Here is a 288358-nt window from a genome sequence, read left to right on the forward strand (position 1 = left end):
ATGGTATGTTTGATTAAATGAAGTGCATGAAATAACACATTTATAATCATAAAAGAGTTGAGAAACAAAGATCCAATTGTTAAGATCCAACTATGCTCAGGACAATTTCAGTAATTTTTTTTCTTTCTGTATATTCTACTTATTTGGGTCGTCGCCCTAGATGCTTGAGTCCTTGGTTCAGAATGGATTCTATATTTCCACTGTCGAACTTCATGGATAAGAAATGAAACATTTTAAGGAAGAATAAAAAGAATGGTGTATAGGAGACACTTAGAACCTTAATAATTTAGACATCATCTCTGCCATGTTCTAGAAGGTACTCTTTATGCTAAGAAAAAGAGGAGCATCTCAAGACTCAGCATCACTTAATGTAAAGTGGGAGAAATCATTTCATCTAAGTCTCAATATTTTCATCTGAAAAAAAATTTTAATGTGGTATTAAAATAGGTAAAAGATGCCCAAGACATTGGTAAATCTTTTTTCTCAATCTTCTGACCCTGCAAAACAAAAGCTTTGACGTGGGCCCCAAGGTATGATTTATTTTATCAAAAAGTGAGGTTCTGGCCTCATAAGGGTGGTTTGAGAGAGTGCCAGGCTGCGGGGAACATCTCTGTCGCTTATCTGAAGGAAGCATGCCCTGGGCCAAGGCCTTTTAATCACCTGAAAGGCTGGATAAGACATGCAGACTTAGGAGTCAGACTGCCTCCCCAGGGTGGTGACATTTAGCAAATACCTCTCTGAACTTCACTTTCCTCCTCCTTATTCTAGGCAGGTTAAGAGTTCCCTCTGCATACGCATTTCATGAAGCACACAATTAGAAAATGACAGTAAAAATCTTAAATCCTGATACATGGTAAGCACTTAATAAATGTTCATTTCCATTTTTATCTCATTTAAATCTCACATGATGCGAGCTCAAGGTTTGGATTCCTGATGTGCATGGAAGGAAAGGAGGACTGAAATTTATTTTCCGTTGGATGCCAGAGAAGGGATCCAAAAGAACCGCCTAAATCATCCAGGGGAAGTTAAGCATTTTAGTTTTGTGAAAACCAGCCCCTCTGGGGACAAACCGTCCCCAGAGCTCACTGGCAGCTAGCTCAAGCGTTGAAAGCAAGGCCATGAAAAGTCACTAAAGGTTGGCGTATCCACAGCTGCACAGACAGACGCACTAGGTTCTCAAGACCAAGCTGGACCTAAGAATGAGGTACTCTGATCTGTTGGACAATCTGGGGGCCCAACCTGGGAGACCCAAAAGCCAGGTGGTTGGGCTGTTACAAGGGCAGAGTGACTCGGGAACATCCCTGGAGCATGTAGGTAAATTACAGGCTTTGGGATTAGAGGGTCCTGAGGTTAAGTCTGAGCTTTGCTTTTTAAGCAAAGCGTCAGCCAACTTCCTTAAGCTTTTCCAAAATCAACTCTTCATCTGTAATGAGGGGATAATAATTCTGACCACACAGGGTTCTGTGGAGATTAAATGAGATTATGTATTTAAAAGTGTCTTGTACCTCATATATGCTCAAAAGAATTAGTTCCTATTATTTGGGTCCTTTCAACGCTTTCTTCTCTCTTTACCATCCTTAGCTCATGTCTTTGGTGGAGTAGCCAATAGACAGTGTTAAGCATAAACGAAATAACTTGTTAAAAAGGCAACTCTAATCATAATGTAACAAAGTCTGACCTTTAAAAGAAAGAACTGAATAATCAGTGTGGACAACAAGTTTGGGTAATAAATTATCCCAGCTAGAGAGTTCTTTGGTTGCTGGCCAAATTCTGGTGTGGGCTTATCTTAACAAAGCAACACTGAAGCTGCTTTTTAAATTCTGGGGGAAAGATGTGCTTCCACAATGAGGTGGAGGGATCTGCTTCTGTGTGCCATGATGCACACACAACACAAAGCGAGACACAACCACAGGACCTGGAACTGTAGATGCAGAAAAACACCACAGTCCCTGTGTTCCAGGCAAATCCCAAATTCTGGCCTTCAGAGCCTTCTTCCTTTTTTGATGTGGGGACTTCGGTTGGATCATCTTGAGATGCCTGGAAAACACCAGTTCCCAATGAAAAGCACAAGGGGCTCCATGGGGGAATCGCGGGCATTGGCTTAGACCAAGGTTGGCCCAGCCGGGAAAACTTGGCCTAAGGCTTGCCTATGTTGTCACATACAGGAAGAGCCATCCTGCCTGCTTCCAACTTCCTCATTTTTTTTAGTTCTCAAGCTGTTTTCCCTCACAACCTCATTTCCCTCAGCAGACAACCCAAGCCAGTGATTACCAGACACCGACATAATAATGGAAGACGGGAAAGGGCTGAGTTCAGAGGTTTCCCTCTCCTTGAAAGGCATATGTATTTAAGAACCATGTTAACTTTATTTCACAAAGAAATTCAAAGCATTGAAATGAAAATATACTTCCAAGAACCGTCTGTTTTGTCTTTGATAATCCAACCACAATCCTGGCTGGCCAAGAGAAACCAAACTCAAGTCCAGATAAGAAGGGCTCCCCACAGGGACGAGAGCAGAAAAAGTGCTGAATTTGGGGCTTGAACCATTAGCAGTGACGCTGTGCTCTGCACCTCCAAGCCATGAGCTCTGAAGTGCCACTCAGTATTCCTACATGCCTTATTGTTATGGGTTGAATTGTGTCCTCCGAAATTTTGTGTCCTCCAAAATTCATAGGTTGAAGCCTCAATCCCTAGTGTCTGAGAATGTGACCTTATTTGGAAATAGAGTCATTGCAGGTATAATTAGTTAAAATGAAATCCGAATCCAGTATAACCGGTGTCCTTCTAAAAGGGGGAAACTTGGAGACAGACAGACAGACGGGTGCACACACACACACACACGCACACACAGGATCATGTGAACATAAAGACAGACAGCAAGGTGGTGGTACGGAAGCCAAGGAAAGCCAAGGAGGCTCAGAAAACCACCAGAAGGCATGGACCAGATCTCTGCCCATAGCCTCAGAAGGAACCAGCCCGGCCAACACCTTGAACTTGGCCTTCTAGCTTCCAAAACTGTGAGGTTACAGTTGTTTAATCCAGCCAGTATGTGACAGCAACCCTAGAAAACTAACACACCTACACACCTGATGAAGTTGTAATCAGGTTCACTATTTTATTCATTAAACAATGTGTCCGAGCCCCTCCGATGTCTCTGTCACCGAGATGGACTTTGTGGGTGCACAGAGGATGGGGCCACGGTGCCCACGCTCTGGCACTGGGCAGTCACCTACAACAGCACTAGTTAGACGTAGCTATTGAGCACTCCGTGGACTGTAGCCTGTAAAATATATACCAGACATTGAAGACGATGCAAGCATGCGAAATATCTCATTAATGCATAGTAGCTATGTGTTGAAATGATAATAGTTTAGATATTTGGCTTACAGTGTATTATTAAAATTAATTTCTCCTCCTTCTTTTACATTTTTTTAATTTAGCCGCTAGAAATTCTTAAATGACACATGTGGCAGGCAGTATAGATCTAGGGGACAGCATTGCTCTGGGAGCCCTTAGGTCAGCGGTGAGGAAGACATAGAAGAAAAGGGTATCAAGGCCACCGTGGTTTTCACAAGTCTGCGGGAGCCTGGAAGAAGGAGCCCCAGCAACAGAGAGGAGAAAATTTGACCTAGGAGCAGACATGCCAAAGCCCAGAGTCTGGCCCTTGAGGGGAATTGCAAAGCACGCTGTAGGCTCTCCGACAGGTCCCTGTGGAGGAGTGAGAAGCAGAAACAACCCTCCCCCACCCCCTCCCAAATACTGGCATTGACTGAACACTCGCCAGATGCCAGATCCAGGCTAAGTGCCTCGTGCATATTCACTCACTTACTTTTCATTACAGCTCTAGGAGTCATACACCTGTTACTCTCACTTTACAGGTGAGGAAACTGAGGCCTGAGATGTTAAGTTCTTTGCCCAGGGCAACGTGGAGAAGGGTTCAGACCGGAGCCTGGAACAGCAGGTGAAAGCTTGAGAAGGAGCTGGTCTCTCACACCAACATATAAAATAAAGTTAAGGAAGGAGGGCAGGGGGGGAGGGAAGACACTGACCTGTTTCTCTTACAGACAATGAGGAGGCCATGGAAAGTTTGTAAGTAAAAGTCTGGCACAATCAGATCTGAACTTTAGAACAATAGGAGTTGTGCGCATGAAGAACAGTGGAGCTGGAGGTTCTGTGTTCCAATAAGGAGCTGTTCTCGGGGAGCCTGGGTGGCTCAGTCGGTTAAGCGGCCGACTTCGGCTCAGGTCATGATCTCACGGTTCGTGGGTTCAAGCCCTGCATCGGGCTCTGTGCTGACCGCTCAGAGCCTGGAGTCTGCTTCGGATTCTGTGTCTCCCTCTCTCTCTGCCCTCCCCCATTCACACTCTGTCTCTGTCTCTGTCTCTCTCTCTCTCTCTCTCAAAAATAAATGAACATAAAAAATTTTTTTTTGAAAAAAAAGCTACTCTCTTTCCTTGATGGCTTTTGAGTGCCCCCAGGAGGCACTTTGCAGACGAAGGACAAATGTCACATGTCCAAAAGTGACCAGAGGGCACAGAACTGGTCTCACTGAAACCAAATCCTGGCAGAGGCAGGACTCCTTTCCCTCCTCTCCAGGAGCCACTCTTTTCCGACATCTGCTCACTCCTGCCACACACCTGTGGTCACAGCAAAGGCCTGGGTCAGGGGCTGGATGGAAATAGAAAAATTAATAAGACCTCCGCCTCAGAAGTCCGTCCCAGGGAACGAGAGAGGTGCCAAGTTTTATCTTCGGGTTCTGAGGCTTTCTGGCATCCCTAGAGTCGCCCAGAATGAATTTTCTCTTCCATTTTCTGAGATTAATGTGTAGGGTGGATGCCTCACTCCTTTCCTTCAAGAGTAATAGAGAAGAAATGACCCTAAAGGAACAATGATTTTGATTCTATAAAATACGCGTACAATAGCACTGCGTGAGGACTCAAAGCTCACAACTGTTGCAATTCTGAGCCCAAAAGCTAGGCAACCATAAATAAGATGGCACTTCTGTACAATGCGATCTCAAGAGCTATCGATGGTTCCTAGAGCGTCACTGGTGCTCCCCGCGTACCCTCTTTTGGTTTGTGAAACACGGGGTATAGTGAAGAGAGTCCAGAGTTTGGTATTTCGTGTGTCTGCAAAAAATACACGGAGAACAAAGATACGGGTGTCCCTTAGGACTGCCACGTTAAGATGGTATTTATTTGTGAAACAAGTGTCTATCTACCCTGGTAGAAAAATTATCTACCTTCTGGGAGGATGATGGATTGCAAAAAGATGCCTCTTTCTCTGGACCGATCCCCACTCCCCACCGCCCCCAGGCCAAAGTACACGCTCTGCAAGAATAGCACGGGCGGGGTCCAGTAGGGCGCACTTGGTCTCTCTATCACGTCCCCTTGGGCAGGGCACAGTCTCCAGTCTGTGCGCGGAGACCCTCCCAACCTCATACTCCATTCATATGGAGCCAACATATGGAAGGAGCTATCAGATTGCTTGGTAGTGGGACCCTGCAAATCATAACCACACTCAGGGATCTGAAAAGCAAAACGTTAAACTTTAAATACAAACCAGACCATGAAACATAATTGATCATAACTGACTGACTCCACGATCTTGCGTTACCGAGCTTTTGACGGCGATCCACAATAATTTAGTGTCTTAATAACGCAAGGGGGGGAGACGAATGAATAGCGAAGAGAAAAATGATGAACGCCAAGACCATCAGAAAATAATTTCTATTTCCATTATTTTAATAGCAACGTTTCTGCGAGAAACAGGAAGAGTTTAGTTTTTTGAGGGAGTCACGGTTAAGAAGACCAAAGAGTTATACTAACTGAAAGTAAAGATGTATATAAATGATGAGCAGAAGGGGGATTTTATTACTTCCAACGGCTCTGAATCCTAGAATTGCATTAACCATTTGTTGCTCAGTGGAGAAACCCACTTTAATAAATAAAGAATAATGGCTTGAAAGCGGCGCATCGAAACCTCAATTTCAGTGCTACCAGTTTCTACTTATGCTGAAATTACACTATGTCTGGTAAATTGTTGCTGTGATATGTGGAAGCAGTTTTTCCCAGGCGGCCGAACACTTCCAATAACGGCGTTCTTCATCCTATTTATTTTGCTTATTAAAAATAAGCATAAAACTTGAGCATTTCAAGGCCCAAACCACCAACTCCTAGTTAGTTTTATCTAAATTAATGAGGTTTCACTGTACTAATTTCTAAAAGTGCAGTCCTAGATTCTAGGAAAAGCTGTTGCTATTAAAATGGAGAAAGGCAAGAAAATAATTGGGCAAAAGACTGAATTAAAGGTCTAATTCTATCCTCAGCCCTCCAATTAAAATCTTCTTCTGCCCATAATAGCATCAGCATGAAGATGATCCAATTATGAACATAACAACATTTATCATCAGATTTTGTAGCCTGTGTAGAATAGGATTCAGTATCTGTGATGAATTTTGGTCTTGGTTGATCCCAAATTTACATTAAAAAGGGACCCTGGGATGGAATCAGTTCTTGGCTCTTTCTTGCAAGTGGGTGTTTCCTTAAATGGTTCTCTGAAGCTTTGTCCCCAAAGGACAAAGAACATTCTGGAATGGCAACCACCACCCCATGATGACGGGATTGAAATCAGCAGGTCTCATGTAGCATCATGATTTTACAAATCTCATAATATTTTTAAATGGCCCAACATTGGTCCAGTATGTATTTTTCGATAAAAGGATGAGACATTTTTTATTAATAGGTGTTAAGTGACTTTATGGACATGAAAATATTGATGATTATCAGTAATTTTATGAAGGGCTTAAAAATGTGTCATACTTCAGTAATTCCATTTTCAGATCACCTTAGTAGCTTCTTAGAGTAGCCCCTAAGCTACTGAAAACTCAGTAGGAACTTAAAAAACGTTTTTAAATGGAAGCCATGGATTTCCTAAGCAAAAACTATTCAGGTTATTTTTGAATAACCAATTCTGGGTACCTAAGCAAAACCCAGAATAATCTTACTAAGTCATTCCAAAAGAAACATTCTCCCCAAATCTCTTTGCAAATGTCAGCCTCGCTCAAGTGTACAAGACTATGTCTTAGATTCACTAAAAAAATATATCGCAGTTTATTTGTAAATGTCCAAAATAAGATGGTTTAGATTTTTCTTCCTCTTAGCAGTTTGCTCTTACCCATTCAGTTGTTTTTCTTTCTAAGCTTGAACTTATGCACCATACTCGGTTCTCTTCTGGTAACTATTCTCAGCTGGTACCTCCTCAAAAGAAGCAAGAGTTCTCAAGCTGAACAATTGCATTCCATAAAATTACTCTAAAAGCCAAATCTTGGCATCTAAAAGGAAAGTTTCTCGAAGATAAATAAGAATTGGGCAATTAAGGGACCCTCCTCCTTCACCCCAGTTCAGTCTAGGAGATGAGAAGCTATATCACACCTTTTTGGAATGCCTAAGAAATAGTAAGCTATGGAGAATTAAATTGTCATCATGTCCCTTCTGACTGAAAAACAATAGTAAATAAGAACAATCTAGGATGATCTGAAGTGTTTGACAATGTGGTCAAATTCTACATCAGCGCATCATGAACTAAAACATGATCTCAGATTCAGAGCATGTATTCTCTTTCTGCTAAAATCAGAGGATGTCTGGAGTGGTGTTGTGTAAATAATTAAATATCAAAGTTGAAAAGGATGGAGGGGAAGAGGGGGGAAAAAAGTGGAAAAAGGCAAGAGAGAAGGCAAAGAAAAAATGTTTCCTGAAGTATAAATTTGGGGAAAACTCAGTTACACTCACATGCTTCCTACTGTTGGAAAAATAAAAATGCCCTCCCCTAATACCCGTCCTCTTTGTTTTCAGCAACAGAAGTAAACAGACACAAATGCATGACAAGAATTCTGTAACCTGCGGCTGGAGATAAAATGTGAACAAAACGGACAAAATCCCCATCTTAATGACACTTACACCCCAGAGGCTTGAACAGATGCTTCATATAATCATACAAATAAATATAGAATTGAAAACGCATTGAATGAACAGCAAATCCGTGTTGTTTTAGAATCCTGCCGCAGAAGGATTTGACTCAGAGTTTTAATGTGTCCGGAGAAAAACAAAATAAACCAGGCATCTTGGTTCTGTAGGTGTGGAGAGGGTATTTTGTCCATTGACCACAGCCAATAAAATACTTAAGTAAAATCTCACATTATGCTATTTGTGCTCAGATAAAACTTCCTGGGCCTTTGTTTGCTTTTAAAACTTTTTCTATTGCTATCAAAAGTACTTGGAAATGAATACCAAAGGATGTTTATTTATAGTGGCTTGGAATACCAGTTTAAAACAGGCTAGAGGATTTAAGGAGAATGGAAATAAAAAATTCAAAAGCAATGGACCTTGCCTAAACAAAGCAACAGCCCTGGCCTAGAAGTCAGAGAGTTCGAAGTCTCCATCAGATCCACCCTAGCTGTGTCGCCTTGGCTGACTTGTGCAACCTCTCTGAACCTCAGTTTCCTCATCTCTAAAGTTAAGGAGATAAGGAACCCCCTACTGGATCCTTCTGAGGGGCATAGGAGTTAGCATACATGAAAGTGCTTTGTGACCACTAGTATAGAAAGTATAGTATAGAAAGGGAGAAGCCAAAGCCATAAAGAAAAAAAAATGCACGTCTGAATCACCCCTCTGGGGCGAATGAATCCTGGCTGTCCCCAAAGACCTCATTAGCTATTTGAAAGATGTCGTTGTGTATTTATCTTGAAATTGCTTACTAATCATCTCAAGCAAAAGCTCATGGCAACATTATCAGAGCCAATTACTTAGCCTGTCACACTCAGTACCCTGGAAAAAAATCAGCAAACGCTTTCTGCAATAAATACCCATATGTGCACTTGGGATTTAACTTCTGTGAGATGGAAATGGCACTGTTCTGAAATATATGCTGGCTGGGTTCTTTCTTCCTTCCTTTCTTTCCGCCCCCCCCCTCCCCAATCTTAGAAGCACCTTCAAGGACAAGGTGGCGAAACTGAAATTCAGAAAAGGTCAATGAGGGAAAATGCCATTTGAGTCAGAGATGGGTGGTGATTCTTACTCGAGTGCACCTCTTCAGCAGGCTCTCATATTTTCACTTCAGAAGGCTTTATGTTGGTTCTTGATTCCATGAAGGGCATTGTTCAATACACACAGTGGCTCCACGGGCCACCTGCCTTGCGAGATTAATGGGGTCGTTCTGAGAAATCATGGCCTGCAGGAAGCATTTGTAACCAGTGCCGTGGGAGGGAATCGCTCCGCATTTACCTTCCAGGATTCCGGAATGGAGTCCCCAAAGCTATACACAAGGTTTTATAAATAGCAGTCACTTGCAGAACGTTCTAGAAGCCTCTCCTCTGAAATAAGTCCACCACACTGAATAACTACATGCCGTGATACCATCTCAGCGAAGGGGCAGTAATTCAATGTAAGTTGAGCATTAGACAATCAAACAAGATTTGTTCAACACCATCAAGGAATGGGTTCTTTAGGACCAAGGCTGTATGTTTCTTAGAGCGGATTCCCTATTTACTCGATGTGGCCTATTTCGTCCTTGGGGTTTTCATTACTTAAAAAAGGAAAGACATACAGAGTATGAAAGTCCTCAGCTTTATTAATGCAAACATATTTTTTATTAAAGAATGAACGCATTTACGCTAAAGAATAGTTTACATGTGCTGTAGAGCAGCAAGCAATATCTCCAAGAGGCAAGTTCTTCTCAATACGACTCCATGCTTATTCTACATGCCTTAAAACTGAACCCACACACCGGGGCACACGTACACACACACAAACGCGTACACGGACACGCAGATACACAGACCAAAACACCGACCCCATTACTCTCTGGATTCAATGAGCTCTCATTTAAGGCTTCTGTAAGGTCCCCCAGTGTCCCCTAACATTAACTACCAGGATGAAAAACAGACTTTAATCAAGGAGCAGCATTACCTGGAACACTAGCCATCTGCTCCCGGCTTTAAATGTATGCATTTTAACCAACGCTTTTCAATTTCATTCAGTGTTGACTTTGTGTTTATGATATTTAAAGAGCCCCGGAACTGAGAAAGCTCAGGCTCTCTCGGTGAGAATCTCTCATTGGAAACAGTGAACAGACTGGAAACTCTGACTCTAAGGTCTCACCAATTTGAAGATGACAAGGTCAGATTTCCTTTTAGATGAAGACGGACACAGTTTGTCTAGACAAGCCAGTTGTACACAACACATTCTCTATTCGAGTACAACATTGAGTGAAGGCGGCAAGGCTTCCTTGGCGATGCCCGATCAGATCTGAAGCTTGCCAGGAAGGATTCCTCAGGCAGGACCATTAACTAAACAAGTTACTGTAAATCAGACCTGAAAAAAGGACAGCCCGCGTGGAGTTTTTGCTCACTTGCTGATAACTCGTTCCCTTTTTCCAGTTTCTGTGGTCGTGGTGGTTGTTTTTAAACTCCCACTTTGCTCGACTGGTTATTTCAGATGCTTGGTTATTTTCTTCCCTTTTTGTGTCCTGCAGTGTATGCTGAGAATCCATCCCTTAGGGACGTAGGCTGGGTTGGAAGGGGAAAGAGGGTGGATGAGGAGGGATAAGGAAGGCAGCTATTAGCAGTTGTGAGTATTCCAAGAAAATAGATGAAGTGAATACAATAAGAGGGTACTACTTGATATATTTATGTAAATAAAAGCATTATCTTTAACTGAATCAACTACCAGCTACCAGGTTGTTAGTTGTAAAGCTAAATAAAGGCTGTGCTGATTCGCTTACTGAGGAGAGAATCTGAACCATGCCAGGGAGAGGGGCTCTCAGGATGAGCCTGGAGTGTTCCCTTGGCTCTGCGGCCTCTGTGCCTGCATCTGTACCCCCCACCCCACCCCCACCCACGACTAGGGATCCTCCAGGGGCACCGAACATTCTGGCTGGGGTCCGTAAGGCAAACTGGAATGGCTCGTCAAATAACAGCCGCAGTGTATTTGCCTGAGAGTGGTGACAACCGGCATGGAGAGCTCCTACAGGGAGGCATTGGGAAATGAGGGGTGGGGGGAGGAAGAGAGTCTAGAACTTTCCTCCCCGTCTGCACGCCCACCCTCCCCACAGTCACAGCAGCAGCAGATTTCAATGTAACGTAATTACTTTAATAATACATTTCTTTAGATTTAGAATTGCTCTTCTGAATTTAAAAAAGCTTGGTCAGCCAATAGCATGGCAGTCTTTACTTCCCAAATTTGAATCGTTGCTTATTCATCTATCATCTTGAATTCCTCGACCAGTGCTGCCTTGCCAAAGCATGCTAAGTCCATTCAGCCGTCGTCGGATTCCAATTCCTGGGAAACTTCTTCCGATGAGCTGTTCCTATGGATCCGACCGTCGCTCTTCATACTGTGGAAAGTCTTCTTGAAGGCCTCCATCATGGCGTGGGCCAGCTTCTTGGCCTCGAGCTTGCTCTCGCACTCGACAGCATGGCAGTCCATTTGGTAGGACAGGTCGTCATTGATCTCCCTGTAAACCCAGGCGAAGATGTTGGGGCTCACGTTGTGGTCGGCGGTGCAGTAGGCAATGCGCGCCACCTGGAAGGTATCCATGTGGACCGTGGCTTCACCTTTGTGGTCGAGGTGATGGAGCCACACTTGGAATGGTCGGATTTCCAGGAGGGCGTTGGCGGGAAAGACATCTTCTCGGGCTAGCGTGTGTTTCTTCCAGAGCTCGATGACTGGCTTTTCTGTGCAGCCTGACAGGAACTGCATGCCTGTGGTGGGGACTTTACCCAGGTAGGTAACCTGCAGAGGGAAGAGAGGAAGAGAAAGGGAAAGGTCAATATTGGACTCTTCCTTCTAGTTGTTCACCCAGATGTTCTCAAGACAGCCACGCTGTCACTTGAAGCAGGTAGAGAGACACTCTTCCGGCTCCCTAAAACAAAAAACCAAAAACAAACCCAAAAATGAAACCAAACCAAACCAAACCAAACACAAGATACCCTGTCATGGTAATTTTTACCTTTTCTCCCTAACAAGCTGACCATCTGGCAAAGGTACTGAAAACTCCTTAAATAGAGTTGGATTTTTAAAAACCTAATTTCTAGAGTCCCACTCTCCCTCTCCCTACCCCTTTTTAAAATTCAAATTAGAATAATAGTATGATCTTTTACATAATTTGGCATTTCTTTAAAACTTGGTATTTGAAGTTTATTTTCAACCGACTTGAATGCTGGCTTATCGAAGAGCTAGACTGGCAGGACGAAAAGAAAGACAAAGAATTCCAAGTGATTCAAATGGTGTCTTAAAAAAAAAAACCTGTTTATCATCATACCAAGAAGGGATTTTCATGCTATTTTTTTTTTCCATTCATCAAAATGCATGGAACTGGTACCATTGGACCACTGGCATTATGGAAATGCATCAAACTGAAGAAATCGTTTCAAGAAATCACACAAATCATATATAATTGGGCTCAAAATTAGTGACACAGATATAAATACTATCAATTTGAGGAAGAAAAGATCAGAAAAAGGTCCATGGAAATGATGAGAAAGGAGATTGGGCTACCGTGATTCCAACCAATGTGTGTGTTTAGAAGGGAGATAAAAGCCACATTCAAAAATGGCAGAAAACAGAAGTTAAGTACTATCGCATCTTTTTTATGCTTTACCTCTTTAAATAGAGTCAACTGGACAGTCCCTTTAAAAAGTAACTTTGTGGAGAGGAACAGTTCTGCACATTCTAGGGGTACTTATCAGCAACCTACTATGCATACTGTCAAAGTGCCTGGGGGAATGGTGTAGGGGGAGGGAGACGTTGGAGAGGTCCACAATCCATAGGAAGGAGGTCACTGGAGATTTGCTCACAGCACAATCTTTGAAGCAGGCAAAGTCAAGATTTATATCCTAGTTCCACAGCTCACAAGGTGGGTCGTTCTGGACAGACCGCTAACCCTTTACTATAATGTAAGGCAGACCGTGAAAAGGGCAGGCCGGGGATACGGCAAAGTACCCTGAGGATTTAGAGGAGGGAGTGAGGGCACCCTGCTAATGGGAGGCCTCAGGAAAGAGTCACTGGATTTCAAGATGTGGGGTCTCAAAAGCCAGGTGGGAACAGCTCACCAAGGCAGGGAGAGAAGAAGGGGGCAGAAAGGAAAGGGCTGGAGTGGGGAAAGCCCCTCCTCCCCACAACTTGGGCAAATAGGCCACTATTTGCATTAAGACAGCCCTGGGAGACAGGAAGTCCCTGAGCACTGGATGAACTTTGGAAGATGGCCCTGCATGCAGTCTAGGGAGCAGGGACATCCTTGCTCTCGTGGCATGCCATCGAAGGTCTACGGTCCCAGGAGTGCCTGGATTTGACCGAGGTTTGAACTCGGAAGACTTGCTTGATGCCAGGAAGAAGAACAGATGGGAAGGGCTGAGCAGCAGCAGAGCCAAGAGGCAAGAGCTTCTGGAAAGGAGGGAGCAGAGGGAGCGGGAAAGGACAGGGGGAGCCCCATAGGGATGACATTGCAGAGACGGAATGACAACAGTTGGGGGCAGATAGACAAGGAAATGCCTCCACTCCACAAGGACAGCAACTGGTTGAAAAGCTCCCGTCACTCTGGATTGGAGAGAATGTACAATAAAGGGCTCTTGATTTACATCCTTGTGGAAAATGTGCTTTCTGTATGTGGTACTTTATGATACCTTTATTCTTTTTTAACAGCTTTATTACTATTTTATTGAGGTGAAATTCACATCACATAAAATTAACCATTTTAAAGTGTGTGATTCAGTGGTGGTTGGTAGTCAAAATAGCTGTACAAAGATCAGCTCTGTCTGGTTCCAAAATATTTTCACCATCCCCGAGGGTGACGTGGTGCCCATTAAGCCGTCACTCTCTGTCGTCCCCTCTCCCCAGCCCCTGACAACCACCAATCTGCTTTCTGTCTGGATGGATTTACTATTCCGGATTTTCATATAGCTGGAATCACATAACATGTGACCTTTTGGATCTGGCTTCTTTCAGTTAGCACAATGTTTTCAAGGTTCATCTAAGTTGTACCCTGTATCAATACCCCCATCCTTTCTATGAGGTCTTTACTTTCCAAAGTTTCAAAGAAAACGGGGACACTAGTTTCAGTGCTTGAAGTAAAAGTGCATTCTTTCTTACTATCCACTGACACTAGAAAATAACTATGTTTATATTTGATAGAAATATCAGTCAGAGGGAGAAAATCTCCTTCAATGTGCTCTAAGCTCACACACACGCGCACACACACACACACACACACACACACACAATTTTTTTTTTAAGTTATCCAGTCCGGGGGCACCTGGGTGGCTCAGTTGGTGGATGTCCAACTCTTGATTTCGGCTCAGGTTGTGATCCCAGGGTCATGGAATGGAGCCCCACGTCCAGCTCCACACAGAGCGTGGAGCCTGCTTAAGATTCTCTCTCTCTTTCCCTTTACCCCTCTCCCCCACTCACTCTCGTTCTCTCCCTCTCCCAAAAAATAAATTAAAATAAATATTAAAAAAATTATCCAGTCAGTGCCTTCATTTGTGATTTAATTAAGGGATGAGTTTAAAGAAAGTTATTAGAACCTGTAGATAATTCGCTCCAAAAGAAAGCAATTTCATAGTAGTAAATATGTGTAACTAAGTGCATTCCTCTCTTACAAATGCTTATTACTTGAAAACTGAAGATTTTAAGGGAAATAAAATTTTATTTTGAAAGGGCGCTTGAGAGAAGAATGGGGAGGATATTAGTAGCTCAAAGAATTTAATAATAATGAAAGCTACTTAATAATATGTAGACATTCATAGAAACAATTTTAAAACCCCAAGGTAGAACATAGGACATCGATGCAACTTCTTGGTATTAAACTTACTGTGAAAGTAATCTTCATTTTGTGGTCCATTTGTGTCACCGAGGGAGCACACTAAACATCAAGCAAAAAGTTCCAAATCGCCCTTTATATATGTACATATATGTGTACGTGTATATATACATATATCATGGTCAAATCAAGCCATACACTGAATAAGTAATAGCTCATATCTGTAACACACTTTATACAAAAGGCACATTGTGTTTGCCAGCTTCACTGGCAACCTCTTGGATCAGGACGGAATATTATTATCACCTGCCCATTTTCAAACATAATAACCTTAGGGCAGGTGGAGGCGAACTGGGACACATACTCTAGGCTGCAAAGTGTTGGCCTTTCAGGAACATTCTGATGATTCATGAGGAAGACGGCATGGACAAGACACCCTGAAAAGATACCTGTTGAATTCCTGAACCACTCTGCTATTCGGTGAGAGCCATTTCCACTCAATTTCACTTTTCAGCCATTTATTCTTTTCCCCCATATTTTGACTATAAGAGAAATTTTGGATTTCTTTATATATATTTTTTGAAATGTTGGATTTATATGAGCACCCTAGGTACAGGGGGCACCCCCAAAGAATGTACAGTATTCTTTTGTGTGGCGCTTTTATAGATGACAATCTTTTCCATGCCATTATGGGCCTAGGCATTTCTTCAACATTTTATTCTTGTTTTATAATTGCAGAAAGGCTCAGAAGACTTCTAAACTACCCAGAAAAATGGAGCACAAATAACAAAATTTTATACATATATGTATATATATATACAATTTACATATCATGCATTTAATATATATAATATCTGTTCATAATATCTGTTTTCTAAAACTCCTAGGCAAAATGGAGGACAAATAACATAATAATGTACATATGTATAATTTACATATCATATATTTAAGTATATATAATATCTGTTCATAAAATAGATCTGTTTTTTAAAACTCCCAGGCAAAATAGAGCCCAAATAACAAAATTATATATATATATAATATATGTAATATATATATATCATATATCATATATATGATATGGTATATATAATCTCTCTATATAAACTGTATGTATGATATACATATGACATATGATATATATAAGCTATATATAAGCTATATATATCACATATATATAGCTATATATATCATATATCATATGATATAAGCTATATAAGCTATATATATTATATATCATATGTATATCATATATCATGTATTATAAATTGGTGTTCCATTTTGCCTGGGAATTTTAGAAAACAGATCTGTTCAGAATATATATGTTTTCTTTTTTAAAAATTTTTTTTTTCAACGTTTATTTATTTTTGGGACAGAGAGAGACAGAGCATGAACGGGCGAGGGGCAGAGAGAGAGGGAGACACAGAATCGGAAACAGGCTCCAGGCTCTGAGCCATCAGCCCAGAGCCCGACGCGGGGCTCGAACTCACGGACCGCGAGATCGTGACCTGGCTGAAGTCGGACGCTTAACCAACTGCGCCACCCAGGCACCCCTGGAATATATATGTTTTCTAAAATACCCAGGCAAAATGGGGCACAAATAAAATTTTATACATATATATGTATATATATATAACTTATACATCATATATTTAATATATACAATACCTGTTCACAATATATATCTATTTTCTAAAAGTCAAGAAGATATAATCTGCTTAAAATGAAATCGAAGACAACAAAATGTTTAATCTCAAGAACTGCAGACTTTTGGCATCTTTGCAAGAGAGGCATAAATGTGTTCTACCAGTACTAATCCTGAATATTCCATTAGCTTCATCTTGCAAAGTATTAGTGAGCCTGCAGAGAGAGGAGAGCTAAAAGTGACTTATGGAATGACTCCTCTCCACTGCGGTACTGACAAGGGCCCACAAGCACACCAGGTGCCCACTGGCCCTTCCACAACTCACACCCGCTCTCAACTGGGATCTGCCGTGGAGAGTCCAGAGGCTACAGCGGACAGACAGGCCCTTTGGACAAGCACAGAATCAGCAAACCTGCACCTGAGACGCCAGAAGATGGCCGACTGTCTAGACAAGCAGCTGTAGTCCTGCGGTACCAGGGTCGGCTCACCGCAGGCCTTGGGAGGGCTTTGGGCCGAGTCTCCTCTTCAGTTAAATGAGCTGACCCCGCCCCAACCCGCCTAAACAGCCCCAGCAATGAACTGCTCTCTGGTTCCTGCAGGATCTCGTCAGCCCACAACATGAGCTAGAGAGTGTCACCTGGTGTCACTGGGTGAGCCTTGAGAGGTCCATGAAGCCTCTGTTTTGCTACCTTTGTGGAGGTGACCATGTCCGAAATCCCATGAGCTGACATATGTACAAAGAAATGATGTTAAGTTGACATTTCTTAAAGAGACATAGAAAAAGAATTATCTGAACGGAGTTCCCCTAAAAATGGAATGTAAAACGGTGAAATGATGCACCAAGATAGCTTCCCCTCAGAATGACCCCTTTAAGTCAGCCCCGGTATCTTCCATAATGGCCCGTGTTCTGGAATCCTGATTTAGTGCACTTTCCCCTCAGAAGTCAACTATTTACTACCTGCCTGCACATTTGCTAATCCCCTCCTAAGTTCTCCAGAGTCTGGCATTAACCCATATTGTTGACTAAAAGTCCTTGAAAAAAAATAAAAAATAAAAACCACAAACCATTCAGGGTTTAAAAAAAAAAAACCAAAACACCAAAGAGTGAATTTCTGTCTTTAATTTTTCATATATAGTTTAATAGAAATATACCTACGGCTCTGTTTTCAAGGGAAAACAAAGCAAAAGCTGGAATGAAATCAATTGTCTCAAAACATCAAAGCTGTGCGTTCAGCCACGTCCTCTTTGGACTTGAGGCCACAGGGAATACGTGCGTCAATAAACAGAAACTCCAAAATACAGGGTTCTATCCTTGTATCGTTCTAAGTCAACACCATTGTAGGGATTTACTCTCTTTATAGAGAAATCGCTTCTTGCCACAACCTTCCTTGTGTGGGGGACTTTCTTCCACGCCCCTCTGTGGGCACTCCTTCCCTAAGTGAAAACACAGGACTTAATGTGCGAGGCTGCTTCGGGAGGTCCGGCCGCCGACAGCTGCACACCAATGTCAGGTTTGGTTAAGGGGAATCCTGATATCCTGCCCATCTGTGAAAGAGGTGAATGTTTTCTAGATGAATAAGTCCCTTTTGAGCCTCATCCTAGAGGGCTGCAATCTTCCAGAGCCACAGAGTAGACGAGAAACGTCGAGTCACTGAATTGCTCATTAAATGTCCAAAATAGTAGACAGATTTCTTTTTTTTAAGTTGTCACCTCCCAGGGTGACAAAGGGAGTTGGAAGATGACAGGAAGAGTCGTTAGGGGGAGTATCAACCAGTTGGAAATATGCAGTAAATACCAACATCTTTTCTATGGTTGCCGAAACAGGCATTGGGCAAGAAACTTATTAAGAATGAATCATTCAGAGAGAAATAAACAAGCAGAGCAAAAAATGAAAGTTTTTCCCCATGTGTCATTCAATGGCATAAACTGGTGCCCCAGACACAGACGTCTGCAATGTGTGAATGGGCTTTGCTCAATCCCAAATGAAAAAATTATTTGAGAATACACACGGCGTGTGAAAATACATAGAGGCCACAGTGCTAAGGGACCCGCCAGAGTGTCTGCAGCATTACCAATGTCAGTCAGCAGAGACTAGTGTCCTCAGAAGCTCTCCTTCCCACCCATGACTTTTCCAACAGCCCAGCCAGCTCTCCATTCATGAATCATCACTCTTTCCTCATCTGCGGCAAAATAAACCCTGGGTGCCTGACATGCCTCCCTGTGGCCAAGCATGCATCGTTCTAGTCCTTCCTCTTGGTGGCCAGTCAATATTTCATTCTGGCCTGAAAATCCCTTGTTTAGAACCCTGACCTGTCTCATCCTAGACTGGACGGTGGGATGGATAGGCTGATGACAGGGACCCTCAATGAAGATGTGGGCTGGAATGGATGATCATGGAAGAATCCAAGCACCTGGTTTCCTGTGGATCTTCGACCTTCCAAGCTGGACAAACCCAACTTCGGGACTACACGAGCCCAGCTTTGGTTCAGTCTGCTATGAAGTTTCTCTGGGAAGGCAAATCCAGATCAAAGCTCCTCCAGAGGCCTCTCCTGGGATATAAAAATCCTTGCTGTTCTTTCATTGTCTGTAGGGGACTTCCTGTCTCAGCTGGTATAAAATAACATGATATGAACTCAAGACGGAAGATGCGGGACTGGGAATCCTAATAGCCTTTGGGTTATAAGGCAGAAGATAAGAAAGAGAAGAGGCAACCCTGAGCCGACAGCAGGGACAAACTTCTCTCTTCTGACACTAATTCCTATTTCACTTTGCAGAGAAAGGGGACAGAACACAGAGATTCACATGCCTAACTTGAATCATCTCCTTCCTTGCTGGCCACAGAAAAGCAAACACCCAGTAGACACTCTGAAGAGTGGATCCACATGCCAATTATCTAACAATCCCCAACACAAAGACAGACATAATGCTAATTATGACCTCGAACTTGTATTACATTCTGTACGCCACGAAGAAGGTATAAAAGAATAAATGCTGTTCACAGTGTAACCTATGAAGTCATTGTGAGAAAAAATACAGTGATAAACTTTGGGCTTAAAAACTGAATTTCTTAATTGCACACTTACTTGGTAAGTACTTATTGAACACCTATGAGGAACAGGTATATTAGTGAACAGAATCAATAAAACTCCCTGCCCTCTTGACGCTCACATTCCCAATCACAAATGAAGGTTACAGGACTCAACATTATACGGGCAAGGCTGGCCTGCGTGAGCACACACGCATGCCTCTGTGAGCATTTCTGACGAATCTGGAAAACGTCTCTGGCATTCAAAAAGGTCTTCCCTCTCATAGAGCACAGTGGGGATGAAAAAAAAATCCTCATGCTCATTGTGGTTTGGGTTCCTGAGATGTCGCGGTGGTAGGAGAGGAGCTGTGGAGGAACATCAAGGCAGAGGGAAAGGTGTGTAGGAGCTCGAAGACCAAGGCAGACTTTGCCTCCCAAACAAAATGGCCTGGAAATTAGAATGCCATTGGTGACTTTGCATTTGTCCTCGTGACAGGACACAAGAGCTTCCTGGCCTCACTTGACACCTGTCTCTTCACTCTCAGGATACTCCAGGCCCATCACACCCATTTGCCTTCATTGAGATCTTGGAGTAAAATGATGAGTTGTTTTAGGCTACCCAGCATCGATTCTACTTTTGATTGCTTCTTTCTTTATTTTGGAGACCCAAATAGCAAGTGTGTCCAGTGTTTAAACTCACAGTGTTGATAATTATATTGCAATCAATTCAAGGTATATCATCAACATTCTCAGCTTTTGGTGCTAAGTGGAGCTGTCCATCCCTGCCTAACACCACCCCTCTGTTGCAGAGACTACGATCGTGATACTTGCCCGAAATCACGCAGGTGGTCCCTGTGCGAACGAGCAAGATGTGGGACAAAAGTTCTTCTACTCTAAGGACAAGATTCTTCCCACTACCCCAGTCTTCCCTGTAGAGGATCTAAACCCTTTTATTTTCCACTCACATTGTCATCTACCTTCTCTCTGGCCATTTCTTCAAGGGTCCACACTGAGACCCGGTCAGGGACAGGGAAAGGTGACAGACACTCTGTCAGGGCTTCTTGAACATTCTAAAAGGAATTTAGAATCAGTGAAACTGTCCTTAACCTGAGATGCATTTACATAGCTCAGGGATTTAAGCCATGATGCCAGCATTAATAATTGAAAGAAGGAGACAAGAATGCATACTTGATATTCAGGTATCATATTCCTAACGAATTTTGAAACGGTGCTTTACGAAGCAAACAATCCCTGTCTCAAAGAATAATTGCGAAGAGCAAATATCAAGCGTGCAATGTTGGCCCCAACCCCGCTCTGGTGGATGGCATACCAGCAGGCCAGACAACATATGAGCCACACGCAGGGTTAGGCGGACTTTACATAGCCCTCAACAAAGGCACGAGAGCCTCAAAAGGCCAGGCTGCGAGGCCTGAGCTCAGCTCCCAACAGAGTTAGGAATCCCTTCTGGTTGCCCTCCAGGGTCCTACTCCTCTGCCCTTCCGACTTCTACGGGCCATCCCTAAGAAGCCCAAATGATTCTGGATCAAGAGCAGGATTTTCTTCTCCAAAATGGGTCTTGGGTACCACTCTGGGGCCTATTTATAGGTAGACCTCTTCAGGAGTAGACCCAGCTGTCCCTTGGCTAGACAGGAAGGAGGAAGAATTTTTACCATTCCCCTTAAGGCTATGTTTTGAAGTCTTTGCCTTGTATCTATTTAGTCAGGCTTAGTCAGCTGAGCCAGAGGCAAAATGTGAGCCAGGCTGCCTAAGGTAAGCCTGTCTCAAACAACACATTTTTGTTCACCATCCCAAAGGGGACGGTGATGACCCAGAAAGCCTCACAGACTTACTCTTTATTTTTTTCTTAATGATAGCAGCCATGCTGGCAGTAGAAAGTAGATTTTCCAAAGTGCATACCCTCTGGTACATATTCCTTTGTTTAGTGGTATTTATTTGTCTTGGTAACTTTCCTAAGGTCATAAATATGAAGAATACTGTTTTATTGTTTAGCAATTCTTTCCAAGTATTTGCATGGGTTATGTGGACCGAATCTATAAAAATATTGAGAAGTTTTATGGGAGATAGGTTTTCCTTGTATTATGTAAATGGACATCGTGGGGGGAAAAGCAAATTTACTAAGACCCAATATCAGAAAATAATTAAGTACAATTTTTGCACTCTACTCAAGAGATGAACATTGCTTCAGCTGTTAAATACAGCTTCTGTCTCACAGTTAGGTGTGTCAGTGATAGATTTGTTTTTATTATTCATATTATAACTTAGTTCCAATGGCGTAGAGTGATTTGAGATGCTGTGCCCCGTCTTGTGCTTATCAAGCAATCCCAATGTGCAATTTGTCCTGTCAATTGGCTCTTGGATGTGTGAAGCTGGAAATATTGTCATTGTCACTGTCAAAGACAGAAGCGATTTATCTGGAAGGCACTGAAGTGTGCCCCTGAAGACAAAGTCACTTAATAAAAGTGACACCACATTGAAACATACATCCCCGCCTCGGGCCCCTTCTGGTGAGCTGGCCCAAGGATGGTCAAACCAGGTGCTGTTCTACTCAGTGGCACAAGAGCAATTTATTTCATGACAGGTCTGATATCTCCCCTTCTGCTTTCTAATCAGCGGCGTATCCTGGAGAGGGACAGACATTCAGCAGAGCTCTCCAGGCCCCGCGATGTTCACAATGAGAAAATTCTCTAAATGACAAATCAATATCAAGCACACTGCTTGAGAGTTATCCTGACAAATGGATTCAAGGGACAAACACGGTGGCAGGTGAAAAATGTCACCGATTTTAGGCCTTGTAGCACTTTATCAATTCATTTTCCACACTGCACAATTCATTAGAAATGGACCAGAGAAGGCATTAAACATTCAGAAGAAAAATCATCTTGAGACAACATTTGGCTGGAAGGAATAAAATAAGCACACTGATCTACTGGCTATGAGTCTAGAGCTCTTAATCAAAGGCCAGTGAAGGTTTGAAACAAGAGGGGTACACTGAGGCTAACTAAACCTGGAATACTAGGTATTCCAGACAGACGGACACTTACGTTCAAACAAAAACCGCTACACGAATGTTCACAGCTTTATCGCTAACGGCCAAAAAATGGAATCAGTCCAGATGTCTTTCAACAGGCAAATGGTTACGTAGACGGTGGCACGGCTGTACCACGGAATGACCACTGACACCTGTAACAACCCAGATGGATCCCCAGGGAGTTCTTCTGGGTGAAAATAAACAACCCCCCAAAGTAACATACTGTATGATTCCATTTGTATATCATTTTAGAGATGGGGAACAGACCGGTGGTCGCCAGGGTTTAGGGTGGCGTGAGGGTGGAAGAAAGGCGGGTGTGGTTATAAAAGGGCAATGCAGGGTGAGGAACATGTTTGGTACCTTCACTGTGGGGCTGGAAACATGCCCACACACATGCAAAAGTTGTATGCAACTAAATACACACACAGGCATCATGAGTAAAGGCAAAACTTGGAAAAGCTGAATAAGATAGGTGGGTCGTATGACTACGGTATTACACTGCAGTTTTGGAAAGTGTTATCATAGGAGAAAAGTGGGTAAAGTTTTGGGGACCTCTCTGGATTATTTCTTAACAACTGCATGTGAATCAACGATCCTAATAAAAATATCAATTAAAAAAGTCATCTCATCCATCCTATTAAGAGTTGTTTTTCTAACAAAGCTATCTTTATTTATCAAAATCTGTAATACACTTATGCTATTCTGATCAATGCATATGCATATGAATTTAAGGATAACTCAAGCCAGAAGGTATTTAAATTTAAAGGCATATGGTCAAAGAAAACAATTTTTGAAAGTTTCCATTATTTACTTATTTTTCTGTATAGAAGAAATAGGACAGGATGGGAGATAAATGGTTAAACCACAGTTCTAAAATCCATTCTCTCCCTTTATGGAGGAAAGGGAGAGTGACCCCAGAAGGGAAAGAAATGGCCCGGTTTAATGTCCTTGTCAGCTTGTTAATGACAGACTTTGTGCCATGTGCAAAGCAGGCAGGTCCTTATCTATGGAATGCCTAATGCAGGTTTACCTGTTTCCCTAGAATTGTTCCTGGGGAAACAAATATAAAATCTGTAGGTACACAGCACACGACTTCTGGGAAAACGTCTGTTAAGCTATGCAAGTAAAAATGGAAATGTTTCAAGGTTTAAAAGGATCTCCTTGCATAAATACCATAACCACATGCAGTATTACGTATCTTCTGTGTTGTCTGGGCTACACCGTTCATGCTGCAGCAAGAAAGGACTAAAAGAGCCTCACTGACAGTCCCAGATCTCACCTCATGTTGCTTGTGCTGATCGTTTCCTTGAAATTACTAGTAAAGTTTGGTACTGCATGAGATTTCTGATCTGAACATCCAATTCTCTGTGTAATCTCATAGGGTGATCAATAGCCTTTCAAGCAGACACTGACACTATTTTAGGATGACATTTGGTGGGGTTGTGGGGCTGCAGGAGGGGCTAGAAGGACTATAGGAGCCCAGAAAGGAAAAGAAACGCTGTAGAATTTATGATTGTTATGGAAAAGCTATTGCAAGTAATGGTGCTGTGAACACGGGAGGATGAATATCTTTGTCAGGTAGTCTTTTCATTTCTTTAGGTATTTTCCCAGAGGGGCAATTGCCAGATTGTGTGGCAGTCCTATTTTTAATTTTTGGAGGATCCCCCATTTTGTTTTCCACACTGTGGCTGTACCAAGGTACACTCCTTCCAACAGCACACAAGGGTTTTCTTCACATCCAAGCCAACACTTGTTATCTCTTATCTTCTTGATGATGGCTGCTGTAGTCGGCATAAGCTGAGATCTCACTGTGGTTTTCACTGACGTTCCCCTAACGACTAGTGATGGTGGGCATCTTTTCATACACCTGTTGGCCTTTTGTATATCTTCTTTGGGGAAATGTCTATTTGAGACCTTCCCCATTTTTTAATTGAGTGTTCATTTTATTTTACTGTTGAGTTATATGACTTGTTCTACATTTTGGATATTAACCCCTTATATGGTTATGCAAATGATATATGCTTTGACACTTTTTTTCCCATTTTATAGATTGCCTTTCGATGGTTTCTTCTGCTGTGCAGAAGCTTTTTGGTTTGACACAGTCCTGCTTGCTTATGTTTTTTTAAGTTTATTTATTTTGAGGGGGGGAGGGGGCAGAGAGAGAGGGGAGAGACTCTCAAGCAGGCTCCATACTCAGCACAGAGCCTGATGCGGGGCTTGATCCTGCAAACCATGAGGCGGTGACCTGAGCTGAAATCAATAGTCAGACACTTAACCGACTGAGCCGCCCAGGCACCCCACTTTCTTATTTTGTATTTTGTTGCTTGTCTTTTAGGTGTCATGTCCAACACATCATTACCAAGACCCAAGAGCCAAGACATGGAAACAACCTAAGTGCCCACTGATGGATGAATGGATAAAGAAACTGTGAGATAGATCTATCTATTGATCGATCGATCGATCGATCGATAGATAATTAAGCCATAAAAAGTTGAGGAAATCTCACCATTTGCAACATGAATGAGCCTTGAAGGCATTATGCTAAGTACAGTCAGACAGAGAAAGACAAAACTGCATGATCTCACTTGTATGTGGCATCTAAAAAAAAGACAAAAACAAAAACAAACAAACAAAAAAACCCACACCAAACCCACAGACACAAAAATCAGACTTGTGGTTATGAGAGGTAGAGCTGGGAGGGAGGGGAATTGGAAGGATGATGGTCAAAAAGTATGAACTTCCGGTTATAAGATAAATAAGTACCTAGCATGTAACGTACAACATGACTGTAACTAACACTGCTACAGGAAGGTTGTTAAGGGTAACTCCTAGGGGTGCCTGGGTGGCTCCGTTGGTTAAGCATTTGACTCTTGACTTCAGCTCAGGTCACGATCTCAGTTTGTGAGTTCAAGCCCCACGTCAGGCTCTGTGCTGACAGCTTAGGGCTTGGAGCCTGCTTCAGATTCTGTGTCTCCCTTTGGAAAAGTGTCTATTCATGTCTCCTGCCCATTTCTTCACTGGATTATTCGTTTTTTGGGTGTGGAGTTTGGTGAGTTCTTTATAGATTTTGGATACTAGCCCTTTATACTAAGATGGGACTGGAGGGTATTATGCTGAGTGAAATAAGTCAGTCAGAGAAAGACAGATACCATATGTTTTTACTTGTAGGTGGATCTTGAGAAACTTAACAGAAGACCATGCGGGAAGGGAAGGGGGGGAAGTTACAGACAGGGAGGAAGGCAAACCGTAAGAGACTCCTGGACACTGAGAACAAACTGAGGGTTGGTGGAGGGTGGGGGAGAGGGGAAAGTGGGTGACGGGCAATGAGAAGGGCACCTGTTGGGATGAGCACTGGGTGTCGTACGGAAACCAATTTGACAATAAATTATATTAAAAAAAATATTATGTGTCTCCCTCTCTGTCTGCCCCTCCCCTGCTCACTCTCTGTCTCTCAAAACTAAATACACATTAGAATTAAAAAAAAAACCAATAAATAAACATTTTAGAAAAGAGCAAATCCTACAAGTTCTCATCACAAGGAGATGTTTCTTCTTTTTCTGTTGATTTTTACTGTATCTATGTGAGACAATGAGTGTTCGCTGTATTTATTGCAGTAAACACAATACATGTAAACCATCATGACACATGCCTTCAACTTATACAACGATGTGTAAGTTCCTCAATAAAACTTTAAAAACATAGTGGCTGGCATAGGAGCGTACTAGCCTAAGTCGAAAATGATATTTTTGAAAGAGATGCTAGTTTGGTATAGAGGTTACACTAACTACACTTAAAGGAGCCATGTCGCAATTTTATTTAAATTTACCGTATTTTAAATGTGATAGAAACCGTGTCCTCTGCAACTGTTTAAATGTACAATGGACATATTCACTGCATACTTAAAGATGTATGGTCAAGGAAAATAGTGATATAGTTTGTAGAAAACTGAGTGAAACCCCTAGAACCCCTAGACGATGTCTTACTTGGCTGATTCTTACTTAAAAGATCTCCTCATAATTAGCGATAATGCTAACTAAAACTACTCTGAGATGGCCTCCTCACTTGCCAGACTGGTAAAAACAAAAGGTATGGCACACACCATGTTGGCAAGGCTATGGAGAGACGGATACCCTCTTGCACTGCCGACTGGGGTGCAAACTGATAGAACCTTTTTGGAAGGGAATTGGTAATATGTAAACACACACACACACACACACACACACACACACACAATTTGAATGAATACATTTGCACCTGGCTCAGTGCTAATTTAAATGGAAAATAAAAAGATTTTTATGAGCATATAGAGCTGACTAAACAATCTTGAAGATTACATTTAGTTTTTAGATACATACTGCCAAGGACCTTTTCAATCAAAATCACCCCTCATGCTGATTGGATCAACCTAGTTTGGTGTGACAAATACTACTCTAATTGTCCTGGTGCACCTGTGTGTGTGTGTGTGTGTGTGTGTGTGTGTATGTGTGTGTAACACCTTTGACAAGCATATATATATATATATGAAATAACACCTTTGACAATCAAAATCTGTAAGCACTCAAAAGCTTTATTGTATTTACCTTCTGTTTCTAAGTAGAACGCAATGCATGATGTGAGAGTAATTTTTAATTACTAGCGCCATTATCTGTTTCTATTGTTAGTTAAAAGTCACCTTGGAACCATAACTTTCCTGCTATTTAACTACTGAGCTCCGCTCAGGAAATATTGTGACTACCTGATAATATTCCTACTATTCACCTCTATAGTAGAATTCTCCTCCTACATTTCTTCGTAAGAAAGAAGGGCGATACCAAATATTTAGAAATACAGAGCAAGGATTTTGAGAGGCTTACATTGTAGCTTCCAAGAGTGTCTGGTTAACGTCATTGTTAATGAGGGTATTCTTAAGAGAAGAAAAGAAAAAAGACATTTCTCTTTTGGTGTTGGGAAAATAAGAATAAAGAATGAAGCGGGCTCACAGGAATCTTTTAGATGAATGACCACTTTAACAAGTGCAATTATTTTGAGTAAGAGTGTGCTTGCGTGGGAGCAAAGGTTTCAAATCTTGATGGATTAAGGAAAAGCAAGAAACTCTTCTGTTATTTTTCAAGAGGCACCTGTTTAGCAGTCAGGAGAGTCTTCTTTTCGGCCACAGCACACATACTAGCAGTGCAAAACGGACGATCACTGCCCAGCAGACAGACTCTCAATTGCTTCCCTCTGGTTGGCTCAGCAGAAGCAAAGAGCCATGGAGACCGTCAGCCCAGGTAAGCAGAAAACTCAACAAGATAACTCAAGAGACCTGCGAACGGCACCAGAAGGGAAGTCTGTGTGGCCAGCGAGGGAGGAACAAGAAACGCGTCTAGTCTATATCCTCGGGGATGGGTCTGAATGTCAAGGCTCCAGAAACCTGGTACACATCAAGCAAAGATACAGACACCGTGACTTCCAGATCTAATCCAGGAAAGCAGATGTCTTCTTTTAGAAGAAGTGTATTTTCATTGCTTTAGGAAATGCCTCTCTATAAATGGGAAGAGGTTCCCTGTAAAGCCACTGTACTTCCCATATGGGTCTTTGCAAATGGACTGTTTTGAGCTCTCTCAGCGTCCTTTGGAGGAGCTGCTGTCTATTTCCACGTTCTCACTTTCTTTGCATCACCAGCCTCACAGGGACGCTGAGATGCTCGGTGTGGTAAGATCTACAAGGGTCGAAAGTCAACACAGGGACCTGCAGGAGCACAGGGTCCTGTCACTGACGCAGCTGGTGTTGGTTCAGCTCATCCCTCCTCGTTCACCAGGAAGGGAGTCCGACAGTTAATTTTCTGTGTCATCACAGAAAACTCTGGGGAGTTCAGAGCAGAGAGCAGCTGCCCTCAGGAGGCCTTGCTCCCTCCACGGATGGTCTCACTCTGCCCAAGTCCCAGGACTCTCTCTTTATGCTTCTTGCAAGTTCCCTCCATTTTGCCTTGTGTATAAATACCTGAGAATTTGGGGGCACCTGGGTGGCTCGATGGGTTGAGCGTCCAACTTTGGCTCAGGTCACGGTCTCCTGGTTCGTGAGTTCAAGCCCCACACTGGGCTCCACACTGCTGATGCAGAGCCTGCCTGGGATTATCTGTCTCCCTCTCTCTCTCTCTCTCTCTCTCTGCACTTTCCCCACTTGTTCTCTCTCTCCTCTAAATAAAGAAATAAATAAACAAACAAACAAACTTTAAAAAAATATCTGGGAATTCACAGCAGCAGCCCACGTTAGAATGTAGGCTCCCAGAATACAGGTATGAATGTCATATTCACAGCATATGGTACACTGCTTGAGCCCAATAGTAAATGAATTAAAAACATCAGTTAACTCTCCCTAACTTTCAACCTTTTTTAACAATTTTTTAATGTTTATTTATTTTCAAGAATAAGGGGGGCACAAGGGGGGCAGACACAGAATCCAAAGGAGGTTCCAGGCCCTGAGCTGTCAGCGTAGAGCCCGACGCGGGGCTCGCACCCATGAACCATAAGATCGTGACCTGAGACAAAGTCGGACACTTAACTGACTGAGCCACCCAGGCGACCCCTTAACTCCCAACTTTTTAATGGCATAACAACATACTCCGCATTATCGTTTTCAAACTCTAAAAATTCAGGCTAGTTTCATGTGATGGGTTTACTTCCTTTCTGATGTTGGTCTATTTGTGTTGGTGAATTAATGATAATATAATAATCATAATAATACCTCAATTAATAAAAGGGATGACTGGTATCCTGAGAAAATAAAGGTATCAAGGAAACCTGAAATACAGCCCACCTGATATTTAAAGATGTTTTATAATTAATTTTCCTCACTGATCGGTTCAGAGGAACAGGAAGAGACTGGTGGTAGTTTCAGTTTGTTGAGGGTTCTCCCTCTTTATTCAAGGTTTCTCTACAGTCAGGCCTCTGTTACCTCAGTTGGCGGTGATGTCTTATTTTATTTTATTTTATTTTATTTTATTTTATTTTATTTGGTCAGTGCTTTTCACAAAACTTGCAGACACTCTCAGAAGGTAACAAGTGGGCACCAACATTCCCGGATGGGCTATACAAGGAAACAAACAGGTGCGGACCCGAGTTTGGGGTGGAAGGGAGATGATAAGAAAACCTTCTTTTTCTGGCCCCAGCTATGGCGAGGAGTTTCCGGAACCTGGAAGGCGGCTCCCGTTAAACAGTGCATGTCTCATGCCCAAGCCCACATACCTGCCCGGCCTGCTCTCCACTCTCCTTCCATGGGTTGGTGCCTCTAGGCCATCTCCCATAGCCTTCTCTGTCCGTCACAGTCTCTGCATCTCAGGTCAAGGGCGGCAGATCTTTGCACTGTTTCTGAACGTTCCTTGAATTTGTGCAATCACGGAACTGGCAGGTCAGGCTCCCGCTGTGACAGGAAGACCTCCACTGCCAGCCTCAAGCGCTGATGGCCCAAATCTAACTTGACATCGCCTACCTCTGTCCACACTCATTCTGCTCTGCTGGGTGGCAATTCAATCCAGGGTTGAAGGGGAAAATGGCCCTTGGGGCTTCTCACTGATCCCACCAAAGAGCCCACCCACCCTACCAGGAGCCACGCTGCAGCAGGGCAATAATTCCTTCCACCGAATAAACAGATACAGTTCAAAAAAATAAACAAGCAGGGAGGGAGGCCAGCATTTTCACAGTCAAACCTTAGTTCTACTACAGACATGCACACTCCCCCAACTTCCTAAAATCCCTTCCCGGTAAAGCCTGTTGTGTGTGAATGCTCAGAGAAGAGTCAGCATCTCTAAATCGGAAATGTGTGATGTGTGTGTGTGCACGCATGTGTGCACACCCAGGTGAGCGAGGGACACTATGAAAATGCACTTTGTGGTACGAGAAGACGTGCCCCAGGTCTTCTTTTTGTAGAGGCCTGGAAAAATCTTATGGGAAACAAATCCTAATTTTTCTTCTTAATTTTCTTTCAGTAAAAAATAAAAATAAAAACATAATTTAAAATTATACGATCACTAACCTAATTAAACTCACCAGTACCCCCCAGTAATCCTCCAAAAGCAGAAGACAAGTGAGATTTTTATTCTTCCAAATAAAAGCCTAGATTCAAAGAATGACTCAGAACACAGTCACCTCCCCAAAATATTTGATCCCTCGTTAGGTTTTGGTCTGGGCAAAAAAGGTTTCATTTGATGATCCCATCTTGCTTTCAAGATGTACAGGAAATTCCACCAAGCCAAGCCTTCTATACACAGTCCAGGGACGATTCACTATTGACCTTAGATGAGACTCAAATCTCCCAATAAAAAAACAAACTCAGCTTCTATTACCCAAATTAATGTGGCAAGACCTCCTATTATCTTGATTGCTGTAAAAGAGCTCCCAATAAAAAACCGGCTAGTTATTCTTGGGTGTCCAAGAAAATTCCTCTGTGGCCCCATAAAGCTTACAATCACCATCGGCCTCTGGAACCGCGGAGGGTTTGAATCAACCTGGAGAAAGAGCTTCTTGCTCACTTGGGGGCTACATAACTACATTTCGGGCTCAGAGTGGTCCGGCTGCCTTGAGCCAATCCCACTCCTCTGGCAAAAGGAATTGAAACCCAGGCCAAAGGCCCGGACTGCAAGGAGACATCACACCAGCCTTCTCCACTTCCTTCCCGGCCAACATGCCCAAAGCAAGCTTCACCAAACCCCACCTCCAAATTGGAAGCCTTCAGACACCGGGGGAAGGGCAGGCAGGGAAGTGACTTTTGTGCTAACCGATTCTGAGCCCCATTTCAGCCAGGTATGGATGGCTTATTGACTCTACAATAAGATAAAAGCAAAACGAAGCGTAATCCTGTTCATTTGAAGCCAATACTACACTCAGTAATAATCCGATTAGGAAAAAAAAAAAAGGAATAAAAACAAAATGCGATTTTTTAAAAAATGGTAATATTCAGTTTTATGTCACCAGGACATTACATTTTAAAAATACTTAATATTTCTAATTAGTTTATGTATGGGTCTCATGAAACATACGAAAATAATAATCGTGCTTAACGTTGATGGAGTGATAACTCTCAGGCACTGTTTTATGCATCCGATACACGAATTGACTAATTCTCACATAATCTTGGGAGATAAGTATGGTGATGATTCCCATTTTCGATGGGAAGGACTGAGGCACAGAGAGGTTAAGTCCCTTTTCAGAGGTTATGCAGGCAGTTTCCATTCAAAGCCCAGTTCTTAAGCACCTCTCTTCCTATAACTCCTTTGAGTCAAAATGGGATTTGTATTCAGACACTCTCTCTTTGCTCAAGGGCTTGAACCAAGGAGTCTGAATGGCCTTAAGACTGCTTTACTTCTTGGTGCAGGATTGCAACTACCATGGAACCACCACAAGAGAAAAACAAACCACTAGATTCTGCACACTAAGCCTGGGGAGGCAACAGAATCATCATTTCCCTTTATGATATATAGTGTTACTTTTTAAAAACATTTTGCTTTTTAGGGTGAGCCCTAAAGTGGCAGATGGCTTCTCGAGACATCCTGTCCGAGGTACCAGGAGCTACCATTTTAAGACAGCCTCTTCCTGAGTGTGGATAAATGAGTTGAAGCCACACGCCATAGCGTCCAGCAATTTTCCATCATTCCACGAACCCTCCTAACTGGCCTCACTTAAGAGCTCTTTTGGGAATAGCACCCTCAACAAAATTCAGCCCTCTTTACTACCGAGCTTTGTTCTACCCACATCCTCTGGGTAGATCCTCAATGTGGCCCCGACTCTAAAAATATTTTAACAAAGTCTGTACACAAAGTGGGAGGGTCCTCTGAAGAGGACGGTTCTCTCTGTTGCAAAGGAGAGTTAATATTTCTGGGCTGGGCTTTGTTTATCCGCTCAAAATACTTTTCCCGGGTAGGAAAGAGGGAACAAAGCAAAATTTGCAACTTCAAGGCTGGCTAGAGAAGCAGGGGCCTTCTAAAGATTTGTCCTGAAGGCTTCACTCCCGGGAGTTAGCCAGGACAAGAAGGGGCTGAAATCTCAGAGCAACAAGGAAGCAGCAGCTATGATGGGGCAGAAATCAAAGGGAAAATCAGATGCAGAGGCCAGTGATGTATATTAAAATGATAATGTATGCTACACTATTTTTTTATAAATGTAAGATTTTACTTTATGCTTTATTTTTAGAAATTTATACATGAAATATATTTAATATGGACTTTCACAGATTTTATTTTATAAATTCTTTACAATTTCTAAAGTAACAGTATCTAGGGTGTTGTGCAAAATTTATATTGCATTATAGGGTACTGTCATTTTGCTGGAGTTTGGCAATCACCACATGACCCAAGAAATTAAATGCAAACTTGATTGTACATTAGCATTTTTCCAAGAAAGGAGTCACCATTTTAATCAGAAAAGGGATTAGCAATGCAAAAGAAGAAAAGACACATTGCCTATATTAAATTCCTAGAATTATGGCAGCGAGGAATATGAATGTTTTTAAAATTTTTGATGACTATTTTAAAATTGCCTTTCAGAAACATGTTGCCAATTTTTATTCCCGATAGCTATGTATAAGGCTCTTTTCACGCAGACACTTTTCAACAATGGTGATCATCATCTTTAGCATCTTTGCCAAAGATTAAATTTTTTGAAACTAATTTATTGATGATCTTTGTTTCTTCCTTGGTAAATGACCTGTTCAATTTCTTTGCCCCTTTTTGTTTCAACAGAGGACTGTTTATCTTCTTTCCAGTATGTGTATCTCACTTTGTTTTATATCTCACTCCTTTGGTCAGTATCCAGAACAACAGTAGACAATACTGGTGATAATGGCAATCCTAGTCCGTAGCCTGAACTTATTCGGAATGCAGGACAATTCCAGAACATCAGAAATACACTCACGAGGAGATGTAAGTAGCCAAATGCATTTCAACAACTTCTCTTACTTAGTGATTATCAGTAGCTCAGATAATTGATAACCAAGAGCTAATAAGATAATACAAGACACATATTCTAATTTCTTTCCCAAGTTTAACAGCTCAGAAATCCTGACATTACTTTTAGAAACTTGCTGACTGTATTTGTGATGTTTTAAGTTCAATCAGAGGGGGGAAATTAGACAAAATTATCCACAAATAACACACATAACTGAGAAAAATTTGCTGCATTACCTAGACACATGGAACAGGTTTTTCCCAAAAGCACCTAAGTCACTATCAACTTAGTTTATCACAATCTTAGGGAAAAGTTACACAGTGAGATATACATATTCACATCTCCACGTATACATTCACGTGTAATTAAACTTGCACAGTCAAAATTCTATAAATATTGATCACGGAAGAGGAGAACTGTGGAAGAATGCCAAAATAATAAATCACTTGGCTAGAGAACTTTCCAAAATGACAGCTCCTGTTTCTTTGGGTTATTTTTTTGTCAATCTCAAAAGAAGGGCATTCCCTGAAGCGAGACGGGAGACTATGAGAACACAAAGCCACACAAAAGGCACGGCAGTCCTATCAGTGAAATCCCCCATTAGAGCCTGCGACCATCAGTTTCACATCTCCCGCACACATTACAATGCAAAATGAGGGCTATGACTGATGAAAACCTTGGAGATTGCTCTAGCTGTCAAAATATATGGCCTCTCCAGCAGAGTTCTAAAATTGCATCCATTCGAAGCTGGGAAATCAAGGGCCCAGGCAGCAAATCCATTATTCTGAGGTGAGCCAGACTACACCTGGAGAGTTTTTTAGGCTATGCGGAATAGACTCGTCGGTCCTTAATGTTCGCGTACTGAAGAGTCCACCTTTCCAAATATTTATGTAAGTATACCCTCAGTTCATAGCATGGTAACTACCAAATAATGTGGATTTGGAAAAATCCCATGAAGCCGTGGCCACTCCACATTATGTGTGCATACACAATACTCGTATAAGACTCTTCTAGAGAAATATCAGTCTGCCTTAGCCGTGTAGCCGTTCAGCGTCCCGTCTCAAACAAGAGGGGAAACTGGGCATGATACCACAGGCTCTCTAACGAACAGGCCATGATACCACAATTTCCAGCTTGGTGGTGTTCTCAAGGTCCTAATTTAAGGCCAAAAAAAAAAAAAAAAAAATCACATGCTTAATGCCAATCAATGTTCTCCACATGATAAAACTTTTAAGCATCTCCTAACATCTTCTATGAAGAAAGTAACGAGTCGTTACCCATAGATTAGACACCTTTCAGGCCTGCAATGCACACAACATAAGAGAGAAGCTTCAACAGAAATTTGACAGGGGGGCCAACTGAAAAAAGTGCTCTGACTCTAGTGTCCCCGAGTGTCTAATTTCCTTGTAGGACTCCCTACTCACTCCCAACTATGGCCACAAATCCTGGGCTCATAGAAACTCTGTTTCCACTTAATGACTATTTCATGCACAAACCTCTAATCCTCTCCTTTGTCCTAGTGCATGGCGAAAACAAACCCAAAGTGTCCGCAGACTTAGAAAAAGGAAAGAAACAACAAATAAAACAAGAAGGAAATTTTAATCCATTTAGACAGAGAAGTATGCAAAAAAAAAAAAAAAAAAAACAAAAAACACAACAGCTTTAGGATCCTGAGATTATCTAAATCCTTATCACTAACTGAATGGTGGATTTTTTCAGATTTAATTTTAGAGAGACAGAGAGGGAGAGATGGAGAGAGAGAGAGAGAGAGACTGACCATGGGGGCGGGGGGAGGGGGGGTGCAGAGGGAGAAAGAGAGAGAGAATCCTAAGCAGGCTCCATGCCCGGCAGAGTCAGACACGGGGCTTGATTCCACAGCCGTGAGATCACATCCTGAGCCGAAACCAAGAGTTGGACACTCAACTGACCGAGCCCCAGGAGCCCCTGAATGATGGATTTTATACCGAGTAGTTGGGCTAATTAGCTGATGCCTGGTCTTGGACAAATGACTGAATCTTGGTTTCCTCATTCACAAAATGAGGATTCATTCAACAAATATTTGAGGGTCTCCGCTCTGTCAGAGAACACAGCGGTGGAGGGGAAAAAGGCAACTGCGGCTAACTGCCCATTATCCAATACAAGTATCAACACCTACAGTATCAGTTTTTACGGGGGGGGGGGGGGGGGGGAGAAAGAAGGGGATGTGAATAAGTGTCCAGCACATTGTAAAGTCTCCCAATAAAACGCAGTGGGGCGGCAGTGTTGCCTTTATGATTTGTTGCGAACTGATGTGGGTTCAGCTTGCTGGTACAGCTTGGATTCTTCGGTTTCCAAATCCTTTCGAATGTTTATTTATTTTTGAGAGAGAGAGAGAGAGATTGAGAGAGACAGAGCACGAGAAGGGAAGGGGCAGAGAGAGAAGGAGACACAGAATCTGCAGCAGGCTCCAGGCTTTAAGCTGTCAGCACACAGCCCGACATGGGGCTCGAACTCACGGGAACTGTGAGATCATGACTGGTGCCACCCGTGACTGATCAGCCACCCAGGAGCGCCTCCAAATCCTTTATTCCTGCATCTGGTAGGTAACACTCCCCTCCTTTAAGATCAGACTAAATCCTTCCCATTTTGTCTACAGACAGACGGAGACTAAATACTCTCTTCAGAAAAGCTCGATCCGCCTAGGGACAGGTCAGGTGCACCCTCTCGTCTCCAGCTCACCGGAAGGACAGAGAAATGTGAGAGACCTCTGAGTCCCACGGAGGCCTGAAGTCTTCCCAGCTCAGACCCACTACAGGTCACGTCTGCAGGACTCCGGTTCATTCCCGCCCCCACTTCCAGGAGCAAAGCATCATTTTGCTAAGCAGTTGAACGATATTATAATGCCAAAATATCCCGAATTGGGGACAAACGTAACTTATATATATTAGTAGCCGTGGATCCAAAGATTACAACTTCCCAGATTCAGTTGGCCCCCCCTGCCCAGATTACAACTGACTTACACAGAAAGTCATCTTCTAGAGGTTATTGGAAAAAAATCACCCAGAAAAATATATACGTGGAAGAGGGGCGCAGGTAGGAGTGCTCCTGTCAGAGAAGCTTTAGACTTCTTTATCAAGCTAGCCACGGGGAGAAACCGTCCTGGTAAATTTTCTATTTTGAAGACAGTCTATTTGCACTAATGAGGTTAGTAATAAGTTTCCGTAATAAGTTTCTACGCCTCTGGAGAGCCGATTGACCATTTCTACTTGCTCCCAAGGGCCTTCTTACCTAGCTGCTGGGATCTGGCTCAGAGACCCTGTTTTTCAACAAATGGGGATCGATAAGGTGCTTGCTGTTTTGAAGGCAGATTTCTGTGCGGGGTCATTCTCTCCCCCCGAAGCCCTCACGCATGAAATAAATTTCCTTGGTTATCCATTGTCTCATTTGGCCTGTGGGAAGTGTTCCTTTCAAACAAGAAGAAAAAAACTGAACTGAAAACTACCTGAAGGCTACCTGGCATCTCACTGAGATGAGGGACAAGGCATCTGACAATAATTTCAGGCATCATTCCGTGTGAATATGGATGGTAGACTAAGAAAAAAAAATCAGCAGGATTTTACTCTGTGGTATTTGCAAGTTTTCTGTGGGTGTAGGAAGTGTACTTAATAAAGGGCTCCAACATTAAAACACATCTTTGTCTCAAGAAACTATTTTATTCTTTAATGTGTGCCAAATGTAATTTTTGCGAAAGCTACATTTCAATAAGTAAATGATTTTAAGTGACGTTTTAGCTAGCTATGATTAAGAACAACAAAAGCCTATGCCACAAAAATCTAACAGAACATTAGTGAATGTTATAATATAACCATTTCTAGGTAGAAGACAGATTTCTATCAATTAAAACGTCTCTGGGGCATATAAATGTATATAAACATGTAATGCACAGGTGTCCTATTTTGGTTCAAATTGCATTAACTTCCCTTCTTGATGACATTACTTATAAAACTGTGATTCCTTTTTTAAATTTTTTTAATGTTTATTTATTTTTGAAAGAAAGAGACAGGGCACAACTGGGAGAGGGGCAGGGAGGGAGGGAGACACAGAATCCGAAGCAGGCTCCAGGCTCCGAGCTGTCAGCACAGAGCCCGACGTGGGGCTCAAACTCGTGAACCACAAGATCATGACCTGAGCCGAAATCAGTAACCCTACCGACTGAGCCACCCAGGCGGGATTTTTATCTGAGTTTTTAAACTCTTAGGGGAAATAGTTTCATTGAACACCACGAAAATCAGATTTTCAAAAACTGTAAACTCTGAAGCTACAAATATGTTACAGTGATTAGAGAATGAAAAACAAGCATTTGTTCGTTCAAAACAAATATTTTTTTGAGCATCAAAAATATGCCAGACGCTCAGGCATGCTGCAGGCATGCGGAGACACAAGTGAATAAAACAGACAAAAATCTCTGCCTTCATGAACGAGGAGAAAATCGGATCTTCTTATCTGCTGTAGCCCATTCTAGAACTGGTAGCAACTGCCATTCTGCCAGGGCCACAGCAGCCTGGAAAGCAGGTCTCCCACTGTGAACCTAGACAATAAAGCCTCAGGTACACCCTCGCATCATGCACAGAGTTCAAACTCACTTCACTGTGTACCAATCGAAGCTAACTTTTCACCTTCCAAATTGGATGACTGCTTTTGGACGTAATATAAAATGTAATTTTGTGGTTTATCGTTACCTTGAGCAATTACTTTGAAGGGGCTTAACGATGAAATATCAAGTCTGCTCCCAAGAAATCTATTCTATCTAAGGTTCACCTAGTAGTGGCAATCCAAGCGATCAATCAAAGCAGACCCATGACCAAAGCTTTGGAATATCCTGGGGAAGGTGTTTTGTTTTGTTTTGTTTTGTTTTGTTTTGTTAGGGTTAAGATTCAGAAAAAGTCTGTTGAATCTTGGAACAACTTCAAGAAATGAAAATTTTCTCCATTTCTCCCCATGTATTCAATTCTTGTTTTAGTCATACAAATGGATAATAACCAAGGACAGGATAATTACAGATCGGTAAGTATAGAATGGGTAGTTTTAGATGCTCATAGTGGTGTTAGGCAGGGTGAGATATAACCAAAACAAAGAAGAGTTTTCCATCAAGCTGGATTCAATATTCCACAGCAGATAACTATGTGGTGGGTAGTTTGGCATGATCCATATACCCAACAGGATGTCATAAGAGGCAAGGTTCAACAAAGTTGAGATGCACTTGCCTTGAACAAAGGAGTGAATAGGTTAAAAAGGAGAGATTCCTCATAAGGCTTGGCTGAGGAATTAATCATGTGCACGTGTGGAGGGAAGAAGGCGGTCTGACTAAAGTAGGGTTCATGTTTGGAGAGAGCTGGCATGTGATGCCGGAGATGTAAGAGATTACAAAGAACCTGATGACTGGCGAGGGTTCAGACTAGACACAATCAGTGACAGGAAAGATGAATCAGATGATAAAAGCAGTGTTTTTTTAGAGTAATCTCTACTCCCAATGTGGAGCTCAAGCTCATGATCCTGAGATCAAGAGCTGACCCTGAGATCAAGAGTCGACCCTGAGATCAAGAGTCGACCCCAAGATAGAGTCATATGCCCTACTGACTGAGCCAGCCAGGTGTCCAATACAACAGTATTTATGGAAGTTTAATCTGGTGGAGGTGGCCAAAGTCAACCACAATGTGACTTGCCACTCACAGAGGACAATGTCGTACCTCAGTGGAAAACTATGCATTTACCGTCTACCATAGGGGCCAGTCCTCTGAATTATCGGATTCTGGCTCTGTGGGAGTACTGTACAACTCTGTAAGTTATGTGACAGCAATGCAGAATGATTCTTGTGTAAACACGTGCAAATTCTGTCCTGTCCAGAAGCTTTCTGAATGACGTCCCATCCCCCAAATCAACCCCTTCAAACAGGGGATAACAATTTTGCTTCCATGTGTACATTCATTTCAATATTCTTGATATTATCAATGAGCCTATCCTTCAGATTCTCTTTTGAACTGGCTGTAACATCTGCCTGCTTTCGTCATTGATTGATGAGTAAAATAAAATCCAAACACATGTTCGTTTTATGTCTGCATGGAAGTCAGGATTTTGCCTTACACGGAAATACCTTCTGAAGGATAAAGTTATAGCGCAGACCTGGGTACTTTGACAGAGAGGTCAGTGCCAATACAACTGGGGAGAAGGGAAGAAACCAGACTCCTTAAAGAAAATGTTGGGGTGCCTCAGTGGCTCAGTCGGTTAAGCATCCCACTTCAGCTCAGGTCATGATCTCACGGTTCGTGAGTTCGAGCCCCGCGTTGGGCTCTGTGCTGACAGCTCAGAGCCTGGAGCCTGCTTCGGATTCTGTGTCTCCCCTCTCTCTGCCCCTCCCCCGCTCACATTCTGTTTCTCTCTCAAAAATAAATACACATTAAAAGAAATAATAATAATAAAATAAAATGTTGGGCAAGACATGGTGACTGAAAGAGTACCCTGAATAATTCCCAACTTATCATCATGGACTTCCACACTTCTCATTCATCATGGGTGCTCAGATTCACAAAATTGACAACCTTCAATAAACTTTCAGCAAGGTGCCCGATTCGAGGAGAGAGGCAGAACAGTTCAAGCAACTTAGCTTCCTGACAATGGTTCCTTTTGCAATTCTTCCCAGCTCCTCCCACAGAGAACCTCCTAAGATGGAAGTCAAACACTTGTCTCTACCTGTGACGTAGCTCTCTGTGTTCCAACCTTCCCTAAGGAGGAAGAGGGTAAGCAAAACAAGGGTAATTTAACATGGTTAAAAGGCTTCCCTTGTGTTCCACTAGCCACACCTTAAAAGAGGGAATTTAAAAATGAGCAGAGGAGAGAATCTTGTCAGGAAAAAGATAATAGGGAGGGCTGCCTTCGGTGTATCCCCACTGAATTAATCTATATGCAGATAATTAGAAATTGACCATAACTATGGCTTCCCCTAATCACAGAATCAAATGAAAAGAAACCCAAATATTTGTGTCTTTTTACGTTATCTGCCTACATAGGCATTTTTGGTTCCATACACAAAATACCTCATGTGAAAAATGGAAGACAACCTCATGCTCATATTTAAACAAACTTACCAATATATCAACCAATTTTGTTCTAAAACCTAGGATAGGGCCTGAGAATACAGCTACAGATGTTGGATTTGAACCTTTACAGACACACAGCCTGTTTTCCACAATGGCCATTCATTTTTAACACTGAGTTTGCAAAGCATTTCCACACAGAGCATTGTACTCACCTCTCATCTTGTGAACCAAGGCTATTTCATACACGAACAAGCTGAGGCTGAGAGGTCGGATGGCTTGCCCAAGTGGACACTAGCTGTTAACAACTGAAATTAAAATCCTAAAAAAATCTCAAATTCCAGTGAACTCTTAATTAACCAGAAAGAGCAGGTTATTCGTATATTGCACACAGTCTGGTTATTTTGAGTGGTAAAGCTCATACTATTTCTTATTTTCAAATGAAATCTCTATGGCTGCTGTCAAGAATCCTTTTCAAAGCTCCTGGATCTAGACTAGCTACAGAATGTTATGGAAGTTCCAAACGCCACAGAGAAAAGCTCCCCGAGGGACGCTGACTGATTCATGGCTCCAACCAATGGCCAAACTGGTCTGCTATGTATGTCCATGGTATTGCCACAAAACCTGCCACTGAGTCTCAGGGTAATTTGTTATGCAACAATATGGTGGCCACAGAAATCATACACACTCTCCCTTTTGTTAGGCACCCACCCACCAGTCTTTGAGCTCCCATCATACCTCTCTGGGAGGAAGGAGTAATTTGGATGATTACATGGTCTCTCTAGGAAATTGGACTCTGAAATGCTAAAGGGAGCACATTTAATAAGGTCTCAGCACAATATAAATAAATCCCTTTAAAAAATAATAATCTATCTCCAACAACAGCTCAGAATCAAATCAATTCTTTTCACCTGATTTGCTTTTTTTCTTCCCCTTCCCTATACAGCCAACAAGCAATCTGATAGTCAAAAAGATGTTCGCACGCTTCTTGTTAAGAATCAATTTCCGAGGTAATAAATTGCATTGCCAGCATGATTAAAACAAATTCATATCAGTGTCCCTAGCGGTCCATCCTCGAATATACTCTAATATTAGAGGCCCATATTTCCTCAATCCCCATGCCCTGAAGTAAAGAAAAGAGGGGTAGAATCACCTTCACCTGCTCTCTGTAGCAGAAGAGGACCTTTTCCTTCCCTTATAGGAAGAAAATATAAAGTTGTCTACTCTGTCAAAAGATTGCCGACTTCACTTGACACGGTATTTTTCCAAGTATTTTTTTCCAAATGGAAAGTAATATATACAATTGTAACATAACAGAAAGAGATTATTATTTTTGCTGACCTCAAGATGTGCTGAACGCCGCTATGGCAACACAGAAACAGACAAACAAAAACCAGAAAAACACAAAAGTTAATTAAAAAAACCACTCATTTTTCATATTTGGTTCTGTCTAGGGCTCCTTCCTCCTGCAAAACAAGCCATCACTTTTTTTTTTTTGCTTTATATAAATAAAGGTGAATACTGGAAACAGAATAAAATCTGAGTAAGAAAATGCTCTACACCAAGATAGCTAAGACTATCTATGAAAACAATCAGAGATTCATAAGTAAAATACCTGAATTTTATATTAGAAATACCACCAATGAGTCTGGTTTGGGATGATACTGCAGATTCTGTTAGTTGAGAGAACTGGTCAACCTTAAGAACTATCGTTGGGCCTTGGTTTCAATTTTCCAGAGAGAGGTTGAGAAGACATTTGCGGATTCACACACAGAGTAGAGCTCTTCTCAAAATGGCCATCGCATAGAGAATGGGCACAGCCTTTTCTACCCACATGCATTAAGAGTTGGAAAGGAGCAGAAGGTATTTAAAATCAGTTTTCAATATGCATCAGAAATGGGACAATGATATTTTGCTGACCTAAATGTTTACAAAAGAATTAAAAAGCAATTAGATATGCAAAAGCCTTTCTTCCTCCGAGGCAGGATACAATTAGCAAGGTCAATTATGCCTACTTGAATGGTGATGTGATGCGTCCCCTTGACGAAAAGCAGCCAGAGTAAATACAAATCCCGTGGGCTTGTAGGGGCCGCTCTCTGCATGAACCCCTGAACACTAGAAAACTATGTCCCAATCCGAGTCCTCATTATATCATCAAGGGATGAATGCACGATAGCCTATTGTTAAAAGTCTCCTTAGGAAACCAATACGAACACAGCCAGCATCCTTACCCATCACCTTTAGAGTGTTGTATTTCTTCAGTGGAAAATACCACATTCGGAAAAGGAGAAAAAAAAGAGTTGAGTTCAAGGCAGAAACTCTCCAATGGTCTTTTGTTTCTTTGTTTTGGTTTTTGGTGGTAGCTGTTTGTGTTTCCAGCAGAGAAGGCATCAAGTTGTATCATCGCTGATTATAATTCAGAGAGCGTTAGCGTAGAGGAAAAGGGTTCTCTTCCGGTTAAACGAATGTTCAAATTTACGACCTGATGATACTGTGAAGATGCCCATATGACAGATACTCCTCCTGACATATATCCTGGAAGTCTGTCGGTGGTTCTCTTGAGTGCACATTTTAGAATTAAACTCTGGCAGCTACCCACCTTCATTCAACCTTAGTGTCACTGAACTTTCAAAGACTTGATAAGAATGTCAGTCAATAGATGTGCCTTTAATCAAGTTCATTAAATTAATTAAATTGAGAGTAAGTTTTAAAAAAACAAGAGCTCCTTGAAGGCAGAGACTGAATCTGTTTTTCCTACCATTGATCGTATCATGTCCTTAAGACACGTTTGTCAACCATGAAATATGCCTACAGAGAAAAAAGCTCCATTACCACTGCTTCAAAAATCCACGAAAAGCGTTGGAGCTAAAAAAACAAGAAGTGTGATGATACTTCAAAAGGAGACACATGTGAAATTACCTGTAAGGGGGAGAACACTAATGTCTTTCTTCAGTGTCAATATACTTTTTTGAATGCAAATTTGGCATTATTTCAGGAATCGTGAGCTCGAAATAAGCAAAACAAAGCTAACTTAGAATTAGAAGCAGGAGTTCCTCTCCCTGAAGCTAAATTGTGCTTTTTCTCTGGACAGGATACAAAGAAGAGAAATGGGTGAGAAATGAGGAAATAGATCAGGAACAAAATGGAATTGACGAAAATCGTGTGTGTTTGGCTTCGTTGATTAAAGTGGTATCACTAGTTTTTAAAGTAAAATGAAGACACTAAGACCAGGTTGGTAAATTACGTGGCACACAGTGACTTGAACTCATGTAATAAATACTGGAACATCTTGACTAACATGAAATACCAGTATTTCTTAGCTCTCATCCATGACAGTATATGAAGCTAACATTGATTGAACACTTACTGTGTGCCAGGCAGGTGTCTGCCCCTGTGCTCCGACATGCAAATTTCAGGACCATTATTTAACAGCAGAGGAAGCGGAGTCTCAGAAAAATCAGTTGATGTGTCTACTCCCGTGGATTAAGGGAGTTTTCCAGGGCCGGACTCCAAGCATGTTCCGAATCCAATTTCAGGGCGCTTTCCAACTATGCTAAAGGACTTAAGAACTGAACAACAAATCGAATTAAATGGTCCCAGCTAACAGATTTACTGTGTAAGTGTCATGATGCCTTCGCTTCACATGGGGCTTCTAGCAACTACAATCTGATAAACCAACTGCAAGATCTGTCGAGTGACATTTTTATCTCACCGGGTAACATGGCCCCAAGATGAAATTCCCTTCATCCAACAGATTTTTACTGAGCGACTATCACGTGGCATTTTCCTAGGCACTAGGGAGGTAACACGATGCAGAGTCGCTGTTTTCATGGAGCATACAGTCGAGAGGATGATACCGAGACACAAACACACACTCAAAATCAGTGTGTTGGGCAAACACTGGTGCCATGGGGCTCAGAGGAGAGCTCCAAATGCAAAGTCAGGGAAACAGGGAGGCACCTGAGGAAATGAAAGGGACAAGAGGTCGTGCTGAGGCTGAGAAAGAAGTCAGTGCGTGAGCCACATGAAGAAGTTCGCACTCTGGCCTGAACTCCATGGTGCAGCCATTCGTGAGTTTCAAGCAGGGCAACGGTATTCACAGATGCTTTTATTTGAGAAGGATCCTTCTGACTGGGTGTATGGGTTGGGGATTCACAGCAGGCAGGCAGGCAAAGGGAGACGTAACCAGAGTAGTTAGAGCAGAAGAGAGGACTTGTATGAACCCCAGAGGCGCAGTAGGACAAGTTAGCGGACGGAGAATCAGGGTGACTCAAGACTGACTAGATGTTGGTGGTCATGGGGGTGATGACATCGGGTGAGGTGTCCTCTAGGTCACTTACTGAGGTGGGCGGGGTGAGGGCCACTCACAGAAGAAAGAACAATTTGGAAGAGGAAATGATTTAAGGTTTGGATAAGTTGACTTTGTGTATCCACCGGGTAGTCTGGAGGACAGGGGGATGCTCTAGGCTGCATAGAAATTATCATGGTTTTCAAGAAAACTTTTTTTAAAATATTGATTGATTGATTGATTGATTGATTGAATGAGGGAGAAGGCAGAGAAGGACAGAGAGAGAATCCCAAGCAGGCGTCCGATGTGGGGCTCGAACTCACAAACTATGAGGTCATAACCTGAGTCAAGGTCAACAGTCGAACACTTCACCAACTGGGCCACCCAGGCGCCCCTCAAGAAACCTTTTTGAGTGGCAGTAAGCGTTGAATGTTCTTTCAACTTTCTCAAAACATGTCTAATTGTCTCGGGAATTAATCTGTAAATTCTCCAATTTTTGACAAAGGACAGTTGTGACGTCAGAGGACGGGGGGAAGAAAAGCTTTTTGGTGTTTTTGAAGAGCCACACTCTAACGGTCCACTGCTATAATGGCTTAAAATTATTTAAACCGTGGTCATTCTACGAAGGGACATTTTGAAAAGTTACAGGCCACGATCATACTACAGTCTTCTACACTCAACCTTTTACTTCTTGGACTAAAAATGTAATTAAAGAGAAATAAAACCTACTCTGCTCAGATGCTGATTCCAAAGAGAGCCCTTATAATAATGCAGACCTTATGAAGCCAGCATAATGGAAAATGTGCAGGAGTCATGGAATGGTGTGGCAACTCCATGCAGTGAGCAGACGGTGGCTTTAAACGCTGAAATGTAATGAGCCCAGGGTAGACTTTTAGGTGAGCCAGGCTCCAGAGAGCCTAACCAGATGCCAATCACTGGCCCTAAACTGATAGTTCTCTTTTTACCTGAACAGCCTGCACAGATGAACAGCGCATTCTCAAGATGCTTGGGAAGAATGACCTTGACTGAGTAGTAAGTACCTGGTCTTTCAGAAACATTGCTTTCAATTTAAACCACTCATCTGAGTACTTTAAAGGGAACCCTTCTCTCACTGCCAACAAGATTCCAGGATTCTAGAGCTGCCTTCTCCTTTGACGGATAGTTAAGTTCTAGCCTAGTCTTTAGGTGAGCTAGGAAAAATAATCCTTCCTCCAAAACAGGGTAGATACGACAGAACATGAGAAAGAGTGGTGACGATCGTTTTTCCCACTTTTGTGATCAATGAGATCTTGCAAAAAAGATTCTGTAAAGAGTAGAAATGGTTGGCTTTGTTGTGTTTTGGAAGTATTTGCTGTCGTAAGGAATATTAACTCCGTTTATGTTACAATTTCTTAAATCCCTCCTCACTTTACACCGCCATCCAAGTAAAACCCGAATACACACACATGCAATGCACACACAGACACACACATGCAGAGCAATTTTTAAAATAAAAGAATTGAAACCATACGGAGTCTTTCCCAAGGTTTACTGAGGTCACAGTTTCCTCTTGAGAAAAGATGTTTTTCACTGTATGTCTTTTTATAAAGTTATAAATGGGCCTTTTGTGATTTTTAAAAAAACAGCAAAAGTTAGAAAAATCAGAGAACTGTGTAAGGTATCAACCTGGGTGATAAATTCAGCAGACTGTAGCTACCATGTTGACCACCTCATAGTTTCTTCCAACACGTTTCCAAGGGCTCTGCTCCAACGGTCACGTGTATTCACCAGTGGCTGATGAAAGTAATTTGTATGCTTGACAGTAAGCTATTAACGTGAGCACAGACTCCAACTAAAATATTTTATGAATCCACAAACAGTGTAATTTGCGCTCTTTTATGTAATCCAAGGATGCTCAAACAGCCTTACTAACTCTAACTCCACTGCAGCTGAAGGGATACAGGCGCATAGAACTGTTTTAAGACACACACACACACACACACACACACACACACACACACGGGAAAAAAAAGAAAGAAAGAAAAGAAAACCAGAACTAGATTGTCAAAACGAGCACAATGGGAACTGGTATACAGCAGAATCCAAGATTCTACGCATTCATTCATGTATCAAGTGACTAACCTATGCCAGGCTCTACCTAGGTGTTGAAAACCCACAAATCAAACAGTCCCTGCCTTCAAAGACCTCGTGGTCTAACAGGAAGACAGGTAAATTTCAATGCAATTTATTAAGTGTTAGGTGACAGAGGGGAAGTGTTTCTGTGGGACCAGAGAGGTCAAAGAAACCCACTCAAAAAGGGTAACACCTGAGCCGAAATCTGAAAAACACACAGGCACTAGCCAGGGACTTAGAACAGTCATATCTTGGAAAGCATTCTTGTTTTTGTACATAAAAACACGTGTCTAAACCACTGGCAGAATAACATCGGACCTCGTACCCTGGCTGAGGCGAGAGGCATCGCGGCTGCTTCATGATGCTGAGTCCTTTCTATAAGGTGCGATGCCACTTGGGCTCTGTTTGAAGTTGCTCAGAATTTTCTGTCCCTGATCCTCTGGCCCTTTAAAGACAGACATTTGAAAAAGAGCAAGTTTCTATTTTGGGGCTATATGACATGTAGCTGAAGACTCCTTTTTGAATTAAACTCTAATCCCTCCTCCATGAAGTCATCCAATGGTTCAAGTTTCATCATAGCAAGCCAGTGGGAAAATCACTGTATGAGGACAGTGCTCTGTCCTGTGCACAGTCATACTCTGTGCTGTGCCTGACCCACCCACAGTCAGCCCAGGAACACCCACACCCCACCTGTCCACAGGTTTTCTTCTAACTCCATAGCAACTGGTTATAACTGAATTCTTAAATATCTACCACAATTTCCTTTAAATAATTCTTTCTTTACTTTTTTCTTTCTAGTTAAAAGTCCTTAGAGGAATGATGGGCTTATACAAGACCTTCAAGAGCTTTAATCAGCCGTGGTGGGTTGTGGATGAGGAGGGAAGGAAAATCAACCTTAGACTTGGGGGTTCTTCATTTGCAAAACTGAGCCTGCCGACTTCCTGCGGTTGGAGCATGCACAATCCCGTCTGCTCCCACCGCCATGCCCCAGGTCCTCAATGTCCCTCGTGTGGAGGACAGCAATAGTTCCTAGCTGTCATAGGTCTCCCTGCCTCCTTCCGATCCACCCCCCATCCCAAATCATTCTTCCATGAAGTCACCAGTGAGAGAGATCTGACCTGCCACCTGCCTACAGGATGAAATCCAATCTCCCTGGCCTAGCAAATAGGACCTTCCCTACCCCATCCGTAACCCTCACCCATTTCCTCTCCAAGCTGTGGCTTGACACTGGAAGTTCTGTGATGCCCCTCACCCATGACCTCCATCTCCATGCATACACGGTACTGAACCCTAGCTTCTGGGCGTTTGCTGATACAGTCCCCACTCGACGCAACAGGCTGTCTCTATCCATCTTTTTGAAGTAACGGTCAGTCCCAAAACTTTCCCTGAAGCCCCCTCATGGGACTCAGTGCCCTGGGCCCATGTAACATCCCTGGCTAAATACTCCCACTGCACGGAGCCCATTCTATGGACAGTCTCTGTCTAGACGTATTTCTCCCACATTTCACCAGGAGCTCTTGGATATCAAGGTCTGGGCCCCGACAACCGTGAAGGCTCTCGCTGCGATGACCACCATGTCATGTGTGTTTGCAGAGACAAGCCAAGGGCTTCCTGGCCTTGAGACGGGGAGCGGCACTGGGGGTGGGGGAGTGAGGGGGCTGCCAGGGAAGACCTGACGGTGACCTAGGAAGGCACAGCGTGTCAGTAAATCATGTCCATGGTGTCAGGAGCCAGATGGCTGTAGGGCTTGGCTTGTCTTTAATGCTTGGCGTGTGAAGTCGGTCTCCACCTCCCCACTCCATTCATCACGGTGGCATGCAGCAAAACCCAAAATATCTCACAAAGTTACACCGTCCAACTGTAATGATGTCAGCAACTCGTCTTTGACTCGAGACGATTTCCTCTGGAAGGCAAGCACCCTTTACAAAACTTGGTAAGTAATGAAATCAGGGTATCGAGTTTTCTTTCCACTCTGTTATTTTTGTCAACTGTAAGTACTTAGATCAAGTTTGTTGGTCCTCTTTCCTTTATGGAGAAACTGAGTAATGGAGCTTTCTGACTCCGTTGAGGTCAAAAGCGTGTCTGGGTCTGAGCCTGTGCTGGTCCCCATGACACCGTGCCCTGGAGGGGCGACAACAGTTCTGTTTCATGGACACAGGGGATTTGCTCTAATGGAGGGATTGTGGGAAGAGGGCCAGCTGTGACCATGGGGGCTTCAGAAGCACTGTCCGTTTCTGCCTCACAACAACCCTGCAGGTGAGAATTGGTGTCTCCATTTTGTAGATGAAGAGAAAGACCCACACAGGAGGGCCTGCTGCCTTCACTAAAGTAAAGGCTGGGATTTCAACCAAGGACTGACTACCTGGCTCCAAAGTGCATCTTCCATGGCGTGGGCAGTCCTGCACCAGCACCTCCCTCTCACAATGTCTAGAAACTCTGCCTGGAACTCCCTGCCTTCTGTCCTTTTCCTCTTCAGTGTGGCACATCTTTCCCACACTAACTGTCCAGTCTTAAAATGTCTTTTAAATTTTATTCCCTAAATATCCATAATCAAATGTTTTACCTTTTTTTAAGTTCATTTATTTTTTTGAGAGAGAGCGTGAGAGTGCACCGACAGAGGAACAACAGAGAGAGAGAGAGCGAGAGAGTATCCCAATAAGGCCCCTCTCTCAGCACAGAGCCCGATGTGGGGCTTGAACTCACAAACTGGGAGATCATGACCTGAGCCAAAATCAAGGGTTGGATGCTCAACTGACTGAACCACCCAGATGCCCCTATTTTTCCTTTCTTTGATGAGAATGGTTGAGAGGAGAAGAGGTGAGAAGTAGGGTCAAGCAGGGAAACTGCATAATCTTCTCCCATGTTCCATCTTCTTGAAAACAAAAGATTTTCAGGTAGGTTTATAAAAAAATGCAGCTGAATACATTTCAAAGACCTTTCTCTCCGGGGACAGTAAGCTTAGGGTTTCAAGATCTCAACCTCAGACAGAAAGGCAGAGTGGCAGCAGGCATGGTTGACATGACGTCAATGGCAGCAAATGAGTCACAGTTCTAGAACTTACTCTCATGAAACTCCAGACAATGGAGAAAGTAGACCTGCCTTACTATAAGGACCAGAGTTGATAAGCACAGAGCAGATGGAACAGCATGGCACCTGGTGGCTATTGCTCTGAGGTACAATCTATGCATTTTAGATATAGTTTGATAGTTATTTAACAACTTAGCCAACATTGATGAGAAACGCCCATGTGTAAAGGTCTGTTAGTGCAGTGGGTGATGCAGAATTCAATAAGATGTTGGCTTTGTATTCTCAGGGCTCACCATCCAGATGGCAAATCATACGTACATACAAATAGGTGTCATCCCAACAGCCTATAGCACAAAATACCACGGAAGTTCCGAACGCTAAAACATCATTACTGCTTTATCAGGCAAATGACATATTCCTCTAAGTATGTAATTTGTTTAAGACTTCTGCTCTATTATTCCCACTGATTTTTCTGAGAGCATTTCGCCCATAGGCACAAATCAGTAATTTGACAAGAGAAGTCAAGGGGAAAATAATAGCACTCATATCTAAATATTTGCATATTATTTCACTTCAAGAAACATTTGCCGGTTGCCTGCTAAGCACAGGACCAGTGTTTGCTTGGGAGGAAGGAGCCAGATAAGTCAGAGCCTGCCCCTAGTACATGAGGATCTCCTCAGGACTATAATATGTATAGAGCTTTGGATATGTGCTATCATCGTTTTTTCCCTTAATATGTGAGGACTGAAAAGAGGAAATGCAAGGATGATTTTCTCAACAAGATGCTTTATAAAAATTGTATGCTAGGTTTATAAGAGAGAGAAGGCAACACAGCAGAGAGGTGCTAAACGCACACTGCCTCGATTAAAATCCTAGCTCGGCCACTCACTAGTTACGTGACACTGAAACTGTAATTTAATCTTTCTGTGCCTCAATTTTGTTGCTGAAAATAGGATAATATGGATCATATGGCTGTTGTGGGATTAAATGAAATAATTAATCCATGTAAAGGCTTAATATGGTACCTAGCAGAAAGTAAGAACTTTATTATACTAGTATTTCCTTCTGACAATATTTTTCTTAAGTTTATTTTGAGAGAGAAAGAATGTGAGCAGGGGAAGAGCAGAGAGAGAGAGAGAGAGAGAGAGAGAGAGAGAGAGGATCCCAAGCAGGCTCGAGCTATCAGCCTGGAGCTCGATACAAGGCACGATATACCACAAACAGTGAGATCATGACCTGAGCCAAAATTAAGAGTCAGACGCTCAACCGACTGAGCCCCCCAGGCGTCCCATCCCTCTGACAATACTTAGAACATGTAAATAACATATAAAGTGCAGGTAAGAAGCCCTGAGAGCAAACCTATCCAGTATGTTTGTGGCCACTCCACAGGGGCTCTAGCTAAAATTTGGTTTGAATACTGAGACTGGTGACCTCCCCTCTCCACCACATAAGCCAAGAAGGTAGCAAAAGGCTTTCTAGGGAGGGGAGTATAGGCTTCAAAAGAGATCCAACAATGGCTTCAGAGAGCAAGGAAAGGAGACTGGCTTGAGGTTTTTATAACGGTCAGGGGCCGGGATGGGGTGAGGATCTCAAGTGTGGGTGCCTCCTGGAGCCAAAGGAGGGGGCATCTGAGTTTTTTTTTTTATCAGCTTCCCTAGATGCAAGCTCGTGACTTAAATGCTGCCAGCAGTCAGGGGCGCCTGGGTGGCTCAGTCAGTTAAGTATCCAACTTCGACTCAGGTCACGATCTCACGGTTCATGAGTTCCAGGCCCACGTCGGGCTCTGTGCTGACAGCTCACAGCCTGGAACCTGCTTCTGATTCTGTGTCTCCCTCTCTCCCTGCCCCTCCCCTGTTCGTTCTCTCTCTCTCTCTCTCTTTCTCTCTCTCTCTTTCTCAAAAATAAATAAACATTAAAAAAAATTTTTTTTAAATGCTGTCAACAGTCAAACATTAAAAACTGGAGTCATGGGGCGCCTGGGTGGCGCAGTTGGTTAAGCGTCCGACTTCAGCCAGGTCACGATCTCGCGGTCCGTGAGTTCGAGCCCCGCGTCGGGTTCTGGGCTGATGGCTCAGAGCCTGGAGCCTGTTTCCGATTCTGTGTCTCCCTCTCTCTCTGCCCCTCCCCCGTTCATGCTCTGTCTCTCTCTGTCCCAAAAAAATAAATAAAAACCGTTGAAAAAAAAAATTTTTAAAAACTGGAGTCAGACCCCTCATTACAAGCGCATACAGAACTTCCCAAACAATTTGTATACGGCTCACGGAGAGGATTTTGTCACGCTGGTACACATTTCACAAGTTGCAATGTTCATAAATCCATGTCTCCATTTAGACATACATTCCACAAAGGGAAGAAAAGGTGTGTATTAGTGTTCATTTCCTGTGGTTCATTAAAAAAAAAAAGAAATATTACCCAAAGTAAGGAAGAATAGAAAATTACACTCTTCAAATGCATCTTCACTGTATTTTTTTTTAAAAGCTAAAAAGCAAACTTGGATCAAGAGGCACCTCTGAGTTGAAGAGTTTCACCCGGTGGGCTTCCAGGCGGACTGTCTCTGAACCGACCCTGAGAAAAGCTACAATTTCCACCTGCAGCGGTCCAGTGTTTCACCTTATGATCCTGGAAGCTATGAAACACGTAAGTGAATATATCACACTGGCTATGAGTGAAGCTATTTCTCATCGAGGTTTGATGGTTGCCTTTGCTTTTGTTTTGCAGTTATTGTTGAATATTTTCTGAGTTCTCGATAAGCACCAGACCCTCTGTTAAGGATTCCACATTCGCTGTGTTAGTTAATAACAACCCTATGAGGTAGATACTATTATTATCCCATTTTACAGATGGGGAAAAACTGAGAACAGATGGAGACCAGCTGGCCCTTCCTTAACAGCTTCTATATATAACCGGTGATGCTTTGTCTTGTTTTTCAAACATCTTTTTGCCATACGTGGAATCACAGACACGCCAAATTCTATTTGATGTGATTAACCCCCCCAGGAGGAAATTATAACTCTGACTTTGAAATAATATAGCTAGAAAAGAAGGGGCTATTGACATAGAGCCACAGGAAGAGAAAACTCTTCAGCATCACCTAGTTTATAACTATTGACAACTTTTTGAAACTATTGACATCTATGGGGTGAAAGATGCTATTGTGAAGAATACATAATGGCCCACTCTAAGAAGTCCCTGTTTTATTTCTGAACATCATTTTTCAATGAATGAAAACATCTTCCACCCAGTCCCTACAGAAAGTAATTTAATTTCTATAACACCCATAACATTGAAAATGTTCATTTCATATTTTCAATTTTGAATCATTCTTTAACAGTTTTTTTAATTTATTTATTTTGAGAGAGAGCAAGAGAGAGAGAGAGAGAGTGCACACGTGCACACACGCACACACACACACACCCACACACACACACACACACACACAGAGGGATGGGGGAGGGGCAGAGAGAAAAGGAGAGAGAATCCTAAGCAGGCTCCCAGCTGTCAGTGTGAAGCCGGATGTGGGACTCGATCCCATGAACAGTGGGATCACGACCTGAGCCAAAATCAAGAGCCGGACATTTAACCAACTGGACTACCCAGGTGCCCCTGTTCTATACCATTAAAAAACAGTTTTTTTAATGTTTATTTTTGAAAGTGGGGAGGGAGAGGCAGAGAGAGAGAGAGAGAAGGAGAGAAAGAATCCCAAGCAGGCTCCATGCTGTCAGGGCAGAGCCCGACTCAGGGCTCAAAGCCATGAACTGTGAGATTATGACCTGAGCTGAAATCAAGAGTGAGACACTTAACTGACTGAGCCCCCCAGGCACCCCTCAGTTTTGTACACTCATGGGATCACATACAAATCGACACAAATAATGATTATGTTCTCTTGTCACCTGAGTTTACATTTGCAAAGGCATAGTATGACTGAATGCATGCATCTAGCACTAAGCACGTCCAAAAATCAAATACGGCAACTCATTATTTCCTTATGAACCAGACATTTTTATATGGTTTTTAAAAGTTCACACAATAATAGGCTATCAGAAAATAATATATAATTGCAAATGGGGTTTTAAAAAAGTCTTACAAGTTTAGCTATTATAGTTTTAGTGTCTAGATGCTTACTGGCTTTACATGAAACTATAAATGCTCAAATCTAGTAATAGACTTTCAAGTTCATGAGCATTTTAGCTGCGGCATTCTTTTAAAGTTGCCACATTAAAAACTTTTATGGATTTGGCAGTTTTGTTTCTGCTCTTTTCAAGCCAATGTACTCCCCAAACTTGATGTAGGTCCTGCATATACCGTGAACACCGAGACGGGACTTCAATCAGCTCCCAGGATAATAACTGGGTGCAAAAAGATCTCGGGGGGGGGGAAATAAGGAGCTTCTCTAAGGTATCAGAGCGCTTGCAAAATTGGAATCCAAGCTTCAAAGATCTTCCTATCACCCCACTGCCATAATACGGACAGCACCGCTCAGGAAGGCGCTTAAACTAAATTGCAGAGCCTGAAAAGGGGTTATCTTCACAAATTGGGTAATTGCTGCCATCTTTAAGCTGGCATTTGACCAAATAACTACAGGCAGCTTAAAAGACAATTTACTGCGACAACTAAGCTTCATCCCAAACTGGGAGGATTAGGTTGTGGTTCCATGCATTGCCCTGCTCTGTATTGCTGGTGACTGGAGGAAACTTGTCTTCTCACAAGATCAATGCTCTCCTGTCTCTGATGGAGCCAGTGCCACCCCCTTCTGGTAGGCAGAGGACTTGCCTTGCCCTACCTTATAAATATTCAGTAGGAAGTCTAGCCATCGCCAAGTACAAGAGAACTGAAATCACCTTTTAAAGAAATCAACAAACACTGTTACGGGTCCAAACAAACCTCTACTGGGTTTCCGCAAAATTGATGTCAACGTAACTTGCTCCGAGTTGGTGAGTAAATTTCTATCATTTAAGGCAATTTTGGAGGAAGCCAGCATGCTTGGGTTCTTAAACAGTTTGGCTATTCGAAATGAAGCTGAAAGAAAATAAGTTTCTATCAAACAACCTTATTTTCCTATTTTAGGGGCTGGAAAAATGACCCAGGGGAACCAGTGCATAGAAGTCCATATAAACAATATCATTTGCACAAGATTAAGAAAGTACACATTCTCTTTCATGGGGCTCTGTTATCTCCCTGCAGCATCCAAATTAAATGTGCCGTTGTTAAGATGTCTCCAAAATAGAAATCATTAAAGCATAAATCAATGCTACAGACAGGTAATCTACGATTTACGGTGAGGTCTCACAGGGCTTGTAAATGGCAAATTTGAGAGTAAAGCCTGTTTATGGAAACAGTACAAGAAGCTTCATAAATGCTACTGCCTGTTCAGTTAATGATATTGAAGATATTTGATTTCTATCAACAGCTTCTCCCTCTTCTAGACTTTCTGGGACAAGGACTCATCCCTGAAAATCCAGAGCAAAGTGCAACTCAAAAGATGACTTGGAAGAAAAAGAACAAAAGAAAGTTGGAAGAGTAGCAATTGAATGAATTTAAAATGGAGACAAGTAGAATTGCAGAAAAGAGAGGAAGGAGGGAAAGGAGAGAGAATGAGAAGGAAGAAACATAAAATGAACAGATACGGAGGCTTTATACAATATATTTTTTAAAAGTTTATTTGAGAGAGAAAGAGCGCATGCTCAGGAAAGGGGAAGGGGCAGAGAGAGAGGGGAGAGAGAGAATCCCGGGCAGGTTCTGCACCGCCAGCATGAAGCCTACACTCGGGGCTCGATGCCACAAACCATGAGATCATGACCTGAGTCGAAACCAAGAGTAGGACGCTTACTCGACTGAGCCACCCAGGTGCCCCTACAATATTTTTTAAGTATGGTATTGTTTAATAATGAAACGGGTACACATTTGCACAAAGAACTAGTGAATTTAGGAGGTAACAATTTTCTGCTTTCAATACAATGTCATGATTCTTCATAATTCTTCAGTGAAGGGTGCCTAGACAGGTCCCAAGGATCAGAAGGCATTTAACCTATTTTTAATTAATTAGAGTAGAAGTGACTTGATTAGCCCAATCTAATACATGTACAGGATATCGAATAGCTTTTAAGAAATGCAATTGTGATGATAAACTATGTAAGTGAATTATGAGGAAAAAAACAACGAACAACTGTGTTTTCTATAACTGATCAACAGACTATAAATAGATGGTAACATATACAGAGATTTTAAGGTGATTTGAGCTCACTGTTGAGGACATCTAAGAAAAAACAGGCACAAAACTTTGTTGAACTACTGTTTGTTATCTTAAAATTTTTTCTGTCCGTGTAAAAAAAACGTGCAGAATTTGTAATCTGTAATTACATAATATACACATGCTAGGAGATCTTATCCTTAGTATTCTAGTAAAGCAGGCTCTATGATGTGTAGTTTCTTTCCTGTTTTTCACAAACGTCTGTCATGGCTACCATGTGTCCATGAACATTGATGGGTTGCTTTTAAGGGGAAAGATACTCATAATTTAAAAATGAACTCTGAGGTATAAACACAATGCAACCCTAAAAGCTTGAATCACATCTGTAATCAAGATAACCGCATGTAACTAAGAAATGTACATCTGCAACTCTAGGAAAATACATTCACGAATTCCTCAAGGAGCTATTCCTGAATGCCTGCTCCACACGGGGTACCAAACCAAGTGCCCCCTGTTACCCAAAGAGCTGTAGATCTTGCCCCCTCAAAGGTCTAGGGTTAGAGTAGACCTTTAACATGGAGGTTACCATGTAACGTGGAGGGACACCTGGGTGGCTCAGTCAGTTAAGCATCCGGCTTTGGTTCGGGTCATGATCTCGTGGTTCATGGGATCGAGCCCACATCAGGCTCTGTGCTGATGGCTCAGAGCCTGGAGACTGTTTCAGATTCTGTGTCTCCCTCTCTTTGCCCCTCCTCCACTCACACTGTGTCTCACTGTCAAAAATAAACATGGAAGAAAGAAAGAAAGAAAGAAAGAAAGAAAGAAAGAAAGAAAGAAAGAAAGAAAGAAAGAAAGATGACCTAACATGGAGACAACAGAGAGAGTGGTACATACTCAGGCCAGTACAAACACCAGTTAATTAATTATTATTAATTAATAATAATATTGTTATTATTATAACAATAATATGAAATGTGCCATGATGGAGTCCAAGTTTCTCCAAGGAGGTAAAATTTGCAAAATCTATCTTATTGGCTAATTGCCAGGTTAAATGCACATTGATATCACATCAAAATGAGTTGTTATTCTCATTCCCCGATTTTTTTTAACAGAGAAAAATATGGCAGAAAATAATAAGGAGGATTAGGGGAAATGCTGAGGTAAGTAAGGGTAGTATAAATAAAAAAGCTTTCATAGCACCAGCTAAACAAAGTAAGTAATGTTAAGTTTCCAAGGCAGAATTGTTTACAGTATCGAGTGCTTGTGGGAACACCAGTTAAAAATATAAAGAGAGAAAATAAATTGAAAATTACAAAAAGGAGTTTATGTAAAGGACCTACTTCTGCTTTTTTTCTTCAACTCACTGTAAATCAGAAACCAAAGCAAATTTATAAATCAAAGCCCGGGATGAGCATGAGCCCTGAGTGAGGGGCAACGGAGGATTGGCTCTGGAATTCTTACGTTAGCTCCAGAAAAGCCTCTGGGATATTTCTTGTTTGTCATGACTGCCGTAAAGTTTGTTTTACTCAAAAGAGTTATTCATGATCTCTATTTTCCCTATTTACTTTTATTTTATTTTTTAAAGGTTTCTTTTTATTTTTGATAAAGAGCGTGAGCGGGGAAGGGGCAGAGAGGGAGGGGGACAGAGGATCCAACGCGGGCTCCGTGCTGACAGCACAGAACCCAACACGGGGTTTGAACTCATGAACCGTGAGATCATGACATGAGCTGGAGTTGGATCCTCAACTGACTGAGCCACCCAGGCATCCCTCTATTTTCCCTATTTAGCAAGATTCTTCAAGTAGGTGAGGGTGAGTTTTAATATATGTGTGCGTGTGCGTGTGCGTGTGTGTGTGTGTGTGTGTGTGTGTATACATAGAATGTTTTTTTTCCAACCTGCCAAGAATATATCCTCTGAGGAGCAAAAGATTTGAGAACTCTAAAAAGGTCTCACGAAAGTACTTCCTTTGAAGCCCTTTCCTTCTGCTAATATAGTATCAGCCATTTTATCTTCACCGGTTCCATCTTGGTTTTATAACTTGTTCCCAAGTTCCTCCATGCAGGTGCAGGTACGTACTCAGTGCCTATGACACTCAGGGCATCTGAGAGAAAGTGGAGTACAGGTGTCTCCTGTCCTCCCCGTAAGTTCAAGAGATTTCCAGCATCTCGGTTTGTTCCACTTGAGGAGCTAAAGAGCAGCAACGGAAAGAAACAAGAGGAGACGGCAATTTTTCTGTGTTCTCTCAAGAACCAATACAACCGGAAGTTGAAAGAACAGAGCCCTGGACCAAGTGATTGCAATCCATCAAGTATTTGTCGTGCCCCAAGTGGACCGTGGGGGAAGAAAAGAGGATCTGTATGGGCTACTCCAGAGCAGGGCGGTGTGGCTTCAGCCACAGGAGGCAGAGAGGAAGGAGACACATGGACAAGGAGCGGTCGGTGTGGACGCCGCCAGGCGGGGTCCAGAGGGAGGCCTGCCTAGGATTCTGCTGGCCGGAGGGAGTGGGGGAGCTGAGACCCGCAGAGGCGCAGCCAGCAACAGGGGAAGGCAAGGCAGGACCAGCCACCGGCGGCGCCCACTCTTGCCCCCACCTCCTGCAGTCCGCCACCCTCCGCGGGCATGTTGCTGGGCCACCGAGGTGCACGGATGCATCCGGCCGGCTGCCTGGCCAGCAAGCACAGTCAAGCAAATTGTCATCTTCCCGTGGCTCGTGTGAAAGAACAAGGCATGGTAACATGCGAATTTCATCAGGTTGCTTCCTGAAAAGCCTGCCATGGCCACTCGATGTCTACTGAGCAAAGCTCAAGGTACTGGAGGCTTCTTGTAATCTGGCTTCAGCCTCCTCTTGCAGACTTATTTGTACGCCTGGCTCTCCAGTTCTAACAAATTCAGCACCTTACCTTAATGGCAGCACACCCTTACACACCTCTATGCTTGCACGCACCTGCGTTCTTGTCCCAGAATGGCTTTTCCATTCCGCATTCAACCTCGATGACCCACTCTGTGAACACCCCTCATCCTAAGACATGAGCCAGACGTCTCCTCCAAGTTGCCTACCCAGCATCCCCCTCACCCACCAGGCGCAATAAGGCTCTTTGACCTCTGAGCTCACACCTAACACATGCCTCAGTTAGAGGTCTTATCACAGAACTATCTAATCCATGTCTTTCTCTGGGAACTCAGGATCTTCTCAAGGCCAGACATCACATCCTGTTCGCCTCTCATCTCTCAGCCACTAGCAGAGTGCGGGAACACAGTAGGGACTCAAGAAATACTTATTAAATAATCTGTTCGAATCAGTTTCGCCAATGCTTTCTGAGTACTTATCACGTGGCCGACTGATACAAACTCCCAAGTTATTAAGGGAGGAAAGACACGGTTACTGTGCTTCAGAAGCTTTGATTCTCACAGGGGAGAACAAATAATTACAATGCAACATCAGAGAGCACAGTGCGAAGATATATAACAGATTCAGAAGTGGTACACGAGAGAAATTACTGAGCTATATAACCTGACTACTGTAGAGATTTTATTTTTTATTTTATTTATTTTTTGAGAGCCAGAGAGAGACAGAGTGTAAGCAGGGGAGGGGCCGAGGGAGAGGGAGTCACCGAATCTGAAGCAGGTTCCAGGCTCTGAGCTGTCGGCACAGAGCCTGACGCGGGGCTCGAACTCACCAATTTCGAGATCACGGCCTGAGCGGAAGTCGGACGCTTAGCCGACTGAGCCACCCAGGTGCCACCATCATAGAAGTGTTAATTTAGGCAACAGTGAGAAATAAAGTTGGCCAGGAGGTTTTGAGATGATTTAGCAGCCAACAGAGAGCCACTGAGGAGCTTGGGAGAGCACCAGCATTCTGATGCAAACGGTGTTTTAGGAAGGACCACTTGGTAGCAGCAGGAAGAAATCACTAGGGCATGGAGAAGGTGCAGTAGGAGATCCCCTAAGCTTCCTCGCCCTGAATTACAAAACACGACTTCTAGTGGATGAAGCCCCCTCAGTTCCTGCCATTAAAGTCGTTCACCTCATCAGGCAAAGGCAATGAGTGTCTACTGCGTAAAGTGAAATGCTGAACGACCAAAAGATGGTGGGTGGTGCACGCGGAACATGGTGCATGTCAAAACGGACCGGGCAATGCAGCTAAAGGCAGAGGAGTCTGCAACGAGCTCGGGAAAAATACCATGGGGTTCTCAAAGCCAGGAGAGTTCCGTGAGACCACAGCGCCCCAAGACACACTTTTCAGCTAGTGCTCATCCAGCAGTGATCTAAGAGCCTCTTGGCCAAAATGGGGAACGGGATGCTGAGCGGGAGGAATGACGTCATGCAGAGGAGTGCACAACGTTAGATGTTAAAAACGGGGAAAGCTTCCCCACAGTGAATCTGGTGTTAATCCCCCTACCCCCAGTGGTAAGCAGAATTCCAATTCCAAGACGGACCCCGACTTCACTCCCCACTGCTGTGCCAGCGATAATGCTACTTTATGGGGCAGAAGGGATTTTGCGGCTGCCATTGAGGTTACTTCCTCGTTCACCTTAAGAAAGAGAAATTATCCAGGCGGGTTTAATCACATGAGCCCTTTGACAGAGAACGTTCTCCCACCATGGCAAAGGGGCAAGTCAGAGACACCTGCAGCATGGAAAGGATTCCAGCGACTCTGCTGGCTTCCAGACGGACGCGGCTTTGTGAGAGGGCATGTAGGTGACCTCTAGGAGCAGAGAGTGAGTGACCCCTGGCTCACGGCCAGGGAGGAACAAGGACCTCAGTCCTACACCTGCAAGGAATTGAACTTCGCCAGCAACTTGAATGATCCTGAAGCGGGATCCTTTTCCAAGTCTCTCACATGAGAATATAGGTCTGCCAACATCTTGATTTCAAGTCTGTAAACCCTAAGCAGGGGGCCCGGCCAGAACTTCTGACCTACGGAACGGTGAGATAATTAATGGGTCTTGTTTCAAGCTACAAAGTTGGCAGCCATCTATTAAAGCAGCAATAGAAAATAAGCAGACCCTCCAAAAGTTCTTATGAAATTGGTACATATAAATTGATATTCATGAAGGTCTTGAAGACTGAATATTTCATCCTAATGCGATTTCATAAAGCAAGTAAATGGTACAGGCAATAAAAACCATGAAGTAAGATAAGGAAAGAGCAGTGAGAATGGCAAATTTGGGATAGGCACGCTGGAGGAAATGTGGCCCCACAGGCACAATCTCTAACCTGATATTCAGAAAGCCCATTCCTTTCCGTGGTCCAATTTAATATCTTGTTTTCTGATAACATGGCTCCCGTCCATTCAGTCACTCATTCACCCACTATGCATCTGAGTGGTTATGGTTACTTCATACCAAGTGATGGAGTGACCACCACACCCACACCAAGAGTGCAAGGTCAGGGAAGACCACTTGGCTACCCCACGATCCATCACTGCCCGTGCTGGGTGAAGAAAAAGGAGTACATTAGCAAATGTACTAGCAAATAGCACATTAAATTAGTTAAGGGAGAGGGGTCTTGGAGTCGCCTCCCAAAAGCTGAATCAATGTTGGCATCAACACTGGCATGAAAGCAGACAACTTGATGCAAAGTTAAAATGAAGGACGACATTTAAAATGTAAGCGAGAAGCATGATACCAACACTTGATTCAGAACCATCTCTTTGGTTAAGCAGTCAAAATATGTGGGAATTTTCTTACCCCTTGGTAACTGTCAGAAATGATTTTGCCGTGAGACGATCTCTGGTCCAATGGAAGTGAACTTGACCCAGGGAAGCTCCTGGGACTGAAAGGTTATCTGTTCAGAGCTAATGTGTTTATTTCAACTACAATCTCTGCCTATAAAACCAAGCAAGCAGTCTAAGGTAATTCAAGTTGTTACCAACCTCCATCCTGTGCGTTAACTCAAAAAAGCCAGCACCACATGGGACCTGCCAGGGGGCAACCGTCATGACAGAAAGATGTGAAAGCTTGGCTGAATCTTGAAAAAGTAGCCAAGGCATTCCACGGCTGCCAGATTTTTACATTCTTCATGTTACTTTAGCCAGGCAGTGAAGTTCAGTAACCTACCACATGCTGCCTATATAATAGGAAACATTTACTTCAGTGAATGATTATAAACAGAAGGCTCTTGAAACAGCTCGCTGCCAATCAGACCCTTTAAACATTTACATTCTGCTGGCTGACATGGACCCAGTATTTATTACTGTGGTAGCTCCACACAAGCTCCAAACTAGGTCTACATCCAGTGAAGGTGTCTGGCTTCCCTGGTCATGCCATTGGCTAGTCTGGGGAGAAGAGGGCACAAGGTCAAGACCCGAATACTTGCCTGCTACTGACCACCTCCTGGGTTATTTACTACCATTATTATTTATTCCATGTCCACACGGCCATCATTGCAAAAGAAGTGAAAAGACTCTCTTAGCATACCCGCCTGGGACATCTTCACTTGTTCATCATGCCAATATGCCAATAAGTGGGGGTGGCGGGGGGGGCGGGGAGGAACTCTTCTCTTTCTAACTGGTAATGGTGTTGACAATTCTCCATTTTGCCTCCAGGTTAACCGAAAATGATGGAGCTGGCAATAATGATCTGATTCACCTGGTAGGTTTACGGACAAATGCATCGGCACTGTTTCATCCTGGTCTGCCATGATAAATGATTGCTTTTCCTTGCTCCAAATATAATTATGTTCCTGATTCAGAACAAATGTGGAGACTCAGACCCCGAATCAAGGCTAAGGCAACAAGTTCTCAACCACCAGCACATCTGACTCATAGCCATTAAAAAAAAAGACTCACCGAACTCAGAGCAGAGATGGCAAACCTTTGAAGAACAAAGAGCAAGATGGGGACTTGGTGGCAAGCTCTGACCTGACATTGAATGTTAGATGAAACGGGAACATTAACTCTCACGTTGCCTGAGACAAACACACATTCTCCAGTGCGTTAAAGCTGCATAAGTCACGACTAGTGAGCTGCTCATTTCTCTCTTCAGATACAGCCCAAGAAAAATATTGCTTTATTTTCCTTAGTAGTTCAAAGGAGATGGTTTGTGCCAGTAGGAAATTAAGTCACCTTTTTTTTAAAAAAAATGTTTTCTTCTTCCACTTTCCTCTTTCTTTATTGTTTCTGGGTTCTGAATCTCTCTCTCTTTAAACAACTTCAGACAAATCTCCCTAACGAGTAAAATCAAATTAAAAAATGTACCATGCTTTTCTGTAAATAAACCATGATAATTGCATCCACTTTAATGCTATTATTTGAGTGGTACAGATAGCTTTAAAAAAGATCATAGTAAACCCAGTGCATACACAACTCTCCCATCCTCGCACTATATATCCTTGTGAAAAATAAAGAGTGAGTCCTGTCTTCATGGAAACACGGGATTGTTTCCATCACACGATTTTGATGTGACTTCCTCGGTCCTTCAGGAAGTTCATGAAACATCTTATGGATTGATTCTAGATTTCTCTGACCTCCGTGAGAGCATGAATCTTTAAAGTCAGTAAAGTGATCGCATTCATTCTTGCATTCCATGCCTTGTACTTTTAAGAGGTGTTTACCAAGGTGTGTGAGATTGAATTGAACAGAGCACTAACAATCACACGACACTCAGGTTCTGAAACATTTTAGAAGCTTCAGGATCATTTGATTGGCTATTGTGGAAACATCAGCCAAATGGTGGTTACAAGATACCCATGAAGAAACATTGCTTAACAACACGTATTTGTGATACCTCAGTAACACCCGAAACCTGTGACATACAAGGAACAGCAAATTTCACCAATCAAGCGTGCTCCTTTGTCCTTCAGTTAGTCGATTAGATACATGGCTGATCAGACCACACGATTTATTTCAATTCCAGTTGATCTGCTTTATATTCAACCATATTAATCCTTATGATACTGTAAATTGGGCAAACTTGAAATTACTGAGAGCATGAGGAGGCCTTCAAAAAATAGCTTCTGAAAATTCAATTTCGGGGAAAATTGTCTTTGATTTCCAAAACGGTGACATTCAGATCAACAACATTAAAAATAAGAGCCAATGTTTTACAGACTCTATAATCCACATACTTTTTGAGCTGCTTACTTACATTTAAATTCAGAACCCATTCAAAATACAGTACACCTGGAAAAACCAACACATTTTATTTTTAAAAGATAATTTGTGGGGCACCTGGCTGGCTCAGTCAGTTAAGTGTCCGACTTCGGCTCAGGTCACGATCTCACTGTTTGTGAGTTCTGGTCCTGCGTTGGGCTTTGTGCAGACAGCCCAGAGCCTGGAGCCTGCTTCGGATTCTGTGTCTCCCTCTCTCTCTCCCCCTCCCCCATGCTCTCTCTCTCTCTCTCTCTCTCTCTCTCAAAAATAAACATTAAAATAATTTTTAAAAAGATAATTTGTTTGGGATGATTCCTTCTTTGCATTTTCTATAAGCTTCAGTTTCTGCCATTTTTAAAGGTTTTGTAAAAGGAAAACAAAGAGAGAGAATTTAAATGACAAAATGGCTAATGCAGCAGAAGCACAGAGTTCACCTCTGCAAAAAACTTAGCTGAGAGGCCTTACTGAGTGAGACAGAAGTGTAGGTAATAAGTAGAAATGATCGACTAGCCAAAGAGGCCGCTTAAAGACTCCTGGTGGGGGTAGCGAGACAAAGATAGTGATTCATACATAATATTTGTAAAGACTACTCTTTTAAACAGAAGAACTATCTTTCATTGCTGCATATTTCATATCTGCAGAGCATCTGTGTGCACATGATATTCTCTCCATCACAGCACCATTGCACACATATGCACGAGCGAGTGCACGTTCTCTCTCTCTCTCTCTCTCTCTCTCTCTCTCACACACACACACACACACACACACACACACACTGAGAAGGCAGCCAATGACTACCATGCAATTTCCAGCCACAAACTGCTGTCAGAATTAATATTACATCTGAGCCTTTCAAACAAGTGGAAGGAATAGCAGATGAAGTCGAGAAGACAGCTGAGATGTTTAAGGTTTCATGATCTGAGACATACACGTCTTACTCAGTGTTGATCAAATTCAACAGATGACGGTCTATCAGATTACATTAGGTGTTCTCCCCCTTCGGGAACAAAGATCATGATATGATTATCACACCAGATATCTGTTACTAAAAAAAAAAAAAAAAAAATCTATCACGACCTAGAGGATGGATGAATTCTTCAAATCAGGTGCAGTGGAACCCTGCACAATTTTAAGTCACTGTTAAGGACATGACACTAAATAAAAGAAACCAGACATAAAAGAGTATTTGCTGTGAGATTCCATTTATATGGAGTTCAAAACTGGCATAACTGATCTGTGCTGTTAAAAACCAAAATACTGCCCACACTCCAGAGAGAGTGACTGATAATTAGAGGGGGCACAGAGTGGGTCCTGCAAAGGTTGTGAGGGTCTGTTTCTTGATTCCAGTGCTGGATGTGTGAGTGTTCATTTTGTGGAAATCTACCAGACTGTACTTTCTATGCTTTTCAGTAGGAATGTTATCCATCAATAAAAATTTGCTCAAAAGCACTGACTGTTGAGTAACCAAGTCTGCTGTCTCTCAGGTTTCTCTTTCTCCTGAAAACACATACACACACAAACGCACATATGCACCATCTGTATATTCTCTTTGAGCAGAAACTAAAGAAAGTGAATACAAAAGGGCTTTGTCCTTTACACCCTGATTCTCAATTTGTCACGACCTTAAATATTTACCAAGGAGATACATTGAAAAGCCAAGTTTTCACCCCTTACTTAAATTTTTTAAACGTCATTAACAGTAACCGCAGCCACAAAAGACAAACTCAGAGAAGCCGGAAAAATTGCCATGGCCTCACAGCCCAGAAGACTGTGCGGATTGGGATCTCAGATGTTTCTGACCTCAAAGGTGTCTGCTTCACAGCATTTTTCTTGACAGCCCGCTGGCAGTACAGAATGGCAGTCAATGCCTATGCCAATGTCCTGTCCTGGGCACAAATCCTGGGGAAGAAGCTGCCGGAACCCTTTCCATCCAAGAGGCCTCTGACAGTAGCCAAGCACAGGAACTAACCCTTCTCACTGAACTCCTCTCACTAGTAGCTTCTTGCAAACAAATCTGGGAGTTTCTAAACATCATATACTCTGCAGGTTACAAAGATTCTTTTTTTTTTTAAGTTTATTTATTTTGAGAGAGGGAGAGAACACAAGCAGGGGAGGAGCAGAGACAGAGAGAGAGAGAGAGAGAGAACCCCAATTAAGCTCTGCATTGTCAGCGCAGAGCCTGACTCGGGGCTCAAACCCACAAACTGTGAGATCATGACCTGAACTGAAACCAAAAGTGGGATGCTTAACTGACTGAGCCACCCAGGCGCTCTAAGGTTACAAAGATTCTTAATGGGACAGGTGGGTGCCTATGATGGGAAAAGTATCTGGAGAAGGCTGGCAATTTCTTTTTTCTCCTGTACATGTCTTCATTTTGAAAGCATTTCTTGGGCAACTATCATATGCCAGGCCCTGAGGTCGCTATGATGAAGGAGGCAACACTCTAACCATAAGGCATTCCAGTAACGGGGAGACAGGAATGTAAAGAAATAAGACAGCAGAGTACTCGTGATGAAATAAAGGTGTGCACAGAATACATCCTCTTCTCAGACACAGGAGCCCCTGAACAGTAAGAAATTGTCTCTTGTTCTCAACTTCCCGTCATCAGAGACGGGACCACAGAAATGAGCCCTTTAAATACATAAAGTTGTCAGTGGCTAAATACAGAGGAATTTTACTGTAGTTTTTTAAAATCATACCAAGCCCTTAACTCCAGTTGAATCCCACTGTCATAAACTACAAAAGAAAAAAAAAATCAAGGGCGACAAATATGCTGGAGCCCCCTGCGTCCACCCTCCTGAGTCATTGCCAAAAGCCGGTTCGCTGTTTTCCCGTGAACACTGCCTGAGACTGTTTTTGTCTTTGTAGGAATTCGTCTTCATCTGGGTCCTCGTCTGTTTATATTTATAAGCTATGCCTAGCTTATAATATTAGAGGCACCAAAATAAATCCTTCTGCCTTTGGGATCAAAGTATTGTTGGCGATGGTGACTTCCAGACTTTTCTCCGGAGATTCTTAATCTTGACTCTCGAAAGTCTGTTTAATATCTCAACTCTAGCTTCAAACTGGCATTTACTAGACAATAGTAAAAAGAGCTTCGGTTTTCATACTATCAGATATTCAAATGTAAAACAAACAAAGGGGAGTGAGAAGACATATCATGGCTGTTCATTCTTTTTTATTCCATCAAGAGCCATCGCTGGTCATCAGTGGTTTTCTCTTGCTGCTTGCCTTCAGCTATTACTTGACTGAGACCAGTACAGCTTTACAAATTTAATAATGTCTGCAAGCACTGACTTATTTATCAGCTTTGAAAGGCACTGGTTAAAATACATTTTGGTATCTCCTGTTCCTCAGAATTATATTTAGTTCTCAATTATTTCAGCCCTACGGGTTTAGTCTCTACTAAGATTTCACTTGTGTCAGTCTTCAATAGACTGGACTCCTTTAGAAAGAAAAGTAATAATCAAGCCACTGGAATTACCTTCATCCTTAGACTCTGGCATTTTCCCTCGAGTGAGCGATTCTTACCGTCACACTAATTAAGTCAAAACATAAAGGCTTTCCCACTGCTTTTCACAAGGGAGCGTTTCTTGCAGATTTTATTTTATGAAATCTGTAAAATGCTACAAGGCATATTAATTAATAGCTAAACATATATGGAATAATAATTAATTACCAAATATGATACCCTTAATACTTGAAATGCTAAAGAGCCAATTTTCAGTAATTTATCTAGAAAAGGAGCTTTTATTTCTAAAGAAAGGCAGCAGAGATTTGAGACCGCGGTGGTGAGTTGGATTTTAGCAACTGGAAAATGTCAGTTATCAGTAACTAAAAGGTATATTTCTGTATGGACTGCAGTAAAGCATTCCATGGTGGATAAAAGGGAACAGATGGTAGAAATAAAGGGAAATAAATGAGAGAAGGGGAGACTGAAATTGAGATTGATTGTGGCCTGTGGTTCACTAAGTAAGTCAAAGACCCATTTGGCCAAAACAGTTTTGCGCCCCAAATATGTAACATACTGAGCAGTTCCCACTGCTATTTCCTGGTCAAAGGTTATTATTTAATTTATCCTAGTTAAATCTGATCTTAACTGTCATTACCGTGCAAAGTTCAAACTCATTCCAGAGCCTTCGGTTCAAACCTCTCTAAAATAAAGACAATGACTCCAAACAATTTTACTCACGTGGTCCTGAGTCAGAACACCTGAATGTTACCCTACTGGTAATGTATTCCTTGTTGTTATTTTATGTCTAATCAAATAAGTTAATCCACTTGGAAATGAAATGACAAGATCTATATTAAACATTCAAGTAAGACAAACCTGGAATCTGCAGAACATCAGACTAATGTAATATATCTGAACCAACTTTTATTGAGTATTTGAGTGCATACAAGGCACTGAGACAGGCATTGATGAGAATGAGTTCCTACCACTCGCTAGTCTCTCAGGACATGCAGAAGGGAAGTGGAGACCTTTGTCCTGCTGCATTGGCTGTGTGTCCTTGCCAGGCCATGAGAGGCAGGTGGTTGTCAAGGGGCAACAGTTGCAGTGTTAGTGGCTTGTAGCTTTCGGCTTCCTAATCCCAGAGAGTTCCTGAATCAATAGTACAAGTGGCCTGCTGAGTCCTACTCTTCCAGCCCTTTCAGTGGTTGGCACATACCTAATTCCCGGTATTAAATCCCCTCCTGCTTAAAATCCTTAGTGCTTTTTCTACAATTAATCCCAACTGATGCACAAGGGTCATACTGCAATCAACTAGGGATGAGACGGAAGCTAGGCAAGAAACGAGAGAAGAGTTCATGATGGGTCATCATCATTCATTCGCTCCCACACGCATGCATTCCATGATGCATCCACGCAGGGACTTGATGAGTATGTACTACATGGCTGGCACTGTGTCACTGTGAAACAGCCTTGACCTTTAAGGAACCAAGGTGATGACAGGAGAAAAAGAGAACGGAGAGGGAGCAATCCCCAGTATGGGTGTTAAACCCTCCATTAAGACTCCTCTGTTGTATGCTTGATTTGAAGGCCCTGATAACTGGTTGGCATTCCTTCATCTCTATATTTTATCAATCTCTCTGGTAACTGCTACAGTTTCTCCCATGTTAGCTTAAAGCCCTGAGTAGGACTTTCCAAAGAGATATGTCTCCTCTACAATGAGTCTCCATAAATAATTACTTATACTACATATCTTAAAATACAAAAAACAAGCATACTCCCATTTGAACACAATTAACATGATATTATTACCCATTAGGGATAAGATATATTCTTTTACTCTAGAAAATGAGAGTTAAAGCATTAAAAAAAAAAACAAAACACAGACATCAAAATCCACATAAGTGATTACAGGCAAAAAGGGCACGCAATTCTCCTAAACAGCAAGGTACTCGGGCTGACACGAGTAAGCGAAAGAGAATCTATTCAAAGAAAGAATCATAAAAACTCCCTCTGGTAAAAAAAAAAAAAATATTGGATGAGGTATTACATTGTCAGGAAATATCAACAAACCCTCCAAAATTTATCAGACAGTTAACGTTAATCAGACTTGAACATAAGTCTTGGTATTCACAGTGAGTGGCAATGGTAACACTTTGGCTGGAATCCATTTGGAGTTCTCATCGGAACCTGCGAGTAACAAGTGTCTGCTGCTCAGAAATTATCCTTATCCTGCTGACTTGTTCTGTCCTTCAGGAACCGGTTACTCTTGAAACAAATACTGAAAACGCAGAACACCCCACTGCACGTGCAGCTGAACAGTATGCAGCCTTGAAAGCTCCATGCGTATCCAACCTCTTCTCGAAGCAACTGCCAACTGTCTGGGGCTACACTGATCTCTTGTCATTATCAATGCCCACTGCATTCGCAGATAGAGCCAATGAGTTTACCAACAGGTTGTTTTCTACTTGCGTAAAGGATGGGTTTATAACCCTCAAACTCATGTTTTAATGTTAACCTTTTTTTAAGCTTATTTATTTTGAGAGAGAGAACGAGCGGGGGTGGGGAAGAGAGAGACGGAGAGAGAGAATCCCCAGCAGGCTCCGTGCTGTCAGCAGGGAGCCTGACATGGGGCTCGAACTCACGAACCGTGAGATCATGACCCGATCTGAAATCAAGAGTCAGACGCTTAACCGACTGAGCCACCCGGGTGCCCCAATATTTAACCTTTTATTTAGCAAGGCTGACAAAAATATTAAATTAACTGAAATATGTCACATTCAGTAAATATTAGTTCCTCGCCAGGTATGAAACCCTGGGCATATCTTTGGTCCAGTTAATGACCACGCTTGCTAACAGCAGGAGCTCTTATTCTTCAAGTCTTATCTTTACATCCCACCACATTCTGGGCATTCGCTGCTGCATGCAAGAACCACCTGTTTCACTAATCATGTAGAGATATTCTTATCTGCTCTGTAAGACTGCTGTGAGTATAAACTAAAAAGCAAAGAGCAAAGAGCAAAGAGCCCGGTATAGAGGAAACACTGAATAAATGTGAGTTGCTATTAGGTTTTATTTATGTCATTATTTATTGGTACTAGGGAAGAAAAGTCACCTATACAGTTACTTCTTTCTTTGTTTCTTTGTTTCTTTGTGGTGTGGTGTGGTGTGTGTGTGGTTTTTTTATAGTAGGCTCTAAGCCCAACATGGGGCTTGAATTCACAACCCTGAGATCAAGAGTGATATGCTCTACCAACATAGTCAGCCAGGTGCCCCTAAATTTACTTCTTGCTCTAGCTTTTTCAAGAGCTAGTGTCTTTTGAAGATGATTTTAGTCAGGTCACCATTTTCAACGGACCAGGTGCTGGGTTACACACATTACGTTATATGTATCATCTGACCAAACACCCAGGACAATCTGATGATAGCTCATCCTATGGCTAAAGTCAGTAACGATCAAGTGATTAAAGAACAAGCCAAACCCACATAGCTAGTGAGTCACAAAGTTGTGATCCCCTCCCCTTTCCCACCTCAAGCTACATTTCCTATGTCCTTCCCTAATCCCTAACCCATACAAATACAGGGAGACCCTGGTTTCTTCACTTAGAGACACCTAAATAGAAAACACAAAGATTAAGGAATTAAGATTTGGTATATTACCTCTATCTTAAGTTTGTGCATCTCACAGCCAAGGTGAGAGACAAATGCTTGACACAAAGTTTTCAATTATCTAATGGTAGAAACTGAAGCGTCGCTAAGGTTTACACGTTGTGGTAGGTAATCCCCCTTCAAATTATAGTATTTAGGGGAAATTGACCTTTTCTCTATTTGGGGACAAAGGTTATATGGCTTCATTTTTTTAATTCTATGAATCTGGAGTGATTTCTGATTAACAAGTTACTTTTAAATTGCTTTCTGCGCATGTTCCTTCAGAAATCCAATTACGATTCCATTATTGGCGGGGAGTGAATTAGAAAGTGAAGAGATGCTTGGATAAAATTAACATATCAATGGATTTCTTTGCATTGATAAGCAAATTTCTCTTCATATCAGAAACTGTTCATACAAAGAAGCTCATTAGAAACGTTAGAAGCTGTCAGTACATCACATACTGCGTACCCATGCCTCACCCAACATCTGCCCAATTCCAAACAGACTCACCAAACCTTTACTGAAGGCTATAGAATGAAAAATGCTTCTTCTAGGCGTACTTATAAAAAGTCTTTGATTTATAGCCATAAAGTTACCACTCACCCTTGAGTGTGCGATTATTACAGGAATTGTTTTTGTTGATCTCTTAGGTTCTACTTTATTCGATTTCCAAGTTTTAAGGTTGAGAAGAATAAGGCATGTTTGTATCAGTTCAGTGTGAGAGAAAGTAAATTATAATAGCTTCCTCTTCTATGTGACTTTTAATACACGGGTATCTGTCAGCATGTCAGATGATGCTGGGGAATACTCATATAAGCAATACGGAAATGTCTAAAGGGCAAAGTCTATCATTTGGTCCATAAGCAATACTGTCTGTAAGCAAAATAACCATATTTATATTAGAATTACAATTTAAGAAAGTTCTTTTTTATTACTTATTTATTTTGAGAGGGAGCATGCACAAATGGCAGAGGGGCGAGAGGGAGAAGGAGACAGAAAATCCCAAGCAGGCTCAGCACAGTCAGCACGGAGCCCAACGAGGGGCTCGAACCCACAAACCGCAAGATCATGACCTGAGCCAAAGTCAGACACTTAACTGACTGAGCCACCGAGGCACCCCACTCTTACAAGTTTAAGACATACATTTAGAGGCTGGATCTAGGGAAATGTCACGCTTTTCTTTTACTTTAGAAAACCTATGATTAATTTGAGTTAGGAAGAGAAATCACAATGCCGGCATTTGCTAACATATTCCTTTATATTCTCATTTTATTGAGTAAGGAGCATGGCACTTTTTGATCAGTGTCAGCATTAGTCTAAATAATTTGTTTTGGAAGCAATATCCCTGCTAAATGGAGTGAAGATAATTTGTCATCTTCACTCAAAAGGCTCTTTACTCAGCAATTTCCCCTTTATATATCATCAATAAAAACATCTCCATTTCACCCACTTAAGGTCCATGGCATGGGTAATTTCACTAAAAGTTGACCTCACGACATAAAGAAGATAGCCCTATGATAACACATCTGACTCACGACTGCATTATAGTTCTTGACTTAAGCTTGAGAATTCTTATCTTTCCCACCTAGTGGTTCAGCTGGACGATAATGATGTGAGGCCATCTAAAGAGGATCAGACGGATGCTATCAAAAACACTGAAGTCCTAAGTGCTCAAAGCTCTCAGAAACTGAAGTCTGGGTTATATCTCCACGGGAGGAAAACATCAGGCGTATGTTTCGTCAGAAAAGAAAATAACTTCAGAACTCTGTCTCTTAACCCCTCACTAAGGATCCCTGTAATGTGCCCTGATACTAATAACCCCACAATTGAGTCTCAAGAAGAAGGTCTTGCTTGCAAGAAGGCATTCAGATGTGTCATGAAAAATAAACAAGTCAAGAGTGGAGAGCAAAGTAAGAACGTATGAAACACACCATAAATCTCTAGCACTGGGAACTCAGCTGTGAAAATAGCTTGTTAAAATCACCCTATGTTTGATTAAAATATAAAACATTTCTACAAAAACAGTCACATTTGAAGTCCACCATTGCTACAAGATAAAATGAACCTCCAAGGAACTTTCAAGAAAGAAATACAGGAAGTGTTTATGAAAACAGAGTTCTGTTGACCTCGTGTGTGAAATCTCACTTTGCGTTGGTATACAAGGGCCTGACTTAAAACCTCAGTTTCAGGAAGTTTGATTTGGTGGGAGAACACCACGGAAGGAACAAAGGCCCCATCTGATACATTGTCCAGTGTTCTCCGTCACAAATGGGAACACTGAGCATTAAATGCATTGAAGAGAGTCAGACTAGATATAAATCTGGTAGTAGAACATTTTGACTGAAAATCTTAACATATTAACTTGGGAGATTATTGCTAACCCAGTTGTCTCAGGTGGCCTTTGCAGATACAAGAGAATATATATGCCTTTAATTAGAAGTCACCAAGTTTCGGGGCGCCTGAGTGGCTCAGTTGGCTAGGCGGCCAACTTCGGCTCGGGTCACGATCTCACGGTCTGTGGGTTCAAGGCCTGCATCGGGTTCTGTGCTGACATCTCAGAGCCTGGAGCCTGCTTCGGGTTCTGTGTCTCCCTCTCTCTCTCTGCCCATCCCCCACTGATGCGCGCACACGCGCACTCTCTCTCTCAAATGAATAAACATTAAAAAAAAAAAGAAGTCACAAAGTTTCTTTCTTTCCCAGTTACCTCCAACTAAAGCATGAGACTCAGAACCTACAGTTTTTTTTTTAATGTGAACCCTACAGCTCTTCTGCCTAAAGAATTCATTTAGTTGACAATATCAAATACCAGTCTTCAGAAAAATAGCACAGCATCTTAAAGAGGGAAGCATAATAAGGAATGGCTTCCAACTAATCGTTATAGCAACTTAGATAGTATCAAGTCGTTCTGTAGAAGCGTGTTCTAACCACCATTTTCCTCATAACATTTATAAATTCTCCTTTCTTTTCCTAACCTACAAGCCTGAGGCTTTTCTCTTTATCCTTTCTGAACAGTGAAGGGATGGGTCTTGCACTGACACCATAACGGGCTGATTCTACAGAAAAGAGAAGCAATGGGAAGTCCTCAGGAAAACTGCTTTCAATAAAGCAAAAACATTGGTGCAAGTTACATGGAGCATAAGATTTATCTGGATCCTTCTGAAATAAGAGCCAGGAATCCTGTGAGGTCAAGCTCTTATTAGACTGCCAGGATTTCTTGGGTTTCTTACCACAGGCATGAGCTTTGGGTCCAACAAGTCTTGCTCAGTGCAAAACCATCCTTCAGGGGCCCGTGGAAGCATAAGCCTGTGTTGTCTGACATCCAAGGAGCACTCCTGTTGGAGGCCAAGGCTCGTACCAGTCTCAGAACCCGACAGCTAGCAATGGCTGTGTTCTGGGCAAAATGTGAGGATTCTAATCTCTGCTTAGTCCTTCCAGAGTGAGGCATCTTGGACAATTACATTTTCACCTGGCCCATCTCCTCACTTGTAAAATGAGAGACAGGGAAGCATTCCTTCTAAATTTGTTTCACCAACCACTGCCTCTGTAAAAAGCAAAAGATAAAAGGAGGGGAAAGGTATATCATGGCTAAGTAAGTTTGGAGAAGGGTGTAAAGGGGAACCATTTTTTTTTTTTATGACAGGACGTTCAGAGCCTTTAAACAGCGTTTAGTTGTCCAATGCACTCGTATCTAAACCATATTAAAATATTCTTAAGTAGTTTCCACTTGCCAAAGTGGTAAGTACCCACTATGTGCCCCAATTTTCTACTTCTCTCAGGAGAAACATCTTCCTTTTGGTTAAAACATAGAGCAAATGCTCCTTCCTGAGGTTGGTGGAGAAGAAATTAGGAGAATATGGGGTGCCTGGGTGGCTCAGTCAGTGAAGCATCTGACTTCGGCTCAGGTCATGATCTCACAGTTGGTGGGTTCGAGCCCCCCGTCAGGCTCTGTGCTAAGAGCTCAGAGCCTGGAGCCTGCTTGGATTCTGTGTCTCCCTCTCTCTCTCTGCCCCTCCCCTGCTCATGCTCTGTCTCTCTGTCTCTCAAAAATAAATAAATGTTAAAAAAAAATTAAGAAATTAGGATAATAATACATCTCAAGTAAAATTTAATATGCAAGAATGAAGTTCCTGTCTCCATTTACCCATTGTCTGGTCCCCACAGCCCACCTGCTCGATCCCATAATTCTTCCCCTTTCTGCGATCAGGCTCACTTGGCCTTTCCAAAGCTCTACTCCCAATTTGGTCTGAGACCAGGGCTCTGCAGCTCTGTGCACCACAGGTTTCCTATTCAAAGCAAGTTAAGAGTTAACAGACTATTTTCTTTGGCAGCCTGGGGCAATTTGCTCTCACCGTGTTCATGCTTTTTTCCAGTTTTCTTTATTCCTTTTCCTGGCTGAATCTCCATCATCGTTTTTCGGCTCTCTGCTCCACTGCATTTCTCTGATGCTAAAGCAATGCTGAGGACTTTCTTTCGCTCTGCCAGAGCAAACAGCTAGAGGACCAGGTCCTGCCCAGTGCACCGTGGCCACACTGGGGAAGCTGGCTGATGCCTAGGAACTTTCAGGAACCAGAACGATCTCTCCATAATGTTTGCATCATTCAACCATGGACACAGTTTAATTGTGTTGAGTTAATGTTTATTTATTTTTGAGAGAGAGAGAGAGAGAGGCAGAGGGAGAGGGGAACGGAGGACCCACAATAGGCTCTGTGCTGACAGCAAAGAGCCGACGTGGGGCTCAAACTTGCGAACCGTGAGATCATGACCTGAGCCAAAGTCAGATGCTCAACCGACTGAGCCACCTAGGTGCCCCAACCACTGACACAGTTGAAGGGATCAGTCTCCCTCCTACCCAACAGGCTCCCCAAATCTTGCAGTACATAATCAGTAAGTTAGGCACCAGTCGAAAAATTCTTAGAATATGGGTCTACAATAGAAGAAAAAAAATTTTAATTCAAAGAGACACAATGGTCTGTGGTGGGAGAGGGGGAGGGAACACAAAGGACTAACTCCTGCTTTACTCTCCATGGCCACATCTTAGGCAGCAGATTTGGCTTTTACTAGCCACTTTACGTGGGCAGATTTGCACCCACTGGCTTCTGACAAAGACAGTTCTGAGGCAGGAAATTCAATATCAGAAGGCAGGCACCAATAGCTTAACTTATCGCAGGATTCCATGAACGTTGAACTGAGTATGTATAAGAAAAGATACATAAGAAATTCAGAGAAGGGGGAGAGTTCACATGGTTAGAAATCTGGAGTAAGCGCATTAACGTAAAATTTCAATCCCATTTTAGAACATCCTGACTGAACGTGACTGTCCAACCGTGAGTTAAAATTCATCCCGAGAAGAGATGACGCAAAGAGGGACACCATTCCACCAGAGCTTGAAATCCGGGGTTCCTTTCTAGAAGAGCTGCCTCTTAGTCATTGCCTAAAAGGATCAAACTGAAAGTGTAAAATGATTGGGAGAAACACTTCACTGATCTCATTCACATTTGAAAGTGTATTAATCATCCCCTCTCGTCTTCACAGAAGTTTTTCTTCCTGTGTTGCAAAACTAGAACACCACATTCGTACTTGGACGTTCGTCTCCACACTCCATTTTAAGAGAGTTATAACGGTTGACAAGGTCATATATGTTAACAGTTTCATGAAATGCTAGTTCACAATTTAAAAGAGGTTCTTTTCATCACATCAAACAACATTTTGAGTAAAGGGAACCAGAAAACCAAAAAGGAAATGAGGACTCCCTCGTGATCCAGTGTTGTTTTTTTTTTTTTTTTTCCCAGAAGATAAAAACAAGGCTCTCGGGTAATAAATAAATCAATCAATAAATAAAGCATCCTTCTTACTTCTGGCACAGGCAACAATTTTATAGTATGTGAAGACATTCAGGCACACACTGGATTTCCTCTTCTTTCATTAACGGCTGTAGAATTCAGAGAAATCACTCTCTATGCCCGCTCATAAAGAAGGAGATCTATGATCCTGTGACTGTCCAAGATGGTTTAGTCCTCTAAAAGCCCTGGAACTCAGATGAAGTCCGCTCCGGGCCTGCTGTGGGGACGGACAGCTAGTAAAATCGGGTGCGGTGTTAGGGGCCCCTGTGCAAGGGACGATCGGCAACAAAAGGTTCTAAGTCGAAACCCCTTCCCTGCACTTAGCGGCTCTTGGCAAGCCCGATGCCCAATGAAGTCCAGCATCACAGAACAAGGTCTGGCAGCTGTGCAGACATTTATTCCATCAAACAGACCCACTGCACTGTGAGTACGTCTCAGAATATACAGTTAATCTGTTTCTACTGAATAAATCCTCAAGTGGGCTGTAATCCAAGAGATAGCCCATGTTCTGCACAACCCAAGCAGTTGGTGAAACTGATTAACAAGGGCTTCCTCCCCACACAGATGGAGGGGATGGAAAGGGATCTCCAACCTGGTGTGAACACAGGACCCTGGATATGGAGTAAATATATATAATCAGGAGCACCTGAGTGGCTCGGTCAGTTGGGCATCCGCCATCGGCTCAAGTCATGATCTCACGGTTCGTGAGTTTGAGCCCCGCGTCGGGCTTTGTGCTGACAGCTCAGAGCCTGGAGCTGGCTTCAGATTTGGTGTCCACCTCTGTCTGCCCCTGCTTGCACTCTGTCTCTCACATTGTCTCAAAAATAAAAATAAACATTAAAAAATATATGTATATAGCTGATATATATATGGTATGTATATATGATATATATGTATATATCGATACGTATATATGATATACATATTGATACATATTGATATATATGACATATATCTCAGTATCCAATGTCAGGACAGGGCAGCAAATATAAAGTTTCTGAAAGGGCTTTTATGCTCCTCTGTAAGCAAACGTGGAAAACAATTTAGCCTCCGCCCAGAGGATGCAAAAGCCAGCTTAGGTGTGTGCAGACACTAAGCCACACAGGACACAGCCATTCCCCGGGTAATCAATGACAACAGTTCAGTAAGTACGACAGCTAGGATTATTAGCTCTAACTATGGCCCAAACACTAGGTATTGCCTTATTTAGAACCACATTGACTCCATGAGGGCAGTCCTATTATCGCGTCCATTTTGTAGTTCGAGGACCAGAGGCACAGAGAAGCTAGAGCTTGCCCAAAGTCACAAAGACAGTAACTTACGAAGGCAAGAAACCCCAGGCCCTCGGATGCAAGAGGCTGTGCTCCCCATCACCAGCTTCAAATGCCTCCTCTTAGTCTCCAACTGGGGCTTTTAGACCATGAGCAGAGGGCTGTGTGGAGCCTATGGGAGGCAGAATAACGGCCCCTCAAAGATGTCCACATCTCACCTTCTGGAAACTTTACTTCCATTGGCTAACTTCCCTCTACCATGAAACATAACATTTTCACAGATTCTGGATTTGCAGGGTGCTAATCCATCAGCCTTAAAATATGAAAATGACCGGGGCGCCTGGGTGGCTCAGCCGGTTAAGCGTCGACTTCAGCTCAGGTCATGATTTCACGGTTTGTGAGTTCGAGCCCCGCGTAGGGCTCTGTGCTGACAGCTCAGAGTCTGGAGCCTGCTTCCGATTCTGTGTCTCCCTCTCTGCCCCTCCCCCAGTTGTGCTCTGCGTGTCTCTGTCTCTTGCTCTCAAAAATAAATAAAAACGTTAAAAATATATAGGAGGATTACCCTGCATTATTCAGGTGGGCCCGACGTAATCATCAGGATCCTTGATGGTGGAAGAGGAGGACAGAGAGGGAGTGTCAGAGCGATACCCGGCGACAGACGTGGTCGGCCATCGCTGGCTTTGAAGACAGGGGGAGGGGACACGTGTCAAGGGATGCAGGAGGCCTCACAAAGACGGAAGAGGCAAGGAAATGGGTTCTCCCCTAGATCTTCCAGAACGAAACAGAGCCATGCTGACACCTTGATTTCAGCTCACTGAGGACCATTCCCGACCTCGGCCTACAGGACCGTACCGTGATAAATGTGTCCTTTTAAGCCACCGAATTCGTGGCAATTTGTGACAACAGCAATAGGAAACGAGCACAGAGCCTGGCCGGAGACTCGGTAATTAGGGTCTGGAAGCAAAAAGATGATGGAAGAATGACATGGGCCTGCAGGTGAGGAGGAGGGTGAGACTGGGCAGAGACGGCTCCTCCCCAAACTAGTTCAAAGCTTGTGCGTGTTCCTCAGGGAAGAGCAAGGAAAGGTGGATGTGAAGGGCTCTTCTGCATTACTTCGGGTGCCGACTGTAATTAGGCGGGGAGAGGTCTGTGTTCCCTTCATGGGCTGCGGGCTCAGTCATGCTCATCAAATCTCTCTGCCGTCTCAATACAATCCACAGGAAAAGAACCCCCTCGGTAAGGCTATATATAGCATCTGTCCTGGGAGGCCTCCCCCTGACAGTTAGAGTCAAAACCGCTGCTCAGAGTGGGCAAAAGCAGGCCCAGAGCATCCTGGGAGGAGCCAGGCCAGCAAAACGGATTTCGACTTGCCATGCAGCACGGAAGACAGGACGGCTTCCGTACAACCTTCATGAAGGATCGCAGAAAACGTCATCTCTCAGGGGCTGGAGCCTCAGAGTCCCTCTCGGTTTCGGAAAAGATTTTCGCCAGTCTCTCTGGACCAAGGACCCGGATGAGGAGGGTGCTACCCCAGTGTTCACACGTCAGGGTGGACAGGCAGGTAGAATAAACCTTGTCTATCAGACGTCAAGTGTCCACAGGGCATAACCTCTTTACGACTAAGATTCCTCCCTTTAACCACAAAATGAGGCAGGCACACATGCTCCAGAGATGATGAATTTTTATTTTTATTTTTAAACTTGTTTATTTACTTTGAGATGGGGGCAGGCGGGGAGACAGCATGAGTTGGGGAGGGGCAGAAAGAGAGGGAGACACAGAATCCCAAGCAGGCTCCAGGCTCTGAGCTGTCAGCACAGGGACTCGAACTCACAAACCGTGAGATCGGGACCTGAGCTGACGTCAGACGCTTAAAGGACAGAGCCACCCAGGTGCCCCTGGTTCAGCCTTCTTATGGATGACCTTTCAACCAAATTGCCTCCTAATGGCCCCTGCACAAATTGCTGTGGGACAGCTACCAATTAGCCAGACAAAGCTACAGTTGTAAATGTCAATGTTTTTGAGAAGTGTTTGATATGCGCGGCATATGCAACAATACAACTAAAAATAGACTAAGAATTGACTTCCTGGTAGAAAACAAAGAGGGTTGTGAAGCTGTGATTAGCCAACCTTATGTTTTATTTTATTTTTAAAAATATATTGGACTCAAATTAGTCTGGATTCATATAGCAATTATTGACCGTGTCACTCGTTAGGAATTAATTATACACTATCTTAAGGGATCTCCCCTGTTGCTCTGAACCCACAGTAAATTGTTCATTATCATAGTGAGCCTCCCAGTTACATAAACACGATAAGGGAGGTGCTTGCTCCGAAATGCCCTGCTGAGAGTCTCGGGCTCTCATCTTGTCTTTATTGCTTCTAGATGGGGAACCTGGGAGAAGTGACCCACTCTCCTAGTTGACCCATCAAATGGGCATAATATTAGAGCTTAACTCACAGGGATGGGACGAAATGAAATCACCCACGTGAAGCATTTCTTAGCCACCTGACTAGGGAGGTCATTCACAAATGCTATCTGTACATATTGACCAGGTTTTTTGGGGTGACAATGGGGTTCATGGGGTCCGGAGCCGACGGCCAAGAAAAATTCTTGAAGACGTCTTTGGGGCCAAAAGGTGATTTTCTTGTACCACGGGGACAGGACCCGTGGGCAGGAAGAGCTGCCCAGGGACCGTGAGGAGAGACTGGTAATAAACTATGGGGCTGGAGGAGGTCAAGTCCAGGGGAAGTTTCCAGTGAGATTTTCATATGCTACAGATGACTCACAGGATACTGGAGGCCTATCTATTGTCAAGCTAAGGCTGTTTTCCCTCAAGCAAAGCATTAACGTTAAGACAGTAAAGAGTTCCTGGAGAAACCTTTTACTCTGCAGGCCTCAAAGATTTGTCAGTGGGCTGCAGGTTACAAGGAAATTTAGTTCTATCTGCCATTTCCTTCTGCCTTTGTTTCCCACATCGCTATGGAGGGGTGATGGAGACCTGGGTCCCATAGGACTAGGATCTCTATCAGTCAACCATTTGTTTACCCCTTTCCTTCGTTCTTGGGCAGTCAGGAGTGCCCAAGGAATACCACACAAATCCCACCTGGGGCCGGGGTGGAGGTGTTTGTGGCCTGTCAGCCTGCCTTAGGCTCCCGCATCACATGTTACCGCTTCTTGGCTTTAAGCAGATCCCTACCTCTCTGGGTCTGAATTACTTCACCTAGAAAAACAGGGAGGCACAGACGAAACTGTCTGCCATCACAGAACCACGTGTACCGCTCTGACAGAGTCCTCGAACCGTCCACAGAAGTTGTGGTAAGCCTGTCAGGCGATCACCATGCCCCCATGAGACGCTTGGTACACCCATGGGTGCATTCGTAGAATAAGTCAGGTGGTTTTGCTCTTTTTTTTTTAATCGGCCAGTGGACTTTTGAGAAACCTCTTTGTGCAAGAAAGCCCACAATGTTTGTTGCAACATGTTACTGCTTAATTTACCTCGATTTGAGAAGAAGAGGAAAGAATTTCCGTTAGCCAGGGAGATGGGGGCACTTCCTTTAGCCCCGAATCCTGTCCGATGGGGGCCTGGCTCCCTCAAGAAGCACCAGCCAGAAAGTCAGGGCCGCCCTCCCGAGGGCAGATTCAATCAGCAACACTGGGTGTGCTTCCATCGGAAGGCAGTTAAAAGCTGAATAACCAATTCAGCCACGCTAAACCCAATCTCTCCCCTCAGGACAGAGGAAATAGTCCATTTGAACATGGATTAGGCCAAATCTCTTGGGATCTCGTGTGTGCAAAGGAAAAAAAGAGTTCCTCTGTAAACTCGTGGGAGAGTAGGGCCAAGGAGTGCGGGCTCTGGGGACGCGTGTGCTCACCAGCTAATGCGATCGGTCAAGTGCCACCAGTGACTTAGCCTAACTACCACGGGTACGGCCGGTTCCCGAGTCATCGGGAACCACACATGGCACAGGGCCCAGCAGAATGCCTGTAGCGGAGTCTAGACCCAAGCTAAGTGCGTGTGTCCATTATTTCTATCAGTCCTCACAAAAGCCCAGCCTCGTACATGGCATCCAGTCACGGACCAGCAAACGAAGCCCCAGAGAATGCTAATAAGCAGATGGTCCTGGCACTTGCCTCTACTGAGTGTTACTTCCAAAATCATGCTCTGTCCGTTATCCATCCAGCCCGGCACAAAGGCAGTGCTCAGGAAAAATCAGTTTCAGAGGCAAAAAAAAAAAAAAAAAAAGCACCTCCTTTCAAGAAAAGGACTGGAAGTAGTTAGAATCAAGGACAAGACCACACAGGTCCTTAGCAGACCTTCCGGGAGGAGGGTCCACTGGGAAGGACCACATTTTGGCATAAATATGAATACCCAGAAGCTCTTCCCTTCCTGCGGCATTTTATATTTCGCAATACGTTTCATTCTCAGGATCCCGTTTCATTCTTAGCAGTAACATTGTGAAATGGTTCCAGCCAGTGGCATCATCTATTTCATGGAAAGGGGTAGTAAGGAGATTTGCCTAGGACACTGGGCTGACTCCTGGTCTGTACACGAGAACCAGCTGGGAGCTCTGCAAATACGCCCAGACGGGGCTGGACCCCAGACCAAGTGAATCTGAATCACCACGGGTGGCAGCCAGAGATCAGGAAAGTACTGTACCACATTCGTAATTCTGATCACATGTTGAAATGAAAATATTTGGAATATATTGGGTTCAATAAAATGTATTCCTGAAATTATTTTCACCTGTTTCTTTTCACTTTTTAATGAGGCTCTTCAAGAGTCTAAAATTGCCAGTGTGGTTCATTTTATATTTCTACGGAATGGGGCTGCCTCAGGGCAAGTGTCTGACACCATTTCACACGCATTTTATTTAACCATTCCATCCTCCCTGTAACATCGAGATGCGGAAAGTCCCATTTGATGGATGAGATAACTGAGCACAGAGGAGAGAAGTACTTTGCCCAAAGCCACAGAGCCTGGATTTTCTCTAGGCAGACAGAGTCTGGTCTCCCCTGAAACACCATACTGTATACTGCATTATCTCTTTTTCCACAGTGGAGTTCGTGTAGATGGAGACATAGGGAAGTACCTAAAGAAATAAATGGCTGTCCATTATTTTACTAAAGGATCTACTACCTACACATAAATCCCTAGGTTAAGACCAAATAATTTGAAAACCCAAAGTAGCACATTTTCTTTGGTGGTGGGATATTTCCATAGCAGTAGGTCTGGCACAAGATACACCTTCTCATCTTTAAAAGCAGACATTTAAAATCATTTTTATTCTGGTTTAGCTCTCATTCTCTACCCATGAAATAATTGCATATTCCTTTCTGCGGACACAATCACAGTCTTGGAAACCTATCTATTCACTGATATTGATTTCTGGAAAGTTTGGTTTCAAGCAATTCCAGATCCTGAGATGAAACCTAAAACAAAACAGCTAAATCGCGTGGGATGGCCACAGTCAATATGTTAGGATACACTGAACCATCCTAGAAGGCTCTAAGCACTTTGCACTCCATGAATTTTCCAGTAGCTGCTTGTTAACTCATTTGTTACCTAGCCATCTCTTTGAAAGAGAAGACCAAATTCCCTACCTATCTAATGGCAAACAGCCATTTCTTTACATCTTCAAGAGATTTTACAGAAATGATACAATTAAGACTTAGCTTTACTTGAGGCACCTGGGTGGCTCAGTTGGTGAAACGTCTGGCTCTTGATTTAGGCTCAGGTCATGATCTCATGGTTTGTAAGTTTGAGCCCTGTGTCCGGGCTCTGTGCTGACAGAGTGGAGCCTGCTTGGGATCTCTCTCCCCCCTCTCTCTGTCCCTCCCCTGCTGTGCGCTTGCTCTCTCTCTCTCTCAAAATAAATAAACATTAAAAAGAAAAAAGAATTACTTTTACATCCACCATCTTGCCCTGCTGTAAAACTAGCTAGCCAAGCGGATGCTTAGTGGAACACGAAACTTATACAAGGAGAATACGTCACACTTTGTGCAACCAGCTGGAAACTGAAAAGGTGTCTATACCGAATTTTTGATATATCGATTGATCTTTTCTGCCTTAGAAAGACCTTACCTTCTCATCAATCAGCATTGGCTTCTAAATTCTTTGTATCTGAGTAATTAATGAACTGTTGCTCAAGACTTACAGACACTAACAATCCATATTCTTGAAAAGTGCCTTAGTATTTTCTGAAATGAGAGAGAGTAAAAAAAAAAAAAACTGAATAAGTCAGCTGGGTGGACAACTAGGTAGGTTGGTCAGCTGGTGGTCAGAAAGGGAGGATAAAGAGGAATGAAGAGATTGGTACAGGGGCAGAGAAACAGAAAAAAAAAGAGAAAAAGAGGAAGAAATGAAGACCGATTATATGTAAGAAAATGTCTTGTAAATGAAGAATCTGTCATATCAATAACAGGTATCTCATAGTTGCAAAGAGAAAACGAAAGCTTCAACACGTCTACACGCAGGTTCTGCCACATATAAAAATCTAGTACCTGTCCACTCTTGTTTCTCCATTTATCATTAAGAGAACTTGGAGGGCTGGAAAGATGATATCAACACCTTCTTAACCCCCCTCCTCCAATACACGGGTACAAAGTGCTTCTGTCTACTCTGCACAGAATAGGGGGTTTGCAACAACCTTGATGTCTTGAATTCACAGTGGACTCAAGGAACCAGGGTGCAGTGGATTGAACAGCCCCCACCCCCAAATGTGTGCAAGTCCCAACCCCGAATACCTGTGAATGTGACCTTACTTGGAAAGCGGGTCTTGGCAGATGTTACTAAGGATCTGGGACCAGTGTCTTTAGATGTGAGAGGGAAATCAGAAACACAGAGATGTAAGTCTGGGGAGGGGGGGGGGGAGACTCGGGGGAAGCAATGTGAGGATGAAGGCAGAGATCGGGGTGACGCAGCCACAAGCCAAGGAATTCCAGAAGCCACCAGACGCCGAAAAAAAGCAAAGGATTCTCTCTTGAAGTCTTCGGAGGGAGCATGGCCATATAGCTGTACTGACGCCTTAATCTCAACTTCTGCCTTCCAGAACGGTAAGAGAATAAACAGATTGTTTAAAGCCTCCCAGTCTGTGGGAGTTGTTGGTAGCCCTGGGGAACTAAGGCACAGGGGTTTTCTGGAACCAGTGAAAAAGACTGCCTGATCTCCGGATACCAGGATATCCTACTCCTGGTAATGAATAGTGTGTAGAATGAATAATGAATAGATAATGAATCAGTGTGAGGAATGCCATGAGATGACCAACTATTCTCAATGAAATTTTATCAAAGAGAATAATGACATGTGTCCTCTTTCGCTCTAAATCTGCCCGCCAGGAAAAAGAGCCGAAAGTGGACAGGATGCCACACATCTTGTTTATGCAACATGAGCGTGCCTGGACCCCAACACGTCCCACATAAGCCCAGACACACAACAGTGTGAGCTTTGCTCAAGTTTCCTATTGCCAAGTCATCTGCGGTGCTCGTTCACTGGAGTATTTTGAAACAGAAGGAAACGCCTTTGCTTTAAAAGTCTCACCGGATAAAAATACAGAGACAGCATCTGAATGCTACTGCCTCCCTACTCTACATGTGGTCGGTGGACGGGGAACGAAGACATCCCCTGGAGCTTCTTAGAAATGCACGATCACAGGCCTCGCACCAGATGTACTGAGCCAGAATCTGCATTCTTAACAAGGGCCCCAGGTGTTTGGTTGGCACATTAAAATCCCAGACGGTCTCCTCCAGAGTATTTATTCCACGACTTTGTCAATGGCTATGAAATTATGTCATCTTAAAACAAGAATGAATGACCAGAAACTCATGAAACACACACACACACACACACACACACACACACACACACAAATGCTTTACTCTTCTCAGCTCTTTTGATTTTGCAAGAACTGTACACGGTCTTGAAATTAAAAAAAGAAAGAAAGAAAGAAAGAAGTGAAAAGGAATATTTTATGTGTTTCACTGTATTTATTGAATGCGGTATTTTTTAATCGGGATCACAGAGGAAAGAGACCCAGAAACCCAAGGGATCAGAAACAACATGTTTTTAAGTGTTTAAATCATAGCTGCGGCTTTGATCTGCTATTAATTCAGTTTATTAGAAGAGCCTAACGATCCCGTCATAGCTTGACTTTGGTGATCACTGTCTGCAGCACCACTGTGGGCACACTGCACTGACAGGTGACACCAATGCATCGGTGGAGCACACAGTGATCCCACCCTGCCCACGGGAAGGAGACTGGGACATGGTCTATCTCTGCACGGGGAGGCAAGTGCCCTAATAGAGAGAGGCCTGCTGTATTAGAGGTGGGGCCAGGGAACAGCTCCTGGAGGAAATGGTGTCCGTGTAGAGTCTTAAGGAATAGGTCAGAGGTGGGGCGCCTGGGTGGCTCAGTCGGTTAAGCGTCTGGCTTCGGCTCAGGTCATGATCTCACGGTTAGTTGAGTTCGAGCCCTGCGTCGGGCTCTGTGCTGACAGCTCGGAGCCTGGAGCCTGCTTCGGATTCTGTGTCTTCCTCTCTCTCCCCCCCTCCCCTGCTTACACTCTGTCTCTCTTTCTCTAAAGCAAATAAACATTAAAAAAACAATTTTTAAAAACTGACAGTGGATTTTAATCTTCAAACACATTTCCAGCTTAAAAAAAATCATCTTGAAAATCATCATGATAATCTGGCAGCTGAATCACCCATTTGGAGGAGATTCTTTGAACCTTTTTTTGTTTTTCAATGTTTACTCGTTTTTGAGAGAGGGAGAGAAAGCACAAGCAAGGGAGGGGCAGAGAGAGAGAGGGACAGAGGATCTGAAGTGGGCTCCATGCTGACAGCCCAATACGGGGCTCGAACTTGCGAACTGCAAGATCATGACTCGAGCCAAGGAAGTCAGATGCTTAACCGACTGAGCCACCCAGGCGCCCCTGAACCTCGTTTAAGATAAGGCAATAGAGGTCTTTGGAGCCTGTGGAAACTCAGTTTCTTCAGGCTGCAGAAAACCTACAGCTCGAAAACAGTCTGCATTTGTGTGCTCATGGCAAGGAGTCAGAAAAACAACATGGAATTTTCCAGGCAATTAGGGAAGTAGAAAAGCCTGTGTGTCAGCCACACACCAGTTGGCACGTTAATATATGGAAGGCTGTGGCACCGAGTCCCGTGTGGGCCAGTCAACAGACACAAACGGCATCATTATCTCCCAGCAGCTGCCGTGCGCATGCGGACTCCCCACCACAGAAGGCGTCGGGCAAGAGACGACGGGTGATTTAGGTCCTCTGTCAGTATCACCCCGAAAATCACCGCTGGGGGTGAGTTACTGAGGGTGGGCCAGTGGTATAATCTTTATGAGCAGAAAACCGAAGTGTGATCTATTTTTGTTATCACTGTCTGACATAATCATATATTTTATATCTTTCGTTAGCGCACGGGCATCCAAAGGACACAGATGGGATACCTGGAATCTACTACAGCACGGAGAGGCTTGGCGTCCTGGGCGGATTCAGGGATGGGAAAAGCAGACCCAACGGATCCGTGTCTGGTGAGCAAACAGCAGGTGCACACGCTGTCCCGCCAGGGCCGGGGTGCATCAGGGAAGCAGACTCAAGTCAGTACGGCTGTCCGGTGTCATAAACCAATAGGTTCTCCTTTTGACACCCCCGCTGTGTCAGGTTTTGCACCTCATCGCCCAGGACATATCAATGAGGGCTCCCATCAGTTGCTTTATAACTGGAGGAGTCTCTCCACCTGCTTGTGCTTTGTGGAAGGATCCGTGGGAATACCCGCCTCATGCCTACATTCCTCCTCTGCAAGACAACCTCAGATCTGTCCCTTTCGTCCCAGCGCCTTCCTGGCCCCGGGGTTGGGGGGGGGGGGGGTTGGGGAAGGTGGTGGTGGGGATCAGAACTCAGCCGGGCTGGAGATCCCGGAACCAGAGCTGGGTGTGGGAGTGAGTATAGCCCACCCACTGCTGGGAAAGAGGAGCTGCCAGGAACCAGACCCCGGAGAGGTTAGGACAAGGATGGGATCTCCATCTGACAGGAAGGGTCTGCACTGAGGGAGGAGGCAGGAGAGGTTCCCTGACGCAATGGCGGGCAAGCCAAAGAGCGGTTCCTGGAGCACCGTGGCAGGGAGGACACGGTCACAGGGCAGAGCCGGGTAGGACCAGTTCTACTCACTGGAAAAAGCCATGAAGACCTGAAATCAAAATGTCACAAAATCTGGGGCGCCTGGGTGGCTCAGTCGGTTAGGCGGCCGACTTCGGCTCAGGTCACGATCTCGCGGTCCGTGAGTTCGAGCCCCGAGTCGGGCTCTGTGCTGACAGCTCAGAGCCTGGAGCCTGTTTCAGATTCTGTGTCTCCCTCTCTCTGACCCTCCCCCGTTCATGCTCTGTCTCTCTCTGTCTCAAAAATAAACGTTAAAAAAAAAAAATTAAAAAAAATGTCACAAAATCTTTTTTTTTAATGTTTATTTACTTATTTTGAGAGAGAGAGCAGGGGGAGGGGCAGAGAACGGGGGAGAGAGAATCCCAAGCAGCCTCCTTAATAAATAAAATCCTTAAATAAACTCTAGCCTATCACACTTTAGGAATGGTCTGGGGGAGAGAAGTAATATGATCAGGACAGTGAGGACGGGTGGTCAGTGCCATGGCCTCCTTCCCCCCCTCCCTCCCCTCTGACCTCCTCCCTGCCTGGCCCCCCTGGGACTCACCTGGACAGTCAAGAGGGACCCAAGACAGCAAGGGAAGATGGGAGAGCAGCGGACCATCCCGTCCAGATACTGACACGGAAGGGATTCAGGTGGAGAAGAAAGTTTCCAAGGAAAGTTCTGAGACATCTTCTGTGAATCTCCATTACAAAACTGACATCGAACTAGACTGGAATTTTTATTGTCTCAGAAATTAAATCGTAAGAAGATACAGTGACAGAATAGTATTTTTTGACCCAGAAATCTTCAAAGTTGTATGTTTATTTGAAATGTGCCTTTTAAAAAAAACAAAAAAGGGTAGAAGAAAAGATACGGGGTTAAAGGCAAAGGAACCCAAACAGGGCCACTTTTGACCTCCCACGTCCCAATTTAAGTAACACAAAATGAATTATTTTTCTTATCTTTTCTCTTGGACACATTGAATATTCCATGTGGACAAAACAACGGAAACAATATTCCAAAATGAGACAGAGGCTTACACATTTTAATGGCCTTTTTAAATCCTTTTAAGCCTTTTAATAAAGAATATATTGACTGGAGGTAAAGTAGATTTAAAACTATCCTGTCCAAGGGCAGCAGTGAGCCTCAACTCCTGATGATATGATAAATTAAAGGACATCAAAATAAGAATGAAAGTAATTTGAAATAACTTGGAAACGATCGTTCAAAAATTGTCTCAAAATGTCAGAGACAAAATTCTAACAAGCGTAGCAAGAAAAGAGAAAAGCTGGCCAAAGCCTTCAAAGATGAGTATCATGTTCCAATTTCTATGATTGAGGGAAGAGATTAGTGTCTAAAGGTCCTAAAATCTTTAGAGCTCTCTGACAGTAAATTGCACATTATTTCAGCTATTGGAGGGCGTACAATAACTAATTTGAAAATGCTCAGAGCTCTTCATCTAGGATTCCAAGACTAAGTCTATTTCATCCATACAAAGTCCCCAGCCTACACTGGTCCACAGATAATTTTTTAAAAAACAAATCTAAACAAAATCTCACCCTAGGAAGGTGGGAAAGAACAACGTAAAGCTTTGGGCCTATTAGAAATGTTCTTTGTATCTGTTCCGACAAGAAAATGCTTCTGATGATTTTTTTTCTCCCATTCATGTCAGGGTTCACGACTCAAACCACTGAACCTCCCTATCAATACACTCAGCTGCATGAATGCGCTTCCCACGTAGAAATGTTTCTCTTAAATACAAGGGGTAAAAGAGTTTCTAACGTGCTTTTAAGAAGAATGAGACATCCTATCTATCTCTGAAAGTCTCATACTTGGAGGGGAGCAATGGAACCCTAAAATTGGCTCACAGATGCCACTGCTTGGCAAGAGACCCCCTCCCCAAAATCAGTTGATTCTGCCTGATAACATGAACCATATTTCACTTTCTCTGTAGTGACTCCGTCTCCGTAACAAAAAAATCAACAGTGTATGCCAATACCTGAATTCCCAACAGAACCTAATTAAAGGGTCTTTTACATAGGATAGCTTCCTAGCAAGCCTCAAACATGACTTAAGCTATAGAAATTTGATTTCGTGCACTTTGGCAGAAAAAAATCTGCTACGTTGCATGGAATCCTTAAATGACAACAATGGAGTCACCATTTGCATGAATTAAGCAGTTCTGCCTACTTCCTATCCATATATATGAAGTGTCGTAGATGCCAAAGGTAACCTGTTGATCTAAAATTCTAGAATCTTAAAAACATAAGAGACTCTTAAATATGAAGAACAAACAGAGGGTTACTGGAGGGGTTGTGGGAGGAGGAATGGGCTAAATGGGTAAGGGCATTATGGAATCTACTGCTGAAATCATTGTTGCACTATATGCTAACTAACTTGGATGTAAATTTAAAATATATTAAATAAAATGGTTAAAAAAATTAAAAAAATAAAATTCCAGAATCTTAAAATAAATTAGGCAATGCCCATTCTTAACTCCATGGCAAAGAACGAATAAACATATTTTATTCAAAGCTAGAATGGATCTTAGATGGTATCTAGTTCAATGTCATAATTCTATACAGGAGGAATCTGGGAGAGGATCCAGAAATGAAAAGTAATTTGCCTAAAACTTTTAGTTACTGTGATGGTCAATTTTACCCTCCAACTTGGCTGGGTTATGGTAGCCAGATATTTGGTCAAACACTTTTCTGGAGGTTTCTATGAAGGTATTTTTTTTTTAGATGAAATCAACGATTAAATCAGTAGACTGTGAAGAAAGCAATTACCTTCCATAATGTGGGTGGGCCCTGTCCCATCAGTCGAAGGCCTGTATAGGAAAGGGCTGACCTCTCCTGAGCAGGAAGAAATTTTGTCAGCAGACTGCCTTTGGACTCAAACTGCAACATCACCTTTTTCCCAAGTCTCCAGTCTACCAACCCACCCTGAGGACTTTAGACTTGCCAACCTCCATGAATCATGTCAGCCAATTCATTTAAATAAATGTCTCTGTCTTCTTTGGAGGATGCTGATACAGTTCCAAATTGAAATTAGAACCCAGATCTTTTTTTTCCCTCTCTAGGGATGCTTCTGAGAGGCACAGCCATCTTTTTCACCACTAGTTTTCTTGTACCATGTCTCTGTACTGCATCTGGACCACTGCAATAGTATCTTTTTTCTTTTTTAAAAGAAATTTAATGTTTATTTTCCAGAAAGAGAGAGAGAGAGAGCAGGGGAGGGGCAGAGACAGAGAGAGAGAGAGAGAGAGAGAGAGAGAGAGAGAGAGAGAAAGAGAGGGAGGAAGACACCGAATCCAAAGCAGGCTCCAGGCTCTGAGCTGTCAGCACAGAACGCAACTCAGGACTCGAACCAACGAACTACAAGATCACGACCTGAGCCGAAGTCAGATGTTTAACCAACTGAGCCCCCCAGGTGCCCCAATAGTATCTTTTTTCAGTCCCGCCCTCTCCAAACCTGCTCTAACCTTGCCACGGATGATCTCCCAGAATGCATAAGTTACCTACCAAGCAACTGCTTGAAATTCTTCAACAGCCCCTTACCTTGGCTTGCACGTCCTTCATAATCTGGGTCCTCCTCACCTTTCCACCCCCCTCCATTCTATTAGAGGCAACTTCATGCTACCCGTGCTGAATAACACCTTCCCCTGGGTCCTTCCTCTTCACCTTGGCTAGTCACTGTGACTCAGTTCACATAATTACATCCTCTGAATACTCTCCTATACTATTTCATCTTTCTCCTCTGAGTTGCTAAAACACCTTATAACCGAAATTTATAATTATTTGGATGCACTCATCTTCCCCTATGAAACTATAAGCTTCTTCAAATCAGGACTTGTGTCTCATGAATCTCTATTTACTATAAATTTTTGATGGATGTATAAAAAGTGAACATCCTGGCTCTTAGCCATGTTACAGTTAATTTAACTGGAAAGGTAAATATTTTTCTGTCCTTCTGTACTATTTTTCACATGTGATTATTGAGAGATAAAAAGCTAAGAGTTTGGATTTGCAGCCATCTGAATTGTTTGGAAGAAAAACAGGGTCTCTGGAATTTATTTCCAACTGAGAATCCAGTTTCTTATTTTATGCCGCTCTTTGATGTGAAGAACTCAACCAATCAACCAAATCAGGCTGCTACAATCTTTATTCAGCTGTGTGCTACTTAAGAATTAAAGGAGGTTCCATAAACTCAAGCAACAATTTGAGCATCTTCAAAAAATTTACTGGAAACTACACATTTCAAAGCAAAATTTAAAGACAGGAAATACGTGAATCCTTCCAGTGGTACTGGTTCCTAATCTGTGTTTTAAAAACCTTTCCCCTAAATCTTGTTCTTTAGACTCTTCCCGGTTCAGAGCCAGGACTCAAACGACTATCAGGAAACCATGAGAACATCGGTTCACAATAATGACACAAGAGATATGCCCCACATCCTCCAGTAATACTCAAAGGGCTACGGTCAAGGCGTTCCACTTAACAATCCAGAACTGCATTTATAAAAAGTTACTACTACATGGATTTTCTACTGGCCCCACGTCTAGTGATGAGTCACCTGAGAGCAGTTTTTCATCGCCTCCTGTTTTCATTTTGCCCTCTCAGTGGCTTCTAAGTGAAATTCAAAAAAATCATAAATAATAACAAATCATCTTAATCATTAGACATTTTCAGCAGGGGGAATTCTATTTATCTTTGTAATGAGCCATGGAGTTATTAGAGAAAAATCAGATCCGGAGACTTCACATTTCGGAGTTTAACCCAGAGGATAACCCAGCTGGGTGATCCATCATCCCAATCGTGCCACAGCCTCCCCGTGCCCCCAGAACTATTACACACTTATCCCTCTGCCTTCTTCCACGACATCACATTCTCCTGGCTTTTCAACCACCACTCCGGTTACTTGTCCTCAGCTCCCTCTGTGACTTTCTTCTCCTCCTGATACATAAATATGGCCTCCAACTGGGCCGCCCTGCATTCTAACTCTTGCCAGAGATCATCTCCTATCATGTATACCTTAACAGACCAAGCAGCTATTTCTTGGTGGCATATCCTCGGCCCTCTTCTCTCATCTGCCTTTTCTTTCTGATGACCTCATCCTCCCACATGGTCGTACACGCCAACTGTGAGTGGACAGTTCCCAACTGCCACCCATTTCTCTATCCTGAGCCCCGGGTCAATACCGCCACAGTTGACATCTCTATGTTAATGGGCCTAACTTAGTAGGTCCAAAAGATGACTTCTTGTATTACTTTCAATAAAAAAGAATACATTCTTTTTCTAGTCATCCATTCCTCAGTAAATGAAGGCATGCCACACCACCAGTCTCCCACGCCCCAATCCAAGGAGCTATCACCAAAATCTTCCCTTCCCTGGAGCTCCACCTCCATTCAAGCCCGCCTTCTCAAAACGGTTCAGATCCCTCACGCCTCCCTCCGCGACCACCTCCTCAGTCAACACTAACATTACTGCTCACCTGGATTACTATGAACATCTAACAGATCTCTTATGCAGCCCTGGCTTTCTCCACCGTTCCTTTCTCTGCAGCCAGAGTGCTATCACTCCTGTACGCTCAGAGCTTTTAAATAATTCCCCACTGCTCTACACAGAGGTCGAAATCACCAAGGCTCTTGCAAGACCAAGGCCAAGACCAAAGATCACCAATGGCTCTTACCTGCTTTTCTCCATCATCTCTTCCCACTTGCTTTCTCACGTCAACCTGTGTCTCAGATATGCCAAGACACTCACTGCCTCAGGATCCTTGCTTGCACTCTTGTCTCTGCCCAGCCTCTTCCCACTGTCCCTGCCACCACCTCTCACGCTGCTATTCACGTTTCTAGCCTTAGCTAATGGACACCTCCTCAGACTTCCTGAACCCCTGTGCTCACTCAGTTCAGATCCCCTATTTCAGGGGCTCATGGTAGCCTCTGCTTTTTTTTTTTTTTTTTTTTTTTTTGGAAGCATTTACCCTCATTGCAATAATCGTTACTAAGCAGTTAATGATGTACCGCCTGCCTGTCTCTCTCAATAGATTGGAAGTTCCATGAGACTGCAACACTTCTTAGTTTCTTTCCCCCCGTATCTTCAGCGACTAAAACAGAGCCCGGCACTCAAAAGCGCTTGATGAGTAAAATCAATACATTGATGAGTGCGCTGGAAAGGAATGCGATTTGTTCAATTTCTTTTTCTGCTTCCTTCTGCATTCAGACCATCCACCTCTTCTTGTCCTCCCAATATAGTCACAGAGGAATAAAAGAAAAAGGACAGCGGTGGCTTATCTGGAAGGTCTCCCGTACTCAGGACTGGTGGTAGTCGACAACATAATTTTAGAGGAGCACTAGAATATGACTCTCCATTTCCCCAGGCTTCATCAAAGATTCTTTGTTTCTACTTATTGGCATGTCTATGTGTCAGAAGAATGTCAACAGGATGTCGCTAGTATCATAAGAGGGCAGAAAAAAGTCTCGTTCTGTCACTAGCCAGCTCTGAGACTAGGGGTAAATCATTCAATAGCTCTACATCCCAGTCTTTCTTCTATGAAGGGAAAGGCAATCCTACTGAGCTCATATTTTGAGATGCTATAATGGCAATGCTTTGCAGTAGCAAAAGAAAGAGGAAAGAGAAACCACTGCCCACCCCACATAAACGAGGAAGCAATCCGAAGGCACATACGGGTTTGCTGGGCTATTCAAACAGTGTTAACATGTCACTTCTTTGGGGGGAAAACATGAAACATAAAAAGATTTAAAGTCAAATATATCAAGAAAGTAAAATATCTTAATCCTGTGGAGAAGGCAAGATCTCTGTCGATGAAATGTTGTCTTCTTGAGTCAGTAAAGAAAAGAAAAAAAGAAAAAAGAAAAAAAGATCTTGACCAGTGTAAACAGGACAAGAAATGTGGTATATCTCAGCAGCAAAAGAGTTCTGAACACAGGTATTTGGCCCATTTTATGAAACTACACTTCAATCCAACTCCACAAAATCCAACTGGGATTTCTCAAGTTACTTTCTAACTTATCACTCACAGTTGGTTTTCTTTACCTGACCCACCCTTTTTGTTCCAGAGGGAATGTCATTTGTGGCATTTCAGCAACTAAGGTACAACTCTGAACAGAAGCTTGGGGAACTCATGTAGTCACTTTCTAAAAAAAATAAAATAAAATAAAGCTACCATAAATACACTCAGTGACAGTGGTGATATTATTTGCATGACGTCTTCTATAACAAAGCACTTTTACACATGTTACCTCATTTAATTCTCAGTATCCTATAAAGCAAGTATGATTTTCTCCATTTTACAATCAAGGAACTAGAACTTAAATCAATTACTTCACCTAAAATCATACTGTCAGTACATGTTTGGCCATGATCCCCACTAAAGTCTAGGTACTTTCTGTTGTACCATTCATCCCTACAAAGAGTAATACCCTAAAACAGCACCCTAAAGTCGTCATGGTCAGTGGGTGGAAATATTTCAAATGCTTTACTTCGTGTTTTATATTCCTTATTTAACGCCATCACTGAGGGAAGCTGTTCTTGCCTCCAAAGAGTATGATAGAACTTCTCCTTTGGTTTAGCAAAATATCTCGAGGGGCCACTTGGGAAGAAGGCGAAGTAGCAAAGGGACAGCATATAAAAGAAAAGCAATGACCTCGAACTACTCAAAATGGGAATAATGAACCAGCCACCTCTGCCTACACGCACAAATGCCTGAAGACAGCACCACACGGGAGAGGGGGTGTCAGTCACCTATTTTCAAATCTCAAAGGAGCAAGGTTCCCCAGGCGACATTTGGGTTGTAATTATAACACAGTACAACGTAGGTTATAAGTTAGTAAGTATATGCAAGTTAGTAAGTAACGTAAAATTACGTGTAATGTAATTATTAATATGTACCTTAGTAAGTCATGGAAGTATAACGTAAGTTAGTAAGTTTAGAAGGGCTAAACATTCCAGTGTTTTAGTGTTTTTCTCCACCTTCTAAACTCTGAGAACTGTGAATGACATCCTCTGAGGCACAGTCTTCATTTGGTCACTCATTTTTGTTGTGACCAAGGGAAAGTCCCTTTGCCACTTGGACACTCAAGTCTCCTCTTCGGGACAGAATTGAATGAGAAGAGCCTTCCAACCTTGTACCTTCTGTCTCTTTTTGTGTGCATGATACCATGGTGCCTGGAAGCTGGATAATGCGTAGTTACAAGAGAGAAACAAGCTTACTCCTTTGCTGTCTGCTCTATGGGGCTCTCTTCTCTCAAACTGTATTTTGGAGAGAGGAGGGGAGGAAGTGTATCTATTTATTTGTTCAATAAATACTTACTGAGTACCTCCAAGAAGCCAGACACTGATCTAGGCGCTAGGGACAGAGCAGCAAACGAGATTAACAGAGTCCTGCCCAAGAAGGATTACATTCCGTGAAGGAGATAAACAATAAAGAAATAACTACGACAGAAAACAGGAAGTGATTGTGGCTGTAGAGGAAAACAATGGAAGGCAAAGGGATGGGGAGTAAAAAGGACCTGTGGTTTTGGACAGGCTGACCAGGGCAGGAGTCTAAAAAAACCCCCAGCAGAGAAGATACGTCTGTGAGGGTAGGGAATGAGCTGTACAAACACCTAGGTTGTTATTTCTAATATAATGCAATTTTCATAAACATCCTCCAGAGAATCGGTATTTACTTTCCTTATAGTTTACGGTAAATCCTCATCGAGATAAGGAAGAATTTCTGTAGCTGAAAAGTTAATGGAAAAATGTACATAATTTACAACAATCCAGGCCTCTTTTGCATAAAGTAGCAGAGAGATTGTTTCTACACAGTTATTAATTAATGCAAAAAAACCTACTGCGTGCCTACAACGTTGAAGTAAATGTAGTCCGTCCGAGATTAGGCTGAATGGCTCCAACAGACATTTCCGTGTGACGCTGTGCTGGCAGAAAGTCCAGTGGCACCGCACAGAAGCAACAATGGCCCACAGCAATGACTGAAGGGTTTTCCATTGGGATGCCAAGTAGGAAGTTACTCTTCCCTCTAAAAGGGCCTTGCAACTCCTTTCCCCAAGGCCACCATGCCTGGGCATTCTGATTCATTATAGGAGTGTGTGCGGCCCTACAGTAAATCGAGATTACAGACAGTTCTAGATTGTTCCAGCATCACACAGCCAGACCATTCATTGATCAAGCTGGTGCCAGCAGCTTTGTAGAGCACACCGAAGGAAAGCACATCTACCATCGTCACTAATGCGTATCAGATTTGAGGGCCTACATACTATTCTGAGCAAGTTCATCAGCAAATAGTATTAACTTTTAGCCAGCCTTCTGTTCTGAAGCAAGAAATGAGACATCTCCGTATAGATGCTGTGGGCTGGAATCAGGGAGAGGTGCTGAGAAGGGGGTCACTGGAACAGTTAAAAGCTATTACTAGTTCCTTGGTAAGGTGACTCGGAACCGGAAGTTGGAACCCACCATATAGCATCATAAACTACTGAGCCAGGAAACCCGCCAGGCAGGGTCACATTTCAGTACTGGAATGGATGAAATGTACCTCACTTTAAAAAAAGAAGACAGAAGGAGAGAAAGAAAGAAAGAAAGAAAGAAAGAAAGAAAGAAAGAAAGAAAGAAAGAAAAGGAAGGAAGGAAAGGAAAGAGGGGAAGAGAGGAAGAAGGGAAGAGAGGAAGAAAGAGAACAGCTTTATTAGGATGCAATTCACATAACCTACAGTTCACTCATTTAAAATGTACAATTCAACGGTTTTTAGTCTATTCACAGGATTGTGCAACCATCACCACAATCTAATTTTAGAATGTTTCCATTGCTCTACAAAGAGACCCTGTACTCATTAGCAGTCACTCCCACAACCCACCCACCCTTCCCAGTCTCAGGCAAACACTAATCTCCTATCTGTCTCTATAAATTTGTCCATTCGGGACACTTCATATAAACAGAAGCATATCATACATGGTCTTTTGTAACTGGCTTCTTTCACTTAGCATCACGTTTTTAAGGTTCATCCGTGTTGTAGCTAGCATGTTATCACTGTTTCATTTCTTTGTCTTGCCAAATAATTTTTTCCACTTTATGGATATATTACATTGTGTTTATCCATTCAACAGCTGGTTATTTGGGTTGTCTGAATTTTTTGCTGTCATGAATAATGCTACTCTTAATATTTGTATATGAGTTTTTGTGGGGACATATGTTTTCACTTATTTGGGGGTTCTTTCTCTTGGGTATATATTCCTAGGAGAATAATTGCTGGGTTATACGATAACTCTAGCTTAACTTTATAAGGAACTACCAAGAGCATTTTCCAAGGTGGCTGGGCCATTTTACATTCCCACCAACAGTATGTGAGACCCTCACCTTCCCCAGTCCTCACCAACACCTGTTATTAATGTCTCTTTTATTCTAGAATCCTAGTGGGTGTGAACTGGTATCTTACGGTAGTTTTGATTTGCATTTCCCTAATGTTAAAAGACTCTGAGCATCTTTTCATGTACATATTGACCATGTGCACATTTTCTTGGGAGAAATGCCTATTTAAATCATTTGCCCATTTTTAAAATTGGGTATTTGTTTTATTACTGAGTTACTAGATTTCTTTATACATTCTGGATACAAATCTTTTATCAGCTGTATGGTTTGCAAATATTTTCTCCAAGATAAATGGACAAAGTAGACCAATGCCAGGTAATGAACTTCCCTTAGGGGGAGCTGCCTTGGGAGGTCAGATTTCTGTCAGGCTCTGCTAAGTGTTAAATAAAACACAGCAAGAATTGATGGAAACATGAGATGCTTTCTCAGTATGTGTTTGATAAATTAAAACCTGGGGCAAAGACAAAGTCAAATGAAATGTTTGCTCTTCGGTAATCATGCGGAGTTATTTATTTATTTATTTATTTATTTATTTATTTATTTATTGTGTTCTTCTTGAACTAATGAGGAGTTTCAAAAGTCTGGAGTTTTGTTTTTGGTGGGGGCTGCATTAGACATCCACCTCATCATAGTCAATCCATCTGTCCTGATCTCCCACAACCTGGGATGGCTCCATTTTATCCCTGTACTGTTCCTTTTGACTTCTCCCAGGCACTTTACTTATTTAGAACAAAGGAAATTTTTAAAAAGCATTGCAATAAAAGAAGGAAAAGTTTTTAAAAATGATACGAGATTATCTTAATGCTGTAAACAGGGAAAAATAAGAAAGCACCGAGGTTGTATCTTTGGAGAGAAATTCTGATAGCACCACCTGTAATTAATTCTCTATAATCACTATCATGTTTAAAGTATTTTTCCTGGGGCACCTGGCCAGCTCATTTGGTAGAACATGTGACTCCTGGTGTCGGGGTTGTGGGTTTGAGCCCCACATTGGGTGTAGCGATTACTTAAAAATTTTTAAAAATCTTTAAAAAAATCAAAATTAAAAAAATCTTGTTCTCAGGCTTCGTATTTGCCTTGAGTCTATGCAACAGACGTTGAAAATGCGATTCAGTACGTCTCACATCTGTGACCATAATTCTCACTGATATTTGACCTGCTGTTTACCAAGAAAGGAAAATTAAGAATAAAAACAAAATTAAGTCTGAACTATACATATTTTTTTAAATGAGCTGACAACACTAAATACTCTCAGCTCAGAGATTATGTTGTGCCCGTTTCTGACCGAGTCTAGGGTGGAACGGTAGTCCCCTGAAACAAAATGCCTTTCTACTACCTGTTGGCTAAATATTCCTGCATCAGGAGGAGATCTCTTTGGGCATCTTCTGTTCTAAGCTACATTTCTGAATTTTTCTGTAATGAGACTTCATTTTCCCTTGGGGGCTAATTTTATCATTGGGCTTAGGGTTAAACGTCTATGTCCATCTGTGTCATGAGTGTATGTCTGTCGGGGTAGGACAATGACATAAATATTTCCACCATTTACTGATACCCAGTTTCCATTTCCGGTATTCAGAAAAGTTACCCTTCCTGGTGTTTCTAAAGTTAGCTTTGGCTCTAAGTCTTGCTCTTGCCAATAAAATTAAGCAACAGTGCTGTGTGTCTCTTTTCTTCTGAAGCATTTTAGAGTCCGTCTATGGTTCTCCGCACTCTGTTCCCTGTTCCTGTGACCTGTGAAATTTCATAGGAAGGCGCCTCCGTCAGCCTGGGTCTCAGAGTAAAGATGACATAAATCAGAGCCCTCCACCAGTGGGTATATGGGGTCCGTAAGAAATAAACCTGCATTGGTTTTGGTTACTGACACTTAGGGAATGTCTGTTACTGCGACATTCCACTCTGCTAAAGGGAGAAAAAAAAATAATAGTTGCTTTCATTTTTCGCCCAGTTCTTCCTCAACACATCTGAAAATTCTCTACTAATTATTTAGGCAACTGACAATCCGAATCGAACTTGATCTGACCATGCAGCAGAACCTGCCTGTTGGAACGTGAAGAAAAAAAAAAAAAAAGAAAAGAATGAAAAACATGTTTAGAATAGAGGTTCTACTATACTGAAGTGTGTAAGCAGCCCTCCCCTTTCCTGGCCCCTCCCACGCCCTAAAAACATGCACTGGAGACTCTGATCTATGAAAATAAAAGAGAAAAACAGAGAATTTTGCTGAAAACCACCCCATTTTAAATATGGGACATCGAGTGTTTACCATACTTGATATGTATACTTCATGCATATCTCTCCATTGTAGCCTGTGGGAGGCTGGTCTTCACGCAAAGAGTTGCTGTACCATTAAAGGCTTTCTCCACCGAAGTACATTGAGCATACTGAACAAAATCTGAACCTTCCGTTTCTCAGCAAGAAAGCTCCTGCTAGGCTCTGAAATGGCTACGGACGGCACATTCTTTGGGTGTTATTAAGGGAGCAATAGAGGATAATCCACCTCTAATGTGTTTACCAGGTCAATTTTCTACATAGTTACCAAGCCTAATTTCTCCTTACAGCCATCCCACAAAGATCTTAAAATGTGACTACATCACGAGTTTGAAAGACTCTCAAAAAGAGCCACACCACCTGCCAGATGCAATGGCAAATGTCTCTCAAAGAAAAAAAAAAAAAAAAGCACAGAAAAACAAGAAGTTTTCATAAAAAGATGTTCCTGCCCGAATTTTCTATGAAATAATGATGATGCATCCCCAAAGGAGGTAGGATTTTGGAGAGAGAAAAATAAAAGAGAATCACATTTGGAGCCAAAGCACTGAGTTTTTCCCATTGTGCTACATGAAAAAAAATGGGTCTGGAGGCAATTTAACAAGTTTAAATTACAACTTGGAAAGTAATAAGCTTTGGCTCCTGAGATGCGCAAGCAACTGGGAATGGTTTGGCAAAAAAAAAAAAAAAAAAAAAAAAAAACCTCGTATTCCACATTTCTCAGTTAAATCCCAGACTCCCATGCAACCCCTAGCATCGAGGGGATAATATGTGAATTTATGAATCTTCATGCAGGTTTAAGAACCTGAAATTACTAAAATGACTGCCTGAGATATAAATAAGCCTCTGCCTATCATGTAAAATACCGATAAAGGGAATTTAATGAATACTTTGATTTTAAAACATGATTCGGAAGAGAGCATGTGTAAATATAAACACCAGCATATTCAGAAGCATCAATGTTGTACCTCTGCCTATTTAGTGGAGGTGAATTTTTCTATGTAGTCCCAGATGGATGGCCACAGGCCAAGGGTCCCCCTCATGTTTGCACTTCTTTATTTCATTTTGTTATTAGTCAGAGTGGGCGAGAAAGTTCTTTAATAACCAACATTTTAGTGACCTAACAAAATAAAGGTTTATTTTTGCTGATGCAACCCTCCAAGGCTCAGCTTCGTCAACACAGCTGGTCAAGAACCAAGGCTCTCTTGGCTTGTGGCTCCACCCTCTTCTCGAAACTCGGAACCTTCTCCATGTGAACGGCAGAAGGAGAAGCAGATTCACAGATCATTTTCACATTTCATGGGCCAAGCTTAGACAAAGAATATGTCACATCTGCCCACCTTTTGGCGGTCAGAACTCAGCTATGTGGGACACCTACCCGCCGGGGAGACTGGGAACTATAATCTAGCCATGTGTCGAGAAGAGAAAGAGAAAAGATTTGGTGACTTCTTTGTTTCCTTGCTTGGTGAGACACAACCTCTCCATTTTCTCTTCTATAGAATGGGCACAGAAATTGTACCTATTTATTATAACTCCTGCTCCATTTTCTTTTTCCTGGGGACCCAAACTGATCATACTCAGAACTGACTTGAATTTTAAGAGACTTATGAATGAGCAAGATGTCTAGTTTATTACTGTCGGAGGCTAGAGCTTACCAGTAACCAACTAAGATAACCCTCTCATGCGTCCCCCAAATTTCATATGTTGAAATCCCCAATGTATTGGTATGCGGAAGTGAGGCTATTGGGGAGTAATTAGATCATGAGGTTAGAGCCCTAACAAATGGGATTAGTGCTCTCATAAGAGGCCAGGGAGCTAGCTAGCTCCTTCGACCAAGTGAGGACATAGCGAGAAGACAGCCATCTGCAACCAGAGACCTCTCAATTGGCCAATATATCAAATTGGCCAGCACACCTTGATCTTGGATTTCTCAGCCTCCCAGACTATAAGAATAAATTTCTATTGTCGATAAGTTTATGATATTTTGTTACAGCGGTCGAAGCTAACTAAGACAACCCCTTTCTTAAGTCAAAGTGTCTAAAATGCAAACCAAGCCGTCGGAAGGTGACGTTCTGAGCAGGAGGTAAGAGAAAAAGGACATGGGCTAGTCTGAAGGTGTGTCTTCTTCTAGATCAGGTGACCAGGGTTTCTCAACCTAGACATGACTGACGGCGTGCACAGTTCTTTGCTGTAGGGCTATTCCATGCATTGGGGGATGTTTAGCAACAACATCTCTGGCCTCCACCCACTAGACGCCATTAATACCTCCCCAGTTGTGAAGGCCAAAAATATCTCCAGACATTGTCAAATGTCCCCTGGAGGACTCACTCACACCCCTCATCTTTGAGAACCACTGTTTTAGATCACTAAAAAATATAACGAGCTAACCCAATCCACTCTGTGACCGGAAAACCCTTAGGACAATATCTGTCTATCTGTCTTTCTGTTTCTCTCTATCTACCTCTGTTTCTGGAACAGTCTGGGAAACCGCTGCCATGTACCTGTTCTTGTGTCCTTCTTTGCGTAGCCTCTGTGGGGCTCATCTACCTCTAAGGACACAGGCTTCCTTCAGATACGCTGGTGCTGGTGATGAGGTTACACACCCAGCCTGTGCAGTGAGAGCTGTCAGGGGCTCCACCTGTGTCTCCCATTCCCTAGGACGTCTATGTCACACATTTGTTAGGGGGTAAATGACTAAGCAAATTCCCTACAAAAGGTAAACGGATTGAAACATTCACACCAGAGTCCCCCAGACTGCACATGCTCTCAATCGAACCGCTAAAGGTGTTTCCAAGAAGGCAGTAAAGACCCCTGACATTTGTGAGGTCATCACAGGGCGTTTATTCAAAGCATAATCCCGCTTAGGCAAATGCATTCCCTTTAAATTTCCTCTAAAAATTCAAGCAGAAATACATTTTAAAATCTTGGCTCATATAGCTGCACTGAATTTTCTCCTGTAGACTAGCTGTTGCATTTCAGCAATTAGGGAAGGGGCTCTCTGATGTTGGCGTAACTGTACAATGTTCCAAGTATTTCAAGTTTAAATGTGCAAAGAGATTTATTTATCACTTCCATGGCTGAAAGGAGAATCTTTGATAAGGGAAAAAAAAAACTGTTCAAAGCCAAAGAATCCTTTTATTTGAATATAGTGGACTTATTTCATGAAGACAATCCTTGGAAAAACCAAGCTATTTAATGAATAGTACATCAACACTGCGTTAAGAACTGTGGGCTTCTCTTCTTTTCAATTTACTTTTAAATCAAAAACTAAAAATCATCATCATCATCATCATCATCATCATCATCATCACCATCTTGCCTGAAGTATCTACTATTGCCCAGGTCATTTATATTCATTATCTCCAGTGCTCACAAATACCCTATAAATATATATTTACCTATTTTTTTTTTAAATGAGGCCTAGAGAAGGTGGATGATTTACCCAGGAATGCAAACTTGGTAAGTGCAGAGATGGGACTTGAACCCAAATCCCCAGGACTCCAAAGCCCACCATGTGTGGGTTATTTCCGCCAAGCCGTGAGGGCTCCAAAGGAACATAATTTATTGAAAATTCTGTATTGGCAACTTCCAGCACTTGTACATACCAAAACCTCAATGTCACTATTGTAGTAGACGGTCTCATTTTCATTTCATTGCCAGGCAGTTCTCCTCAACTGGAGAATGTATCAGGTTCTACGTAAGTATATTAAATCCAACCCAGCTATTTAGAAAGTATTTATCCATTCCTATCTTGGACTAGTAGCTTAGGCAAACAGTACTATGAAGAAGCATATTTCTAACCACAATCTGATGTGTCTATATCCCCCAAGTGAGTCATGGCCTCTTCCCCAAGAGTCTGAGCAGAAGGAACAGAAGAAAAGGCCACGCTTCTCTTTCTCATTTCACCCTGTGTGGTGACCACACAAGCTTAATAAGGGAAGTGGCTCCTCTGAAAAGCAGCACCCACGGCTGGGCTGTGGTGTTCACTCTAATTACAATGAAAGTCTGTCCTCTGCCCAGTGGGCTCAAGTAACCATGGCAACCTACCGGCTACATGGCTCACACAAATTACAGCACAGAAGCTACGACTGGCTCCACCCAGAAACTGAACTGGTCGCACAAAGAAGGAAATATTTCTCAAGGACACTTTGCTCTTCAGTAGCCACTGGCAACTTTGCATCTTCTCAGCTGTATCACCAAAATAAATGTCAGTTCACTTTTCCCAACTGGTGTTAAAAGTTGTCAAGCGTGATACCCTTGAACTTTCGTTATAATGGAACTGGGAATCGAAGCTCTGAATAACTACGTCGTGAAGGGCCGGGTAGGAGTCATTTCAATGGCTCTAGAGCCCTCAGCCCATCTGGAATCCTGTACACATGCACGTGCCCTCACGTTTCTGTGGCAGGCAGAACTTTCCCCACTGAGGGTGTGAACCCCAGCAACGCCCCAATGCCCGTGCGATGTTGACAGCAAGAAAAGGAAACTGCCCTTTCGGAAAGTTCCTGTTTACTTTCCTTAAAGAAAAAAAAAATATATACGTAAGTCTTTAAAAGTATCATCTTTGGGGCGCCTGGGTGGCTCAGTTGGTTAAGCATCCAACTTCGGCTCAGGTCACGATCTCACAGTCCGTGAGTTCGAGCCTCGCGTCAGGCTCTGGGCTGACAGCTCAGAGCCTGGAGCCTGCTTCAGATTCTGTGTCTCCCTCTCTCTCTGCCCCTCCCCTGCTCATGCTCTGTCTTTCTCTGTCTCAAAAATAAATAAAAAAACATTTAAAAAGATTTAAAAATAAATAAATAAATAAAAATTAAAAAAAAATAAAAATATCATCTTTAAGAAATATCACATGAGCAGTAGTAGAAAGTCAGTGGTTGAATGGAAATGAGGATAGTGGTGATTTTAATAGTCGCTGTGGAATGAATGTGAGCAAGATAAGTAGGGAACTAGCAGCTTCCTTAGGTGAGTTCATGGGTCTATCTGAAGTTGGCGACTAGGGACATTAAACTTCCCAATCCTTTCCGTCCACCTCTCCCACTGGGTTCCTGGAAGGCTTAATCCAGTTTGTGTCACTGGCATCTAGCTCTGCCTCTGGCATGAAGTAGATACTCATAAATGTGAGCGTTACTCAAGTGGAAACAGCAACATCATCGTGCCTGATGTTCTGGTTTGCCGGGGCCACCATAATGAGGTAAGTGGCTTAGCAAACTAAGTGGCTTACACAACAGAAGTTTATTGTCTCACGGTTCGGGAGGCCAGAAGTCCAAAGTCAAGGTGTCCACAGGGCCATGCTAGGGAAGGATATGTTCCAGGTCTCTCTCCTAGCTTCTGGAATTTCCTTGGCTCTGAGGCAGCAAAACTCCCCCAGAGTCACAAGGCACTTTCACTGTGTGCATGTCTATGCCCAATTGTCCCCAGTTTATAAGGACACAAGTTATATTTGATCAAAGGCTCTCCCTACTCCAACTTCATCTTAACTAATTACTCTTACAACAACCCTATATCCAAATAAGGTCACGTTCTGAGGTACTGGGGGATAGGACTTCAACATACTAATTTTGGTGGGATGCAGTTCAACCCATACCACATGAGCATAAGAAAACTTTAAGTAAACACTAGACTATTCTATACACACACACACACACACACACAAATCATTAAGAGTAAAGAATCCCCATTCCCACACAAAAATTACCATGACAGCCAGCCTTTAGGAATGATTTATTTCCTATGAGACAATAGCTCAAGCAAACTGTCCATTCTACCAAAAGCTACCACAAAATACTCATGTGGGACTTGAATTTCACTAACTAATCCTGTTTAGCAATTAAAAGCCAACGTCTCAGGGGTGAAAAGAGTCCTGAGTAAGTCACACAGGTCAATAGAGCAAACTTCAGTTCTTAAAGAGGCTCAACGTTTTCTAAAAGAGGCAACAAGGTTCAGGAAAAGGAAGTCCTCTTAAGGTTCTGGATCCACTGTGCTCATGTGAGAGGCAGTCACCATACCGGAGAAATCAAGTAAACAGTCAACATTATAAAAGTCCTTTCGAACCCACAAGCCAGTAGAAGTAAATAAACATGAGGAATCCAGCTTTTGCTGTCATTATTGGTGTAAGCTTTCTATCATAATGATTGTTACCATTGTTACTCGACAACTGTCACAAATCTTTATGTTATTACCGGCATAGACTGCTAAAACTTTGAACCAAAATGCTAGAAACCGTTAGTTTGTCTCTGATACGCACCGTTTTTAATTTTGCGTGAATGAGTTTGAGATTCAGGTTGCAAATTAATCCAAGCTCATTATGTAATTAAATGTTTGATTAGGAGCAAGAATTAACATATCACACAGAGGCACATAATTTTGTGAGACAAACTATTTAATCCCGATGACGAGATTCACCATGGCAATTATCTGACCCATCCAATTCAATATGTAATTCGAAATGGTTTTACGTGTTATCGAAAAACGTAGTTATTAAATAGATATATCAAAATGTTATGCACTGCAATGTGCACTTTAAGAAATACGTGGGCAAAAGTTGAGCGCAATCAAAGCGGGCATTTAAAAATATAGAAAAGCGAGAAAAGATAAGGCTGGAATCCTAAGGGAAGGATGAAATGTTGACAATTTTGTCACGGCAAACACTAGGTACTTTAAGTTTTTTTGTTTTTTTTTTTTTAACTTGGTGACATTTGGAAATGGTATATGGAATGCGTTTTTAATCTTTCTGGTTATCTCGGTAAAATGAAACTGGCTGGCAGCATTGAAACTGAAGATTGATTTGTTTTACCCGCCAGATGCAATCTCTGTGAATCAATCCGAGGTCTACAAGTGCAATTCGGTTTTCTCCTTCAGGAGCTGGACGGCATGCAATTGTTCACAGCTGTTTCTAATTACACCTTGATCCAATAATAACTAAAAATTGTTTAACACTGCGGCAGCAACTATTTAAGAAAATGTGCGAGATCAATAATGGAAAGTAACACTTTCAGGCATAAACCTGCATAAATTAGAACCTGGGGAAAACCCAAACACAATTCAGTAGGTGGCACTCTTCACTCAGCCAGAATTCTCTTCATTATGCATGACTGGATTACTCTCTCTATGGCAACTACCTCTATTCATTTATCTGTGGAATTCTGTGTCCTAAGTCAGTATCACCACACTAACCTCAAACATATCGCCTGGCTTCATCTCTTTGAGATACATAGCCCAGATCAAACACACACACACACACACACACACACACACACACACACACACACACAATCTGTTGACAACAGGTGTAAGAATAGAAAAACAGCTTGATTTCTTCTCAAGTCCTTAGATAATCAGGTCAGGGTAGTGTTATTTGAAGGTAAATTCATTCTTTGCACCCATTAAAAACAACCCAAGTGATTTGACCTCTTCCATTAGTATTCTCCAATGAGCTAATTAAAAATATTTAAATAAGCCAATGAGCAGGTTTCTCACCTCGGCACTATTGACTCTGGGGCTGGAAAATTCATTGGTGAAGGGATGTGGCAGGGGAGGGCATCCTATATGCTGTAGGCTGCTTAGCAGCATCCCTAGCTCTACCCTCTAGATGCCAGGAGCACCTCCCGGTTGTGACAGCCAAAAATGTCTCCAGACATTGTTAAGTGTTTCTGAGGACAAAATCATCTCATTTGAGAGCCATCAGTCAGTCCTTTACACTGAAGACAGATTCCTGGCTTCATGGCCAAGGACTGATCTATTCTACTAGCATACTTTCAATAACAATGCTCATCACCCTTTTTATCTGATTCCAAAAGTTGATGCATGTGCACCGTTGAAAATTTCGAAGCTATAAAAAGCACAAAGAGGAAAACTAAAAGCCACCGGTAATCATCCCATCCTATCATAATGACCGTTACCATTTTAAGTGTATCATCTTATTTTTTTCTGCATAAAGATGCACATAGGACGTGGGTAATACTTATTTCATTCATTAAAACCTGAGGACCCTATAGCAATTCTATTTTTGTAAAGAGGTCTTCTATCTCTAAATATATACTCTGTCATTAAATACTCAATTAAGCATGATTTTTTTTTTTTGTGGCTACAGGGTATTCTCTCCGAGAGATCTATCATCATTCTTTTTAACCAAGCTCTTCTACTGGGCTTTTTTTATGTGATCCCAAAGGTTAATGTCAATTACGTTGACTATGTTCACTTGGGATGAATCCCTACAAATCGAAAATTTGAGGACTTAGCTATTTTAGTTCTGCCTGTGCTCAGAGTGAGCAAAAGAAGGAATGATGAAACGAAGAAGGAAAAAGGGCAGAGGGAGGGGAATACAGAATGGAAGGAAGGGAGAGAGAGGGTAACAAATGAGAAGGGATAAGGTGAGGGGGTGGCGTAGGCACAAGAGGGGGAACCACGGAGGGATGGAGGGGAGGTCTAAGAGAGGGGAAGCGGTTGCAGTAGAAGCTGATTTGGAAATGAACTCAGCGGGCATCCTTCCCGCTTTCATTCTCATCCAGTCTTCAGGTGGTTGGTGTGGTTCACCCTCCTACAAAAATGATACTACTCCTGCGCTCCATGCAGAGAGCACACACTTGGAATTACTTTTCCTCAATCAATTCTTCCTGTGACTAGCATACGGTGGTGAAATGGCTACATGAACTACGTGAGAAACCTTGAAAATATTATGGTAAGTGTACGAAGCCAGACACGAAAGGTCACATACTGTATGATTCCATTTGTATAAATAGCCATAAGAAGCAAATTCACAGAGACGGTAAGTAGATTAGTGGTTGCAGGGGCGGGGGGCATAGGAAACGGACACCGAATTGTCAATTGGTGTGAGATTTCCTTTTGGAGTAATGAAAATGTTCTAGAAGTAGAGAGCGGTGATGGTTGCACAACATTATGAACGTGCTAAATGCCACTGGATGAAATGGTTAAAATGGCCAATTCTAGGATGTGGTTTTAAAAAGTTATGAATGGGGGCGCCTGGGTGGCGCAGTCGGTTAAGCGTCCGACTTCAGCCAGGTCACGATCTCGCGGTCCGTGAGTCCGAGCCCCGCGTCGGGCTCTGGGCTGACGGCTCGGAGCCTGGAGCCTGTTTCCGATTCTGTGTCTCCCTCTCTCTCTGCCCCTCCCCCGTTCATGCTCTGTCTCTCTCTGTCCCAAAAATAAATAAACGTGGAAAAAAAAAATTAAAAAAAAAAAAAATAAAAAGTTATGAATGAAACCAGTTATAAAGGAATTTCTTCCTTTATATGAAAAGCATTTGAGTTTAGTGCGGGGGATTTAAAAAGTAAATAAAAATAAAGCTAGAGAAGTGACAGCTATCTTATAGAGCACCCACTACCTATCACTGTCTTATCATGACCACCTTGACAAAGTAGCATTAGTCCCATTTTGTAGATGATGTAAAAGAGACTCAGAAGGGTAAGTTGCTCAAGGACAGGCAGCTACTGAAAGGCAGAATTAGAATTTGCTTCTGAACCCAAAAGCCTGTGCTCAGGAAAGAAAACTAGGCTAACTAGATGGATAAAATCCTTGACCGTGGCCTTACACGCACATTTGCCTCATGAGTTAACTAGACACAGATCATCCACATAGTCATTTAGGAAAGAAGAAAAGTCCCTGCACCAGCTGCCTGATTGAAATTTTCCGTCTCAAAGGAGGCACTTTTGCTCAGCAGGAAAAGAAACAGGATAAAAACACAGCACACGACTCCAAATCCCTCATCTACAACCAGCCCATGAGCACAGGAACATCTTAATCTCCCACTTTTGCCAAACAAGACATAATCAACCAAATTAACTAGCTAGGTCATTAGGGTTGGGAGCGAACATCATGAAAAAAACAGAAAGTTTTATACATATACGACGGCTTCAGAAATCACTTTTTTCTCTCTTTTTCCAGCTCTGTAGGTATATAGTTGACATATAACATTATGTAAATTCAAGGTATACATGTGATGACTTAAGTACATCTATAAACTGTAAACGTCTATCACAATAAGGTTAGTCAACACATCCTTCACCTAACATGATTACCATTTTTGTTGTTATGGTGAGAACATTTAAGATCGACTATCGTAAGAACTTTCAAGAATACACTATTGTCCTTTTTAAATTTTTTTCATGTTTATTTTTGAGAGAAAGGGAGACAGAGGTCAGGGCAGAGAAAGAGCTCCCTCTTTCAGAGACACAGAACCCGAAGCAGGCTCTAGGCTCCGAGCTGTCAGCACAGAGCTTGACACGGGACTTGAACTCACAGACTGCGAGATCATGACCTGAGCTGAAGTCAGATGCTTAGCCGACTGAGCCACCCAGGCGCCCTTGCAATACACCATTGTTAGTTATAGTCGCCGTGCTGTACGTTAGGTCCCTGAAACTTATTTACCTTATAATTAAATTCTTTTACCCTTTGGTGATGCCTCCTCATTTCTTCCACCCTCTAGCCCCACAGAATGATCAATCTGCATTTTGTTTCTATGAGTCCATTTTTGTTTTTAGATTCCACATATAAATGGGATCATAAAGTATTTGTCTTTTTCTGCATGGCTTATTTGCCTAATGCCCTCAAGGCGCATCCATGTTGTCACAAATGGCAAGACTTCCTCCCTCTTTATGGCCGAATAATATTCCATGAATATATATACCAAATTTTCCTTGTCCATTCACCTATTAATGGACACATGTGTTGTTTCCATGTCTTAGGTATTATGAATAATGCCTCAGTGAACATGGGAGTGCTGACATCTCTTCCCAACAATAAAGAAATAATTTTCTCATGATGTTCATGGCCAGATGGCAAAGAGACAGAAAGGCTTAATAACACTAAAGCATCCCAAGTCAAGAAGGAAACTCAGAGTGGCAAAAAATGACCTGAAGCCAAGATGGTCATGTTTTAAAGATGGTGAAGAACAATCACGTGAAATGCAAAACTCAGATTATCAGACTGTGAGCAACAAGTTCAACTTATGCTTGTAGATTAATTAATGAAATGAGGTCTGAAAAAGTGGTCAGCAGATGTGGTAGGTGGTTTCTCAGATGGTCCCCGGCAATGCTCGCCTCCTAATATTCATGCCCTTATATAATCCTCTGCCCTTGAGTGTGTGCGGGACCTTTCAACTGGCTTCTAAGGTGCCACTTCCAAGTTTAAGTTACAAAAAGACTCTGTCTCCCATCTTGCTTATCATGTCTTGCTCTCTCGTTTGCTTGTCCTGATAGGAGTGAGCTATTCCACGAAGAGGCTCTTCTTGCCACGAAGAGGCTCTTGTGGCAAAGAATTGAGGAGATCTTGGGGTGCCTAGGTGGCTCAGTTGGTTGGGCATCCGACTCCAGCTCAGGTCATGATTTCACAGTTCGTGGGTTCGAGCCCTGCGTCGGGCTCTGTACTGACCGCTCAGAGCCTGGAGCCTGCTTCTGATTCTGTGTCTCCCTCTCTCTCTCTGGCCCTTCCCTGCTCATGTTCTGTCTCACTCTCTCTCTCAAAAATAAATAAACATTTTTTAAAAATTAAAAAAAAAAAAGAATTGAGGAGATCATTGGCAGACAGCAAAGCAACTCGTTCCAAGCACCTGCAAGGAACTGAACCCTGCCGCCACCACCGCCTGAGTGAGCTTGCACATGGAACTTCTCTCTGCTGAGCCTTCGGATGAGGCTGCAGCCCCAGCCAACAGCCTGACGGCAACCACAGGAGAGACCCTGAAGCTGAGAGGCGGCCAGCTAAGCTGCACTTAGATTGCTACACCACAAAAACTGTGAGATAATAAATGCCGGTTGCTTTGGTTTTGAGGTAATTTTTATACAGCGACAGATAACTAGTATAAAAGAGTTTTCTGGTATTTCACTGGTTAATAAAGAGAATCATTTCAGAAATTTAACATTCCTTGCTCTTGGACTTAGCCATATATTAATTCTCCCAAACAAATTTCCTACATACAAAAATTGCTTCTTCTGCCTCTTTATGTGAATGAAGGATAATGGGTTATTTACTTTCCATTAAAAAATCAATTAAGGATCGGCACTTTCTCTCTTTGATTTAAATCTATTGGCCGGCTATCCTGAACTTCATAATTGATGTAAATTGACTACAGAAATTATAAGCACTGTTTGACCCCCTGAGAAAGTTCAGACAAATATTCCCTCAAAATTCTCTGCCCTGTCTTAACCAAAAACTATCCCCTGCAGTAGTGGAGAACAGCAGTGATAGAAAACATTAAGGAGCATGTTCATATATCCTATTTCAGAATGTATCACATACGTTTATGTTTCTCTTGTAGCAATGAGCCATACTAAAGTCTATGCCGCAGAAAAATTCAACTCCCTCCAGGCAAGGTATTTCGTCCTACTAAGCTTTACTTTGCTCATAACAGTGAGGGGAAAAGACAAAGGGAAGATGATGGATTTTTTTACACTTAAGAGCTTTAATATATTAAGTTCATGATCTTTTTTTCTTTAATCAGGAACTTTTGCATATGTCATCAGTTTCAAGTAAAATGAACTGCACAAGGCAATGCCCTTTCTGATTCCTCATAAATAGCTGCTCTATTTTATACGTTTGCAGAAGTCCAGGAACAAAAGAGCAGACAGAAAAGAAAGATTTCAGTCAAATACGCTATGTGTATTCATATCGGTAAGTAGCCTGTAACATATGTGCTTTAATGAAAAGAACTGGGGGCCTTGAGTGCAGAAATGCAAAGCATCACCATTTATTCTTTTATCATTCTATACCATAAAATACATTTAAGTTAATTTCCAACAGTAAAGATGACATTCATCTCTTACCAGAGGACTGTGTTAAATCAAGGACACTAAATTCAGTCTGAGGTTTCCAAGTAGATGTTAATGGTTTAAATACAATCATTCCTGGCTGAAGGCAGAGAACTGAACAAAGGCTTGAACTCAATACACCGTAAGTTACATCAGTCTTCGAGTGTCGAAAGACAAAAATAAAGGAAGCAACCAAGAGGACAAGCAGACATTTCTAGGCAGGAATGAATGGAATAGGTGGACTTCTGTCAAAATGCATCTGCTTCAATCATGCAGGTAATTGAAGCTCCATAAACCAGCACTGAGTTATGCCTTCTGTAAATGAAGCACTTTGCTGAGCTAACTTATAAATAGAGGCACATCAAGGCCATTACAAGCGGCGCTGACTGGATGGGCTCCCCATTTTTCTCTTTGAGAGACTAGAATAAAGCAAGGGGGAGACTTTGCTGGAACACGGGTAAATGCACCTGTTATTCTCATTCTAGAGCAGACAAAGCTTTTCCTTTGTGCAGATGTCTAGAGGGCCAAATGCAAACAAAGGGGCATGGATCTCCCTAACATGATTCTCCACAGAAAGCACTGGACCTCGGCTAGAACTGGGAAACCGTGTGCCTGGAGCAAGGCAGACAGGTTCTCAGGACCCTAGAGGAAAACCGGCAGCAAATGGTCTGTTGCCTCCATGGTCAAATCAGAGCTGAAACAAGTCTCTGCCCTCTTTTTCTGGAGCCTTGGAAGGAGGGAGGGAACAGTGATGTTCTCATCAGCAGGTGCAAAGCCTAGCACAACTGATACGCAAGCTGTCTTCTAAAACACCACCATGCTTAAAAAAATGTTACTAAACTACTTCTAGCTTTATTGAAGTATAATTGACAAATAAAACTTGTATATATTTAAGGTGTAAAATCTGATGCTTTCATGTACCCACGCATTATAAAATGCACACCACAGTCGGGGCGCCTGGGTGGCGCAGTCGGTTAAGCGTCCGACTTCAGCCAGGTCACGATCTCGCGGTCCGGGAGTTCGAGCCCCGCGTCAGGCTCTGGGCTGATGGCTCGGAGCCTGGAGCCTGTTTCCGATTCTGTGTCTCCCTCTCTCTCTGCCCCTCCCCTGTTCATGCTCTGTCTCTCTCTGTCCCAAAAATAAATAAACGTTGAAAAAAAAATTAAAAAAAAAATGCACACCACAGTGATGCGAATTAACATATGCATCACTTCACATATATTGTCTCCTGTGTGTGTGGTGAGAACACTTAAGATCTACCCTCTGAGCAAATTTCAAGTATATAACATTGTTAGCTATAATCACCATGCTGCACGTTAGCTCCCCAAGACTTACTCATTCTGAGCAACTGAAACTTTGTATTCTTTGACCCACATCTCCCCATTTTCACCGCCCACCCCCAGCCGCTGGCGGCCACCATTTGACTCTCTGTTTCAACGAGTTTGACTAGTTTAGATTCCACAGGTGAGTTCATACGATATTTGTCTTTTTGTGACTGGCTTGCTTCACTTAGCATAATGTCCTCCGGTCCATCCGTGCTGTCACGAGTTTCTCGGGATTTCTCATACAGTGTTTCTCCCCTATCTGTCCATCACCAAAACTGGACTGAAATCCCCAATCTTAGAATGGGTTCCAAGGGCCTCTTGCAGGGTTCCCCTGCGTGTCCTTTCCGCATTCCTTACAATACCCATTTGAGGGGCCCCTGGGTGGCTCAGTCAGTCAATCAGCCAACTCTTGATTTTGGCTCAGGTCACGATCTCACAGTTCATGGGAATGAGCCCTGTGTCGGGCTCCACATGGCATGGAACCTGCTTGGGGTACTCTCTCTCTCTCCTCCTCCGCTGCTCCTCTCCCCCGCTCATGCTCTTGTGCCCTCTCTATCTCTCTCTCAAAGTAAACACAATACGATACAATACAATACAATACCCATTTGACTGTTGGATGATCACTGAACCAAAACTAGAGCGGAAACAGGACACTCTGTGGCCTACGGTGTTCTACATCATCACCTCACTGTGGATGACCATACAAGTTGATGTCCTTCTTGGAAATAGATGGGTACTATTTGCGATAGATATTCTGCAGTGTCCATTTCTCCCGTCCACAGTCACAGCATGTCTGATTTCCCCGGTGGTTCTTGGCAGCTTGTCACAGGAAACACACCCAGGCTATTGTGCTCCTGCCTGGGCCAAAGCGATCCGTGGGGCGTGTGCAGGTGACTCGATCTTATCTAAGCAGAGAACCTACGTTTAGCAGTAGGAACAGAAGCAGAAAGTGGGGAGAAAAGGGGTAAGCAGGGATAATGGGAAAGGGGTTAGAGAGGAAAAGGATAGAAGGAAAGAGTAACACTGAGAGAAAAGAGAAGGAGAAGGGCAAGGAAAAGAAGGGGGAAGGAAAAATACAGTTTCCCTCCCTTGGAATACGTGCATTCTTTTTTTCCATGTTTGTTTATTTTGAGAGAGAGAAAAAGTGTGAGAGGTAGAGAGAGAGGGAGGGAGAAAAGCCCAAGCAGGCTCCATGCCATCAGGGCAGAGCCCAATGCGGGACTCGATCTCACAAACTGTCAGATCATGACCTGAGCCAAAACCAAGAGTCAGATGCATAACCGACTGAGCCATCCAGGTGCCCCAGAATACACGCCTTCTTAATCTTGCTTCAACATCATTGTCAAGGCACTCAGCCTATCTTCAGTCACACTTAAAAGAAGGAAGAAAAGGATACAGTGTCCCAAATGCCACCTTCTTCACAGTGATGGCATAATCATCAGGTAACGAGTCAAACGCTGGAGGCTGAAGACAAATCACTAAAGATTAATGAGCTAGGTAAAGAACTATTTATCCCGCAAATAGAATGAAATAAATTTCATTCTTTTCATAGAATCTGGAATTTTCCATATTTCAGATAGTGTTGATCTGAGGGTCTTTCTCTTCCAGGCAGCTGTGCCATGAAGTACCGAACAAGAAACCAAACAAAGAAGAAGAAACTCCTAATTCTAAAAACCCTCAACACTGAGAAAGTCTCTTCTACTTGCCACAAACAAATCTTGATCTATAGATGTGGAGTTTTCCCCAGCTAAGAAACCATCTCTGCTATAATAACTGGCTGCTGGTTGTCACCAAATCTCAGAGTCTGGCCAAAGTTAGATGAGCTGCATCCCATTTTGATGTCTTTAACATCCATGCAAGCGATTATGGATTCTTTCCTTACCTCTCCCAGGATACAGGAAGGAAGACTGGTCCACAGATAAAGAAAGCTAAATGGTAATTCTGCTTTTCCATCCATTTGTTAAGAGCATCACTCAGTCGGACAGGCCTAGGCTTCCTTACCTACCGCATGGAATCCGAGAGAGGAATGTGGTCTGGACCTAAATATCTGACACCAGCTTATCGCTTTCTCCACCTAGAACAATATCAGATGTCAGTGAACGATCTTGGCGTTTTCTTCCACAAAGCCAGGAAGCAGCCTCAATGTCTGCAGCTCAGTAGACAAGGTCCTCTGTCTCCAAAGTAAGCTATGTCCGTGCCAGGAGGTACACAATAGAATGCCCCAGGTTGAGGATACAATAGCTCAGAACTTCTATTTACAGCTATTTTTGTCTTCAAAAAGAAGAAATAAATGCAGCATTAATATGTAGACTGACACCAGCACCAGCTGGTCCACATGTCGGATGTGGAGCTCAACGTCTCCCATGGATGAGAATTCTATGGTAAAAAGGAGCTGATGTGGGCATCTCATGTGATTGCTCAGGTCATTATATATCACACTTGCCCATCTGGGTGGATTGATGGATCATATGATCTGGTTTTAACAAAACCCAGCTGAGATTCCCACAAATAAATGGCAGATTTAAGATAATCAAATGAATGCACAAATAAGCAAACAAGAAAATGGCATAGCCAGTACCCTCCCCTCCTCCCTTCCTTCCTCTTGGCAAGTGATCTTTTCTATCTTATTCTGGGGTGAAATGGATGATTTCACTTGGTCTAATAAGAGCAGCCAAAAATCCTGACATCATCAAAGCCATCTGAAATTTGGTTTTACATCCACTATTACTAAAAGAGCCTTGCCTAAACTAATGGTAATCATCCCAATTAAGATAGACCTATATCATGTATTTCAGATTTAACCCATTCTTCTAAAATTTCCATTCAAAATCTTTTTTAAAATACATCTAATGTGTGGAGTAACCAGTACATAGATTTAACCTATATATTCATAAATTTACAGTGATCATTAGTGAATGTTCATTTCGTTTAAATGGACATGTTTCATTTTTAAAAGAAAAATGCGTAAAGTACCTAGCAACGGACTTTAGTGACCGTGAATGAATAAACTAATCTTGTCTTTGTTGTTACGGTCTCAGTCTCTAAATTCCCTTCCTTTGACTCTTTTTCTCAGTGACTCGGGCATACATATGGCAGAATGAGTTATCTCTCCCTCCCTGCTCTCTCTTTTCGGAGACGTGACTCTCACTAAGGAGAAATGAAATCAAGATTCTGTTGGCATAAGAAATATGAATAAACTGGATTTTTGCTATAGAAAAGAGTCGATTTTTGTCATAAAGACAGTCTTATAGATTTATATGCAGGGTCCTGAAGCCCCCTACAGCTCCCTGCTCCCAAGCCAAATCCTCTTGAAGGGCCAAGAGCCTTGGGAGATGGGGCTGCAAGGAAGGGACAAGGAGTAAAAGCGCTTTAGGAAACTTCTGGAATCAGCATGAGAAGGAAGGGACAGAGGAGAGAGGTTTTTATACACAAGCAAGATGGGCTCCTCATTAACTGGTGGGCTGACCAAGCAAAAAAGTAAACACATGTTCTATACCATCCCATGACGAGACTAACAGTTGCAATGCCTTTGTGATAACGGACAGTGCTTTTCCTGCCCTAACAAATCTTATGGTCCAGCCAGGTAGTGACATGCGAGAATTCCAGCACTGCTCATAAGTGTCAAAAAACCAAGTTTTAAAGAGAATTCATCAATCCATCAATGTGGGGAAAAAACTAATTTCAGTAGGATCTTTAGCTCACAGGGTAGCTTTGCTGTTTCCCAGGATGATAAACTTCATTTATCCCCATTATTTCCTGAGCAAATTATTTTCTAATTCCTGGATTTGGTCTATGAAGATGCCTGGTGACTCATAAACGTCAATCTGACTAATGTCTCATTTAGAGATCTCAGTGTGCACAGAAGCCCTGACATCATTTCTCTTGCCAAGAAATGAATGTATAATATTTTCAGTAAAAACAAAGAAATGAACAGCCAGCACACCAAGGAACACATCTGCACCTGTTGTCACAGTGGTTTTTTATCATTAACTTGCTAGGTAGTCGGGAGTTGAAATACTCAGAGATATAAGAAGAAATAACTGTACATATTTAAGAGAGCAGTTTATGATCTTTTTATGATCTGGGTTATTTATTACCACGTTCACATCAATACCTCCTTTGCTACCTTTGTCTATAGTTTATTGGCCCTTCCACTCAAACCAAGGGGAAGCTATATTTGAATCACAACTGTTAACTTATTTCTATAGCTCTGCTCTTGTGAGAAGCTCAAAGTACTTTATAAATATTTCTTTAAACTTGAAAGTTAGTTAAGGGTCACTGTTTCCATGTTAGATAAAGATATAAAACAAGAAAAGTTCAAACAGCCAAAATTAGCAGTTTAGAGGGGGCTGAACAGTTGAGAGGATAAAGGTGACGAGTTGACCTTAAACATCCATGTCTTCTCCAGGGGTGCCTGGGTGGCTCAGCGGGTTAAGCGTCCAACTTCAGCTCAGGTCATGATCTTGCGGTCCAGGAGTTCGAGCCCCGTGTCAGGCTCTGTGCTGACAACTCAGAGCCTGGAGCCTGCTTCGGATTCTGTGTCTGTGTCTCCCTCTCTCTCTGACCCTCCCTTGCTCATTCTCTCTCTTTCTCTCTCTCTTTCTCTCTCTCTCTCTCTCTCAAAAGTGAATAAACATTAAAAATTTTTTTAATTATCAAAACATAAGGAGCAAGAAATGCAATAAAATCATGGTGCCTTGACCGACTCTTCGCTCATCACAGATATTAACTAAAATTTCAGAAGTAACTATGTTAGGAAAATGGAAGAAGGCAAGTGGGTAGAGCTCTTACGGATCTCAATCTGTATCTACTCAACTAGCCAAAAGATATTACTGAAAATGGTGAAAGTATAGTGTCTGAACTCTGAAGGTAAACATAAAAAGAAACTGCTAAAATCATTACAGTTGGAGCAGGACTGGGGCATGAGAGGGACAAAGGGGACAGGTAAACATCTTAGGTTTCATTTTTCATTACTATTTGATGGGTTATTTTTAGCTCTACAGGGATTGCTTTGATACAATTTTAAAGCTTCGGGCAAGAAAAAAAAATCACTCGCAGAGAAAGTCTAGGTTTATATGAGATTATATCCAGTCTATATGAACGCTTCCTTATTTAATGCACATTTTCCATTTCACAAACAATGAATGAAACCAGCCTTTTAGGAGCAGAGGGACTGACGCTGTAACATGTGAGTTCCTCTAGTGTGAAAAAGAAATAAAACACTGAAAAAAAATGACATAACAAAAAATAAGTAGAAAAAAATATATGTATACATACTTGGAAATGTCTTTTAAGCATTAACTTCTTACGTTTAAGCATCATATTTGCATCAACCAGATTTTAGCTTAAAGCTATCTTGACCTTGTAACCATCTTGAACAAGTTGTACAGTCTCTGCTGGAAAACCATAAAGTATATTATTAATTAATAATGATTAATAATTATTAATTAATAATATACTTTAATAATAAAGTATATTATATATTAATAAAGTATATTGGTTTTCTGCATGGCGTTTCTATAGGTTGCCTGAAAAATGAAGTCGACCACAGAGAAACTGTATTTTATCCACAGAATTAATCCAGGAAAACATGTAAAATAATTAACATCTCCTCCACATAAATAACAAATCCTTCTAAATTCAGATAATGATTAAATGTTTAGGACTAAACCGACAAATTGTTTCAAAGACAAGCTATCTAAACAGGAATTCATGAGGGGAAAATAACTTCATAACAAGATACTTCCCTCCGACACACACATTATGCTCAGGATATTTCCGCATCATTTTCAAAATTATCCTTAAAGCTTTACTGAGAAAAGGGGGGGGGTGTGAAACATTAGTCACATTCCCTGTGGTAGAACTGTGGATCTTTCTTACAAATAGTCTAATATTCCCAGTACCCTGGACCTTCAAACTACAAATGGTCAGGACTTTGTATAAGAAACTCATGATTCCATTCAAAATTTGAAGCTCTCTCTTCCGTTCCAAAAATTTTGATAAAGTAAACAAGATAAAGAAATTTGGCTCAAAATAGGGGCAAGACACGTCTGCAGACTGGTCCCCCTCATTTTTCTATTTCTTTAAAGTAGTTTTCTGAATTCCATTGAGAGTATTTACTTGGGCACAAGAAATAAGATAACCTAAACAACTGATTAACTAGAGGCATTATATTTCTTTTTGCTTAGAAATTTTTACATTTCTAGAATTCCTCATTTACAAAGAAACAAGCTAGAGCAGGCTGAGTAAGACCACGCAAAAAATATTTGGTCCTATTCCCTGGAACCTGACACGTTACCTTATAAGGGAAAAGGGTCTTTGCTGACTTGATTAAGCTAAAAGTCTTGAGCTAAGGAGATTATCCGGGACTATCAGGTGGGTACCAAATCCAACCACAAGTGTCCTTACAAAAGAAAGGCCAAGGGAGGTTGGATATAGACAGAGGAGGAGGCAGCAAGTGTGGCCACGTAGGCAGAAAATGGCGTGGTCTGGCCACAGGCCAAGAAATGCCTGCAGCCACCCAAAACTGGAAGAGGGAAGGAACCAGTTTTCTTCTCCAGCCTCCAGAGGAAGCTCCTTGACACCTTGATTTCTGCCCACTGATACCAATTTTGGACTTCTGGCCCCCAAATCTGCGAGAAAATAAATTTCTCGTTATTTTAAGCACTAAGGTCGTCGCTAAGCAGCCTCAGGAAACCAGCATATCATCCATGCGAGGGCATCTGAGTCGGCTGACAATCATTGTGCTGAACACACCAGATAAATCTGACGCTGGACAAGTCACAGGTTAGGTGGGAAAATGTCACCTTCCCGGAAGCTACAGAAATTCCGATTTGGTCAAAAAGAAGAAACAAACGTCTAAGTTGGGGTGACTTAGAAGAAGCTGTTTTCCAAAATGCTCCGTTTAGAATGGAGTTTCTTCCATGTAGCTCTCCCTGCAAACTTTCACCCAAAGAAACATTTCTCCTTAAAAGTTATTTTTAACAACTAATTACAAACGTAGTATTTGTTGGAAAGTTAGAAAATTGCAAAATGCAAAAAAAAAAAAGAAAAAGAAAATCGAAAGTTTTACCCATAATCCTACTATCCAGGGGTCACTTCTGTTCATATTTAAGTAGAAGCCCTCTATTAGGAATGTTTGCAGATAATTATTTTACTTTTATTTTATTTTACAAAAATAAAATCCTATTAACATTTTTCAACCAGCTATTTAATTTACTTAACACATTATGATCATTTTCCACATCAGTATAATTTCTACAACAGAATTTTTAATGACTGCGTGTTCTCCATAGCGTTGTGAAGCAAAAATATTAAAATATCTCTCAGATGCTTCGATTGTTTTCCCATTTTTCACTAATGAATCTTTGCTGCTCTCCCAAGAGTTTTTAAAGGCAAGAAATAAAGTAGGCAGTGACATTTGGAGATACAGGAAGATACAGTCTTTGACACTGGCCCAAAGGTAAAGCTTTAATACCAAATTGGGTTCCCTGGAGTAAAATGGTCATTTTTCAGCCACAGTCCTCACCGTGTGGGGCACCAGGAAATAGTTTCAAGGTGTCAAAGATGCCCAGGGGCGAACAGCAGTACTGTACCCATCGGGGGAAAGAGTAGCCCCATAAAGAAGTCTACAATCCTACTCAACACGCAGGATGATAATCTACGCCCTAAATGCTTTTATCAGAGGAAGTGACGCTATCCCCAATATGAAAAGATTTTAATCACCAGAAAACAAAAGTGAGCTCAGGAAGGGTGAAGAAATTTGCTGAAGCCACCACAGCTGTTAGTGGGAAGACCAAAGTACAGAATTCCAAGTCGTAAGTTGAAACTCACAGCCAAAAAGTTGACAACTACAAACAAAACATCCTTCCCTGCCAGGTACCACGGGTATAGTGTAAGTAGTGCGCATTTCAAATGTAACACAGAGACCAATTCTAAAACAATATGCGGGAGCTTCAGCTGTCCCCAGAGTTATATCCATTTTCTCCCCTCAACACTTCTGAGACCGGAACAGGGTGGTCAACAGAGTAGGCACTTGTGTGTAGGATTAAATGGGAGGAGTAAGACAGGACAGTTTCCATGCCTGGTGGGCAGGAACTTCCTCTGGTTTTCATAATGTTCCTTTTCCAGTGATTCTTCTTGCTGTCTCTGGTCCTCAAATATTAGAGCGGACACATGGCTACATGTGTAAGCGTGTGAGTGGGTGTGCCTGTCTCGCTCCTTTCTCTTCCCATGGCCCCATTTTCCTTGAGGGACCAGACATCTATGAAATTCCAACTCCATGTAACGAGGTGCCCTTTGGGTGTCGCCCAGGGGTGGCCTCACAGATATTTCGAATTTCACAAGCTTGAACTCACGACTTCTGAAAACTTGAAACTTGAGAAAACTCTTTCTCTACCTTGAATAATGGGCTGCCAAATTAGAAACCTAGAATGAAAGCCAGAAGGAGGGGGGCAGCCTCAAGATTTCTCCACTGAACAAGAACACCGCTCCCCCCCCCCACCAGTAAGTCAAAAAAGCCCCTCAGTGCAGAAGGCCAAACCACATGCTAGCTGATGGTCATTCATGACTGCCTGCACAGGGGCCCTGGGGAGTAGCCTAGTCTCAAACTGAGGCTCATCTTGTCTGGACAAGAACATCCCCATATATATTCAAGGGGATGCTGTAATAAGGAAGGAAAGGAACTCCTTGCCCTGTAACCTGAGGACACTCTGCATTTGCTTTCACAGCCATTGCTCTTCCTACAGAATGTATTTTGTCTGCCCTCGGGTCATTCAGCCTTTTTTTAAAAAAGCCTTTTTTACCGTGGACTGTGGGATCAGCCTCTCACCAATTGCAGTCGACCCAACCCCTAAATGCACATTAACCAGATACTGGGTCAGCTGTTTTCTGCTTGGCCAGAAAGCCGTGTAAGGCGTTCCCTATAATCTCCTTAACCAGGACATAGCTATTTGATTTCCCACAGCGGACCCTTCTGTTGCCTCTCTAGTATCTCCTTCCCTCTGCCCTCCTGTTGGAATTTGCAGATTCCAAAGCAAATAAATTTCAATGATGTAAGTCAATTCCAGTTAGGTTTTCTGTTATTTCAACCCAAAGTACCCCAAACCACTGTTTATCTTTGTGTCCCTATTAACACCTGAAACATTCTGAGAGTGCCGCAATATATTCTTATAGGTGGAGAAAGAAATGAATGAAGAAAATTAGGAAGGAAGGGAGGGAGGGAACAAGGGAAGGAGAGAAAGAGAAGGTCAGAAGATGTAGAGGTCAACACAGTCAAAATTGCAGAAAAATAAAAGCTAGTCTCTTAAACAACAGATGTTAGCTCATATCAACGTTTACCTTTCCACATTTGGGGAGACAAGCTAGAGTAAATATGCTTTCATTTGTCTACAGGAAAGTCTGGGAAAGAATAAAGAGAAAATACATTGGAATTAGATACCATTCACTCTGAATCTAGAGGTTCACATCTTGGCTTACACCAAGAGACTTAAATAACCAATAAAGACTACCTGCCTGAGTCTTACTTCATATGTTACTATTCTTTCTTTTACTTATATTCCGTATTGATAGCGAAATCAGAAATGTATTTTGCAAGAACATCTGCACAGTTTGCAGAATGGGACTCGTGCAATGCTCCAAGTCGCCTACACCAAAAAAGCCTGCAGAATGCATTCGGTGAGGCTGATGACACGGTATAATCAGTGTTTCTCCCTCCTATGGATGAATAAAATCATGGGTCTTTGGCTAACATGAAAAAAAAATGAGAAAACGTGACTAGTCCTATTTAAATGCTTCTTTTTAATTAAATACATAACTGATCAAAGAAGCACAAAAATACATACGATACAGGTGAGGCTAATTTTTAAATAGATTTACATTCAAATCAGGAGCTCTTCTCATGAGTAGGATTGCTGGAAATCAGTCTTTTCTGAGACTGGCCACCTCACACATATGCAAAGCAGTAGGATTTGAGGAGTGCCTGCAAAGCCTTCAGCTCAGAAACTTCTCTTCACCGTCCCATGCAACTGGAAAGCAACCACATCCTTCTTGAGGGCTAGGTGACTATTAATGTTACTCTTAAATGCACGAGCCTCAAAAAGGGTCCCATAAAAAGTAATATGGTATGTGAATCCCGAGCTCCTTCTGGGGAATGACATTGTTGGATGGCTTCTGCCCTCACCAATGGGAACAGGACAGTGAGGGTCTTAGATGGGGCTTCACGGGATGCTTAGCCAGGTGCCTCACTCTGGAGGAGATGAGATTTGGGAGCTAGAGCGTTCTGTGGGAGAGCAGGCCCAGGTGAGGCGCCGGGGGGGGGGTGGGGTGCGGGGGGGAGGCTTTGGTGACCGTGAGGGCACAGAGGCAGCTGTATGCCTACCAAGCTGCAGAATGAAGACAAGGGCACTCTTGGCATGAGCAATGAAAGAACGAGGTGGGGGAGGGGGGAGTGGGAAGAAATATCTTGAGCTCGATTAGCCCAATTCACCACCGCCTCCCCTAGCCTGTCTGGTGGCCCAGAGGAACATCCCTCCTGGAGCTCTATCTCAGGACCCTGGCTCCACCCAGCTGTACCGAGCGGGTGCAGAGGAAAGACAGCCAGGCAAACCAGAACAAAGGCAGGATGGCTCAGATCCAAACAAGAGAGCTGTCACTGCGGATTTTCCCGCCTTTCCTTCCTGCCTCTTTCCCCTCTTGTCCTCTCCAGGTACATGTTTCCCACGCTACGTTCCTTCTTCAGCTCACTGGGGTCCCAACACTCAAATCAACCACCCTTCCCAAACCTTATAGAAGGTTTTAAATAAAAGATAAATGTTATCAGATGTGCGAGAGCCCCAATTATGGCTCAGCATATTTGTTTCGGCATGGGTACTATTTTGCTTTCAAACTATAAACACCGTAAAGCTGGGGACTATTTCTGTGGAAGAGGTTTGTAGTTCAGTGTTCACATGGGCATCCAGGAACTCGATGGGCATTTAGTGTTTTATTTCATATATGTGTTTTACAAGGGATGTGACTTTCATCATAGTCTCTCTCTCTCTCTCTGCCTCTGTCTCTCTTGGAAAACCAAATTTGAGGACCTGAAAGGAAAGGAGGGGTAAATTATATGGTACTTTCAGTATACGTTCCCCACGCTTTCTGGGTTTTGTGAGCAAAGACACAATTCTAATCCACTTACACACACGGTCAATTTGAGTCTTGGACCTTTAGATAAGAGAATGCCTGAAATACACTGACCTTGGTTCTGGCCTATCAAAGATGCGGTAAGTGAGGCTTACAGAAGCAAAATGACCTTCTAAAATCACATGACACAACTGGCCAAAAGAGCTACCTTAGGACAGACATGGGAGCCACTCAACGGTCATTGCGAGGGAGTGGAATCTAGAGGGGAGGTGCACAGGCTGTGGAGCCAGACGGATGAAGTTCAAATGCAGGCTTTGCCAGTTACTCCCTGGATGCTCTGGTATAGGAAAGAACTTCTCTATGCCTCAACTAGCTCACCTGTGAAATGGGGCCACAGATGGCACTTAAACCACTGGGTCATCGCGAGGACCAAATGGGTAGTTTATATCATGAAAAGCGCATAGGAGAGTGCTTAATGTGTTAATAAACTTCAGCTCTTTATTCGCATTATTTCTGTATAATTAGTATTTTCTTACTAATTATGATCATCACCGTCATTATCTCATTTCCGGAAGGCTTTGAGAACTCGGCCAAGCAGGCCCAGAAGGGAGTCAATCCAAAACAGAACAGCGCCCCCTGTAGGACGAGGCCGCAGACACAGGCGCTGTCCTTCACGCACACATCTGCAGCCCAGTTCTTTCTTGGACGCCGGCCTCCTGGCCAGCTGTGGCAACCCCATCCGACCACACAATGGCCAGCTAGCTCCGTCCTCCATATCCCACCTCACCTCCCCCTCCCCGGGTGTGACTCCACTTCTGTCACTCGCGTGGCTCCCCTCACACATCAGGTCCTCAAGCCCCACGCTTCTCCCGGGCACCACAGCCTTGTAACCTGCACGGTCTCTTTGTTTTCAATTTTTTTAAGTTTACTATTTATCTTGAGAGAGACAGCACAAGTGGGGGAAGGGTGGAGAGAGAGGGGGATGGCGAATCCCAAGCAGGCTCCACGCCGTCAGCACGCAGCCCGACTCGGGGCTCGAACCCACAAACCCATGAGATCGTGACCTGACTTGAAACCAAGACTCAGACGCTTAACCCACTGAGCCGCCCGGGCACCCCTGCACAGTCACAGTCTATTTTTAAGTGCAGGTTTCTTTTTTGCCCGCTTAGCTGAGCACCTGCATCAAAATCTCTGGAAAGAAGGTCCAGACACCTGCCGTCTAGGGGTTTCTGATACACGAGTTTCAGCAGCACTGGGATTCACTGATTTCAGGCACTCGTCTCTTCCTTCTACTTGGCTACAAACTACATTACCCACCCTTGCCCACTTGGACGCCTTTCTCCACAGTTCCGCGTCCACAGTACAGTAGGTTTTTCAAGGACGATTAATCAAATAAACGTTTGCTAACAAGTCAGAGAGCCAGCTAGGATTCTGTTGCGCGAGGCCGGAGAAGCCAGGTACGACAGACCATTGCTGCTGCTGCTGCGGAATCAGACAGCAGCTGATACTCTGAAAAGCCCCAGCAAGAGTAAGGGCAGGCCAGTCCTAATGGTATGCAGGGGGGGTGTGCAGTTAAATAACTCCACTCCAACAAAAAAAAAAAAAAAAGGCAGCCGTAGAGGAAAACACACAAAGACCCAGCTGCCCACAACATGAATAGCCTGGCAGGGCAATCCCATCAGGACCCACGGAGAATACAGATCAGAGGGAAAGGGGGAGTCTGCGTGGGCCAGTGCCTCGATGGTGCGAAAGCATCATCCATTTTCAGCCCCTTGGCCTTTGCTTCCTCCTGGCTCTCTCCCTCCCCAAATCCACCGTTATGCAAGCACAACTTGAGAGCTGTTTAAGCCCAAAGAACTAGCACTGTGTGAATATGGAGGGTCCCGTCCGCCGGCCCTGCAGCTGGGCCTGAACGACATTGTGCTCATTATTCGCGGCAGGCGTGAGCCTGAGAGAGAGAGAGAGAGAGAGAGAGCTCCTTCTGCAGCTGGCATTTTGTGAGCTAAGTTACTCGTCAGAATCCAAGAGGAAACACTGCATTTTGTTCCTGTGGATGCCTGGGGGCGGGGGCAGGGGCGGGGGGTGGGGGGGAGGTCGGGGCATTCTAAACAGAAATTTCAAAGCTCAAAAGTGTAACTTTGTCATTGTCTTTGAACAAAAGAATGTGACTCGGAACACAAACAGGATATTATTATTGCCGATTAAAGAACTGTCAACCCCAGTGTGTCCAAGTTAAGATGTAAATGTATAAAGTGCCTTGTAGAACACAATTTGAACAATGACACATGGCGGGGGGGGGGGGGCTTCCTTCAAATAGAATCCTAAAGCTAGAGCTGGCCCAGATTATGATTATCTGCACCTGGAATCTCATCTTCAAGATTTCTAGGGATGGAGAGTTCAGAAACTTTCTACAGCCCGGTGGTCTGTGTTTTTCACCTTGAAGGCCAAGGTTTCCCCAGTGTCCAGGTGAAATCACGGATGATGTCCCTTTGTCTACCTAGCCCCACTGACTGACGCCAAGGCCACCTCATTCTCTCGGGTGTGTTCTTCTGCATTCCTTCTATTTTTTTCCAACATCCTTTTAGAAGTAAAATAAGCGAACAAAGACCTAAGGCAATACACGGAAAAAAAAAATTACTCCATGCATCTCGAACCCTATGCTCCCTTTCAGGAAAATGATAGTTTTTATTCTCCTAGCAAATATATATCTGTCTAGAAAATCTCTCTCTCTCTCTCTCTCTCTCTCTCTCTCTCTCACACACACACACACACACACACACACACACACCTCTTTCATATCTTGATTGGATTGCTAGGCCTTTTACTCTATAACTGCATCCCCCCCCCCCCCCCATTTAAACATACTCTGCAGACTTTACCAAAGGCACCTCCCCTCCTTTCACTTGTCCTTACTGACTTCATCTTGCTTCTGAGGGGCCCTTTTCCCCAACAGGAACAGAATTCAAAAGGACTCTGGGAGGGGCGCCTGGGTGGCTCAGTCGGTTAAGCGTCCGACTTCGGCTCAGGTCACGATCTCGTGGTCCGCGAGTTCGAGCCCCGCGTCGGGCTCTGGGCTGATGGCTCAGAGTCTGGAGCTTGCTTCTGACTCTGTGTCTCCCTCTCTCTCTATCCCTCCCCCGTTCATGCTGTGTCTCTCTCTGTCTCAAAATAAATAAACGTTAAAAAAAAAAAATTAAAAAAAAAAAAAAAAGGACTCTGGGAGCCCTCTAAAGGATGTATAACACAATTTGATCTCATATCACTTTCAAATTTAACGAGTACTTTCCTAATGCCTTTGTATCATCCATTTATCCAAAGCGCTGCATACACGGGGACCTAAGACCAGTTCCGCAGACCCACGGACTCCTGTCGAAGCACGGCCTCTGGCAACTGCTCTTTGGAAGCTGAAAGTTCACCTTAGCAGAGTTACCATTTACAACCACTTTTGGGGGGCACCTGGGTGGCGCAGTCGATTAAGTGGCTGACTCCTGATTTTGGCTCAGGGCACGGTCTCACGGTTCATGCGTTCAAACCCCGCATCGGGCTCTGCACTCACAGCACGAGAGCCTGCTTTGCATCCTCTGTCTCCCTCTCTCTGCCCCTCCCCGACTCACACACTCTCTCTCAGATCTCTCTCTCTCTCTCTCTCTCTCTCTCTCTCTCGAAAATAAACACGTTAAAAATTTTTTTAAATAAAAAATAAATAATAAAATCACTTTTTTTTTTTTTTTAACAGAGTCCTATAACCCGCTGGCCTAAATCTCTCTAACGGACCCGCATAATAATTAGAACAGAGTCTGAACTCCTTGCCTTGATGACACCACACAACACAACTTTCACAACTCCCCGGTCCCGCTGCCCATTCTTTTCCGTTACAAAGGACGCCAACACCATGGCCACCTATGAGAACCCGTGCTCCCCGTCCCTTCGGCCTGAAAGATTCTTCCGCAAGTTCTTTCAGACTGGCTGTCTCAACCGCCAGTGCTCACCTACCTGTATTTTCTCTTCCCTCCCCCCCAACTGGCAGTTAAACCCCACAAAGATGCTGGCGGGAGTGCTCCACTGACCCCAGTGCTGGGCTGAGGGAAGCCCCCAATGGATATTTGTGAAATAAATGACCATGTGTGGGGTTCTGTGTACACAGCCATCACTCAAGATTTCTGTAGCCTCCAATCTGGCCACAGCTATGCAAGACCTGGGGAGGGGATGGAATATTCTGGCAAGAAAGCTAGATGGATCTTGACTTCCCTAACCTGGAAACGCAATAACGAAAGGAGTGTGCCTGTAAGGTTATAAAAGAAACCCACATGCAAACGCGCATTCTTGTTTTATTTTCTTTTCACTACTCAAAACAAAGTTCTACCCCTTATTTAATTTTTACTCCTCCAAACAAATTGCTGATGATGAAATGTGCACGAACATATTTTCTTTGTTACCTCTGAACTGATTGCTGTATTCATCAATTCATGCACAAAAGAATATCAAGTGCGAAAGAACCCAAAAACTTACCAAAATTATACATTTCATTTCTAGGGTTTTTTTTATAATGTCAGCAGTATCGTTTACATAAATGAAAAATGTTTTTTAATGGATTCTGAGACATGAATATTAGTATAAATTCAGAGTGCCCAAGCCAAGCAAAAATGCAAAATTTTTTCTCCCAAAGGAGAACGATACTGTTGAGAAATCTGTTTTTTATTCTTCAAGATGTGGTTTATTCAGAGTGCAAATACAAGGGAAGGAAGGATCACGAAGGACAGAACTTTTCCTGTGTACATGGGTTCAGATGTTACAACAAATGTGGGCAGAATACTATTCTACTCATACATACTAAAACTTATGTCTTTCATGCGTACCTGAAACCAAGGAAGAGAGCCAGGTCGCTAAAAATAGAGCAAGAGACAGATTCATACAACCATCACTCAGTGAGCTTTTATTAGCTGTTCTACCTTTTCATTCCTTTGAAAAGTGACCGTGGGGGAGGGGCGCCTGGGTGGCTCAGTGGGTTAAGCTTCCGACGCTTGATTTCAGCTCAGGTCACGAGCTCATGGTTTGTGGGTTTGAGCTCTGTGTTCGGATTCTCTTTCGCTCCTTCACTCTCTGCCCTTCCCCCACTCACTCTCTCTGTCTCATGAGAAATACACATAAGTAAATAAATGAATAGTTACCACTGGTAAACAAGTGTCTTAAGGCTACACATCCTTTTGTCTCTCCCGCTGGCTGCGGGCCACATGCCACATACCTTGCAGCCACTGTGAGTCCTGGTCTTCATCAGGGGTGTAGTGGTGCACAGCTCAATGGCCTCAGGCTCGTGGAAGATGACTGCTGGGAGGGGGTCCTTCTTCAGTGTCAGGACATTCAATTTAGACTTCAGCATGGTCTGAAAGTGCTGACGAGCAAAAGGAACAAGCAAACAAATAAATAAAGAAGCCAACTCTAGTGGAATTTTTTGGAACAGTATGTGGTGCACCGATACATCAGACCCAGTAGCAAAATCTTTTTTATTAACTCTGTTTTACTAGGGAAGGTCAAGAGACACTCAGTCACATGAAGGGGGAAAACTGTCAGGATGCCCCTAAGTTGACACCGTGGGAGACAGGCAACCCCCCCACACAGAGACCACGGGAACACGGGGCAGCGGTAGAATCACCAACACCTTGCTCTGGGAAGTTCTTCCAAGGTGATATGTAGAGAGAGACTCCTAGAGATTTAAGGCATGTTGATTTCAGCCAAAGAAGTGAAGATGTTCAGAAAAGGTGATCGGCGCTATTTTGGGGGGCAGTCTAGAGCTAATGAAAAAGGAGAAGGACCAATGAAAAGAACACAAGAATCCTGCTCTCTGCCTTCCCCCGTTCTGCCATGCGCTGGCTGTAGAACTTCAGGAAAGCCACCACTTTTCAATAGACCATTTATCTTCCTGAGTCTAGTAAATATCTATTCTGTATGCAGTTCCTGTTGGCATCCGTTTTGAAATATAACCAGAATCCAGCTACATTTAATAACTCCTATGTATACACCCAGTCCAGGCCCCATCTTTGTTTGGTCTACCATAGCATCTGGTCCTACCACTCCCAACCTTGACCCAGTGCAGGGTATTACCACAGCACAGCCAGGGGGGGCCTTCTCAGCTCAGATCACAGCTTGTCACCCCTCTGGTAGGACTATCTCAAGCCTTCCCTTCTCACAAAAATATTCCAAGTCCTTGCCTTGGCCTTGAAACCCACGCACAATTCAGGGACCGCTGCCTCTCTAACCTCACCTCCCGCTCCTCACCCTCCCTCTCACTTGGATCCAACCACAGTGGCGTCTTTATTCTTCTGAGGATAAGGCGAAGACACACGTGCCTTGGGATGTCTGAACATGCTCCCCCTGCTCTAGGATCTGAATCCCTTGCTTCTGTATCTTCTTGAGGACCTTGATCAAATGTCACCTTATGAGACAGGCCTTCTTTATCAATATTATCTAAAATAGCAGGTGCGTGTGCCCCCCCCCCCACATACACACAGATGGCTTCGTGGGCCCGCAACCTCCACCATCACAACAGGATCCCCATGCTTAGGAGAACACCATGCTTGGTTTAATGCTCTTGGGTGAATGTCATGGTCTTGAAATCCTTCATAAATTTATCTTTGAGCCTGTGTTTTGTAAGCTGAGTCCAATGAAACAGTAGAGTACATGCATGAGTAGAGGAGATACACATAATAGGTGCATCCCCTGATGCCTAGGAATTCAAGAAGATGCCAAGTGAGTACCAGGCAAGCATATTAGGTCCATGGCTCTGTAAGCAGTGCACTGGCAGCCCCAGGAGGCCATGCTTTGGAAGGAGAACTTGCTTCAAATGCAGAAGTAAGTCAGTTGTATTTTAACAAACATGAATGATCAAGGAACTCTAGCATATCCCTTCTATTTGTAGGACTTTCCTATAACAGACAACTGAAAATGACACTGAAAATGACAACAGAGAAGGAAAGGGACAGGGAGGACAGCCACAGCTCCTCCTCCCTTCGGTCCCTCCTCACTAATCTGCAAGCTAAAGGTAAAGTGTCAGGAGAATGTGCATTTTTAGAAATGGAACAGGGGCACCTGGGTGGCTCAGTCGGGTAAGCAACCGACTCTCGATTTCAGCTCAGGTCGTGCTCTCGCGGTTTGTGGGCTAGAGCTCCACGTCGGGCTCTGCACTGACAGCACGGCACCTGCTTGGGATTCTTTCTCTCTCTGCCCCTCCCTCGCTCGTGTGTGCGCACTTTCTCTCTCTCTCTCTCAAAACAATTAGTTAATTAATTAATAAAAAGAAATGAAACAGGGGCAGTGGGTGGCTCAGTCAGTTAAGGGTCTGACTCTTGATTTCAGCTCAGGTCACGATCCCAGGGTCGTGGGATTGAGCCCCATGCTGGGCTCTGCAATGCGCGTGGAGCCTGCTTGGGATTCTCTCTCTCTCTCTGTCTCTCTCTGTCTCTCTCTCTCCCCCTCCTCCCATCCCCCACTCGTGGGTAGGCACTCTCAATAAATAAATAAATAAATAAATAAATAAATAAATAAGGTGAGTTAGTTTTGTAGCATATTTCCACTGTTCCGGTGAGAACAAAATTCAGATGCACATATGAACCAGGAAGTGCAAACTTCGTCTCATTTCAACGCTTCTGCTCCTATCCTTGTATTTAAAGTGGGCATTGCACAATACAATGATGAATGGTAGATTCGTGTTAATAATCTCAATGTTGAATCTTTTTTTAGTTAGAACAGCATTAAACAACAAAAGCAACCCACCAATCAAACAGAAGAAAACACCATGACTGTGCCAGAGACAGATTCACGAAGAAAAGTAAAAAGTTTTATGTTTCAGTGCCTTTAGCGGCACTTTTCTCTACTTTTTGAATATAGGACGCTGCATTTTCATTTTGCCCTGGGCCTCACAGATTATGTAACCAATTCCACATGTACATACTCATCGCCGTCCATCCCCTTCCTCCGCTTTATTATTCTCCTCACTACTTGTCACCACGAAAAAGTTACGTATTTTGTTTATCTTATTTTCTGTCCTCTTCCATTAGAACACAAATGCCTTAAGAGCAGAAACTGTTTTAGTCAATGAAGTATCCCAAGAGCCTAAAGCAGTTCCATGGGGCCACACCGAATCTACTAGAACTCCCAACGGCCACGCTGATGGTCACTTTTATGTGTCAGCTTGCCTAGGCTACTATGCTATTATTTAACCAAACACGGTGAAGATATTTTGTAGGTATGATTAAAGTCCATAATCATTTGAATTGCAGACATATCCTGGATAATCTGGGTGGACTTCATTCAATCAATTGAAACAACAGGTGAGGTGAGGCTTCCCTGAGGGGGAAGAATTTCTACTTGTGGACGGCAGCTTCAGTCCATGCCCAAGAGTTCCAGCCTACCCTTCCTGACAGCCTGCCTCAAGGGTCTCAGCCCTGCCTCGCCAGCCTCCACAACTGCATAAGCCGGTTCCTTGAATAAGTCCTGAGGCATTTCTCCTCCTAGTTCTCTCTCTGATTTAACCCTGACGAACACAGCCACCTTTCAGGATACAAAGTCGCCAGACTGATATTTGTTCAAATGGAAGGGAGATCTGCTGTCCTATTTCTCAGTGAATAGTGATTTGTATTTTTTTAATTTTTTTAATGTTTATTTTTGAGAGAGAGAGAGAGAGAGAGAGAGACAGAATCCAAAGCAGGCTCCAGGCTCTGAACTGTCAGCACAGAGCCCGACTCGGGGCTGGAACCCACAAACTGTGAGATCACGACCTGCGCTGAAGTCGGCCACTTCACCGACTGAGCCTCCCAGGTGCCCCTGATTTGTATTTTTTAAAACCGTAAGGGCAGGGGCGCCTGGGTGGCTCAGTCCGTTAAGCATCCGACTCTTGATTTCCGCTCAGGTCATGATCTTGCGGTTCAGGGGTTCGAGCCTCTGCACTGACAGCATGGGGCCCGCTTGGGATTCTCTCTCCCCTTGTCTCTCTCTCTCTGCTCCTTCCTTATCCGCTGGCATGCACACTCTCTCTTTCTCTAAATAAATAAATAAATAAATAAATAAATAAACTTAAAAAGAAAAAAAAACACAAGGGCAAGTTTTCAAATTAATCTGGAAGTTTCTGCCTTTGTTCTTAATTGATTCCAGCCCAACATCTGTTGTTACAAAGAGGTCTGGGAGGAGCACCACAGATACGTGACAGGGAGAGGAAAAGCTGGTCGCCTTTGTGAGACAGCAACTGGGGCCATACGACGAAGAGGGTAAAGAGAAGAGTAGCTCAGAAGAGGAGCTAATGAGCAAGTGAGGACACTGTCCTCACCCGCCATCTTGCTGGGGGCTCCATGAGCAGTACATGAACCCACAGCTCACCTCAGCCTGACTTTTGCCACACAACAAGTTCCTAAAGATGGCACCAGAGGTGACTCCATTCCCACGAAGTCTGGACAACCACACTGCCCAGAATCTCCGAGATTGTCTGCCCGTCCCCACTGGGGGACCAAATGCCATGGCTACTGGTTTGGCCGTTGAGCGCAGCGAGAGACTGGAAGCTGCGGGCCGGACGCAGGCAGCCAGAGAGCCAAGGAAGAGAAAGAAACCATTTCTAAAACCCCACATTAGGGACGGGAAGATAACGGAGTGCAAATGCCAACTTCCACACGGGCTGTGTAACCTGAACCACCTATCTCTTCAAAGCCTTGGTGGCTCTCCAGCTCGCCGATCCGCTGTGCACCCTGTCCCTGAATACCTCCCCTCAAGCAGACACTGAGGCAGGCACAGCTGGAACAGAAATGAAATGTTAGTCTCTGCTTGAACGGGTTTCTCACAGAGAGCTGGACACTGTTAAATCAAATGACAACTGCAAACCTGTGTGAGTTCATCGACTAGCTGCAGAGAGAGAGGCTAAGGCAGTATGTGAAGGTGAAATAGAGACAATTATTCCTTTTCTGGAAAAAATGCATTTTGTTTTCTTTAACGGCTTTGTCCTTTTTGCCCACAATGAAAGGATAAGGCTAAAGAGGGAAATACGATGTGAATTATCTGATGAGTCATTGGGTCTACAAGAATACATCTTTTTATAGAAGATTCATGTAACTGTGAGTTGCCCTTGAAAATCTAGGAACGAACGGTACAAGTGTGACGGGTAGAGCTGTTTCTGCTAAGAACACTCTTCTGCCCTGCTTTGAGGAAACGTCTCCACTGCTATAGCTGCTTTGTGGAGCGGGGCTGTCCCTGCCCGCGACCCTGGGAAGGAATATGCGACACAGGCTGACCGCCTGAGTACCACGTGTCCCTGGCCAAAGGCGTTGGTTCAGAGGAAACTCAAGATTGGCGGGACAGACTCTTCCAGGAGACTGACTGACTCACAGGGTTGCTAGGCCAAGGTGATGTGAGTAGGAAGCTACCGCTGACCGCTCACCCGCCAAGGTCAGCCCGAGAATAAGACCACCCGGAGACCAAGAGGGACGAGCCATGGAGAGTCACAGACGTGACCTTGCCTAGCCCTGGCTCCAGCTGCCTCTGACTGAGAATGAGAACCAGTACCTTCTCTCTTACGCTTAAGCGAGCTTGCGTGAGGCGTCTGTTCGGAAAGAGTCTCACCGATACAAATTACTTTCTGATGAAAAAAAATCACCTGAGACAATAAAACGGAGCCACTAACAAAACGTTAAAAAGACTTCATAAATGTTAAAACTACAGAACAGAACAGCAACATTAGCTTTTAAGGAAACATAGAGGATCTTGCACTTTGTTATTTGAATAGGTGGGGCCTTAATGATAAAGAATCGATAATAATTTAAAGGAGGTATTACGGTCCCCAGCTTACTCATGTCTACAATAAAGCTCTGTGGGCTACTGCCAAAACGAGATGAATTCCAAGTCTCAAGAGAGAGCCCGAGAGTGTCCCCGCAATGACACCGATTCAGGTGGCCAGCTCTCTCGCTGGGTGGTAAAGACAGCTCCATCAGAAGGGCAAGGCCTTGTACTTCCTGGGCCTCGGTGTTCTCATCCGTCACGTCTAAAGGGCTACGTTACGCCATGTCAAAAATGGCATCGCTTGTTCTCTGCACGGATAGACAAGTGCCGTAAAGACAGTGCAACTTAACATGATCCAGGAGCCTTCGAAAAAAGGCAACAGAAGAGGAATCGAAGAGAGGAGCTTGGAAAAGCCATTGCTCCCAAATGAAAGATACACAGAGTTCCATAAAGCAAATGTGTTATTCATTCTTACAGAAGGGAAGTGAGCAGGGTTGTAGAAAATTAGGGCACTGCCCCGGACAAATTAGACAAAGCCGGGCTTTCTGCACTTGGTGCTTTATGCGCAATCCTAAAATAGAGCCTCTAAATCAAGCCCCATTATGCGGAGGGGGTAATCGCCATGCCCTGTATAATTTTACAGTTGGCGCTTGCTACTTACTCCTATTCAGACATTAATCTCTGACAGTTTAGCTGGCAAGTATTTACATATTTTACCAATTCAAATCGGGTGTATCTCACCTTTGTATTGACTCCGTATCCAAAATATAAAGCATCTTTTGAAGGCAAATCCTGCTTCCTCTTTTTCTGGGATAACGGAACACTATCCTCACTCAAATGAAAGAAAAGGCATGAAGGTTTTAATCCCTGGTTCATCCTTGCATTGTGAAGGCTGGCAAAATGGTCAGTTTTAACTTGCAAATGACTGATTCAGTAATGCCCTCATCAAGCTTCAGAAATATTGCAAATGTTCTCCTTAAGAGAACCACAAGGAACAAGGGGGCCAATCAAAGAAATGGAAAACTTCAGTACCCCAAACAAATGTTAATTTGTGCCAGCATGCAAAAATCAGTGACGCTTTTACATGCTGCACATAACCACACTTCATTTTATTCCTGGGGGGTAGGTAAGAATTAATTAAACTTAGTTGTAGTTTCCTTACATTTTATACCACTTACTTTTTAAAAACATGTATTCAAGCCCCGAATACCGGAAAAGGAGCCATTGCAATACTCCATTCTGACCTTTAATAAGATCTCACTTATCATTTTCAATGTAAACTCTTACATGTCTGCTTTTAAATAGCCATTCAAAAAACAAAACAAAACAAAACAAAACAAAGCAAGAAAACTCTTTTCCTCTTAAACAAACAGCAAATGGTTTGTTATATGATTAAGAGGAAACAGGTGAACGAATAAAAAGAAAATTCTACTTAAATTCAATTTTCATTTAAATACATTTCAATGCAAAAGATTTTGATTTTCATTTCTGTCCTTTTTTAAAAGTAAAACAGGGTTGGATAATCTCCCCCAAATCTAGCAAGCATATACAGAATCGCCTTCTGTCATTCAAGGATTAATTTTTGTTTAATGCAAAGAAAGACCTATAGCACTATGGCATTCCCCTTCTTGCTGCAAAGTGTCCCTAGTAATTGCCTTATTGAAAAAAGTTCCAACTGAATTTCAAAGGCGTACCTCCAGACACTCCTAAATTTAAAAGGTTGTCTGTATCTGTTAAAAGTGATAGCTATTATTAAACTAACTGAAAATACTCATGTTCGCACACCCATATTTATTCATGCAGTTTTAATTATGGAAGCATTTCTTTTGAACATCACAGATTCTCTCAAGAGATTATGTGGGAGAGGCACCGAAATAACTCTATGCCCACAGAGCACGCAGAAAGCCCCCAAGGCTTACGCAGAGCTCACTGGGGAGGAGGAAGATTTTAGCACAAACACACAAGAACGAAGGTCAGAAAAGGTGAAGCCTAAGTATGCTACCGTAAGCATCTAACAGTGTATGTGATATGGTTTAATATCATCGGAAGGCGATAAGCTAAAGGTATACTATACGAAAGCAATGACTAAAATAACAAACCAAAGAGTTACATGCATTAACAGGAGAGATCAAACAGAATCATAAAAAAGGGGGCAGAAAGAGAGGACAAAGTTAATAACAAAAAGCCCAGCTGAGACAAGGAGAAAATAAACCCTAAAATGATAGATTTAACATCTATAAAATTCATACCACTAATAAAAAAGAAGGCAGATATAGTGAGCGTTGACGAAGACGGCCTGATTCTATGTGGCCTACAAGAAATTCACTCAAAATATGAAGAGGCAGATACAACTGGTAGGCCACAAGGCATAGACAAAAACTACAAATACAGTCAGAGATTTCAATCCCACTCTCTCCAAAATTGATAGACTACACAGAAAAGCAGCAAGGATCTATAAAGTTTGAATAACGCCACCAACAACGTGACATGATTGACATTTCTAGACCACTCCACCCAAAAACAACAGGATTCAAGGATACATAAAACACTTACCAAAACAGACCAAATTCTGGGCCATAATTTTTTTTTTAAAAACACCTCAGTAAATTTAGGAATCATATTCTACAAAGAAAAATCAACAGAAAATTCTCTGTAAAATTTTCAAATACATGGAAACGAACACAGTTCCAAATAACCCATAGATCAAAGAACACATCAAAAGGCAATACAGAAAGTACTTTGAGCTGAATGGAAATGAAAACGTAACATACCAAAAATTCTGAGATGCCACTAAAACATACATAAGGGGAATTTTATAGCACAAAATGCCACTATTAGAAAAGAAGAAAATTCTCTATTCAATAAACTCAGCTTCAGCCTTAAAAAAAAAAAATGAAAGAATAAATAGAGTAAATGAAACCCCAAGCAGAAGATACCAAATAATAGGGGCGCCTGGGTGGCTCAGTTGGTTAAGCAATGGACTTTGGCTCAGGTCATGATCGCGCGGTCCGTGAGTTCGAGCCCCACATCAGGCTCTGTGCTGACGGCTCAGAGCCTGGAGCCTGCTTCAGATTCTGTGTCTCCCTCTCTCTCGGCCCCTCCCCTGCTCGTGCTCTGTGTCTCTCTGTCTCTCGATAATAAATACACGTTTAAAAAAATTAAAAAAAAAAGAAGATACCAAATAATAAAGATCAGAGGAGAAATCAATGAAATACAATGCAGAAAACCTATAATCAATACAACTGAAAAATCCTGTCCACAAGTTCACTCATTCTTCCTTTGTCTTTGCTGAGTCTGCTGATGAGCTCATTAAAGGTAGTCTTCAGCTCTGTTACTGTTGTTGTTTTCCTTCGTATTCCTGTTTTCCTTAGCACTTTCGTTTGATTCTTTCTTTGCTGAAACTCCCCATATGTTCTTGCTTGTTCTCCACTCCCCCCCCCCACCGGAGCCTTTAAATATTCATCAGTTATTTTAAATTCCGTATCGGAGTCATCTCTTAGCCTGGTTCTGTTCATGGCTTTGTCTCCTCACAATGGATTGTTTTCCTCCTGACTTTCTGTGTGTCTCCTACTTTCCTATTGAGTTCTGGACACCATGCGTGGTAACGTCGGAGGGCCACAGCTTTTATACCTGAACCTGACCGTATCCCTTCTGCTCGGGCACTTAGTGTGGTGTGCCAAGTCAGTCTCACTTGGAATTGGTCTGGCTTCTGGTTTTATTGCTACACCACAGATTTCAATCCTCTAGAATTACCTTGTCTTTAGGTTGGGGGTCTGCTTTGCTGGGAGGTGCCTGTCAACATTCCAGCTCCACCCTCAGCCTGCAGGCTTCTCTGTACCCCTGGGACTCATAGAGCCTCTCTGTCCTCATTCTTTCCCTGGCCCCAGAGGCTAACTGCAATCGCCTGATGCCAGGTGCTTTCTAGCCTGGGAATGTATTGAGGGAAGGGCAGGGAAGGGTTCTTCCTCCTTGTTCTACCTCAGTCTTAGGCAGGTCCTGGATCCTACGGTCTCGGAAGTCAGGCTTGCTCAGTGATCTCGTCTCTGCCCCCCCCGCCCCCCCCAGCTATTAAGAGACCCGTACTTGTCTGGATCCAGGGTGGTCCCCTGCCTCTCCTCCAGATGCAGAAAATTCTTTTTCTTTTCCTCTCCACAAGTTACAAGGGGTCTTCACCTATGCCCTTGGAGCACGGGATGTTTCACCCTCCCCCAGCTGTGAAGTCTGGTGTTCCTTAGAAAAGTCCAGGTGTCTGGCCTTGTGCATGGTAGCCACACCCCTCCCCTAGGCCTGAACCATCAAAGAGGCTTGCTCCAGCCTCCAGCCTGGCTGTCAGTCATTGTCCTGAGTCTCACTGGTAGTCTATTTAGAAAGGTCTATGAATTAATGCGAATTCTCCTTGGGTAGAGAGTAACCATGGGCTCTTCACTTTTACGCCAGCCCACAACTGACCTTTAAAAATTTGCTAGTGATGTTACCTGAATTTTTCTTACCCTCTTGCCTTACAAGCCATCATCCATTCTCCATTCAAAGTGAGCCATAACTCATGTGGCCTCTTTTTCTGGAGGGCGTGTTTCCTATACATTTCAGGCCAGCCGGGTGTACTATGCCCCTGGCTCTTTGATGGGTTCAAGGGAAGGTTTGATTTTGTAAATAATCTGGCATTTTCTTGTTCATAGGATGGAAAGCGATGCTATTGCAGCTGTCTTTATGGTAGGCAGAAGCCAGAGTCAAATTTATATCTTTAATCAACCAAAGCTAAGTGCACTGAAGAATGCTCTGTATTCGGACGATCGCATAAAAGGTTATGATGTACATGTTAGCATTATCCATAATTTCCAAAGGTCCTTTCCCCCAAATCCCGTTTCTTTCCAGCTCAGATATTTATGTCTCCATGGATGCTGACCGCTATCTGGTTGTGACTTCGACACCTGTCTAGAGTTAATAAGGTTGCTGCTATATCATCTTTTAAAACTGCATAATAGACTTAATTTTGGAATCAATAGCATAAGGCATGGAATGAAATGAAAGGTTTTAGAATCGGAAAATCTTAGGGTCAATCGTGAGTCTAAATCGATGACTCATCATAAAATAGGACCAGTAATGGATATAAATGTGTGTGTGTGAGAAAGACAGAGAGAGAAAGAGAGAGAGCTAGACCCAACCTTGCATCAAGTGCCAAAGGCACTTGACAAGAATTATCTCATTTACCTTCCAACAACATTCTGATAAAAACAGGGCAGATTCACTCTAAAGCCCTCTGATGTCAAGGCCCCGATTCTCTAACATATCCTGCAACATTTCCCCCGACAATGTACATCAAATACCGAGTAACTGGTACATGCACGCGCACACGCACACACACACACACACACACACACACACATTATCTTTATTCTTTTCCCTATTTTCTGCCATTTATGTTTAGACAGCCACTTTAAAATATCTGGAAGCACACATACAAAAATATTCACAGTAGTCACTTCCAGGTTCTTGAATTGCATGTAATTTTTTTTTCTCTTCTTCCCTTTCCTCTCCTTCCTTTTGCCAATTTGTATTTTCTGCCATGCAAAATGCCAACTGCTATTAATTTTCTGGGAAGTTTAACATAAGTTATTTGCAATCAAATCGTAGACGAGGCATAGATCAAGTGGACGTCTGGCCACGTCCTTCTTTGAGGCACACACGTGCACGGGTGCAGCACAAAGCAGCCTCTAAAAACCAGACCAAAGCAAGCGCACAGCTAGAAACACCCTGAGTACTTGTCTTCCTCCAAAGCAATAAATGAGAGCATACAGCAGAGAATGAAAACAAAACAGCATCAACATATTTTTAAGGGAACGAAAAGAAACAATGTAAGATTTGGAAACCACACCAAATGTTAGGAGTTTAAGATTCCAAAGACTGTGTCTCCTATTTCCCCAAGGGACTTCATTCAGTCCCTGAGTACAGCCCCAGGGACACCTTTATGTTCCAGTTGGAAATGCTTGCTTTATGGTGTCGGTGAATATCCTGCTCATCAGGACCCAGCAGATACGTGTTATGAACACACATATATTGACATGCCTGCTCATTTGTTTTTATTTTCACTAGACAAAATTCCTCTGCAGGACTAGATTTCGGCTGATGCAGGATTGAACATTATCTTGGCAGGTTGGAAGGAAACTAAAAATAATTTTGTCCCCAGGCTTCAAGTGGTCAGGATGGGGCCATGCCAGAGACTGGGCAAGCCAGAGTTTGCTTTGATCAAGGCTCAGTGGAGAGCAACTAGGCTGTAGTCATCCACAGAGGGCAGGGAATTCCTTTGCTTTACATGATATCTTTAGAAGAGTTGTTTTACAAAAGAACTAAAAAGTTGCCCCTATCAAGGGAGACAACAACTCTTATATTCTGTTGCTGTTCCCCCCAATTATGATCACACCTATAAAGGCTTTCCTGAAACTCCCTACCTCCCAGCTAAGAACCAACCTTCCTGCCCGCTTTCTGCCTGAACTGAGCTTTGTATAATAATCAGGATTTTCATGCCACCTGGGGCACTTGAATTACTGTTTACTTGTCTCTTTATAGCCCTTGTCCCTAGCTAAGTGCTTGACACAGAGTAGCTACTAAATAAATGCTTAATGCATAAACAAATCATTAAGTGAGGAAAAACATCATTCCTTCAAACTACACACACGCCTGAGTCACACTGTTCTCATCTCAGCTCGTCGCCTTCCGTTCCTTGATTCCATACCACTTCCTGCTACCATCAGCCACATGACTCCTCTCTGAAAACCGCCTTGGCAATGAGCTCTAATCCGGGTCCACAACTAGACAAACATCCAACCTCACTAGGGGGAAGCTGACAAGTCTCAGCCACAAGAACCATGACTAATGGCCTCACTTGAGTCCCCTAAAGTCATGCAAATCCATTAAATTTCCTTGGAAAGGAAGGGATCTATGCCTGCAGCCCCACAAGGAGTAACATGTAAGGGAGGTAGGCCATCTCCTAGGCCCATCTCACCACACTACAACAGCAGAAAAGGCCTCATTCTGACCCAATTCTGGCACAGATGGCAAACCATTTCAATGAGTTAATGACCCCCTTTTGAGTAACAGCCAAAAGGGCCAAACATCTGAAGAAGAGCCTCTCTCATCCCCCAAATGACTTAAGAATAGAATGTCCTTTGTGCGGCGCCTGGGTGGCTCAGTCGGTTGAGCGACCAACTTCAGCTCAGGTCATGATCTCACGGCTTGTGAGTTTGAGCCCCGCGTCGGGCTCTGCTCTGACAGCTCAGAGCCTGGGGCCTGCTTCAGATTCTGTGTCTTCCTCTCTCTCCGCCCGTCCCCCACTCATGCTCTGTCTCTCTGTGTCTCAGAAATAAACATTTAAAAAATATTAAAAAAAAAAAAAAAGAATGTCCTTCGTAAACCAGGGGAACCCATAGGCAAATGTGAACTATTCATCAGTGTAGCATACATAGAAAAGCAAGCAAAGAGTAGGAAGAAGAAAGAGAGGCAGGGGACAACCATTTGGGAAAGCCTTTGTCCAAAAAGAGAGAAAAGAAAAAGACAAGAAAGGATACTGCTTCCCTAGAGTTGCCATAACAAAGTATGAAAACCTGGTGACTCGAAACAATGGAGACCTGTTGTCTAATGGATCTGGAATCTAGAAGTCCAAAATCAAGGGGCCAGCAGGACCACGCTCTCTGATGGCTCTAGAGTAAAGGCCTTCCTTGCCTTTTCTACCTATTAGTCCTGATGGGAATCTGTAGCACTCTGTGGCATTCCTTGGCTTGTAGATGGATGTACCACCCCAGGGACATGGCTGCCTTCTCTCTGTACCTTCACATCATCTTCTCCCTGTGTGTGTCTGTTTCTGAGTCCGAATTTCTAAGGACACCATATTGGATTAGGTCCCATGCTAATGACCTCATTTTAACTTGACTACCTCTGAAGAGACTATTTCTAAATAAGGTCACATCCCGAAGCACTGAGTGGTAGGACTTCATCATATCTTTTGGGGGTGGGGGGGTGGGTGCATAATTCAGCCCATGACAAAACGGACAGGTACACACCATGTGGATTCTCCAAGGTCACAAGCTTATCCGAGTACAGCCACTTCTCGGGACAGTCAATCTTTGTTTTCACAGCACCTGAACCCAAGATAATGTTAAATTTCTCAGGACAAGACCTGAGTCTTGTGGACAAGGCCTGGGCTGGGCCTGAGTTCAGTGGACCTGAATCTGACTCACAGCTGCTTGGTCACAAAAATGCCAATGGGTCAATAAGCCGCAGGCCAACACCAGGAGCATATCTACGTTGTAGTCAGTCTGTTGGTCTTCTAAGAGTTCCTGAAGTCAAATCTCACCTGACACGTGTCAGCTTTCATTACCAGCTTGCATCTTAACCTGCTCTGACCTCTTTTAAATTGGAACATAATAAAGAACCCATCTCTTAAATCCTAGTGCTGGTTTATTCAGCCATTGATTCATTAATTCTCTTATTTACTGAGTCAGGGACTCTGCTGAGTACACCTTATTGATTAAGACAAGCATGCTTCCTGCCTTCATGGGGCTGAACTTCAACCAAGGAAACTGACAATGAGCAAGTAAGAGTTCCCCATTTCAAACAAAAACCATCCTCCCCTTTCCTCTGACTAGCTTAGTCATTAAGTGCTAAGGAAGCTTACAGCTTATGTTATTGGTGCTCTGCCCTTAGCCCTCAGGTCCTCCCACTTTTGACTTCCTCCATCAGTGGAAGTTACCACCTACTTCTCTCTGCTTGGGGTTTTTTTCCAAAGCCACGGAAGAAGCTTTTTGCAGTGGCTCAAGACCCCCGGAGTCTCCAATTAACAAATGATGGAGCGTTAAGAGTATAAATACCCCAGCTCCCCAGCCCCACAGGTGGTTTAATTCTGCGCTGGGATGCTTTTCTGTTTGGGTTTAATGTTGGTTCTGGCTTTTTACACTTCTGAGAATTTCCCCACAATATTGAGTACCGGTCACCCACGGGAGCTGACATGATAATATTCCCTTCGTTGGCATCCTCTCCTTCCCTGCTCCCCACCAGCGTTTCCTTCACTTTCCAAAAGGCTACTTGGAGCTTAAATCCTTACTTCAGAGTCTGTCTGTGGAAAAACCCAAACCAAGATAAAACCTAATGCCCCTGAGGCCATTTCAATTCAATTCACTAAGTATCAGTTACAGGCATACTATAGGTACAGGATAGTATGTATCTAAGAAGCTCACAATCAGGTATGAGAAAAAGAGGCATCATATAGGCAGTTAAATACACTGCAGACATAAAAATAAAATGTCTCTAAGTGTATAAGAAGGGAACGATTAACTCTGCTGGGATTGGATCGGGCTTGACTTTATGGAAGAGAAGATAACACATCTGGGCTGGAAGTAAAACAGCGTTTCTCAAAGTTTTTTTACATTCTCTCTCCCCAGAAGGCTGCTTCTTAGACTTTTTTTTTCCTAATTGCCTCCCCGCCCCATGAAATTTTAATACCACAGATATACGGTGTATCTGTTTATGTTCTGTGGTATAGATATTCCCATTGTAATAGCTATGATTCCTCTCCCTCCAAGAACCAATTTTTGCCTCCTTTGAAAATGTATGAGAAAAGGTGTGTGGTGGGGGGAGGGAGTTGATAAGACAGGTAAAGAAATACCTTGAGAGATGTCAAAAGCTATGAAAGTGAATGGCTTATAGAGGCAAAGGTAAGTGGTCTAATTTGGTCTGTGGTAAGTTAAAGATGGCTGCAAACTCTTTGACACCCCTCACCTCAAAAGAAGAGGTCGACAGCCCTCCCATTAGCCTTTAAAAGACTGGAAGCTTCTAGATGTTGTTCTGACGACACTTAATCTTGGAATCCAGCTGCTATGCTGTGAGGAAGCTCCAACAGCCCCAAGGAGAGGTGCATGTGGAGAACAGGACACCCTCCTCAGCTCCTGGCTGAAAACCAACACCAATTTGCCAGCCATATGTATAAGCCATCTAGAAGTGGCTTCTTTAGCCTCAGTTGAGCTGCCTCAGCTGACCCCACAGAGTCCTGACCAAGTTGCAGATTCGTGAGCAAAGTAGATGGCTGTTACTGTTTTCTACAGCTGATGTTTGAGGTGATTTCTTACACAGCAATAAATAACCACAACATCATGCTTACAGACATCATTTAAGGCTCCCAAATCTCATGGCAAAGTCATTACAAGTTCAACCACGCCACAGTCTTAACCAGGCTTTACTCACTGCTGACTGTGTTGCATACAAAGAAACTCAAGCAAACATTGCGTGAACAAAAAGGTTTTGAGTGAGTGATTCATTAATAGCATCACACGCCATACTTTCCTTGTCAAGTATATTTTTTATTACTTTAAGCTGTTCTTGTTTATCAGTCAATTAGCTTGTCAATAAAAACTATCAGAACTCTCTGTGAACAGCATTACTGTATTTCCAAGAAACAAGAAGACACTCAATAAACACTTCCAAATATGAAAGAAAAAAAACTAGCCAGCCTCAACGAGTAATTTAGGACAGAATCAAGTGGAAAGTATTTTCAAATGCATATGGCTGGCACACTGTTCCCACTCCTGTCCTGCAGGACAACATAATGAAGAACAAGGGAGAGGAGTGAAGTAAGTGATTCTAATATAATCCCGCCCCCAAGCCACACCCATCCCTCTCTGAGGACCACTGGTTTCAACAAATTTTCTTTTGATTGAAAGCAAATATGACCGTTTCTTACCACTGCTTCCACTTACAACCTTCAGTCCAATTTGACCTGAACACTCAATATGATGATTCAGAGTTACTTGAAAAGATATTTTTACGGTGCTAACACGAATAATAGTGATATTACAATTGCATGACACATAAGACACACATTTCATCCATTTCCTCTCTCAGGAAACAGATCCAGATGGACTTTGCTATATTTGCAGTCACAAAGGTAAGTTTGGGAAAGCTGGGTGCAGATTCTCCCGTAAAAGCTTCTACTGATGCCACACGGGACTTTCTGCAATTGCTTAAGATGGATTTCACTATCCCCCTGCCGACCACCCTCTATTATCTACCTCAAGTGCAACACAGGATCCCTGTGCTTATTCCAAAAAAGTGACATCTGTCAAATCTACAAATTCAAAACAGGTGCATATTTAGCATGTAAATTTAGAACAACTTTATATTTCCTTAGTTGCATTCAACACGCTCATAAAATCTGATTTTTTGCAGTTTCAGCCAAAGGTCCCACAACCTTTGTGTTTTTTTTTTCCCTCAAAGATAATTAGCAAATTAAATTACAAACAAGAAGGATAAAGAGACTTGACTTTCCACCAGCAAGCAGGCTTGGTAAACAAACGCAGGTCTACATCCAAGCGTACATTAATTGGTTCCATTTGGCTCGGGGCTTCCCTGCCTTGCCTCAGCTCACAGTCACATAGCCAGGAGAGTTGGCCCCGGGGGCATATGATTTTTAGTTCCTGGATTCAGCACACATTCCCAACACAGCTTGCAATATATGTTGTTTCTATTAGGTAACCAGGCCCCTAAATTCAAAAGCCTGTATCCCAGCAAGTTTCAAGAAGTCTAGTGGACACGGATAGTGCTAATGAGACTTAATAACATGAGAGCTTTCCTTATAACATACAGATGAGCCACGCCTAACTTCAACAATGCTTGACGGGCATCTTCATCTTCAATGTCATCTCTTGCCATTAATGTTTTTTCAACTCTATCACGAAAAAGAGAAGATGCATGAATTTGGGAGTTTACTTAACCTCCCCAAGCTGGAGTTTGCTCATCTGCAGACGAGACATTTATAGAACCTACACTTCGTAGAGCTTCATAAGGATTACTGGAGTAAAATAGGCAGGGCAGCCAGCACAGGTCCCGACAAGGGGCAAGAGTTGTGGATGTTACCCATTGTTGTAATGAGAAACATGACTACACAATTAATGACACACATTAGTAGGATTGTTATTTTTTTTTTCTTCCTTTGGTTTTCTTTTTTTGCTTTTCTCATTCTCTCAATTCTTCATCATCTTCATCTCTCAATTTCTTCCCTTTCTTACCACACTGATGTCAATATTTATTATTTTCATTTCTCTGAAACACTAAATGACCTGTCTCCACTAGTGACCTCTTCATTGATGGATGAATTATGAAGACTGCTGTTTTTGACTTCTGATAAGAAAAGGATTCACATGAAAAGATATCAAAATGGCCAAGTCAAAATGCCCCAAACTGGGCTACTTGTCTTCTCTAGGGTCTCTCCCCAGGAATGGTCTCGTCTCTCGAGGGTGCCCATCTCAGCCCCAGCATCAATGCAAAGGTCAAAGTCAGAGACCAGGGCTGTGTTTCTACTTTTCCCACTTTCTTTTTCCTTTCTTTTTTTTTCTTTTAACCTTTCCCTCTTTCTTAAACTGTATATCCACTGAATCAAAATATGCAGCCAATTCTTTTTATCAAATCTTTCGCTACTATGCTTTTATATTATCAGAAGCTAAGGGAAAGAAGTAGAATTTCCTCAGGGTGCCTGGGTGGCTCAGCAGGTTAACGTCTGACTCTTGATTTCAGTTCAGGTCATGATCTCATGGCTTGTGACTTCAAGCCCAGAATTGGGCTCTGTGCTGACACCGTGGTGGAGGCTGCTTGGGAATCTCTGTCTCCCTCTTTCTCTGCCCCTCCCCTGTTCTCTCCCTCTCTCTATCTCTCAAAAGTAAATAAATAAACATTTTTTTGATAGAACTCCCTCTACTTGAGGTGATCGTGATTCCCCTACTCAGGGTTTTCTATCCTCAGGATAATACCACAGCAGAACCATAACATCAAAGAGGGGAAGCCATTCTGTGGCTGAGCACAATGGCCATCTCTTGAGTCACACTCCTCCGGCAGTCATTAGTCCTTGGTAGCCCAAACCCATGAGGTGACTATCTCAAGGTATTTCTTGTTTGTTTGTTTCAAGTTTTTATTTAAATTCAGTTAGTTAACATGTAGTGTAATATTAGTTTCAGGGGTAGAATTTAGTGATTCCTCACTTACATATAACACCCAGTCTCATCACAAGTGCCCTCCGTAATCCGTCACCCATTTAACCCATCCTCCTATCCACTTCTCCTCCAGCAACCCTCAGTTTGTTCTCTATAGTGAAGAGTCTGTTTTATGGTTTGCCACTCTTTTTCCCCACCCTGATCATCTGTTTTGTTTCTTAAATTCCATATATGAGCAAAACCATATGGTATTTGTCTTTCTCTGACTGATTTATTTTGTTTAGCATAATATACTCTAGCTCCATCCACGTCATTGCAAATAGCAAAATTTCATTCTTTTTGATGGCTGAGTAATATTCCACTGTGTGTGTGTATGTGTGTGTGTGTGTGTGTGTGTATTTATGTATATAAACATATACATACATGTATACCACAACTTCTCTATCCATTCGTCAACCTATGGACATTTGGGCCCTTTCCATAATTTGGCTATTGTTGCTAATGCTACTATAAATGTCAGGTGTATGTGTCCCTTCGAATCAGTATTTTTGTATCCTGTGTGTAAATATCTAGTAGTGCAATTTCTGGATTGTAGGGTAGTTCTATTTTTAACTTTTTGAGGAACCTCCAAATTGTTTTCCAGAGTGGCTGCACCATTTTGCATTCCCACCAACAGTGTAAGAGGGTTCCCCTTTCTCCACATCCTCACCAACATCTTTTGTTTCCTGTGTTGTTAATTTTAGTCATTCTGACAGGTGTGAGGTGATATCACATTGTATTTTTGATTTATATTTCCTTGATGATGAGTGATCCCAAAAGAAAAAACAAGAAAAGGTCATGGCCAGGAACCAATCAAAACAGATATAAATAATATGCTTGATCCAGAACTGAAAAACAACAATCCTAGTAAAGCTACCAGCTGGGCTTGAGAAATGCATACAAGATACCAAGGAGTCCCTTACCATAGAGATAAAAGACATAAAAACTAGTCAGGCCAAAACACAAAAAATACTATAACCAAGATGCAAAACCAAATGAATGTAATGACCACAAGGATGAAAGAAGCAAAGGAATGAATAAGTGATACAGAAGATAAAATTTGGGGAAATAATGAAACTGAAAAGAAGAGGGAAAGAAAAATACTGGATCATGAATGTAGACTTAGGGAACACAGAGACTCAAGGTATCTTGATTCAACAGTGGCTTTAAAAAGCTTTAGCGCATTTTCTTCAATTAGTTTTCTTAAATAAAAAAAAAAATACTGGGGCACCGGGGTGGCTCAGTCGGTTAAGCATCCGACTTTGGCTCAGGTCATGATCTCATAGTTTGTGGGTTCGAGCCCTGTGTCAGGCTCTGTGCTGACAGATCAGAGCCTGGAGCCTGCTTTTGGATTCTGTGTCTCCCTCTCTCTCTGACCCTCCCCTGCTGTGCTCTGTCTCTCTCAATAATAAATAAACATTTAAAATTATTCTAAAAAATACAGGTAATAATTTTTTCATTGTTGATTGTTCTATACTCTCATCTTTAATTGTTATTGAGTACCCATCTTTCTCATTTACTCAAGCCCTCCTTGAAATCATGCCCTAAACTACACGGTTGATTTTCTATAATTGGCCAAGATAAAAATATCCTGTCATTTATTGTGTATATTTATTAATTATATTCAATTAAATATTTTTCATTATTAACAAAAGCATTTTGAATTACCCAAGCCAAAATTAATCTCTACTATTTCCATTTCAAATATACAGAGCCAACCTATGTGCTTGGGACTAGGGTGTCTAAAAATTCAGAGGATGAACCATATCTTGTGCTCTGGAGGGTCGGAAAAAGATGTGAAAGAGAGGTGGAGCCATGTATGTGCACCAGGCCAAAGTCAAAAGCAGACAGGATGGCAGGACACGTGTATCGACCATGTAAAGAGTGAAGCCAGCTCGGGTTCGACTTGACTTTATAGAGACTAAAGCCCCAACACAAAGCTATACCCTTTATGTAAAGGTCAGATGTGAAAACTCTGTCCAAAGAAATTGTGTGTAATCCCTTCAACCACTGGCTATTTATACACTCTCCCTTCTGGTTTTCATGTGTTTGGAAGGAGAGGATGAAAATCTACCCTCCTTGGTCCCGAGGCCGTTAGCAACCTTGCCACCCCTGAGCCCTATTCTGCCTCTTCTTAGCCTAAGGCAGGTTCCCTACCCTACTCACTCAAGGAAGGTTTACAAATCCTGGGTTTCCCCCAAAATGAGGCAAAAGGGATGGGAACTGGCCAAAGAATGGCTGATCCTTTGAAAAGGACCCTCGAAAGGACTGGGGACCCTCTTGGCTTCTCTCAGCTACCACCAGCCCTTCAGAAATGGAACAAATTCACGTCCATCTCTTCTAAGACATTAGCAGAAGTCTGTGCTCCTCAAGCTTATGCCCCACTAAGAAAATACTTCTAATTCAAAGCTACAAAGTGAAACTGTTAAGATGGGGTGATGAATAGGAAACACCAAAGAGAGAGAAGGTGGGGTAGACAAACGACTCAAAAGGAAGTTTTAAGTAAAGAAACACCCTTAAGTTTTTGTACCATTTATACACAGGTGATGGCATCCCTTTTAAAAATAAGGAACCATTCTCATTATTAACCTATTAGAAATTGTATTTTCCCTTTAACGCAACATTATTATAAAACTCAATCGTGCAAGATTCCCAGATTTTTTGTTAACCCTCCTAAAAGCAAAGGTCACTAGATACAAAGTAAATGCCAGATTTTATCTGGCTGCATGAGAACACAGTCGGCTGAGCTGATTTAAGCAAAGGCAGCTGTGTGTAGGTCATTTGTTTGTCCTGGACTTAGCCCTGGATAGAGCGGCACAAAGCCACAAAAGAGGCTGGACTCTTCTTGGCCACACGGACCTTTGCTCAGAAACAGCCCATCTGTCTGGACTCACCTTGTCTCTTTTCTTCTCGACAAAGCCCCAACAAGACATGCCCCCACCCCCCACCTCCAGCACAACCCAAATCTGCACCTAACATAAGAGCCAGGTCCAAAGGACTGGATAAATCTGGAGTTCTAATAAATGCCAATAATTCCATCCATATGCACTCTGTAGTTGTGTTCCAAATCTGAAGTCTCCTTTCTTTTTTAAATCTCTGCTTTATCACCTTTTGTGAAAAGTTCAAATGACCTAATTTTATCTAGCATCCCATGAAATTGTGATTGACATTTAGAATAACACACCTTAGGCAACGCATAGAACAGAGGTGCCTCTTGACTCATCCAAGATTAAATTACGTTCAATAAAATTTCAAGTGTTGTAAATATTGTAGCTTATTGGCAATGAGTAATCCATCCAAAGTACATAATCTGTGTGCATAGAAAAGGCATTAGACAAATAATTATTGCTTAATAACTAGCACTAATACTATGTTTGCAGTGTGATAGAATTAAGTTTGGGGGGGGAGGATGGTCTTCAAAATGTCAATATAAGCAAAAAGATTTAAACAGCACCTGTTTTCAAAGTGTACCCTCCAAACTTGCAGCATCCATGTCACCTGGGAACTCAATGGAATTGGAGGCGGTCGTACTACCCCATCCCCAGATCTGTTGAATCGGAAACTCTGCGATGAAACCAAACCGGGTAATCTGCCTTCTGGCAGTCCCTCCAGGTGATTCTGACTCACGCTAATATTTAAGAGTCACAAGACCAAAGGGAAGCCTCAGGTACAAGAAGTCCTCTGATCAGGGCCTTGAAGGTCAGGTAAGATAACAGGATGTTCATACACAAGACCAAGGACAAGAAGAGGTAAAATGCAGCCGAAAGAAGCAAACCTTATATTTGGGAACCAGCAGGTAATCCAGTCTGGCTGAAATACATGGTACAAAAAGGTGAACACAGAAGACGATGCTGGAAAAAATAGATATGGGTCAGGTCAGAGAAGACAATACTGTATTCTGCAGGCCATTAGAAGTCAGTGAGAATTTGGGGGAAGGGTCTGACAAGATCAAGCTATCCATCAGCAAATATCTTTGGACATCAGATTTGCTGCCACATTATAAATAATAAAAGACGACAGTGAAGGCAGGAACTCGCACTGATGCTTTATCCCCGAATACTCTTACAAGGAAAGCATCTCCACTGATAATCAAAGGATTCCAATTCATAATTATAAGATCCTCAGCAACTTACATTTATAAGTCATGAACCACTGCACTGCAATCAAACAGCTCGGAAATGAAATTCCGCTTTATTTCTCTTTGTAAACATCACCAGAGATTGCTCACTTAAATGATGAAGACAAGAAAAGAGAGCAAGCATCACTGGTGTGGACAGATTAGTTTTTTGGTATGAAAATTAATAACCATCCGAATTTGCCTGGGGCAAGGGGATTGAATGCCACAGTTAAAAATAATGCAGAAGGCTCTTAATAGCGAACAATAGTGGAGTGATCTTCGGACATGTATTGAAAATCTTCAGTTCTCAGAGGCAACTATCCACAGCTCCACCTTAAACATCCAACCCTCTGGCTCTGATCGCTGATTTTTCCAGCTCACTCCTACGAGTACCTGGGACTCCCACCATCTTCGAATCGGACCGGGACCTCACTCCATTCATCCACAACCTGGTTCCCCGTGACCCACCCACCCCTCTCATGACCTCAGCCTTCCCGACCCAGCTCAATATCCCAGGTCAATCCTCATTAACAATTTCCTATCATTCACCTGCAATGCTCACTTCATCAGACTGTCTCGGAAAACCAACTTTCCGCTCAAGTCAGGGCTGCACGCACAGCCTGTGTGCATACGGCTAGAAAAACCCACAAGACCAGGCTGGCTGGTTTCCCATGAAGTTCATGACCATAAACCCCAAGCAGGCACTTCAGGTTGCTCAGCATTCTCTCTGCACTTCATTAATTATTTACTCTCACGCTGTCTTACGTGACTGTACTTTCTCTGTCTTCCCCACCCTCGTCCTCAGCTGAGGGCCTTGTTTCCTGTTATGGGCTGAACTGTGCTCTCCCCCCAAAAAGAACGTCTGGAACCTGTGGATTTAACCTCATTTGTAAACAGGGCATTTGCAGATGTAATTAAGTGAAAGTTTGGTTACGCTGCCTAGGGTGGGCCTTACCCCAATGACTGGTGTCCTTCTAAGAAGAGGGAAATTTAGACTCACATGGGAGTGTGCCCTGTGACAACAGGGCTGATGTTTGGAGTAATACCTCTATAAGTCAAGAAATGTCATGGATATTGCCAGCAATCACCAGAAGCTAGAGATGGGAAGAGGCATGAAATAGATTCTCCCTCAGAACCACCAAGAAAATCCAACCCTGCTGATAACCTGGATTTCAGGCGTCTGGCCTCCAAAACTCTGTGGGAACAAGTTGTTATTTTAAGCCACTTGTAGTTGTTAATCTTATGTGTCAACTTGACTAGGCTGTGAGGTGCCCAGATATTTGGTCAAACATTACTCTGTGTTTCTGTGAGGGTGTTTCTAGATGAGGTTAACATTTAAATCAGCATACCAAGTAAAACAGATTGTTTTCTCCAATGTGCGTGAGCCTTGGCCAATCAGTTGAAGACTTTTTCTTTTTTAAGTTTATTTTTATTTATTTTGAGAGAGCTGGAGAGCAAGCAGGGGAGGGACAGAATTGTAAGCAGGCTCCGCTCTATCAGTGCAGAGCCTGATGTGGGGCTCAAACTCATGAACTGTGAGATCATGAACTGAGCCAAAATCAAGAGTCTTAACCATCCGAGCCACTCGGGTACCGGGAAGACTTCAACAGAACAAAAAACCCTCTCTCAGGTGAGAGAGAATTCCTCCTGTCTGACTCTCTCAAGCTAAACCACTGATCTTGTCTTGTCTTTGGACCCTAACCAAAAGATCAGCTCTTCTTGGGTCTTGAGCCTGCCCACTTTCAGACTAGAACTTATACCATCAGCTTTCCTGGTTCTCAGACCTTCAGACCCAGACTGGAACTGCACCATCAGCTTTTCTGGGTCTCCAGCTTGCCAACCGCATCTCTTGGGACTTCCCGGCCTCCCTTAATTGCATGAAACGATTCCTTATGACAAATAAATACATATTTACCGCTTGGTTTGTGGTACCTCATTACAGTAGCACCAGGAAATGACAGACTTCCAGTTCCTCTGAGGGAGTGGATGCCCACAAAGGAGAAGTCCTCTAAGTGCACACACCCCAGGACTGTCCGGGGAGACCCTGTCTTGCATCAGTGTTTCTACAGACGCCAGCCTGTGCCCCTAGGCATTGATGATCCATCCACTTGCACACCTATCCCATCGCCTCCTGCCTGCACAGGGACATCAGTTTGGCAATTCTCCACCCTCATGGTGTTTATGCCCCCCCCCCCAACAAAGGCTCATGTCCATAAGCATGAAGACATGAAAAACCCTCTCTTGACTGAGCCCACCCCCGTTATTTTCTCATTTCTCTCGTCTCTTCCACAGCTAAACCGAGCTTCCTAAATTTCTTGACCCCAGTTCCGCTCCATTTGTTCTCATCCAGCATCTGCCCCATCCCTCCACTGAAGTGGCTCAAAAAATATCTGCCGAATGACAAACTAGTACTGTTCCTATTCCTCCTTGTTCCTACTGGCTTTTCAAACCATCATTACCTCATCAGTCCCGACGCACGTCACAAATTACAAGTCACCAAATACACACGATCACGGCCACACGAGCATGTGACTGAGCGTAGTTATTCATTCCCTACAGGCTTCTTCATCTTTGAAACAGAGACATGAAGGGGCGCCTCAGTGGTTCGGTCGGTTTCAGTGTCTGACGCTTGATCTTGGCTCAGGTCTCGATCTCACGACTTGTGAGTTTGAGCCCCACATCGGGTGCTTCACCGACAGTGCGAAGCCTGCTTGGGATTCTCTCTCTCTCTCTCTGTCTCTCTCTCCCGCTCTCTCTCTCTGCCCCTCCCCTGCTCTCTCTCTCTCTCTCTCAAATAACAAATAAACTATAAATATTAAATAAATTTTTTAAAAGACACAGAGACGTGAGGAGTTGACTCTGAACACTTCCTGCTTTAACTTTCTGCGAACAGCTTCCATTCATTCCCTGGTGTTTGCTAAGGTCAACCAGCGCCCCCACCGAGAAAGAAGACATTTGCAAGACTGGAGAATTGGAGGGGAAGGACAAGGAAGGGGGAAGGGAGAAAAGAAGGGGAAGGATTCAGGAAGGAAAGAGGGGAGAGGACAGGAGGAAATAAAGAAAGGAAGGAGGGGCAGGGAGGCAGCACCACTCAGGACACTGTTTTGCCAAAGAAATGTTGGTTTTCACATCCTCACCCGGCAACAAGAGATGATTTTATGAAACAATCGTGCCTTAAATCTCCCTGGTCTTTCGTAAGCATGCTTTTGAATATTTACGTCAAGTCCCTTTCTCTTCTTCAAGAAGAGATTTCCCTCAATGACAACTACAGGTAAGTGCCCCTCAGAACAAAGAGAACACATCCGAGGTGTACCTGAAAAGCAGGAAGTCCCTCCTTATCTATTGACCTGCACCTCCTTTCCCTTTATACCACGCGGCTGGTGTGGCTGTGTAGGCTGCCCTCGCGCAAGGACACCCTCAGCCAATGGCAGGTGGAGCCACCGAAGCTCCGCTCGCCAAGCGCGTGCCCACGGAGGGGCCCTCGGCCCTAAGTCACGGCAATGCCACCTGTGGACCACCCGGGGCCGCACAGAGTGAGGACGCAACGTCATTCATCATGCAAGTGGCAGGTAAACACCGAGCTGCCGCTCAGGACCCGGCACGGTGCTTGGGACTAGCCACACAAAGTAAGAAGCCTCAAGTACTTACGATGGGACTGCTGATGCGGCCGCACGGGATGGGGGGCGGCCAAGGGAGGGGCACAAAGTTAGCTGGGGGGGGCTGAGCTAATAAGTGTTTCCCAAAGTGGGAGTGAGACCCTTGGGGCACATGAGATGATTTTTCAGGGCACTTTGTGGTTTCCATCTCCCCATGAGAAAGTCACTCCCACTTCGATTCACTTTCAAACCGTATCAAGGAGACAGTCTCAGTTTGGTGGCAGTATTTCCTAAACAGCTTTCTTGCATATACATCTTTCTTGCATATAAAAAAAATGTATTTTAGGGGCGCCTGGGTGGCTCTGTTGGTTGAGTGTCTGACTTCGGCTCAGGTCATGATCTCACGGTTCGTGAGTTCCAGCCCCGAGTCGGGCTCTGTGCTGACAGCTCCTTCGGATTATGTGTCTCCCTCTCTCTCTGCCCCTCCCTGACTCATGCACATTCTCCCTCCCTCTCTCTCTCTCTCTCTGTCCAAAAAATAAATATTATAAATCTTCTGTTTTAGCCCAAAGAGTACTGGCTCCAAGCTCAGAGCCTTCAGAAAATAATAATATCCCGTGAATAATTTTTTCCCACTTCGTTTTGATCATTTCCTTCTATTTATGGCAGTGATGTGGGTTTTCCAGGTAAGACAATGACATAAACATTCCTTTTTAAATAAATGTACCTAACAAGATGTATTGATTTCATGATACTAGGAAGCAAATACTTCAGTTAGCATCCAGGTAGGAAAAAATGGCGGAGGTGGGGGCACCTGGGTGACCCAAAAGGTTGAGCATCTCTGCTCAGGTCATGATCTCACAGTTCCTAAATTCAAGCCCCACATCGGGCTGTGCGCTGATGGCACAGAACCTTCTTGGGATTCTCTCTCTCCTTCTCTCTGCCCCTCCCCGCTTGTGCGTGCTCTCCCTCTCTCTCTCTCTCAAAATAAATTTTAAAAAACATAAAAAAAAAATGGTGTAGGCGGCACAAGGTATCAAAGTGCCGTTGGTTGTATTAGACGAATAACGAGAGCTTGGCCACACTGGCTACACCACAGGCTGCGGCGGGGGAGGGAGGGCACGTCCACATCTGCCTGCCTGCGGGCCACCCCCAGGACTGGGCACCCTGCCAGACGTTGAACAGATACCACTGAGTTCTGTTAGGACGAATTAAGGAAACAGAGATGCTCACTCATTGACCAACCACGGGGAAGATGGGCAGGTACAGACACGATACGATCCTCGAGTTCCTATCTGCAGATTGTGAGGGACAACTTGGGGGTTCGTTTGCCTACTGACGATCTGGAGGAAGAGAGCGCGAGAACCTCTTTCTTCCAGCCATCTACAACTCAGAGCTGACTGATGATGGCACTGCATCGAACAGACACTTTGCTTCCCAACATCCTCCTTAATTTCCTAGGCATACTGGCTCTTCCCGTTTTACTGTTGTTTTGGTTTTTGTTCTATCTCACTCAAGGATTAATTGTGGACTGGGTTCTTTCCAAGCCTCTCACTTCCCAAGGTGGTTCACTGGAGCGGGCAATCCCAAGGCGGGGCTGTATGGCCCCTATGGGGGCAAAAAATGGGTTTCGGTGGCTGGAAAAAAAAAAAAAAAAGCCTTGCTCTTTTTATGTATAAAGGACAGAGGCAACTACGTACATAAATAATCATACAGTATACAAAAGTTCACTGAGGAAGGTGTTATTAGGGGAAAATGTCTTCAATGGCTGTTAGTGAAGCAATAATGAAAACACAGTTGGCCTCGTACTTCTTTGTTGTGGGGAGTGGCTGGATGTTGACCAGCATCTCAGTTATCCCCAGTTGCATCTCAGTCCCTGCATCTCAGTTATCCCCAGTTGCATCTCAGTCCCTGCATCTCAGTTATCCCCAGTTGCATCTCAGTCCCTGCATCGCAGTTATCCCCAGTTGCATCGTTGTCAAATAACCTCCTGGGAGGAGGGCAAAACCATCCCCTTTAGCAACAACTGGGCTAGACAAGTGAAGGTAGCCAGCCACTTAGCCACATGGCCCAGTGGTCTGCAAAGAGAGTGCTTCCAAGGATGCAAACATAGTCGGTCACAAGAAAGGAAGGAAATCCTTATATAACCGGATTCCTCTCCCAGGGCCCATTTGGCACAGTGCAGTGACCAGCTCCATACATAAAGGAAGTCCCACTGAGGCGCACAAAATGATACATCCGTCAGTGCCTCAAAGAGATCTTCGCCATGAGTAAACGTGCGTTCAACAGCCAATCTGTACCCTGCAACTAAGACCTAACAGGCTTAGGGATATTTTTCAATCCGCTCAGCAAGTTCATTCATGAGCTTATATTTAGACACTCTTAATACTTCACCCAAAATTAATAAGTTCAGAGCACCAGGGAATGGCATGCAATATGTGAATCAGCGCTCTTAAATTGGATTAGGATTTTTAGAAGAATTGGTAAGTCAAATGTAAGTAAAATAAATCTTGCCAACCAAAAAGCAGGCTTATGAGAGATAGTGAGGCGTATCGTCAGAAACAGGAATTGAGATGGATTCAAAATCCAGTTCTATCTTCTACTAGCCACAGAGCTTTGGAAAACCAAATCAGTCTCAAAAATTTTAATATTAAATGCTTTAAAATTTAAACCAGAAATAACATACGTGCTATGCTCATAGCATAGGTGCTAGCACCTAGTAGAATGCCTGACAAATTAGAGTCACCCAGCCTTTGTTAGTGGTTTTCCTGGTTTCTTCCTTTCCTCCCTCCCTCCCTTCCTTCCTTCCATGAGGATGAACACACATTATATAAATAAGAGTATAAAGACAAAGAAAAAATTATTAGAAGACAACAGGGGATATTTAAAAAATTCAAAAGTGTAGGGGGAATTTATTTTTTACTAATAACTAACATGTAGAAATAGTTCTTTCCATATACAAGATCGTTCAGGGGCGCCTGGGTGGCGCAGTCAGTTAAGCGTCTGACTTCAGCCAGGTCACGATCTCTCGGTCCGTGAGTTCGAGCCCCGCGTCGGGCTCTGGGCTGATGGCTCAGAGCCTGGAGCCTGTTTCCGATTCTGTGTCTCCCTCTCTCTCTGCCCCTCGCCCGTTCATGCTCTGTCTCTCTCTGTCCCAAAAATAAATAAATGTTGAAAAAAAAAAATTTAAAAAAAAAGATCGTTCACTAGCTAGTCTTGGAGGGAGTACCTTTTCTACCCTCTTCGCCAGCCATTTCTATGGACTGTGGGTCAGCTGCTTTAGTCTGTTTCTGGTTTGTAAGTTGTGTCTGACACTTTCTAGTATGACTTCCTTACAACACACCCAAAGAACAAAAGGAGGACCTTTTGACATTTCTAGCTCTTCCTTTTGTCCCAACACAGTAATAACATCGGAATCAAGGGCACTGAACACCATGTAGTCTCTTTACATGACTGATTTTGTATGACTTTATAACTATAAAATTTATTTTGGTACAATAAAAAAGAAATTATTCTTGAACTATCATAAATAGGAAACTCTGATTCACAAGAAACAATTTGAAGAATCTTAGAAACAGCATAGGTAAGACTAGAGGCTAAAAGGAGTATTGCATAGAGCAATACTGATTTATCTAAGCCTGTTTTTCCATCTGTATACTGGTATTAATCATAATAACACCTATAATGTACAGGGTTGGTGTAGGAATTAAATTAGATCATGCATTAAAACACTTTGTTCAGTGCCTGTCACAATCGCATCAATAAGTGTTTGATTTTATTGTATTGAGTTATATTGAGATGTATTATTCTTGTTGTTATTACTATTATTTAGGTCAATTCTCTTTTTTATATCTCTCCATTTTATATCTTAAAAAATAAAGTTTAGAGGGATCAGGTAATTTGCTCACAGCCCCACAGATCATTAGGAAATAATACGGGAACTTAAACCCATATCTCACAGCTCCTAATTCCATGCTGCCTCGTCGATATGCTATTGATTCGTCATACTCAACCTGCATTGAAGAGATCAGTGTACATATTCTATTCTGGTTATCTCTTACTGCATAACAAATTATCCCAAAATTTAGTGGCTTAAAACAACATCTTTTTTTTTTTTTTTTTTTTTTTTTTTTTTTTTTTTTTTACTAAACCTCACAATTTTGTTGATTGGAAATTTGATCAAAGTTGAGCTGGGTGATCCTTTTGTTCTACTCATACTGGCTGAGATGGCTCAGTGCTATTCGGCTGGTGAACTGAACAGGCTGGTCCAAGTGGCTTCATTCATATGCCAGGTGCCCTCGCAGGGATGGGTGGAAAAGCTGGGTTCCCGTTGGCTAGAACCCTTGCACATGGTTTCCCCAGGATGGGCTCAGGGTAGTCAGACTCTCTTACCTGGTGGCTCAGCGCTCACAGAGAGCATGTTCAGAAAGGCCTGGGCAAAAGCTGTTGTTCCTGGTAACACCTCTCCTGACCCAGCCTCAGGAGTCTCAGAAAGTTACTTCCACCATATCCTGTTGGTCAAGTCATAAAGCCAAGCCAGATTCAAGGGGAGTGGAATTAGACTCCATCTACCAACAAATGTGCCGCCAGTGTTAGCCTATCACACAGACCACAAATAAACCCAAATGATACTATCGCTACTCTTGCAGGTCAGGTCTCTGGAGAACTACAGAAAAGGGCTGGTTTTTGTTATTTGTGATGTCGTGTGTGAGTGAGTGTGTGTGTGTGTGTGTGTGTGTGTGTGTGTGAAGAATTTAATTACCGTGCCATAAATAGAATGCACTTAATAAAATTATATTGTAGCCTTATTGGAAAATGACCTTTCAGAGTTGCTGTTCCAGAAATAAAAACAAGTAGAATTAATGTCAAGTACGATTTGCCCCCAGCCAAATTAAACACTGATTTCACAAAATGAAAGAGAAGCCATATGCTACCTTCAAAATGGCTTCCCAAGAGGGCCCAGCAATATTGTGAGGGAGTATTGAAATTGTGGAATGGAAAGATGGAAAGACACTGTCAAAGAGGACTTATTACCTCCATGCATAACAAGAATAATCTCCAGTCCCTTGCCACTGAGCTATGGTCCAGAAAACCTAATGAAAATTCTAGGAGGGAATTAAATTTAATTTGTTGTTCTGGGCTTAGAGCAGACCCACAGCCATTCCAAGGGAATATTGAGCCTTCTGAGTTTTCAAAAAATAATTTCAAACTGGCTATTTAATCTCAAGGTCAGAAGAGGAAAAAAATGACACATACACACAAAAACTAACTAATTGGTTTAAAGCAACAGAAGACCTAAGATTTATTACTACCTCAATCTTTATGAATTTCGGTATTTCTCTTATAAAAAGAAGTAACAACACAGAACCTTTGAAAAATACCCCAGAACAAGAGAAAGAAAATACAATTCTAAAAGCTTAAATAAAGAGGCAAGTTTTCATAGATTGTTTATATAGGAATTTGAAGAAACTTTTAGAAAGCCATTTTTGCAAGTTCAATAGCATGTAAGATGACATCACCTCTAAGAAACAGAATTTAAAAGCTAAGGAGAACGTGAGAATTGAAAGAACATCTGGAAAACAAGCGTATTTCCTATTCAAATTTAGGATTCAGGTTTGCATTTAATTCTTGGAATGTACACTTACTAAAATTTTGGCTCTTTAGTCACATTAGCACAATTACTAATTTGCTTTATTTTATAATGTATATGGAATATGTATAATAAAATATTATATATATCCTACTACATATCTGTTGGTATATGTGAGTGTGAGTTATAAACATACAGGATAAAGTAAAGGGGTAATGGGAAAAATGCTGTATAGTATTAGAATAAAACAATGATTACGTGTACATGTATTATGAATACATACATATACATACATGCTTTGCATACATACATGTATATATTATACAGGAGTACGGAGAAACATAGACACTCAGCTCAGAATAAAAATGTCAATTTCATTACTATAAAAAGATCAGTAAAGCAAATTGCTACTAAAGCCATTTTAAGATCTCTTTGCAGATTTTTTTCTTTGTTTTTAGGTTAAATCTCACTAATAAATGTCAGTCAGATGAATTATTTTCTGTAAGATTAAATCCCCAACTTGATACAGAGTTTCCTCCACTGCTCAAATATTTCTTTCAATCTTTACAGATTAAACATTTTATTTTGCTTTACATTTATCTCTAACTATGTAAAATATTTGCAAAATTTTTCTATATTTATAAAATTTTGGCTTCTATCTCCAGCCCCTCTACCCTGTCCCTCCTTCTTCCATAATAACCCTATATTTTTAGTTCTTTACTTTATCATGTTACACACTACTGCATATACATACTACATATGTATACATATATATATTCATATTTCTCCATTCCTTCCTTAAAAATTAAGATATGATAAACAGTCTTCCCCATTTTACTTGTTTTTTATCTTAGCAGTATGTCATAGAGATTATTCTTAATTTCTTTTCACAACTGCATATTCCTCAGAGCAAGTCTATTTGATACTTTATTAAACTGGTCCCTTCCTTATGGATTTTGAGATATTCTCAGGCTTTTGCTAATTCAGTGTTGCAACGAATAGCCCTGGGATTATGTCTTTTTATATTTACAGCCAGAGTATACCAAGTTTTGATTTAAAAAAATACAATAAATAATCCATCCAAGAAGCCATTTATATGGAATGCAAGTATTTAGAATATATTTCACCCATATTTCCTTCTTTCCTTATAAATGTACTGAAAAATGCAAAGGAAGAGAAGTATCAAAATTAAGAATCCAATAATAGGAAAGGTGTAATATAGGAGGACTGATCACTAAAACATTTAAACGTCAAGGTGAATCTAAAGAATTATTAATATATAAATATGATAAATCTACTGAAGATAAAACTCAAAACTATTTCTTGAAAGTAAAGATGTATAATGCAAAAAACAATAACAACCAGGGTATAAAACCCTTAGTTTGTATTTTCAAAGACTGAAAAGCAAAGAAGAAAATGCAAGTTTGCTGAATTCCATTTTATACTTAAAGGGAGTAAAAATCAAAGTAACAATTTCATGGTTAACTTTACTAAGAAAATAAATATAGGTTAAGCTTTTCAAAAACAATCTTCAAAGATAATTAAGAATCTATACTTTCAAAGATAAAAAATTATCTATACTTTCTAAATCACTGGAGAAAACAAGATTAAACATAATTAAAATGTGCAGTATAAGGAAGCATGTAAAAAACAAAGCTCAAAAGAAGATGATGAAAATGGTTACTCACAACAGGTGTAACAGTAAATATAAATGGGTCAAATTATCTTGTTAAAGTTTCTCAGACTGGGTTACATACAACTCAATATCAAACTGCTTATAGAACTGCCTTCAGAGGGGCACCTGAGTGGCTCAGTTGGTCAAGCATCCAACTCTTGACTTCAGCTCAAGTCATTATCTCATGGTTCATGAGTTCCAGCCTTGCGTTGGGCCCTGTGATGACAGTGCAGAGCTGAGGTTTCTTTCTCTCCCTCTGCCCTTTTGCACATACTCTCTTTCTCAAAATATATAAACTTAAAAAACAAAACCAAAAAAACTGTCTTCAGAGACAATGCAGAACAGACTTCAAGGTCAGATAGACCTGGGTTAAAACCCCAGCCTCACCCATTATTAATTATTCAATCCTATTCAAATTATGTGTATGTTTTGCATTTCACTTCCTTTAAGGATACAGTGAGATATCTACCTTCCAATGTTTTTGTAAGGATTATAAAAAATGTACATTATGTGCTTTGCTGAGAGCTGATATAGATCTCTCACTAAATTTTTACTATTAGAACATTATAGTAAGTAACATTGATATACTATTATACAAGTGAGTTAAAAACAAAAGGATGGCAAATAGACAAAAAAGTAAGACAATATCAACCTTTGGATACAGACATTTATTATAGTATATTGACAAAGAGTACACTGTTCACTTAAACTGCAATGATCATGTGTCTTTATGTGCCAAATAAGACACAAATCAAAATATGTAACACAAAATATTCAAATTTCAAAAGAAAAATGACAGAAAATACTATAAGATACTAACAAACCACTTTTAGAAATTGAAGAAAGGCATGCATAGAATGTGAATTATATAAATCATAATGTTGATTTAATTGATATAAATGAAAATTGGTAACCCTCATTGGTACATGGAAACCTGCAAAAATAAAAAATATATAACAAAATTACTAAAGAAAAGAAAAGGCTTTTGGGATACTATTTTTGTGTGTGTTTGTTATAAAGCACTCTGGAAATTACACCCACTATCCAGTGAAAAGTCATTAGGCATTACTATACTAATTTGGCTCCAACAAACTCAAAAATAAGAGATACATTGCAAGAATGTGGAACCACTTAAGAACAGTAATTAGGGGTTATGCTCTAACGACCTTCTGTAATTGTATACTATAAATCATATATTTCTTTAATGGCACCAATAAAACAAAAATTACCACCATAGGTGTCAAACACAAAGCAAGTAAAATTATAGACACAATGCACAGTGTTAAACATATTGCATTAGATGATAAACAATTACAACCCAGTACCATAGCAAGATTAAAATTTCTTGCCTTAACTGAGGACAACTAACACAATTCACCTTGCTTTTATTTCTGAGATTCACAGACTAGGGGGATGAGGGCACCAATGCCTTACCTAAACTGTACGTTTTCTTTGCAATTCTTCAGATCATGGAAGGTTGCTATTTATTGAATCATTGTTTTTCCTTTCATGTGTTACAAGCATTTCATATGCATTTCATTCTTTTACTAAAACCAAAAGACAACCCTGAAAAACTCAATCCATTTGAAATCCAGTGTTCTGGTTCCAAATCCAAGGTTATAAAGGAGTGATACCACAACAACTGAAATGAAATTTTTCTGAATTCCTGATGCAAATCCAATGAGTTACAAACAAAAATCCTGATAGCTTTCAGGTTTAAAGTAACAGGAGGGAATAAAAACTCGCCTGTTAAGAAAGTGTTGTTAACTTTTCAAACAAGTATTTCTTGGAAAAAAATGCAAAAAAAATCATCCACAAATTTATTATCCTTCCCGTTGTACTAGGAAGATACAAAATAAAACACATGGGATTTTTACATGAAGCTTTCATTATTTATTAGGGACTTTTGTATGCAGCATAAATAGCTTTCAAACATTCACAAAGTATAAAACAATAATATGTTCTCAACAGCTGTCCTCAGCAGCAGTTGATGTGGTAATAAATCATTTCAAGGTCTAGTACAGGAGTAGCCAGCAAAGGAGCTCTGTTCACAGACCACCTCTCTGCCCACATTCTCTCCAGGGTAAGGTCATTCTGCTCTGTGGTTTTAAATCCCAGCTATTTTTCAGTAACTCTCAAACACATATGCCTAGACAAGACTTCTCACCTGTGATCTGAATTAGTACACACACACACACACACACACACAACTTCGCCTCTCAGTATCTTTAATTTGAATCTGAACCAGTATGTCAAAATTAATATGGCCAAACAGAACACACAGATCTTTGTCTAAAAATATGCCATCTTCTCTCTTGAGTCCTTCCAATCTCAACAAATGGTACCGCCATCCATGTATTTGTTTAAACTAAAATCCTAGGCAACACTCTTGATTTCTCTATGAGAGTCCACTCCCGATCTATTGATAAGTCTATTGAATCTCTACTCAAAATAGGTCCCAAATCCACCCACTGCTCACCACCTCCCATGTTATAGAACAACATCTCTCTTCTAGAGTTGGTGCAACAGCCTCATAATTGGCCTTCATGCCTCTACTTGTGTTTGCTACAACCCGTCCTCTAAAATACCAGTCAGATGGGGCGCCTGGGTGGCGCAGTCGGTTAAGCGTCCGACTTCAGCCAGGTCACGATCTCGCGGTCCGTGAGTTCGAGCCCCGCATCAGGCTCTGGGCTGATGGCTCAGAGCCTGGAGCCTGTTTCCGATTCTGTGTCTCCCTCTCTCTCTGCCCCTCCCCCGTTCATGCTCTGTCTCTCTCTGTCCCAAAAATAAATAAACGTTGAAAAAAAAATTAAAAAAAAAAAAAAAATAAAATAAAATAAAATACCAGTCAGATAATCCTTTTTCTGACATAACAGATCATAGGCCAACCCTCCACTAAAACCCTCCATCAGCTCCCCATCACTCATGGCATAAAATCCCAAACTCCCTACCGTTGCTGACAAGGTCTAACCCCTGACTACTTTTCCAACCTCTTCTTCCTCTTCGACCCTGTTCCCTGTCAATGTTCTAGACACTGTGACCAAGCTTGTTCCCAAACTAAAGCCCCGGTAGGTGCCGTCCCTTCTGCCTGCAATGTACCTCCCCTGAATATTCATGAGACAACTGCCTTTTTTATTATTCAAGTTCAAGGAGCACCTTCTCAGAGAGGCCTTACTTCTCCTCCTGAGCTAAGTATCACATTACCTCACTGTATCTTCTACACAGTGGTAGCACTACCTGATGTTAGCTTACATTATATTATTATCTCATGTCTTATAACATTCTCAATTGTTGATGATACATTTATTTATTATATGTCTTCCAACATGGGAAACATCAACGCTGAAGAGCAAGAACTCTCTTGTTCTCCATCAGGATTGTATTGGTGCTGTTGTTCTGGTGTCTAGAACAGTACCTGGCTCATAGTAGGTTTCTAATAAATATACATTTTTGTGGTTGGCTACAATAAAATAACAACATTAGATTTTTCAGATAAGAAGGACACAGAAAAAAAAGTAAAAACTAAGACTGATTAGAGTATGCTTCCTTAAGCAGGCAGGTTTGGGACTTATGAAATCTGCAAATGAATTCTATAACTGAATTTTTAAAAAGCTGCTTAATGTTCCAAAGAATATATCTCTTTAAAATAAACGTGAAATTTCTAATTAAAAATAAATATAAAAATATGAAAATATTTCTCCATCAAAGCCAATCAATTCTAATAGTATTACAATAATATTTCAGTATTCTACAAGTCAGAACTCGCCTATGTGATCAAACACATATTATATATCAAAGGAACGTGGGCGCCTAGGTGGCGCAGCTGGTTGAGCGTCCAACTCTGGATTTCCGTTCAGGTCATGATCTCTCAGGTTGTGAGTTCAAGACCAGAACTACACTCTGCACTGACAGCACGGAGACTGCTTGGGATTCTCTCTCTCTTTCTCTCCCTCTCTCTTTCTCTCTCTCTCTCTCTCTCTCTGTCTCTCTGCCTCTCCCCACCTCTCAAAATAAATAAGCATTTTTAAAAAATTTTTGAGACAGATAGACAGACAGAGCATGAGCAGGGGAGGGGCAGAGAGAGAGGGAGACACAGATGAGTGGAAGCAGGCTCCAGGCTCTGAGCTGTCAGCAGAGAGCCCGACCCAGGGCTAAAACTCACAAACAGTGAAATCATGACCTGAGCTAAGTCAGATGCTTAACCCACTGAGCCACCCAGGCGCCCAATAAATAAACACTTTTTTAAAAAAGAAACTTAATTTCAAGATCAAATAAAATGTTCCCAATATGCCACACACACACAATACACGTAATCTTTTTAAATGTTTATTGAGAGAGAGAGAGAGAGAGAGAGAGAGAGAGAGAGAGAGAAAGAGCAGAGGGGCAAAGAGAGAGGGAGAGAGAGAATCCCAAGCAGGCACTACACTGTCAGTGCAGAACCCGATGCAGGGCTCGAACCCACCAACCGTGAGATTATGACCCCCTACACACACACACACACACACACACACACACACACACGTAATTTTAAGGTAACTGTACTGTTACTGACACTTGTAGGAAGTCAACTTGAAACTCAGTTTTGCTTCTCCTCATTCTGGCAGGAGGCACAGTGTCCACCACTAGAGAGAAGTTGGAGAAGGGAATTCAGTTCATTTGTGAAGCTATTTAGCTAAGTGGCCACTCTGTTGCTTCACTCCCCCAACTCATCCTGGGACCAGCAGGCAGGGAGGCCATGGCCATCTGTGAAGTGATTATAATTCCTTCCTACATAAGTGCACCTGCCTGCACCTCCCTTATTTACAGACTCAAATAATCAAATATGAATCTGTACCAAGAGCTATTTTGGAGAAGTGTATCCCAAGGTTTTATTTTTGTTTCCTTTTTACCAAAAAGACACCGAGAGAATAAGTGATGCCTGAATTAGCAGCACTATGGACCCCATACCACAGAGACACTGTAAAGGAACGCTCTCCTTCCAAGGCCTTCTGAGTTCACTGTTGAGAACCTGACCCAAATCTCTATGCGTTGGAACACTGGAGCATTTCTGCGAATGACTGTGTCTGCCTCCCCCACTATACCAGCAGCTCCTCTGGGGAAATTAAAAGGGCTTTTTAACCCAGTCTTACCAGTAACTAAGCACAGTGCTAGGCACATGGTAGGCACTCACGGCATGCTTGCTGGGCGAATATAAATAACTCAGAAACAGACCCTCTGACAAGGCTCAGCATCCAAGAAGGATACAAGGCCTCTTGCCCCCTAGGTCTCTTGCCCCCAAACCTCCCATGTTTATCAGCTGCCACTGCCATTGCCTCTGACAGCAGCCTGAGCTCCAGCGTCCACTCTGCTATGTGTCTGTCTGCATATTCTTGTATTTCTACCACGTTGCTTTTTTGTTTCATAACTAAATTTTACCTCTACCATCAGAATGACATGACGTTCACCAAATCATCTAACAACCGCTTAAGCTTCTTCCCAGCCATTAGAAACCCAGAGAACCATTCATATTGTCATGGAATTATGTCAAATGACGTATATCAACCCAGATGAGCAGGTCACAAAACAGTGTATCGCCAGTTTCCTGTATGTGTGTGCCTATGTATGCACGCAGAGAAAAAAATGGAATGCAGAATACACACCAGAGCACGAAGCGGAGTCTTAATGAGTTTGGCTTTTCTTTTCCTACCTTTCGACGTCATGAAATCTCTTACTATGAAAGTGCCACTGTTTCCAAAACAAAACAAAGCAAAAGACTCAGACTATTTCAATTATTTGGACAAAGACGCATCTTGAACGGGTAGAACTATCCGGTTCACCAAGAAGAACACACAGATCTGGTTTTGAGTTCTACTCCACACGTTAGCCAACACCCTGCACAGAGGGACACTGAACAAATATTTGGTAACTAAAGGCAGTAACCATTTCCCTATGTCGAGCGCTCCCTGAGGCGTCCTCGTTGGCAGACCGCGGCCTGACCTAAGTCTCTGCACTCTGCGTTATCATTTCCAAAAGATCTCTGGCCCCCAAGAGACAAGGAAGTTAAGAAAGACATTTTTCTAAAACTGTGTGAAAACACCTTTAAATCATTTTCTTTTTCTTTCTTTTTTTATTGTGATAAAATACACACAACACAAGGTTTACCATCTTAACCATTTTTAAGTCTTTTTTTTTTGAAGTTTATTTTTATTTCTTTATGTTTTGAGAGAGAGACAGAGAACAAGTGGGGGAGGGAGAGGGAGACAGAATCCCAAGCAGGCTCTGCACTGTCAGCCCGGAGCCCCACGCGGGCTTGAACTCACGAACCGTGAGATCATGACCTGAGAAAAAGTCAAGAGTCGGATGCTTAACTGACTGAGCCACCCAAGCGCTCCAACATCTCAACCATTTTTAACGATACAGGTCAGCGGCATGAGGTACCTTTGCCCTCCCACACCAGAACTCTTTGTATCCTGCAAAAATGAAACCGTCCGCATTAAACAATAGCGTCCCATTTTTCCCTCCCTCCGGGCTCTGGCAACCACCATTCTACTTTCTGCCTCTGATTTTGGCTTTTCTGCTCCCTTAGACGGGTGGGATCATGCGGCATTTGTCTTATTTATGACTGACTGACTTCACTTAGCACAATGCGTGTCCTCAAGGTCAATGCTGACTGCAGCACGTGTTGGAACTTCCTCCCTTTCAAAGGCCGACTTACGTTCCATATGTATCTGCCATATTTTGTTTAGCCACCCATCCAACAGTGGACCGGAGTAGCTTCCACGTTTCAGCTACTGTGAATGATGCTATGGCAAAAACGGGCACACGAGTATCGCTCCGAGCCCCTGTTTTCGATTATTTTGGGTATATACCCAGAAATGGAATTGCTGGATAATACGGCGGTCCTATTTTTCACTTTCTGAGGAGCTGCCGTACCGTTCTCCGCAGAGACCGTATCATTTCACGTTCCCACCAGGACAGGCGAGCGTTCCGTTTCCTCCACATCTTCGCCAACACTTGTTATTTTCTGGGTTTTCTTTTTGATAGGAGCCGTCACACTGGGTGCGCGGTGCCAGGTATCTCCTTGCAGTTCTGACCTGCATCTTCTTTTTTTTTTTTTTAATTTTTTTTTTTTAACATTTATTTTTGAGACAGAGAGAGACAGAGCATGAACAGGGGAGGGGCAGAGAGAGAGGGAGACGCAGAATTGGAAGCAGGCTCCAGGCTCCGAGCCGTCAGCCCAGAGCCCGACGCGGGGCTCGAACTCACAGACCGCGAGATCGTAACCTGAGCCGAAGTCGGATGCTCAACCAACTGAGCCACCCAGGCGCCCCCTGACCTGCATCTTCTTAATGACACATCACATTCATTTTTGCTTCAATGGCATTTTTTTTTCCGACGCGGGAGATGAAAAATCTTTCCTGTCTTAACCAGCCGAAGCCACATCACTGCAGCTCCCACGGTATTTTTAGGCCTGGGCTTCCTCCCTGCCACCTGCCATTATGTGAAGAGACACGGAAGTGAGGCTGGCACTTAAATTATTTGTCTCTTCACTCACAGAGAGGACCCTGACAATTCCGGGGAACAACTGTCAAATATTTCTCAAAGAGAAAAGCACACCTAATCCCCAAAGAAAAACTACCTATTAATTTGACTGCCTAGGAGCACAGAAAACATATCTGAAGATTTTGAGGTTCTTACCACTACTCTGCAAAAAGTCCTCATTACCAGGATGTTTTCAAGAATCGACAAGGCTATGAATCCAGGGCAGGCATCGATTCGGCTTTATTCACTTCTCTCTTTGAACCTCAAAGTGGCATTGTTCTCGGAATCTGAGTCAATTACTTTGAGGACGTGATTATTTCATCCATACTAGCACTGTGCCTGCTTTGAGTTATTAAAGCCTCCTTACCACTCTACTTCTATGAAAATGAATGGCAGGTGAGGAGTCTGGCAGAAATGCAAAACTCCCAGGGATACTGGGTTGGGATAGCCACTTGTCCGAAAGGGTTTCAGGTTGCCTGTTCTACAATAAGAACGTAAAATGTCTGCAATCCCCCCACATCTGGCTCAAGTAAGGCATAAGTGACGTACTTCTGCGTTTATAACATAAATTTAAACCTTCTGTAAATGTCACCTGGTCCTCAACTATTATTACCTCTAAGTGCTATTGAAAAATGACATCGAGGGGCGCCTGGGTGGCGCAGTCGGTTAAGCATCCGACTTCAGCCAGGTCACGATCTTACGGTCCGTGAGTTCGAGCCCCGCGTCAGGCTCTGGGCTGATGGCTCGGAGCCTGGAGCCTGTTTCCGATTCTGTGTCTCCCTCTCTCTCTGCCCCTCCCCCGTTCATGCTCTGTCTCTCTCTGTCCCAAAAATAAATAAAAAACGTTGAAAAAAAAATTTAAAAAAAAAAAAAGAAAAATGACATCGAACATAGAACCGTATTCCAAAAGTAGTACATTTTTAGTCCGAAAGTAAAAACGGTTTATTCCAGTTACAATAGGACTTCATCACACTGCCTGTGAATCCAATCCATTTACCTCTGGAGCTCAAAAAGTGATAGATGTATGGTTACAATTAATGTCCGCCACTCCAGGCACAAGAACAGTGGCTCATAAACTCTTTTTGGATTTCAGACCCTTTTAAGAGCTTAAATAAAACTGTGGATCCTGTCCCTAGAAAAATAAGCAGAATACAAATTTAGAAAAAATTCCAGAGGTTTGTGGTCATTCGTCTATAAAGTCCAGGTACAGAACCCATTCTGCCTCAGAATCATTGGCGGGGGGGGGGGGGGGGGGGGGGGGGGCTGGTTACAACAGGAGATTGCTGAGTAGGGGAAAGCTATCTCCATTGTTTTAAGTTTATGTATTTATTTAGAGAGAGTGAGAGCGCACATGCATACAGGAAGGGCAGAAAGAGAGAGGGAGAGAGAGAAAATCCCAAGTAGTCTCCACACTGTCAACGCACAGCCTGACACGGGGCTTGAACTCATAAACCGTGAGATCATGACCTGAGCCGGATGCTTAACCACCGGAGCCACCCAGTCACTCCAAGATATCTTCCTTTTTAGTAAAAGCCCCTGGTGATTCTAATGAACACTAGGATTTGAAAGCCAGTGTCCTGGAAGGTGCAGTCTTTGAGGTCAATAGAGCCAGGTGAAAAACTCCTGATGTGAAAGGTAGGGCTATAGGGTAATGGGATGAGTTTTTAGCTCCGTGCAGAATCAATCTTATTACAATCACATCTATGGAGGAGATGGGAGAAGGAAATCCTAAAGCCAAGATATATGAATAAAAGAAAAACAAATAGGGGCGCCTGGGTGGCGCAGTCGGTTAAGCGTCCGACTTCAGCCAGGTCACGATCTCGCGGTCCGTGAGTTCGAGCCCCGCGTCGGGCTCTGGGCTGATGGCTCGGAGCCTGGAGCCTGTTTCTGATTCTGTGTCTCCCTCTCTCTCTGCCCCTCCCCCGTTCATGCTCTGTCTCTCTCTGTCCCAAAAATAAATAAACGTTGAAAAAAAAAAATTTAAAAAAAAGAAAAACAAATAATATAACTATGTATACATTCTATGCCATAGATCATATGCTACTATAACATATAGCGTATATAAAATATCCCACTGTACTTTATACATAGTATTCTACTATACTTTAGCATTTATGGTACAGCATTCATACCTTGAAATGCTTAGTGTGCTACCATCCAATGGACATAAATGCAAGCAACAGAATATGAAGGAGCTGTGCACACAGGTGAATCATGTTCACAATATACACATGGGTGGACATAGCATTCCTTGAGCATCCTGGCCAGGCCTCATTCATCTCATCCCTGAGCATGGAGAATAGTGCCTGGTTCATGGTTGATGCTCAATCCGTACACTTTGGATTCAATTTCAATCTGTGTCTGCTAACAGTTCTATTTGAAATCCAACCGTCTGCTCAATGACAACAGACCTTACTGAGGTCCATTACAGTACTAGAATGGGAGAGCCAAACTTTCCTGTACTCAGTCCCTTCTAAGAGGGTGAAATTTAGAATGGTCAGAAGTCAAGTCTATCGATGTTGCTTATTGCCAAAGCTTCCACTTCAGCATGGAGTTCAGGTTCCGTAGGGTATGACTCAAGAGAAAGAGAGCACCTTGGAAGAACAAGGAAGATCAGTTTCCTCACTTCAGAATCATCTTTACTACACAACCTGACGTGATAAAAAACATAACACATCCATCCACGCCAGTATGATTAGACCTGCCCTGAGTTAATCATTTGATGTACGGACAAATGATCCTTTGGAAGATCATGAACCCCTTGAAGAAGGAGACAAAACTCAAGGAGCAAGAGATCTACACAAGATTTTTACATCGTGTCAAAGAGTTCTCTGATTCCTGGAAGGCCATCTGTGCCCATCTTTTGTTTTTTCAAGAGCAGTCGGCAAGTTTGACCACCTACCTAGAACGTCATGACAGGAACAGAGAAAGGGGAGAGGGACATGAGAGGCGAGGTCACATGGGCTTTGATCCTGTAACACTGCACAGTGGAAAGAACGTATTACCTGGACACAAACGGTTCTGATTTGAGGCTCGACTCCATGGTTTTATAGCCACAAAACTGCCACGACTACTGTAAGAACCAAGGGAATTAATCCTTATGAATGCTCTCTGATGAATACAGATGTCACTTTTATTAAGAAACTATTATACACCTTTTTTCTGATTATATAGGAGTCTAGATATCAATAGCCTTTAGGTCATATTTGTGATATGAAACTAGTCAGATTATAATTAAAACTTTACAGGGGTGCCTGGGTGGCTCAGGCGGTTGAGCATCTGACTTTGGCTCAGGTCACGATCTCTCTCATGGGTTCAAGCCCCAGGTCGGGCTCTGTGCCGATGGCTCAGAGCCTGGAGCCTCCTTCGGATTCTGTGTCTCCCTGTCTCTCTGTCCCTCCCCTGCTCACACTCTGCCTCTCTCAAAATAAATAAACATTTTAAAAAATTTTTAAATAGGGGCACCTGGGTGGCTCAGTCGGTTGAGCGTCCGACTTCAGCTCAGGTCACGATCTCGCGGTCCGTGAGTTCGAGCCCCGCGTCGGGCTCTGGGCTGATGGCTCAGAGCCTGGAGCCTGCTTCTGATTCTGTGTCTTCCTCTCTCTCTGCCCCTCCCCCATTCATGCGCTATCTCTCTCTGTCTCAAAAATAAATAAATGGTAAAAAAAAATTTAATTAAAAAAATTTTTTTAAATAATTAAAACTTTATACAGAGTTACTTTGCTATTTAAGGTTTAAGACTCTTTGAATGCAAGTCAAGAAAAATTTGACTACCCCAAAGCAAAAAGAAAAAGAAAGGAAGAAAGAAAGAAAGAAAGAAAGAAAGAAAGAAAGAAAGAAAGAGAGAAATGAATCTTTTTTTTACATGAATAGAATAACATTTAACTTTAAACTTCTTCTTAAGAGAAGGCCGAAACCATCATCCATAAAAGAGGGAATGTTTAAACAGTAGCTAGAATACACATCATTAAATTGCATCATAAACATTTACATGGAAAGCTGCACACACACACACACACACACACACACACATTATATATGCAAACATATACACACATACATATATTTTCAACTATCTATGGGTGTGTATATGAATCATTATATAATCTTGATTTATTTTTCACTTCCTGGACCCTACACAGCAATAACTAACTTTTCTCTATCAGTTAAAATCTCCCATACATCCATGTCCTCCATAGATTAACATGCACTTCAAGAAGGTTTGATTATGTGTTACCATAATCTGACGGGGGCGGGCTCTCTCAATGAGAGATCTAACTAAATCATTATTTTCGCACAGTCTTCACAAAACCAAATCAGAGTCAATCCTAAAAGATACTTTTCTCTAAATTACACCGAGAAAATTGAGAGCTACAAGATCTGCGACGGGGAGCAGTGGATTTTGTGAGGTGAACGCCACCATTTCAAATTCCGAAGTCAATTCACAGTAGCGATTTAAGAGGTGCAAAAGGCCTGGCAAGAGTGTTTATTTCCTCCAAGAATCCTCTGCAAGCAAACTGTCCATTCAGCAATTCTGCAGGCTACTGTTTGACCATGCGACAAGCCCACTTATTCATAAACAAATCATTAACATTCTTGACATAAATCCATAGTGGACCATTAATCCCAGCTATGATAATGTTTTAGTACATTTGCTCTGCCCATCGTGAATGGGAGTGTTGTTTCTCAGAACCCATCCCCGACAAATAAGAGACAAATTATGCCCCGTGAGAAAACTTGGGAGAATGAACGGCTTACACACCAATTACTGTCTCATTATCAGGCTGATGCCGAAATAGATCCTGTGTGCTTTGGGCAAAATTTAGATTTTTCTTGCTCAGACCAAAAAAAAAAAAAAAAAAAAAAATACCAGTATACACAAAACCGTTTGCCAAGGTGGTTTCTGTTACTCCGATTCATCGGCAAGCCACACTCCAGGGCTCTGCCTCATAAAAGCAAATTAAAAATTACTGCTTAAGGAAACAATTATCGCTAGTAAGTTATTGCTTGTCTGATTACAAAAAAACCCCCCAAATCCTAACAACCACGATGACTACCGATTAACGTGGCTTTTTTTCTATGTTCATTGCATTCTGCCTAAGAGTTATCGGGAAAGGGGTATGAGTAACAGAGAAACTATTTTCAGGGCACAAGAAACGTATTCAAGTTTAGTTGATTCCATGACCCGACTCTTAAATTCAGTTTATAAGTTCTCTCAGCAGAACTTCAACAATAGACATCTTCGTGACCAGAAAGCACTGGACTCACGCTCAAACGTGAGAAGTGCTCTGCTGTATGTTTTTATGATCCAAGGTAAATGGATCCAGTTCTAGCCCTTTCACCCTGACATCGGAAGGTAAGCAAACATACATGCTAATTCTACAAAAGCGACCAAATCAAACACTGTATTTTCTAGGTACCCCTAGTTCCACCTACGAACACTCTGCTGGGCGAAACCCCAAGCCCGTGCTCTGCCAGCCATCACTTTACACGTTAGCACCAGCAGGGACAAGACCAAGAGCCTGTTTATTTCTCCAGAAGGTGCCTGGCTTCCAACATATGGGTAATGCAGTGCTTCTCAAACTTGGTGTGTGTAGTTACCACCTGGGGATGGGACAACAGGGAGGTGGTGGAACCTAACAGTCTGCATTTCTAAGAAGCTCCCGGTGACTCTGATACTCCTTGGCACCTCCTTTGAGAAGCGAGGTGGGTGATGACCACATTTTGATGATGGCTTGGTAGATCAAAACTTGCATCTCATTAGGCATGAAATGGAAACTCTGTTTCATTTCGCTTTCCCTATTACTAATATGATAATTTAAATCAACAGATATGAAATTTGAAGCCGTAGTTTTACGTGACTCTTAATGCCAAGTAGGATTTACAGTGCAGAAGTCTAGAGATTGCACAGGATCGGTATGGGGGGAGGGGGGGTTCCCCTACCAATGACTTGGATTTGAGTCTTACTCTACTCTTCTATCTAACAAGATCATAGGGCCAAAACGGGGCGCTGGACTTGCCTTGGCAGAAAGTTCCATACAACAGATCTGAGATGGAATCTTAGAATCTGTATTAATTAAATGCTTCCCTAGTGGCCCTGATCTACAGTGAGGACTGGAAATCACTGCCGTCACCTTTAGCGCCTCAGATATCTTGAGTATGGTAGCAAAGCCCTGCCACCCGCCACTGGGGCTTTTGCGACAGGGCTTAGGACGCAGCGAACTCCCCGCATACAAGCCGGTCACTGCTGCCCTCACATACAGGCTCAGAGGATTAACTCACAGTGACTCCCTCAGCCGTGGGCACCGCTTCCCCTCATGTGTCCACTTCATCACTCTGGCCACATCTGGATCTACAGCAACTGTAGGCTTCAGGCCCTCATGTTTTCTCTTTTAATCACCACCACAGCGGGCCTGTGATGGAGGCAGCTTCAGTGAGCCTACCTGTAAGATCTGCCCGGTGACCCCCGGACTCCGGCTTCCTCTAACACTTCTCTGCAGAGAAGAAAAAGCGCCCCATCACCACCCAATCCCTCAGCGCACCTCCAGTGCAGGCCTCGCAAATCCCCCACAAACAGGCTGATCGATCAGAAGGAAAGCGTCTCTCTCCGCTCACCGCTGTCTTGTCTCTTACCGCTACCCATCTGTCTATATAATCAATCCTCGCAACAACTGTCACAAAAAGAAACATATATCCCTACACTCTGGCTTCAGAGAATAAAGATCCCATTTCCAATTACAAATCTTAGAACAGAAAAGGGCTTCTAGAACATGCTTCTGCAGAACGCAGCCAGGTGTTACGCAGAGATCCAGAGGTTGGTTTCGCAAGCAAAGAATGCATTCCTTTCACACTTTCCTTTGTTTCTCCCCCTCCTTCCTTCCCCTTCTCTCTCTCTCTCTTTTTTCCTTCCCTCTTCCCAATGGCATTTGCAATTCTATAAGCTCATTGAAGCCTTTCCTAACCAACCAGAATATGACTTCTTAGACCTACCTCCCTTATAGATGCGTGTCTCCTCTGGTATAACGAAAGGGAGAGAAAGACAGAAGAGAGAGCAATCAGTGAATCAGTGCACTGGTTACCAATCCTAGAGCCATGCAGGAATTAAAGAAGCAGGCCTAGTAGAAGACTGTAGGTGGGAGCTGAGGCCTGGCCGTCTCGAGTGTGGCCAGAACCATGGCAAACAAAAGATCCCCTGGCCTCTGTCCAGGGAGAGCCTCAGCACAACTCTCGACAAGAATGGCAAGCAAGAACATAAAATAAACACTGCCAGAAAGTCCAATTCTCCAAGGGAAGCCAGAAGGCCAGATATTTACATGGAATCTCCTGATCTTCTGGTGCTATGATTTCAAAAATTCTACAAGCACTGTGCTGGCCAAAGGAAATATGGCAGCAAGGCCAACGTGTCTTGCTGACCAACCACTTGCAAACTTGACCTGGAGAGTCTCTGTGGCAGGGATGTTGGCTGGCCCCCTGAATCTGTTTCCCCTCCTTCCCAGGCACTCAGCTGGGCCACATTTCTCCCCCTCCCCTGGAATTAGGTATGAGCTGAGGACTGAGTTGTAGCCAATAGAATGTGAACAAAAAGGACACGTGCTTCCAGGGAGAAAAGACTTTAAAGAAGCAGCTGTTCTTACTCGTGCTATCTCTCCACTTAATACGAACAGCAATTAGCCCACAGGAGCAGTGGAACCAGAGCCACCAAGAAGCCTGGGTCCCCGAATCACCACATGGAAGAAAGCTACCAGCTGTTCAGAAACACAGCATTGGATGGTGACTTGGGAAAACACACGTATAGTGTTTCACACTTTTCACATTTTAGGGTATTAGTTATTGCAACCTAGCCGGACTCGTGTTTTTTCTGTTTATTTTGAGAGAGAAAGTGTGTGCGCAAGCAGGTGAGGGGCAGAGAGAGACAGAGAGGGAAAGGATCCCAAGCACGCTCTGCACCATCGGAGCAGAGCCTGATGCAGGGATTGAACTCCCGAACTGGGAGATCATGACCTGAGCTGAAATCCAGAGTCAGATGTTTAACTGAGCCACCCGGGCAACCCCTAGGCTGATTCATTTAATATGGTCTCCAGGATCTCTCAGCTTTGGCTCTGAAAAATAGTAGCCCTTCACCATCATTGAGATGTCCTTACTACAAATGTGAGTGGATTGCTTTCATTTTTCTCTCCCAGACACGTTTATCTTCCACTCTGATTATACTGGGTCCTCCATTCCTATTCAGATAAGTTTAGTTTTTATTAATCAGTTGTTTAAAGGCAGAAATTAGATTGTCCAGAGCCCTCAGATCAGATTCAGAACCAGGATTATCGCAACATTTCTATTAAGGAAATGTCACTACAAAGGAAAATGCAAAAACATTTTGAAAATTCTTCTCACATAATCAATTAAGAAAAAAACAACTACAAAATATCTCCCAAGAATAAGGTGATTAGTTTTTATAGAGGCCCTTTCCCTAAATGTTTGCTTAATTCCTTTTCCTTCTACCCAAGATGAGCTCTCAGAAAGTTTCATATAAGCAAAGGAAAACAATGAACTTAAAAAAACAAGTTAACATATGGAAAGACATGAGAAGATTGGCATTCTAGATTCGATTCTTTCCACAAAAGGGAATTTTGCCACAAAAACCCAAAGGGTGGGAGAACTCAGAAGAGTTCAAGGCACTTTTCCCAACACCTTTGGCTACATAAGTAAAGATAAAATTCAGAGAACATAGCTTGTCGTCTGACAATTTTAGTTCTTTACCTGCAGATAGTTTGTTGGAAAGTAAGAAAAGGAGCTGACGGGCGCCTGGGTGGCTCAGTCAGTTGAGCGTCCGACTTCGGCTCAGGTCATGATCTCGCGGTTTGCGGGTTCGAGCCCCGCGTCGGGCTCTGTGCTGAGAGCTCGGAGCCTGGAGCCTGCTTCGGATTCTGTGTCTCCCTCTCTCTGCCCCTTCCCTGTTCTTGAGCTCTCAGACTCTCTCTCTCTCTCTCTCTCAAAAATAAATAAACATTAAAAAGAATAAAAAGGAAAAACAGAGAAGCGGCTGAACACGACGTGCCAGTATGGCACTAGAAGCCAGCAGTGACCAATCCAGACAGGTTCCTGTGCGTGCAACAGTCCCATCCAGGCAGGGCACCTAAAACCTTGGCAAAAACAGTTGAAAGAGGGTTAATAACTTTTTCCATTCACTTTCAGCCAATAGGATTTAATTAAGTATACTTTAATTAAAATTTAATCATGCTTTTTTTGTGGCCGTAGACAGCCTCCGCTAAAAATTTCATGAACGAGTATTTTCCAAAACGCTTTTCCAAATAAAGCTGCCTTACAATGAAGAAATATTTATTATGGTGATACCATATTCTTTCCTCAAAAAATGGGAAGTGATGGGGGAGGGGGATGCAGAGAAATGATTATATAAAAGACTTTACACAACAAAATGTGAGAAGCTGGCTTGGGGGAAAATATTCTCCCTAAATCAGAGGGTTGAGCAAAGGAGCATTTGTTACATTGAAAATTACAGTAACTCTTCACTTGTGCAAGTGTCGAGAAGTAGGGTGTTCTGAGTCACCTAGTGTCCATATTCCCGGGTCCTTCACTCATTTATTTGCTTGATACATTTATAGGCAGAAACTATTATGAGGACAGTGGTCTAAATACCAAGCTGATGCCTCCAAGTGCTAAATCTTTAGTTGACTATGACAAAGGAAAAATATTGCGTATTTGGGATTTTCTTAGTTGTGTGAGCAAAATGTAGCTGTTTTATTGAGCACGTTTTCTATCGATACGAACATAAATTGTATCACTGGGCTTAAATGCAGAAACGCTTTCATGGGCCACTGAGAAATGTAGGATTCCCTAAGGAAATGTGGCTTTCCCTAAGCCAAATAGTACCACACTGTATCTCCGATATGCATTTGCAAGCTCTTTGCATCCGTCCGTGCGCAGAATATGATGCCCGGGCATCGTGGTAACTTTTCTTACCTGCTTCTGGACAGACCCTGGTTGTGTTCTGGATGGTGAGGTTGTCGGAGAAGTAACTTTTCAAGAAAGGAAGCTCCATAATGCAACAATATTCATGCCATCCAACAGCAACACACAGTAAAATGTTAGGCACTATCACCAAATTTCCATGAATCAGCATTTTAAGAACATTAGATCTCCATCAATTTGAGGTTGCATACAATCCTGCAAACAACTGAAGATTTCTCTAACGAATAAGAAACTTAGTGGGTCTCAAGGCCACTCTTTAAAAATCAATTTTAATTTTACAGTTTGTCAAATATAGACAGTGTCACACTGGCTTACTGCGTAACAACCCCAGACAACCCAAATCACACACTACATCTGTGTTTTAAAGTCAGACCCCTGGAGTGTCTGGGTGACTCGGTCGTTTGAGCGGCCGACATCAGCTCAGGTCATGATCTCACCGTTTGTGGGTTCGAGCCCCACATTGGGCTGTGTGCCGACAGTGAAGAGCCTGGAGGCTGCTTCGGATTCTGTGTCTCCCTCGCTCTCTGCCCCTCCCCCACTTGCTGTCTGTCTGTCTGTCTCTCTCTCTCTCTCTCTCAAAAATAAGTAAACATTAAAAAAAATGTTTTTAAGTCAGACCCTTATTATGGCCTCTTTTTCTTAGAATTTGCATTTTCTGTGGAAAAACAAATAGAAACGAAGAAGAAATACCTGGCTAAGAGTTCTACCTGTTTGTTTGTTTTTCCTAAAACAGTGTGCTTCCTAAGCCACGTTCAAGTAGATTTGTCCTCAGTGCCTTTGAATCAGGTGTCCAAAAGTTTCTTCTAGAGAAATTTAGAATTCCCTTTCAAAGAACAACTTTTTGAAGTTCACGCAGACATGAAGCAGTAAAGTCAGCACAGGGAGATGTGCTATAGCTGTCACATGTCATGTGATTTCTTTTTCCCTCCTCTGTCAAAAGAAACACAAGCCCAGGTTCTGTTATGGCAGAGGAAACTCCTCTGGAAAGTCACTAAGAATTGAAGACAAGTCCTCAGCAGCTCTCAGGAGCTCTTGATGCTCTACCTAGAGCCGGAGAGGGGGCTAAGCTTGGAAAAGTGTCTTTCCCATGTGCTATTTTAAGTCTATTTCCAGGCAAACAGATCCTTGTACAAATGTTAACAGGAATCGGCCACAAAGACAGACTGGACGGTTTCTTTTTCAAGGGTTGGACCTCATGGTCATTGCTGCTGTCTGAAGGTTTATCGATTTTTTAATTTTTTTTCAATGTTTATTCTTTTTTGGGAGAGAGAGACAGAACGTGAGCAGGGGAGGGGCAGAGAGAGAGGGAGACACAGAATCTGAAGCAGGCTCCAGGCTCTGAGCTGTCAGCACAGAGCCCGATGAACCCAGGAACCATGAGATCACGACCTGAGCTGAAGTCACCGACTGGGCCACCCAGGCGCCCCTGAAGGTTTATAAAGCACGGTTGGGGGTGCATGTATTCAGGCACAAACTACAAGCGGCATTTTATCGGCTTTTGCCACCTACTTTTCACATCAACCCTACCAGACAGGTTAAAATTATTCCCAGGTTACATATGAAAAAATGGAGGTTTAGCTATTTATCCCAAAGCACAGCAAGGCAAGTGGGAGAGACAGAATCAGAAGGCAGGATGGCTGAGCCCCAGATTACTGTCATTCCCTATTCCTCTTCCCAGCTGAGCCGCCCTCGAGTACACACTCTTACCTCACCCGTGACCCTGAGCTCCTTTTCCAAACTCACTCTCAAAACTAATCTCCTTTGTAACCAACAAGGCAAATCAATGACAGCAGGGGAAGGGATGAGCATATACTCTGGTTCATGAAATAAAACAAAGTTAACCAGCAATAGAGGGAGAAAGAAAAAGAAACATGAGTTAAGAAGCAGGTCAGACCTGGGCTCCATCCAATCCAGCCTCTGTGACTTACCAATTTTGTAATTGGGTGAGTAAATTAACCGCTCTAAGCCTCCACTCTTCATAGTGGGAATGCCCAACTTCCAGGGTGTCTGAGAGAAGAGGGCCCTCCTCCCATCCCCAACACGTGACCCAATCACAGCCCGGGTTCAACTCTCGGGCTCTCTGGTCATTGAGCATCATGTCTCTCAAGGGACACCCTGTCCATACCATCTGCGGTCTTGAAAGCTGGCTTTTATCAACTAGAAAAATTAAACTCAGAGGATCTGAGCCAAACCCAAAGGCAAAACTTAGAATCCAGAAAGGTAGAGAAAGTGTGGATTCAGGGAGGAACGATTTCCACCCCTTACGCCCCGGGGCCCACTTGCAAGAGTAACAAACTGCTGACAATTTTCCTCCAAACATCCTCGTTGGTCAACACCCTGTCAACTGACATCATCCATTTTGTGGGCAACCCCTCTCCTAAAATTCTACAAGTAACATGTCCGTGTGCATTTCCAGGATAGACATTATACCTTCCTCCTATTTTCAGATACTTCACACTACTAGGTACAGAATGTGTGTGATTTTTGTCAATGGGAAAAAAACCAAAAACATAAATCATGTAATACACTGCAGTCATCAAGCTGGCCAAAGACCCTTGATTAAAAAACCAGCCAGAATTAATGGACTACCAAACACTATCAACTCTACACATTCTTAAGGCATGTACGACTTAATAAAGAGTATGCCAGAAATACAGGTAGTAAATCGTTAAATTTTGAACTGGAAATTTTACCTTGACCAACTGTCTTAAATTAAAAGAAAACTGAAACATTGAGGTGAGGTGGGTGTGCCTATAAACGTAAAATGAAAGAATGATATCTGATGGGATTCCGCTTAAGTTCCGGACTCCCTTCTAAGTGTTTTTATACGTAGTACGACTTTTCATTCCTACAACCCAGTGCAGCTGGTATTATTAATAACCCCATTTTACAGATGCAGAAGTTGAACGAGGCTAAAAAAATCTGCCCAAAGGCATATCTCTAGCAAGTAACAGAGCCAAGACATAAATAAATCCAAGCCATCTGACTTGGGAATCCGCTTTCTTGACCACTGCTCTTGACTCAGAACCCGGAGCGTGGATTCCCCCACCAGGAATAACCTTGTTGTTCTCAATGCTGACCATTCCTCTTGTCGAGAGTCTAGTGAGCTGTCTGGGCAAGTCGATCAAAATGTAATTACTTCCTAAGAAGTATATTTGAAGGCAATTGAAGCTGTGGTTGATTAAAAACAAATCTACAAGCATTTAGGATTTTAAAAAGTAGAATTCTAGAATCAGAGACGGGTAGGATGAAGACATTATCAGAGAATGGGAAAGGATGGAGGTTTTTTATTAAATAGTTTTCCTATCACTAAAGATCCACATGCTTGGGGTAAAAAAGGAAATTGAATTAACACAGAAGGGCATATGGTGAAATACAGAAGACCCTCCCCATTCTCTGAATTTCAATGTCAAATCCCAGAGTCAATCACTATCAGCAGGGTTTCTGTTGTTGTTTGGTTTGCATTTGTGGTTTCACTTTTGCATCTCGTTCTAGAAATTCTCAATGTGGTTAGAAGCCTGAAGAGACTTTTGTTTCCTTTTTTTCCACAAATGTGACCATACCAAATTACTATCTTACAGTTTCCTTTTTTTCTTACGATATATTGAACATTTTCCCCTAAGAGCAACCCACAGTACATCTTATCTCCCACTCCTCCCCCCCCCCCAAGAATATTCCAACACCAAGATGGCCAGCATCTAAATAATCACAGGACCCGAAGAAAAGGTGGGTAAACTGAGGAAGAAGCTAAGCGTCGAATAAATCAGTATATTAAAGCCTTAGGTTTTGATCTTTCAAAAAACATGCAAGTAAGCGATCAAATGCTTAAAAAGTACGTAACTGACACTCGCTGCTATTGACTCCTTAGTTTTTGCAAACTATTTAGTAAATACTATTCCACTATGGAGGGACAATAAACCAGAAACAAGGTCCAGAAATAAAATCAAAAGCGTAGCAGGCCACTTTTCAAAATGAGGAAACCTATACACAGACAGAAGTAACTGACCCAAAGCCACAAATGCTGTTATTACTGTCATCATCCCTTTGATTTTCAAAGTCCTTTCCTGAAAAGGCACCTCTAAGTTGTCATTAAAAAAAAAAAAAAAAAAGATTTTTTTAAAATCAACAACTTTATTTTTACGTAGATTTTTTTACTGAGCTACAATTTACACAGTGTGAAATGTACAGAGCTCAAGTACAAATAGATTCAAGTTTTAAATACATAAAAGCAGTGGACAACCAGAGTTCAGAAGTCCAGATTCCAGTCTCCCGGCCACAAGTGTCCCTTGCTTTCGCGAGCTTCTCTACTGGCACAGCCTCCTGGGGACAGAGCCCCTTCCTACCCAGGATCTACAGGAAAACCCATCAGAGCTCTGGGATAACTCCAGAAAACTCTATGTCAGATAGTAAAGCAAAGCATGGAACCCTCCATCAAAATGAACGTCTGCACGAGGTAAGCTCCAAATTTAATTTCTTTTATGCTGATGAGGTTTACGGGTCTCTGAAAATATGAAGCTCAGCTGTTTGGGATTAGCTTTTGTTTGTTTTGCTTTAATTAATGATAGTGCCTTTCTGGAGAGAAAATAGCACTGAGAAGAAATACAGTCAGAAGTGAACTATTCAAAGCCTCTCCTTCGGCCCTGGCTCTGAAGTGGACAAGATTCCTTAATCTCACTCCAAGTCAGAGAACGGGGGAAGGAGGCAATGAGTAGCCGCACCTGAAAACAGAGAGGATTCGGAGAAAGGATGAAACTCCGCTCAAGGGCCAAGACAGTCGACAGAAGGGCCATATATGGTTGACAGCTGCGGAGAGGAGCCGGGATCGCTGGCTTCAAAGGACACGGAGACACCCAGCATCCACTACCAAGTCGTATTTCCCAAGATCCTCGCTGCTAAACTGCATTAATTCAGACATAACTCGTTCAGATTTTGCAATAATTCCCTGTCACTACCCGTCTCCTTATCCTAGTGTCCCCAGGTACTTCTAAACACAGTCCCGGCTCTGTCTTTACAGCTTCGTTCTCCAATTCCACTAATGGACCCTCCAGTCACCCCAAAATACTAAGAAGTCCTTCACTCCTCCAAGCCTTTTTGCTGTTTCCTCTACCTAGAAGGCCCTTAAGAGTGACCCAAATGTCACTCCCTCTGGGAATATTCTCCAAACTCCACTGAAGACTATTATCGGCTGTCTCCACCCCTGTGCACCCCAAAGCATTTGTATATACCTCTACAATAGCCTTTTATTTTCGGTACCTAATTATTATTCTCTCTTCCACTGAAGTGCTAATTCCTTCTTAGTCGCCAAAAGGGGACAAGAGACAGGGCCCTGGAATACAGCAGGTGCTTGAAAAACAAATAGTAACACAAAAGCCATGACATAGACTGGTGTGGATTGTCTCATGAAATGCTTATACCTGAAATGAACTTCCTCGGAGATTTGCTTCCTGAGCAAAAAAAAAAAAAAAAAAAGTTAAAAAAAAATCATGACAACAAAAGATACATAAAAAAGAAAAATCAATGACAATATCCTCCTGTCCCATTTCCTCTTATTCTCATTCATCTCGTGTCCATACGCTGTCAAGCTGTACAAGCTGTAATCACAGGGTACCTCTTGCTGCACATGCTTTGGAAGTCAATAATGGAACCAAGAAGCAGCTGAGGCGGTAACCGAACAAGGCAGGGAAGAGACCAGATCGGGGTTAGCAACAACGTGGAGGGCTACAGTGTTGACCAAAGGTAGGCTGGTGCAGAACAGCTCTCAGAGCATGGAGGGGCAGACAGCCTGGAGGTCCAGGGTCTGGGACAGAGTAGATGGGCCCGCTATGGAAGCGGGTTCCATAAACAGAGGCCAGGTTTGGAGCCCTGGGATTCAGGGGAGAGGCGGGGAGTGGACAGATGGCTGTGGTCCAAAGACACAAGCCAGACTGAGAAGGGGAGAAGAAGGAGCTACAGGAACGGAAAGATGCAGGGATGCACACCACTAAGCCCAAATTGTGCCCGATAGATGGATTTGCTCGACAGAATCCCTCTACGGATCTTCAATAGAGTCGGATTAACGTCTCTTGGTCCACACTCTGTTCTTTGCAGTCTTCCTAAAGTCTCCCTCACCTGAATTCTCATTTCACATGTCAGGATGTGTCAAACTGAAATCTCTTAAAGTCAGTTGTCTCCTCTCATCACATAAATGTGATCACATACGCAATTATTAATCTCAGTCCAAGCTTCAAAGAGCATTAGAGAAAATGTGTTATTCAAGAATCGGATGAAAAAAAAAGAGAGAGAGAGAAAGAGAATCATCAGATGGGACCAAAGAGATCATCTCGTTCCGGGTTTTTCTTGTAGACAAGGAAATGGAGGGGAGAGACCTGCCTAAGGACATGTGGCTAATAAGCAGTGGGCCACAACTGCTAATACCGAACAAAAATGTGGGTCAGACACTGCACAAATCACTCCATGTATGTGATCAACTTTAAACCCCACAATGTCTTGAAACCTCTTTAACAGGAAAAAGGAGGCCCAGAAATATCAGGCGACCTGTACAGAACTCACAAGTGGCCAGTGGCCAAATGACAGAGCCCCAGACAGAGAGGCATCTTTGCTTCACACACGTTGTATTTGATTCTAACAAAAGGACTGTACAACCAATGAGGAAAACGAGTCAGGGAGAGGAAGTTGGCCCCATACTCTCCAGTGAACCGACAGGCAGTGAGGCTGGGGAACCCAACGGTGGGGAGGGGGATGGGGGGACTCCAGCCCCCAGCAGGTGGCAGCGGTCAGACCCAGGCTGGCAAACTAGGGTTCCATATGTACAGTAGATGACTTCAGTCTTTCCGGAGACCAAGGGTCTGTTAGCACCCTGTGTCTTTAGACTCAGAGCTTTCACGTATCCAACAGGACACCACTTCCCCATTAATGCAAATTAATGAGGTGTTGTTACAGGTTTTTTTAGTTGCCTTGGTGTAAAATTAAAGCTAAATAAATAAAACAGTAATCGGAAAAGTCAAATAAGGAAGCCATTTAGTCTAAAACTGTCAGTGTTTACACTACGGCTTTACTTCCTTCAGTTTTACGGTGCCACTTTGGCTTGACTTTTTCTTTTTTTTTAGCTAAAAAAAAAAAAGAAAAAACAACTTATTTTTCCCCAAATTTCACCAGATTGCTTGAACCCAAAAATATTTTCAAAAATATTCCCAAACTCTCTATCCCACCACATTGGCAGTTCAGCATAGACTTGCTCCCTTGCGTGGCTACTTAACAGCATTATGTATATACAGCTGGTAGCTTCACACGGGTTTAACCTCGCTTAAAGAACAGATATTTTCGCTTACACATTTTTAGTAGAGTGACCAACTTGTCCTGGTTGGCCCAGGATTTCCTAACCGAGGCACTGAGCACTCTGCATCTTGAGAATGCCCAAGTCCCGGGTAAAACAGGGAGAGTTGGACGTTCTATCTTTGAGCTTCTTAGAGTCTTGAGCAATTAGAGTCATCCTCTCCCTTGAGTTCCTCGCCCCCACAGTTATCTGGAATTATCCCTCCTCACTCCACTGGAACCTGACCTGTCCAAGATCCAATGATCCAACCAAAGGCCTCCTACGGGACTTCACCTTCTCAACTCACAGCCCTGTTCAGCTTTCCTGTCTACTCCGTCCTTCTTAAGACCCGTTCCTCATTCCTTTTCCACACTTGCCTCCAACTGCTCCAACAATTTCTCTTCACAACCGTCCCTACCCTTGGACTTTCCCAGGGTTCTGCTCTCAGCTGACCCATTTTCCTCCTGAGACCATGTTCCCTGGGCATTCCCGCCACCCTTCCAACTTCAGCTATGTCCATAAGCCAACACACCCAACCTCCACCACCAACCATTCCTCCCTCCCAAGGATAAGACAGAATTCCAACTGTCTGTGGAAGGCACTATGGGATGACTCATAACAACCGTATTCCCGACATATTCAAAACGGAGCCCTCTCTGCCCATCCGTCTAATGGCGCCCTGTCTAGGCTCAGAGAGCAGCAGCCCTTCCTCCCACCTCTCTCCCACATGCCTACACCCAAGCACTTGGCACATGCTTGGTGATCCGCCTCCCACATTTCTCTGGGGCTGCTCCCTCTGCCACCGCCATCCCCTCCCTGACAGACCCCATGGAGGCTCTCATCACCCCAAGGCCAGTATCGCCCTGAGTGCCTCCCCCCTGTTCTGAAGCTCTCTGTGCTATCAGAGCTCCCCAAACATAAATATGGTCATGACATCGGCAACGCCTTCCCAGTGCTTCAAAGGACCGAGTTCAAACTCTTTTAAGATGGTATCTGAAACTTCTCCCAACTTGGCTGCAATGTACCTATTCCCAGCCTGATCTTGGATCGGTTCTCTTCACACACTCAGAGCTCCATGAGCCAGTGCCACAAACACCCACGGGTACACAGGCTGAGATGAGCCGCTAGTCTCCCCATCATGTCACGTCCGTTCTTTTTATCTTTCTGCAGTGTTGACTCGCAAGTGCTAATCTGTATGTGGACTTTTCTGCAGTTAAAGGCACGGCATAAACATAAATTTTCACTCCTTTTTCAATGAACATCATTAGTATCCTTATATTATTACTGTATGGCTTCATAATCAATCTGATGGTTATACAAACACATATTTACTGAATCATTTCCCTGTTGTGGGACCTTTAGGCGGCTTCCAATTTTTTACTATTATAAACATTACTGCAATGACTTTTTTTTTCTTACACATGGCTTTCGTTGTCTTTGAATAACTGCCTCAGGATAAATTCCCAGGAGGGGGATTGCTGGGTCAAGGGTGTGGAAATTTTATGATTCGTTATAATTGTTGCCAAATTGCTTTTCCAAAGAGGCTGCACAAATTCCAAGCTGCCACACCAAGGACTGCTAATTTCCCTAGCTTTGGTCTTAAAAAACAAACAAGAAAACATTATGCACTGGGAACATGTAAAATACCATCTCATTATTATTTTAATTTGCATTTCTTTTATTATTAATAAGCTTAATTTTTCAATGTTTTTTAATTTTTTTAATTTTTTTTTTAATTTTTCTAATGTTTACGCATATTCCATGCCTGTTGGTCTACGTGGTGTTTCTTAGACATCAGTTACGATACTTGCCATAAAATTTAACCCTTTGACTGTCATATTTCATGCAAACATGGTCCTGGTTTGCTTTGCTGTTTGCTTCTAGCTACGCTGTCGTCCATTTTGGGGAACTCTAACGGGTCTTCCAGAAAAGACAGTGCTAATGTCTTACGTGGGGGTGTTCCAATGGTCCGGATGAAGACAATCCTGAGACACCCGATGGTTAACCACACTGAATCTGGAGTCAGAACAATGAGGCCTAAGCTACACATGCCGCGGGCCGGCCCACGCACGGCAGGTTTCTGGGCCTCAGTTCTCTCATCTGTGAAACAAGGAGTAACATTTTTAAAGCCCCTCCACGGAGTCTGCCATTCAGAAAGCCTAACACCCGGTAACATTAGCCACATTAGCCGCGTGGATCCACCATCTCCTGCTCTCTCTCCATAATTATGCATTCCTATCAAACCCTGGACCTAGCTGGAATTAATTTTGGTTTTGATGCATCCTATGAATTTTAAACCAACTTCCTTTTAGAAATTGATAGACATGTATTTAAATATTATTTTCCTTCCTCTTGTGTCTGAGTCACATGTTATTTATCCATTTTATTTTATGACAGACCATCACTGTGGGCTTTTCAATATGGACAAAATAAAATAGTGACCCACGAGGCAAAACAGGGACTGATATTCAAGCAGAATATCTATATAACATGTTTGTTTGGGTTTGGTTTTTTTACTCAATTTAATTAAGCTGTCAGGTAGCCAGCATTTTCTAATTAACAATAGAGTCTATTGGCCTCGCTAATGGATTCAGAAATTTAAAAACCCTATATTCAAATGTCAGCTCTGAGTTACTGTTTTGTAGCATGTCATTTGGCCTGAACCTTTGCTATTTTTCATTAGTAAAATGAGAATAATAATACCTAACCTTTTAAACTCCCAAGACTATTATCAGGGTCAACTATAATAATGTCTGGAAATGTAAGGCAGGGACACTCTTCCCATTATTATGATTACGATGGTTACCATAAGGTTTGGTTTCCATATTTTCTCGATTTCGGTTACATCTCCATAGCCCCTCTCACAGCACAGAAGTTAAGAGCTGGGAGGTCAGAGTCTGACAATAGTTCATGCTCATGACTTGGTCACTGACCAAGTGTTAGATTCAGGGAAATTTGCATGACCTGCCCGAGCTCAGTCTTCTGAGTGAAATGGGGACCGTCACGAGGATGGAGTTGGCTCATGTGTGTGCATGTGCTTGTCAGCCTGTATACACACAGCAGCACTGGAAAACTTCCATAACGTGTTGGTTATTCTTACTGACCCTCAAGAGCTATTCTCTACCCTCCATGCATTGCAGGAAGGAAACAAGAGGCCACTGGAATATTATCTATTTTCTTACCTTCTTCCAGGCCCAGGATGTTCCCCGCGGATTTTCTCAACCACCTCTGGACACCGCTCTCCCGGCAGCCTCTGGGCTCCACTGCCCTTTTCAGGACTGAAGGCATCCCACTGACGCTAGTTTCTGGTGCTTCATTATCTCCTATGCATCCCCTTAACTCTGTCCTATTCACGCTTCAATAGACAGTTTGTGCTTTAAAAATTTTTTTAATGTTTATTTACGTTTGAGAGAGAGAGAGAGAGAGAGAGAATGCACAAGATGGGGAGGGATGGGGGGGGGGGCAGAGACACAGATTCCAAAGCAGGCTCCAGGCTCTGAGCTGTCAGCACAAAGCCCGATGTGGGGTTCAAACCCACAAACTGTAAGATCATGACCTGAGCCGAAGTCGGACGCTTAACCCACCGAGCCACCCAGGCGCCCCTACAGTTTTGTTCTTAAAGTCACCTCAGTTAATCCTCTGAGCATGCCATCTGTTTTCAGCCCGGAGTTTTCAAACTCTTCACAGCCCTTCAAGAACTGTAAGTCTGACACTTGGGTGGCAGGGTCCACATCCCACCTAGGTCTGTGGTCCCGTCAAAAGGAAAGCACTGCTCATACCTTCTAGAATTAGTTTAACAGCTGCTTTTAAGAATTTCCACATGGGAACATTTCCTCACTTGTGTTCTCAAGACCACAGAAAGCAAAGGATACATTGTTGCTGAACCTTAAAGTAACACCAACGTTCTGATTTGGAGGAGACCCTGAACTTGCTGCTGTCACATCTGCTGACAAAACTCAGCACTGATGATACTTCCCCCTTCCAAATGACCCCACCCAGGACTGTGGACCCCGGGAGCCAGGGATGGTTCCCATTGGCACATTTGAGGTCTCTGTACTCTTCCAGCTTGGACAAGTTCATCCCATCGCAGCTTCGGCCAGAGAGCACTGCCAGAATGTTCACCAACACCCACATGTACGAGGAAATCAGAACCGGGAGGACTCCTAACACTAAAAACTCCCTCGTCTCCTCTGATATTTCTTTCTCATGAAACTTGCCCGGAATAAAATTAAATCCAAAATCAATTCATGCATTTCAGAAGTTGGGACCATTTGGGGCTAGGAGGGGAAGGAAACATTTACAGTTCATACGACAGCATATAACAGGAGCTACCCTGTTGGAATGACCCTCTTTAAGGATGATTTTGTTCCACAGTAACTGCAATAGTGCTGATGTAGACAAAACCAGGGTGTCCTCCGGCTTTATTATTTTTTTAATTTGCAGTGGCATCATGTTTTCTTAACGATAAGAGAATCTCGAGAGTAGAAATTTTCTTTCAAAGAAATCTGTGCTTGGTCGGAGAAACTGACCTTTGGGCCGACTTTATGAAGCACAACTCAATACATAACTACAAAATAAAGACCTACACGTGAGGAAATAACCATTTTTATAAAATCACACTTAACCAACAAAAGGGCCTCATCTTTCAAAAGTCAACACTGCTCCTCAAAATTATTGCAACAGGCTTCACGCTCAAATCTGTGTTGCCCAGCATGGTTGACACATTGCCCAGCCACACAAGACGATTTACATTCGAATTCGTTAAAACCAAACACGTTTGATAAAATCAGTGCCTCAGTCACAGCAAGCCACGTTGCAAGGACTCAAGGGCCACATGTGGCCAGCAACCACAGTACCGGACAACACAGATGGGTGAACACTTTCATCATCGCAGAAAGTTCTCCGGGACAGCATTGGGTCAAAGCGCTTCATCCGATGAACTATGCACATCTACGTTTTCACTGATGGCAGCTCAGGAGCGACAATTACAATATACGGGTGCTGTGGACCCTGTTCCGTTCCTTCTCACCTGAGCCTTCCTCTCCAGAGGCCGGAAATGGTAGACGGCCTTAGTGGGCTTGTGACACAATGCCACGCAGTGAGATGCGAGCAGAGCTCCACTGGGGACTCCAGGGGAAACCTTGCATTTTCCTCACAAAGGTAGCTCACCTTGTACCTTCCCCATATTTGGCCGTAAGTTGGTGACTTGGGGGTACAGCCCCCATCTCTCAACCAAAAGGCACACATATGAGGATGAGAGTCTGCAGACCAAATCCAATAGGCTAGACAGATGGAAAGAAAGAACCCGCATTTCTGATGACGTAGTTAAGGAACTAATCAAACCAATACCAGCAACGACTCGTGGCTACACTTGTCACGTGAACAGCTGTATCCCTCCTGTTGAGCCACTGTTAGAAGCATTTCCATTAGAAGCAGTCATAGTCCTCTTGCCCTCGTTATGTATAAGGGCAGGGCCCTGCGAATCAGGTATTCCAAGATCTAAGATCACCCAAATCCTTAGAATCATTAAGTCCACAACAGTCCAACTGTTAGTAACAATTTATATTTATGCTTACCTACATTCCATTGCTCATATATATTTAAGCAAATAACATAATCACAAAAAGATTTTATTAAATTTTACACTTACTATTTAAGATGTGCATACACATGGCAAATACAATTACAAATCTAATGGCAAAACACTGAGGAGTCCTCACAAATGGTCTTTGAGTGTGGCTACTATCTGGGTAAGCCTTCTGCTTTAATGAGCACATACTCCCTTCGTGTGTGGTGTGTGTGTGTGTGATGTGTGTGTGTGGTGTATGCAAATTTATAAACATCCAGGAAACATATATGGATAGAGATTTTCACACTCTTTCACATTTAAACAAAAAGGTATCTATCAAAACCATGTCGGTAGTCATTTTTCTAAAATCATCTTAATGATTAATGGTTAAGATCCCCTTATACCCAGGAATACGATCTGTCGGTGCCTGGAATTTTACCATGAGAAATATCTTAGGCTTATGCAAAACAGGAGTTTTGAAGCCTGTTAAAAATAGAATTCTTGAGGAGAGAACATATCCCTTATTGGTCCTTCACATTATTTGGTGTGAGAAATACACCTTATCTCAGAGAAACACCAGCACTCTGGAGGCTAATGGCCTGGAGGCTCATCAAAGTGGAAAGTGGAGAAATGGTCGGCTGACTTCTCTCTTTAGCCTAGTCTCAAAGTCATCTAGGATAGCCTAAGGCCATCACTAATATTCTGTGTTTAGTACAAGTTGTGACTCACAAGGGAAGCTGAAGAATGATTTGTGAATGAATGAACGAATGAATGGTCAGCAATAAAGCCCACCCTTTGCCCCCCACCACCCCCCAACACAAACTCTCCAACAGTTCCACCTCACCTTGGAATGCTGCCTACGAGCTAACCTTGAGGCTATATGGCCTCCTAGACTCCACACTGCATAGCTGTACATCACATTTATCTTTACCCCAACTTGCAAGGTGATTGGATGTCCTTGTGGCGTCCCAGTCAAAGGGAATGTTTAAAAACAATGTTACAATCAGTTTATGGTGATAAATAGTTACATACTTTTCTTCGTATGAAAATATTCCACCAGTCAACTCAAATCCACAGACTTGCAGGAGGGCACCTCTTTCTTATTACCTGACTTCTTCCATAGTCGCTCTTCTTTGGGGTGGAGCTTTAGTTCACCTTCAAATTTCAGACATGAACCCTCTTTGCTTCATGTAGCCTATATTATGACACACTGATCCTACAAAAAGCGCATCTGAACTTGGCTCCAGGCAGATGTCTTATTCAATAATTTCACCCAGGTGATCTATAAAGTTTTATTTAGCTCCTCTATTTACACATATGGTACATATTAAGGCTTTTATAAAGACACAAGGCATGCTGGGAGAAGGCTCTGCTAGGACTTTACGAAGGGAAACAATCGCCTCAATCGCCTCAGTACATCGAAGCATTTGATACGTTTTTAACATTTTAATTCAGTGCTCATACACCTCTGAGTAATTGCAATGTCCAACCGTGGCCTAGAAAGGGGTGCCAATCTAAAAGAGAATATCATTCCTGGGGCGCCTGGGTGGCGCAGTCGGTTAAGCGTCCGACTTCAGCCAGGTCACGATCTCGCGGTCCGTGAGTTCGAGCCCCGCGTCAGGCTCTGGGCTGATGGCTCAGAGCCTGGAGCCTGTTTCTGATTCTGTGTCTCCCTCTCTCTCTGCCCCTCCCCCGTTCATGCTCTGTCTCTCTCTGTCCCGAAAATAAATAAACGTTGAAAAAAATTTAAAAAAAAATAAAAGAGAATATCATTCCTAATACAGGTCAAGGAGTTTTACATCTATCTGCAGAAAAGAAAGGTGTTCGGAATTGTAATTTGATACCAAAAGCAGATACCATATTGCACTTCAGTATCAGAAAGAGAAAAGAAGGGGGTGGGAAGGAAGGAAGGAAGGAGGGAAGGAGAGAGGGAGGGGGAAGGGAAGGAAGGAAGGAAGGAAGGAAGGAAAGAAGGAAGGATAGAGGGAAGGAGGGAAGTGAAGGATCCTTCCGCTCTTCCCTTCTTCTTTCCTTCCCTTCCTTCCTTCCTTCCTTCCTTCTCTTCCTTCCTTCTCGCTCCTTCCTTCCTTCCTTCCTTCCTTCCTTCCTTCCTTCCTTCTTCCCTTCTTTCAGACTAAAATAATAAACCTTGATCAGTGAAGCAGAGACCGCAGGGGTTTTCAAGTGCTGAAATTCTTTCGTAAGCCCTGCATTTTGCAGTATGAACCGTTCTCGGCCCTTACTGCACACTCAGATTAAACATCACTCAGATGCAAAGCTTGTTTGTCTCTTTTACAACTGGAAGTTTCTGTGTGAATAATTTCTCTAAGCCCCTTTGGTGTAAAGCCCCCTTAGTCATCTGCTTTGTCAGCCATAGGACTTCAACACGTGTTTCACAAGCTTGGACCCTAATTGGATTTAAATCAATAAGAGGAATTTATTGCTGCCCTTGGGGCTTTGCAATATCTGCTTGTGAAGCCTGGTGTGAGTTACTGGGGATGAAAAAGTTCATTTGTTCACTTTCTGTACCAAATTGCAGTCTACTTTTCAAAATCTAGCACATGATAATTTCCAAAGGTATACATTTTGCACACACAAACACCTAAACTCTAGAAACATAAATAAATATATATGTATACCTTCCTGTGCGTATATACATATGTATAATATACTATCATTTCTCTTGATTTGTTTCTCTGTGTTTCAATGAGTACTTAGCAGTTTTAAAAAAGTACTAAAAAGTGTCCTCCATACCTTCCCATTAAATAATCATGCAAATCACTAAACTCCTCTTATCTTGTTAAGACAGGCTCCCCAGCAATAGGGGACCGCAACCATGTGAGGCACTGAGTTTTCACCCCAAACAGTGTTCCAGCACAAACCCAACTACTGGGGCACCCGGGTGGCTCTGTCGGTTAAGCTTCGGACTTCAGCTCAGGTCATGATCTCGCAGTTCGTGAGTTTGAGCCCCACGTCGGGCTCTGTGCTGACAGCTCAGAGCCTGGAGCCTGCTTGGGATTCTCTCTGTCCCTCTCTCTTTGCCCCTCCTCTGCTCTCTCATCTCAAAAATAATAAAAATTGAAAGAAAGAAAGAAAGAAAGAAAGAAAGAAAGAAAGAAGAAAGCCAACTACCAGTTCAGGAACAATGTAGAACATCCACATCCACATCACCTGCTTGACGGTGGGCCACAGGACCAGGGAAACTGCAGCAGACTCTCGGTCCACCGAGAGCCAATGAGGCCAAACCAGACCACGTAGTTCAAAGTGAAGCACACAGCCCCTAACCCAGTAAATTCAGACTCAAGCTACCTTTTTGGTCTACGGAAAATTCTCCTCTAAGCCCCACACTTGGCCTTCTCTGTAATTCGCACATTTGGATGCCCCCCTCCTCCTGGGGATATAACATCACATGAATATATCACATCGGCCTTTGGGACAAAACATGCCTACCAATTTCTTAACACCTACCATGTCCCAAGTGTTCACCTGTATTCCTCTCTAACCCTTCAAGCCAAGTACTTGCCCAAGGGTCACTCAGTTGATCAAGTAACAGAGCCAGAAATAAACCCAAACGTCCACGGCTCCAAAGCAAGCTGTATCGGCTTCCAAACTTGGTCAGGTCTCCCTCATACATGTGTGTGGTCGTAAGACGTATGCCGCCACGGAGGCGTCTCGACATTCCAGACGTGGGACGCCTTTCTACATAAACCCCCGCCCACGACTCCTCTTTAACCTCCTCAGCTGGGGACACGGCAATGGAAGTCATGGGGTGTGTCTCCTAATCCTAATCCCCCCACCCATTCCAACCTCACCATCCACACGCCACCAAAACATATAAACGTGCACGCATGTAATTCATACATAGGCGTGTGCATGTATCTAATCACACGTGTAAGTAAAAAACGTGCTGGGAAACGTAGGTGAAGTGTGAAATGCAAACTAAAGCAGCAGAGAAGCACTCTGAATTGAGACCGAGGGTAGGTGTCTTAAACCTGGCTTTCGATATCATCATACAGGACCCCTAAAACAAAAGGTGTGCTCTGTTTTATCAACAAGCAGAGCTACAAGTGTTTCAGATGGGAAGGGCCGAGAATCTCGTACGGACAGGAAGGGCAAAAAGAGAAAACACTGGATTTCTTCACAAACCACAGTCCTTCAGTTAAATCTATGAATTAAGATCTTTGTTGCAAAACAAAAAAAACCCAAAACGGTCAAAACCGCCTATCAGTTTTTCATGACATAATGAAAATTATTCTAATCAGATGGCTTGCTCAAAGCTGGAATGACAGGTTTTAGCAGTTGCAGGGAGAGCATGAGGGTGAGAACAGCTTCTGCAATAACGGGAATGTTCAGAGGGTGTCAGGCCAGCTGGCAGGCTGTCACAAGGGTTTTGAACCACTTACTAATTCTAGATGTACATGAGGAAGGCAGGTGTAGAAGTGTCAGCGATGGGGACCAAGACGAGAAAAAGGATTAACGGAAATGGGAGGTCTGGGCGCCTGGGTGGCTCAGTCGGGTAAGCATTCAGTTCTTAATTTCGGCTCAGATAACGATCTCATGGTTCGTGAGCTCGAGCCCCACATCGGGGTCCATGCAGACGGTTCAAAGCCTGCTTCGGGTTCTGTCTCTCCCCCTCTCTCTCTGGCCCTCTCCAACTCGCACATGAGTGTGCTCTCTCTCTCTCAAAATAAACAAACTTTTTAAAAATGGAAGGTCTTAAAGTCCTGGCGATCAAAAGTACCCAATATGCTAGATTTTTGATGATCACTGTATAATGAGGAAACCTCTACTCAAGCATATGCCTCATTTATTTTTATAGAATCACTTTTAGTTAGTCATTCAGCAAACATGTACTGAGTATTAACTATGGCACCTTGTGTTGGCAGATCCAGAAAAACGTCTTTATTCACACCCGGAAAATAATGTACGGTGCCTGATAAATAAGTTGAACACGATATGTCAAAGATTATGAATGCTCTAGGGAGAAATAGGCACACCGGCCAGAGTTTCCAGAGCTGCATGGAAAAAGATGTGACTTGAATTTAACTTTATAAGATGAGGAGGAATTTGAGACATTGAGGAAAGACAAGTAATCAAAACAGAGACTAGAGCAAGAATGTAAAACCTGGGGGAACCCAGAAAGAAACACAGCAGGGAGACTGACTAGACATCAGATACAGGATCCAAGGTTGGACAGATGAACTCTCACTGCTAAATGTGGAAGCTGGACTTTGGACTTGTAAGAGGGGCAAAGGAGACCCACGATAGCCCTTGGGCAAAACAGAGATGGTTCAAAACAGAAAGATTCCCCCTGCAGCACAACACGAGGGGAATCAGAAACCATATTTGTCATTTAATGCCTTCCCTTCTACACATCTCTCTGACTCCAGCCAGAAAAGTCCTCTGCTTTTAAGAACCTCCTTTGGTTCAGTTGGCCTGTCTAGATGGTCCAGGAAAATCCTCCTATGTTAAGGTTCATAATCTTAATTATATCTGCAAAATCCTTTTGCAATGCAACGTAGCACAATAGGCAGAATATCCCCCCACAAAGATGTCCGCATCCTCACCCCCAGAACCTGTGGCTATAGTATATCACAACGTAAGCAGGAGTTAAGGTTGTTACCAGCTGACCTTAAAAGTAGAGAAATTATCCTACATTATCCAGGTGGGCTCAATGTCATTCCAAGGGTCTTTTATTCTTTTATTTATTTTGTTAATGTTTATTTATTTTTGAGACAGAGACAGAGCGCAAGTGGGGGAGAAGCAGAGAGAGAGGGAGACACTGGAACTGAAACAGGCTCCAGGCTCCGGGCTGTCAGCACAGAGCCCGACGAGGGGCTCGAACCCATAAGCCTTGAGATCATGACCTGAGCCGAAGTCGGAAGATCAACCGACTGAGCCACCCAGGCGCCCCAGCAAGCGTCTTTTAAATGTGAAGGAAAGAGGAAGAAGAGTCAGCATCAGTGATGGTGTGTGAGAAAAAAGAAAGACCTGTCCAGCTTTGAAGGCAGAAAGGAGCCATGAGCCAAAGAATGTGGGAAATCTCTAGAAGTTGGAAAAATCAAGGAAAACAGGCTCCCTTGAGCCTGGGAAGGAGGTCGTCCCTAGAAACACTTTAATTTGAACCGACTGTGACCCATTTTGGACTTCTGATCTCCAGAACAGGAAGACAATAACTCTGTGTTGTTTCAACCCACTAAATGTGAGCTATTTTATTACAGCACTGAGGAAACTAACATATAACAAACACGTTCAAGTTTGGGGTTATCACGGTGTGGGCACTTTTGCAGGACATGCAGCCTACGTTAGGTGCGTGCTCACCTCTTACTGAATCGCAAACTAGGATCAGGTAAGCAAGCCTGGAAATTTCTGATGGCCACGTTATTGTCAAACAAGGACCTACTTTGAAAAGCCATTATTATGACAACATATTGGATATTTCAAGTGCCTAGCACAGTGTCTGACACCTAACAACCTTTAATAAATATTAACTGTTATTTTTAAGAAGAGATTGCAAGTCTAGCTTTCCGCACACGCCATGCTTTCTTCTAGGTACTGAAATGCCAGTTATGATTCTCCTCCCCCCACCCCACACTTTCCTCCTCCCTCCCCCTAAGCATTCTCTGCTCCTAGAGGTCCGGTCTCCACCCCCAAGGCTTCATCATCAACAGGCTGACGCCAATGGCCAGAGGAGCCTTTGGAAGCAGTGAGTGTCTCCACTGGAGAAAAGGACTGAATTCAGGAGGAGAAATAAATCAAAACCACCGCTACCTTACTGGAAGCAGCAGGCAGAGCAGAGGAACTTCCCAGAGGTTGTGGTTCTGAAAGTTACACTCAGGGCGGCAAAACTCCAGGCAGCCCTGAAGTCCGCTGATCCGCTGACGGGGCCCTCAGAAGGCGGAAGCTTACGAGGAAAAGTGGTGGGGAGCCAACAGCAGCCAGATGGATATTTTCTAAGATGTTTATAATTTTTTTTTCATTGGAAATCTAAGATGTGTTTGTACTGATTTTTCCTGACTTTTCAACACTTTTTTTTTTTTTTTAATGTTGGCATGAATCCACGAAAAATAGACACGGGAACGCTGGCATTGTCATTTTCCTCCACTGTTACCACAGCTGACCAGTATTGTCACCATTCTCAAGCAAGTGGATAAGGTCATGACAGTGACGCGGTCATCCCATGAGGTCCTTCAAATGGACGGGCCAAAGGGATGAGAGATTAAAATCATTCAAGGAAAGTGGCTAAGAGCCATTGCATTTTGAAGTGAGGAAGCCCAGACCAGGAGGGTCTCTGTGAAAAGAGAGGCACTGTGATGGCTTCCAGGCATCTGGAGGGCAAGAGAACAAGGGTCTCATGGTTGGTTTCAAATAAGAAGTGGTCTGTGGCAAAGCCTGTTCTTCAATGGGGTAGAAAACCACAGCCTGTGTCTAGAGGAAAAGATCTGAATATCACGTTGGAACAAGACTCCATGAAAGCTGGTGATAGCCCATCACCCCACAGATGACCTGAACAGAACTACAAATGATTTAGTCTATATGTTAGGGAGACCGGTGTTCTTAAAAGAGGGACTCATTCTTAGAAATGTGTACCTGAACGGACCCCTTCAGTGACTATCTACATGTACATGGTTTTCTTAAAAGCTGACGTACGTTACGAATTTGTTCATAGACTAAATCACAAATTCGTAACGTACGTCAGCTTTTAAGAAAACCATGTACATGTAGATAGTCACTGAAGGGGTCCGTTCAGGTACACATTTCTAAGAATGAGTCCCTCTTTTAAGAACACCGGTCTCCCTAACATAAATTCACCCCAAAGAAAAGTAAGTAACAAAAGGAAGAAGAGGGAGAAGCAGGAGACATCTCATGAAAGTAGGTCCAAAAACTTCTAGGGGATTCAGACGGGCAAGGAGACGCCATTTCCAGATGGAGTGGTCAGTTGGAGCTTCAAGGAGATGGTTCTCTCCCAAGCCCTGCTGTGTCCGGGAGCACAACCACTGCTTCTCCTCTTATAAAGGAAGAGCCTCCTTTATCTGAGAAGGTCACCTTTTCCTACTGGCAGTGCAACTTCAGGAAAGACCCTCCTAAAAGGTAAAGGAAGAGGGAGAAGCTCGATGCAGATGGCCAGACCAAATGTATAAACCTTGCTTACTGGTAGGAACTGGAGGCTATAGTCAGGTCACTTCCACATCCTAGGAAAATTCAAGAAGCAACGTTCTCCCTAAAAAGATTTGGGGTGGAGGGGCATCTTGAGCGAAGATGGGGAAGAAGGAAAGCACACGTCCCTCTTCCAGTAGAAGGAACAGGCCAGCAGACTGACATGCAGGAAGACAGATAAATCAGCAGCCCAAAACAAATCAGTTCCCGTTTGTTGTTATACGTAAAGTTTTACTGGAACCCAGCCATGCCCATTTGTTTATGTATCGTCTAGGGCTGCTTTCACACTACATCAGAATAGAGTTACAGCAGAGTATGTTCTACAAAGCCTAAAATACGGCCCTGCCCTTGGCAAACACACACACACAAACTGCTGACCCCGATACAGATCACCATCTACCTGTTTTTGAAATACTTTAAAATCTCACCCCAAGAGTAAGATCTCAAAACAAACAGAAGAACTTGGTGGCAAGTCATGTATAAGAAAATCATCCGGTGTGGGAACTAAGGAATCCCTTTACATCCAGAGAACAATACTAGAAGCCAGTTCCCAAGTTTTACTCATTCTGTGAATACATTAAAGGATTTAGGAGAAAATAGGCTGTCACCAACATTTGTCAGCTCTGCGGAATGAGTAGTCAACCGATAATAAGAGCGCGGCAGTTCTGAACTGCTTGCTGGAAAAGGAAAAAAGGCATGCGCGAGTTATAGGACTTGCCGATGTCATTCATTTAAGAGTGTCCCCTAAAAATACTGCCATAGCAAACTGCCCTAACAAACACTATTCTCTAGATGGCACAGTTTTGAGTGGAGACGCAGAAATGATTTGCAAGGACCCACTTTGTGCAAAAGAAAAAAAAAAAAATACCAATCTTTGAATCTCAGACAAATGCAAAGCTGTTCATTCGTTTCTACCTGTACCTGGTAGGCAAAGTGAAAAAGAGAAATGGACGTTAAGTGCAGGGGAGAGAAAGAAGGAGAAACGTTTCTCATTTTCAGCAGGTATTTTGCTTCAAATTACAGGCTACCCTAACATAAATAAGAATTTGGAGTATACGTGACATTTCTTAAGTGTCTACACGTTATGCCCTTCACCCCACCCCATCCCCGAAACACACACAAAAGCTTTTCTGAATCCTTAGGAATGTCTGATAAACTCTCAATTACTGAAGCAAACCATGGAAAGGAGGTTTATGGAATTATTCACACTGGAGTTAATTTATACTGACATTGGAGTTAATTTATTCTGACTTACACATAATAAAATTAATCATTCCAATTTTAATTAATGCCCTTCTTTTAGACTCCTCTACTAAATGGAAGCTACATGGTGGGGGGGGGGGTGGAGCTAGAGTCAAATTAATTAGTAAGTCGGAAGGTTCATTTAAGTTTTTGCTTTCACGTTAAAAAATGACGATATTAAATTTCAATCTGGAGAGCCCCTTTCTCTCCGTTTAATACGGTTTGTCTTACTTCTTTAAAAGACTCCATTTCCTTGTTGGTCAAGAAGACAAATCTATCTTGGAGGTAAAATAAATCCCTCAATTACCAGGAATGGAATCTGAAAGGCTGCCTCTAATCATCCAATAAAGATTTTTTAAAAAGGGGAAACATGACTCAGTGGGATAAGGACTTCATTCAAGCATTAATTGCTTTCAAAATCATCCAGAGTGATACCATATTAACTGTTTAAAATGCCAAACCACATCACTGCTCAGTTGATCTTGGAAAGCTTCAAAAACCACAAACTAGAGCCCGAAGATAAAAGGTCAGTGAATTGGTTACTTCCAGAATGAGATCAACTTTTGAAAGAAAACAGGCTATAAAATTCTGTTTGCTACCTTCTCTCCACTTGATCAAAGTAGCTCTGGATATGAATTCGGGAGAGTGGGCAAATCACAAATGAGTAGGACATGAGCTTATCTGTAACGAAATGAAGTCCGGCTCCACTTCTCGCGCGTATGAATAGGTCTCTAGCCTCGGAGGGGATTTATGGGCAGGGACAGGAGGAAGAGGCATTGCCCAAAGTCTCAGATAGCATTACCAAGTGGGTCATGACCTGGTGCTAGTCTGACCAGTGTCAGAATCCTGGCTGTCCTACTGAACATCTTGGCCTTGGCCAACTTCGTCCCTAAACCTGCTTCTTTGCTGTAAAACAGCGATCAGTCACCTCAGTACTGACTTCAGGCATATTATAATAATTAGTGGAGACAGGGCATGATGCAAAGGGCTTGGCCCACAAAAAAAAAAAAAAAATGTACTGTAAATATTAGCTTCTCTTTTTGTCTTTATTATTACTACTATTTATTGTTATTTGTTATTATTTAAAATACTTCATTTGGGGGGCGCCTGGGTGGCGCGGTCGGTTAAGCGTCCGACTTCAGCCAGGTCACGATCTCGCGGTCCGGGAGTTCGAGCCCCGCGTCGGGCTCTGGGCTGACGGCTCGGAGCCTGGAGCCCGCTTCCGATTCTGTGTCTCCCTCTCTCTCTGCCCCTCCCCCGCTCATGCTCAGTCTCTCTCTGTCTCAAAAATAAATAAACGTAAAAAAATAAATAAATAAACAAATAAAATAAAATACTTCATTTGGTTTGAAAGGAACTCATCCAACACCCCGTCACTACCACCACCAAGAACTCTTAGGTACTGCTTTTTTTTGCTGTTGAATAACCAGCAGGAAAACTATTCAAAAGTGTTCCCTTAACGTGGAGCAGCCGTTCTCAAACTTAAGAAGACTCAGAATCACTTCTGGAAATACTAAACTTCAGGAACGGGATTTGATAAATCATGGATTGCTTGTGAAAATATGGATTGCTGGTCCCCACATCCAGGGTTCCAGATTCAGCACATCAGAGGGCAAGGCCAATACCTTATACTTCTACCAAGTTTCTAAGTGCTTGATTGCTGGGGATCACCAATTAGAGAACCATTGCTCTAGAAGTTTATTCTTTAGTTAGGAAGCTTTGGTTTAGAGGGACAAGAGACTGAGACTCACAAATTCCTGGAGAAACGAGAGAGAGAAAGGGAGACAAATTTGCATCATATCCTTAACAGCTACGAGCAAGAAGACAAGCACAACCCCATCTGTCAACCAATGCTAATACGATGGGAGCTTCCGTGTAATCCCTATGGAGGGTTCAAAGTCAGCCACAGAAAGGGAATGTGCTGGACTCCTAGAACCCAACTGAGAAATAGGAGAGGAGGAGGATAAGGAACAAATTCAAAACAAGCCTTGTGAATGATGATCTCATAACCTCCATTCGCAAATATACTCGAAGAGGTCACGTTGCTCAGTTGCAATGAAACTTAAGTTGCTTAATCCTTCAAAGAATTATTTCAACGAGTTTTAACTTCTTTTGAACTAGATGGCTTAAGTCATTTATAACGTAGTTCTGCACTACCTGTAAACGAGTTGTGGTTTTTGTAGCATTAATTTACAATACTTCACATTTAAACCACATGTAAGAGGGGCGACTGGGTGGCTCGGTCGGTTGGGCTCCAACTTCGGCTCAGGACATGATCTCACGGTCTGTGAGTTTGAGCCCCACATTGGGCTCTGTGCTGACAGCTCAGAGGCTGGAGCCTGCTTCGGATTGTGTGTCTCCATCTCTCTCTTTGCCCCTCCCCTGCTCGCGCTCTCAAAAATAAGTTAAAAATTTTTTTTTAATTTAAATTACACACGAGAGCACAGGTAGGCACTCCTAAGACAGAAGACACAAAAGGTAATAACTGCATTGCAATCTACCTCAACCTATATTCGTGGCACTGTTATACTCCTAAAATACGCACTGAGAACTCCAGGTTGGAGTTCTATTTTCAACCAGCCTTAAATGATCTAAAAGAGGCAACACTGAACAATTCAGCCCTGCTGGAAGATATTTCACCCAGCAACGACCCAAAGCCACTCAACCTAAAAATTTGTTATTAGAAGGAAGAAAATGCAAGGGAGGTGAAACTTCACGTTTTCATTATTACAGATACAGATACACGGGCCAATTATTTCCCCAAAACACTACATCCTGGAGACATCCCGAGCATAAAAATGAGCAGTAAGTAATATCAAAATCCGTTCCTGAAGTTTAGTATTTCCAGAAGTGTTTTACAAATAAACTAATCCCGAGACCTCCTGTGAAGAAATGGCTTATGGTATTAAAAAAAAAAAAAAAGCTTGGAAACTGGTGGCTGTGATATCTTTTTCATAGAACTTCTCAATTTACTAAGAAGTTGTAAAGTACAGACCTGTCTCACTTTGTTTGACTCAGAGGTTCACAAACTATTGGTAAGCAGAAAATCTTATTTTTGTGTTCATGGTACATCTCCCCCAGAAACAAAGTTCCAGGTGACAGATTACTCTTGTCTTTCATCACTTAACAGAAGTCATTGCAAGGGCGCATGAGTGGCTCAGTCAACCGACTGACTTTTGATTTCGGCTCAGGTCATGATCTCATGGTTCTTCGGATGGAGCCCTGCATGGGGCTCTGTGCTGATTGTGCAGAGCCTGCTTGGGATTCTCTCTCTCCCTCTGTTCCTCCCTCTGTTCCTCCCCCACAAACATAAATAAATAAATAAGTAAATATAAATAAATAATAAATAAATAAATAATAATGTAAAAAAAAAATTTTTTTTTAAAATAGGGCACCTGGGTGGCTCAGTCAGTTGAGCGGCTGACTTCGGCTCAGGTCATGATCTCACGGTTCGTGGGTTCGAGCCCCAAGTCGGGCTCTGTGCTGACCGCTTGCTCAGGGCCCAGAGCCTGCCTCAGATTCTGTGTCTCCTCCTCTCTCTGCCCCTCCCCCGCTCATACTTTGTCTCACTGTTTCTCAAAAATAAATAAATGTAAAAAATAAATAAAAAAGAAAGAAGTCATTGCCATTATCTCCTTCTCTCCATTATTTCTTTTTTTTTTTAAGTTTATTCATTTTGAGAGAGAGAGAGAGAGAGACAGAACAAAGGAGGGGCAGAGAGGTGGGGGGGACAGAGGATCCGAAGCCTGCTCTGTGCTGACAGCAGAGAGCCCCATGCGGGGCTCAGACTCACAAACCATGAGATCATGACCTGAGCCGAAGTCAGACGCTTAACCGACTGAGCAACCTGGACGCCCCTTCTCTCCATTATTTCTGATAAGAAGTCAGTGATCTTTGACCTCACAGTTCCTTTGTATGTAAATGGTTTCTTTTTCTCTAGCCGTTTTCGTGATCATTCTCATTATTTTGATTTTCAGCATTTTGACTACCATTTGCTTGAGTGTAGTTTTCTTTGGGTTTCTCCTACCTGGGATTTGCTAAGCTTCTCGGAACTGTAAATTGATATTTTTCAGTTAATCGGGCACATTTTTAAACAGGACTTACTGAATTTTTGTCTGCCCCCGTCTCTTTCTTGCCTCCTCGGGACGTGCACCCTGCACTGCTTGCTGCGTCCCACAAACTGCTGAGGTTCAGCTAAGCTTTTTTAGTCTTTCCTTGTTTTCTTTTGTGTTCTTCAAATGGGTTGATATTTACTGATCTGTTTTCCAGGTCACTGCCCCTTTCTTCTTCCTTCTTCAATCTGTCGTTAAGTCCATTTGGCAAAACTTGACATTTTAGTTATTTCACTTTTTAGTTCAAGAGTTTCCATTTGGTTCTTGGGTATGGTTTTCATTTCTCTACTGAGATTCTCTATTGTTCACTCCTTATAACAAAAACGTTAACTCTTTAAACATATGTAGAGTAGCTGCTTTAAGGTCTTTTCTTACTATTCCAACTTTTGTGTCTTCAGGAGGTCTGTTTTTATGGACTCCTTCTTCTCTTGGCTACATATTTCATCTTCCTGCCAGCTTCTTTTCTTCTACACTGACATGCTAGACACATTTTAGGACTCTAGATTCTGCTGTCATTCTATAGTAACAGGAATGTGGGGGGTTTTTTTTTTGCTTTAAAAAGCTTTTAAGTTACTGGCTCATCACCTTGAACATGTGGACGCTTGGTTTTTACTCTTTAGGAGGATGGGTCTACCCCTTAGTCAAAGAAAAAAATTATCTTATCCAGAAATAAAGCCTACAAAATATTGTTTAGCTAGCCACAGAAAATGTGAGTTTCGCACAAATAAAACAGAAGGCAAATCATTCTTTATGTGAGCACAGGTTTTTAAGGTGTGCCGTTCTTCCACTATAATTCTGAAAGATACTCAAACTGTATGTATCCTGAAGAGTTCCTAAGCTTATAAGTAGTACAAAATTCACGGCCTGCCCATGTGGGCAGAAAAGTCTTAATAACTGGCCAACATGTCTAAATAAAAACCAAAATACCTTACAATTTATCTGCTGCAGCTAAAATAGAATCTTTTCCTATTTTTTCAGGAATTTTTCCCTACCAGTTATCATTTCTCAAGAGCCAAATGTGAGAATACGCTTGCATACAATACAGACCCGATTTGATCCCATCCTTACCACTTTTGGCAAACTCTTAACCTCTCTCAGCATCTGTTTCCTTGCCTGTAAAATTATCTGTAGCAACAGGTACCTCCTAAGCACAACAGCAGGTACAGTGTTCTTGTTCGGTAAATAGTTATTTTAAAAAGCAGAGAGGCCTGCCTTTAGATCATGAGGTGGAAAAAATTTTAATCCAACAACGAAAATATAGTTTTCCTGTTCTGCCTAATTAGAGGCCAGCTAAAATCAAAACTCGTACCACTTGCTGTGACTCACGTACTCCACACAACAACTAGTGCTTAGCTGCCACTCACACCCCTGCGGCCGCCTTACCCCCAAGTCACTGATTTAAATGCTATCTCCATCCCCTTTTCTCTGTACCCGTTCCAACAGCCTCCTCTTTTCCCTGCCTTTAACTCCTCTTTTATGTCACTGCCAGATTCGTATTCCTAAAACCAATACATCTGAGTCATTTGCCTCCAATAAGCTGTCCGGGGCTTCCCAGCGTCTAAACGATAGAGTCCATGCTCACAAATGGCCCCTATATGAGACCCCTCCTTCCCGATCGTGCCTCAGTGACATTTTATTTTTTTTTTTTATTTTTTTTTTTTTTTTGTTTTTTTCCAACGTTTTTTTTATTTTTGGGACAGAGAGAGACAGAGCATGAACGGGGGAGGGGCAGAGAGAAAGGGAGACACAGAATCGGAAACAGGCTCCAGGCTCCGAGCCATCAGCCCAGAGCCTGACGCGGGGCTCGAACTCACGGACCGCGAGATCGTGACCTGGCTGAAGTCGGACGCTTAACCGACTGCGCCACCCAGGCGCCCCCTCAGTGACATTTTAGTTTTCACATTCCTTCACCCCAGTCCGTTCCCGACACTCCAGTCTCATGTGGTGTGCTCACTCTTGTCCGTACAAGCCTGAGTTCCCAACTCTGCACATGTTCTTACCTACGCCTTCCTAGTTCTCAATGCCAATGCCTATCCATCCTTAAATAGCCTACGTCCCCGACTCTGTGAAGGGCTCCCACCCAGTACAGGGTTCACAACTGCCCCCCCGCTAGATTACAGTACCAGTCCACTACACTATAATTACATGTTTCTATGTCTATTACATTCTTAAGACTATGAGCTCCCAGAAGACAAAGACAATGCCCAGCATAGTATCTGGCCCACAATAGGTGCTCAATAAACATTTATTGAATTGATAAATGAATATCACCTTTACATTTCTGTGGCTTACATTCTACAGATATGCAGGATTTGGATACTGAAGCCCAGAAATGAAAAACAGGAATGAAACAAAACACTGGCCTCACTGCAAATCCTCCTTCCCAAGGACAACAACCAAACAAGGAGACTTGATATTCATAATTACAGTCACCTTGATCTGCACCCGCCAATCCCAAGAAAAATGAAAACCTTTTCTTTTTATAAGATCAAGGTCACATCTATGCTGGTCAAAGCCCAGTTTAACTCTCAACTTTTCCTAGATCCTGCATTGCAGTTACGATGCTTTCTTTTCAGATCCTATAAAGTAAAAAAATATATGTTAATTTGGTTTTGTCACGCAAAGATTAATATTGGATACTTTATTTTTTTTTTAATTTTTTTTTCAACGTTTATTTATTTTTGGGACAGAGAGAGACAGAGCATGAACGGGGGAGGGGCAGAGAGAGAGGAGACACAGAATCGGAAACAGGCTCCAGGCTCCGAGCCATCAGCCCAGAGCCCGACGCGGGGCTCGAACTCACGGACCGCGAGATCGTGACCTGGCTGAAGTCGGACGCTTAACCGACTGTGCCACCCAGGCGCCCCTAATATTGGATACTTTAATCACAAAGCTCTCATTTGGCATTGGGTCTTGGCAGAAAGCCCCACGTGTATTTTCTCTGGGACTAAATTACTCATTTCTAATACAAACATAAGAATAAAGCAAAAACCAGCATCATGTAAACAAAATATGTTGCTTTCTAGTTCTCAACAGAAAATTAGTGCAACTTCATGTAGTCACCGGATCAGTGAATCTTGGCGTTTTCATGTAAGGCAGAGAAACCAGGGTTCCTTGTCAGGCATTCATCACAATCCAAAAGAACCTCATACTCAGTAGCCTTTTCCCAATCACGCTTTTTTTTTCCAATCAAACTTTTAAGCACCATTTTTCTCCCAATATAGAACCAGCTCTTCCTGATTCTTCCAGCACTGGAACCAAGTCTGTCTATCGTGCATCCCCTCAAAGCTAAGCGTGACTGTTTTCCAACATTTGTAACGCTCTTTCCCAAAATTCTGACTCTGCTGACTAGCTCTTTAAGAAAAAAAAAAAAAGACTCAATCTTTCAAAATCCTTTCATTTTTACTCATTTTAACTTAATCAAAATTATGTAGCCTCTCCTAAGAAGACCGATTATCTTCTCTTCCATTTTATCTGTACTTAATTGCCCAAATAATGCATTTGCTACAAATGCAAAATATCTCTTTCCATCCCTGTAATCTCAACACACTGTGAAATCAGAAAAAAGTAATTCTCTGCTCTTTTCACGGTAAAACTACATCCTCTTTCCTTCTCAACTTTCTCTTAAGAGCCTCATTTCCCAGTCTTTGCTCTCTAAATTCCCATCAGAAGTTTCCTACAAAATCCTCCTCAATCTGTGTTTTGTTTCTGGCAATGTTAGGTATGACATCTGCCCCATCTGCTTGGTAGCTCTGAGGGGACACCCTACAGACAGACTTGATTCCAGGGTTGGTCTGGTCACTTTGGTGCTTACAGAAGTAGGGAAACCATCCTGGAGAACTTCAAAACTCTGTGACCATGGATGGAGCTAGAATGGATTATGCTAAGGGAAATAAGTCAATCGAAGAAAGACAAACACCGTATGATTTCATACATACGTGGAATTTAAGAACCAAAACAGGTAAACATACGGGAAGGGGGGGAGGAAAAGAAGAGAGGGAAACAAACCATGAGCGACTCTTATCGACAGAGAGCAAACTGAGGGTGATGGAAGTGGGTAGGGGATGTAAATGGGTGTTGGGTATTAAAAAGGGCACTTGTGATGAGCACTGGGTGCTGTGTCTAAGTGGTGAGTCACTGAATTCTACTCCTGAAACCAATACTGGTTATGTTAACTAAATATGTTAACTAAAATTTAAATTAAAAAAAGAAAAACAGCTCTGCGACCAAAAGCTTCAGGTAATATAAACGGAATGTTACTTGTTTTTCAATTGTCTAAGATCAAAAGCCCACACACATATCTGCCATGTAACAAACCCCATCTCTGCCAGTAGGCATGTTTTTCTTTATACTTAAAAGAGCTGTCCAAACTAATTCTGGCATTTGTAACTCCTCCTTGACAACACTCTGGAAAGCCTACCTGTGGCTTGAAAGTCTTCTGCACCGACTAGGTCTCTCGCGCTGCTTTTCCTCTGAATTCAGTCTGGAACACGCAACTTCATAAAGCCCCTCCCTTGAAAAAACGCCTCTCTACCCAAGCAAGGCCACGATGAAAATGATGTTTCTCTTTAACACCCCGAGCTTCCTGGTAAATGCCACAGGTATCTATATACGCTCATGGACAAGGAAAAAAGGCAACTTGTTTGGTTTTGCCTTAATTTCCTCTCAAAATTTTTCACTAGCAGTAGTAATTCTGAAGGTATGGAAATGCCACTCATTTAAATCAGAGTATATTTTTGCAGATCATAAAAATATTCGGACAAATCCTTAACAAGTACCTAGAGCAGAAACTACAGTGTTCCCTACCAGGAAAATCAGCATTGGTGGTTGGGGGGGGGAGGGGCGCAATTCCACTCCTTTAATTAGCTGACTGATAAATAAGGCAATAAGGCTCAGAAGTTTGTGTGACTTGCCTAAGGTCATAGTGAGACGACCTACCCGAGCTGAAACTTACAGGAAACTCACATGAAAACTTCCTTATTCCCGGTCTCACCCCCAGGCTCACTTGGGCCCAGGGAATTGTTTTTAAGTTCATTTATTTATTTGAGAGAGAAAAGAGGGCAGGAGGGGCAGAGAGGGAGGGGAGGAGCACAGTGAAAGAGTGGAAGGGGCAGAGAGAAAGGGAGAGAGGCAGAGAGAGAGAGAGAGAGAGAGAGAGAGAATCCCAAGCAGGCTCCACACTGTCAGCACAGAGCCAGGCCGGGGCTCGAACTCACAAATTGTGAGATCACGACCCAGCTGAAACCAAGAGCCAGACACCCAACCGACTGGGCCACCAGGTGCCCCGGGAAGCAGGGAATATTTAAGTTATTCTTCTCACGCATCCATCCGTCTACATTTTGGTTCCAGTTTGCTTGGTTGTTGATTTCCTCTGATGTTTCGTTTGGTTTGTTTTGCAGACCAAACTGTGGCGGGGACTTCACCTGATGACCCTGGGCAAATAAGTCATTCCTTCTCTTTTCTCTAGAATACAATTAAACTTTACATCCAGTGGCCATCACTGATTCCTGTCTAGGCTTGCTGGAGCTTACAGAGCCGGAAGCCCTCACCCATGGCAATTCCAAATACAATCCTTTACATTCAAGTGATGATCAATTATCTCTCAGGTTCACATTAGCCAGAGCACCAGCAGTTAATGCAGCCCACCAGAAGTAAATCACGCTTCAAACTACAGGGCCTCCGGGTCACGAAAGAACATCACCACGAGAGCTATGCAAGCCAATACACTCTTCACTCATGCGACATTCGAAACATAAGTACTCTGAAGGAAATAACTGAACATCATACAGTATGCCTACAGGGTCCGTTTTCAAGTTCCTGAGTTTCGATGCACAGAAACACACGCACACATAATTGAGGCGTTAAGCTCTCTTGCTTACATACCAGTCTAACAATAAACAGGCTGGAAGTCAGCTCCTCTACTTATGTTGTGCTGTGGGCACACACCCCATTTATTATCCGTGGGACCGAGTGCACCGCAAGCCTTAGTGGCAATAAATAGTTCCAAAGGAAGAACCGTCCGCTCAACAAGTAAAAACATGAGTGGATTCCAAAAGGCACCGAGCTCTGCGACACAAAACTCACCAGGCAGAAGGGGCACTTTTAAAACCTGCTCCAAATCCTTCAGCTGAAGCAAAATGTTTTTGGCAACTGGAAATGGTTAAAATTTCCTATTTTTCTGATTGTGGCAAGTGCTTTGCCTCTGCACATCCGGTCTCCAGCTGGGTCTGTCAGGACAAGGAATCTCAGGAAAGCCGCTTCGCACAATCTTTTCAGGCCAATTTAGCAATTTGTAAGATGCAGACGGTTTGCCAGGACAGAGGGAAGAGGAGGTGCCCTCGGCATGCGACATCCCCCACACCGCAGATACTAACCCACCAACTCAAGGACAGAAGCAGAATCCCCGTCACAGTCGGACAGCTTCCACGCTGGGGAAACAGAAAGAGAAAGAAGAAGAAAGAGGAAGAAGAGGAAGAGGAAGAGGAGAAGAAGAAGAGGAAGAAGAAGAAGGGAGGAGAGGGGAGGAGAGAAGAAGAAGAAGAAGAAGAAGAAGGAGAAGAGGAGGAGGAAAAAAGGGCAGAGAATTGCTACAATCCGTTGTCTATGTGACAAAGTGAATACAAAGCTCCACAGAGGAACAAAAATGCAAGGGTGATGATGTCTTAGAAAGTACAGCGTATCGTGTAGGATGAGCTGTAGTTGCAAATGGAAGGGAAAAAAAAGGCAACAGCAAAGTGGTTTAGAGAAGCCAGACATTTATTTCTCTCTCACATAAATGATGTCTGGGGTAAGTAGCCGGGGGGGGGGGGGGGGGGAGATGGCTCCCAGACATCGGGATCCCAGCCGCCCAAGCTTCTGTGCCCCATCCTCAGCACAGGGGTCCCCCGAGACGGTCTCCACCTTCCACCTTTACATTCCTATCCCCACCAGAACACAGTAAGGAGAGGCAGAGAAGAGGCACCCTCCCTTTAAGACTTCCGCTCCATCCCACTGGCTACCATTAACTTGTTACATGGCCATAAGTAGCTGCAAGGGAACCTGAAAACCATAACATACATACTTACAATTGGCATTTGCAATTGTGCGAAGATCCATCTTCCACAGCTCAAGAGACTTCAGGCCCCGCAATCCCTGTGTCTGTCAAACGAGTATTTACGAACTGCCGACTTTTGCCCTGAGTACGTGGTGAGCAATGCCCCTGCCCTCACGCTTCAGACAGTTCAGTGACCACCATCCCCAATCTGTTAGAAAAGACATCTGCAGGGGCGCCTGGGGGGTTCAGTCTGTTAAGTGTCCGACTTCGGCTCAGGTCATGATCTCGCAGTTTTGAGTTTGAGCCCCGCGTCAGGCTCTGTGCTGACAGCTCAGAGCCTAGAGTCTGCTTTGGATTCTGGGTCTCCCTCTCTCTCTCTCTGCCCCTCCCGCTCGTGCTGTCTCTTTCTCTCTCAAAAATAAACATTAATTTTTTTTAACTTAGAAATGACATCTGCAAATATGTATATGTAATGTGTTTTTCTTTAGAGCTTTATTTTGAAACAACTTCAGATTTGCCAAAACATAGCAAGAATAGTTATACCCTTTACCAGATCTACTTAAGACATCATCTACTTAACCACAAACTTAAACCATCAAACTTAACCACATTTTCTTTACATATATTCTTGCTCTCGTTCATTTACTGTCCCCCTCCTTCCCTTCTCCTTTCCTCTTCCTCTCCACTCCTGTCTCTCTCTCTCTTTTCCCCCCTCCCCCCTGCCTCCCTTCTTCTCACTCCCACATTCCCCTTCTCTCTTCCTTCACCCACTTCACCCTTCTTCTCCCTCGCTCTCCCCCCATCTCTCCCTTCCCTTTCTCGTCCCTTCTTCCCTCACACAGGTTTGAGACTAAGATACAGACTCCGGATGTCATTCCCCCTTCACACCTAAAATGCTGTTACATATCTCTTAAAGAACAAGAACTCTCTCTTGCATAATGGTAGTAAAAGTATGTCACCAACCATGTCAATGAAGCCCTTTACAGCAATTATTTCCTGGTCCAAGATCCAATTCCAGATCATGCACTGCACCTGGCTGTCCTGCCTAGGAACAGTGTCTTGGCCTTTCTTTGTCTTCCTTGGCATCGATATTTTTTTAAGAGCACAAGCTGGTTCTTTTGTACGATACGTGCTCCCAAAACAGCAGTGCCATGCAAGTGGTACTTCCCGGTGCACCGTATCAGGAGGCACCTGATGAGGGTTCACCCTAATTCTGGGTGATGCTAACTCTGATTCTGTGTTGAAGGTGATGCCCGCTGGATTTCTTCACTGAAAAGTTACACTCTTCCCTTTTTCAACTGATAATTTGTGGAGACATACTTCGAGATTATGTGACTATCCTGTTCCAAATCGAACATCCATCCACTGGTTTTAGTGTGCCCTGATGATTCTCGCCTGGCCCAATTATGATAGTTGCAAAATGGTGACTTTCTAATTCCATCATTCTTGCCTTATTTATTAGTTAACGTTGTGTAGTAACGAAAAGCTTCCCCCCTCTCCAATCTATATGTTTGTATCAGTATAGCTTCGTAGACTCTTATTTTTTACTCAACGGGATATAACCCCCAACAGCTGTTATTTATTTTGAGGGTCAGTGGTACCATATTTGACCAATGGAAACCAAGCTAGCTTCAGTTTTCCTTTGAAATAATCCCTTTTTTTGAGAATGTCCTTGCTTTATAGCACAACAAATAATGTGTTTAGCAATTCTGGAGGCCTCCAGGCTTCTTGAAAATGCTCAGCCAGGGATCATTTTATCATAAGGAAAAGCAACCTAAAATTTTCTCCCATCGAAAACTCAACCATTACCAAGAACATATGTGACTCTAAACAAAATAGATACTACATTTTATATTTTAATTATTGTTTTTTTGAATAGCTCTGACTGTCGACATCTCTTGCATTACTGAAAGTAAATATAACAGGTATATCCCTACAGTAAACAGGCAATAACAAGATAAACACACGATATACTTTGACTTAAATGTCAAGGAGATCCAGGATACATTCAAAAGAACTTAACATAGACATATAGAATTGTGTGCTTCCCATTAATAGCTGCCTCTAAAGATAAATACAACTCTCTCTCTCTCCCTCACTCCCTCTGAATATAAAAGTCAAACTCCACTCTTAGCATCCTCACTCATTTACAGTGCCACGTACGCCGTATTACCTCTCATTTTTCCTTCCAAAGAAATTAAGAGATAGCAAATAAATTATAAAATATCATTAGTTCACTGAAGCACTACAGAAATAAAGATATTCACGGGGCTTGCATTGTGTTCCTATCTTTTTTTTTTTTTTTGAAAGAGAGAGAGGGCTCAAGTGAGGAGTCAGAGAGAGTGAGAAAATCCCGGGAGGTGGGAGAGAGAGAGAGACAGAGAGAGAGAGAGAGAAGCAGGGCTCACCCGAATCGGGGCTCGAGCTCACCCGATGCGGGACTCTAACTCACAAACCTGTTAGATCATGACCTGAGCCGAAGTCAGATGGCTAATGACTGAGTCACCCAGGCACCCTGTGTTCCTATCTTTATATCCCAAGTACTATGCAGGTGCAATGGACATACAGGAGGAATAAAGACCCAGTTCCCAGCCGCTAGGGCTTAGAGGCTTCTAGAAGACAGAAGTCTATGAGTGGTTCTACTAAAAAGAAAAACTAGAATGAGCTAAGCAGTAGGACTGCATCATAAGAACAAACTGTGGACACTTAGAAGAAAGGTATGATTCACTGCACTTGGAGATCAGGAAAGGCAGAAGAAGGGCAGTTTCTGCTATGGGAGGAGTATGATCCCCTCGGCTGAGCATACAAGTGATGAAGGATATGTCAAACCAAGGAAACATTAGCAAAAGCATCGAACATAAAAACACACAGAATGTGGGAAATGGCCCAGGATGCATTAAAAGATGTAGACAGATGAAGACGGTGTATGACTTTGAACTCAAGCATCAAAGTCACTCCTTAGCATCTCATAAGGACACATCTTTACAAACACCGGCCACAGAAGGGAGGAAAGGAAATCTGCCTAATCACCAACATTTTAGTTCATTTAGCCTCGTTCCATACAAGCTTCTCACATCCAATGTGCAAAAGACTGCAGAAAGGGGGGAAGAAAGAACAAGAAGTGTAAACTAAATAACGTTTTCCCAAATACGAAATTAGCCAAATAGCATCTGTCCAAACAAACATAAACATTCTAAACTTCTAAACACTTAGATGAGATTTTCATTGTAATCACAAAGTCTCTGTTTCTCAGTAATCCTGGCAATTTTCAACACATGCCATTGCACAACATGCTTGTATTGAAAGATGGGCTGGAAAACCATCTGAGACCACGTCAGACCAGCATCAACGGATTGTTCGCGTCAGAGGACTGTGTCAATTTCAACAGGACAGCGCCAGACCGGGGGGGGGGGGGGGGGGGGGGGCCTTGGGGGCGGGGGGGGGGAGGGGGGAGTGGGGGGGGGGGGAGCACGAAGTGTTCTGTGGCAAATAAAGAAACACAAAATCTGGGAGACCGGTAGTGCCCGCATCTGCCATTATTGCCAATTCAGCACCTGTGGTAGAGCCGGCGTGGTGCTGCCATTTTTCCCTTTGACCTTGATAACAGAACTCTGACTCAGTTTGGCTCAAAGCCCCGCCCAATTAAAATACTCTGTTCTCCCAACCAATACATGGCCATGCATAGTCCTCATCCCTGAAACATGAGCATCTCCCCAGGTAGGACGCAAGGGGAAGCCTTCGTGCTCCTAGTAAAAGGGCACAGATTACAAAGGCTCTCCTCTTTTGCCCTCCACGGTCTTAGGATGGAAGTTTCCTCTGTGATAACAACGATCTACTTCATATTTAACTGACTGAAGCCTTCTTGAGCAGGGGAACCACTTCTTTAGACCCACCTTATAATTTAGTTTGGCTCCTCACCCAAAAGCAAAATCTCCACGACATTTGTTGAAAGTGAAGCTTTTAAGGGGCACCTGGGTGGCTCAGTCGGTTGGGCGTCCGACTCCGGCTCAGGTCGTGATCTCGTGGTCTGTGGGTTCAAGCCCCGCATCGGGCTCTGAACCTGGAGCCTGCTTTGGATTCTGTGTCTCCCTGTGCCCCCCCTGCTTGCGCTCTCTCTCTCTCTCTCTCTCTCTTTCTCAAAAATAATGAACATTTAAAAAAAAAAAAAAGGAGAGTTTTTAAGAAAGGGACATGGGGGAAGGAAGCAGCCTGCAAATCTACCAAAGTCAGTGTACTTTGACCTTCACCCCTGTAATCAGCATTAATCAAATCTATGGCCCCCACTTCTTTCAAGTGCCACAATTCCTTTCAAGCCCAAAATGCTGCTGACCCACAAACTGTACTTTGATATTCAGTACTTAAAAATAGGCATAAAGTCCAAAAGTCACAATGAATCAATAATTATTTTAAATAAATATTTCTTTCAATAAAGCACACAAGGTTTGAAAAATATTTGATGTATTTGCAAGGTATACATTTTTGGTCCATAGGAAATGCACATAGGGTTCACAGATACCTTTAAAAAAAATTCCATGACCCTTTCGAGTTCCAAGATCCATACGTCAAAAAGTATTATTAATCCATAGTAAGAGCATTTTATTTGAATCGATTGCATAGTCGATAGACTACCCAGAACCCCAAGGATGTAAGCTGTAACAGAGCCATGACTTTGCCTTCTGCTTTGGCCAACTTTAATCCAGTTTTAAATTTCTGAAGCAGGCTTCTGCTCCTATTTATAATGTGAAGTTTAAAAAAACATGTTAACACTTATGAAATTGTTATGCTACATAAAAATTCCCCTGAGTCTAAGATGCCCATAGAAATGCAAGAGATGAAAAATAATTTGCTCTATCACGCATTTTCTTATTTACCAGCAGGCATTAATAGCTTCAAATCAAAGTTAAATTTCCTATTTAGAGGGGCCAGTGATTGAAATAAAAAAGATAAACAGCATCAGCTTCTTAACATAAGGAAAGCAGGCATCTGCTAAGTTCCAAGAGAGACTTTTTAAAGTGCATTTTACAAGCAATCAACAGTTTGTCAATTCCTTCCAGTCCCTGGATCAAAATGAATCCATTTGTCCTCTTCATCTACAACCCAAGAAATGAGTTTTGTGAGCATCTAAGGCAAAGATTATGCCGTCTTAACCATAAGCCAAAACAAAAAGAAAAGTGAGGAGAAAAGAAAGAATTTTTTAAAAGGCCCCAAAAACCAATGGCTTTGAAGCAACTGTCAAATTTGGTTTTGTCCAATGTAGCTGTGACTTCTGGCCTCCAGCCGCTGAAAAGGAAAATGGGAGAAAGGAGAGGGGGCCGTTGCCCCTTGGGAAAGCTGTAAATAAAATGTCTGAGAGATATTAGCAGTTAGCAAAGAGAGTTCAGAGAAATTCAGGAGTGGAATGAACTTCGCTCCCGTTCATTGAGGAAAGGAGGGGAGAAAAAAACGGGAGGGGTGGAGGGGGGCGGTGGAGAAAACACAGATATGGCCCCAAATCGCAAAGCAGGTCTACCTTACGTGTAGAGAGCCCTGCAAATTAAGTTTTATTTCCAAAAGACTGCCTCCAAGTTTTCACTGAATGTTCGCCCTGCTCCTAGGTACCCTGCCAGCACAGTCCCCTCCTGTTCAGAGCACACACACACATCTCACGGGCCAGCCTCTGTTCAACGAGAGCATTAAATTATGTTATGAAGAAAAACGCCAGTTCTCTGGGCCAAGGAGTAAAGAGATCAGCACCGCGTTTGTACTACTTACCATTAACACAACAGAGAGAAAGAAACACCAATTGGCCGGTTTCTTAGACTCTGCACTCTTCATTCTCTAGACCACCTGACTTCCAGAAAAACCACTGAGCTGTATCGCTCAGTCTGTCAACATCCTAAAACAGATATTGGCTGTACTCTATATGTGAATATTTAAGTATAATTTCAATTTCCCCAAGAGGATTCCCACGGGAGAATACTTATTTGAATTTTCTTTCGTTACACAACACTCTCCCAAATTTGCACTTTTGCAAAGCCATTTTCTACAAAGCATCAAGCTCCTAGAGAAAAGACAAGGGGGTGGGGTGGAGAAGGGGGCGGGAGGATGCCCCAGCTGACTGATGCCAGATGAACCTTCCTGGATTCAGAGAGCTTTGTTTTGAAGATTTTCGCCTCGTATTAAATCAAAGTGGCAAAGCAGGTCTTGAAGACTAGTGAACTACATTCTCCACCCAGAAGGTCAAGGCTGCCAACACTGGACGTATTTAACTTTCTGGGCTAGAGAGCCCACACTGTCCTAGAGTGAACTTACGGAGCCGTTCACATTTTTAACCAACAACTACAGATATTTCTCGAGAACTAAGACCCAGACAGCCTGGGACTGTGTCTTTTTGGCTATTTTGGCCCAAACGGCTGTACGTATCCCTGATACCGTTTCTACCCGCCCCGGAGACAAGAGGGGATTCATTTTATAACGTGTACCAAAATTACTTATTTGTGTTGGATGTAGTAAAAGCATCATTACTTAAAATGATAGGCCACTTTTCAGTACAGACATTTGGCAGAAAGGTGAGAGCGGCATCCAAGTTACAAAAACCTGAAGATTTGTAGCAGATGCCAACAGCAGGACTACGCCGTGATAAACAACGAGGACAAAAATCATTCTCCGGCGATGGGGCCAGAGCATGAGAGCTGCAGGCCAGGGCTGTGGGATAAGGAGGATTCTTTTTGTTCGGGAACGTAAGGCTGTGTGCACAAAAAATCCCAGGGGGAAGATGTTCGCACCCTTTCTTCGTCTCCCAGTAGAGCAAGCGCACAGTGGACGAGGGAATGTTCCCATAAGGAAGGACACGTGCGCGGCCATGACCCTCAGGTCCGTATCCCGGAGACCCTTCCAGCCTGGCTGCCTCGCTTTTCTCTGCCCACGAGCTCTGTTCCACACCACGCGTGTTGTCACACAAAATTTGAAGGCTGAGCATCAGAGGGTTCAAGGAAAATTCTTCCTGTGTAGCAATCAGAGTTTGTGGTTGCAAGCAGGAAACAACAACTCCAGCTCCCGTGAGAAGAAAAAAACAAACTATCAGAGTGACATCAAATTGAAAGGAGGAAGGAAGGACCAAGCTCAGAAAGGATGGGGATCAAGAAGCTCCTGGGGCTGGGGCGCCTGGGTGGCTCAGTCCGTTAAGCGTCCGACTTCAGCTCAGGTCATGATCTTGCGGTCCGTGGGTTTGAGCCCCGTGTCGGGCTCTGTGCTGACGGCTCAGAGCCTGGAGCCTGTTTCAGATTCTGTGTCTCCCTCTCCCTCTGCCCCTCCCCTGTTCATGCTCTCTCTCTGTCTCAAAAATAAATAATGTTAAAAAATTAAAAAAAAAAAAAAAGAAGAAGAAGAAGAAGCTCCTGGGGTCTATGCAGCAGGACTGCAGGTCTCAGTGCTCAAAATAATCAGTTCTGGTGACTTTCAGCCTTTTGCCACCCTGCTCAGGATCCCAACTTTAGGGAGAAAGTGTCTTATTAACTTAGATACTAGGGGGACACGTGGAAGCCACAGCTAGAAGGCGACACACTGACAGTCCCCCGCCCACAGGACAGGGAGAAGAATTCCCGAAAACGTGATCAGGGTGCTGTTACCAGAAGATGGGAAATGAAGCTGGGCAGAAAAAACTCACAGACGTCCACTTCAACCGCTACATAAACCGTCTTAGCATCCCTACTAAACTGTTTATTTTTTCGACTTTTAGAGGCAACTTTGTCAAAACCTACAATTAATATGATCACCCAAGAGTCTGTTGCAAATGTTCCATACAGAGAACCCCACAGTGGGGCACCTGGGTGGCTCAGTCAGTTGAGCACCCAATTCTTGATTTTGGGCTCAGGTCATGATCCTAGAGTTGTAGGATTGAGCCATGCCTTTCTCTCCTCTCTCCCTCTGCCCTCTCTCTAGCTTGCTTTCTCACTCTGTCTCTTTCTCTCTAAAATAAGTAAATTTTTTAAAAAAAGAACCCCATGGTAATCTCTAGGGTCTTCAATTTAGGAAAACACTTGGGGCTCCAGATGAGCCGATGGACATTCTTCTATTAGATAATGAGGGCTAAGTAATTCATCATGTTTCTCTTCTTACTTAGGCTTCCAGGAAGCTCAGAGCTGAAAGTTTCAGGCTCAGTTACAGTAGCTATCCTAGGTTTTCAGGTACAACTAAACCCTTCATTATTTGGTTGTTATTTGTGGGGTTTTAGTTCAACCTTGTTTGAATGCATGAGCGGTATTTCGAGCTTTTACTGAAAACTACTTCAAAAGCATTTAGATTTCTTTCTTTACGAACCAAAAACTAATCCTTTCGGAACTGCATAAGAATCTAATACATAATTGTTTTGCTGAGCTTTTAGATTGGCCAGGGGTTTTCTGTTCTGCAGCCAGCACCATCTCTTTCCTTTCTTGCTAGTGCAGAGTTAACTTCAGGCAGCAGAAACTATTTCAGATGAATTTCTGGTTTTAAAAGTGGCTGTGGCAAAAAATATTAAATTTGATCAGCTAGAAGGCTGCATAGATAAATAATAACCCTACTCTTGAGTCTGATTATAATTGTAGGATAATTTTCAGAATAGTTATCAAGGAACAACAGGGAACTGTCTCAAACCTAACCAGACAGAGGAATGAGTAACTAGACAGAGAAACTGGGACATACACAGCATTTATGCCATCACGAACCAAGGAGATTGGTTGAGCGTGAGAGGTCTAATCTATCAGTTTATAGGTTAAGCCACTTTCTGGTTAATTCCATGTACTTTTGATGCTAAACATCATCAGAATCTCCTAATTCTGCAGGAATGGGCAGAGCTAAGGGGAACAGCAGAATATCTGGGAAGGTAAGGAAAATCAGAATATCTGATCTTCCCAAGAGGATCAGAAAACATCTACAGTGTGATTTTGAGTGGTTTGGGGGTGTTTGGGTTTTTGTTTTGGGTTTGGGGTTTTTGTGTGTTTTTTCCTTCTTTGGTGGTAACAGGAATTCTTAAATATCAAGGTGCTATCACCATTAAAGATGTCTTTCACGTTGGGTTTCCTGAAATAGCATCTGAACGGTTCTCAGAGGCCAATAACCTGTGAGGAAAATGTTAAAAGCCATTAAGTTAAAAACCATTCTCCTTTCTAAATTCCCCCCTTTTTGGAAGCAATCTGTTTCAACGTTTGGCAGTAAAAATGCCCAAAATGAGCCAATACCGTACCAATGAGAAGTTTCCACTTGCCTGACATGGGAAACGCAGGAAACGGTGACCTGGGTTTGGTGAAGAGGCAGAGACGCCTCCCACTTCTGCCTGGACGCCCTCCCCCCATGTTCAAGATCAGCAGATGCCATGGGCAAGGACACTTCCGGTTCCCATGCTTCTCTGTGCCCTGGAGAGAAGGGGCAACGGTGCGTCCCCCCTCCCATCGCGAAGACGCCGGCACACCGCTCCGGGAAAAGAGGGGAGAAGAACTGGCACCTGAAGGTGGGCTCCCTGAGTTGTGCTGGCAGAACAATGGAGGATGCTAAGCAAATAACTGCGGTCACAGAATTTTCTAGCACATTGGCCTTTAAAAGTCAGAAGACCGAGAATCTTTTCCTGGTTCCAAGGACTCTATGAACTTTGGATTTAGATTTCCCACCAGCCAAACGAAGGAGCAGGGTCCCCAGCCCAAGTGCCCACAGGCCCATCGGCTTACGTGACTTAGTGATGTCTGCTCTTTAAGGCCGGGGACAAGCGAGAAGCCACCTCCGGTCCACGTGAGCAGCGCTGGCCGCTGGTCACCATATCAGAACCCACTGTGGTCTGAACCTCCCACTTTCCAAGAGCATCAGAAAGTCCAGATTTCCTTATAAATTCCTCTAATTTTCAATCCTGGAAACTAATTTGTAAAGTGTTTATATACACGGAAGGTGCCAAAGGAAACATTTTGGGAAGCGACAGCCAAGCCTCAGGCCCCCGGTTTGTCAACTTAAAGGAGATCAAGTTCTTTACGGAAGTGCTCTGGGCTGTGGGATGTTCCTTCACGAAGGGCTGGCTTCCTTCCCCCCTCACGTGGAAATTCACGGGGCACCGGCACCTGAAAGGTTAAAAGTCATCCTGCAGCAAACCAGACTCACTTTCTGTCACCCACCGCCCCCAACTGAACCCTTCGTGGCAAGACTCACTAAATAAACTCATGCTCCATGGAACACACTTTGAGAAACACCAAAACTCTATTACCCATCTGCCCTAAAATGCTCTGCGGCTATGGAAACTAAAGGAGGGGAAGAATTCGTATTTACTGACTCCCATTAACATGCCAGTTACCGTGCTAAGCTTGCGTATTCCATACCTCAACGAAGAGTCAAGAGCTAAATGTCACCACCCCCATTTTGAAGTTGAGGATACAGATCAGAGGCCCTGGAAGTAACCTCTGATAAGTGAGGCAGCCAAGATTTATTTCCACGCGTGCCTGATTAAAAACCCCACGGTCTTGGGGCGCCTGAGTGGCTCAGTCAGTCAAGCGTCTGACTCTTGATTTTAGCCCAGGTCACGATCTCGTGGTTTGTGGGATCGAGCCCCGTGTCAGGCTCTGCGTTGACAGTGTGGGGCATGCTCGGGATTCTCTCTCCTTCTCTCTCTGCCCCTCCCTCGCTCTCACACGAGCACTATCTCCCTTTCTCTCACACAAATAAAATGAAAAAAATAAATAAAAGGTATCGAGGCAAGTGCCTTAAGTTTTCCTCCTTGAAAAGAAAAAAAAGTTTGTAAACTAGATTAAGATTATTTTTGTGAATGCTTCTCAATAGCATTCTAAAGTTCAGTGGCCATGGGTGAGGTTGCTATGTGCTGTGTAAATTTCTGAGTTTCCATACTCATGTGAAAAAGAATTATTCCATAAGAAATCTCGACCCTACATCTGCTAGGCACATCACATCTGTAAACTGGAAACAAGACCCACCCCTGGTTTTGCGTGACGTATTCTGTTTTCTATCGCAAGAGGAGGAGTATCAAGAAGGTGGCCCATCCAGTCGTGGAGCCACAACCCACAAAATGTACCCATTCAACAGCACAATCCCGAGTCTACTGGCCACGAGGGTCGGAGCCAGGTGTTGGCACATAGGGCAAAAAAGGCCTCTGAGGACTGAGCCCCTCTGGGCAGGCTGGAAAGAAACAAGAAACACCACCAAGAGCAACAACAAGAAAGGAGCCATCCTGAATGATGGATGGAACACCAAGGCACCAACCTGAACCATCTACCCTTTGGGTGGGATTTCTTCTCTTGTTCAACTATTAGTTACAACTTAGGATCCTTAGGCAAACAGAGATGGATGAAACATGCCATCTCGAGGACTAAATAAAGGAACGTATTTAAAGGAGCGAATGAAACTCTAAGAAAAATACAGTTTGTTATTTACATGCCAGTTAGAAGGATGTGAAGGCTACAGAGAACTGACAGAAGTGAGGGCAGAAACCACGTATTGTTAGTTTCCCCAACACCTAGCACGTGCCCGCCATACAATGACTACTTCGTATACCCTTGTTTGAACACCTTTCTTTTTTTTTAATTTTTTTAATGTTTATGTATTTTTGAGAGAGAGAGACAGAGGGTGAGTGGGGAAGGAGCAGAGAGAGGGGGAGAGAAAGTCTGAAGCAGGCTCCAGGCTCCAAGCTGTCAGCACAGAGCCCGACACGGGGCTCGAACTCACAAACTGTGAGATCATGACCTGAGCCGAAGTCGGAAGCTTAACCAACTGAGCCACCCAGGTGCCCCAGACACCTTCCTATAGGGATAGTCAACAGGTAATACACTGCGTAATTTCCAAAGTCCTGACCTATGTAGAAGCCCATGAAACCATCACCATAATCAAGATGTTGAACACATCCATCACTCCCAACCCCTTGTTCAAGCCTTTTCAAAATCTGTCCCCCCATCCGATTCTCAGATCCGCTAATGTGCTTTCCATCACTTTCTATCCCCACCAGGACTAAGCACTCCAGTTCATCCACATCCTCACCAACACAAGGTATGCTTGAAGTCTCTTTACTTTTATTTGTTTTTTAAATTTTTTTTAACGTTTATTTATTTTGAGACAGAGAGAGACAGAGAGATGAACGGGGGAGGAGCAGAGAGAGAGGGAGACACAGAATCGGAAGCAGGCTCCAGGCTCTGAGCCATCAGCCCAGAGCCCGACGCGGGGCTCGCACTCCCGGACCGTGAGATCGGGACCGTGAGCTGAAGTCGGACGCTTAACCTACTGAGCCACCCAGGCGCCCCTCTTTACTTTTAGCTATGCTATAGGTATGTAGTGATATCTCACAGTGGTTTTAATTTGCATTTTCTTGATGATTAATGATGTTCAACAGCTTCCTGTGCTTATTTCCTGTCCATATAATCTTTGTTCACATCGTTTGCTTTTTTTTTTTTTAATTGGGGTGTTTATCATCTTATCCACTATCTTGATATCCCGGACACAAGTCCTTTCCCACAGATTTGCAAGTATTTTCTCCCACTCTGTGTCTCATCTAGTCATTCTGTTGTCTTTATTGCTTAAAGAGCAAAAGGTTTTTTTGATGAAGTCCAATGTAATCAAATTCTCCTTTTATGGATCACTTTTTTGCTATTGTTCTAAAAATCTCTGCCCAGTCCAAAGAAACTTCGGGCTGTGATGGACCATTCATTACCTTGATTTTAGGAATGTTTATACTGATGCATAAAAAGTTACAAAGATCTACCGCCTTTGTCTGCAAGCTTCCCAGTTTTAAGGCTTTGCATTTAGGCCTGTGATGAATTGTGAGTTTCTATACACCAGACGTATGATGTCAGGATCAAAGTTGGGGGGTTGTACGCAGATATCCAATTGCCCTAGCATCATTTGTTGAAAAGACTATCCTTTCTCCAGCAAACTTTGCACCTTTACCAGGATAGCACACACTTCTGATCCAAAAGCAGAATTCTCAAAAAAGGCCTTCGTTAACAGCCGCTAAAACATAAAAGTTGCACACATCCAATGCCGCCGGTCCGGTCTAAAGAAATAGACGCACACGTATGTAAGGATGTGCCCAGAGAGTTAAAACAGTACTGCCTACACGAGAGCAAGGAAAGAAGATGGACATGCCCCCGGACAAGCCCTGACAGAGGATGGAACCACCTGTGGTCCCTACTGTACCACAAATTCTATGCAGATACTTAAAAAGAATGAGTTGGACCTACATGTACAGTAACCCCCCCAACATCCATAGGGAATATGTTCCAAGACCCCCAGTGGATGTTGGAAACCGCAGAGAGTACGAAACCCCCTATATGCTATGTTTTTTCCCACGCATACATACCTAGGACAAATTTTAACTTGTAAGTTAGGCACAGTAAGAGATGAACAACAATCACCGATAGTAAAATAGAACAATTATTGCAATATACTGTCACTGAAGTTAAGGGAATGTGGTCTCTCTCTGTCTCTAAAAGTACCTTATTATCCTGTACTCATCCTTCTTGTAATAAGGCAAATGATGTCAGCATTGTCATGTAACCTTGGGCAACTACTGACCTTCTAATGATCTGTCAGAAGAAGGATCGTGTGTTTCTGGACTGTAGTTGCCAGCCTGCAAGTAATTGAAACCATGGAAAGCAGAACCATGGATGGTTCGTAAAGCAAACAACATTCATGGTTTTATATTATATATATATATACACACACAAATATATATCATGGTTTTATATTTATATATATATAAATATAAAATACTATATATATAAATATATATTTATATATTATAAATATATATATTTATATTATATAACATATATATATATTTATATTTATATATGTAAAAATAAATACACACACACAAATATATATCATTATTATTTTTATTATATAAACAAATATATTATATTGAAATACATGAAAAGACCTAAATATGCATGTATTTCAACAATATATATAAAACCACAAATATATCAATAATATACATATATAAAACCACAAAATATACATAATAATATACATATATATGTATATATAACTGAAATACATGAGAAAGACCTAAATATGCACCTATTCATTTGTATTTTTGCAAAAACCTGGACAAAGTTGTGGAAAAATCATTACCAGACAGGTTATATGAGTTTCCTTCATGGATAGACTTGGGAACAGAGAAACGGACAAGCTTATTAACTTAACACACTTCTAAGCTGTCTGATTTGTTACCCTGTTACCCTAAGCAGATATTGTTTTGTAATTTTTTAGTCAAACCTAATATAAAACAGTAGCCATGACGTATAGCAGGTATGCTACTCCATTTCACATCTGCACCACCATCTGGAAAAAAATTCTCATTGCTTCCCCACCCCCCCGCCCACCCCCGTGGTTGGTTCAAGCAGGGAGAAATATATTGGTGCACGGAGGATACTCAAAGAAAATTCGAAAGTAGGTGTTATGGGCTGAATCGTGCCTCTCCAAAGATTCATATGCTGCGATCCTAAGCCCCCACGCCTCAGAATGTGACCTTAGAAACAGGCATTGCAGATGTAATTGGTTAAGATGAGCTGGACCGGAGGAGGGCGGGCCCCTGATCTAACGTGGCCGGCGCCCTTCTGCAAAGCAGAAATTTAGGTACAGGGACACACACAGGGAGAACGCCAGGTGCAACCTGGGGATCCTGCCAGCAAGCCAAGGGACATCTAAGATTTCCAGAAAACCACCAGAAGCTAGGAGGGAGGCATGGAACAGATTCTCCGCCTCGGAAGAGGCCAAACCTGCCGACCCCTTGATTTTAGACCGCCAGCCTCCAGATGGGTGAGACAACAACAAATTCCTGCTGCTTAGGACGCCCAGCTTGTGGCAGCGCTAGGAAACTAAGGCACTGGGCTACCAAGAATTTCAGGCCCAACGCAGAAGAGCCACCTGTCGGCACCGTGGCCCCCCGGCCCGCAGCTCGGTTCCCAGGGAATATCTACAGGAGACTCAGAGTGTGGACGGCTGTCTCCGCTATCCCACATCATGGGTGGCTGGTACACGGGGGTGTCACACACACCTGGGAAGTGCCAGCCGGTTCCTGATGGAAAGGCACCCGAGCCCGCGGAAGCTGTGTGTTTATCCTCAGACCCACAATTAACAAAGAAGCTGTGAGGCAGGGACGGGGTCTCCAAGGGACCAGGACAAGGGATCAAGACCGGTGGGACTATTCTCAGGATGACAACGAAGGAGGCTCTTTCTCAGCGGCAGCTCTCCTCTCCCCCCCCTTCCCCATGTGCAGTATTCACTCCTTCCTGAGGAACAGAATGAAAGGGAAAACAGCATTTTAAAACTGGAGAGGCTCTAACCCAGGCTCCTTGCCCTCGGCGGGCTTGCAAGTGTCTCTGCTGCCATAGCTGCTGCATCGAAAAGAAGAGCCAAGAGCGCCTGGGCGGCTCGGTCAGTCAAGTGTCTTATTTTTAGTTCCGTCTCAGGTCATGATCTCACAGTTTGTGAGTTCGAGCCCTGCATCGGGCTCTGTGCCGGTGGCATAGAGCCTGTTTGCGGTTCCTCCCTGCCTCTCTCTCTGTCCCTCCCTTGCTCTCTCTCTCTCTCCCCCTCTCTCAATATAAATAAACTTAAGAAAAAAGAAAACTTTTTCTTTAATAAAATAAAATAAAGAGGAGCCAGCCCAGGAAAGCAAGCATGATGACTCCTCATGACGCTCAACTTTTTGTCTTAAAAGTGAGCTCTGGGGGCGCCTGGGTGGCGCAGTCGGTTAAGCGTCCGACTTCAGCCAGGTCACGATCTTGCGGTCCGTGAGTTCGAGCCCCGCGTCAGGCTCTGGGCTGACGGCTCAGGGCCTGGAGCCTGTTTCCCATTCTGTTCTCCCTCTCTCTCTGCCCCCCCCCGTTCATGCTCTGTCTCTCTCTGTCCCAAAAATAAATAAACGTTGAAAAAAAAAAAAATTAAAAAAAAAAAGTGAGCTCTGCAATCGAAATAGGTTTGTTTTGTTTTTTTTTAAATAATGTTTACAATTACCAAGTGAAAAGCGAAAACAAACCACAATGTCTAACCGGATGCAAACAATCAACCAGACAATAATCTGAGGCTGCCACGAACGGAGGGACTCTAAAGTCAACCCACACTTGTCCCTGTTGGAGACCCTGCAGACACTCTGACGATCTGGATTGTTTTGAGCATAAAACCCCAGCCTTCCCTTGGTCTCCACCTGCCTGGAAAAGTACCGCTGAGATCCGCCTAAAAGCAACTACTTTTCACATCCCATAATTGTAATGACCAACATTAACTACCTCTTGAAGCACACTTACTGTATTTTCCAGACGTGCTCCCTTTGGCAACACAGCCCCCGTTTGCCACCTTTCCTAGGATGTTGACCAGAAGCAGACGAGGGAGGAAGAAGCAGTAATTTCGTTGTTTTATAACGTGTTTTCATTTTCTTTGAATCCACCGCAAATAAAGTCACACACTCGGTATAAAAGAGCATGCTATAGACACATCATTGCGTCCCAGTTTATGAGGTCGGGCACCTAGACTTTCAGAAATACAGAGAACATGGTCAAGAGCAACATGGTGTTATCACTGTATTGGTTTATGATGGCTGCTATAACAAATTACTATAGATTGGGGGGCTTAAGACAATAGAAATGTATTCTCTCACGCTTCTGGAGGCTGGAAGTCCCAAATCAAGATGGCGGCAGGGTCACGGTTCCTGCAGAGGTTCTAAGAACACAGTCTTGATTCTTCTAGCTTTTGATGGCTGCCAGAATCCTTAGCAATCCTTGGTTGTGACAGCAGAACTCCATTCTCTGCCCGTCTTCACACAGCTTTCTCTCCTATGCCTCTTCTGTGCCTTCAAATCTCTCCTTGTAAGGACACCAGTCACTGGATATAGGGCTCACCTGATAAAAAGACTCAACTGGTGTATAAGCTTCAACAAGCAGAGGGAGGTGGGTTTTTCTCGCTATTGGAATCTCCCTTATCAAAATAAGACTTCAGCGGCAACAGCTGAGGGGAGAAGAAGGAGGTCTGGACCACCAGACATGGGGAAGATGACCTCAACAAGGTGAGGGACCCAAGTGACACGAGCACTAGGTGAGCCAGCTTCATGAGACTCTGGAAGCACCGAAATAGACCCAAGGTCGCGAAACAAGTCTGTGCCTTATTCCTGAGACCGTCCCTTTCCAGTTCTTGGCCTGAGGGTTCGGACTTAGTGAATACTCTGATGCTGTGTCACTGGTTGGCAGCTAAACTGGGATCAAAACTCTTTTTAACATAAAATGATAGCAACTAATGCCACTGGACTCCAAGGAGGTCTTTGGACAAAGACCTCATCTATTTCTTCTTGCTCTACTTCAACAAAGCCTGCGTTCAGATCTGTGCCCAAGGGGGCCGAGTGAAGCACACTGTGGTGTTACTGATGTTGCTGGACTAGTTTTATTTGCTGACCACTAACGACTCCCTGAATTGCCGCTATTTGCTATTTTGGAAAGCCCCGTGGAAGGCAGCCTGATCCCCAGTCGCCTTGGGGCCGTCCGGGATGGACTCTTCCAGGATCCAGTCTACAGGCCTAATTCACATAGTAGGATGGAGTCAGTGTAAAGGGAGCGGGGAGGAGAGAGCCAATCTGGAACATCAAACAAAACGCGCAAGTTGCCTAACAGCCCCAGATAACCCAGTACAGTCAACAAGAAACAGCCCAATTAGGCAATGGGTAACCAGGGGGCAGAGAGTTTTTTCCAAGGCTGACATTTTGCAAGTCACTTGGGGGACAGTTTGTTGACAAACCCAGAGAAAGACCCAATGATGTAAAGCTAACATTCTGCTCCTGAAAGACCTCAGATTAACAACTCCAATGTTTCCTTAAAAACAATGAAGCCCAACGCTTTGTACTCAACTCATCTAAGAGGGGTGAAAAGAATCGCAAAATCTAGAACCAACTTGGTGAGAAACCCGTGCCTCACTAAGAGCAGCTATCCCTTATTTCCAAGAAAATGCTCCCGAACTCCCCAACCTCCTTCCCTTCCCCCCATTTTTGGTCTAAACGTGGAAGGACTTCAGACAAGATCAGGCTGGGTGACCAGCTCTCAAGGTCTCTAGTGGGATAAATGCCATGTGTTCCAGTTGAAGAGACTTCTAAATGGCACCTGGGAATCTCGGCTCAAGTACGACATAAGAGCTTACTTCCCCAAGATGAAGGCCACCAAATGAGAGGAGCCCTGGTCAGCCCAGGCAACCGCAAGAGATACAAAAGCAGCCTCTCTGAGCCACTCACCCCGCCACTGTTGCAATTCCATTTATTAATAGACAACAGCACCAGCACATCTAAAGCAAACTGCTGGGTGGCGCAGTCGGTTTAAGCGTCCGACTTCGGCTCGGGTCATGATCTCGCAGTTCGTGGGTTCGAGCCCCGCTTGGGCTCTGTGCTGACAGCTCAGAGCCTGGAGCCTGCTTCGGGATTCTGTGTCTCCCTCTCTGGCCCTCGCCAGCTCGCGTTCTTTCTCTCCCTCTCAAAAATAAATAAGCATTCACAAAAATAAAATAAAGCATCCTACTTTGTCTCATCCATTCGTACTACAGAAAAGTGGTTAAGAAGCAAGGTCTGAAGCCAAACCACCTGGTTGGAATTCCAGCTCAGCTCGTTTCTAGCCACCCTTCCCTGACCAAGTCGTTTAACCTCTTTGGATTTCGGTTTTTTTTAACTATAAAATGGGCATAAAAGTGGCTATGGAAGGTAAATGAAGTAGATGATTCAAATAAAACCCCCAGCCCCGTGCCACACGCACAACACGTGCTCCATAAAACGAGCCACTGCCAGTTCCTTCCTTGCTCTGTGTATCTTTCGTCAATGTGGTCTGCCCGGAAAAGTGTCATATTTGCCAAAGTTTGCTCTCCGCCTGGCGGGCCTGGCCTAACGCTCTCCAGCTGACGTTCTAGACAGTTCTTCCATCACTGAGAAGTGATGAAAAGAGAGAAGTAGAGAAATAAGTCTAGAACAATCTACAGTCCAAGTGAAGGTGAAATCTATCAGATAAGGCAAGGCAGAGAAAGGCAACATAATCTTACCTCCTAAAATCTGCCAAGTTTTACCTCCAATAAAACTTAGGCTCTATTTACATGAACCTCTCTGCCAGCCCAAAGTTAACCGCAACGAAAGAGGGCAGGATCTGTTTCTTCCGATCCTTCCTCATTTCACCCTGCTTTAAAGGCGCTAATGCTCAGCCGTTGGACAAAATGAGAGTAAAAAGGAAAGTAGTGAGAGGAAGAAAATGATCCAGGCTGAGAAGCCAAGAGTGAGCTTTACGGATAGGAGTTCCGTATTTCCTGGGTCTGCCATGGAGAAATTTCAGTCTCAGGAAGACAGGCAAATGAGGAAACTGGAACCCTAATGGATCGCCTCACGAGAAGACAGTCGCACAGACTCCACACTTAGAATTGCCGGAAACTTGCTTCTCAAACATTCCTACTATCACATTCACTCTGTCCTTGTAATAACTCCACCACAGGCAAGGATCTGTTGGCCTCCTTTGTTTCGAGCTCCGTCTCCATTCGTCTTTCTCCTGCTCTCCTCCTCTCCTGGCCTGCAGAGAAATGTATCTGGTAGCTCACTGGAGACATATGCTCTGGGAAAACACACCTGCCTTTGGCTAAACGTGTCTGTACTCCTGCCTGTGTGAGTCTGTCATTTGTAAGGGATCTGGCCCACCCAACAGTTGAGGCAACTCAGAAGCCCATGCAAGTTGTAAAATATCAAGGCCGGAAGTAATCTCATCTCTTTTAAAAAACCAATACCCTAGCCCTAAAGTCCCCTTTGCTTTTCTGAGAGGAGCCTGTCTCAGATCCGCTCCTTTAAAAACGTAGAACTCTCCCGAGTCCCTCCAAGAAAAAGAGTCCGCTGTGCAGTGGAGAAGGTGAAAAGGGAAGAATTAATATTTATTCATCTTTAAAAGTTGGGGTGGCAATTGAAATCTTCACATTCCTTTTGATCCTATTCTATTTTTAATGCAGAAACTCCCAGCCAGGGCTCCAGTGGGATGCAACAGAAGTTTTAACATTCAGGGGAGCAAATGAACTTGCCGCGGTGTGTGTGACTGAATGAGAAATTATCCAGCTCAGCTCAGCCCTGCTCGGGGCAACAGGTCCCTGCGCCCCGTTACTAGATTTGGGTCAGTCAGCTACACCCCAAAGCAGAAAATATCGGCATCATTTTGTTTGGCAGAGAAGCGAGTACCGATAGTGATAAGCGAGCCTGGTCAGAGATGTCAGCTCGGACCAAGAAGGCTGGCTGCCAGACCCACGTTAGCTAGAAGGTCACGGTCAGGCCTAAGCAAGGTTCTGCCACAACCGCCAGGGCCACAGACTCTTGGAATGGGCATCACCTAGTAGGAACGCATAAAATCAATTAGAAACAAATGTCATTCTTCCCTCCCCTCGCCTCTTTTGTTTCTAGGTGTTTGTACAATAATTGGCTCCCTGGTCCTTAGTCCTATTCGGGAGCTCTGGGAATGCTTCCTTTCAGGATTTTCTTCACCCCAGCTCATCTAGATTGCATTCTTGCATTAAAAATTAATGAGGAAAAAAAATTAATGAGGTTGTACGAGAAGGTTAGGGTTTGTGTGAGAAGGGTGCCGCTTGGCCTTCATTCAGGAGTGGGAGCCCCATCCAGCACAACATCCATCACCGTCTCCACGGCCATAGATCAGGGCGAGATAAAGCATCCCGTTCGCTGAGGAATCAGCAACCAACCTTCCTATACGGTGGTGCCTCGAGGGCAGCAAGGGGAAGAAAAAACCCCAGACAGCAAACAGAGACCGTGACCAACATAACCACCGGGAATGTAAATAAAATATTATTACGCACAGCTCACTCACCACCTCACCTTCAACAACTCCCCTCCCCCAGAAGCAAAAGTAAAAACATACAAATTGTGTGTTTTAAAAAGAGCCGAGCTGCTATTTGGAAAGAAGCCACAAATAGGAAGATTTTTCTCCAGTTGGCTCGCTACTGTAATCACAAGGCTTGAGCTGCACCTTCACAAGCGAACCAGGCTTGTTTACTAATTTAAACTTGGGGAGCATGAAGCTGAGCCTCACTCACGTCGGGAAGTACCTTCCAACAGTGATTTGATCTTAGTCGGGCCTAAGCCATGTTTACCTGGGCTTTCAAAAGCCCAAACCTCGGCTCTTTCGACAGCACACTTTAAAATGAAATAAATGCACTCCAAGAGCCAACTGTAACAATCCAGGCTCGTGCCAAACACACAGGTGTAATTTCACACAAGAGCCGGGGCGTTTCTAGTAAAGGAACGATCGCCATGCGGAATGCAAGCCAGAGCTCTCGCCTGCCCAGGGTCACGTGCTCCGGAGCACAAGGGAGACCTTAAAGGAAACAGGGCGGCAGAAAGAACTCCAAGAGCCGAAATCCACAAACTTCGCAGAGGTACAGAACACCAGTCCAGAAAAGCTGCCTCAAGGAAGTCTGGCCTTATCTCTCTAAGGACTTCTAAAGAGCCACCCTCATCACCTGGACGGGGAGCCCGCCATCCTCCTCGGTCACCCCTTCCTTCAGAAGAGAAGCCATGCCCTGAACTGACAGGGACTTCAAATGGCACAACTAGTAGCTGGTGTCACAGCCGAAATACATTTACGTTACCTTTGGTCAATCACTCAGACTCCATGTGTGATATTCTCTTAATAAGACAAGGATGTTAGAGGCCGGTCACCTACGACCTTGTGTCCAAGACTAAAGGTCTCTTCTCTTGTTTCGTCTGTTTGAGAGCCTGGGGAACTGGCCTTGGTGTCTCAGGTTCTGTTCATGTGAACCCACTCCCCACAAATCCAAAGACCCGGGGAGGCTTGGAAACAAAACAGGCTGTGGGGCATCTGCTTCTGCTAAATGCAATGCCCTCTGCAGGTTAATCCTCAGTATGAAAACTCATGGCAAAGGTTAGCCTCTCCCAGCACCTAAGGGACAGTCTGCATTTGCATTTGGAGCTTTACATTTTCATTGAGAAACCTCCAAGCCAGCCAGGGTTCCTGGCCTCAACTATACTAAGTGTTCAGACTAGCTCAGGCCTCCAAGGGCGCCGTATTTTACCACTTAAACACTCCTTCAAAGTTTACTATGAAACAATGTGGCTCTCAGCCTGCCAAAAGTTTAAGTGCAGGTTTCGGTGGATTTTATCTGGCAGAGTAACCGCCCTCTCTCTTGGCAATATTTGCGAGCAAAAGGCAGTCATCAACCTTGCAGTCTGGGCAATTCCAGGGTCCCAAGTGTCACCGGATTGAGCGCCTTTCTGTAAACATCCCTCCTTCTCATTTTGACCCCCTTCGTGTCACCCTGGCTTCAGAATCCAAATTAAAGGCAGTCTGCCATGTCAGTGGACAGCACTGAAAAACTTTTGATGGGATGACCCAGGGCATAACTATCCCTAGCTGAACTTAACTTTCGATTTTCAAATATCTGGGGGAGCCGAAGTTCAGGGGAGATGAAAGGAGAGCACCAACAACAGGAAATAAAATAAAATATAAAATAAAGTCAAATATAAATAAAAATAAAATAAAATAAAATAAAATAAATAAATAGCATACCATGGCCAAGTCAAAGCAAGTTTGATATTTCCAAATTACACTGGCAAATGGATGTTGCCACAATCATTTGTTCTGTCTTTCCCGGAGAGAAAAAAAGATGGGAAAAAAAAAAAAAATCTGGATGCCAAAACCCTTACCCCAGATCAGTAAATCGTGCCCGCGGAATGCAATCTAAAATTGCTGGTCAGAAAGTGCAAGCTTCCACATATCAACACTCACACAAACACCCGAAGCCAAAAGTTGTAACGCCCGAAGCGATGCGTTGGTCAACGTCCCCCCGTCTGGCCCCCGCCGGGTGCCCGGCGGCGCCGGGCTAAGCTGACAGCATCCTGCTCTTCCACGACCGACCGCTCCGGGCAAATCCCCGCCAAGGGGGCGCAGGCGCCCCCCCTCGGGCTCCTCGGGCCCGGGGCACCTCCTCCTCCAGGCTGGCCCCCGGCCGGCCGGCCGGCCGCGCGGGCGCCCCTTACCTGCAGGCGCTCGGTGGCCGGCTGCCACATCTTCCAGCCCGGGGTTTGGCCGAGGAGACGCCGGCGAGACTCTCGATCGCGCCGGGGCAGCGGGGTGGGGGGCGGGGGGCGGGGGGGCGAGGGGGCTGCGGCCTCGCTTACATCTGGGTCGGCGTCCGCGGGGGCGTTCGTCCCGGAGCCGGCCCGCCGCCGCGGGTGGGCGCAGGGGGGCCGCGAGCAGAGGAGGCGGCGCCGCGCTCCGCTGCCGGCAACTTGTGGGCACGGCGGCGCGCCGGCTGTCCTGGCGCAGCTGCGAGAGGACTCTGCGCAGCTCCGCCCGGGCCGCGGCGAGCGCACGGCGGCGGCGGCGGCGGCGGCGACCGCTCCCTCCTCCTCCCCGCCGCCGCCGGCCGCCGCCGCCGCCGTCGCCGCCGCGCCCGGACCTGCGCGCTCTGAGCATGCCCGGGGCCGGCGCCCGCCCGAGAGCCAGCACCCCCCGGGGGCCGCCAGTTCCCGCCGCCGGAGCGGGGAAGCCAGAGCCGGCCGCCCTGCCCCCCCCCCTGCGGGACCCCGGGGTGGGGGGGGGGGGCGGGACGGGGTCTGGGAGAGGGGGACAGACTGGCTGGGGAGGGCAGGGCCCGAAAGGCTAGGTTCGGCAGGGATCTTTGAAGGGCCTGGGACTTGCCCGGGGCGCTGTGAGGCGCGACAGACTTTCCATTCATTCTTGCCAGTGGAGTTAACTGAGCAGCTATTATGTTCCAGGCTGATGCTGGGCTCTGGGGGGGATCTAGAGGCACAGGACCCAAGATGGGAGAAAGGTGCCTCCTCTCCTGAGCTTTCAGTCTAGCTGGGACGCGGTCCGTGACCAGAGGATAGGCGAACGGGTACTGGGTCAGGTGGTGAGGCATGGTAGGGAAGAAATAAAACAGGGCTGGCTTATGAGGGAAGAAGGGGAGAGGAGAGCTCTTTTTAGAGTGGGACCCTGGGAATGTCTGGAGTAAGACCCCAAAATGGGCACGGTGAGGGATGGGACGCTGGGCAGAGGACTGGGGTGCCGTATCCAGTGAGGTGCGTAGCACAGGGCCCCCATTCTTCATCCCTCCAGAGATGTGCCAGGCGCTGCAGGAGGCTCAGAGAACCCAAAGCCTGGCCGCCGTGGGCTCCCAGGCTTCGAGGCCCACATGCTACTGTTTGCATCCTGAAACAACTCCTTTCCCAAACAGGCCAGGCCCTTCCCATCCTCTTGACAACTAGGCAAGATAAGTATTACTATTCCCATCGTATGGATTAAATAAATGAGGCTGGCAGGGTTTAGGTCACCGTCCAAGTGACACAGCCAGTGAGTGGCTTAGAGTGTGCACACACAGGTGAGAACTCCAGGCGGGAGTTCTCAATTCGGAGCCCCTTGATGTGCTCTGACCGTGCAATGCCTGGGGAAAAGAGCAACCATCTGGGGCTGGGGGCACGGGGACCTTGGCAGGATGGGGTAGCTGAGCTGAGTCTGGAGGGCTGATGAAGAGTGTGGGCAGAGAACATGGTGGGAAATGCTGAAGGACAGGAACAGAGAGAGTAAGAGCAGCAAGGTGTATGCGAGGCCCAGGCCTCCTGAGAGGCGGGGTCTGGGGAGCAGGGAGGCTGGCAGGGGAAGCGTTCTGACAACATACCATGGGGCACTGGGACAGGTGCACAGCCTGAGTCCCGAGCAACCAGGGCGCTATGAAAATTAGCACCCCATGCCCAGAAGGATCTGTGCTATCTCGTGCATAGGTGGGGTGTGATTTCCAGATATCAGAGCGGTCTGGAATGCAGCCCTCAGCTCATCGGATCCTCCTGGTGCATCTCCCCAGGCTTGGGGAACACGAGATTTATAGAGTCTCCCAGAGGAGAGCCCACAGTAAGGATTTCAGATGCAGCCCCCCCCCCCCCCCCGCCAACCCGGTGTTCTTCACCAAGGCTCCAAGCAGCTCCTTCAGGACCCTGCAGTTGTGAGTCGGCATCCCCTACCCTGGCACATCCAAGACCCTTGGTGCCCTGGAAGGCTCTCGCAGAGCCACAGAGATGCTTCTCGGGGGCTGGTCTCTGTCTCCCCAGAGGAGCACGGGACCCTCCAGCCCCTGCCGGAAAACCACCAGGCCTTACTCTCTCGGCCACTTCCCACTTGCCCGGGACCTACCAATAAACCCCTTATGCTGAGGTGATCAGCCCTCCGTGGGTATGATCTCTGATGCCTGGTCATGTGGTCTGTTTTGAGATGCTATTTTTAGTTTCCCAATAACTCCTCCTGCGCACCTCCCACACCTAGAAAACTCCTGATGAGAATAATAGACCTGCCCAGCCTCCCAGTTCTCTTTTGTCAAATCCCAAAGCAGAAAGAGATGCACTTCATTACGAAAATCTAGAAAATCCAAATGTACATATTAAACCTCTCAGGAAGCTAAAACGGGAATATTCGGTTGCCAGCGACGTCTTCAGACTCAAGCGTTGAAACCCTCCTCAGTTGCAGATGCTTCCGTGGAAAAGTGATTTTGTTTTAAATAGCAGCGGGATGAGATACCGGCCTAAATTCAAATCGCATTAGAGCGTTAAATCCTGTCTTCTCACCTCCGAGTGTAATTAATTGTTATGACTCAGTAATACAGCTTTGTAGTTCAGCGTATGGTGCTATTTAAAGAGAAAAGGCTTCCTCTCTGTAGAGATGGCTCTCAGTTACCAGTTCACTTTGCAAACAGATTTGGTGGAGAATGTGTTTCGCCGACATTCCTGTTTCAGTTACCTTTGTGCCACTAACCAGGAGACCGAGGCGGGGCGGGGGAGGGTGTGTAGGTGGAGGCTGTTGGAAGGTGGCAGAAGGGATGGACAATCCCCCACCCCCATCAGTTTGGCTCGCGAGGCTTCCCATTCAGGAGTAACCTGCAACAGAAGGTGAATGAAATAGAGACATCTACTGGCCGGAGCTGGGACGTGCATTCTGATCTCTCCCAACCTCGCCCTCCTGCCGAGTCTGATCGAGCTGCTTTACAAAGCGAACAGATCTGTTCAGGGCAAGGCACCATTCGTGAAATAAGCAAGGTGTTTTGGTGCAATGGGGAGAAATATAAGGTACATAGAAAACAAGGTACATAGAAACGTGCCTCATGTCATGCATAATCCTCCATAATGATCTTAATAAATACTATTTCAAGAAAAATGACCGGAAAAACAAAAAGATTGACTTATAAACATGAGTTTGGGTCCAGAAAAAAAAAAAAATCACAATCATCCCTAGAGATTTTGTAAGCCGTCTTTAATCTAGTTCATGGTTCTGAGCCCTGAGGTAAGCAACCTAAATATCCACATCAGGAGAAGGGTGAACTAAATTCTGGTCCAGAATATGAAAAATAGATTAAAATATTACGCCGCTATTAAAAGGGATAATTATACAGCTGTGTTGCAACTGGAAAATAAATGCTTATGGTATAATTATAGATTTTTTTAAAGTAGGTTAAAATGTGCATAATTTGAATACCTGTATAAAATATGTATCAGTCTCAATAAATGCTGGAAGAAGCTAGGACAATGGGGAGACCCAGGTCGAATCCCAGCCTTCAAACTATCTAGGTGATGACTTTCTGCAGGTTATTTGCCTGCTGAACCTCAGATTTTTCATCTGTAAAAAAGGGTGATAATATTACTTAAGGTTTTTAGGAGCCACGAGTGAGGGCATATGGGGCTGCTACGTGCCTGACACATAGTGGATGTGCAGAAAACAATAGTTTTCATCTCGTTACTTTTCTGCCCCCTTTCTGTCATTGAAATGATCAAATTCTCACCAAGTGGTGCGTGTTTCCTGCGGTTAAGTCATTTCCATTTGGAATATTTGTAGATTTCACTTATTTGATTTAGTTTCTCAAACAAAAGTGATCAACCATATTGAAGCTCATTTACATTTCTAATTCAGTCAGATGGCCAGCAAAATGTATTATGGTTCTATGTTCAGCAGAGCAAACCATTCTTTTGGTATCATTAACTTTATTTCAAAATCACCAAAACAGCTGTAGATGAATAAGACAGAAAAGTCTGAAAATTCATTAAAGCCATTTGAACCTCCCTATAGTGATGGAGCCTCTGGCTCTTGTCCCTACATAGTGACAGGTATTTATGGGGGTGCTCAGATAACCCTTTTCCTCCCTTAAAAGGAAATATTCCTAGCTCATCTTTGCAAACCCGGTTAACTGGTTAATACCCAGGATGTGTGTCGTCATTCTTTAGTTCCTCATACCGTTCCCAGCCACAGAAATGCGGTAGATTATTTTCAAAAAGTGGTCACAAACATCCCTCTCCTTGCCCACACCCCAAAAGCCCTTTGCACTGTGGCTTGCCTGTTTCTCTCATTATGAGGTGGAATTCATCCGCACGCTTTGAATCTCTGCTGGACATAGTTGGTTCATAACTGGTCCCCGTACACAGAGGACAAAGAGAGCCGGAAGAAAGAGTCAGGTCGCTCCAGAATGGCAAGTGGCAATTTTAGTAGGCAAGGGAACTTACGAGGCTTGTCTTGAGTGGCCTGCAAGACAAGTAGATCTCCCCAGCGGCCGGCCAGACTAACTGGGTTCAGTCACATATACCTTCCGGATGGTCTCAACAACACCTTACTCTATCAAGGCTACGTCCTTGAAAACAGCTCCCAAGGTGGGGAACAGTGGGCAGAGTACGTTTCAAGGATGGGGGCGGGAGGGGTGACGAACCTCTGATTGACCCTGTCTAGCTCCAGAGTCAGCTGGCGGTCATGTGTCTCTCAGTGACCTCTTCCAGCGGACGTGTGACTTACTCTGATCGATAGAATGTAGCAGATGTGACACTGTGGAACTTGCAAGCCTGGGTCACAAAAGACCTTGCAGCTTCTGCTGTCACCCTCTTGGAACCTGAGATCATGGCAAATAGAAGCCTGAACTAGCCTCCATGAGATGAGGACCACGCAAAAGGAGGCCAAGCCGACATGAGTGAGCTCAGCCTAGAGCACCCGGCTCACGGGGTGCCTGGTGGGCTCAGTCAGTTAGGCACCGGACTCTCGATCTCAGCTCAGGTCATGATCTCGCCTCTCGTGAGTTCGAGCCCTGCGCTGGGCTCTGTGCTGACAGCACGGAGCCTGCTTGGAATTCTCTCTCCCTTTCTGTCTGCCCCTACCTCACTTGTGCCCTCTTGCTCTCTCTGTCTCTCTCGAATAAATAAACTTAAAAAAAAGAAAAAAGAACACCCAGCTCAGTCACATCACTCAAGGACAGCAGCCACATGAGTGACCCAGGTGAGCCCAGCAGAGGAACCGCTCAGCTGAGACCAGCCCAAATTGTTGACCCACAGAATTGTGAGCAAACAACATGTTTGGTTTTTTAAGCCCTATGTATTGGGGTGGCTTTTTAGGTCATGGTAGGTAAGTAATACAGGAAACTAGTAAGTGTTAAACTTTCCCACTAACCCCCGAATCCTTCTCGATATTTGCTAACAGATTTATCAGAATTAGTGCTAACATGAAACCCAATTGGCCAACGAATAAAGCCTGAGTTCCTTTTTGTGTTTTACTCTTGCATACCTCTGTCCTAGCCTGAGATTGCGTGGGCCATGTGTTCGAGTCGTGCCTGCTAACTTTTCTAGTAGGGCCTTCTGACAGGAAGATGGGCCGTGGGCTGTGCTCCAGGCATACGATCATCCAGGTAGGTTTCTTCTAGTGCAAGCTGCCATCAACATGAAGGTATCTGCTTTTCCACAGCCCTTGGCATCCTCTCTGAAACACTGTCCCTGTCAACGGCATGCTGCCCATCCTTGGGGACAGGCAAAGACAGCTCCTGTTCCAGCGAGAACCTGGAAGAGTGGACGGGAATGGAGGCTGGTGCTCAGATCCGCCTTCCCCACAGTTAGGGCAGAGAAGAGGCATGTCTATGCTACCACTGTTCTTTGCAGACTGGTTTCTGAGGGTCCTCGTTGCCCTCTAGTGTAGACCCGACTCACTGATTAGCCGCATGATCCCAAACACATTCCTGGCGGGGCTTGTGTGAAGCCACACCTTATGCTCTCTTCTCACCTCACCCCTTCTCCATCTGAGCTGATTTCACACAGAACCAATCTCTTGTGTTTTTTTCCCGATTTCTATTTTTTTCTCTATGTCTTCCCACTTCGATCGCCAAAGCCAAGAATTACTTATCCTAAAACCGATGGAAAAATGTGTTGGACGTAGCTTGTAGAAATTAAGTGATCTTGGAAAGAGCATCCGTGGCAAGAAAGAGTCTCGGTCCACACTGGCCTTTGCTTAACTCAAAGCTTCCACGTACAATTCTGTGATGCGAGAGCTGCTCTGTTGGACAGGGAAGCCCTTCCGTCAGAGATTCCCAGGACTATTCCAATAAAACCACAAGGGAGAGGCATAAAGTCGCTGGCCTCATGGGTGGAGAATTGGGAGAAAGGAGGAGGAAACGAAATCTTTGCCTTTAACTAACTACCTGGAGTTGTAACCAGATCAGTGCAGAAACTATGTCTCTGGGTGCTGTGCTCCAGTTTTACTGGTTATATTTCAGCGATGAAGAAAGGGAGCCAGGAGTCACCCGTGACCTGTCTGAGGTGTAGTCTGCCTTCAGGAATTATTGATTAGTAATCATGTAGTGGACGTTGCGACGGGCAGTCCAGATCTGCCCCCCGGGATCACTGTGCTCGCCACCTCAGCAGCCAGGAGTATTGGCCAGGGTTGGGAGTGTGGCCCACAGGCGAATCCCTCCCTGGGCGTCACCGAAGGAAGCTGACTTGCCCAAGCTTATGCTCCTTCCCTGGGGGCAGCCCACTTCCAATGACTGGTCACTGTGGAGGTACAAAGACCCCAGTGGGGGGTGGTCGTCTGATTGTAGACGGCCAGTCCAGCCCCCCACCCGATCAGCCTTGGTAGCAACTGCCTCCAGAGTCAACTTCTCTTCTTGTCCAAACCTGCTGCCTTCACTCGCTTACAGACTCTGAATAGGGATATGGGAGATGGACCACCCACCAGATGGCGACGGATAGGGCAGTGATCATCTCTAGAGCACTGTAGCAGGGCGATTGTTAGGACTTTCACTGGTGAGTGAACTGAAATGGGATACAAATGAAAAGGAATGTGCTGATGGGCGCAGTGTCTCGGGCATTAGAGGGGTTTAGGGGAAACAGTAATTATAAGGATTATGGAACCAGATAACTGGTGCTGAGTGCTGTGGATACACTGGAGAAAGACACAGATATGCAGACGCTGATGACCGTGAGGTGCGAAAGCCAGGATGCCTCCTGCCCAGTGTATAAAGAGAGTCTCATCTCCTGCATCTACATGGAGGAGAAAGCTGGGTATCAGGCCAGAAATCGGTTGTACAGGGAGTAGAGCTCCAGAGAACACTGAATTCTCCACTCCAGAAAGTTCTGTGCCAAGGTCAGCACCCTGTTTGGGAAGGGGTGAGACCCTGAGGCTTTGGCTGGGAACACAGATCGAGGCCCTTGGAAATCCGGAATTCCCAGATTCCGTGACCCCTCTGAACCCAGGGAAGTGCTGCTCTCCTTGCTCAAGATGTATTGTTGTCTGCTTTGCAGAGTAACTATTTTAAAGCAATTGATTTTTATAGAACACTGCAGGCAAGAAGAACGGAGCACGCATTCTTTTTCGGTGCACCTGAGTAGTAACCCACATAGTCCATATACTGCTCTATAACCCAAGCCTCGGTAACTTGAAAAGAATTGAAATCGTAGACGTGTTCTCCAGCTTCCCCTTCCTCTGCCCAGTCCTGCTCAGCCCCTTCCGGGTGTGGTTCCCTACAGAACTCTCCAGCAAACCTCTTGCACATAAATCCCTGCTTCAGAATCTGTCTCCCAGATAATTTGACCTGAGTTTCAAGGCAGCCTTGAAGTTACAAAAGGGTATAAAATGTGGATTTAGTGAGGTCAATTTCCTCTAGCTCGGTGCACATGTCAGTTAGCTCTTACTGCTGAGGTAGAATCACCAAGTCCTTTCCCGGACAGAACAATTATTTCTGCCCCTGTGCCCCTCTCTACATGCCAAACAGTGCCCAGAGCCCAGTTCAATATTTCACAGAGGATATTTCTAGAAGCTTCCAGAAATTTACATTTTAAAATGACGTGTTTCTGACATTGTCACATTTTGTGTTTCAAAAACATTCATACCATTTTTTGTCCTATAATGGGAAACATGAATTATTTAATTACAGTGAAATGCACTGATTGCCAAAGTCTTTAAAGGAAGCGGCAAAATGAACCGACAGCAAGGGATTAGTACCATCAGTCGATGCTTTCTGGGGACAGTCACTATGTCATGGGAATGTGTTTGAGTGCATGCACATGTGATTGTGCAGATTCGAGTCATAAAAGAGAATCTTTCTGATGCTCACTCCTGAGACAAGCAGAGAAATAGTGACAATGCTGTCTAGTCACACTGAGAAATCACTAAAATCCGGGGCGCCTGAGTGGCTCAGTTGGTTAAGCGACAGACTCTTGATTTCAGCAGCTCAGGTCAGGATCTTGCAATTTGTGAGCTCGAGCCCCACACCGGGCTCCACACGGACAGCGTACAGAGGCTGCTTCAGATTCTCTCTCTCCCTCAAAACTTTAAAATTTTTTTGAAAAAGAAATCACCAAAATCCACCTGTTTCTCAAGCTAACTCAGGGGCCCTGTGGATACACCACGGCAGCAACACCCTCAGGGAACGAGACCCTCTTGCGAATGCGGAGGGCTGGGCGGGAGTTGCGACCCTCAACGTGTCACCAATATAGGCTTTCAGAAAAATTCAGAGGCAAATTTGAGGCTCCCTGTGAAGATTTTCCTCTTCTTAGAAACCACAAGGGCACTGAAGCCTCATCTAAAGAGTCTAAAAAGTGGTTAGGGGAGAAAAAAACTCATTTTCTTTTTGTTTTTGGTTATAAAAAGTAACGTTTGCAGCGGTTTTAAAAGTTGGAAAGTGCAAATAGAAAAAAGATCTGTACAAACATTTAGATTTTAGATTCTAGCACATATGCAATTTTGAACCCTGCCCTTCTCCCTCAATGCTCTATGCTGTGATGCACGTGCAAATACTCTTCACCTGACCTGCCACGGAGGGTAAGTGTGCCCAGGTAAATGGAACAGCTACTCTTTGCTTACAGAACCCACTCAGGGGTGTGAGATTACAATCCCCTTCTGGGTGCTGCAGTTTACTTACCCGTGGACAGACACATTGCCAGAATTTTAACTTAAAATATTTTCTTAATATTATTCTGCCCTTTCCAAACTATTCCTGTGTTTATTTCTCCTAACTAAAACGAAATTCACACTCGAGGCGCCTGGGTGGCTCAGTCGGTTAAGCAACTCATGTTGGTTCGGTCATGACCTCGCAATTCGTGAGTTTGGGCCCCGTGTCGGGCTCTGTGCTGACAGCTGGGAGCCTGGAGCCTGCTTCAGATCTGTGTCTCCCTCTCTCTCTCTGCCCCTCCCCGGCTCATGCACTCTTTCTCCCTCTCTCTCTCTCTCTCTCTCAAATAAATAAACATTAAAAAATTAAAAAAATAAAATAAATTCACACTCAATACAAAAAAAAGCAAAAACCAAAATTGGAGCCCCACGAAGGTCAGAAATGTAACCTGGTGGCTGGTTGTGGGAACGGGGGTGTTTTGGGTGAGGGCTTGCCCTCTGCCCCCGTTTTCCAGGAAAGACACACGTGAAATGAAGAAAAGTACTTCGATCGCCCTTTTTCCATCTGACCACTGGGGTTCCTCTACTCCTAACTCAGGACTTTCAGCTCATCTTTCACAGGTTGTGAAATCAGTTTAATGAGTCCCGATCAGCATGGTTAAAAAAAAAAAAAAAAAGAAAGAAAAAAGAAAAGAAAAGAAAATTAAACATGAAATAGGAAAGAGAACAGAAAATATCAGAGCATGCCCCACATAATAAAGGCACATGCTACCTCGTGAAACATTCGTCTCAGCTCTGTGGGGGTGTGCACGTGAGCACGAATGCCTGCGTGTGCACACAGAACACATCCCGAGGCAAAATGCATTCCTACTGTGTGTCACAAAGAATCCCCTGACGTCTTTCCCCCATAGTCTGCACAACTGTTGAAAAGCATCACTTCCAAAAAAGGGTTCAGGCTGTCAGAGATTCCCATCATTTCCGGGTCCTGTGCTTCCTACCTCCACAAATACACACACACGCACGCACACACACACTCACAGAGTCTGCCTATCTCTGTCCCCCAGCTTTACTCCTATTTGGTTTGAAAAATGTACACAGGAATAGGGATAAGAATGGGAATAGAGACCGATGCTGAGATAGCAAAACAAACAAACAAACAAAAAAAAAAAAAATCAAGGCAAGGGGGAAATAACCAAAGGCGCAAAACTACCAAATTACTGACAACAGCTATCTCTAGATGATGGTTCTGCTGGTGGTTTTTAATTTTGTCTCTCACTTGTTCTATAAACGTTCTCAACCTTCTCTAGCAGGTGAGAACTCAGACACCAGAGTCAGACAGACCTGGGTTCAATTGTGATTCCAGAAACTCGTCAGAGACGAACTCCATACAAACACTCCCCCTGCATCTGTAAATAAACACAAATCAATGTAAAAAAGCACAAACGGTCCGTGCTTTTTATAATTTTGAACACTTTCATTTCAGGTCACGTTCTTTCCGACTGACAACGCACAAGCTTTGAGCACTCCATTTGTGTCCCCACTGAGATTGTCACAGTCAGCTGACAGTCACCCTTGCTCGCCTCGGGCTGCCTGCGGTAAGTCAACTTTTTTATCTTCCCTCCTCTGATATCTGCTTTCTCAATGCAGCTAAACATCGGATGTTAGAACACTATGCCGAATTAAGAGATGTGGTGGCGATGTGTATACATTTTAGTCTCTGGTGAGTTAACTGAGCTTTTCACTATTAAGCTTCAGGGCTGATATCCACATGGGACAATTTTGCGCTCTTTTCCCCAAAAGACTCATTAATAAAGGTAAGAAAGTATAACAATAGAGGCCCTGTTTTTTCCTACAATATGTTTTCCATGAATTCATGAATTTCATAAGCATCTTTTGCTACTCCAATAACCCAGACTCTGGGGTGTCATCATGAAATGTAGGACAGCTTACGGTCCTCAAGAGATCCCGCAGGACTCCCTTGTGCTGAGCCCAGACCTGCCACTGTGTGACTTTGAGCAAGTCCCTTCTCCCCTCCTCATTTCTCTCATCTGTAAAATAAATTATTTGGATTAGTTTACCTCTAAGCTTTGTTCCAGCTTTAAAATTTTTATTATTCTCTTCTTTGGCTAATGATCCCATTAAAAGTGTATAATGTGGCACATCAATAACACTAATGGAATTCTTTAACACCTATGCCTGTTCCAAAGTTTTCCGCCATCGTTCCAATCTATTTTTAGAGCAGGAAATCGCTGTGTGATTTGCCCTTTGGGGATCCCTAACGCCAAATATGGTGGGTAAGGGTGGGACAGGGTGGAGAGGACTAGAGGAGTGGTGGGAGAAGTTATTTTCTATTCTGATGTTGGCGTAAGGCAGATGAGGTCTTAAAATAGGAAACTCCATCCCATAAAAGGATGATTCTTTGGATGATTCTAGAACATGGTGCTCCATCCAGCACCAGTGGTGGTGGTATCAGTTCCAACTAGCTCCACAGAACTGGCTAATTCCAAACACGTGACCCCATTTGCGATGGAGTTCTACCTGATAATTTCAATTCGTGAGCCCATTTTCATTTATTCTCTAGTATTTCCCGAAAGATGTTATTACACTTGAACTTCACTGATGCCCCATGCCTTTAACCCTTCCACCAGGGTAGGGAGTGATCTCTAAGAACCCTAACTTCATTTTTGGAGCCAAAAAGCAAAATATACTAGAATTATTGAGAATTCTGGACCAATATGGTAGCTAGAAATGGAACCGTAAAATATTTGAATTCCCTCCAAAATGTATAGTTTAACGGGCCAATGGATAGAACACTTGAAATCAGAATGCTTATTGTATTTCTAATATCCCTGTCAATCCCCCCCCAAAAAACAAAAAACTGTGCAGTTAAATCATAACATGCTAGAAGGCTAGAATCGGTACGTGGCTACTTCCTCTTAACACTTCCCTTTGCCGGCCACTCTTCTGTGTAGCTTGAATCCATGATCTCCTGGACTCCTTGCAACAATCTTATGAGGTGGGCACCCTTGCTAGTCCCATTTTACGGTGAGGAAACTAAGTCACTCGGTTAAATATAATGCCCCAAATCATAATGCTACAAATAGACATAGCTGGGATTTATACCTCAGTGAGTCTGGCTCTAATATTTTAAGCTCTTGGGCACAAGACCACACAGGACCATCTCATAAATAGATCTCTAAGGCTAGAAGGACCTGAGAGATATCTAATCTAGTACAGCTCTCTGAGAGATCAACTAATGTGTCCAAACTCATCCAGCCAGCTAGCGATATACTGGGACCAGATCTCCAGTCTCCAGTAGATATATCACAACTAGTAAAAGCCGAGATTCAGTTCATGAGTGGAACATGTCAGGCACTGGGCACATCTGATGTGTCTTATCTCCTTAGTGCTATCAACAACTTCAGTGTTTATTTATTTTTGAGAAAGAGAGAGAGAGAGAGAGAAGGGCAGAGAGAGAGGGAGACAGAATCTGAAGCAGGCTCCACATTGTCAGCAAAGAGCCCTACGCGGGGCTCAAACTCATGACTGCGAGATCATGACCTGAGTCGAAATCGGACACTTAATCGACTGAGCCACCCAGGTGCCCCACTATCAACAACTTCAGACAACTACTTTATGAAAGAGAAAATTGAGCACAGTAAGATTACACAGAGTACACAGTTGATTGTCCGGGATTCAAACTTGCCGAATCTGTCGCCAAAGTGCATGCTCATGACTACCTCCTAGAAAATCCCTAGGAGGGAAATAGGTCCACTGTAGTGATTCCAAAGGCCCCTCTCCTCCTGGAACTGTGCGTACCACGTCCCGCGGCTGGATCTCGGCAATGCCCTTCCTTTCATCATTGTCTGATCTCACCCTCTTTCTGTGATTTGGCACTGACCACAGACTGTCCTCTGAGCCAGTTCCCGAGTGACTGTCCAGAATCTCTTTTCCATTTAAGAAATTCCCAAAACAACCTTGACGTAAATGCAGCAAAGAGTGTAAGAGTAATCATCCCCTAGTTTCTCAGTGTGTTTTAACCTTAGAAAATATTCCCTGATCGAGATGTATTCAGAAAATATGAATATTTGCGTAAGTCTTGGTACACGTTGCCAAGTTGTCTCCAAAAAGGATTGTGAAAGGATACAGTCAGCCACAAAGTCTGAGAATATCCTATCATTAGCATTGGATATTTGCATTAGACTCCGTCTATTAACAACTTAAAAAAACAAACAAAAGAGCTGTCTTTATTATTCTAGTTTGCATTTCTTTAGTTATAAGCAAAGCTGATCGTTTTTCTGTTTGAAGATCAGTTGTAGTTCTTTTGTAAGTTATCTACTCATATCCTTTTTTCATGTAATCGTCTGCCTCATATACATTTTGAAATTTATTAGGGTATGAAGTACATATTAGATCTTTGACCTTTTGACGGCTTTATATTAAAGCTCTGCCCTTTCCAAATTCTTTTATGCATTCCATACATTCTTATTAGGAATGCTTTTCACGATTCTACAACAATGTAAATTTATTTTTTTGGTCTCCAAGTTGTTGAGAAATTTGTGTTTTTAAGTTTATTTATTTTGAGAGAGAGAGAGAGCTTGTGCAGGAGGGGAAGAGAGAGAGGGATGAGAGAGAGAGAATTCCGAGCAGGCTCCACACTGTCAGTGCAGAGCCCAATGTGGGGCTCTGTGAGATCTGTCATGACACTGTGAGACCATGACCTAAGCTAAAACCGAGAGCCAGACAGTTAACTGACTGAGCCACCCAGCCACCCCCAAGTTGACGAGAAATTTAAAGTTCATATTATTTGTCCCTTTTTTATTTTGTTACAATGTTATAATGCTATATATCATTTATTATTGCTCTATTTATGTGTGAACCTGTGGCCTGTTTGAAATGTTCCGTATATATTTCAAAAGAAATCTATTCTTCCTTTTGGGAGAACAAGTTTGAATACATCATTCAATCTCATGTTGCCATCATTCAATTTCTGTGTGTCCTTACTTTATCTCCCAGAATGACTTTTATAATTAAAACATCCCTTTTTGACCATGTTTAGATCATAAACAATTTACAAGTCATGAATTCTTAGCCATATTATTTGGAGCATAGAGTTTGGGTAACATAGTTCTTTACTATTTATTCTAATTTAATCGATTTAAAATAATTCCCAGTCAATTTAGACAGCTGGTAATCACATTAGGGAAGAGTTCCTTTGAATGCCCCCCCTACCCTGCCCGGGTTGAATCACGTGAAAAAAAAAGGAGTCTATCCAGAGATTTCAAATTTGGGCATAAAGTGCTATGAAAAAGCATAGAGCATTTACACATACAGGAAAAAGCAGCAAGCTCTGATTTGGTAGAGGCCAAAGACTATCTGGGACATCACAAGGTGGAACAAGGGCAGACCAGCACTCCCCTTTCATCCTTGCCATCAACCTTCCAGATGGTGTGTGTGCCGGGGAAGAAGGGCACTGACCCCTTCAATCATAGTTGAGTGAGGTAGCTTTGCAGCACCTCTGGGGAGAATCCCCCCACCCCCATCTGCTTTCCAATGAGCCGATGAATCTGGCTGAACCCAACTTTCCTAATTGCACTTAACAATTATTTTAAAAAGTGAACTTCCCATCCCAAGTGAAAAAGCCAAGAAAGCAAAGAAGATATAAGACCCTTCCTTGGCCAAATCTCCCATGGATGTCACGGGCTTTGGCGGATATGTGACCATGAATGTGAATGATGAACTGCCTGGGGAGGAAGACACTGTATTTCAAACACTGGGTTTGGGAGGGGGACACAGTTATTCGCGTTCTCTCTTTTGAAAAAGGACGCTACATTTATTTTTTTTTCCAACGTTTATTTATTTTTGGGACAGAGAGAGACAGAGCATGAACGGGGGAGGGGCAGAGAGAGAGGGAGACACAGAATGGGAAACAGGCTCCAGGCTCCGAGCCATCAGCCCAGAGCCCGACGCGGGGCTCGAACCTCCCGGACCGCGAGATCGTGACCTTGGCTGAAGTCGGACGCTTAACCGACTGCGCCACCCAGGCGCCCCAAGGACGCTACATTAAATGTCACATTTCCATCGTATTCACGTACTTCAGCTTTCCTAAATCTTTGTTTCATGATGCAGGCCTTGAGTTTATTTCAACCAAAATAAAAGCAAACGACTTGAAGAACAAACTCTCAATATTTCTTCACAACTTCTGTTTCCCCATCCAAAAGATCAGTATTTTACACGTGTCATCCTTTCGCTTCAGAAAGCACTAATACGTCTACTATGTATCATTTTCTAGAATTAGCTGTGATTTACGTGTGCTCTGTCTTGCTGACAGATGGGCTGGCCTTGTCCTTTCCTTTGATTCAAATAACAGCAATTTGTTTCCCTTAATAAGCATATTTTTCTTTCTCAATATTTTCTTTCATTACACTGGAGAAAAATGCTGCTTAAAAGAATGTTTAAAAGTGGTCTGAGGCCACTCTGCCTAAGTTAATGTGCTAGCACAGAGGCTCTCCTTCCTCTGACGAGGGCTCCTCTGTGTGTCAGGGCTCGAGTTCTCAGAAGAAAGCAGTGAGGCTCACAGAGAGCCACATCAGCAAGATGATGGTGGACACATCCGGAAATGAGGTGGAAACGAGCCCAGTAGGTGTTCAGGCAAAGCCTCAGTGACCATTCTTTAAGGAACATCCTGCCAGGTGTCTATCGAACATCTGTGGGCTTCCTTCTGTAGTCACTTCAACCACATGATCACAGTCCACGTCATCAGGTGGGCTTTACCCACCTGTCCTGTGGCGCCCAAAGTGAGATTTGGCATTCCTTTAGATTTACCGGAAGACTGGAAGTGGCAGGATCCAGGGAGAGAACGTGGAGAATACACAGCCTTCTCATTGAACAAAAATACTTGGGGAGATGAGCTTTCGACCATCTCAACAAACGATCTGAGACATCGTGGAGAATCAGATGCATGTTGGGGTGAGAACGATGTTGGCCTCCTGGCCTTGAGGCCAACTTCACCCTCAGCCCTCAACCCCCCCACCCCCCCGCATGAATAAGAGTTGAGAAGAGTAGACGAAATGTCTTGTCAACAGTTCTTTCCAGAGGTCATTTTATTTGCATGTCTCTCAAGGAATATTTGTATGAAAATATTTTTACCACCGAAGAACTGCTTATAAAATAATAATTCCACTTTCTTCTCATGTCTTCATTCAAGGACTTATACAGCTGCTAAGCAGAGCCTCCAATCAGCAAGAGACAGGCTGATAAAATCTTGCCAAAAGTAAATAAGCAAATTTCAGTCAGCCCGCACGATCTCATCAAAGGAAAGTACATGGTTTGTGTTAAGTTCTTAGAAAAAAACGAAGTAAGCTTAGGTAGTCTTATTACTGTCTAGGCAGACTCTGAAGCTGGGCGGCGTTGGGACCACTGATTATCATGTTTCCACTCTAGCGGTGATTTTCTGCTGTTCTCCGATTGCTCTGCTCGTGCCAAATTAAGCAAGGTAAACAAATGGAGACTTGAAGAAGACACCACAGTGGAGAGAGATGTAAAGAGTAAAGAGCTATGGTAAACCATTCCCTCCGTCTAATGGCCAGAATCATAATCCTTATTATCTATTGCCAACCAAACATTGATATTTTTTTTGTAGAAAGGTCATTGTTAAAAATCTGCGTTGTTTTAATAAGCTTTGTTGTGCCTATTTTCCTTTATAAGCCAAAGGACAGCTCAGAGAGAAGCTTTAGCTTGTGGATACCACTGGGGCTCACCCTTGACCCGATAGCCAATCGTCAGAATAGCATGTCAAAATGGTGTTTTCATGCAAGATGGAGGGCTGCACTGACTAGAGCTTTACGATAGAGCTCTTACCTGCTGGAGGTCGATAAGCTAGGACAAATAGAATGGACGTTTTGATCCAAAAACTTCCATGCTGCCGGTCCACCTTGTCCTTTCCTTTGATTCAAATAACAGCAATTTGTTTCAATTGCTAGCTACTTCAACAATTAAGACGAAATCCACACTTGATGTGTCAATCAACACTCTATGATCTAACTGAAGTTAGAAGATCTACATCTCCAATCCTCTTTTCCTTCTCTGTTCAACTCAACTGAGCAAATATTCGTGAGTACCTTCCTGCCCCACGATAGACAATAAGGATACAAAGATAAAGCAGTTCTGCCGGGGAGATGCTCACGGCCTCTTATCCGAGGAGGAAGGCGGTCGACACAGATTTAACCAAACACGTGCTAGTGCCTGCCTTGCTGGAACGCTGTAAAGATTAAATGAGATAACATATGAAAAGAGCTTAGCATGGGGGCACCTGGGTGGCTCAGTTGGTTAAGCGACCGACTTTTTAACAACATTTTTTAACTTGATTTATTTATTTTGAGAGAGCTAGATAGAGAGCACTAGCGGGGAAGGGACAGAGAGAGGGAGAGAGAAAGCACCCAGCAGGCTCCGCACAAACAGCGCCGAGACCGACATGGGGCTCAAACCCACCAACCGTGAGATCATGACCTGAGCCAAGATCAAGGGCGCTTAACCAACCGAGTCACCCAGATGCCCCAGCGACTGACTCTTGGTCTCGGCTCAAGTGGCCATCTCACAGCTTGTGAGTTCGTGCCCCAAGTGGGGCTTCTCTGCTGATATCGCAGAGCCTATTTGGGGTTCTGTCTTTCCCTCTCTCTGCCCCTCCCCTGCTTGTGCTCTCTCTAAATTAATTAATTAATTAATTTTTAAAAGGCCTAGCTTGGAGCCAGGTGCAGCAGTAGCTGGCTAAATGGTATAATGGGATGTGGCAGGTGTCTCATGGGTAGCCTTGGCTTCCTCACCCCTCCCCCACTTCCCTCCTCCCCCCCACAAACCACTACCCCCACACACACACCACCAACACACCACATGAGATCAACAGCCCATTGCCCCATCTGCCAAACAGATCCAGCCACACAGTATTTCTTTTTCCTTTTGGCAGGTCATTTAGATTCTACCAAAAATTTCACAAAAAGAGGGGAAGACAATTAGAAATAAAACGTAATAAAATCTCCATGAGACACTTCCATGCTTCACCTGAATATCTCCTCTCTAAGTCCCCCCACTTCATTTCTTTACCCACCCCCCTCGCCGTCACCCCAGACAAAACCCCCTTCATTGCTCTGAGCTCCAGTCCTTCCCACTCAGGAAGGAAAAGCAGCCTTATAGTTTAGGGGCTCAGCCCCTTAGAGATCCCTCAGTCTCCCTTTTATCACAGAAGCATGCCCCTTTGCTGTGGTTTTTGCGGGGGGAGGGGGAGTGGTTGTGGAAGGACTTCTCTCCCTTATCAAATTTTTCACCCAAGAAAAAGCAAATCTGTTGTAAGCAAGAGGTTCGCTATCACCCTTCTAAGAAAATAAGATTTCCTCCACACTTCCAGACTCAAACCAATAAGCACCAAATTTCCTTGACACTGAAAATCTCACCATATCATCTCTTTAATTAGGTGTCAACCAAGCTCTGGGGGCAGAGAAAGTGCTGGGCAATTGGAAGTTTCTTTTCCTGGATTTCCATCCCTGAATTGTGCTTTGGATAATGCTTCCAAGGCAGGACCCAGTCTTTCCAGCTTGCCCAGAACTTTGCTCTCTGACCCGTCCTGACCATTCCAATCCTCCCTGAATACACTCCTACGATCCGTGGACTTCACTCCCTTCCCATGGTTTTGCTGGTGCAGCCAAGCAGAGTCGTGTTGCTTTAAGCAGAAAAGCTCATAGTCTCCTTAGAGGCATCCTGTGACTTTCTCCTGTTTCTATCTGCTCTATATCCTCTCCCCTTCTAGCCCATAGAAGCAGGAAGTTACACAGGCGCCACAAGGACTTTCCCAGCAAAATCTCCCTCTGCCACACGTACAGCCATGAAGCTCTTGGTTCCATTCACAACTTCCTCAGTAGAGGGAGGGTCAAACCACTGTGAATACCACACTGAGTATTCTGGCTCTGTCTCGTGCCATCATACTCAATACAACTGCGTGTCTCCTTTGAGTGTTGGACGCCTTAACCATTATGCAACAGTACAACAACTAAGGGGGTGTCGTTTCGCAATGTCGTTTGGCTGGATTTTGTGATTGGTTTAATCGTAATAGGAAATGTCACTTTGTTGTGACTTTGAATGATTCTCACTCCCAGGTGGACCTCCTTCCGTTTGCACCCCAACTCTCTGGACCTTTGGGGTACCAGAAGGAAGAGACACAAATGGGCTCCTGCTCCCAGAACCAAGGAGGTCTGAAATATTCTGCCTCATGAACACACATGCTCATTTGGAAGCCTCAGAAGGACAGGATGTGGTTCTTGGGAGTTTTTGCAAATGCAGCCAGCCTAAGGAAAAAGCTTACGTTGCCTTAAAGCACATAGACTCACGTTGCAACACCTAGAACCTCCCAGGGAGGCTCCCACCTTCTGGGAAGTTCTACCAAAACGCAAAAGTGAGGCGCAGCTCTCCAGCACGTCTGGGCAGCTACGCAGCTGCTTCTCTTGGCACCCAATCAGAACTGGTTCCTCTTTTTCTCATGCTATCAAGATGTTCCTTGTTTCCGATAATGACTGTTAATAATAATATTTACACGAACAAGCTTTCCTTTGTTCCAGAACATCTCGGAGGGCTTCAGAACGAGTGCGCCACAAATCCAGGGCCAGATGTACTGAGATGGAGCATCCAGAGGGTCCCCGAGAGCAGCCGATGGGTGCCCCAAGGAGAGGACACGGCAGGAGGGACACTTTCTGTCCATCAGACAGTATGGGTGGGCCAGCGGCCAGTTGGGAAGGGAGCATCGAGAAACGCTGCCGGGTATGCGCGCTAAAGTGTCCCCAAACTACCAAAGTGATGTTCACGTGCAGCTCACCCTGGGGAAGAAGCTCAGGTTGGCTGTTTGCTGGCTGCCACTCTCCTTCTCCCCTTCTTGCGAAATTTCCATAATGAGTTTGGGGGGTGCGGAGAGCAAGGGGAATGGGCTCTGCCTCACTGCACAGGTAGAATGGAACTGTTGAGACTCAAGGTGCCTTGACCTCTCCAGACAAAGACCTATTCCTACGGGTCAGAGGTCCAGTCCCTCCCTAGACTAGAGTCGTGTGCGAGTCAAGAAGACACTGAGGCCAGTTGAAACTGATTAATTCCAGCAGCCATGCCCAGCAAAACTCTGGCCGCTCTCACTACCCAAACATTTTGGAGCTGCCGTTTTCTCTTCATTGTTTTGTCTGGTGCTTTACTTGTTGGTTGTCAGTGTTGCATTGTTCTTTAGTTTTGGGTTTTGTGCGTGTGTGTGTTTTGTTTGTTTAATCTTGCGACCTCCCCTAGATACAGATATGGATATAGTTCATTTGTTTGCTGAGCTTAGCCTGGGTGTATTTTGTTGCTTGCATCAAAAAGCTCTAACTGATACAAGGGAGTTAAGTGGGAGACACGTGGGAGACGTCTCAATCTTACGTATTCTGGACTGTATTGACATAACACGGTGTGCCAGCTAACATTTAAGATGAGTGTGGGGTTGGTAGAAGTGTAGGTCACTTGCATCAGATGACTCCATGCTGAAGATGGCACCTGGTCTCACCAAACCCACAAATTTGACCGCTGCGGAGAAGAACCCCCTTGGACTTCATCCTCCTTTAAACCACATGCTATATTGAAATAAAATTAGAGACCAAAATACACACTTGAGTGTCTTTGGAGGACAGGTGAACTCCAACCTAGCACCTGAAACACCATGGCTAAGGTCATGGAGACAAAAGGACCCGAAGAGCAATTTGATGCATCGATATCCAGATGCCGAATGCTCCCCCCACTGTCCTGTTTATGCCCAGCTGCCACGCTGATGGCTTGCAATGGGACTTCTCAGCCCTTCCGGACGAGGACATTTCACACAGTGGATCCTCTGGGTCATGAAGGTGCTAAGCAGAAGGGTGACCGGTTGCAGGTCAGTAAACTCTAAAAAGCAAGGAATGCTAGTCTGCTACACACTTCGAATGTGTTATAGCAAACTTTCGCTGCGCCAAACAAGGGGAATTTTCATTCTTCATAGAAGAATATGTGGAGAGGTAGAACTGGAGGTTGGTTTTCATTGAGAAATAAGTTTCTTAATCACTGTCAGATGACTGTACAGTCTTTCATATAGAGTCCTTAGAGGAAATAAAATTTCTAGTCCAAAGTTTTAGTCCATTCTGGGTATGGAAACTCAGCTTGGTCTAATGTGTTGCATAGTCATTATAACCCAACATTATCCGAATTTCTGGGCAAGCCCGATCAACAGCTGATACAGCTCGTGTATTAGTTTGCTGATAGGCATGGTGCCACTTGGTAGGAATGCATGACAAAATACGAGCAACCAGGTGGCTCTAACAACAGGAATTTATTTTCTCACATTTACAAGTCCAAGATCAAAGTGTTGGCAGGGTTTGGTTCCTTCTGAGACTTGTCTCCCTGACTTGCAAAAACATTTCTCACTGTGTCCTCGTTTGGTCTTTCCTTTGTACTCACACATCCTAGTGTCTCTCTGCGTGTCCTGATTCTCTTTTCTCATAAGGACACCAGTTGGATTGAATTAGGGTCCACCCTAACCCATTTTAACCTTGTTACCTCTTAAGGGCCCTATCTCCAAATACAGGCACCTTTGAGGTACTGGAGATCAAGACTTTGGCATATGGATTTGAAGGGACCCACACAGTTAGACTGATAACACCATAGGAGATGTTCAAAGAATTCAGTATCATGAACTAAAATCTCAGATACTAAAATTCAAACAGACTTTTGTGCTCCCCCCGCCAAAAGAAGTTAGAATTATCATTCATGGGTCAACCACATAATATATCGTTTGGTCATAATAAACAATTAAGTGGTCCACAGGAGAAATTGTGTGGCTCTTGTCATTTATGATTGGCTAGTCTGTTAGGCTTTGCCAATGTCCAGAGAATCTTCAGGTCATTAGAAAATCAAATGGAGTAAGAGTCTATTTTTTTTTAAGTGAGCCTAGAGTTCTGCATATATAACTCTTCTCTTCCTTGGACTGAACATTTGAACCATATCCTCCCGACACTCATATGAGCTGTTAGGCTTTACAATCTTTATTTTGATAGTCTAAAGGACATTTTTGAAAAGGCATTTTTGACTGGTCCCCCTGTGGATGGGGTTTTCCTCTGTTTCACTTAAACAGAGGAATAAAATAAATAAGATAAATAAATAACAACCCTGTGATTTCGACCACCATTGATGGCTCCTCATAAGGGCTCTTCATTGAGGAATTATGTAACATGACTTTGTAATTATTTTTAGTGCTAACCAACACCCCCATGCCCCAGATTTTGCCTTCTAGAATCAGGCCTAATTCAGCGCCTAGAGAAAGACCTGACCTAAGGAAAACAAAAAACAAATAAAAAACTTCATAGAAGGATAAAGAAATAGAAGATATGTGTTGTCTGATTTAGCAAAATGAACTAGACAATCACAGTTCTTGCTCCCAGGAGATGGAAACCAGAAATGGGGACAAAAATAGATTCAGAGAAGGAAATTTTCAAGCTCATCTGGCCTGGCTAGATTGTAATTTATCCAATCCTAAAAGTTACAATGACAGAGAAGGCAATATTGAGCATCAGAAAACAACCCAAACCCCAAGTTATCTGTTTACTATTAAATTTTTTGTAGGGGTATTAATACGTCAACTTTGCAAGTTACATTCTATATATTGAATGTTTAGTTGATGTTAACAAAGACGTACGTGTATATTCATTATATTAGTAAAATAACCCAAGCCCAGGGAAATTGGAATTCTAACCAGTGTTTACACCTTGGGCAGCATCTCAAATTACAGTGAGAGAGAAATCACTGGGGTCAAATGGTGCATTATGGGAGAGTTTTATGACAAACCTTCAAATCTCTACAAGGAAAAGCACAGAAGAGTCACAGATTGACAGAAAAGCCTAACTGTGGTGGCGGATGCATCATTTGGGCTTTGTTACTTGTCCAGGAAGAAGTCAGAAAAAGCCTCCTAGAAGGTGGTCCACGAGTAGGGTGGGGTGGCATTGATAAGGATCCTGGCCTTAAACATCCATCAGCTGGAAACAAATGCAGCTAATTCCCCCTGGGTGCTATGTCCCTCACCCGTGCAGCCCGAAAGTAGACCGAATGAAACACGCCCAAGACACCTTTGGTTAGTTTCTACTCCTTAGCTGGAATGACTGGGTATGCAGTCATCTGCTTTTCTACATTTTTAATTTGATTTGGCTGCTGATTTGATGAGACATGTGAGCGTCTTTTCCAGGTAGAAAGTTTGTGCATCATTTTTAAAAATTTTTTAATGTTTATTTATTTTTGAGAGAGAGAGAGAGAGAATAAGCAGAAGCAGGGGAGGGGACAAGAGAGAAGGAGAACAGAATCTCAAGCAGGCTTCAGGCTCTGAGACATCAGCACAGAGCCCGATGAGGGGTTCAAACTCAGGAACCGTGAGATCATGACCTGAGCCAAAGTTGGACACTTAACCGACTGAGCCACCGGGTGCCCCAGTACATCATGTTTTAATGCTGACACTGCCATTGCCCTAGCAAATTCTCCGGAGTTTGGGAGAACGGCAGTGAAGAAAGACAAGTATCATTTCTTTTTCTCATGTCATTGTAAACGTGCTTTGATGAAAACAAATTGCGATAAATTGATACTTTCAGAACTCTGACTGATTAATGACTGTTGCAGTACGTAACAGCAAGTCAGAAAATTAAACAGGGTGATTCTTGATCATTCTGGGGAGAGCAAGGGGAAGCATAACAAATCAGCAAACCAATATGTGCCTGGAAAAGGCACTAAGTGAGTCATCTAACCCTAGAGATTACACTTAATTCTAATGCTTTCTCTCCTATAGATTCTTGTTCATGGCATCCAGCCCAGGAGAGACGGGTTTTGCCAGAGTCTTTGTTGCTGGAGGGGGAAAAATAGAAAGCAACTTCTTTAAGCACAAAAATTTGCAGAACTTGAAAAAAAAAAATATATATATATATATTTTTTTTTTTTTGCAAATTTTACCCCCAGGGATCATGAGAGCAGCATCTCTGCGAATGCCAATGGGGAAGTGAACTGCAGAACTGGCTTTCTTCCCCCACCAAAAAGAGAAATGACCAGATACTCATATGTGCAGTCAGATTCCCTGTCTCACCTCCAATATTTTCTGGCAGTCCTGGGGCCCAGCCTGGAGTTCACTGATCGCACTGCATAGGTCAGAAGAGTACTGGGTAAAGTTGGCATTGGAATTCTAAACTAATAGTGAGGATGGAAATAAGTGAGGCCAAGCGCTTCTATAGACCAGTAGCCTACAGACCAATCAATACACAGAGTCTTGGCTGACTGCACTATCAGATTAGCAGAGAAGAGTCAGGAAAAAGTCAGAAGGTGATGACTGTAGAGGTAGAGGTCCTTGGGTATGATCCATGCATTGATGAAGCCATGAAGTGTGGCCCGCTCTGCACGCCCCATGGTGGTCATCGATGACTACAAATTTAAAGAGCAAAAACTTGGGGTGCCTGGGTGATTCAGTTGGTTGAGGGTCCAACTCTTGATTTAGGCTCAAGTCATGACCCCAGGGTTGTGGGATCAAGCCCCGCATCAGGCTCAGCACTGAGGGGGGAGCCTGCTTGGGCGTCTCTCTCTCTCCCTCTGCCCCTCTCCCCCACTTGTGTGCTCTCTCTATCTCTCTAAAAAAATTAATAAAAAAAAGAGCAAAAAATCAATAACAATGTATTGAATGCAGAAATGCAATAGAATATTGGACAATGGATAAAAACGAATCAAACCTCAAAACCAGCAATAATTTGAATGAATAGGCAAAATAGTCTTTTGACACTCATGACTAATTATGAAGTCACCCTAAAAATATCTTATTCCTATATAATTGGAGCTCTCGGACCCAGGTGTGGAAGGGCATTGGGGGGAAAAGTGGGGGAATGGGTAAGACTGGGATATCTTCTCACCACCCCTTAGCTGTGCCTGCTCTGTGCTCTCTCACCTCATACTAAACATGATTTGGGGTTCTGAGAGACAGAGGGGAGAAACGAAGACATGAACTGTAAAGAGAAGCACACAATGAAAAAAAAGGGGTGGGTAGACAGGAGTATAGAAAGGCAGAATTTCCAGTCAATATTCAGGGGAGGAAAAACTGTAAAGTGTCCACAACTAACAATTTCTTGATTCTTTCTCCTTCTGAACCTTCAGCATGGGCACCCCTTCCCAATTAGGACAATGTCCCAGAGAATATATTGCAATGTGCATTTTTCTGTTGGCCTTCCAAAATCAATTTCTCCATTCCTCCTTTCCCAGTGCTGCCTGATTTAGGGATCCCTGTGGTTTAGGTAAAGAGAGAGCTAGGGATGGAACACATAAGCCAAGATCTAGATTGTTCCATTTCCCGGGCCATTGTGAAGATGGACAGATGATCTAGGTCGTCTAGAAAGAGTATTACCAGGGCTTTTGCTGGGAATTTTTAGGAGAGAACTGAAAAGCCATCTTGGGATTATAAGGAGCCATCTCTTCCCTGAGGCAATGTCACTTGGCTTGAGTTTCTAGTAATAGGAAGGCAATAATTCAAAGGACTCGTATGGCACATTCCTCCAAACATCAAACTGTAGTAGTCCCCCCCAGTTAGTAAGTCCCCCAGTAAGTGCCCCCCCCAACTTACCAGTGGTCAACCATGGTCTGGAAACAGATGATCCTCTTTCTGACATATCAGCAGAAGGTCAATAGTCACACTACATCGCAGCGCTTACGTCATTCCCCCACTCCTCATCTCATGATGTAGGCATTTTATCATCTCACATCATTAAAGAAGAAGGGTGAGTACAGTACAATCAAACATTTTGAGAGACCACATAACTTTCATTAGAGTATATTGTTGCAATTGCTCTAGTTTATTACTAGTTATTGTAGTTAATTTCTTACGGTGCCTAATTTATAGATAAAATTTTATCCTAGGTATGCCTGCATAGGAAGAAGCATAGTATATGTAGGGTTTGGTGCTATTTTTGGTGTCAAACATCCACCAGCGGTCTTGGAAGGCATCCCCCACCCATAAAGGGGGACTTACTGTAACTTCAGTTTCCTGTAACTTATGTGCTTCAGTCCTAAGATTTTCCCTCAGAGAAACATGGAGCAAATCTGTTCTCCCTTCTTCCCTCAGGCTAGTACTCTCTGAGCCAACTATCTCCAGATCCTCCAAAGTTTCCACACATGACATGCTTTCCAGAACCCTCATCCATCCGGACATTATCTTTGCTTCAAGGTACACCCTAGTTAATATGCACATCTCTTAAAATATTTTGTTAGTGTCTGATCCTAACAAAGTACATTGACTAGGGTGTTATAATTCTGTTACTAGTATGTGTTTTGGGCAACCCCTATTCATGTTAGTTCATGCCTCCATTCAGACATGACGTCATTGAGCCCAGTCAAGCAAGACTATGAAGAGGGTGGTGTTTATACAAAAAAACACAAAGCATGGTCCCTGACCTCCAAAGGAAAAAAGGATGGAGAGAGGAACAGAAGGACTTAGAGGGGAAAGAAGTGTTAAGTGGGATGAGAAAAGGAAAGGAAGGTGGGAGGAGGAACAGGAAGATATACAGATGGATCTGTAGGGATTTTCCTCCATCAAAAACACATTTTCAGGGGGTGGGAGGGAGGGGAGGGTGGGTGATGGGTATTGAAGAGGGCATCTTTTGGAACGAGCCCTGGGTGTTGTATGGAAACCAATTTGACAATAAATCTCATATATTAAAAAGAAAAAACTCAAGACACTTCAAAAAAAACCCACACTTTCTTTATGAACCTTCCATTTCTCCCTCTAATAGCATTTTACCAGCCATTATATAAACAACACACACACACAGTCTTCCCTCATCTAACACTTTACCCTATCCAGCTACTGCCCTGTCATTCTCTTTCCTTATTCAAGTATGCAGGAGATGCTCACCGTCTCCATTTCTCCAGGCTACTTCCCTTTTACTTTTGGAAATTAGCCTTTTCCTCCATTCCCACCCCCCACCCCACCCAGAAGCTTTGTCTGCCAGTGTCATTGGTGATCTAACTTTTGCTAAATCCAATAGAAATATTTTAGGTCTTTTATCCTTTGGACGTCTTAGCAGTGCTTAGCATTATTGATCATCCCTCCTCCTGAAAATTGCCTACATCTTTGCCTTCTGTGGTAGTCTTCTTGGTTTACCCTCCCACCATTATAGCCGTCTTGTTCTCCATTTCTTTGGCGGTTTTCCTTACTGTAACCCCAGCTCTGGTTTCCCTCCAACTTCAGTTTTTGGCTCCCTTCATTTACTCTGCACCTGCTCTGCCTCCTTGGAGGTCATAGTCACATCTCTGGCTTCAAACTTCAACCTAGCTGATTGCTTTCATGCTTTGGACCTAAACCTATTTCCAGCCTGCCTAGGGAGGAAAGAGCTTGAAGTGCGTTCAAATCATGTATCAAACTTAGAGTTATGTGCTTCCAACAAAGGCCCAAGATAAGGACAATTATAAAGCAGGGCCAGTGTGGGGGCATTTGCTGAGCTCCGTAGTACCAACTATCACGGAGATCCAAATGGGCTAGTGATGAGCAGCTGATTCAGGGACACAAAGGGAGACTGGAGATCAGGGCCATAGAATCTGGGATTCAATTACTGTGAACACTGTGTATAAGTAAGAATTGCAGTAATAACCTTAGAGCTAGTCCAACATCATGGCTGGAAATACTAATAAAAAGTTTCTTATATTCCCACCTCAGGCCAGGGAAATTAAAGGGGCATGCCAGGGGGCAAAACAGCAGACACATGGATTCCATAGCCAGTGCTAGAGCCCGACGGGGTCGGAAATTTGGGCAGGTCATTAACATTCCATATCTATGAAGTTCTAAGTATAGAATTTTACATTTGTCCTTGTTAATTTTGTCTCATTGGTTTCTGCCTAGAGTTCTAGATGTCAAAATAGCTTTGAATCTCAATTCATGCATCTGTCATATTAGCTCTTTCTGTCACTCAGGTTTGTATCATCCGCAAATTTTATGTGGCCTTCTATGTCCTTAGTCAAGCAACTGATGAAATGTTGAAGTCAGCCAAGAACCGAGCCATGTGACCTCTCGCTTCAACATTTCATCCAGTTTACATCAACCTATTAATCAACACTCTTTTGGGGGTATTGTTCAAACAGCCACAATTTCACCTTCACTGTCCCAACTTCCAGCTAATAGCTCATTATTGTGTTTACCAAGCTATAATGAGAGTCTATGGCAAATGCTCTTTTGAAATCAAGGAAGGATTTTCTAAAGGTGTCCCCCAAGTTTTCCTGTCCCACCAATCTAGGAGTGTGATAAAAAAGAGGATGATTATGAGTCTGGCATGACTTTCCCTAGTGAGTCACTGCTTCCTCTCCTCTGTGTTCACAAGCCATCTGTTTAATATTCTATTTTAGAAGCCTTCCCTGGAATAAAATCAGATTTGCCAATGTGTTGTTTGCAGAATTCCTTTTTTCAAAACTGGAAGAGCATTTGTTCATCGCTAATCCCCTGGCCCCACTTCCATTCTCCAGGGTCAGATGGTTCCCAGATTCCTGATGGTGACTCAGCTCACGCACAGGTTTGTTCACTTTGGTCCTTATAAAACAAAGTATCTGAAATTGCTAAATGTTCATTAATACTTCCCCACCCGCCTTCCCTTTTTTCTTCCCATCTTATGGTGAGACTATAAAGCAAATCATTTTACCACCTTTCTTCTTGTTGGAGGAGATAGACACAAAAGCTTCTCTCCCTTTGTTATCGGTCGGAATCTATCATCCGTCCCAAGGAACTGGGCTCGGAACATAATGTATACAGCCTCTATCTTTATCATTACTCAGACCCAGCTTATTGTGAGCTTTAGTCTCTTAACCATGTCCTGATTACTCCAGCGACTTCTCAGACAAGTTCTCTTCAGTATGATTTCATTCCAGGACTTCCTGTGTAGTCAGTCCAATCTATGCTCCTCAACTATTCTGAATGGCACAAACCCCTCTTTAGAGATCTCTTTGTCCCTAAAATAACGTTACAACACTGGTCTAATACCCATGATCTTGTTAATCCTCTTGGGTCCTCTTCCATCCAGAGAGAATACCAGACAAGCCAGGAATCCACTGGGCTTCGTTGTGCTGACAAGTGACAAGATAATGGCAGTCACGTACCACGCCCAAGATGCTCTTCGATACAAATGAGTATCTCTTTATTCCCAACCCAAACCCTTCACCATAGTCTCTTTCTTCTCAGATCCCTTCCAAATTCACCCCAAGCCCTGTCTCCAACATGGAAACTTTCAAGATTGCGCCTTTGTTCCTATTTTGTAGCGTATTTGCAGGTGGCTCTACTCATTATAAATCAGCCTGAGGAAAGAATGCTATTTCCTGGCAAGAAGGAATGACTCTGACATTGCCTGTTTCTTAACTGAGATCTCTGACCACTTGTTCTGAGTCAAACTAAGTTCCTGGCTCGCTTATATGCTCTGATCTCAAGAACATAGAGTCTCGACAGTCTCTCTCTTTATCTACCCTGTGTCTCCACGTACCTCACTGACCCACATGTATTCTTTTAAATCTATATATTTAGTACACGCTGTCTCTTCTAACTCAATCCACAGAATGTTCTCAAGCTTATATAAACATGTCAGTTTAGCTCTATAAACCCTCCAACCAAACAAATTTTAGATAAATATTTTAATACATCCCCCTCATTCAGTTTGGTAGGTTTTCTCCTGTCAGTACTATCCTTCATCTCACGTTTGAGCCAGACGGCAAGGTATGAGAAGATACATTTTTTAGAATGTTCTCTTTTTTTAACAAAGAAAACTGCATTTGTTTTCCTGAAAATTGTTTTGATATCTGATTTTAAATAGTTGACTTTGTACTTATTTTCTGTAAACCACCCTATTAAATGTAGGCATATAACTGAGTTTCCGTTACAGCTCCCTGGCCCTCCCTAGGGATTTTGGGCATGCCGGCCCACACACACACACCACAACCACACACAGTCTCCTATTGGTTCTGTTTCTCTGGAAACCCTGACGGATACAGATTTCACATAGCCATAGCTCTAGATCCTTGCTGGAAAAGGTTTTTCTGTCGGTGAAAATGATCACTTCCTGAAGAATCAAACTATGTCTTGTTTTTCTGGTAGAAGATGGTCCACAGCTGCCCACAAACACTGATATAAGACTTGCCGGGAACTCCAGAGAGACTGACTGAGGGAGGTAAGAGTAGCCGCCCGCAGAGAAAGGCCAGCAGTCCATGAGAAATCCACTTGAAGCCGGGTTGGCGTCCACGGGGGTGTTAAGAGCGGGCAGCGATAGGATTTTCAAAATGCCCCCCTAGCAAAGGTTGGAGATCCACACAAGTCAGGGTAAGAGCCCTGGAAGCTAAGTCTACTTATGAGAAAAGGGACTCACGGGAATGATCTGGAGGATGAGCAGTATAGGGGTGTGTTCAGGGTTGAAGTAGAATGGAACCCCAAACCACAGAGGCATGGAGAAGGGACCTCATCGCAGACTGTCTTCCATAGTGGGGGCGGGGCATGGCAAGTAGGGAGCTGGGAACCCAGAGCTATAGTGTGGGCATCATAACACAAGAGAGGAGCTACTTCTGATTTACAGACATTGTCTCTAACCTCTACCTACTACCTCATCGTTTAATAAAGAAGACACTAACGCCGTACAAACCAGATTCTCAGTGGTTCAGGCTGGGCAGCCAGGAGCCTGCTGATAGTAGGTTTTTGTAGCTGGAGCTGGGTAGAGCCGGGGCAGGAGCTGGGGAGCTGGGGGGATGCTTCTGATGCTGCACATCCGGTTGAAATCTCCAGTTTGTGCAGGGATAGAATTATTTCAGAGAGGGTGTTTTTAGAAATATCTTCCAAATCAAACTTACAATACAATTTAAAATCATAAAAATTAGCTTGAATAGACTTCACCAAATTATGTGCTTATAATTCTGTTTACTCGTGCTTCCCTATTTTCATTTGAAAAACTATACAAACCGACTTAAAATCTTCCACCTTACTTTCTCCTGCGGATTTTTAAAACACAACCAACACTTTTTCTGATTTCTTGTGTCCTCCTGCACTAATAGCCGAGCTCTTTCTCATTCAAATATTTATTTATCTGCAGGGCCATTTGTGAACTACCTACGTAACTGGTTTGTGACACCGCATCAGGGGTTGAGAGTGACCTGTGCAAAATTGCCAAACGTTGTCCCCTCCGTAACAGATGAAATGTCCCCTGCTTATCATTCCCCAAGCTCCTTATTAAATGTATTTTGAAAGGCATTACTCTTAATCCTTAGGAAATGTGGATATCAGCTGCCTCTGAATCAGATTATCCATACTGTTATAAAAACAAATTTTTAAAAATCTCCAACAAAGATGCACATAACCCGTTGGCATCAGCATGTACAGCTCTATTAAATTGCCTGGCCACAGTACCCTCTGTTCTAGAATTACACTTGGCCAATTTTGCGGAACATCTCCATTTCTCTTCATTTTTTCTTTCATTCCTTTATCATTTGAATTTTGCATTGGCCTGAAAGGGTCCTTCTCACACCTTGACGTCTTCCAACATTTTTTACCACCCTCCTCCCCAAATCACTCTATGTTGAATTGTATGAAGTGCTTCTCTCCAGCACTGTTGAGCGTTATGCTGTATCTCACTTGGGTTAGCATTGTGTGTGACCACCCGCACTGCTGTTCAATATACCTATTGCCTCCTGCTGGCGATTTACTCGACTGGACTGGAGGCTGGCTTTTCACCAATATGACTCCAGTTTCCTTTAACCCCCCGCAAGGGTAAAGCCAGACTCACACAGACGTGCGCTCACTCACCTTCATCGTGGCCCCCAAGTTGCCTGCTGCCGGGAAGACCTTCTCTTCGTCCGGCTGATGAGCCCACGGGGCAACCCCAGGCCTCTGTGATGCCTCCTCTAGACCCTGAAGAAGGTCTCCAGGCAGCCTGCCTATCCCCATTTATTGCCTCAATGGGCCCTGTGCTTCATTCTTTCAGTTCTTCTTCCTGCTTTGAGGGTAATAAATACTTGCAAATATTTTTATAGTCAAATCCACTGCAGTGAGGGAGGCTATAGGTTTGTTCCTAAAGTGGGCGATACTTTTTTTTACTACAGACTTTGCTGTTTTTCCCTTTCCCCAATTTCATTAAAATCCATAAACAAAGGCCAGTTTAGCCCTCCCAGGAGCTTTCATCACACCCGGCAGTAAGCCCATCTGGTCCAGAAGCAAGCAGTCTTCAGTAGCTCTCCACCAGCCAGGTGCTGATTCCCGGTAAACCCTTCATTTCTTCTGACGTCAGAAAGAGTTGAAGGGACCCCCGAGACTTCCCCCAGCTTTTCTGGGTCCCCTTTAATGAGGAACTTTGCAGGCCTCATTTCTCATTTGTATTTTGAGGTGATCTTAACATCCATCTTTTCTTCTCAATTGTTTTAACCGTATTTCATACCTATTTCTTGACCTGTTCATGTATATCCACAGGTAGAAACCTCAGTGAGTGATTGTAGGGGATCGTGGATGCCAGAGAGCTTTCAGAACATACCTGGGTTCACAGTTTTCTTATTGTATCATCAGATGGTGAAATTCTAGCAAGGAGTCTTAAAGATCAGTTACATGGAAGCCCTTTCATTTTAAATATAAGATACATGTTGTTCTGTGTACTTTTTAACCTTGGCTTCTTACACGATTTTCCAGTAAGCCAGAATATTTTATTTAAAGCACCTTTTCACTTCTTTAGCTTTATTCTTTTCTCAGTGACCCTACCTGTGTCTATTCTTTATTGTCTCCTTGTCTATGGTGTGCAGGCTCCTACAGCCCATCCCTGGACTTGAATCCTAGCTCTGACTCTTTCTCACCAGCTTGCAACCTGGGGAGAATTCTGTGCCTTGGCTTTGTCATTCGTAAAATGGGATCATGGAAGAGCTTGGGGGAGATTAAAGGAAATAGCATACGTAAAACGTCTTAAACAGGGCATTGACCATGTCCAATAATGTTAGTAATTATAGTAATTATTTTCAATATCTGAAAGCTAACCATCCCCAACCTCTTATTTAACTGCCTTTGAATTAGTATTTCATGTGCTAAACATGATCTCCATTTTTCCGAAACCTCCAAGGAGAAATTAATATTTTCCAGGGAGAATAATAATTCCAAGGAGAAACTAATAACTGATATTAAACAATGTGAAGGCCTCAGCTTCTTTCTTTACATTTCATGAATAATATCAACACATCCATGCAAGAGCATGCTATCAACCAGTGTAGCATTTTTTCTCTGCCTATCTTTGAGTAGTTATGCAAGCACCTTATGTAAGTACTTATATAAATCTTTACACAGAGTCACAATCTATATTGGAGACAACTGGAATTAAGAAGGTGAAACTCTAACCTCGTGGGTTGATCTCAAGAAGAACCTCACGGAGCCCAAGGATTCATCCTCTGTCCCGCTGTGAGGGACATGACAGTGGGCTTACCCCACATGGGCAGTCCTTGTGTTCTTATGCCACATGGGCATGTCTTGTAAGAAGGATGGTTCCGTCACTGCTTTCTTACATAAATCATCCTGATATGTGCCATCATGAGCAGTTTGGTAGCCTCCTGTTATCATGTCATATATAATTACCCGCGGACTCCAAAGTGTCTTTTCCTTCAACTTGAAGATAAAACTCCATTTGCACTGCAACTCTTTCTCTCATTTCCTTTTGCAGATCTGTTTACTAACTTCATATCCCTCACCCTCCACTTGACATCCAACGCCAGGTATCTTCCAACTTCAGTTCTCAAGATTTCACACACCTGTGTACGTGAGAGAAAACACATAAGAGAGGAGACTTGCATATTCAATTTCTTCTTACTTTTCAAATCAGGGGTGTTTGTTTTTTAACTTAAGTATCAACTGCGGGGCTTGTTAATGTAGGCTCTCGTTCCCGCTGGCACCGGGAACCTGCCACCTTTATTCTGAACTACAGATGAATCCAATGCACGTGACTCATTACCACACACCTTGACAAACTCTGCCTTGGCAAATAGTCTGATCTGACAAGTACTCATGGATGTGATTTTGTATCTTAAAGGCCTACCCTGACCTTTCCTCAGAGTTGCACATTCATCTACCTCCAGTCAGGTAACCCACAAACAGCTCAAATGCAATGCATTCACTGCTGAACTCATCACTCTCCCTCAGACTAGCTCTTCTGTGCTCTCTGTCTCAGCTGGTGTCACGATCATGTTTGGTCACCCAGGTATTAAATCCAGAAGTCATCCGTGCTTCTCCAAGTTCTCTCTCCTCCAAACATCAGGTCAACCGCCTGGTCCTGAAATTCTCTTGAATCAGGTCTTTCTCTTGCATCTCTATGGGGTGACATCACTCCAGGCCTGGATCATCCTTTCTGTTTATTGCAATAGAGAGCTGAGTGTTCTCCAGCTCCTCCAATAATTTTTCCAGTGATGTAAAAGTGATCTTTCTACAAGCCAAATTTGGTCATGTAACCCGCATTGCTTTCAGGTAAAGTCTGCAAGATAGCACTAAAGGTCTTCTAGGAGCGGGTTACTGCCAACATCCTTCACCTAATTTCCCACCAATCCTTCCCCAAACCCACTGTTAAACCACCGCCTTTGAAACCAGATAGAAATTCAGAACTACACTAAAGAATGAAGAGTGCCAGAAATGGGAACTATATGGATAAATACAAATAGATTTTTCTCATTTTTAAAAGTCTTTAAGAAATAAATCACTGTTGGGGCGCCTGGATGGTCAGTCCGTTGAGTGTCAACTTCAGCTCAGGTCATGATCTCATAGTTCGCAAGTTCAAGCCCTGCGTCAGGCTCTGCACCAACAGCTCAGAGCCTGGAACCCGCTTCGGATTCCTATTTCTCTCCCTCGCCCTCCCCCACTCGTACTCTGTCTCTCTCTTTCTCTCTCTCAAAATAAAAAAATAAACATGAAAAATTCACTGTTTAAACAGAAATAAATATATAAGTTTAAACATACATAGAAGGAAAATTTAAGATGGCAACAGCATAAAACATGGGAGAGAGAAAAGCAGAAACACACTGTTCCAAGTCTCTTTCATAAAATGAAGTGATAGAACATATTTGAAGGTAGACTACGATTTTTAAAAAGCTATATGGTGAACTTGAAGTACAACAAAAATTATAAGCCAATAGAGGACACTAAATGAAATACAAAAAAAAAAAATAAAACAACAAAAAAAGTCAAAGGGCAAACAAAAACAAAAACAAAACCCAAGTGAGGGAGATAAATTAGACAAGTATAAAATAAGCAGCAAGCTGGTAAATATAAACACAAACTTATTGATAATTACACTGAATATGAATGATTGAAACACTCCAATTAAGTGATAGATTGTCACAACAGATAAAAACACAAGACCCAAATAGCAAGATCTGAATATATACTGTCTAGAAATTCACTTACACTACAACTACATAGATAAGTAAAAATAAAGTATGAATATATATATATATACATATATATATATATAATGAAAACACTAATAAAAAGAAAGTTAAAGTGATGATATCAATAGTGAACAAAGTAGGCTATAGAATGGAAAAAATAGAAGAACGTTTCCATAATGACAGAATCGACTTGTCAAACAGACATAATGATCCTAACAGTGTAGACACCTAATATAAATGAAGCAAAACTAACATAAAGGAGAAATAAATTCACATTACAGCTGGATATTACAATACTGCTCTCTCAGTAATTGAGAGAAAATCGGTAAGTACAATCCTATCAAGCAACTTGACCTAACTGACATTTATAGAACACTCTATCCAACAATAACAGAATGCACATTCTTTCCAACTGCTGAGGAAAATTCACCAATATAGACCATCTGCCTGAAACATTAGAAAATTCTGAACAAATTTAAAAGAAATGAAACCATAAAGATTATATTATATGACCACAGAGGACTTAAATTAGAAACCAATAGCAGAAAGCTCTCTGGAAAACTAATCTCAAAATATATGAAAATTGAACTTACCAGGGCCAAAGAAGAAATAACACGTAAGTTTAGAATATATTTTGGATTAAATAAAAATGCAAATAAATCATATCAAATATTATGGAATATACTTAAAGTAGTGCTTAGAAAGAAATTTATGCCTTAAGTGCTCACATTGGAAAGAAACAGAGGTCTAAAATCAATTGTCTTAGCTTACACCTAAGAAGATGGAAAGAGAAGGACAAATCAAACGTAAATAGAAAGAAAGAAAGAAATAATAAAGATTACAGCAGAAATCTGAATGAAATAGGAAGTGGATAAATGATAGGGAAATTCAATTAACCAAAAATATTTTTTAAATCAATGAAATTCATAAACTTCTTTCTAAAGCAGTGGCTTCTAAACTTAATATGCATCAGAATCACCAGCAATGCTTATTAAAATGGATTACTGGACTTTGACTCCAGAGTTTCTAATTCAGTAGGTTTGGAGTAGGCCCCAAGAATGTTCATTTCTAACAAGTTTCCAAGTGATTCTCTGCTTCTGAGGATTACATTTTAAGAAGCAGAAAAATAGACTGATCAAGAAAAAAGGGGGGGAATGGAATACAAATTGCTTATCAGGAATAAAAAAAGAACATTACTATAAATTCTATAAATATTAGGAGGATAAAAGGTCTAACAATAAAAATAATAATGTTATGAACAGCTTTATGCTAGAAATTTGACAACTTAGATGATATTGTGGCATGATTATTTGTGTAGAAAATTTGAACACATCTTCAAGAAAGTTACTAGAACTAATAAGCAAATGAGCAAAGATACAGCATGAAAAGTTAATATAAAAAATCAATTATTGGGGCACCTGGGTAGCTCAGTCAGTTAAGTGTCCAACTCTTTATTTCCTCTCAGATCTTGATCTCACAGGTTTGTGAGATTAAGCCCATGTTGGACGCCACCCTGACAGCATGGAGCCTGCTTAGGATTCTCTCCCTCCTCTCTCTGCCTCTCCAACTCTCTCTCTCTCTCTCTCTCTCACACACACACACACACACTCACACTCACACTCACACAATAAATAAATAAACATAAATTTTAAAAAATCAATTATCTGTATAACCAATTTCTGTATAACCACAACAAATAGTTGGAAAAGAAAACTCAAAACATACAGAAAGCGTCAAACATGAATTTAATTACAGACAAATTTAACTAAAAATATAGAAGTCCTATACTCTGAAAACCACATAATATTGTAGAGAGAAATTAAAGAAACCTCAAAAAAAAACCAGAGAGATCTATACCATGTTCATAGATCAAACGACTTGCTATTGTTAACTTCCATTTCTCTCAACTTGATCTATATATTTGATGCAACCCCAATCAAATCCTAAAAGGTTTCTGTTTTTAGAAATTTGTAAGCTGACTCTAAATATCTACAAAATTTAAAGTGACCTAAGGACTTAGAATTGCATTCATAGCCTAATATTCATAACACAATTGAAAGAAAGGAACAGGGTTATAGAACCTACACTATCTGTTTTCAAAACAATATTAAACTACCGTTGTTAAAGACAGTGTGGTATTGGGGTAAGGATGGACATATAGACCAAGGAACAGAATACAATCCAGAAAGAAACTCACTCCATTTGGTCAACTGATTTTTTTTTTTTTTTACTGAAGTATATAAATTAAGAGAACAATGCCATTTATAATTACATCAAAAAGAATAAAATATCTAAAAATAAATTTCACCAAGAAGGTGAGAGGCCCGTACACTGAAAGCTATCAGAGAGTGATGGTCAACTGATTTTTGACAAAGATATCAAGGCTACTCAAAAAGCATTTTCTTTCCGAAACTGGTACCGTATATCCATTAAAAATAATAATAATAATTCTTGGCCCTTACTCCACACTATTTGCAAAAGTTAACCAATCATGAAAATGTAAAGGCTAATCTATAAACACATCTAAAAAGAAAGGAGGGGAAACCGCTGATGATTTGGGAGTAGTCAATTTCTACCTAGCACACAGAGCATAAGAATCATAAAGAAAAAACATAATTGAGCTACGTCAAAATAAAAACTTATTCTCTTTACAAGATAGCATAAAGAAAATGGGAAGGTGGGCCACAGACTGGAAAAATATATATATCTGCCAAACAGGTAAATGGCAAAGGACTTATAGCCAGAATGTACGAACAACTTCTACACGTAATAATAAAAAGATAAGCAACCAAATTTTTTAAACGGGCAAAAGATTCAATCAGACATTTCATAAAACAATATATACAAATGACCAAGAAAGAGGAAAGATGTTTAATATCACTAGCCATATTAAGATAATAATGAGATACCACGGTGTATACCCAATGGAATGGCTACAATTAAAAGGATTGGCAATGGCTAATTTTGTGTGAGGATAGTGAGGAACTGAAATCCCGTGTATCTTTGTGGGGATGTAAATTGAACAATCTCTTTGGAAAACAGTCTGGTGGTTTCTTACAAAGATTAAAAACACACTTACCATACAACTCAACAATTCTACTTCTAGGTATTACTCGAGAATAAAAACATATTTCTACACAAAGTCTTGTACACCTATGTCATGTTATCTTCTGTAATAGTCAAGAAAGGGGGAAAAACTCAAATGTCCATTTGCAGGTGAATATTATATATAAACTGAAGAATGTCTTTCCAATGAAATTAAATCTCATGAATAGATTTATAGACACAAAAGAATACACCTGAATGATCCCATTTGTACAATTGTAAAAGGTAAATCCAAACTAGAAAGACCTAAAGCAGATCAATAATTGCCTGGAGACAGAGGTGTGAAATGATCCCTATTGCAAAAGGGCATGAGGGAACTTTTTGGGTGGTTCTATATTGTGATTGTGTTGGTTAATTGGTTTCAGACTTTTGTCAAAACTCACTAACTTAGATTCTTAAATGAATACATCTTATTGTACTGTGTATATGTTGTACCTCATAAAATTGAAGAAAAAGATGGGCATGAATTGGCAAAGAGGGTCTTAAGGAAAGAGTGTCAAGCAATATGGAGGAAGATCAGAACTTCTGGGAAAGTCAACCAGTGAGAAATTCCCATGCTATGACAGAAAGCCCCTAAAAATTTAAGACCATGTAGTATTCCATTATGCATCCATTAAGTGTAAAACCCAGGTCCGTTGTACTTTCATTAAAATCAGTTGTCCCTACATTGGCTTCGTGTAGATAGCTGATTTTCAGCTTGTGTGTGCCAGTGGCCACATGAGGTTTTTTTTTTTTTTTATAGCTAATGTCTATTCTGACTGGTGGTAATTCATTCCTGTACTTCAGTGTCCATCTACACACCCTTGTTCTTTAATATGACCCCAACTGGTATGAAATATTTTGTAGAAAAAGGTTGAGTTCCATATCTGGTCAGAGTGGAGCAGAGGAAGGAAACGCTTAGAGAGATATTTGTTGCCTTGTGAGTTTGACATCTGTCAGGATCTTGGGGTCGGAGGAACCGTGAGTCCATGAAACCCTGAAAATTGACAGAAATTTTGAGAAGGCACTGGCTGTCCCCTAATCATGAGCTCAGGGACTGGTGTCAATTTTATTTAAATTTCAAAGGACCACTGATCCGTGAGTGATGATCCTATGAGCTATGAAGTCACTCTCTGGTTCTAAGTTTCTGTACCTGGTACAGACACATGGGGTTAAATCTACGCACTGAATGAACTGGGTGCATGAGAGATAGTCCCTAGGCAGGCAGAGCACTTGAGGTCTAATTAATCTTTATATCCCCAACACCTTGCAGAGGACTTGGCATGAAGAAGTCAAATAACGTTGCCATAAGGATCCTGCTTAGTAAGCGACCATCCTGATGTCCGACACTGTGCTCTTAGAAGAAGAGAGTTAGAGTTTTTTAGGCTGAAATATTTTCTCCATCAAATGAGCCCAAAGCCCTCCCCTCTCCCACCCCTCATTTTTGCTATTTCCATATAGAAGTTCATCCTAATTCCCCTGAAGAAAGACAACCTTAGTGCAAATTCAACAACTGTCAGGCCAGCCTGGGGTCCAGATCTACTCCAACCCACCCGTCATAGTGTCGGCTGGTTCCAGAATAGCATCGGCCCCTGCTTCCTGTCTATGGTGTCACTAATTGAAATTAAATCAACGTTGGCCTGTGCTTGGCTGTGTATTGCAAGATGTCTGCTATAAGTTTCATGGTGGTTCTGGAGGAAATACAGAAGTATTTCTGACCATAAACGCCTTTAGCACATCCTCTTGGATGGTACCAGTAAGGTTCTCTAGGTACGCCTGGCTCTTCTCCAGTTACTGCAAAGTTGCAACAACTGGAATGATCTTTCCGTTCTTCATAAAACTAAGGCTCCCATCATGATCATGTCATGGCCCTATTTAACCGTCATCGCTACCAGATCAGGGTTCATTTCGATGCTTCCTCCTCCTGGCTTCCTCATTTCTTTATTTTTTCACTTACAGATGGTTCTGCAGTTTCACTTCCTGTTTGGTTTCTGAACTCTGGGCACGAGACGTGGAGACAGGGAGCCCTCTCGCTTAGCTTTCGTAACCTTCCCTCGGGCTGACGGAACAACGCTGGCGCTGCAGGAATTGTTGTGTGGGCGCATGGCAGCTCCCCCCACCGCAGCCTTGCTGAGAGCCGCCATCCTGTGGGATGGTTCTGGCCGGGTGAGGGAGGAGAGAGGGCAAGTGACCTGGGCTTGTGACCCGGGCAAGTGTACCAGTGACCTTGTGACACGGCCCTGTCTCTTAGCCGCTGTGAACACCTGGCCAGATCACCTCGTCTCCCTCATCCTGTGCCTTCTGATGGACTCTTGCCCTGTCTCCTCAGTAGTTCAGAGGCCCCCAGTGACCCCAGGCTCTTCCTCGGGCTCTCAGGATTATGTAAGTCCCAGCTTTTTGTACATTCTCGCTGGAGAAGACTGAGGTTGAAGCCAAGGTTCAGTATGACTCAGAAAACCAAATGTGGCATTTTTGTAGCTGAGTATGGGGGATAAAGTCATACCTTTCACACTGAAGTCCACGAGAACTTGTGGCCTCACTCTCCTATACAGAGCTTGTTTTTCGCTCTCTCCACAAAACTCCGCACCTACATGGTCCCTCTGCGGGTGACGGCCTCCTCCTGCCTTCTCTGTGGCTCTGATCATGGTCTACCTTAGCGGGAGTCCCCTCCCAGCGCCTGAGACACTTCTGTCACCTTGGACCTTGACACAGAAAGACCAGGCAATGCTCATCTGTCCCACCCCTCATTACCGCCTCCTTTCCAGTACTACCCATGTGCCTGCCCCCAGGCATTGCCTTCTGCTGGCAGAAGATGGGTAGGGTAGGGTGGCAGGACTCAAGTGTCCCCATTGTGGCTTCTGGGCCGGGTTGTCCCAGTTGCATCTAATTCTTTTTTTTTTTTTTTTTTTTTTTTGAGAGAGAGAGAGAGAGAGAGAAACACAGTATGAGCAGGGGAGGGGCAGAGAGCGAGGGAGACAGAATCTGAAGCAGGCTCCGGGCTCCGAGCTGTCAGCACAGAGCCTGATGTGGGGCTCGAATCACCAACTGCAAGATCATGACCTGAGCCGAAGTCAGACGCTCAACGAACCGAGCCACCCAGGCAATGCATCCTAGTTGTATTTTAACTAGACGCTTTGCTTTGAGCCTCCAAAGACGCCTCGCTTTCACATTCCCTCAAGCTCCCGTCTTCTTAAAAGGCACATCGAGTCGGGTAGGGGCGGGGTGCCTGCCTGCATTACCGCATGGGAAGCATGCCCCCGTAATCTCAGAGGGGCAGCAGATTATCCAACTCATGGTTTTTGTTGGTGCTGATTGGTTTGTCATTATTTTTAAATGAGTCAGATCCATTTCAAGAACTAAATGGAAATGGTTCCATGTTGTCACAGGCACGGTGCCAAGTATTTCAGACACTTATGGATGTCATTAGATAATTATCATATTACCGTCAATAGCACTCATTAATCTCGCGCACGGGGCGAGGAGTCCTTCAGAAAATAATTGCTGCAAGCTGGAGCGTCTCTTCCCCAGCGTGAAGCAGTTTTCTGTAGTCTGCAACCTCCGGAGCAGGGAGGACGCAAGCCCCCATCCCTCTCTGACAGCATCCTGCGTAGCCTCTCTTTCCCCAAGTTCATAACACCGCTGCCTTCTCCGTAAGCAAGGATGGTCCCACTCGGTTGTGTGTAACCCACTTGACTGAGCGCCTTCTGTGCACCAAATACAATGGTCGTGACACCAAGATAGACGAGACGCGTTCTCTCCCCTCCAAGGAGTTCACTGTTAATGGTGCAGTTGGAAAGACAAGCAGATAATGTCGACTGGGTGGCCTGCACAAGAGTAGAAAGACTTACAGACATGGCTCAAGAAAGGGAAAGAGGGGTTCTCTCTGGAGGATTAAAAGAGGTCACAGAAACACGATGCCTGGCTTTAAAAAAATTTTTTAACGTTTATTCATTAGTGAGAGAGAGAGAGAGAGAGAGAGAGAGAGAGACCGAGCATGAGCAGGGGAGGGGCAGAGAGAGAGGGAGACACGGAATCTGAAGCGGGCTCCAGGCTCCGAGCCATCAGCACAGAGCCCGACACGGGGCTCGAACTCACAAACCGCTACAGGATAATCCATTGCCTCTCTTCCTCCTCGTCCCAGCCCCGGCTTTCGTAGAAAGACCTAGGGTACAGGACAGATGGAAAATTGCAGGGTAGAGGACTTGTAGACTGTGCTTTGGAAAGAGAGGGTCTTCTAGCTGTTGGAAAGAGTAGAGTGGAGGGAGGGCGGATGAGTAATAATAACAGTAAACACATACCTAGCACTCACTGTGTGGCAGGCATAGCTCTGAGTACTTTACACGCATTAACTCATATAAACTCTGCCCCTGGTTTACAGCTGTCAGAAAAGACCTAAGTTACCAGGAACCCACAGCTAGGAATGGGAAAGCAGAGAAAGGCACGCAGGCAGGCTGCTTCCCCAGTCCACAAGCTGTAAAACCCCAGAGTCAAGGGATTATTTAGGCCAAGTTTGGGGAATGTTTTCACTGGGAGCCGAGATTGAAAAGATAGAGATGAAATCCAAGTGAAAGATACTAAGAGTGACAAAGAATGCCAAGAAGGATTTTAAAGAAACATGGCTGTTTCTTTGTCCCCTCCCCCACCCCCATCACACTCAGCTTTGGGTGTTTGTTTAAATTATTTTTTTTAACATTTGTTTATTTTTGAGAGACAGAGAGAGACAGAGCATGAGTGAGGGAAGGGCAGAGAGAGAGTGGGACACAGAATCCGAAGCAGGCTCCAGGCTCTGAGCTGTCAGCACAGAGCCCGACGTGGGCTCACCTCACCAACGGCCAAGATCACAACCCGAGCCGAAGTCAGACGTTTAACCAACTGAGCCACCCAGGTGCCCCTGGGTATATTCTTCACATGCTACATACGATGATGAAAATCGCCTCTCATGATTTTTGTTTTCGGCTAGGCTACTTTTTCTTGAAATGTGACGTTCCTTGCTGGCGGGGGGCAAGTGTTGCCCAAGTATTATGAGGATAACAGAAACTTTCAGACACAGGTGGCCAGACTGGGGGGAAAGTGACAAAGAGGAAGGAGCAAGGTGTTCCAGGGATGGGGGACATCTTGGGCAGGGACATGGGAGCAGCCTGGTGTCTGTGAGACATGAGGACTGAGTTGATTTCATTTTCAGTCCCTCCCAGATTTAGGTCAACAACTAAATTTAGGTCAACATCCCAGCAACCAGGTACTCTCGCGGGGCGAGAGCTACCAGATGTCCCCAATGACACTTTCTCCATTTGGTGCCTCTTTTCTCTGCACAAACGCTTGAGCCACACATGGCAAAATTACACCCATTAGTTTTCTTTTCACGCTTTAGAAAGCATGGCTCATTCCAGGCAATTAACCAGAAGACAACAGACACTGACTTTGTTAGGGGGAGGAAGAGGAAACACAACTTTTTGATACTGAAAGAGCCTGTGGGTTTCGGCGAAGAACATTCAGAGCATCTACAGGGGGTAAAAATACACGCTGCAGAATCAGAGGGACCAGTGGCTCTCCATGTGGGGGTCCGTGTGGTTTTCTGAGTGTCAACAGACTGGCCATTCCTAGGATCTGTGTTTCTTCTGCGGTTGTGTTTACACACTGGCTTCTGGCAAGGGTGAAGTGTCTGCATATGACCTTCAGTAAAATGCAGACATCACTCATTGGGTCTCACCAAAAGCAGAACTTCTCTTCCCATTCATCTTTGTCAGACGGGCAGGAGCAGCCAGGCTGGGTCATCCGGGGCCACCATTTCTCTCCCGATGGAGGCGAAGCTTTCATCCTTCATTCTGCTAATTAGACCCGGGCGCACTTTAACTCCGTGAGCTGGTAACACTCCATGAATCCCAACGATCCCTTTGGATAGTTTCTCACAGGGCTCAGGGAATCCTACGGGCCACTGGGGTAAGTGCAGACTTGGCTTTCAGGGGGGCTCAAAAGATACAACCCGGCGATCCTTTTGTAAAAGTCCATTATTCTGTTTGGAGACCCCTCTTCTCTTTCCAAAGGGAAGTTCCTGCCAGAGAATCCCTCCCCAATTTTCTGAGCCCCCATTGTGGCCCTATCCCAGCATGCTCAGCCTTCCCGTAGGATGGTTTATAGGATATTGAAATGTGGAGGGAAAGAGTCCAGTGGGACCTCTGCCAGTCTGCAAGTCAGAGGAGAACTGTTTATCCTATTAGTAAAACCAACAGAGCCTTGCTCCACTGAAAAATCCCCCCAAGGCACTGAGCAGGCTGTGACAGACTGCTTTGGAAAATGCTAGAAGGGATCCGTTCAACGTTATTTACAATTCAATAAACCATAGCATTTCCCTGGTCTAGCCAGCTTCCTAACTGACCAGACCAAATTCTGCAAAGCTTTTCTACCACTCAACAAATACGGAGAGCTCACGGAAGGACTGACCGTCCTCCAGGCCAGCCCTAGTACCCAGCCCTAGGTCCTCAGACTAGGGTCTGAGCCCTAGTACCCAGCTACTGCGGCCCTGACGGGCATGCAGACGAATGCAGTCACACTCGATCCAGGTCCTGTGGGACGTGCAGGTCCTGTGGGACCAGCGTAGGTCCGAGAAACCATTGCCGAGCGTGTGGGGCAAACTCATTTAGGTCCAACCTGCCGTCCGTCCTCGGCAGAGACATAGCACAGGTGGTAGAAACTCACTTGGGTTAAAATACCATTACAACAAGCATTGCAGATAATTAACTCTACAAACACATTTTCCAAAAAATGTTTCATTTCATTCATGGACTGCAGGAGCAATACATAATAGTTGTGACACCTTGATCAACCCAGAGTTGTCTAAAACAGCACTTGGCAAAATTGAACGTGTATTCCAGACACCGAAGCGTCTTGTTGAACAACAGATTTAAACTGGGAGGGCTGGGGTATGGCCTGCATTCTGACCAACTCCCGGGTGATAGAGATGATGAGTCTAAGTAAATTGGGGTCTAGCAAGCGGAATAATCTCTTTCTATCCCCAACCCACTCAACCCATCTCTCTGATTTATTTTCCAGGCTATGTTATGCTATAATCTGCGTTCTTCACTAACTATCAAGGATGAGCATCGTTCCAGGTCAACACCAAAAAACGTAACTCATTCTTTTTGTTACTGATGCAGAATTCCATACGTGAAATGCCATGACTTAGTCCCCTTACTCTCATAGATGGAGAGTCAGGACGTTCCTAAATTTAGAGCCATCTTTAAGCCTGTTTCTTATGGGAAAAAAAATTCTGATGTTTGTGTATTTATTTTGACAGAGAGCGAGCGAGCCAGGGAGGGGCAGAGAGAAAGAGAGGAAGAAAGAGAATCCCCAGCAGGCTCTGTGCTGTTAGCACAGAGCCCAACACAGGGCTCGATCCCAACACACCATGAGATGATGAATTGAGCCGAAATCTTCCTCGTCACCTTCTCTGTTCCTGAGCCAGAGGAGACCTGGGCAGTAAACTATGTCTCAGTGACACAGTGAGCCAACTGCACGGCACACACGAGCATAACTTCCGGGTGTGCTTCCGGTAAGAGATCTTGCTGGTGAACCAGGAGGTCCGTGACATTGTGGGCTAAACAGAGTGCGTCTTCCTTGGCTGTCCATCTTATGTGAACATCGCAGAGGGGAAAAATTCCTTATTTTTTAGAGCCAGACACACAAATGCGTAACAAAGAGGAAAACACGGAATTCACAGGAATTGTAGGATTAAGTCATGAGAGCTCAGAAATGTTCTTTGGCTTGGGGCTGGTTGTTTTAGGCCCTTTGGAATATGCAGAGTTTCTGCTTCTGTGCCCATAGAAGCAATCGGATGGATAATGTGAAGGATCAGTTCCATGCCCCCATTCGTAGCTGAGAAACTGAGGTGCAGGGTGGCTGCCTAGCCTATGATATTGGATTAAGTAAAGCAGACTAGGAAAGGAATCTAGGGCATTAAGATGGAAAAAAAAAGAAAAACATGTGAAGCTTTGCAAAGCTGAGAACAGTTTAGACGTCACCATTTTAGTGCGGTGGCTACCAACTCTTTTCTGCGTATTAAAATCAGTAGAGAAGCTGTTAAAATCTCCAGTGTTCAGGCCCGACCTGAACCAACTAAATTCGAATTTCATGGGGTGGGACCCAGACATCAGTATGTTCTAAGGCTCCCAGATGATTCCCGCGTTGGGCCCACAATTACCAGGTCTAGCAAATAAAGCACAGGAGGCCCAGTGAAATTCGAATTTTCAGATGCCTACTTACTTCATTCTTTAGTATAAGTATGTCCCAAATATTGCATAAGATGTACTTATACTAAAGAGTTATTCGTTGTTTATATGAATTCAAATTTGCCTGGGCGTCCTCAATTCCATCCGGCCTCTCTCGCACAGCCAAGTTTAGGAGCCAGCCTTAAGGGAAAATCTCTGTAAGGACTCCATTCAAGGTCAAGGTGCCAAGCTCTGTGCCCTGACTGGTAAATCCCAACTTGCCCGGTCTCAGACGGGATTCAGGAGCCAGAGCAGGTGACATCAAGGCTTGAATCATCAAGGCCCCCGCCTGACTTTTGCTGTCGATTTGAAGAGGGAAACAAGACGTTACTTACTGAAAAGCGAGTGAAGCAGGTTGGTAGGTATTAGTGGTTTGTGACGTTCTGCCATGTGTGGCTTACGGTCGGCCAGAGTATCCTTTCGTCTGGACGCCCCCCACACATACACAGAGTAAACAGGCCCCTGACCGGACCCTGACAAAGGCTTAAATGCTCCCAGCGAGAGCCAATTTCCCTCCCATGACGCTGATTCCCTTCACTTGAGGCCAGGAGCCGCTAGCCGAGCATCTTCTGAAAGTGACGTGGAAGGTCTTGCCGTTACCCTGCTTCTTCCCCGCAGCTCTGGGCTCCCAGGCCTGGGGAACAGGGAGCTGAGAAACCCTATCTCTGCCGAATCCCTCAGGGTTTAAAATGCACTCAAACCAGCAAGAAACAAGATACCTGTCTCCTCGTCAGAGCAGCAGACCAAAATGATGAAAAGAGAAAGACCAGCCTTGTGGCCCCACAGCTTTCGTCCCGAAATAAGGAGACTCGTTTCTGAGATAAAATGCTGCCAAGCGGCCACGGGGAGCTTTGGGGGCCAGAAGCCACCGGTCGGTGGCTTGATCTGAGCCGTGTCCATGCGGGAATGGTCCAAGCAAGTTATCTGATAGGCCTGACTTCCTGGAGCTCAAGAACTTCTAGACCCATTCGTGATGTGCAGACTGTGAGTCTATTACATGTAAGCTGCCCTCCTTGCGAAAGTGCAAATGTCCTGCGATCCAGCCTCACAGTTCCACAAACGGACGGGCTTTCCCGACACATGTTTTCCTATGTTGCTACTCAGGGCGATGGTAAATGTTGCCCACGGGAAACAGGGGGCTCGGCTCTGGGTGTTCAAACCAACACCAACTCCCGTTCACACGGACCCCAAATCCAAGACAAGCAATGTGTGGGCGAGGGGGAAGAAGCAATGACTGGGACTTTCAGCAGAGCCCGTGTGAAGCAAGTGGGAAGGAAGGCTGGCTTTCTCCGGCTCAGCGTCCTAGGCTCCCAGCCCGGGAGCGAGTAGCCGCCTTGCCAACCCGGCTTTCCAGCCAGCGTTCAAAGACTTCAGCCTCCCAGCAGATACACACATAACCAATTAGCCCCGGCCTTCCTCCCTCCTGGTGCTCCAGACGGCCTCTGCCAGGACGCGGCTGTGGTCTTGCTCCAGACACGATCAATGACAGCCCAGAAGACTCTTGAAGACATTTGTCGCCTCTGAGGTTAAGACTCTGAAATCCCATTTCTTCACTAAGGTCCCCTCTGATCCTTGGAATCCACAAAATGCTTTCTGGGGCAAAGAGCCCATCTCGTTAGGCTGCCTGAGCTCCTAACTGTCATTGCCAGTAGCCGCGATGACTCCTGTGGCGGCGGTCCACCCACAAGCCTCCGTGGGTGAGGCCACCTGGCCACCAGGCACAGCATACACGGCACCAAGCCGCCCTGGCCCCGGTCCCTGGAGTGCCTATGAGGCAGGTGCCCGTCCCATGGGACACGAAAGTTCCCGTGGCTCCACTGGCTACTTAGCTGGTCCGTCTACCAAACAGTTCTTGAGCTCCTGGTATATTCTGGACTCCTTGCTTTGGGAGCAGCAAACGCGTAAGACAGAGTCTCTGCCTTGAGAGATAAGGCCCCTGCAGAGCCTTCAAACCCTCCCCGACAAGGCCACATCCAGCGAAGGAAATCGTCAGCGAAACAAATGAACATTTACGTACGGAGACGGCCACTGGAGTTGCACTGGCAAAAGCGAAAAGACGGGACTCCCTCAAATGTCCAACAATAAACATACAACTAATATTTTCGAGAGTAACCGTCCGGTAGGCTTCGATGCAGCCTTCATTCATTTATTCATTTGGCAAACGTCCATTGAGTACCTACTTTGTGCGTGTCTGAAGCCCAGGCCCTGGGGAGACAGGCGTGAGCTGAAGAAAGGAGGGTCCTGCCTTCCCACAGCTTATGGCTCAGTGGGAGGTGCAGGTGTGTTTGTATATTTGGGAATGATCAGGGCTAGGAGAACTTTAAGTGAGA

General features: G+C 43.4%; 1 protein-coding gene and 1 long non-coding RNA gene across 2 annotated transcripts; one reads left to right on the forward strand and one right to left on the reverse strand.

The window, feature by feature from the left end:
- Nucleotides 1-9607: 9607 nt before the first annotated feature.
- PID1 (phosphotyrosine interaction domain containing 1) lies at nucleotides 9608-239186 on the reverse strand. The gene is made up of 3 exons (XM_030325904.1): nucleotides 239094-239186; nucleotides 131670-131816; nucleotides 9608-11789 (listed from the first exon to the last, which is right to left on the reverse strand). Exons 1-3 carry the CDS (start codon nucleotides 239121-239123, stop codon nucleotides 11313-11315), a joined length of 654 nt encoding a protein of 217 aa, XP_030181764.1. The 5' UTR covers nucleotides 239124-239186; the 3' UTR covers nucleotides 9608-11312.
- Nucleotides 239187-255583: 16397 nt separating this feature from the next.
- Nucleotides 255584-260737, forward strand: LOC115521155. Its single transcript, XR_004343937.1, has 3 exons — nucleotides 255584-255792; nucleotides 256215-256344; nucleotides 258837-260737. It is a non-coding gene; the product is annotated as an uncharacterized LOC115521155 (long non-coding RNA).
- Nucleotides 260738-288358: the final 27621 nt, after the last annotated feature.

This window comes from Lynx canadensis, chromosome C1 (assembly GCF_007474595.2).
Source record: "Lynx canadensis isolate LIC74 chromosome C1, mLynCan4.pri.v2, whole genome shotgun sequence".
NCBI classification, from domain to species: Eukaryota; Metazoa; Chordata; class Mammalia; order Carnivora; family Felidae; genus Lynx; species Lynx canadensis.

Coding starts and splice junctions, on each gene's coding strand:
- PID1 (XM_030325904.1), bottom strand. CDS start 239,123: ATGTGGCAGCCGGCCACCGAGCGCCTGCAG. Junction 131,817..239,093: donor CGGCCACCGAGCGCCTGCAG/GTAAGGGGCGCC, acceptor TTTGCTCGTCAG/CACTTTCAGACCATGCTGAA. Junction 11,790..131,669: donor GGACTCACAGTGGCTGCAAG/GTATGTGGCATG, acceptor TTCCCTCTGCAG/GTTACCTACCTGGGTAAAGT.